Below are 251,244 nucleotides of genomic sequence, written 5' to 3'. Positions count from 1 at the left end.
CAAATCTTACAAAACTCAGGAGAGTGCAGCAGGTGTCCAGGTCATGGGCAGAGCCCCTGTAGAAGTCATTTAAATGAACACTTAGTCTACCTTCAAGCAGCTTCATAAAATGGGCGTCTGACTGGTTTGGGGTAGTAGGGCAAGAATAGAAAGGGTTAAGTCCTGTAAAATGATCTTCATGTTTCCATATAAGAAAAAACAGAATACAAACTAGGGAACACACCTCAGACATGTGGGAAACATCAAAGTTGGAAGAGATCACAGTGGAAAGAGGTAACTTGGAAAGCACAACTGCTGCTGAAGCTGCTGAAGCAGGTGTGCACTGCTGGTAAAGTAGTTTGCAGGTTGCTTTGTCTGGGGTCAGCTCCAGACACAGGGCAAGAAAGCAGTTGCCAAAGGGAGTGAACAGGCTGATGGAAGTAAGCAGGTCGGGGGTCCACTGCATAGCTTTGGAGACCAGGGCAGGTTTTGAGGCAAAGAGAGAAAACAGATGGGTAGGAGGACAGCAGCCAGCCGAGGGTAGATGGGGTGATCTTCCCAGTGTTGGCTGGTGCTGCTACCCTCCCCTCCATCCTGGTGACAGCAACTTGGATGACATCATCCAGGTGAATCAGCAACATTGGCTTTCTCAGGCTTTCTGCAGCTGCTCAAAAATGTCTTCTGTATCATAAACATCCTGGATTTGGTTGACCCAGTCTTACCCATTCAAGGGAAGCAAAACCCAATTCATCCATGTTGCTGAGGAGCCTGGAGCTGGCTACAAATAAAACTATACAAGAAAAAAAAAAAAAAATTAGGGGTTTGCCATTTTTCTGCAGGCATTGTGTCCAAAACCTCTGTAAATCATGTGATTTTGATTATTCTTGGAATATTGAAAATTTGTTGTATGGATGGCTATGTAAGCAGAGATTTGTAGTTTCTAGGAAAATGGTACAACTACACTTCTATAGCTTGCACAGATACAGCAAAGAAAACCAAGCCTTTTGTAGACAAAACCTGCTAGTTCTTTGTTTCTATTAATTTTATGTGGTAGACAGTCATCATATAAATTGTGAGGCAAGAAGAGAAAACCCTAAGGCAGATTTAACAGTCTTCATTAGAAATACTATTAGAACTACCAGCAGATCCTGACTGCTTTACAAAACATGTTTCCTATCTTCTGGTTAAATGGACTGATAGAATTCAGTTATGAACTCCCAGGGATGACACAGTCTTCTTGCCTCAGTCTTCACCAGCAAATGCTCTGACCACACCACCCAAGTCTTGGAAAGCAAATGCAGGGACTGTGAGAATGAAGACCTTAGGCCCACTGTAGGAGAGGATCAGGTTCGAGACCATCTTAAGAACCTGAACGTGCACAAGTCCATGGGACCTGATGAAATCCATCCACGGCTCCTGAAGGAGCTGGCGAATGAAGTTGCTAAACCACTGTCCATCATATTCGAAAAATCCTGGCAGTCAGGTGAAGTTCCCGATGACTGGAAGAAGGGTAATATAACCCCCATTTTCAAGAAGGGGAAGGTGGAAGACCCGGGGAACTACAGACCAGTCAGTCTCACCTCTGTGCCTGGCAAAATCTTGGAACAGTTTCTCCTGGAAAACATGCTAAGGCACATGAAAAACAATGAGGTGGTTGGTGACAGCCAACATGGCTTCACTAAGGCGAAATCCTGCCTGACCAATTTGGTGGCTTTCTATGATGGAGCCACGGAACTGATGGACAGGGGCAGAGCAGTTGACGTCATCTACCTGGACTTGTGCAAAGCTTTCGACACTGTCCCGCACGACATCCTTGTCTCTAAATTGGAGAGACATCAATTTGATAGATGGACCACTCGGTGGATAAAAAACTGGCTCGATAGCCGCACGCAAAGAGTTGTGGTAAATGGCTCGATGTCCAGTTGGAAACCTGTAATGAGTGGTGTCCCTCAGGGGTCGGTGTTGGGACCGGTCCTGTTCAACATCTTTGTCGGTGACATGGACAGTGGGATTGAGTGCGCCCTCAGCAAGTTTGCCGACGACACCAAGCTGTGTGGTTCGGTTGATACGCTGGAGGGAAGGGATGCCATCCAGAGGGACCTTGACATGCTTGTGAGGTGGGCCGATGCCAACCTTATGAAGTTTAACCATGCCAAGTGTAAGGTCCTACACCTGGGTCGGGGCAATCCCAGGCACTGCTACAGGTTGGGCGGAGAAGAGATTCAGAGCAGCCCTGCAGAAAAGGACTTGGGGGTGTTGGTTGATGAGAAGCTTAACATGAGCCGGCAGTGTGTGCTTGCAGCCCAGAAATCCAACCGCATCCTGGGCTGCATCAAAAGAAGCGTGACCAGCAGGTCAAAGGAGGTGATCCTGCCCCTCTACTCTGCTCCCGTGAGACCTCACTTGGAGTACTGCGTACAGTTCTGGTGTCCTCAACATAAAAAGGACATGGAGCTGTTGGAGCGAGTCCAGAGGAGGGCCACGAGGATGATAAGAGGGCTGGAGCACCTCCTGTATGAAGACAGGCTGAGAGAGTTGGGGCTGTTCAGCCTGGAGAAGAGAAGGCTGCGTGGAGACCTCATAGCAGCCTTCCAGTATTTGAAGGGGGTCTACAAGGATGCTGGGGAGGGACTCTTCCTTAGGGACTGTAGCGGTAGGACAAGGGGTAATGGCTTCAAACTTAAACAGGGGAAGTTTAGATTAGATATAAGGAAGAAGTTCTTTACAGTGAGGGTGGTGAGGCACTGGAATGGGTTGCCCAGGGAGGTTGTGGATGCTCCATCCCTGGCGGTGTTCAAGGCCAGGTTGGACAGAGCCTTGAACCACGTGGTTTAGGGCAAGGTGTCCCTGCCCATGGCAGGGAGGTTGGATCTAGATGATCTCAAGGTCCTTTCCAACCCTTACTATTCTATGATTCTATGATTCTATGACACAAAGTCTATTTTCTTTTACAGGTTTATATGCTGCCCATCTTTTTACTACTGTTATGACTTTGTCTGTGTCAGAATTTGAGGAAAGGACATTAAAATATAGAGCTCAAAATGACAAATTCCACACAGAAAAAATAATTCCATAGTTTCCATAGGTCTTCCAGAAGCTAGTTTTCAGTTCTGCTGTCAGCTCTTTGGGTTTTGGTGAATTTTTTTTCTAATTCTCATCATCTTTTCTGATAGAACAGACTGGTTTTACTTTCAGGTAAATAGTTAAACTTTTTATTGCAGTGGATGGAGGCAGATTAAGCTTGATTTTGTTTGAGCCAGACTTTTCTTTATTGATTTTCGTAGCTACCTGGGTTGGGGCTTATTGATTCAGGTACAGCTCTATGGTGTTTTAATTTGCTTTGGGACAGGGCTTCGTTCAGAGTCCAGATCATTAGACTGATTCTGTTTTTCATTGTTCTGACAGTTCGTGTGAGATGGTATTACTCAGAGTTTATCTGAAGTTTACCAAAAATATAGGTGAGGTTGTCTTCTCTTCTCTCATCAACCAAGACTCTCTGGGTACATGCAGAGCAAGTCCAGAGGAGGGCCACGAGGATGATAAGAGGGCTGGAGCACCTCCCATATGAAGACAGGCTGAGAGAGTTGGGGCTGTTCAGCCTGGAGAAGAGAAGGCTGCGTGGAGACCTCAGAGCAGCCTTCCAGTATCTGAAGAGGGTCTATAAGGATGCTGGAGAGGGACTCTTCATCAGGGATTGTAGTGATAGGACAAGGGGTAATGGGTTCAAACTTAAACAGGGGAAGTTCAGGTTAGATATAAGGAAGAAGTTCTTTACAGTGAGGGTGGTGAAGCACTGGAATGGGTTGCCCAGGGAGGTTGTGGATGCTCCATCCCTGGCAGTGTTTAAGGCCAGGTTGGACAGAGCCTTGGGCAACATGGTCTAGTGTGAGGTGTTCCTGCCCATGGTAGGGGGGTTGGAACTAGATGATCTCAAGGTCCTTTCCAACCCAAACCATTCTATGATTCTATGAAAGAGGGTTCTGCTGGAAGATTTTCTAATCTAATTGCCCTGCATCTCAGAAGACAAACAGAAACCAGAGAGAAGAATGATTCGTTACATACAATGAATCTTCAGAAATACCTATTTATCCTTAAAAGATGCCACTGATGGAAACCTCACCACCTTTGCAGACACTCTAGTTTAGTGCTCAGCTATCATTTACAATCAGAAAGCTGTTTGGTATGAACTTAAATTTCTAGTGCAGCAATTTAAGTATGTTCCTTTCTGAACTATGGATATGGAAAACTGTTTGTTCTCTTTCCTTTTGCAGACACATTTTAATATTTGAACTCACAGCCCTTGCTGGAGGTAGTTCAGATTCACAATGTCCACTTGGTGGAGGAACTCGAGGGAAAAAGGTTGATTCAGAATACAAAGATTGCCTATGCTTGTCCTCTTGGAAGGAAAACAGCAATGCACCTTGACATACAATGATCATTTTTAGTGAATCCAAAGGATTACGCAAGCTGTCCTAAAGAAGCACTGAAAGTAGATGCAATGGTGGAGTATGCACAGTTTGTCTTTAGGTGTCCCACTCTAACTTTTAGTCCTGTGTACAGCCTGGTCCTGTGTGTCACCAGCCCTATCATGGAGCAAGAGAAGCTGTGACCTCTTCCAGTCATCAAAACCCTTCATGGTATTATTTTTGAGGTGTTTCACTCCTAAACAGATGCATACAAAGTATATATGTAGCTGCTTTTATGAGAACATGCTGATGGTCATTAAACTGTTTCAGTCATAAAAGGATGATTTTATTCATGAAATATGCTCTTTTGCTAGTCTTACACTAAATAGCATGTACCAGTCAAGACCACTATCTATCAGTTGTGTCTATCAATTGATTTCTGGAGATAGAATTAACTCTTCTGATTTTCTTAATGTAGAAAAAAACCCCAAACCAATAGATAAAACATATTTCTTTGGCAGAGTACCCAGAGTAGTGTTGTTTAAATCTTCAGTGAAGCTTATCCAAATTGATATTAATGAAACTAAAATACTTCAGGGATTTGTTTTTATGCGATTACTGCATTTTTCGTATTATTTTGTACTGTGATATTCTCTAAGAGCAAGATGTTTGCAGTTATACAAGTTCTTTGCAGCACTGTATGTAGAAAAATATATGGCTCAAAGAGAAGCATGGTATTACACAATAATGATAGAAGAGAATGGGTTTGTACTTCTACTGTCTTAGGATAAATTTGCACTAGGCTCTTATAATATTCATTTCCTTGTAAAAATTCTGAGGGAAAATTTTAATGCTTGAATTTTTTGCTATGTTAAATTATTGAAAACAAATCAGCAAATTCTCATTTCTCAGCTACTTAACAACCGCTAATCAAATTGAAAAACTGTGCACAACCTAATATAGACTGACTCGAATCAATCAATATGAAACTAACTCATGGCTGCTTACATTGACTTCTGTGAGTCATATAAATAGTTTATTTTTTAATTTATTAGTCATCTCTAAACCAGAAATAGAATCATAGAATCATAGAATAGTAAGGGTTGGAAAGGACCTTAAGATCATCTAGTTCCAACCCCCCTGCCATGGGCAGGGACACCTCGCTCTAAACCATGTGGTCCAAGGCTCTGTCCAACCTGGCCTTGAACACTGCCAGGGATGGAGCATTCACAACCTCCCTGGGCAACCCCTTTCCAGTGCCTCACCACCCTCACTGTAAAGAACTTCTTCCTTATATCTAACCTGAACTTCCCTGTTTAAGTTTGAACCCATTACCCCTTGTCCTACCACTACAGTCCCTAAGGAAGAGTCCCTCCCCAGCATCCTTATAGACCCCCTTCAGATACTGGAAGGCTGCTCTGAGGTCTCCACGCAGCCTTCTCTTCTCCAGGCTATATTTAATGTCAAAATTTGTGTAATACATTACCTATTTTCTGCAACAGTTTGGGTATATGTGTGGAAAGTAGAGAACAAGGTACTATTGGTACTGACTAAAAATGAAGCAGAAATTCTCTGAGAGCATTGTATATAGACATAAGGTCAGTGAAATTACATTCGTAAGTCTCTTTCAGTAAAGCGGTTTTGTGCCCATACACACAACCTTGACTATCATAAACGTCAGAAAGGGGGACTGTTCATCAGCAAATTGTATACCTCCACAGTGATGCATCACCAGCAGCGATGTATTGAACTGTGCATAGGTGTTCCACAGGTTTATTCTAACAAAATCAGAATTTACCAGAGACCATTGTTTTTGTTCTGGATACTTCAGAGATCAGGTAGCTTCTTAGTATTGAACGCAAACTGCTGTGAAATGTGTGAGGGTGGCTTAACAAGAATGTGAATACTTTAAGAGCTCACTCGAGTAACAGACTATGGACAACTTTGAACATTTTAATATCTACATTTTTTAATCTCCTGTCACTAGCAGCCACTCTTCAAGACCAATTATAGCCTCAAGAATGCATTTCCAAAAATTGCATCCATGTTTCAATCTAGAACATGTCATGTTCTTGGCATTTGATCAACTCATGTTGGCATGTTGGCATTTCCTACAAATGAGCAGTCGTCAGCACGTACTCTGCTTCCCAGCCTTTTCATATAGCAGCTGCCATGAAGCAGTATATATATCTGCATGTGTAAATGAATCTATTTACCTATTTTTTCTATTTATCTATCTCTCCGTCCATCCATCCATCCATCCATCCATCCATTTATGCATATATATAATTTAATAAAATATTTTAGTTATGCAGCCAGGCACATGGTTATTAGATTCTGGAGGAGTTCTTTTTCCTAGAATAAGAGCTGAAAAAAGAGTATTTTAGGAATATTGATTGATAAAATCATTAACGTTAAATAAGAAGTCTTGAAAGAAAGAAGAGTTGCGGAGCAGATAGATAGAAGAAAATAGTTTGGAATATTTTCCTGTGCACTAATTGTGCTCAAATCCAGTAAGAGTTAAAGTTTTTTACTTTTTCACATTCCTGGCTAAGACGTAAGTATTTCCCCATATACAGTATAAGAAGTGTGAACACAAGAACAAAACGTTTTTTACATTATTACATTCATAATGTGTTTATCACTTAGAATTATTATAAAGAAATACATATTTATTGACCAATTTCTGTACTTATCTGTTCTCGGATATGAAATACAGGTATTTTAACCATAAGAAGCTCTGAAGAGGCAAGAAGTGTCAGAAGCTTGACCTCAGTAAGAAATTATTTAGTCTTACTCTGTTCATCTGCAAATGTGATGCAGGTAAAATAGACTTTATTAATATTGATTATTAATACTGATACTCTAATTTAAAAATAGATAGCTTCTTTTTCTTGTGCCTTTTGAGATGACTTGTCATGATTTTCAATATCCCTGCAATCAGGAGGAAATCTGCATCCACCCCTGAGATAGGAGAAGAGACATCAGCTGAGAGAAACACATCCAGAGTATCAGAGAATTTTGAGTAAAGAGAGATGTTAAAAGTCACTTAGCTGAAATAATGGATTTAGATGTTCTAATTGGATCATTGACACGGATATTATGGGATATTAACCTACTGGTTAATTGTATCATCTATTTCCCACTTTCCAAACCCCCCAAATCTTGAGGGGAAAAAAAAACTCCTAATGGATTTTTCAAATATTTTTAGCTTAGAAGACATATTAAGGTCTAGATTACACAACATTAGGCTACACAAAGCCTTATACTTTAATAAATTTATAGTTTCTTAATTATTATTAAAGCAGGAAATGCAAATGAAATCAGCTTTTAATTTGAGGGTTTGTACATGGCCTGAAGCGAAGCAATGTTTTTGTTAGGTTACCACCAGAGGGAGTCGGGTGAGTCTGCAGAGAGAGTGATGGCAGAAAGTGACAAAGCAAAAACAGTGTTTAAAAAATAAAAAAATAAAAAAGGAAAGCTAATCTTGCCGGTTTGTCCCTGTGTAAGACGCTGTTACACAAAGTGTTGTTTCCATTGATTTCAGTAATGAAATCTGTATGGCTGAACAGTTTCCTGACTGTAATTCCGCAAGAGGGTAATGAAGATTAAATGATGCATTCTTATTTCTTTAAATCACATCAATTGATTTATTTTCTTTTTTAATTAAATAGTTAGTGGTGCTTTATTATACAGTAGCTAAAGTGATTCCTTTTAAAAATTTATAGATTTCTCTGACTTCTCAGAAGGGCTGTCTTTAATTCAACATATACAACAAAGTAAAGGCATTTGATTTGAAAACTCAAAAACGTGTTTTCTCCATTTGGTACTAGTAATACTGTTTTGATATCACAATGGTAACTGGAGAAACTAAGGTAGCATAGCTGTAGAAATGAAATTACTACATACATAGGTGAAAACATGTCTCTGAATATAGTTTTCCAGTTTAACAATAGTCCAATGTCAAAACTGACTAATGTATCAAATGCAGTAACCAAAAAAAGTTTTAGGTCAGCCATGTCCTTTTCAGTAATTTCACCATTTATCTGGATTGGAGAATAAAGCCTACACTCAGTGAATTTGCAGACACCGCTATTGTCAACACATTCAAGAGCAGGCTTAGAAATCAAAAGAGTCTGAGAAAAACTGAGCACTGATGCCACTTAGGTGGCAGGATAGCATCTATACACACCCAAGTGAGGAACAGCAGGTGAGGCAGTGATGCTCTAAAAAGAGACCTCAGGATCATAGTGGATTTTAAGCTGGACCATGACTAAACTACATGATGCTATTAGGAAAAAGGCAAATTCATGCTGGATTATATAAATAAAACTGTCTCCTAAAATTCTTGGCTAAACCAAAACAAAATGTTATTTGATTTTACAATGTGAGCATCTATATTTTAAAAACAGTTATGATCTGCATGTGTAGAATAGGAATTACATTTCTAAATGTAAATGGAAGTGATCCACCATAATTTTGTTAGCCTTTTTCTCGTATAATAGATTAAATATGGGATTATAATTGGAATGAAAATTCCTTTTAAGAGATGATTGTTTAAGATGATGGTCTGAAGAATTCAGTAATGTCACTGGCAGTGCATCCAGAGTCTCCTGTGTAAGGATATGGGTTCACTTTTCAGCAAGTTGAGTTTTAACACTTTCTCATAAAATTAATGCCACCCTTTTCTGTATTTTTGTACAGTATAAAGTGAATCAAGGTTTTCTACTTCATCCACTTCAAATACTTTTAAGGAAAATAAGAATTCTTTAACTTCCTTACTTTATTATCATTAATTGTAGAAGGTATAAAAAATATGTTTATTTTTCTTGTTTCAATCACTTAGGATTGCAGCTTGGATGTGGTATTGAATAATCTTTTAATCGCATGCTAACTCATACAATAAAATTGGTATTTGAGATAATTGCTTCAAGAATTTGAATATAATCCAATTTAACATCAGGTCAAGTACTATTTTAATTATAGTTGTAGCTAATCCAGTGAAAATATCCCATAAGAGCATTCAGTGATTTATGAGTGGATGTGCTTGCATTTTGACTTCTACTCAATAGCTGAACTCCATAAAACTCACAGTGATTACATGATATGGGAAATGTGACTGCAATTTATCAGCAGAATCGCACTTGTTTCAGAGGTAACTTTTTATGTGATACCATATCCTCATTTCCCAACATCTGATTGAATGTTTATACCTTCTCCTCTGAAAAGTACAGCAGAGGTACAATAGACAGCGTTACCTGCGTGATAGTGTCTCTTCAGCAATTCTCTGAGGGACAGTAGGTACTGAATAAAGAGTAATATGCTGAAACAAGCCTTGAAAATTGCAGGAAAGAAATAGAGCTTCTGTTTGCTAAACCTCCTGCTCTCTGTGTTATGGCACAGCCTCTCTGATTCACCAGTTGTTTCACGATGTGACAAGATCCAGCCCTGGAGAATGGCAGAATGGCACGGGAGCACAACTGAGTGAGTGTTTCTCTGTGGCTGGAGTTTCTACACTTTTGGTAAAAAACAGGAATGAATGGTAGGAATTCCTTTTGTTTGCAGTCTCTGTTCGTGACTGGACTTTCAAACTGGAGGACAGAAGGGAAAAAGCCAGCCTATTTCGCATATTAAAACTATCTCCTGCAAGATTCTGTATCGTATATTGTATTGTCTTTCTAAACTGGGCAAGTTGGACTGATTCTTCAGCTTTGATTAGGTGTATTTCTAAGTCAGAAAAAGAAATCAGCTACACCAGAAACCAGCTGAGAAAAGGCTTACAGCTATAAGACTATGTCTGAGAGATGTTGACTCAGTTTTTAATGCTATACTGAGGAAATAACCAGAATTCCTCCCCCTCTCCCTTGCCATTACTAAACTCCCAGGGAGCTTTTCAGTTGCGCAGATACATTGCTGGCCAGAGACATATGAATACCTAATGCAGAAAACAGCCACAATTTAGTTTTCCTTTCTGGACCTGATGATGGCAACAGGTGAAGTGAGCTTTGTATCAGTTCCCTGCTCATATTTGTGGGTTATCATTTCTCGATAAACAAGCGCGCACAAATAATTATCTTCCCACAAAGTGAAAGTGAGTCAGTTAGCAAGAATAGAAAACCTGAGCTCTAACTCAGACATGCAGCTATTTGATCTTCCTAAACAATTGCCTTTTATCAGCAGTTCTAAAAACTCTCATGGGTTTTATTTGTCCTAAACCGGCAAAAATCCTTCAAGGTTAAATTACTGCTAATATTCCTAACATTTTGACATGTGTCCATGATGAAACAATATATAATTACTTCATATGTTTAAAGGAAATGCAAATACTCAGTTGATACTCAGATAGTCATGTGGAAAATACTTGTACATGTAGCTAGCTATATAGCTCCTACAGATACGAATATCATAGGATATCTTACTGATTTCTGTAGAACTAGCAGAACAGATAATCATATGCTTTAGTGGTAGTACCACCAAAGCCTTAGAAGACATTTTATGAAAGCATTCCCAGGTCTAAAGCTAAATAACCAGGTCTTAACATCAAAAGGTTTTAATTCTCTTTTTCCTTTCCTTCTGGATAATTTGCTATAAATAGCATGCTATTGCTACCAAAAAATATAAAAGTTTCCTTTCAATCAGTACACTTTTATCACTAATGACATTTTTAAACCACTGGAAGTAGATTTCTTGCTTGCTTGGGAGAATTTATAAAAGAGCACTTGTTGCCTTTCATGATTGGAAGAGCAAGAGCATTATGGCCCACTTCACAGCAAAGATTGGAGTGAGGTCAGTTCTTACAGCAGTGAACATTGGTTGTCTGCACTGCATATGACATTATGACCTGCCAGAGAGATAAAAAAAGAGAAAAAAGAGAAAAAAGCGGAGCATAGAAATGTAACTGGAAGCAGGAGAGACCTTGGAACAGCTCACTGATGATGGCTATGCACCCATTGTCAGAAAATCTTTCAATACAGGGAAACTTTAGGGTTGATTTACAAATTCAGTCCAATGCAAACCCCTTTAATGAGGCAGTCTTGTGACATTTCTTTAAGATCTTCTAACACAAACATGAAATGGCAAAATTTAACTTCAGTTAAATTTTAACTTAAGTACCATACAAACAATAGAAAATACACATGTAAGGGAAGAAATAGCACCCCACAAGTAATTTTCAGGGAAAATGGTCAAAACTTTATTTAATGGGATGATCTCCAGTTGATCAGTTATGCTGAACCTTTTTTGTAAGCTCTACACAAGAGGTACTGCCAGTATAAATAAGCCATTGGCACTGCAAAAAAGAAAAGTGATTTAATTCTGCAATATTGAAGTCAAAGGGAAAATTTTCTATCAAGTTGCTTAAAAGAATCAAATGCAAAACTTGGTTTATCATGGTTTCCACATTTTCTGTAAATAAGCCTAAATAATACTAGAAAAGGATGATGTTTTGTAGGACTGGTAAAGATCTGTAACAACAGCAGATGAAATCAGGCTGTGAGTTGTAATGCTAGAGGCATGAGAACATGAGCTAAAAGGCCTAACAGCAGTCACAGTGACATCCACACTTTGGATTCTTTACCCTTCTTCAAACCATCAAGGTCAAGATCAAATCCACGTGCTTTCAGAATAAGATCCTTTCCATTTGAACAACCCACCTGCTTTTACATGAGTAATTGGCTGAGATATAATAGTGGTTCATAAAGATCTAAACTGTGCTTTGCCTGTGGGCTACATATGTAGAAGTTCACACTAAGGAGTCAGGACTAGCCCTGGTCCACAGGTTAGTTTGTTAGACTGCTATTGTTTCAAAAGTAGCATCCATATGCCTACATTCCACCTTAACATTGTGTATCTTGTCAAGGCTATACACAAAATACACAGAAATACAAGGTATCATGGAAATTACCATAATAGTGTAGTTAATGCAAAACTTGACAGCACCTCAACTAGTTTTAGGTAATGAGTCAAATAATACTTCCAGAGCAATGCAAATCTACTGAAATAAATGCCAAACTGGGCACTAGAATTTGTGTTAGAAACATTCATTCTCATCACAAACTATGCAAAAAAGCAAACCAAAACAGTTTCAAAACCTTTTTTAATCAAAGTTGATTAGAATTAACACTAATAGTCTAAAAAATGCCCCACAATTAATGTCTCTTACTTTGGCCATCTCTTGATTCTATGCATTTCCGTCAAAGAACATGAGTGACTTTTGGATAAAGCAAAGCTAAACGATACTGAACTCTGTCAGGTTGAGGCCAGTACAAAAATGACATGGCTCGATTAATAATCATTAATCAACATGGGGGAAGGTCTGTTATTTTTCACCATAAATGCAAAGGCAGACAATCACTGAATGATTTCTCATACTTTTAAATGTATTTTTTAAGCACTAAAAATTGCTTTCTTTCCATGATGGCCATACTATAGAATAATATTTTGCACTGAGATGTCTGGATTCAAATTTGCTCAGTTAAATTTCTCTCACAAACACACACCAAGAAAGAATTAGTTTCAAGTCCACCAGGCCTTAAAGTCATTAACTTGAGCAGAATTAACAGTACTGGTCCATACAGAATTGTTAAAAACCCTGCACAACTGTTTGTCTTTTGTATTTATTTTAAGAGGCTAATACTCCCTTGAATGACAATGAGGAGCTACTGTGTTAGAAGGCAAACCAGTGAGTTTAAATGAGATAAGAAACTGGATAAAGAATTATGTGCAAAGAAAAATCCCTGTAGTAGAATGTAATGTATCCAAATAGCTTTGGATAAAATTATTTGCCCTAAAGTTATGGGCACAGTTCAGCCACAGATTTAAGCCTGCAAAAATTAGGCTCTGGAGATTTACTCCCAATAATTTCTGCCTAAATTCTTATTAAGGACAGCAGTGAAGGATGTAGAAAATGCACAAAGTAAGGATAAATGCAAGGAAACCCAGAGGTTGACTTACGCTATATTAGCATATTAATTTTGATCAAGAGTGTGTTTATGAGGCAAATCCCCAGTTAACCCTTGTTCCTGTACTTCAGTTCTCCCCACTCAGGGTGAGCCCAAGGGCTGCCTTCCAGCTGAAGCTGAGCTGGGGCCATGATACACCCTGAAGTACATACCATGTCCTGCAGCGGCTGATGGATATTCAGTGCTTCAATCAGCCTGAAGTGGGGTTAGGGTAAAACCACTGGAAATGTGTGTATTGTAGAGTTTGAGACTGCAGTTTAACTGGAGTATGGTTTGACTGACCAGCTCCCTTTGTGTTGTGCTACTTGGTTCCATAACACAGCCAAAATGCAACTACTGCCTGAAGGCAGGATGAAAATAATTTTGGTTTAGAGCAGTAATTAGTCTGAATCACAGGTTAAATAATTTGTTGGATTTAGGCCAAAGTTAGGTCCCTTAGGATAAGCGCACATTTTATACTAAGAATAACTGCAACGTTTTGTTGCTGTGCTTGTTGTGAACAAGTATGAAGTCAGTCCCTTAAGCAGCAGTTGTTTACAGCTGACATTTCATTAGCCTGAGTATCCCTCCTGAATGGGTTTGCTTGGGGTAATGAGCATTACACTTGGCAGTGAATCTGCCCTGGTATCTCCTTTACTGAGAGTAATGAGAAATAGTGAAATGAAATTTGAAAAATAAAGAAGCATTTGCACAAATAATTTGTAACTTGCATCTTTATTCAGATGATGAGACTATTGACATGTCAAAAATAATAATCAGTCATCTTAGCCTATTCTAGTCTTTCACAACAAAAACAGTTTCATCACAGTAATCTTAGAGATTTAAGTGGTATTTAGAAGGGAATTCATAAGAAAAATAGATTTGAGTAGTGCTTGCCTGAGTCCCCCTATTAATCATTCCTGAAATTTGCTTAAGGGTCTGTGCTAAAGAAATACATCTCAGTGGGAAATAATGATGTTTAGCTTCTTGCATTGCTAGACTCACTTACTGAGTTATTAAAAGTCAGGGCCTTTCATATAGAATTTTATTAATTACATCAAGTATAGATACAGCAATAAACCCAGATACTATTTACTTCGAACTCATAATGGCTTGCAATAAGCTTACTTTTTCTCTGAAAATTAATAATCAGCTGCAGCTGTGGTCTGTTTTTTTTAAAAAATGAAGAATATTTTCCCTCTTTCCTTCACATGCATCGTACAAATGCTGTAAAGATGCTTAGAAATAGTGAACAGAATTGAAAATTATTCAAATTAATTTCTTTGTCAGCCATATAAAGAAATTCAGGTCTAGAAAAGACCTTTTAGGTCAGTGTATTGCAGGCAATCGCTGTGAAAAGATAAGGTACAGTCTTCTCAGTGTCATGGAGTGGCAGGAATTTCTTTATTAATATTGAAGTACTACTTCTTTGAAAACACCCAGTTTTATTTGCCTTTTGCTTAGTTCATGTTTCTCAGAGAATGTTGATTTGAAAAAAACACCTTTTATCTTAGAGAACACTTAAAGAATCTAAATATGATGTGTCAAATCAGTTCTGTGATTCTCTGCCTAAACTTTGAAACTTCTGGTTTCATCAATTTATTTTCCTCACTAGCGTTTTGAGGATGGAGAGCTGTTTCTGTACGTTTATGTGTGTGTGTGCATGTGTGCACCCATGTGCCCTTATTTTTCAGCCTAGGAAATGGAACTGCTTCAGATCACATTAAGCAGAATAATAGAAAAATGTTAATAAGATGCTAGACAGCACAAAATCAAATTCATGTATAAAAAACTTTTAAAAATAAATCTGAGTAACCAAAAACCACAGAGGTCTGGCTGCTTTGCCAAGACTCCTACCCAGAACTCAATCACCAAGTGAAAATTTCACTGAGTACCTTACTTGGCAGCTACTCACCAAGTTAAACATCACCTATGTAATATTCCTATTAATTAATAAAGCAATTCTGTATTTTTATTACTTTAGTTTTAAAAATTCAAAACTTGAATTCTCTTTCACATGATTCTTCCAAATTTTTCCATCATGTTGACTTTCCTTTTCAAGGAATTTAAATTCTGACCCATGATAGCCATCCTTTGGATCCGAACAAAGGGCAAAATCAGTAGCAAAGGATACCATTCTTTATACATCACCTCATTACTCATGTGAGTCTGACTAACAGGTAAAATGGACTAGAAAAGCAAACATTTTTGAGACACATATATAAAAGAGCTTCCCAGTAATTTATATGAATGGTGGTATTCTGATAAAGTACCTTCACATATACAAGGCTATGTTCTGTCACTCATTCTATTTGTTTTATATGAATCAGTCATTAAAAATATTGCTACCAGGTAAAGCTGCTTAAAAGCTCTTGCTGACACTTTGACAGAAAAGGTTAAAAGCAAATTCTGACCAAGATCTGCACTTACTTATGAGATCAATATATACTATTGAAATTGTAATGTTGCAGCGTTTTTTTAATGCTGGGAAATTACCTAATTTATGTGCCTTTACTAGGGAATCTAAGCTCCATAAGTAAACAACAGACAAAGATGAATTTGAGTATTCTAAAATGGCCTCTAGAGGTCAACTCTCTCTGCTGACTACCAAAGAAAACTAGACTACTCACCCATGTTAGAGCTCTACAGCAAATGACGATATGCACCATACTGAGAAGTAAAAACATAAACAGAAAAGATATTCTCGAGTTCCCATAGGTTAAAAAAACCCAATTGCTCTCACATATGTCAAAAGTCAGTGACAGTTTCTTGTAAACACACAGTCTATTGGAAAGATGACACACAAGTTATAATTAGAGTGTATTACATGGATAGATTCCAGGCTGCTTCCCTGCTCTGTGTGCTTGCCTCCTGTAATGTGATGTCTGCAAATTAACAGAGCTATCTTTGAGATTAGTCTTTTTGCTTGATTTACCAGCAAACCTTATTTCTGGAGGGTAACTATAAAATACCAAAACCAAATAATAACTGATTTTTATAATTGTGAGAACTCAGTTATGTGCTGTCAGTGTATATATGAAAAGAATTGTCTTTTCAGTTTTTCAGTCAATCTTATCAGAGCTATACCAAGATATGTGGAAGATATTTCACAAAACTTCCAGTAAAGCACTAAAAAAATGGCTAAGACTTCCTCCAAGAAAGATACTGTTTAGCTCTTCTCTACTTTTTTTTTTTAATACACATTTGTTTCTAAGCTATCCCATGTAACTTGATATTTTTGCTGACAAACAACTTCTGTTTTATAAACAACATTTTCATTCTTACACTGTCCAAAAAATAGTGTTCATGTAATTGTATGCTTCCTAATAGATATCAGGTTAAATTGATGTTTCCCGTGTTTCAAATACATATACTTCTGCTCTCTTTATGCAGTTTGACTACATTGGCCCATAACCCACAAAAGAGCAATGAGTGACCTGTGCATCTCCTTGCAAAGACAGCCGAGGAACGAGTAAGGGGAAGCTCACCCTGGAGAATGCAGATTATGTGTTCTCTTGGGAATCTTTCTGGAAGGAAGAGGAAGCCCTGTGTTCAACCCCATCACAATTCAGTTAATGCTGAATTATGCTGATAAACGTTTGATCAACAAAATGTTTCCATACAAACTGGGTGACCTTTGCCAAAAAGGTTTTAAACTATTTCTTAAACAGCTATAAGCTACTGACTCCACTACTTTGGCTACAAAGTACTTTATCAACTTCCAGGCTATGTGTCATCAGTTGAGCAGGCTTGTGCTGCATTTAGGGAGATGATCTAGTGGTGGACTTGGCAGTGTTAGGTTAACGGCTGGGCTTGAAGATCTTGAAGGTCTCTTCCAACCTAAAAGATTCTATGATTTTGTACTTGTTCAATTCTTTGAGAGAAGAGGAAAGAGCCCACTGAAGAGTCAACACTTCATTGCTTAAAGCCAAGGAATTAGGATTTAATCAAATCCATGTGAAAATCAGCAAAAGCCTAATTTTACTTTTTGCTTCTGTGATACCTTTTGTTCCAAAATGTATTTAAAGAATTGGCAGTCTATTACTTTTGGTTTAAACAGACAAAACAAGCTTCTTGAATTCCACATTGACTGATTTTTTGAATAGATGTCAACATGGTAGCAATGGTCTTCATAAATACTTAGTAAAGGCACTGCATTATATGGCAGAGCTGAAATGGTAAAAATGTCTCTATACTACCGTACATGTGCACAAGAAATTATCTTTATTCCTAGCACTGAAAAACTGCTGGAGCCTTCTGTGCTTGCAGCTGGATTCTCATGAAAAATAAGCAAATGAAATCATCTGTTTCTGAAAAATGTTCTGGGAGAAAGTTCTTCAAATTAAAGAGGTGGATGTGACAAGGGGGATCCAAGGGAGACTGAATTGCCAGTAATTCTCTGACTACCCACAAAACTGACAGTGAATCTTGTTCCAAAGTTTTGAAAATGTTGTATTTGAGACATATTGAAAATTTGAGATCAGACTTTATATTCTCAATTTTGTTTTTAACTCTGAGCTGTTCTAATAAATCTGGTAAATATATTTCCTTGGAAACATGAAGATCACTACTCAAAAGACATCAGCACATGAACCTCTTTTCTTGGCTAATAGAATCACTTGTCTGTGCTAAACCTCTTGACTGCCTGTGTACTTTATCCAATTTTATGAGGTATTTTGCAAAATTTTTTTAATATATATATAATCTATATATGTTCATACATAAATATATGGAGAGAGAGACCTATACTTCTTTATGTCAATGGTCTTCACTGTTTGCTTTTTTTAACTTCAGATATGCATCTAACTGTGCAGGCCAACCACCCAAAGCCAATTAGAATTGTATTGAAATTTACAGTAGGATCCTCTATTTCCAAATTCTCCTTTTTTTTTTTTTTTCCCCTCTTCCCTCATCAGGACTAGTTGAAAAATAAGAGAGAAAAAGAGAGCTCTGTGGAGTTCCTGAAGGTTTCTTGGAACTTTCTTGAATATAAAAAAATAATCTGAGAATTTTGTAATCCTGCTGCCTTAAACAGTGAGAGATGTGTTTGAAAAATTATATATATATTTATATAGTTATATAAATACACATGTATATTTAAGTATATATTTATATTATATATAATATATATATTTCATCAGTTATATCCATTAGATCTGTAATAGCATAAAGATATGGCAAGAGAAATCAAAGTCAATGTAACTCGGTGACATTTCCTTGTTAAGAGAAACTATGGATAGTCTTCAGTTCATTGTCAAAAGTACAAACTTCCATTTGTAATGCAAGCATAACTTCATAATTTCAAGTGCTATTTTTAACCTAGCTTTTTTTGCATAGCTAGGCAATGTGTCTCTCTTGCATATAATGCATTCTCATATTTTTTAGGTAAAAACAATGTTGAAGAAAGAAAAAAAAAATAATGAAAAAACTCCCAACAAAACTGGAAGGCAAGACTTATTGTTAGTCATGCTTTAAAGAAGAGAAGTTGTGAGATTTCCTCAAGCAGGAAGTATAACTGGAAGACAGCTTCAATTTATCCCAGCCTTCACTTTGCAGAGAGTACAAAGCTGTTGGAAAGTGTTTACATCTCCCTCGTGCCTTGTTTTACAACTGTTGGCAGTAATATGAAAATGATTCATCAAGTATTATTCTGCGTTTTCTATTTTATTCAAGCAAAACATTTGTGTGTGTGCACACATCGCTACCTGCATGTCTAATACTGGTGTTTGCTACAGTAACAATTCACTAACTGAAACCCTGTGGGCAGATGTGTAATTTACTAGTCAAAAATTCAGAGGTTTCAATAGCAATTTGCAGAAATCACTGCCCTTATTTCTTCTTCTTAATGCCACTGCCTTCTGGCACCACCAGTCGAGTTGTCTTTCACCTACCCAGCTGAGAGCAAAATTGGACTGAAGATGATATTTTGATGACGTTCTTTATCACCACGTCATCCTCTCATGTTGTAAAGAGTTAAGATTTTTAGGACTCATACCTAAACTGCCTCTGCAGTTTCCAGTTTAAAGAATTTTCCATGAACATGAATTATATCATCAGCAGTTGTGGCTGCAAAATATCAATGTCAGCTTGTTCTCCTCTCGGTAATCATTTTGCTCACTCCGTACTGTTTGTTGGATTTTAATAATTGCATTATTAACATGCTTATCTGATACCTTATGTTCCTTAGCGGGCTGCCTTCTCTCCTCAGACAGGATTTATCTTAAAATCAGTATATTCCCCTCAGACTGAAAAAGAGGAATTTCTTATTTGAAATTCAAATCCAAAGTTCATGCTAACACACCTGGTGTTTTAGGTTCATGACGGAAAACTGAGGTACCAGGGGTTTAATTCCTCAGAGGAGCTGCAAAAGCACGTTATCAGCCTTCTCCTAAAATAGCACATGCACAAGGTCACTTACGTGTTCTTCTTGAAGTTTTGTCTTAATTTTTTAAACTTAAAAATAACTGAGATGAAGGTTTTTGTTGATTTTTTTATTTATTTATTTTTTGAGCAAGTGTGCTCCTGGGATTTGAATGCACAGGTTGCTCAGCACAAAAAATCCCAGCAGTCCAGCATAGGATTTTAGGTTCTGGGAACTAAACCTAACAATTCCTGTTTATTCCAATAGCAAACAAAGGAGTTGAAAACACAACAAGATTTTGCCTGAGATTTTATTAATCTGTTGAATCTGAAATGCTTGTGGCTGCCTTCCTGCTATCCCTGGTCTGTGTGATAGCTCCTGGTACACTTGTGTGGTAGTGAGTGATTCAAGCACCAGGCAATTGGAAAGGATTTGACTTTCTTTTATAATCTTTGAAGTGGACGCTTAAGAAAAATACATAACCATTGAGAAAACAGTTACACTTATTAATGCCTATGTTCTTTAGAATCTTGGTTCCATTTAAATTCTGCTGAACTCGAAGTTCAGCACTGAGTATTGTGGGGGCTTGGGTGAGAGTTATCTAAGTAAGCATCCTCCCCTCCCATCTTGCTGTCATACTGCGGAGATCAGCGGACCTGCTCCCAGATTGCTGCTCACACAGAGCCACATATTTTATCAAGCAGGGAGCTATTGGCAATACATTCCAACTAGGACTACTGACAGGAGTAAACTGTCAGCATCAAATAACCCGAACATGAAATTTGTTTTGATATGATTTCTCAAGTTTCATAAAGCAAATAGACTTTCATTCAGTGAAGCACCATTTGTAATTTTCTTGGGTTTTGTGGGAAATTTTGCTGAAATTGGTGTCACTTTTTGCAGAAAAAGGCTTAACTGAAATGGCAAGTTCAGTCAAAATCTGCTTGGAGAAGCTTTGCTGACCAGCTCGATTGCTGTGCATGATTGACAACAGTGCACTGTTTGATGCTTTCCCCTCAGCTATCAGGGTAAGCACATGGTGCAGCACAGCAGACATTGAGTGTGGCACGGCCCTGCAAGTCTGCTGAAGGCAAGGCTGTTACCCCTCTTATTTGACAAGTGCACAGTGTTATGATTTATAATGCCAAACTATTTATTTTACTCTTCTTATGCATCTTTTGCTATACAGTATTGAGGAGAGACGACAATGGACCCTACACGATTCAATGTGAATCGAGCAGAAGCCACTTTATTGTTCCCATGATCCCTTTATATACAGAGTTTTCTATCTCTACATGCGGTTACGCACCTTTTGATTGGTAAAAGCCCTCTTGCACGAGGCAATCATGCGGCTCGGTAAGTGTCCTTATTGGATCACCTAATTCCTAGTGTTCTTCCCATGTATCCGACTGCAGATGTTTTCTTCCTCTTATCTTCTTCTTGGTATGTGGCTATGTGTTTAGAAGCTCTCTGATGGCTGGTTCACATCCTCTTATCTTCTTCGTGGTATGCAGCTGCATGCTTAGAAGAGGCCCTCATATGGCTGGCTCATCACATGTCCACTGTCCTCCAAATACAACCCCACACAGTATTTCTATTTGTTTAGCATGTTGGCACCATGCTGAAAGGCTGAGCTAAGGTTGCTGTTGCTATTGCAATTTAGCCCATTTCCAAAAAAAGACGCCAAGCTTTTTCCACATACTGAGCTTTGTTTGAGAGAAATCAAGTGAATTCACACATTCTCTAAGCACAAAGGCTAATATCCATTTTCAGAGTATATCATCACAGAAAAGAACAAGATGTTCTCTGTTTAATGTGACTCTACTGCTTGTACTAAAGCATAAACCCCTGAGTATTTCTTTGGAGGGGAAGCTCTATTAAAAGTACCATGAAGACAGCCTACATAATTTTGTTTGAGTTATCAAGTATTTGGTGCCTTACAAAAATCATTTAAGCTATGACGCAGATTAATTTTACATTGTTTAAAATAACCTGTACCAATTGCAAGTGAGGTTTGTGAGGCTTTTACCTAGCTCCATCGATGTCACAGGAGGTGGATCAAGCCCCAGGTCTGCATCACATGAGATTGGAAATATCAGACAGGAGGAGGAAACAGTCAGCATGTGACATGACACATGCATGCAGGTTTATTCTGCAGAAGTCACGTGCATGTACCAGACATAAAGACAAACAGTGATGATTAATTTCCCTTCAAATAAATAATAATTTTGCAGTGATTTTCCTAGAATGTTTGCAACACAGTTTATTAGTATTTGCTTTGTATATCTGTTTTACTCCCAGGAAAGACAGAGTGTTATTTAATGAAAGCAAATCTCCCCTGGTTACATTGAAGGCTCGTGCACTGAATGTTCCTGGGTACCCTGCAGCCATAGCTAACAACTCCGATATAGCCCACATAGTAGAACAGTCTTTTCTTAAGCAGAACTCTTTTATCTGAGAACTTTTAGCCTGTTCCTAATGAAAGGGCAAATTCTTCCTGCCAGCTGCAGGTGATATACCTCATTCAGAAGGTGATATAAACAGAGTGTCTCTTACTATGTCTCCTTCAGTAATGGATAATAAAAGAATTGGTACAATATGAACTTCCCATTATTGCTCCTACTGCTGCCACAGTCCTTGAACTGCTTCTCTAATAAATCCCATGTGCACTACAACTGCACTATTTCTTCTGCCTGAGAAATCTAATAGCTCAGGAATATGGGAAGGATGGTATTAGTATCTGGCAGTAGAAAAGTTTCTGATACTCTAGTGCTTTCTAACCTGCAAAAGTCCCCAGTTCCTTTATTATTTAAAGAGGACATAGGAGAGTTATAGAGTCAAGAAGAACACACCAACAACAACACTACCAACATGTAGTTTCCATATATATATATATATATTTTACCACTGCTTAAATGCATCATAGAGCTTTCATGCACTTGTCCACCTGCACAGTATTCCTCAGTAGGGAATTTTTTGGCTGTCCTCAAGCTTTCAAAGATAAGCATGTGGCAATTCAACCTTAGTGCAAACAGGGGCACGTAGCAGAAAATTACAAGGTCTTTTTCAAGGTAATGTCTATTTTTTCTGTTTTCCAAAGTGTAACATCTAAGTCATCTTGTATTCTTAGTATTATTATGTTACTATTAGGAATAACATGCACTGCTCTTCTTTTGTGCTATGCTGCTCACTGAAATATCAATTATTTTACACATGCACGGATTTGCACTTGTGCACAAATCTACTGTCAAGTTTTCTGCTGAGACCTTCACCAGTCAAAACATGTTAGAGTTGCCACTGATGATGCTCTAACTAGCCTCTAGTGAAATATCATTCTTTTCTTCTGTTAGAGTGGTTGACAGGAATACTTCGTCGTAGCCTCACTGAAAAACTGTTTTAATTTTCTGTGTATACCAGTTATACCTAAGAGGGTAAGAAATCAAGAGAGCTAAGTTAGGGGCTGGTGCCTACATCCAGTTCCCTCTTGTAGTGTGCTTAGTAAGTGCACACATCCTTCCATCCTCATAATTCACAGTACATCAGTGCAAGAGTAGGAAGCATACTGTTGTCAATGATATAATGAAGAAACCAAACCAAATATCAGCACAATGGTCCAGTTTCAACACCACAATGGTGCAGATCAGCCAATGCACCTACTATGCAGCTACAAGGAACAACGAGAACGACAGAAACTCTGAGGAAACATGCTTCAGGCCCATGATGGGGACTGCCTCCTCCCTCAGGGTTCCATGCTGGCACAGCTGGATTGGGCCTGAGGTAGGAAACACCCCATGGCTATGGAGGTGCAGGCGTGTGCCCTGGGCTGCCCATAGGGGCTGAGGGCCAGCCCTGAGGTGATCCTGAGGCTAGGGTGGGCAACGCTTGGGTGGAAGCACCAAGATGCCACTGAAGGGGCAGCAATGCTGAGGTAGAGCAGGTGTATCAGCAAGCTGGTGGCAAGAACTGTGATGTGATTTGGATGGGAAACATGGTGGCCCCTCAGGACGACACACCAAGGTGCCTCAGCAGGGACAGTCAGCCCCTCATTTCCTCTCCTACCTTGTGTATATGGTGACTGTCGTTCTCGTCCTACTATCCAGGTCTCTTCCTTTATGCTTCTTAATACAGCTCTTCAAAATTGGGAATCTTGTAAGTAGAGATGCTCAGATTCATGGTTGTTTATTTTTCACTCTCACCAGTTTTTCGTTAGTATAAGTGTCACCGCTGTCCCAGTCAATGTTCAGTCTCATCCCTTCTTTCCCGGGCTCACATCTGGTGGAGCTTTGCAACCAGGACTCGATTTTCCTTCTCCTGTTGTAAAAAATATAAGATTTTTGTCATGAAAGAAAAGTAGGGACTGATGAGTATAAAATTCCCCTAGTGGTGTCCTTGGCAAGATGTTAGTTTTCACCCTGCTTCTACATATCAGGTAATTTGTTTACATTCTCATTTTAGTGTACAATAGTTGGAAGACAACAATTCTAGCTTTCCCCATCACAAAGTATTTGCTATACAGTTATGTTATCAGGAATAGAGCACTGATTACCCAGTAAAACACCACATCAATCTGCAGGAGGGTATGCACTTGAAAACTTTGATACCCAACTCTGCTTTAAAACACACCAATAAAATTGCACCATGCATTCATGTTAGCTTTGCACCAACCATTGGAGTGTTTTAGCTGTTGTGAACCTAGCATGGTTATGTTTCCCTATAGGGTTTATTGGCCTCTTAGGGAAAATGTGGAAGTTTTCATGCAGGAATTTGTTGCTTTGGAGCATTGTTGTAGGAGGAGTGATTTATTTTGTGATGGTTGGTCTTTGAGGTGCAGTATGGCAGGAAAGAAGGACGCTAGTTCAGCAACAAGTGGATGTTTTTGTAAGGGATGATTCAGGGCCACATAAGGGAAAAGTTGAGGATGCCTGAGCAGTACAATGGTAAGATAATATGCTATTTCCAAATTTTTGAAGCTGAACAGTATTCCAGGCTTATCTGGAGTTGGAATGCCAATTTGAAGTGGCATAGTAGTATAAATACTAAAAGAGATTAGAGAGGTATTTGGGGCATAAGAAAATCGACAATACCACAGTCTGTTGCAAGGAATTGGTGGTTTGTGTAAGGAAGAAGATAATACTCTGCCTAGAACATGCAGCATATTGCTATGCTGTTGAAGGTGATGCATGTTATAAGACATTGTAAGCAATTTCTCGTCAGTTTAAAAGGACAGATACTTTGGTACCCAAAGTGAGAAATACTGAACCAGGTCTGAGTGTCAGCATAGACCTACTAACACTAGTTTGCTTCTTTCCCTGCTTGGTGAAAGCATCTCTGCCGCCCTTGAAATACCTGTCTGCACCTTCTTTGTTTATGATCTCTCCACTTTGTTCAACAAGAGTTTCTAAGTACTATCAAAAGTTATCTTGAAGCGAAATATTTTCTCTTGGAGCTAGAGAAAGTTTCTCTCTCTGAGAAGGGAAATGACTACAGCTGTATAGTCACAGTACAGATGTCTTGAATCCCACAGCTCTCCCAGTAAAGATAAAAGTCCAACCTGTAATAATCTATAAAAAAACATTAAAACTTTCCTTGATTTCTGTGGAATTAGGGGACCGGTTTTGGCAGGATCAGCAGTATCATAAACAGGCAGATTGTTCAATGAGTAGCAGAAAGGGAGCATTGCTGGCCATGTTCCTTTCCTAATTTTATACAAAAAGGGGTTTTTTTGGTCTGTGCTTGTACATGGATCAGCCTGTGTTCCCTGAGTTGAAAGAAATCTGCCTCTTGGTTTACATTTCTACTATGTACAATTATTTTGTGCTGTTGCTCTGTAAAGCTTAGCATCCCTCCTCTTAAACTGAGCCAGGAATGTGATGTTAATATGAGATCCCTCTTGCCCACAAAAAGAAAACCATAGAGCACCTCTTTGCTAGCATTGTCCTTCACAAAGTACAAACAAATACAAAGGGTTTAAAAATCATTCAGCTAATGCAGAGCAGTAGGAAAATTAAAACAGTTTGAAAGGTCTCATGCCTAATTATTTGGAACTTTATCCTGTTCATAGACTGATCCTGGAGGAAGTTAAACAACGTATTTTGGCAGTCTGCTCAGTTTAATTCTCTTGCTACATCCTGCTAAGTCAGAGTATCCGGACAGTAATAATTAAAAAGGTTTGGAAAATTCTGTCCTGGTGAGTGGCTGTACATCATGAGCAATTGCTCTTACACCCTTGCTGCACATATTATTTCCTGAGTTACCCGGCCAGATTTTGCTGTTAGAGATGCAAGTGGACACCTGCCCGCATTTGTAAGGTTGGGAAATAAATAGAAGGAACTTTCTTTTTCTTGATTCAATTACTTAGCAAAAACCACAGTAGTATTGTTACCTAACTCACCTCAGCCTCTTAAACTGAGGAGGAAGAGGTTCTTGCAATGACAGAATACCCACCAGGAGCTGGCCCTGCTCCTTGGGCGAAGTTCTGTGGTCCCAGGTAGAGTAATGGTACAGAAATACTGGCTTAACAAGTCAGGGGAGAGGAGGGAGTGTTCTCAGGGAAAATGGAGAGATTACAGTTTGTACATTATACATATACAGTTCTTGGATCAGATAGCGTGTTTGGTAAAAAGAAGTATGACTACTGTAAATCCAAAGGATGATCTTTTAGAAATCTGAAATCTGTCTTTTGGGTACCCCTGAAAGCCTGATGCTAGTGTCCTGAATCAGAAGCTCACAGTAGCCTCAGCAAGCAAGCAAGCTTACATATGTGTGTGTGTATATATATATTTTTCTCTAATGCTTAAATATGTCGTAGTTCTCAAGAATTTGAGCACCTGCATAGTAGCCTTCACTGGGGATTTTGCTGACTATTCCCAAGCTTGCAGAAGGCAGGCATGTGGCAATTAAGTTTGATGAGGAAAAGGGACATGGGAGAAAGTCACAAAATAGTCTTTTACAAGGAAACAACCTCTTTTATTTTCCTATGTTCTAAAGCATGACAACTAAGTATTTTAATCTGTTTATTATTATGTTGGTAATAAGTGATCCATACTGCTCTCATATTCTATAATGTTCTCTTCATCCTCTAACAAACACTTGTACATGTATGCATGAGCCTACTGCAAAATTCTGTAAGACCAGGTGCTGGTCTTACTGGCACTGCTACCAAAGATGAAATCTAGGTTGGCAAGAGGTTCAAATTTAAACTTTTATTTAGCAAGTAGAGGTACTGATTAGTCTCACATTCATACCTGGAACTTAATTATTATACTGCATGCCTTTTTAAGTGGTATACTGTAGAGGGAGGATAAGCATATCTTGGGGCCTGTTGTATAGGTTTTTTTAAAAAAGTAAATGTTACACAGCATGGTCTCTGGATCTGCGTCTCATCACCAGAACTGTCTGCAGATCTTCAGTTCCCTCTAATGTTATTACTTTTCTGATAGCTATAAACTGATGCCTCAAAATGTAACATTTACTATGGGCAAAAAGGTTTCTTCTCACCAAACAGAACTCCTCTGCTGAAGAAATAGCCCAGTGACAACAGTAGCAGTTAGCTAGGATTTCTGGTGTTGTGCTGAAGAGGGAATAGAAGTCATTCCCAATTCTTCTTAAAGTTTCAGTCTTAATCCTCTCCTGTGACCCCTCAGATACCAGTGGGACTTTTTCCTTAACTCATCAGCTGTTCCTGTCACTTGACTGCAACCTCTGCAGAGTTGTTGTTTCCTCTGCAGCTGACTCAAAAGCCAGAGGGCAGTGAAAACGTATCCACGCTTCCACTGTTTTATCAATTTTTAAATCAGTTTCATGGCTTTAGGTGTTGCACTGGCAAGATTTTTTTCTAAGAACATTTGGGCTTGCAGTGTTTTAATGATTAGAAAGCAGATGCAGATGCAGTGGGGTAGCCTGCTAGCCTTTTATCGGTATAGGCTTGTATTTTCACACATGGTTTGCAATGGCCGCCAAGGACTTCAGCTAGTTGCAAGAACTGGTAATTCTAGGCTGAGTGAGAACAACTTGGGTAAGTACTACCCACTGGTGAGATAAAGTTTGCATAGATATTCACAACAGATAAGTTAAAGTTCTCATCCTTTCAATTATGTAGTGCTATCTAACATGATTTGTGTTACGTTTGTGTTTTCTGACAGTCTCTCTTTCTTGCTACTTTAATCAGAAGTGACATGTAATTTCAGGCATGATGCAGTGAGATGAACAGTTCCTGCCTATTGCGTCAATTGGCAAACAGTAAGATCGAAGGAGGTTGCACTGCTTCACAGTTAGTCCAAACTTTCAAAGGTTCCTATCTAGTCACAGAACAAGAAGCTTTAAAGCATTACATGCCATGCACAAGACTGCTGAATCACCAGGCTGTTTCAGCCTGGTGAAACTATTCACATCAGGTTTGTGATACAGGTGAAAGAATGACAGAAGTTTGTGCATGGGTCTACTACTTTCCAGAATATGTTAATTCACCAATTTTAAATAAAAGGTGTTATGTGTAGAAAAACAAATCTTCGTCTTTTGCCAACATCTCCAGTTACTATTTCAATCTTACAGTGCTAGTTGAGGGTCCCATCTCTCAATACACAGGCATCATCTTCTTAGGGCAGCAGAAGCATATGAAGCCCAATCAGTCAGTGTTCTAACTTAGCTTCAGGAATGTTCACATGGCTGGAGCTCAGCAGCGTGGCGCCAGCTGGGTCTTGTCTTTGTCCTTACCTTCACCCTTTCTCCTTGAACCAAATCACTCTGTGGCTTCTAACCAATAAGACAAAATAGTAAAACTGACTTTTCTTTGATGTACCTTACATGACAGTTATTTTGGAAACATAAAAGATTGTGGATTTGTTGTCACAGGTTTATTTCTAATACTATTGTGGGTTGGAAAATACCCACATTAGCACTGTCAGAAAGATTATTTGACAAAGCCATAAAAAAATGTGTGGCTACCAGGCAATGAAGGTATCAGGAAAACCTGTAGAAAAGGAAAATCTCTGCAATTCAGACTGAGCAGACTGAGTGGTCTAAAAACGTACCTCAACTACCCAATCTGAAGTTGTCCAAAAACTCAAACAGTGAAGAAAAACATGAAGACTTAGGACCATTCGATTCAATAATGGCTGTTGTGTGACTTTTTGCAACTTGCATCACTTTCAGGAATTTAAATTAGAATAGATTTTATTTTCATCTTAATTCAGTTGGATTAATGATTATAATATTTGTTAATTAAAGGCTGATTTTAACTGAAACTAAGAAGAAACTTTGTCATTATATTAAATCTTTATCCTTTGAAGTCAAGCTTCTAGGATCATGTATAGAGGGGTTTTAACTGTTTTTAAGTGGTGGAACTAATGTTTCGGGCTGAATATTATGCCGGAAATAAAATCAGATTATTCTAATAGTCCTTTTCAGTCTTAGTCTTGAAAATTTGCCTTTCAGTCAATGCACAGTGAGACAGATGTACAGTTATATGTGAAACTCTGTGAAGGCAAGGCAAGAAATTAATTGGACTGGAATTTGAAAAATTCATTAACAAACCTTTAAAAATAATGCAGGTTGAACACATTCAGCAGATTAAAGGAAAACTGAAGTAGGATAAAACTGCTGAGTAAAGCTGCATACTAAAAAGTGTTTTTTCAATAAGTAGTTCAAGTTTCCTGTATGCAGTAGTATAAAGAAATGCACTTTCTGATACTTTCAGAGCCTCTAAAAGGGTTATGAGTAAATTCTCTAAACATTCCTTTATTAGCAAAATGGATGCTGATCAGGCTGCTGATTAGCATAGTTCCAGGGAAAGGAGCATCTTCCTCAGCTAAAAGCAAAAAGAATTTCAGAGGTTTGTGTATTAAATTTTAGAGGTGAAAGAACTCTTTCTACATTCAATGAGAAGATGAGTAATAAATATGGGAAGCCAAACTATTTTCTTCATTCTTTGATTAGTTTTTTTAAACCTATTTATCAGTGAGAATATGCTTTTCTAATCAGATTTAATGGCTAAAACTTGAAAACATGAAAAGTAGATGCAATACACCAGTGAAGAATTCTAAACATGCTTCAGTTCTGATGATTAAATGACGTTTATCTTCTATGCTGGTATCAAAAGAAGATTGGTGGAAGGAAATGTTGGTTTATTTGAGATGCAATTATAAAATATACCAGACCTGGATGTTTGATTAGATTCAATTTACAAATCCTATTCTGTATATTCACACCCATAATTCAAGTGTAGACAGGCCTTCTAAATTCAGAGGCTGCCAGATACAGATAATAAACATGAAATAGTACAATACTTACAAAATGTGAATGTACTGCTTTGAGGTAACATCCTTTGACCTACATTTTTTAGATAGCTGTTTTCTGACTCTTGGCAAAAGTAAAACTTCATCCTGTGAATAAAAAGGCCTCTGCTACTTCACTTGACTGATCAAGTGAATTGTATTTGTCCGGCTTTGTACTGTGCTATACTTAAGATCCCAAAATTTTGCAAATCTTGTGCCATAGACCGATTTAATCATTAATATAATTCAAACTGTAAGTGTCATAAAGCCAATTTGTGACTGCTATCCTTTATATGCGTGACTGCTATCCTTTATGTGCGTGACTGCAGTTATAGCAATCTTGTCACCTATTTGAGCAGTATGAACAGTCTCTTGGAATAAGGAGAGCTTTTTTCATAACCAAACATTAAGGTGAACTGCACTTCAGATTTAGAAAATCTGAGAGCCTATCATCATACAAGCTATGTACTTAGAGTGGGAGCTACAATTTTATACTGCCTTGAGGTTAAAAATTTTAATCTAAATTTAACACACATTACAGGGTAAGAGGTACTGAAGTTCTTGTAACATGGTAAAAACTGAAGAGTTTTTACTCAGCAGTCATAAAATAATAACTTCTTTCACATCACCTAATAAGGGTCCCACAAGAAGATGTAAAAGGTAGAGGAAGGTTCATAAATCTTACAGGAAAGTTTAACAACTTTGCAGTATTTTATAATTTTTCCACTTTTTTTTCTCTTTTCCTTCTTCCTGCTAACATTTCTTCAAACTTGGTCTTTTCTGCTTCTCCATCCTGGGCTGTCACCTGCATTTCAGCACAGTTCCTGCTGAGAATATGGACAAGAACAACTATTTCTAATTATTTTTTATATTTTTATATGATAATAAAAATATAATGAACCTACAGTAAGTTATTTGCAAATCAGATCTCTGATTTTCACTATATAAAATATACTCAAATGCCAAAATTTCACAAATAAGATCAAAAAGAAAATAATGAAAATACAAAAAACTGTAAAAAAATTATACTGTACTAACATTTAGAGGGATGCTTTTCATTCTTAACTTGCCCTTTTTTTTTTTTTTCAAATTCTATACTAAGACACTGCATTAATTCTATTAATTCATGGCCAGTTAATTGCATATCTGAGATAAAATGAAAGAAACTGTAAATCAAATGCAGTATGAATTGCTAAGTTAGTAACAGAGATGTAAAAATGTATATAAAATAAACTGATATCTGTAATAATGAGATCATGATTTTTTTCTGTTCAAATTCAGAAATGACTGTGAGTATTGCTCTCAGGATTTAATTGTTAGCTGAATTCCAAAACAAATCTATGTAAAGCAGTTTTGTAAAATTGCTCAGATCCTAAAACATCACTAATGTCTCCGTTATTAATTCTGGGGTTTAAGCCATTTCCTACTGTGAATTTTAACACTATACTTTACCATTCAGTTGTGACAGCAATAACCATTGTAAGCTTTGCATACATCAAAACTAAAAGCACTGCCAACATGACAACATCATGAACACTTGTCATCAGTTTGTAGGCAAAGTTCCTCTTATTTCTATGTTGTCATATTTGCTATAAATTAAGTAGACTCCTGCAATGCAAAGACAAAGGAAAAAGGTGTAGAGTTCCATAAATATTCAATTACTTGAAATTGTTAAAAACTAATAAACAATTACCTAGCTTTGGAAAAATTTATGCCATATCTGCTGAAGATCATCATCTAACATGTAATTAAACTGTCCTATAAGTCTAATGTATTAGCAATGCAAAGTAGGTGTCCATGGTTTACGCAGCTTGCTTTTATGTTTGAATCCATGCCATCTGCATGACACTGACGAATTGCCACAGCAATCTCAGTTTTCCTACCCCTGCAATGGCATGCCAAGGATAGTGCATGAGCATCAGTGCAAGATGGAATATTTAGGAGGAAGAGAGTTTAACAATACCTGTATCGGCTGCTAGTTTTCTTTCTTTTACTCAAGAAGGACAGCACCACCATCAGTGTTAAGTTCAGGTCCACCTTTCAGGATAGTATGTGCGTAATAGCATTTTAATGTTTTGCGGAACTAATGCTTTGTTTGTCTTCATATGCCACCAAATATCATAGAATAGATTAAACCTTTGGAGAAAGGGTTCAGTGGGTGTTGGATGGAAAACCACATCCAGGAAAGGCATACTGGTACTAGATGGCACAGAGATGGTTATTTAGGGCAGCACAGAGAGTGGTAGGAGAATTCAGAGACCTAGTATGACAGCAGTACTTAATAGCATTATAAACTAATCCTTTTATGTCATTTGCCATTGCAGCCATTTAAAATTACAGTACTGATGTAGCAGAAGAATATTGCCCATCACTTTTAATCATGAAACAGAGGATTCATGAAACAAATTTACTTGCTTGACAGACCACAGGGACTTGTGCAGTTTCCACTTGTGTTCTCTTCCTTTATGGGCTTTCTCAGCCGTTCATAGGAATTACCTGAACCCTTTGGAGTTACATCTGCTAATGGAACACAGATGCCTAAGAGAAAACCTACAGTTTCCCTAAGGTGTAACTGATGCAAAACAACTGCTAGAGATTATTGTAGCAAAATTGTATTGTCTATACAATTCATGCCTAAGTCAGCTGTTGCAGGAAAGACCAACATGTCTCTGGGCCCTTCCATCCAGGGGGTCCTCTTTTTTGCTATGGTTCTTTTAGTTTCCTGCTCTGGGAAAATGACTGACACTAAGGATAATGAATGTACTGACTCTCACTTCTGTTAACAATTAAGTCATATTAAAGATTCTCCCCCCATGTGGGCAGAGGAAGCTGGGCCTCATTAAGGGTTCAGAAGGAAAGATCAATGTGCTATTTAATGTACTACAAAATGACAGCCAAGATCTCTGGTCTGATTTCAAGCTGTGTTCTAGCTGCAATGTCTCATATGGCAGTTCTTCTAGATTAAGTCATAATTGTTCCATTAGAAGACTGTTCATACTCACAAATTTGCATAGGATTTTCCATTGTTAAGTATCAACATTAATTGCTTATATTTCTCCTAAGAAAAACAACTTGCGTCTGTTCATCGCTGTGTACCGTTGTCATGGCTCTAGTTACCTCAGTGCAAAATTAAAGGTGAGACACAGACAGAATTATTCCCCCTATTCATGTAGCAGTGTAGCCAGAATACTGAAAAATGGAAGCATTCAATTTATAATGACTGTCTTTGTTCAGGAAAGGCTCATTATCATCTTTTGTGGCACTCTAAATCTTGGTAAGTAAATAGGTAATTTTGTGACTCTTGGCTCTGTAGCTGAACAAAAGCCAAGGAGTTTTTTATTACTGATTTTCAAAACCTTAAAATCTTATATGCACAAAGATGCTATTTTTTGAACAGTGAAACTTCCTTAAAGATGTATATATTGAAGATTGGGATTGGATTTTGAATTCAGAAATGGAATGTTTACACAGGCAGCAAGAACACAAAAAGTTATGTGGCTGTTAAAAACTACTATGTTTAGAGCCTGGTGCACCTAAAGTACTATGTCAGGTAATTATCAGTGTTGCAACAAGACCTTCATTATGATGGGCTATCCCATATGCTTGTAAAGATTTGCATTGTGTTTTAAAAATGTTTGCATCTTCCACTGAAATATTTGGAGGTGGGTAACAGAAAATACAGTAAAATAAAGGTGATAGCGGCTGATCCAGCATATTCCTAAGTGATAAATTTATTTTCTGGCATTTATTGTACATTCTGCAATTTTTTTTGGGGGGGGGTGGTGGTGTCAGATTACAGCTGCCAACTAAAGGAAAAAGGGTATTAGAAGCTAGCTAGAGACTTTGCTGTATTCAGCCATTCTTTCACTCAGCTTATGCTGACCGCCACCGACTTTGCTCCTTTGCCCAAGCTATTTCTGTTTCCATTGTTGTTAAATACTATTTTAATGCACAGAGTTTAACTTTTCAGCTGGATAATGAATGACTGGAGTCCAAAAGATATGGTAAATACAGTTGCTTTTCACTTGTTTTTGTTTGCTTGCTTGTATCATCCATTTCTTGCCTTTCTATTACCTATTTAAAGTTCTTCCAGACAAAGGCGTTATATTTTTCCATCCATTCATTTTCTCTAGGTCCACTTTAAATGTGTTGTAATTGGTAATCCCAAGACAAGAATCTTTATCAGTTTGACCTGTAGTTTTAACTTGTTTGTAAAATACTTAGTTTAACATTTTTCAAGACTTCTTCCCCACACTTTTTTTTTCACCTTAGAGAGTAACTGCTCAAACTGCTGCTTAGGCTTTGAAACCACTGACAGTCTGTTACCCTTTATCAGATGTTTCTAAAATTTAATCTCATATTTGATGATTCTCATTAGAAAATAAATCATTTCTTAGATCCATTAATTTAAATGTACTTTGGCGAGACTGCTTATGACACAGTTATTAATATTTCCTTCTCATATTGCTCATCTCTGAGTGACTGTGACTACCAGCAAGTATTTGGAGACATATATAATTAATGAGAATCAGGAGTATGCTTGGTTAATGAAAAAAACATAAGAGGAAGAATGAAATGTCCTCTGCTGAGTAATACTCTTTTATCCAAGGACAGGACAGCTGATCGGCCTGGATGGTGTTCAACTTAACATCATTTAATTTCTTTCATTTGGAAGGGATTTTGCTCTTCTTTTTTGAGGCAGGAGAGGCAGAACTTTTTGTGCTGTGGTATATCATTCGGGGTCCTTTCTTTACCTGCTATCCATTACAGTTGTTGTTTTCTCTCCAGCCTTCCCCTTCAATGTTTCACAGTATCGCAAGCAAGCAAAGATTTCAGATGGAGAGAACTGAGTTTCATACTATCTCATTTTCTGTGTCTATGTTGGACCAAGAGACTCAGAAAATACATACCCATCCCTCTGTTCAGCAAGAGCAGTCTGAGTTCTCATGCTATTTTTCCAGGGCCAGACAGCGACAGCCAGGCTGGCGGTGCCTCATGGCATTGGTACAAGACATTGCTGTTAAAAACAAATGTATTGTTTCAGCTTCTTCCCCACCAAGAAGAAAACACTATGGGTGTAAACAAGACCAAGAAAGTATTTGCACTGCGTCAGATTTTCAACTGCAGATAACCCCGTTGAAGAGATGGAAACACACTGCCAAGTAACAATTGCAGAGCATTGACAAAAAGGTGGGACCTGTGCCAGGATAATATTATGTCTTTTAATATTGCAGAAGAACCTGGTTTTAGAAGAACTCTGTACTGGAGTGAAAGAGGTATGTTAAATCAAGGGTTGGTTTCCAGAGGAAGAAGAGATTTGGCTAGTATGTGACATTTCTGTTGGCACAGGTAGTCTTCTTTAAGGTTGTCCATGCTTGCTTGTGCACCAGTTGTACTGTGTTACAGGTAACAGCACAGAAGTGTAAGTAACTGAGACAAGGTAGGCATTCTTCGGCTCTGCCTATCTGTGCTCCATTATATCTCATATTGATTTTAGTTTGATTAATGAGGTGACTTTTTAGATGTCCAGTATTTCACTGTTAGCTAGTCTCCAGCGAGTGGTGAAGGCTGAACTTTTTATCACACATCTAAGAGGAATTCTTAAGTTACCAGGGCAGATTGTGACTCTCAGCGTGGTCATCACATGCTTCAAAACAAAATATTGGAAAATCTTCTTAAAGTGTCAGAGTGAAAATTTGTTCACAGATCTTGTCCAGAAGACAAGATCTTGGCCACAACTTTGGTAACTTGCCACAGTTGGATGCCACTGAATGCAGTAATAGTAGTATGTTGCCTATAGAAAGAAAAAACAAAATTGAAAATCATGCATATTCACCTGACAGGATTTTTTTCCCTGTTGATCTGCTTTGAAGACTAAAACCAGATGTTGTGTGCCAGACACTAGAGAGCATACAATTTGTGTGGGGTAAACTTATTTTAAAAAAACCAAAACCTGCAATGGATCTTATCTATCGTTTACTCCTTTACAATTCCCCCCCCTCTTCTAACAGTAGGATTTTAATTTTAAGAAAGCAATTCCATCCCATTTCTCAATAACCGCTCTCCACTAGCAGGCTAGTAAACATGCAAGTATTCAGTATATTGTATTTTCCAGTTCATAAGGTGTAAAGAATGGAGCGAGCTATTCTATTATTGATGGAAGCTCCGTGCCTTTTATTCCTCCATCTTCATAGATGTGCAAGTCACATACTAAGAAAGATGCTAGGTTTTGACCACTTCTTGGTGCGATACATCTTTGCTCTATTGCTATTTCCTAGCACTTAATTTTAAGTGAAGAAACAATTTTTTGATAATTTCTTTGATTTCATTATTTGCTTTGTTCGTACAAAGTACCCGCCGTATGCACTGTATGCTAAATACTGTGTAGGGATTTCTGCCTCAGAACTGGGTGTTTCAGATGATGTAGCTTCACATAATATATGGGAAATCTAGCAATTGTCTTGATTAATTTTTCTATATTTATGAAGAGTGACCCATGTTCCCTACCCACACAGATTCACTCAGGTTTCTTGTTACCTTTCAGCCAGAGTGTGCCAAGTGCTTTCCTCCTGATTTGGGGCATCACTTGGGGATTATGTAATCCATGATGCTTTCCCTTCATCAGTGACTATGTCCCCCAGGGACAATCTGCTTATAGCAAGTCATCTGTTTCACAGATGATTCTGTCTGTAAGATCATTCTTGTACAGAATATTGCAGTTTTTCAAGATCTGGGGACAGATATCACTAGGCTGAAGGGAACTAGTGAAGAATGGAGAAGCAGTTTAATATAACAAGTAAGACTGATAAACATGGGTTTTTCATGGTTTTAATTTTTCCTCTGACAGCTTCTGTGCAGGACTTTGATTTGTGATCATTAACTGTGGATATCAGATGTGTGACCAAACTTTTTCCAAGCTTGTTAGACTGCTAGATCTGACAGTTTTGTTTCAATAAGATCCAGGTTTTCTGCAGCCACTGCCACAGATATTGTGGATTTATGCAAGCAATTTCATCTGTCTTTGCATCCATTTGTCTCTTCATTTGTCTTGTCCACCTAGGCGAGTTTTTCTTCAGCAGAATGACTCTTAACTGTGGTTTTTGACTTTGCTGTTGTGACAGACAAATATAACCTTGGCGGTGTCTTGCAAGCAATGTTGTAATACCAATAATTAAAATTACAATAACCAATACATAGCTGGAGACAACAAATAAACTTAAGCAGTGATTAATTTGTTTTTATAAATGATTGCAGAACATGTTACGCAGAAGTGTTATAGAAAAACTCTTTTATTTTTGTTTCTGTGCATGTAAGACCTATACTAAAGCCTATGCTTTCAGAGAGAAACTGAGGTGAAGGCAGAGTAAGAAGATGGAAGAGCAATTCCAGATTAGGGACTCCCATAATACAGATAAATATGAGACCTAAATGTCAGCTAAATACAGTGATTTTCACATTTTGGTTTTGAATGAAAAGTTTTCTCCCTTTACAAAATCTCCTGCCTTTGGAATTCATATCATTCCACTGTTCAAAGAATAGAAAACTCCTGGGAGAAGCAAGAGCAGTGCATCGTAAAGGTTTTGGGAAGAGCCTGCTGCATTGGAAGAAGATATTGTAGGTTTACCAGTTGATGAAATGTTTGTGCCTTATCTCCTATATAATTTTCACTCCAAAGTTACTGAGCAGCTTGTGTAGCATGTGGCTTTGTTCTATTTTATTAAAAGATTCTTTCAGCCTTTAATGCAGTGGAAACCATTAATGATACTGACATTTTCCCTGAAAGCCTCACATTTAACCATGACTCTTTCCAGATGTCTGTGTTGTGAACCCTCCATCTGACTAGTGTGACTGAAACACAGCCTGTTCTGTTCCCCTCTGAGTATAGGAGTATGTACTAAGAAGGCAGAGTTTTACTGAGATAACCCAGTATTAGGTTTGTTTAAGGTGAGCAACGCCATGCTCTTCCAGTTACATTAAATGCCACTCATGCTCAGGTATAGTAGAATGCAAATCCAAACATTTATTCACAATATCCCAAGCACACAGTTTGGGATATTGTTACAGATCATTACAAAAAAACCCCAGATATATATGCAAAAGAGAAGGAAAACCTTGCCTCGTACTTCAGGCAGGGTTGTGTAAGAAAAGTCTTTCTCCCTTATTTATGTAATACTATGTTTTGAGAAGCTATCATTTAGGGCTTGGGTCTTCCCTTCCTGTCTCAGATAGCCTCTGCTCAGCAGCCTCCACCTCAAATCTTGCTCATTACCACTTATTTGACTTCCAACAATGAAACACCTTCAAAGTACATCTCCAGGTAATCTTACATCCTGCTTTGTATTTCAGAGGAGGAAATGTCAGGTTTTCTCTGAAGTGGTACTGGTATTATTGGAAAAAAAGCTTAAGATAGAAAAATGGTGTTTGTGAAACAAAGCTGGAAAAATAACTTACACCAGATGTGATGATCAGAAAGTGAGGTTAAGCTTGTCAAGTAGTTTCCATGCTTTTTTCAGTATTTTTTTAAATTTACTAAGCAAATCTGTCATGATTGCAAAGGGATTCTACTACCTAGTCAGTAGCATCTCAAAACCCAAGCTTTTTCATGAGCTAGGAGAACTAGTCACTGTGTGATCACTAACTGAGTGTATATGTTTATTGACCTTGATTCTTCAAAAGACTATTGATATCAAGCTCAGAATATGTGACTGAATCCCAGTGGAATTGCTGTAAGCATGTGTTTAAATGTCTTTTGTGCGTAAAGATGGATAGAAATCTTGTAGATCTGTCTTTCAGATCTTGCACCTTCTTTCCATCCTCCAGAAGTTAAAATCCCTATGGCTGTTTCAGCCCTGAAAGGGTTAAGGAGCTCCAGAAGATGCTGTCTTCGGGCAGTCTTTGATTTTTTGGGAACTGAAGTCCTCCACCTGAAGCATAACTCCTGGAAGAATTAAGCTCCTGACAGCATGAGTGGCTGAATGCAAATTTTATTTTTCTCCTGTCACTGTTGGGCAATCCACTGTATATGCATGAGCCTTCTCAGTAATGAAGAAAGAGGTTTGATCAATGGCTTGGTTTGTTACCTGCCTCTGTGCCAGGGCTTGGACAAAGCTTAAAGAGCCCTCTTCACTAATTCACTATCCTGAAAGGTCTCTCAGGTAACATATATGCTGCCTCAAAAGTGAGTAACTGTACGAATTACTTGCACTTCGGCCTTCTTGACTCTTTGAGATACTTGTCCCAAACACTTACGACAGGAAGCCTTGACCAATAACCTTGACCAATAACGTCTTTCTCTTCATGGGAACTCAGTATAAACACAGAGAGAAATATGGAAAAATTCATGTGTTGGGGTTTAACTTGATTGAATGCACTCAGAAAACACTGGCAATATTTACACCATTCTACTGCTATCTTTTAATCTTATTTTGTACAGAGATCAAATTTAGTAATTTCCTGGATCTGGAAGAGAAAAAACAATTTCATAATACAGAAAATTGATTTTCTGCACCAATATAGCTAATGGACATGTCAGGTGCTAATGGTTATGCATGAACTTTGTGTGAAGCATCATGATTATCACACTATCCTTTCCCAAATCATCTGCATTTATTTCCCAATGACAGCCTTTTTCTCTCAATCTAATGGTAGGAAAAAAGGAAGTAAAATATCTGGAGTTTTTCCTCAATGAGACTAATTTTTCAAGAGCAAAAGGAAAATAACAAGTTTTCTCAAATTAAAAAAAAAAAAAAAATCCAGAACATATGAAATGAAAATACAATCATCTATCTCTCATCCCAGAAAAATGTAACATTTGCTATTGTTACCTCTTTTTGGAGTAGTTCAATCTGCAGCCTGTTATGACAACTGAAAAGTTAATTAACAGACTCAGAAGAACCTAGAGACTGAATTGGGCCATACAAGCTGAAGACCTAACTCACATATAGCCTAGAAATTAAATGACTGTGAGAGTTCCTGTGGAAAAAGGCAGGTGGCAGTGCATCTATATTAGATACTTTTCCAATCATGGAGACAGACAATGTCAGTTTTATAGACGCATTAGTGCAGCACCTCTCTCGAGCAGCATATCCATGTATGAAAAGCCCTTGACAAAACAGATCATTGTGCAAAAGGCAAATTCACCTATCCTGACACCTGATATAGCAAATAACCTTGCAACTAATGTCGTTGGTTTTTAATAGGAGTGCTTGTAAATAAGAAAAAAGTACTCCACACTACATTAAGAAGTTTCAAGATCTAATCCTAAAGTCGGATTTTTTCCCAAGTACAGGCATGTAGTAATGATGCACTGTGTCACTAATTCTCAGTATTACTGGATAAAGCAGAGTTATTTATTTACTTTTTGATCTAATATTCAAGATATGAATACAAAGAAAGAGAAATTGACAAGAATAATTTTCTTCCAAATTTAGTACTTTGCATGGGAAATAATGGAGGATGTGAAATTGGTAAGTATTATTTTATTATTGAAGAAACAGAAAACTTCATTAATAGAGAGTGCTGAGAGATATGTAAAGTATATATAAATACTAGTTGATGCTTGATGTGTTTTATTTTAACTTAATATTTTGCTTTCAACAGGGGCCTTATGACAGAAGTTATCATTAAAACATTTTTTCTACTTAATAAAATGGTTTCGATATTTTTTTGTAACTGTTATCATCCTGAATTAAATCTCTGACAGCAGGCTGGATGCCACACACCACAGAAAACTCAATTCCTCTCCCTGAAGAGTTTACAGTCTGATTAAGCTAACATTAAAATCGCCGTAGATCTGCTCATTAACTTAAGGGAAAGTGACTGACTGCATTGGCCCAGATTTAAGAGTTAAGGATCACAGTTGCATACTGCTTTGAATAGGCAGCTTCAGTGAATCTAAGTGCAAGATGACATTCGGCAAGCTGTTCTTTGCAAATGGAACACCCATCAAAAGCACTTCCTCCCCCCCCCCCCCCCCCCGATGTTTTCTGGTGGAAAAGTGGGATGCTGTTCAGTGCCACTCCCAGCACTCAGCACAGAGCCAAACACAAGCTTTCCAGTGAGGCTGGACAGATTTTGCCTGGCTTGTTCAGCCTTCAGGATCAGCAAGAGAGGCCTAATCCTAAAAGAGATCCTTTAATTTTTGCAGTTTAGTTTCAATAAAGAAAGTGTTGAAACTCATTCTAGAAATATATTACTTCTTACATTTATTGGCAATACGTTATTACATTTTAAAGACATGCATAAGATTTGCAAATGGTAATTTAAGTAATTTCTATCCCGTTTGATGGGAAAACCAAGAGCTAATAGCCATGAACTAAATGTTTGCTTATCGTTAAAACAGGCACTTTTTTTCTCATGTAGCTGCAAATAAGATTGCATTGGATCCCTTAGTTTATGCCAAACCAACAGGAGGTAGGCATTTTCATTAAAAATGTAGGTAGTACAGAATTCTTCACAGATCTTCATGAAGTACAATCCCACAGCACGAGAAACTGATGTAGTCAAAAGCAAAAAAACCCCAAACCAATCAGGCTGTAATCTATAATAAAAGTGTACTGGCTGTAAAAAAGTTTATTAATGTCTGGTGTACCCAAGGCCTTTTTGTGCTAAATGCTTTTTCCAACATGAAAGTAAAAGATGGTCACTATTACAAAGACTTTAAATCATAGACAAGACAGCAGATGGACACAGGCAGATGGGAAGGAGTATAAAGCGGCAAATACTATCGGTCAGCTTGCCTGGCAGTTGTTTCAGTACAGCAAGAGCTTAACCACAGTCATGCTGTGGGTGGGTGTTTTTATTTGTGGAGGGGGTGGGTGGTTTTTACATTTTTATTTATTTTATTTTTTTTTTTTAGCATATGCATTATTGCAATTGAAGGTATTAAAGCAACCGGAAGGAGGATAAAGAGAGAGCTCTGCAGATGTTTACAGGGAGAATTGAAGGTGCAGGTAATCTCACAATGTCATCTCTACCTTCCCCTCTAAGGATTTGTGTCAGTTTTAGTGGGTTATATACTCAATAAGAAAATAACTGGCTTCAGAGCTTTCCACTTCATACTATATGCCTACCTTCATTTTGATGAGGTTCAGCTCTCAAAGAATGTTAACTGCATGAGATTCTGCTAATGGGGGTGAAATGTATGTTGCCTGCAAAATTAAATGCTGTAAAGTGAAGAGTTGTTCAGTCTTAGGTCTTGTAGTATTAAATACGTTCCTGATTTAACTTGGATTGATGGGTCATTGTCATCAAAATCACATTCTCCCTTAATAGTCTTTCTACAGTAGAACACTTTAATATTCTTTACTCTGTAATATGTCCTTTCTGAATACATCATTTTCTCATGCTGTGGGATGCTGACACTTGATGTAAAAATTATGCACCAGCTATATTACTAATAAAAAAATGCAACTATCTTCTGCTATTCTGGTCAGGCTGGTGGCTCCAGTACATGCTAATTTACAGTAGTACTTTCACAAAACTTCTCATTGAACAAAGTTCAAAATAGAACAGTAAATCATGTTGATTTCCAAGTGTAGTGAATAAAATTTTTTTTTGCCTATCATATTTAAATGGCTATTTAAAAATTATTTTAGCACTTTCTTATTGAATATTTTTTAAGTATATTTAGAAAAATTCTTTTTATTTTGTTAACCTCTAAAGACTTGTTGATTTCTTCCAGGTTTTCAAGGAGCTTAATGGAAAATTGTGGAAGAGAAGCCTAGTCATGGCCTTCAATCGCTCTTGTACCAAACCCAAAATTTGATGAAAGATATGACATGTGAAGGAAACATTACACAAGGTAATCTGAAGATAATATATGTAGTATTAACATAATAAGGATCACTGCAACTGAGCTATTTTCTGACAAAGACTTCCTTGGGCTAAGGCTGAACCATAGATAAGCCTGGCCTACCCTCACATTTTTACTGGGATAGTTTCAGCTACTGGCAGCTATTCAGCTCTGATTAATGTTTCCAATAATTTACATCCATCACTACATAATTACAACCTAGAAATGTTGACCTTCACAGGTTTATCAATTTATAAAGACTCTTCTGAACATGTACACTGAACTGAATGCTCTGGGCTGAAACTTTATATACTACAATTTACGAATATACTCAATTCTAAGCTCACTGACTCACTGAATTTGGCTGTTCCCCACTGGGGGTGCTGATAGTTTAAAAAGATTCACAAAACCATCTTGATCCGTTTGGTTTCCATTTGCTTTGTTTATTCTCGGAAATTTAGTTTTGTGCAGACAAGTAACTAGCTTTTTTTTTTTCTGTTTTCCATTTTAAGTACCTTTTCCTTGTGAAATGTCAAGTTTTCAGTTTACATTATCTCTCTTGATAATGCATCAGATTTCAGTCTTTCCACAGCTGTGTAAGCCGTACAACAATGGCGTATACTTAGCATTTTCTTAATTTTAGAAAGAGGACATTCTTCTAAAACACTGAACAGTGGATATTTCATACCACTAACCGAAGATAGTACATAGTCACTTATGCAATATTTAAGTAGATAGTTTTGCCTCTTCAATGTTGCTGTCACCCCTCTGCTTCGTGGCAGTCATTTACATACACAAACATTCTTGTTATAGCTACAAGCAGTACTGAGACATAGATAACATGACTATGTACAACATTTTTCTTCCAATAATTAGCCTTCATCTCATTTTAATTACCAGTTTTAAGGAAAAAAAATCTTCAAAAATCAGTTCTACAGAAGAAAAAATGGCAGAACGAATTTACTCGGTCTGACAAATAGCTCTTTCAGCTAGCATTGCTAAACCCTTACCCTAGACTTGCATAAGAAATTTAAGAAAAAGGATTCTTCCCAATATTTGGTATTATGAAAAACTCTGTCAGCTATTTGGGCCACTTGATGTTGCCTCCATAAAATTGCTGCACCTGTAAATAACACCAGTTGTGGTCTGGCATTGTGGTTGAATTCCTTAACTCAGTGAGCACCATCGTGCCTTTTGATTAGCCCTCATTAGGATATTTTGGGCTACTAAAAAGACGACATGTTTGTGACTTTTATGGAATGTATGCCATCACCAGAGCAGATGCCAAAATTTGAGAACCACGGTGGCATCAAGAAGCAACCCCAAGAGAAATCCCTGATTGTACCTCCATGCTGCTGCAGACAGAACATGCCCAAGGCCATAGGAGCACATTCTGGTAGTTCACCCTGTGCTTTTAGTTAGCGTTCCTCATCTCTAAACTCCTTTGCTACAAATGAAACTACCTTCTTTCTGCCCTTATTTTTCTGCTTATAACAATTGTTTATACACTGGAAGATTTATAGATTCACCCCCCAAGCTTGTATAATGAAGTTAATGGTACACTTGTAAACCCCAGTCATTTCCTACAGTACTGCTGCCTATTCCCCATTTGCATTAATACCTTTCCTAAAGGCATTACCCAGGGAAGGTTTACAATTTAATTTCTCCAAGATGTAAATTTTCATCTTTTCATCAATTACTGATATCCTTTTTCAATTAGCATCTTCAGCTCATTTTATGGGCATCCTTTTTATCTAGCTCATATTAAATAAGAAGGAATCCAAACAGACAACTGTGGGGTGTGTCCCTGTTGCAATGCATCTGAGTCCCAAATCTTCCTTTAGTCTCTAAACATTCAATAACCCCCAGCGATATCACGCTGGCTGTTGCTGAAGTACACTGCTACTGCAAATCATCTATTTATTTATTCAGGTGTTTTAATATGGACTAAAGAGCTCATTTTAGAGTCCTACTCTCAAAAATCCTTACTTATATAGTTGTGCCAATGACCATTACATGGAGCAGTGGACATGTATGAATGGTAGTAGCTTGTATGTAGAAGAAAACATCTCATATAACTGGATGATTAAAAAAAGTGAACCTTCACAAGCATAGCTCTTCCTCTTACTCAGATTGCAGTATAGAAAACTTTAGGGTTTCTTCCTTGAAACAAACTTGTGCCAACAAATACAGTCACTCTTTTCTTGACCAAGTCATAACTGTTCATTAATCTCATAATACTAAAGTATTCTTATATAAACTGTAAAGCTAGCTAGTCATAAGTGTATTTTTAAATTAGTTTAATTGTCAACAGTAGCTAAAAATCAGATACAACTCATCTGACAGACAAATCCAATTAATCACTAGCAATTAATTATTTCTCCCACAGAATCAGTGAAGTCTGAGCTACAATTTTCATTGGAAATTGAGCTTAAGCATATTTTCATTGCATGGAATCGATATTAGGTCCTTTATATTCTGTTACCTACTCAAGCCTGAGTTCTCTCTGAATAATGTTTTGTTGGGGGTTTTTTTTGGTGGGTTGGTTTTGTTGGGGTGTTGGGGTTTTTTTTCCTCTCAAGAAAAGGTCATGTTTTCCTTCTTTTTTTTTTTTTGGTGTGTGTGTGATGTACCTTCTCTTTTTTAAGTGTCCCTCAGTTTATTAATTTTTTTCAGTGTAAATCTGTTAACAAGAAATGAAGTTTCATGCTAGTAACTACAGCTTATCTTGACTGGAAAAACTTAGCAGGAATGTGGCATGCTACCACATAACTTGCCAGGAATGTGGAATGTGGTATCTCCGAGCTGCCTATTCTTTTTCCTTCAAGAGGCGGTTTTAATATTTAAAACAAATAAACACAAGCTGTATGGTTCACATTATGACAGAGATCAGAGAATCTCTCAAAATCAATACATTAGTATATTTTGAGAAATGGATATATTTACTTCTGTTTCAAGACGGCATATAATTTTTTACAAGACATTTTTATCAGATACATTGTGAAATACCTAATAACTAGCAACAGAAAAGATCATAGATATACCTGGAAGTATTGCTAGGTGATCAACACCACCCATTGGAAGACTCAGCTGTGGCCACTTATAGTTTTGCCAAATTTCGGTTATTTGGGAGAACAATGTATGTGGATTATGCTCTTCCCTACCACCTCCAAAACATTGTTTGAACTATTTCTTATACTATGATTGTACAGAAAGTTGCTTTCTCCATGTAAAAACAAACAGGCAAACTTAGGTTTTGCAGTGTATGTCTAAAAATCCACATGGGTTGTTAGTAGTTAGAATTTAGATCTACCAGGTTAATATGAATATCCAGTAGCATTGTCCTATCATACCCTGCATTTGTTCTGGCCAAAAAACAGAAAGCTTAGCATAGTCAACTCCAGAGTTGATGTGAGGTGAAGTTTTCAGTATTGGCTGTGGAACAAGATAGCAATTAACCTGCTCAAGGCCCTCTAAAACTTCCAGGATAGTCCCGTATCATCTGAACTTTGGAGGCTGTGGCTTTTCAAAGTTGAGTCTTGATGCATTGTGACTGTAAAGAAGGTTTCCTGAGGATTAGTGTGTGGAAAAACATCACAGAAATAATAACAAGGGAATTGAAGACAATGCTATTCAATCTATCATTGTTCATGAAGACAATATCAGAACTGTATTTACAGTGATTACTATTGTATCTGTTTTAATAGATTTATACTTCATTATTTTTGTTTTCACAGCCTTTTTTCATAGTCACCCAAATATCAGTCTTCTTTCATGCTTAAATTTGTTAGGTGTATAAACCTGAAGCACTAGCTTGACTTACCCTGATTGAGGTTTGACTTACCCTCCTATCCACCACCTCTGAATTTGGGGTAAACTCTAGTAGTAGGCAATGCAGTACAGCACATGCTGTAATGAATTAACTGCTACTGAGAGCCTCTCTCTTTCTACTTGACTATTTGCTTAGTCCATAGCATAAGTCAACACATACCTGTTAGTCAGATGTAATCACCAAGAATAGACATTCTCTGGCACAAACTGAGATCCTGTCATGCTCATCTTTAAAAATGCTACTGATATCTGAGCTTTCTGGGCCTGTTACATTACAGTGATGCAATACCCTGCAAGGGCACTGTAGCCTCCTTTCTAAAACCAAACTTTACAGGTGCAGACAATTACCTTTTGTTGTTCACCTTCAATTTGTTAACTTAATCTCTTTGCAAATGTAGAACTTGGGGGAGGGAATGTTACACATTGATGGTTCTAGCTAAAGTCATAACAAAGTTATGTGCATTTTATTAACAAGCATTGTAAGCATAGTTGATGGAATTCCTTCTTATTTACATTGCAACAGCTATTTAATCTGCTCAGACTGAAAGAAAAGATAAGAGACTGGTTAGCACACTGCCATGTATGAAAGAGAAAAGTATTTCCCAGTGGGGAAAAAGAGAAGTCAGAGCAAGCAAGTACATGCCCTATATTCGTGCACTTTGCATATACAGAAAACTGCTTGTTGTTTTCAAATCTCTCTAGACTATGCAATAGCAAAACAGAAAAATGGCATGATTTCCTATCCTACGAAGCTGAAACCCAGCTGCAAAATGTAATTGTTTGTGTAATAGGAAAGGAAACAGTGAGAAGGGGAAGACCCCAGTTCAGTTATTAGAAATGTTTTCTGGTTTTCGATGCTGATATTGTCACAGCTGTATTCAGGCATTCTGGAGTATGTTTTATGTGGGAGACTGGTTGACTTCCTCTCATTGGAAACACGTTGAATAGCAATAAAGCAGAGCTTTGTAGATGTCTGCCCACACAGTGACTATAGCTTCTTCTCTCTTTAGCAACAGGGGAAAACATAATGATGGCTATCATGTTTCAGATTTAAAGAATATGCTTTACTAAGCATAAAACTGATCTGAGCACACATTAGTTTCTCCTGTAAAGACATACCGTATTTGATCTGCATTCTGTGATTTAGTTTCAAACGAATTCAAGAGCTAGGTGATCACAAATTGCATGTAATACAAATCTTCGCCTTTGCAGATTTTCATCTCAAGAATTACAGTGTAACAAACAAAATTCTATCGCCATTATTTTATATCACATATTTAAATGAATCTTTTATTTCCCTTATAAACTGAATTTGTAAGTTCAAATGTCAGCATCTTATGATTATGTAAAGAATAATAAATGAATTATTTCATTGTGGGTGCCAGGCAATCATTCTCTTTGGTAAGTACACTAATTCAATTTTTATGTTCTAAATCTGTTTTTTTCCAGTTACCCTTTTTAGACACTTTCACTTGGGGACTTGTAAATTTTCTTTTTTTTTTAACTGAGTAAAAGCATTCTTTTTCCTTTTTTTATGAGGAAAAGTAAAAGGACTTACAACTGGACAGCTCCACATATAACATTTGTTTCCAAGTTCAGTCTGATAGGCAGTTCGAGCTGTTGCATCTCTGGAATAAAGATGATTTCTCCAAATAGCTCCCATAAACTGGCATTAGGAATAAACCAGCACTTCCATGCACTGCAGGTGCTGGATTGAGAAAATGGATATTGTGAATGGAGACACAGAGAGGCACAACTTCCTCCGACACTGAGCTGAGCAAGGACAGCTATTTTAAAAACATTTATACTGAAATAGAGGAAGTGCTGTCAGTCACCCTAAAGAGAAGTCCCAGTTCTAAATAACACACAATGTAAGAGCCAAGCTGTAGTAAGTGGAAAGGTGAAAACAAGTAGAACAGATGTTCAAAGCAGATAGCACTGGATTATCCCTTTCTGTCCCTCTTCAAGTTAGTTTCCCATCTGCCCACAGATGCTTTTACCACACTCTTAGAATGGCCTAAGAAACAAGGGATATATATGTATCATATGTATGTATATGTGTGTGTTCATGCATGTGTAAGTAATTAGTAAGAATACAGGCATTTTGATTTGTATAAGTGAAGAGGTATTTACATACACGCTTGTTTTCCATTCATTCACTTAAAAATTAACCACACACATCAGCCACCTTTCTCTATGGATTAAGTGCTAGTGAAAACCAGAAACATGGTAATGTGCTTAATAGCATCTAAACACATCAAATATTTTTTACTAACTTTTCCATTAGCTGGAATGCTCACATTAGAAGAAACACAAGAGTAAAAACTACTTTTATTATAGGGCTTTTTCAACCAAAATTGCAGCAGTACATGAGATCAGTTTGAAATATCCTGTGAGATGATCAGTTTTACAGAAAACAGCATTGTCAGAGGCAATGATTAGACAGAGACAAAAAACTACAAAATGGAGAAAACAAGTTTGGAATTCTGGTATGTTCATCTTCGCAGTCCTGTGCTAGTATAACCACTTTTTGATCTTTTTTGGCAAACAGGATATTGGTGGTGTCATAAAAATCATAGAATCATAGAATGGTTTGGGTTGGAAGGGACCTTAAAGATCATCTAGCTCCAACCCCCCTGCCACGGACAGGGACACCTCACACTAGACCAAGTTGCTTGAAGCCCCGTCCAACCTGGCCTTGAACACTGCAAGTGATGGGGCAGCCACAGCTTCTCTGGGTAACCTGTGCCAGCACCTCACCACCCTCACAGTGAAGAATATAAATAATTAATATTAATTATTTGTTTATAATAATAAAATAGTATCTTCAAAATAGTGTTAATTTCTTGAAAAATCCTTTAGAATCTGAAGATAAAATATTTAGGGAAACAATTCAGAACAAAAATTCCTGTTTGATCATTGTTAGGTTTTTTCTACTCTAAAAAGTAGTATCACTCAAATCTTTAAATGGCAGTATTTCTGCAAATGGCTACTTTTCTTTCTCATTCAGGCAAGGATATAACAAGGGCTGTCAATATCTATTACATCGTCATTCACCCACTGCTGTCTTCATCCAGTAGGGAATACTCATTGACCAGGAGAAAGATTTTCTTCACAATGCATATTTACAGTGAGGTCATCTGCCGTAATACCCAATGGCTAGTAAGAAACTATGAGTTCTGGCAAGATTTCTGAAGAGGGTCTGTTCCCTTTTGGCTGCAGAACACCTCCTCGATTCTCAAGGTTCATTTAGAAAACAAAAATGCAATTTTTTGAAGACTCAAAGCCTTCAGAAACAGTGGCTTTTTCATTGCCCCTTTCAGGGGTATTTGCTGATGAAGGACATATTTTGAACCATTTTTCTAAATATTTGGCAGAGATCTTCTAAAATTTAGCCACCATGACCATATAGAAAATTCTCAGCAACCAACTCTAACTTTGGGGTTAATCAGTTACTAATACATAGCTCTCAGTTTGTTTCTAGATCTCAGCATCTGCCAATAATGGTGTTCTGTTTGCATGCATACACAGTCTGAGATTACTCAAACAAGCATGTGCTGAGATGATGCTCTTGTATCAGAGTCTTCTCAGGAAAAAAAAAAAGGTATTCTGCTTACAAAAGTACAGTTAGCATTGTCTTGTTATTTCAAATGCCCATATATGTTCAAAGGGTTTATGAAATACATATCATAAAAGGTTTTATGAAATACAGCAACCTCATAAGCCTTTATAATTAAGATTTGATTCTAAGATTTTAAAAGTGTTATCATCTGGAGTTCACTGAAGGTCCATTCATGAAAAAAATCAAGTGAGTTCATAATTGGGTCTAGACTGCTTCCTCTGCATGCAGGGCTTGGTATCATTAATTTTGCATCAGCAATCACCACCGTCTCAATGATGGTTCCTTAATACAGCATTTTGCCATTTACCACTTTCAGTTCTTGAAAGTGACGAGCTGTTCCTTCCTCCTAATTCAATAGCATCCTGTGAATTTTAATTAAATTCTTCTTTGAGTTTATATGACATTGGTCTGGTTATCCATTATGCAGCTTTCATACCCAAACTATAGTTTCCCTAATAAATCTAAGCTATTGGCCAACCAGGTCAATTGTTTCTCATTAGGAATAATAAATGGCCAATTCTAGTACAAAAGTACATATGAAATAGTATGCAAATTCTGTTTTCTGTTATCCTTTCTCTGATTTGTGCTTAAACAATTTTTTGCCGGACAATGAATTGTAAAAAAATACCAAGACTAATTTCCCTGTGTTACTTGTTTTCATAGTGTTCATTTATTCAGGTAGAGCTCTTTACAGTGGCCCAAAGAGCAGGGGTCAAATCGTGTGTGTGGAGTATTTTAAAAAGATTACATTTTTCTCTTCTCCATGCAACAGGAAGCAAGCAGAAGAAGAAATGATACTGGCTTGCTAGATGTGGACACATTGCTGCTGAACATACACACTTGCTTTTTTTGTGCAGGGTTTCCAGGAGCTCACATTCACTAGTAGCAGAATTATAAGGGACTAATCAGAATGTCAACGTTTCTAGCTACCAGTGCTGTTCAGTGATTCCAGCATTTTTACAGAAGTTTAATTTTTATGAGTATATGTAAACAAGCATACTGATATCTGCCTACATACAAAAATCCTGGAACAATAAGGGAAGCTACAAACTGATGCACCTATGCCAGATAACACCTATACACCTATACAGATAACTGCTATACAAATGCAGTATTTTTCCAAATCTTTTTTCCACATTGTGTATGACAATCCATATTCTGCAGCTGTGACTTTTCCTCATACTTTCATACACCTTTAGGCCTCAACAGAGTAACGGTGCCTAATTGCATGCAGACACAAATACACACAGGTATTTATGTGTACATATATTAAAATGCATAATTTCTGTATGCACATCTGTGTGCAAAGGTGTGTTCACATGTGTAAACACAGGACCAATGCGTGCAGGATTATTTTTCTAGCTCAAAGCTACATGTAGTATGAAAGTATGCAAGATTGGGGTTCTAGTCTCCACCGTGATTTATGCATCTGCCTTCTGAGACTGCAGTCAGACGAGAGATTTTGGATCAAATTTTCCCTGAGATTTTATGTAAAAAAGGCAGAGATGACCACCTGCAGACTGAAACTGAGTGTTCTCTTTTAAAGTTGACAAACATTGGCTTCTTTTTGTTATGCCTTTTAACAAAGTTACCATTTAAAAGTAAAGATATGCATAAAGGTTAACTATCACACTCATTTAAAGTGCTCCTCAAATTTCCAAGAGGAGAAAGCGGTATCTTTTTGCCAGTGAAGGAGAGTGACGAAAGAGAGTGATTCAAAGCAGTATTATCTGTATTCTTAATATAAAATTCCTAGACTTTGGATTGTGTATAATGGTATTTCATCTATTCTTTTCTTCTGGAACCCTTCCTTCCTTCTGTGACCTTTTGTAACTCACACTCCAGTGGTTTATCTGCAGGTTTTAGCATGTTGTATGGTAGTCTTCATACTTGTAATAGAGATCAACATTGCAAACTTCTCACTTCGCACTCTAAGGAACTACTGGAAGGACGTTCCTTTCATACGATGGAAATATTTATCTAATTAACTGTTTATCTATAAGAACCCACAGTTTATAATCTGGCCCAAAATATTTTTCTAAAACCTCCTCCATCTTCAAAGATGCACAGCAACCCAAAAAAGATTTACGTATTGAGGAATTAGTGGGTAGCTGACTTAATAACTCTCCATCTGTTGAGTTTTAAACATGATGCACTTGACAAGGTGCAACAGATAAATACAGTAACTGCCAATGAACCTCCCAAATAAAGTGACTTCTTAAAAAAAAAGCAACTGTCTATAAATTCACTTCCTATTTTTTTTGTTTTCACACAGGGTGAAAACAAATATTATTTGCCCAAAGCATTCATAAAAGTGAACTGCTCGCCAAATGAGGGAGGCTATGAGACACTGGCACAGGTTGCCCAGAGAAGTTGTGGATACCCCATCCCTGGAAGTGTTCAAGGCCAGGTTGGATAGGACTTTGAGCAACCTGGTCTAGTGGAAGGTGTCCCTGCCCATGGCAGGCGGTTGGAACCTGATGAATTTTAGGGTCCCTTCCAACCCTAACCCTTCCAGGATTCTATGGAAAGTCCGATGGAATTCAAAAGGCGTTTTCCCTTCCCTCTGAATCCCAAACAGACCACCCTCACGGTTCATGCTGTGAAGCTTCATCCCACGGAGGTGGCCAAGGTTTGCCTGCCCCTGGCGCTCCCGCCGCACCGAGTCACGGGGCTGCAGGGAGCCCCGTCTAATGAGGCGCCGTTCTCGTTGAACTGACGCGTCGTGCCCGGTGACTCGGACCGGGCAGAGCACATAGTTCCCCACTCTCTGTTGCGGGCGCATGACTTCGAGTCTAAACTTGCAGATAGCTTTGGGTGCTCCCCCGTGCCCCAGGAGTCAGGTTCATTAAAACCCCACTAAGCCGAACGATGGGTACAAGTTGCCGGCCCGCGGCGGGCAGGCCCGGGAAGGCAACGAGCAGGTCGACGGGCAAGGCAGGCACGCTGCCACCGCTCGCCTCGCTGTAGCGAACCCAGCTCCTAGCGGGGCAAACTTCGCCCTCGGCCTCCTCACCGAGCGGGACAGCGCTGCCCACCCCGCGCACGGTGAAGGGCTCCCGTTCCACCCTCGCCCCGGAGGGTCCCGTCCTGCCCGCCCCGTTGGCGGGGGCCCCCGCCCGCCGCTTCTTCCTGGTTGCGGGCGGGCGGGCGGTGCCGGAGCCGCCGGGACGCACCTCCCGCGCAGGTACCGGGGCCAGCGCCGCGGCGGTAGCAGCCGTACTTTGAAGGGGAGGGTCGGGGGCAGGCAGAAGCAAGGGAGCAAACCGCAGAGCGCCGGCACCGAGCGGGGGAAGCGCCTCACTCGCCGGCGGGCGGAGGAAACGCGGTTGTGCAGCTCCTGAGCGCGGTGTGGAGGTTTCTCCCGCCCTCCCGTCTCCATCCCTGCCCCTCCCGGTGGGTGGCCGGGACGGGGGGGTGCTGTCCTTCCGCACCTTGGCTGTCCTCGTTGCATGCACGCCGGAGCGCCGCAGCCCAGGAGGACACGACGGGTGCGTTGTGATTTACTCCTTTATTTATTATTTTCTTTACATGCGGTTTCGCCGCGGGGAGCGGAGAAGGGCCGGCCGCGGGTCTGGCGGGGTCCCCCCACCGCCTCCGGGGACGTTCCCGCTCCGCACGCTGGACTCCGCCGCGTTTGTTGTTGTGCTCCGGGGAAGGAGGCGGTAGAGCGAGCGGTTCACCCGGGGCGGGGGGGGGGGGAGAGCGCTTCGAGTTGTCTGCTTCCTCTTCGTCGTGGGTGCCCCGCGACCTCCCTCCTTGGCGGGGCAGCCGCGGGGGCCTCGGCGGAGGGCGGGCGGCGCTGCGGGACACCTGGAGCAGGTGGCACAGGCGGGAGGTGGCCGCTGGGCTCCCGCCTCCCCGCGATTCCGCCTGCGGGACAGGTACCCGCGGGCAGGCCATCGGCGGGGAGCGGAGGAGAGGGCAGGGACGTGTCTCCTCGCCGCCGCCGCGGGGGGCTGAGGGGCGCCGGTGCCGGTCGTTACATAACCGGGCGGGCGGGGGGGTGCGTGTGGCACAGCCCGCCGCGCCCCGGCCGGCAGCGAGAGGCCCGAAGTCGGTACCGTGGGCTTCCGGTTTCACATGGTGGCCGTGCCCGGAGCTTCAAACAGAAACGGCCGACTTCTCTTTTTATATTGTTTTCTTCTTCCTTTTTAACCTTACGGCGCTGGCGGGCAGCTGGGGAGCGGGACAGGTGCTGCCCCGGCCGCCATCCCACCGGCTGCCCGCCCTGCCCTGCCTGGGCGCTCGCTGGCTCTTACCAGGGATTTTCCTTGAAGCTCCTGTGAGGGAAGTGTGAGGTGCGCCCGGCGGCGGGAGCCGGCCGAGAGTCCCCCGGCTCCTGTCAGCAGCCCCAGGTCCCCGCTGGCACCACCACTTTCTTCTCTGTCACCGGCTTGGCTTGGTTTGAAGCTGCCGTACCTTTGGTGCTTGTCGCCCACCGGCTGTGCGGTTTCCGTGGAGGGTTTGGCAGTGTTTAAAATAACTCGGTGTGCGGTGGGCTGCAGCGATGGGGAAGGCTGCAGGTCCAGTTTCTTCTTGTGCTCCTGGGGACTTTATGAAAATCGCCACATAATTTGTCTCGGGAAGGAAGTAAACACGTATTTTTGTAATTTTAAGTAGGTCAGTCACGGTAGTGTTTCCTGTGGGCATCATGTTTGTCCTTCAGTATATCAGATGCTACATTTGGACTGATGTTGATTTAAAATAAATATGAAGAAACTGAAAATAAAGGCTTTCTTGTGGAGAAACGGAAGTTTTCCCCCTTTTCAGAGGGACCAGAATCGAGTCTCAGGTGATCAGGAGTGACAGCTGTATATTGTACTGTTTTATTTCTGTAATATCTACTGATTAGCATGCTGAGATAAATAATAAACATAATTTTGTGTTTATGGAGTACTGCTAGTTCACAGATCCAAACAAGTTAACGTGTAGATTGTGGGGCGATTGCCTGTAAGGGCTTGAAATAGTTCCAGCTTGTCCTGGCTGGAAGGATGATGAAGTGCTCCCTGTCAATCAAGGTAAATAATAACAGAGTAAAAGAACAGTTTTGTTTTATGGTAATGATTTGGTTACTGTTGGTGGTGGAGTAGGAAACAGTTCTCTAAGGTCTTTAAATGGTCTTAGAGCAGTTAGTGGTAACTGATATGACTCTGTCAAAGTGCTCAAGCATTATGGATTAGATACGTTCGTTTTTTGCTCAAGCATTACGGATTATATACGTTCATTTTTTACATCAGCTCTGCTTGTATGCTTTCTGAATTACTGTAAAGAGCGCTTATAAGAACATTAAAAATGCTGTACTGGGATACACCAAAACTTCTACTGGCAGCAGCCAAGAGGAGGTGAATGGAGAGGACCATGACAGGGAGAGCTTGCAGTGATGCTTCTCCAGAACACACTCTCCAGGAAGGTGGGGCTCAAGGATTCCCTTGGGTAGAAATGTTGCCTTTGTGCTTGACAGACACCAAGTTTGGGTTTGGGTTTTTTTTCATTTGCTTAATCCTATACAGTGGTTTTTTGAAGCCATGTAGACTTTTAGTAAGATAACAGAAAGGCATTTGAGGAAACAGGTAACCAGGTGGAGCATTTTACAGACATTATTGATCACTAATAAGATGGTTTAAGGACAATTTCTAACTTTGCAAAGGCCTGTGCATAGAAGTTACATTAATGGATATTCATGTTGCAAGCCATGTTCATGCATTAGGCTCTGAGATAATCCATCTAAAATAAAGGTAATAAGATAGTGACTTAGTCATTATTGCAGTGATGAATTTTGGCCCACCACAGGCCCTTTATTCTATGATAGAAATTGCAGCACATTACTCTAAAAATAGTTTCATATTTTCAGTTGCTTAATTTTGTGTGTTCATGAAAATTTTAATGACAAAATCGTTCTTGTTTTGGGCTTTATTCCTCATAGTCATATCCCATATGATACTAGTCAGCTAAGGCCTTAAATCCTTTTTAAAGACAAGCTTGTCAGAATTCTAAAAATCATGGGCTCAAAAGATCCTGCACATGCAGAGAAGGATTATATCAAGGCACGGCAACAGCCAAGACTTGACATTGGTCACCCTATGAAGCCATAGCATAACTGGGACATGCTTTCAGTTCTTTGCAGTTCTGAGAGTTGGAGAAGATGAGTGTGATGGATTACAAATGAAGGTACGTAGAATGGTAATGGCAGGATCAGGGAAGAGAGCAACCCGTCCTATGTGAGTGCCAGTGTTCTTTTGGTGTTGCCTGAAGAAACACAGAATTTGGAAAATTGATGCTTAAGTCTTAGGACTGCTGCATATGCACAAACTTCCTGTTTATTCTTTTTGTGATGTTTTTACTCAGTACTTGATGTAAATTACCCATATGGTTTAAATAGCCACTTCAGCTATTTATTCTATCAAATAGAACACATCATTATAGTTTAGGCTCTAATTACTCTGCTACAGGATTGTTATGACTAAAGAAACACTTTCATTATAAACTGTTGGAGAAGGCAGATTAGACTGAAATCTACATTTTATCTCTTACTTGCAGCGTAAGTAGCAGAAGTTGTTAAGTGTTCAAAATGATACCTACTAACTGTTCTATATTAACCTTTTACCTGCCAAAAGGAAGTGGTGTGGAAATAGGTAAATGCTCATAATTAGAACCTGGGCAATTTGGTTCAGTTTTTTACTTACCAGAGCTATATTGATTTAATTTACATGAGAACATAACAATTTTTGACAGTCCACACACTATATGGGCTAATGTGGATAAAATTTAGCATTCTTTGGCTAACATACTGAAAGCATAACCAGTGTTTAATGAGGGAGAAGGCTGGAAAGTTTGCAGTCTAAGGCTCTGATCTGGCATACAGGTTTAAAGTGTAAGCTCTGTCATGGATTAAAGGATAGCAGTCTTCTGGATCATTGGTGAAATGCCCAGTCCTGTAGTGTTTAATTACCTGAATAATTTTTCTCTCAGGCAAGATGTCACGTTGAAGCTGTGGGCCGTGTTTTCTGTGGTGAGGCTCTTATTTAAATAAAGAATACCAGTGATAAACAACAGTAGGTCAGGAACTTTTAGCTGCAGTTTCGAATACAGCTGGCTCATAGTCTTTTATGAACAGGTCTTCTCTGTTTTTTTTTAAATGCTGTGTCAAAGATAGAAAGGAAGAAAGCCATTACAGTTGTCCGGAATTGTTAGGTGCTTCCAAGAAAAAATCGGCAGGTCACTGTCATTTCTGAAGAAGCCTGAATTTATATGTATATTAATAAATAAATTAGCAAGCAGTGGAAGAAGAATCAGAAAAAGGATACATGCTTTAGAGCTTGGATGCTCAAATAACTTGTACAACTGGAGTTTCAGACAGGTAAGACTAGGCTCCAGTACTTTATTTGCATATTACTTATATTAATACCCGTTTTCTGGGGCACCCAGAAATTAAGCACAAACTGCTTAATTTGGATTTAATTAGATAATCAATATAAAATAAACAAGTTGGTCTCCGAGAGACTGATCCAGTTGCCAAAGGCAGTGGCTGACTTCCGTGGAGATTAGAACTATATTACTGTAGCCTTCAGTCATAGTTCTGAGTCTTGTCATGCTAATCATTCTGCAGGCAGATTGTTCTCACCCTGATGAGACAATGTGAGAGTGCTGCGTTTGAGCTGAAGGAGTATGGTATGGTGATGCCTAGTAGGTTATTAATTAAAATGTCACAGTTGAAATCTAGTTCTCTAGGGGTTTCATAAATGTTCGTAGTTATGTAAAGCACCATAGAATTAGCTGTGGTTGGAAAGGGTTGCGTGAAAGTTCATTGGTGGCTCTCCCCTAGCAAGACAATGATAGTGTCTAATCTTACATATTCAGTGATGTTAAATAAAGCCTATGCCACACTCTGGTTTAGATTTTCTTTACTTAATCATCTTGTTCAAATCACTGTGGATTTTCTGTATTTGTTTCTCTGGTTATTTTCATGTATTAGTAGCACATGAAGAAATTTCTCTCTCTTACCATCTAAACACCATAAGGTATCAAAGGTAATCCTGGTTTAATCGTTTTGTCACATGAACTTTTAGGTATAGCAGTAATAATTTTGATGTTAACTCATAGAGATGATTAATGATTTCATTAATTTTTTGAAGTACGAATTGTACTCATGTTTTTGCCAGCTGTTTTCAGAGTTTGGCTTTTGGTTGTTTTTTGTTGTGTGTTTTTTCTTTGGGGGAGGAGGGATTGCCTTTTTTTAAAAGAAATTTTCTTGATATCCAGGAGGTATCACTCACTGTCATCTCAATTTTCTACACCTCTTCTTCTCAGTTGAGAGGTTTGCATAGACTGACCTTTCTGTAAAAGCTTGATCGTCCCAGGTTAACTTTTCTGGAGAGCTTGTCATACAACTTCCTGATATTTCCTTTAAAGGATTCAGAAACAATTACAAATAATTTCTTGTGGCTAAAGAATTTCTAAGTGGTAGATACTTAAACAGTTCCTGACAACATTGTTTGGATTTTAACGTTCTGGGTTTCTCATTTTTGGAAAAAAAAGCTTTATGTGTCTTAAAACGCTCAGTTAAAAATAATTGGTTAATATAAAGTGAGATAATTCCTACGAGGCTTCTTGCATCAGTTGCAGTAACTGTGAAATCCCAGCTCTGTTGCTTGGAATAGCTGTAAATCTTGGACATGTCCCAGCAAAGCCCACACAAAGGGCACGTGAGAGAAAAACAAGAAATAACATGGAAATTTCCAGCCATTTTTTATTCTTCTGTCCTGAAGTGATTTTGAAATAACTTGGTAGGGAAGTTAGTTTTCTAAATCTTTACTTCACTATTGGATTTTTTTTTCTCCTCAAGCTTTTGTAAGGCCTTTTTTTTCCCTAACATTTGCAAAATTTCTTGGTGTATAATTGCAATTCTTAATACTTAGTTTCTTAAGCTTTTGGGAAAGCTTGAACATTTGGGAATGTTTAAATTCAATCCTTTCCAGATTGGTGAAGTTAAGAACTGAGAATCTAGCATCTATGGTTTGGAAGTGAGAGGGAAAGGAAAATCAAAGCAAATACATACCAACATATATTCCTGAAATTAATTCAGGCATGTAATGTTTTTGTATGTGTTTACCTGGTGCGTTATCTTTGGCTTCTGCTAGAGTTGAAATCTTTGGATCACAAGTGGAAATATGCTGGTTCTTAGCCTACTTCTTACTTAGAAGTCACAAAATTCAGATAAAACAATGCAGTTGGACAGGTTACAGCTATCTTTGAAATTCAGACACTTGAAAAATGAAGCTTAGCAGTGTGTACTGCTAGACACAAATAAAGCTGTTCTGGAGAAGATTTATGCATCTTTTACAACCTTTGTACCTGGTCTTAATGTTTGCTTTTAATCCTTGACTTTCTGAAAGAGATTTTTCAAGAATACAGTAGAGGGAATGTTGTTATTAAAGATACTGATATGTTCATCACACCTGGCTGCATTTTTGAGTGTGTTTTCTTGATTGTGGTCTTGCGAATACATTGCAAGTGCATGAAAAGTAATGGCTATGTGCAATGGATTAGGTTTAATCGAGGACTTGTGTAGTGCAACATCACCCTATCATCTCAAGGGGAATGTATTTGTTCTCCAGAGATTCAAAAAGCCCTGAAACATGGCTGTTCTGTAGCTGTCAGTGCCCTGCCAATTTTTGGTTTGGTTTTTTTTGGTTATAAATTAGGCCATGGTATTTTCCAGGTTAGAAGGCAACTGCATATTCTGGGTATCCAAAGGTGTTTCAGATAATAGTGTATAAGTAGCATATTTATATGTATCTGTAGCGTAGAAGCTGTTTCTTCTGTTGTGTCCAGGGATCTACTGACAGCCCTTTCTGGTCATAGTATTACCAAAGTGTGGTATGGTGGTAAGAAGCCAACCGTGAGGTACATTCATCTTTGGACATAAGGTGTTTCACTGGTAAAACTGTCACAGTAAGATTGGAGTTTCCATGTATTCACATTCCTAGTTTTCCTTGATAGATTTCAGACAAACTGAAGTAAGGTAGAGTGGCTTCAGGTTGGTGATACTGGTTGGGTGCATTAAGTGGTAGAGATGGTCTTTGCTGCCTCCTCAAATCTTTCTCACCAACCTAACAGTTAACATTTTCACCTTGTCCACTATAACTGACCACATCTTGCTCATTTCTCAGGCTTTGTATAGGCTGGGTTAGTGTCTTGGTGAAGATACAGCCAAGACTTTTGTTTTGGGTTTTTTTTTCACTGCAGCAATTTGGCAGATCCCAGTGACAGCTGCTGTTGTTCTCTCACCTTCAAATCTGTGTGTGAACCTGAGTGTTAGCTCACTGCTATTTTCTTCTGACTAATATATTTAATAATAGATATATTTAGAACTTTTATGGGCTTTCCATAGTACCCACTCCCAGGAAGTGTTCCTGGATTTCATGACAAATTCCTTGAGTAACCTAGACTCTCAGTTCGTCTCGGAAGAGATTCGTCAGCTTCTGGGATCTCAGTTAAATCCACAACATCTCATGGTTAATAGCAAAACATTGCTTTATGATGTTGTGTAATGTGTTTTAATGCTTTTCACTTACCTTTCTCCATCATTGTTATTTCCCAGATGTCAGCATCCCTCTTCTGATTCTAAACCAAAATCAGTCCTTCAGTTAAACTCTTTTGTTAAATCTTGTTAATTATCTGGATGAAAAGTAGTATGGAATATAATCTGAAAAGCTAACATAGGCAGAGCTTGCAGTGATTGCAATAAAATCATACACTTGTTCCTTTGAGCGTTAAAAAGGTGCAGTAGGAATTACGATGGATTTGTGTGTTGGCTGGTTTTTTTGTGTGAAGGACAGCTGTACAACTTCGTGTCCAGAAACAACCTATTACGGTGAAAACGATGGCAGCAAAGGCTGAAGCCAAACCAAGGGAAATAACTGACAGATGTTTTCAGTAGATACATCATATGTAATAAAATACTGATAAAGCAAAGCAGTAGCTATGCAGATTGACATGTCTCTCTGAGCTTTATCCATAAAGAATCATTATAACAGGAAGCTTTCTGACCCTTGTTGTGTTGCATTTGTAGTGTTTTGACAGCTCACACTATAGGAGAAAAACCCATAATCCCCTAAAGTACTAAAACTCACTGTCAGGTTGCGCAGTGATCCCATCTTAGTTTGGCTCTTTAGTGAAATGGTCACTGAAAAATAGTCAGCAGTTTGATTCCAGACATTTTCATCTCTACATTGCTTAGTTCAAAGGAAGAAAAAATGCCTGAAAAGTTAACCAAAAGACAGTGGTGAACTCTTTGGAAATGGTTGGCTGATGTGCTTCGTATAGTAGCAAAATTGGTGGTAGCAAAGATAAGCAGAATCTTTTCACATTTCTTAAGTCAGCCTTAGTGTTACCTCTCCTCTTAATTTTGTGAAAGTGGAAAGAAAACAAAACAGTGATGTTTTATTCACAGTTGTTTTTTAACTTAATATATGTGCTTAAATAATTGGGACTGACTTGAAAATAATTGCAGCTATTTTTTACTTTGGCTCTCGTAGGGCCTGTTACTCTTAAACTCTTTCTGCAAATGGTGGAATTACTGTATTGAGGGACTTTTTACTAAAAAAAGTGTGTGGCTTCTACAAATAGAAACTCCCTGGCTTGTTTTTTCGTAATCTTTTATCTGTACTATTACTTTGCCCTGACTTGTTCATGGAAAAGAGATAAGTATAAGCTTCTGCACAGCTTTCATCAGCATAGGCTGACTCAGCACTGTTCACCTGGAGGGTAGGCAGTAATTTGGCTTTTTTGTTGTTGTTTTTCAGAAAGATACGCTTGTCAAGTGGGAAAGAACCCATAATAGGCTCACAGGGAAAAAGTGTTGTTTTAATGGGAATTTTAGTAGCTGCTCTTCAACTGAATGCAGGACTGTTGGCATTGAAAAGTTCATCTTAAATTTTGGCTGACTTGTAGAGTTGTGAAATATTCTATTCTTCTCCTCCTCCTGTGGTAACAAGGTTTGTATGTAGTGTGGTTATTTGGCCTGGTTTTTTGTTGGGTTTTTTTTTTTCACCCTTAATTCTAACTCCTGAATGCTACAACCTTCTTTATTAATGAAAGCCCTGTAGGAAGAAATTTGGTTCCGACTAAAGACTGGAATTGTAGCCACAAGTAATAATTCTTTGTGCCCCTGGAAAGCAGGAGAAAGAAGTAATGAAAACTATTTTGCAACCTAATGGTCCTTTTATTGTAAACGGTTTGCACGTTTCATTTCTGAGTAATATTTTGTCCGACTGTTAGGCCTTAGTGAAGCCACAAAGAGCATATAGCAACAACAGAAGTATGCTCCTTGACTTAATGGAGTTATCTGGTACACCATCGTATTCAAAATTCTTAACTGCATTAGGGACTGCTGTATTAGCCATGAAGTGTATGATGTACCTGTAGTCTCTTCTTAATTATGATTAGCTTTTGGTTTTGGTGGCTTCCACCCTCACAGCTGCAGTGCTAAGACGTGAGTTAGGATTAATTGCGGTTAAGGTTGTTCAATTTTCCTGGCTCAGTGAGTCGAGTAGCTTTATAGAGGCTTTTGAAGGACATGTTCTGTTGGGCCCTTCTCAGTTGCATGACTAAATAAATACATACATATGCAGTTCTTTTGATTTGCATAAGTGCATATAATTCAGAGAAGGCATTCAGTTAACTGCACGTACGTAGATAATTTTTACAGGATGTTTTGAGTATGCCTGAAGTTTCTCTTGTCTTCCTGGACACATTGGGCCTAAATGTGCATGCTCTGTATAACATACGTATGCAATTTGAATGTGTATTTGTAGACTCATTAAGGTTAGAAGAGACTTTGAGGTCTCCAGTCCATCCTTCCGCCTGAAGCGGTGTCATGACTCATAAGATCAGACCAAGAAGCATGTGGCTTTGTTTAGTTGTGTCTTCAAAAGCTCCAAGGACAGAGATTCCACTATGTTCCAGGGCACTTGTTCCAATGCTTGACTACCCTCATAATGTATTTTATTCCCCATATCTAATAAAAATTTGTAGCTTCCCTCATTTCTGTTGACTTGTTCTGCCCCCATGCACCTTGGTAAAAAGCCTGGCTGCACTTTTTTAGTAACTTACTGGAAATTTGCTATTGGGTGCTTCAAAGCTTCCTCCATGCTGAACAATCCCAGTGTCTTCAGCCTCTCCTCACAGGGCATGTGCTCCAGCCGTCAGATGTCTTTGTGGCCTTTCACTGAACTTGTTCCAGTTGGCTGGTGCTTCATAGTGGGGATCCAAAAGTAGACCCAGTAGTCCAGGTACCAGGCCAATGGATCTTACATGAAGTAGAACAGTTGCTTCCCTCAGTCCAGTGGCTGTTGCCCAGTTGCCCAGTTCACATCTGTTGCCCAGGATGCTGCTAGCTCTCACTGCTGCTGGGTGCATTGCTGCTGGGTGGGCTGCTGATTCATGTCTCGCCTACCATCCTTCAGGGCTCCCAGGTTGTATTCAGCAGAGCTGCTTACCAGTCAGTCTTCATCAGGCTGTGCTCTCATGATGTTTCTGTCAGCCGTATTTAAGTCATTCTGAATGGCAACCCTACCCTCCAGTCTCTCAGCTGCACCCCTAAGCCTGGTGGTGTTTGCAGGTTTACTGAATGTACTGTACGCTCTGCCAGGGCGCTGTTAGATGTTAAACAGGATAGGGCCCCTAACCTATCCACTTGTAACCAGATTATAGGCAGATTGTGAACCATTAACAGCTACTGTTCGAGCCTAATGATAGAGACAGGGTTTTCATCATCTAAATTGTAACTTAGATTAGGTGCAAAGATCTATGGGAGACATTGTTGAGTCTTGCTACAATTCACGTAGGTGATACCACTGATCTCCTTTCATCAACAAATCCCATCATTTTATGATAGAGAACAATCATATTGGTCATGCGTGATTTGACCTTGATAAATCCATGCTGGGGATTCCAAATCACCAGCTTCTCTTTCATGTGCCCAGAAGTAACATCCAGGTGGGCATATGTCTGTACATACTGTGGGAGTAGATAGACTCACAACCAGTGAAAGTAGGGAAGACTGTGAGGCTTTCTTTCTCAGTGATCCCTCAGATGTGGCAACCTGTGCATAATCCCTTTCCTGCTCTTCTCTAGATGACCAGTTGTAGGTGATTAAGTACATGCTGGTCACAGGATGGAGCACCTGCATCTTGGGAATGTGGTCATGAATGAGTTGGGACTTCAGGTGACCTGGGGGAACAGGCTTGTTAGGAACATGATGCTGCTAGAGTGATTCTGGCTCCTTGAGGAATTTGCAAGAAATGAAGGTAGCAGCAAAAGTAAGAGTATGTTTAATAATTGTATTGGTTTGATAATTGTGTTGGTGATCTGCTTGTAGCCATGGGGCTTTGTTTCTCTTTTGTATTAATTTAGGTCCATTAGCTTGATAATAACAAGAAACGTATATGCAGGTGCCAATGAGAGGACATATAAAAAATCTTTATTTGTATCTTTATGTGAATTTAAAGCTTCTTTTTTTTGGTGGTGGTTTGTGGTGTGGGTAGGGTTTTTTGTGTATTTGGGGGGGAGAGGGGTTTGTTGTTGTTGTTGTTAAAACTTTTCCAGTCATGCGGTGGCTTTTTTTCTTCTAATCACCACTGATATTCCCTTATTGCTTATAATTTTTAGTTTGGTTTTTGGAAGACATCAGCAGCCCTCAAATGCAGTAAGACCCACAGTAAAACTGAGACTTGCTTGATTTGCACGTGGTAAAAAGCAAATTTAACCTGACGAACAATGATTACTCTGTGTAGTCGATCATGTATCCAGATAATTTTGTCATGTGATGATAGTTGTCCTCAGTTTCCTGTCCATGCTGTACAGAACTATACATTACATTTTAGGTATTCATTTTTATTCATTGCATTATTTAGGATTTGAAAAAACCTCTTGGGAGTAAGGTTGTAAGTAAGTTTAACGAAACATTTATCCAGCATCAGTAGCAGAACTAATTGTAAGAGTTATAGTTTCCAGTTTAGAAATGTTCTAGTAACAATCCTCTCTGTGGTGAATTAATCAGAAATACAGCTTTCATAATGTTTTGAATGGCATGTGTAATTAACTCATGATTTTAATGCTTCCAATAGCGTTTAATTGCAATAAGACTTTAATACAATAGATTGCAAATCATTCTCAGTATTTTAACTCAATTTTACATGTACTCCAGAATCATATTGATGATTTTTTTTTAAACTGAGACTGAAAAATGTATGCAGGGAAAAAGATGCTAAAAGGAAATAATAAATAGTACCTCCATAGTAAGTTTTAGATATGTAAGTTCTTACTTTCATATCTAATGTCAATGTCTTATATTTTGGGAATCTGTTTTTATGCTTTAATTATTTGTGAAATGTAAAATCACATTTTCCTTCTGTCCAGTTCAGTAAATTGATGCCTGCAAATAAAAGATTAACATGCAAAACATAACGTTGGTAAAATATTACATTTGAAGATGGCCAAATGATTAAAGGTATTTCACAATCAGCCAGCTCTGTACTTTAACCTGGGAGAAAAATTCAGGGCTTTGGAAAGAGAGCAGTTGAGTAATTTCATGATCAGTCTTGCATTACAGCAATGATACTGGCACATGCAAGCATGGAAGTTGGTTTTGCAGTGTCTTCCTGATGCAAAACAATGTGATTGTCTTCAGTGGGCTTGATTGTATAAGAAAAGAACACCCAAGTAAGTAAGATCCAATGAATGCAAGATGATTTTAAGACTTTAGTGTTTGTTGTCACACTGATTTTACATAGATAATAAATAGATAAAATGGTTATTCTGCATATGTCTTTTGATGGGATTGAATCATTGTGTGAAGATTTTTTTTGAAGGAGGCATTGACTTAGTTGATTCGATTCCAGCTTGTAATTACATTCTGTTTGTATAAAAATTTCTCATGTAGTGTCAGTTGAATAAGTTGTCTGTCATTTACTGTTTTAAGCATTTTAAGTATTCTCTATTTAAAGGTTGCTGCAATTCAGAAATGTTTGAAATGATTCTTACTTGTATTTGGTTGAGAACCCTGTACCTTGAAATTACTGAACAGATTTTCATCTTTGCTGTAACTAAAAATTGCCACTCTTAAGAAACCATATTTTCATAATGGTTTTTGATTTAATGGTCCAACTTTACATAGAATACCAATTTTTGAGGTCTGGTATCACTAAAGTTTCTGAAAATTAAGCTATTATTAGATGAAACTCAAAGATACACTTAAATTATTTCACTTCAACCTCTGTCATAAAGAACAAGACCAGCTCCTCATCAAAGAGATTCTCGTGATTGCTGTCCTAACAGAAATTCATAACAAAGAACCTGAAATAGGCAAGTGAGAAAAGTGGTACCAGTTCACGTGAAACAGAAAATAAAAATGTTCAGGGGACACAGAGGCACGAAATTAGAGTTCAGACTGAATAACATGCTGAACAGCATTGCTATGGGACATCCATAGCATGTTTCTGGTGATGAGAGATTTCCTTCTGCTTGCAATACCTTCTGCAAGGTATGAAAAAAGTATCTCCTTTGTGAAAAATTATGTATTCTGGATTGTGTTTGGGTAAGGGCAGGCTGCAGTGTGCAAGGGGTAAACAAATGATGAGAAAGAAACTGATACTTGCAGGAGTGTTATGATGTGAAATGAGAAAAATAGTAATTGGTGCCAAAATTATTAGGCACCCTTGTTTCTCCTTTGTTGTGATACCATTCTTTTACCAACCTGTGCATCACTTTGCATCTGATTCTGCTATTATCTGCTTATACCTTTTCCACATGTGGCCTTTGAATGAGCATTTGTGGTATCACTTGCAAATCTCCATTCTAGCAGACAATTCATGTATAGCATAATTTTAAGTGCTTCAGGACTGGCTATTCATATGATACAGCTGGCAAGGTAAGGGAAATTTATGTGCATTCAAATTGAATTTAAGAGTGAATATAAGTCAACTGTGACTTATCCAAACTGATGAAATGATTACATGCAGCTTTGTTAAAAAAAAAAAATGAAAACACAAACAAGAAAAAGAAAAAACAGTTATGGTGGTGATTGCTTTTCACTTAACATACAAAGTCTGCAGTGCTGTTAGCTTATGTTTTTAAACATCCTTGCCAGATACTATGAAGCCTGTGGTTTGGGGGTGGGGCTGTGTTTTTGATCAGTTTGAGGGTTTTTTTTCCTCAGTGAATATTGTGTGCTTCTAGATAATAAATGGAGAAAACATTTTCTTTTTTTTTTTTTTTCCTTTTTTTTTTTCTCCCTACACTGATTTGTTTTTGTTTTGGACATTCACTTTAATTTTGGCAGATGCTCAAATACCAAACTGGGATTGGATTTACTAATTAGATTAGGGACCACATCTTGGCAAGTGTTGGCATAAAGGTCTGGCACTTGAAATGGGTCATCATCAGTTTATTTGGGAGTGAAAGGCTCCAGTTGCAATATCTCAAACTAATCAAAACCACTAACTTAGAAGAGCTGGATTTCCACTAAAAAAAACCCAAAGGAGTTACAGAACAGTTAAAAGCTCTCAGTATAACTTAATTGCTTGCAAACTGATTGATCCCTTATAATCGCAATAAAAGCCGGTTTAAGCAAGATGCTACATTAAATGAAAGACCCATTGTTTTCACTTGTAGATAACTCATGTAAGTGTTAAATGACAGGTTTTTATTCAGTTATGGTGTAATTTGTACTTAATAAAGTAACATGTATTAATGATGGCACTTTTATTGCTGTGAGCTGTTGTTGCTGGAGAATGCTACAGGTTAATTAAGAGTTGATAGTGAACAGGTTGGGTAGAGGTATTGTTTGAGGTGGGAAAGTAAGGAATTCAGCCATACCAGCAACTCGGTATCTATTTTCTGAAAGGTTTAAACTCTCTTAAGGAGTGGGATGGGAGGCACCTTGAACGATTGAATCAATGATATGATGCACACCGAGAATTGAAATGTCTGTTGCTGAGAATTTGTTATATATATGTGATACAAAGTTTAAGTCATTGAACAAATAGTATTTGTTACTGATTTCCCATGGTGGAGTGTTTACTACAGAGTGCTTGAGGAAGGGATTTTAGGGGCTATTTTCAAATATAATCTTGGAGGAGTGTTATGAAAAGATTAGTCAGTTTGTAAATGATTTGGGAAATAGGGGTTAAAGGGATTTGAAGAGCCTTGTATAAAGCACCTAGTCTATCTCGTGCTGAGAATTAGATGTCTCAGATTATTATCCAACATAGCCAACAAGCCTAGCAGAAAGCTCCTTAAAATCAGAATCTGTCCAAACAAAGCATGTTACACAGCTGATCCAGTTCCCAGAGCTGTGAGCAGCAGGGATGAGCATTTTATGTATGTTTCAACCTTTTCCTGAGGGGAGGTACTCACAGGCTTGCTGAAGAGCTGGTTAGCCAAGGCCCTACTGTGTTGTGTTTGGGGTGGAGATGAGCTCTGTCTCTTCCCCAAGGGGTTCAGACCTGCACTTCCCACTTCAAGGAGCAGGCTGCAAAGGTAGAGTAGAGGCTGTTGGGCAGGAGTGATGGTCCCTTTCTTCAGTGGCTGTGTATCTTTGTGCAGAGAGAGTTACAGTTTTCCTGTACTTTGTACTGATTACTTACAGGATAAAATGGATGAGCAGGAATTCATCAATGAACTCAGAGTGGGGAATAAATGAACTCAGAGTGTCCAGTATCCTACACCCCAGTGAAACCCAGCTGGCTAAAAGCTAGCACTTTTCGTTTTTGCTCTCCCTTTTCAGGGTATTGCTGGCTTTGTGATTTTTATTTTGTCTGGAGTTTTGGTTATTTTACGTTTTTTAAAAGCCAGTTGTCAGTATATGAACCGGTTCAGCACACGGTAGTCTCTCTCTGCTCCCCCTTCTATCCTGCAGTGCCCCAGGTACACTGTCTAGAACTGTGGACTGGAATATCCTCAGGCAAAAGGAGTCACCTGCGTCATTTCAGGCTGTTCTGCTATGGTGAGAACCACTCCATTCACACTGTCTCTGAAATACAGTGGTCAGACTCTTGCTTTCTGTCTTGAACATAGCTAGGTTTTCCACTCTCTGCTGATTCTTCCAGAGCCCTGCTCTTCTGATACTTAGAAACATCCTGACTTTCACCTTAGATTTATATGTGGGCAGCATATATTTTGTCCTCTTCTAACACTCATTTAGCTTTGCTTTACTTAGGCTTGACATGTCATAGGCTTTTAGTCTTTTCCCTGTGTAATAGGCTCTGACTGCTCTCATAGTCTTTGCATCTGTTCTAGTAAAAAATTTATGTTGTTAAATATGGCTAACCAGAATTGTACCTTGTATTCAGATGAGGTTATGCTAGTGGCTTGTACGATGACATTAACTCTTCCCTATTTTGACTGGAAATACCCCTTCATGATACAAGGTAGATCTGTCTGTCTGTCTGGTTTTTTTGAATTTTCCCCTGCCAGATCACATTGGTGATTCAGTTATCCTGTGATCAAGTCAGACTGATCTTTCCCCTCAGTATCTTCTAAAATGATCACTGGTTTCCCACATCCTGTGTGAGTATGCTAATCACAAGCTTATTATCTAATGGTGTGGGTGACCTCCTGCTATAGCTGTTGAAAAAAAAAAAAAAAAAAAAAAAGGAAAGGCAGGGAGGGGGTATTACAGTGGTTTCCACTCTGTCTTGTGATAAGCATGAGCCTTATAGTTAGCATTTTCAGGGTCTGAGACAAAGGCTGCTGAATTAAGAACTAGGATGGCAGAGAAATAACCTCATTGTACATTGATGGGGTTCTGGTGTAAAATCATGTGAAGCTGCTTGTCCGTGTCATCGTGGCTGGAGTGTTGGTTTTTTATGACTGATTGCAGAACTTGAAGTCTGTGAAGCACTTGTAAAATAAGAAAGGACGTGTCTATTGTGATTATAACCCCCAGTATTATGTAGTAGCTGAGAATGAGGTTTTGGAATTACAGATCTGGATTTAAGTTTCTAATGTCTGCCTGTGCTGCTCAAGTGGGTCGTAAGTAATTTTTCATGTAATGCCCTTAACTTATCTCTGCCTTTGTTCTATATCTCTAATATGGGAGAAAGGTTTACCTCCTACTCATGTGTTTTGTATACTTATGTTGCAAGACCTTTAGGGAAGTAACTTCCTTGTTGTCTTTGCATACTGTCTGGAATCAGACACACACACCCCCTCTTGCTTCTCTTGCTTGAAGACTGTAGACCCTGTCAAGATTTAACAGTGGTATTTGAAACATTTTCTTCTTTTAAAAACATTCGGTTAACAAAGTAGAATAGTATACAAGTGCAACTTGTTCAAGAACAAGACATTCTTGTGATGGGTGCTGTGAATATTATATATAAGCTGCTTAACTTTGAATCATATAGTGGATTTAAGGCATATTCTTGTAACCATCTTTGAAAATGAATACACTGCTAGTTTACTTACTGAAACACATGTTTTCTTACTTTGTTGTTTTGATGTGTTGCCAGATTTTGTTTTTTGGTGCACTGAATTTGATGTAAATAGTGAGCTGTATTGGAAAACTATGCTGAAGAAACTAGTGTGTGGCCTGTCATGGTCTTTTGTCTTCCTTTTAACATGAAATAAGCAGTCTGATTTATTTTTAATGAAAGAAGGGGGAATAATTGTGTACATTTCATAGTTCTCATGTTCAAATAGAAATTTTTGCCCTGCGTCTGTCATTCTTCTCTTCAATAGTAATTTAGTAGTGACTATTTCTATACTGTCTTTGTATGTAGCCTGGGTAAAGGGTGGGAAAGCAACATCAGTACATGAAATTTAAGATTTAGATAAAATAAGGCAATGCTAAGTATGAGGCATGAGTACTTGAAAGCACATTTGAAGAAGCACAGAAGTGCAATAATTATATCGGGATGATGTAAAGACTTAAGTGGTTTCTCATGCAGATTTCAGTGCCAGAGTTGCTGCTGTTACTCATTAGCTATTTAAAATTCCAAGTGCAGCAACTCACAGCTTAGTGACTGTAATGTGCTGAGCCTGTGACATAAACAACTAAAGCCCAAAATACCTGGACTAAAATTCAATTTGAAAAGGAGGTAGATTTATTTATTTATTTCTCATGCATACAGTTATCCTTAGCAAAAAGTAATTTTGCATTCTCTGTTCAGAAGGGAAAGCAAACCATTGTATCATTTCCAGAGAAAATCCCAAGCAGATGTGATAATATCTGTGTTTCCAGGTAGGCATTCACAAGCACAGAAAAAATACTTCTCTACAGCTTTGTAGGTCACTTTGGTCTTAAATTTATTTATTGATTTAGGAGCAGAGGAATTTACAAATCCTTACTGAAATTTGATGAGCTATCACTTGCAACTTGCATAGAAAACCATTTCAAGGCAGAGAACTGTCTTGTCTGTGCTTGTCCTAGTGGGCTACAGATAATAAGTACCTGTTGGGAAGCTGTCACATGAACCTTGAACCTTGTTCCATGTCTTAAGCAGACTCACAAATGAAAGTACCAAGGACTAAGTCTCCATCAAATTACTTTAAAAATCATTTAAAGAACATAGTCTCATGCATGAACCCTCAGGAAATCAAAGTAGTAACAGAGAAGGAAGAAAGAAGTGAGAAACATAGTGCACAAAAAGTGAGAAATATAGGTATGTAGTTAAACGTACATTTTTTTTCATGTCAGAAAAGGACGATTGGGGTTTGTGTCTCCTTGGCAGTGTGTTTGTGGGAAGGGACATGACTTCACAGCAGTAGATTGAGCCAAGAGGGGGTCAACTTGGAGTACAGTGGAAGTTGGATCTTTTTTGTAATATCGGTATTTATACCAATGTAACAGAGGAGCATGTACAGGAAATCCATCTCTTGGTTGATACATTTACAGTATAGATAGATTATATATGAAGTCAGAACAGAGAGGGGGAAAGGGCAGAGAGGCTTTTTCCTTTTCTATTTATTTATTTACTTTTAAATTTTAATTGAGTTATTTAATTGAGAAGGATTTAATGGTTCAGTGTTTTCTCACAGTGAAGTTAACGGTGTCTGGAGAGAGTGAATCATCTTCTTATCCCATCTGTCAGTCTGTTGAATATGAGAAGATAAGAGCCAGCATACAGTGCCTTTGATTCATATGCTTTTAGAACTGCAGGTGTGCATTTTGTCATCAGTCTCTACAGTGTGTTAATGAGACGGTGATCATCAAAGTGGCTCTGTTCGCTGAGAAGCTTAGGTGGCCTACCTCACTTTAAAAGGGAGAACATACTGTTCACCATTTGGAGGGAACTTGTTTTTCTAAGCAGAGAACAGGAAAAAACGTGAGTCTTTAAATATATGTTGTTTTTATTCTCATGGTATGTTTTTATTTTTATGGGAAAACAGGAGTTAGGTCTTGTCTGATTTCAGAGTACTTTAATCTCAAAAGCTGACCATCTCCAAGTAACAAATAATGATACTTGTCTGTACAATGTCTTGATTGCTCTGTGCTTTTTCCTTGCTGGTACTGGTAAGATTATTACTTTGGCCTGAAATTGTGTGTAATTTGAATTTGTTCTTTTTTATTTTTTTTAATTGGTTAATACTGCACTTGTATATTCTTGTATGCTGGTTTATCTTTTTAACAAATATTTTAGCATTCAGGACAAGTGTATACCTTTTAGTTGTTGACTCATTGAGGCCAAGAGGTGAAGTCCACAGCTGCAGAGGTGTACTCCTAAAGGAAATACGGTACTTTAGAAGCAACGATAGTGGAAAGTGATGGTCATAAGAATCTACTGCATATCTTTACAATATATAGAATGAGGTTATGTTGTGTCTCTGTTCTTAGCCATTCTCTCTATAGTTTTCTCTTTTTTCCTTTTTTTTTTTTTTCCCTTAGAGAGTTTATGCAGTGTCAATGTCAAATTATTTTGTCTCTGGAGCACACAGGTGCTGGAAAAAAATCACCCATGATTATATGTCTGATCCTTTTTAGAAGGTTGAGAAAAATTGGTCCTTGGTCTTAGGTTTTGTATGCCATGCAGACCTAAGCAGTCCTCCAATGTGCGTGTGTGTGGGTGGGTGGAGAAGAAATCAGCCTGTTTTGTTGTGGTGATGTATATAAAAGACATTATGTAGCAAACTAAATGAACCCATTGATATTAATGACTAAGATAAAAATAGCCAATTTAATCTTAATTTCATCAGAGGGTAACATTTTCTTTTTGGTATAGGTTGAAGAGATGTGTGTGTTAGGCATGTATGTGGTCCTCTGTTCCCTAGACTAGGAATAGCTGTGAGGCATATATATCTTGGCACAGGCATGGATGACAATGAGGAGGTCTGTGTTTTGTCAAGCCCCTGAAGTGCAGGTGCTGCGGTAAAGCTGTAGCAGCACTGGAATGATGTGGATGTGCTGGGACCACCTGTACCTTGCCCCAGGTCTTTGGGCTGGTACCTACCTCCCCCATCAGATGCACTGTCCTCTCTTTTAAGGTGGAGGTGATTAAGGGAATTTCCTTATGACCCGGCAGATGGATTGACATAGAGTTCCCAGGGCTCCACTAACAGTGTTTTGAAGACAAATAGTAAACATATGGCTAATCCCGTTTGTTTATAATCACTGACAAAGTATAGATATCAGTGTGCTAAGTGATGTTATGTGAGCATTTTTCCCTTCATGAAGGGAAGTTGAAAAGCCCTGTTGAGACATTTGTTTTAAAATTGTATCTTAATGGATGGATGAGGTTGATGGTGTTACAGCAAGGAGAGTGGAGTGAGTTGAAGGGAGAAAAGCAAGAGAAACCTAACCTACAGAAAATAACACGTGGTTTAGCAATTTCAAAATTTTTTTTTTTAATTGATCTGTAATCAAGTTTGAAATATCCTTAGCTATACTGAGGTGAGATTCCTGAAAATCATGTGCCTTTCAAAAAAATAATATGCAATATCCTTCTTTTTGGCAGTCAGTAGAGGAAAATTGTGATGAAAGCAGTCAGAAAAGATATTAAACCTTGGGTCCTGACTGCTATGCTTACCTTATGGCAATTTTAGGAAATAGCTTGCCTTGCAAAGCGTTCTTTCGCAGAATATATTTTATCTCAGTGGTATAGCCCTTCTCCTGTGTTGTACTGTTTGCAGAAAATTGGAGTGAAAAATAAACAATTTTGGTGTCCTTTACAATAATATATGAGGAGCATGTCAGTTATTGGGCAGCTGTGCTTAATGCACTAGGGAGTACGTTCTCAGATAAACACTGTTCCAGAGCTTGGCTCATCACTGCGAGGGGTGTGCTAAGGCACGTACAGTTGTCTGTAAACATGGAAATTGATGTAATATCTAAATAGGCCAGGAAGAGTAGGACTCTCATATGCAAGGCACTGTACAAGCATGATTAAATACACCTGTTGGTACTAAACTCCTGGTGACTTCTCTCATTTAAATATTATGGTCAGCACTGAAATACTGGTTTTGATAATTCATTACAAAAATGTGTCTGGAATAATGTGTTTTCCTTTCAGGAAGAGTTACTCAGAGAAATATCGTTGTGGAAGTCAACAGTGAAATAAGGTTTGATCTAGCAGGGATTGCACACTTTCACAGATAATGAAAAACTAAATCTGCATTAAATAACAATGAAACTTGTGAGGGATATAAAGAACTATATTTTATGAAATAATTTAACACTTGAATTAAGAGGGTAGGATTCCTAGGAAGAAGTCCGCCTGTGGAGCAGGTTACTTCTATTATTTAGTTGCTCACATCTGACTCTGAAGCAGCTGACTCTGGCTGCTGATGGAATTAGCTGCAGGTTACATTCACCTGTGCCTGCTGGAGGTTTTCTTTCTTGGTGCACTGGAGTACTAGGTTACCATAATGAGGGAATTCCAAAGGAACAGATGAGGCATACTGAGTGTTTTGAAAGAGGGATGAAGTGAAGGGCTGCCTTCCAAAGATGTATATCACACTGAGCGCCTAAAAATCCCCACTCAAAAGTTTTCCATCTAGCTGGCAGCCAGTGCTGGGAATGTGTTGGTTGCTTCCCAGGAAGCTACGTAACCTGGACCTGGCACTAGAAGAAAAAATGTTTTGCATGTAGTTTTGCTGGGTAAGTTTGTAATTAAGAATGTACATTAGAGAGCTACCAAAATTGGAGAGAACTTGTACATTTCCTAAAAGTAATTACACTTTTTAATTTTGTCTAATAAGATCTGGATATAGTAGTAAAGTGTAATATTTACTTAGATAAGAATAGTCACTTGTTTAGCAGGAATTTTTAAGTAAATGCTTCAGATATTTTTTATATTCTATGGTTACCCTTCCCGTGTGTGAGTAAGGCAAGGAGCACTTGCTAAACGTATCTAGAGTTGTAGCTCTGCGCTATTATCTAACAACATCACTCTGTGGTGAATACGTATTCCTAGACAAGGTAATAATTATGTTCTGATACTTGTAAATATGTAAGTACTTGCATACCTTTATTATTATGTGTAGTTCTGTTGAGTCATAGTTAAGTGTGTGAGAAGAGGTAAGATTGAACCTTTATTTTATGTAACTAAATTACTCTTCAAAGATCATATTTAACAGTCCATTTGCAGCATCTTGTGATTTACATTTAGTAGTTTATGTAGTTTAATATGAAGTAACCATTAATGTTCAATAAATGTTCAGATGCATTGGCTTATAGCCTCTTGTAACTCCTGAATTACAGTTGGTGAGCTGTCACTGTAAACCAGCTGCTGAGCTGAAGTTTATAATTTGTATTTAGTATATACAAAAATTACAATGTTCTGTGAGATATTACAGGGGAAGAACACTCTAAAGAGAGCCTGATGATCCTAAGGGGTGAACTTTTCTCAGGCTCCCATGAGTAAGAAAATGCTATTTTGCATTTTAAACATCATAGCCTGCAGAAAGTAATACCATTGCATTTCTTGGTATATTCAGAAAGTTTGGAGAAGCATTTTTCTGCCTTTCAGTGAAAATTCTAATTTAAATTTCTTTATAGGACAGTGTATGTGTAAGGGAGGATCACTAGAACCTCTTTTTAATTACAGATACCCATTTAATTTTAACAGGCAGACTAGAATTGGCTAAAAAAAGTGGTATGATGATACATGATACATAAACACCTATTTTTAATCAACTGTTCAGATGAAGAGAAATAAGTTACGTGATTGCAACATACATGTATTTTTATAGGTATGTGACATACAGGATTAATACATGAGTTTTCCTATCATTTTTTGTATTTGTTTCATTTTTCTTTTTATTTTGTATTTGGCAGAGAGGGAGGAGAAGTTTCTCTCCATGGGTAAGGCAGTGGCATTTCTGTAGTTGATGCTAGCTGGAATGTGGCTTCCTATAATGAAGAAAGCAGGAAAGCAGCTTGGTGTAGGCTTCCGTCAGGTACCTGTTATACTGACTCCGTAAGAAGATAAATTGACGGGAGGAGACACTATTTTATTACCCCAGGCAAAATCCCAGGGCTGGTTTTGGAATTACTGGAAGCAGGCTGGATAGCTGGAGTTATTTTTATATCAGTCATAGATGGGGAAGTTCCCGGGTCTTGGCAGCAGAGCTGATTCAGCTCAGTATGTGGTTGTGGCATAGTGCTGAGGTGGCTGGGTGACTGCTGGCAGTGTCTGCAGCGGCAGTTCACGGCTTCCTGCCATAATCTACTCACTGTACCCAAAAGAGTTGTTAGGTAGCTGAAATGTTTTCAACTTTTAGTCCTATTAAATCAGTTTGCTCACATGGCCTGTTTTTTCCTGAGCTTCTCAAAGAGTTTTAATGTGCTGAAACACACAGGCTTGATGGGGAGTTTTATAGGGGAGCTGGTGATGTACTCTGGTCGCTGCAGACCTGCACAGTGTCCCATCTCATTGTGTGACTCAAGCTCATGCACAAAATCATCTGTCTCATAGGAATTACGAAACTTGCAGGGTTTCACCAGGGAGGTTTCAAGCAAATACTGTTGCAGTCATAAACTGAGTCTCGTGCTCAGGCCTATTTTGGCAGCTTGTTAGATGTGATTCATGGTGGATTCAAAGAAGGTTACTGCATTTCTACAGGACTTCTGGTTTTGCATTGTTTTGGAGCTTCATGGCTGTCCTGTAGCTGTTTATCAGTGCTAAAGCATGTACAGATTCCTCTGCAAACAAGAATGTTGATCAGTTGACTGACATTTGTTAGTAAGTGCAGGAAGCTGCTTCTTTCCTTTCTACAGAGCTGCTTAGTCTGGCAACCTGTGTGTTATGAAGGTGACTAAAAAGAAAACACAAATCTTGGTCCAGCTCTGATTTTTTGAATAGTTGGCTGCAAGTTCCTACAAAGATCGTAGAATGAGTAATCCCATTGAAATCAGTGACTCAACTCATTGCATAAAGATGGCACAGGTAGAAACTGTGCAGTGTGGTCTCCTCCCGACAGTAAGAACCAAAATCAGTGTTTAAGTCTTAACACTTCAGGGTGTACTTGTATCCTGAAGTGAAAATTACTGATGTGCTCAGTTTTCAATCAAGTAAAGCAGACTTGTGCTTGAGGCTAAAGTGAAAAATTAGGTCTTTTTGTTGCTGGAAATTATTTTAATGTTTACAAGGCTAATGTGTATGTATGGTTTTGCTTCCTAATCAGATATCTACAGAACAGTTGGCACTATATATTTCCTTTCCTAATTCATGTCAGATTTTTTGGAAGCCTTTATTTCCCAAAGGATTACTTAAGAGTTTTCTCCATTTAGTAGGTAGCATGAAGAATTCTGTAACTTTTAGGATGCTCTTGCTGCCCATCTGGTTGCTGTAGCCTTTTCTCTACATTATAGCAATACCTATAGCTAACTTATCTTGAGTTTAAACATCTGCATTCATTTATGCATGAAAAGAATGAAGTAAAATCTAATTGTATTAGTGTTAGTTTCTGGATATTGGGTGAGAGTAAGAAGGGGTCCATCATGTGAATTTAGACCACACCTGTCCCTCTGACACATTCAAAACAATAAACAAAGCAGAAGTGCAAGTTTACAAGCTTAACTAATGCCATTAGGTTTCAGATTTTAAGTCTGTTCTGTAGAGAAACGTAACACTTGGCCCAGATGTAGGTGCACTCTCAAAACACATTCCTAAACTTTTAATTGCATTACGCATTTTCATTTCTCCAAGCCTTTTTTTCCTCTTTCATTCCCTTCCATGTGTAATTTTTAGCGTCTTGCTGAAGGAATTACGCACATGGGGATCAGGGAGTGCATTGATCAGCCATTTCCTACACTTTTCCATTTGCTTGGCTTTTGTTCTGTTTGTTTGCTTTGTGCAGACACTTGAGCAGAAAACTGACCTTATAATTTTTAGGTATCTATGGTGTGGCAGCATGGAAGTTTTATTGCTTTTCTTTTCACTGGCCAACAAATAATTTTTAAATATTTATCTGGCTTAGTTGCACTGTACAGCTCGTCTGCATCTGGCATCTTTTTCTAACTTGGCATTGCAGGGCTAGGACCCTGCAGTGCTCAGTGGTTCATGGGACAGGGTGGTCATTCCTGGAGCATTACTCCACAGACACCAGGGAGACTAAGGGGAGGCAGGAGGATGCTGATCAGAGTTCTGGTTTGCAAGTGTTATGCTGCCTCCATAATCTGTTTACTTAAACATGCATGTGTTACAGATCAAGTTTGGTTAATCTTTTGATAAAGGACTGGAAGATTAACACTTGAACATTATGCCTTTATATTCTGCTGCAGACATTTCTTATAGTTTTGTGTTCCACTATATTTTCCTTATGATGTGAAGTGATTAGAGTGCGCTGCTGCTCTTAACTTGTAGAGAAAAGGCCGGTTTGAGATAGTTCAGCTCTGAAACCCAGTGTATATGAATTTTTGTGTTATTCCGTGAAAATTTTCATAATTTCACAAAAATGTGGATTGGTTCTGCTGATTTCACAATTTGAAGGGATAGGGCTTTTTATTTTAATGTTTTATGGAATACATAGTGCTGTTTAAAACTAAAAATCTGTTTCCAATTTGCAAATAAACTCTACCTTGACTGCATTTATGGAGTTTGGATGTTCTATAATTTTTCCTTTGTGAGACCCTCGAAGTGGGTATTTGCGAGGAATTATTTACTCAGATATAGCGATATGTGGCATTTTGATTTTAGAGCAAATGGAATTCAGTTAATAAATAAGCACTGCAGAACCTAACTAATTTGAAAATTCATCATCACGGGGGGGGGGGGAATAAATATATCTGTCTCTCCAAAAGTGGCAGTAGGATACAGGACAAGATTGCTATTGATAAAGTACATGCTCTGTGATTAGAAAGTTGGAAGTAATCAAAGTTTCTCTTTTTAGAGTGCTCTGGTACACAAATCAGTGTTTGTAGCTGGGGTTATAACAGTACTTGCGTGTTCTACAGAGTGTAACTGGTTAAGAGCCTATTGTTTTACTTCACGCGTTTTCTATCATAGCAAAGGTCTGGTTGTCCTTTCCTCTCAACCCTTTTCATAAGATTACGCTTGAAATAACAGCATTCTGATAACGAGAGCGTTGTGCCAGGATTTCTGATGATAGGGTTTTATGGTGTATAGCTCTGTTCATTGCAGAATAATGAAGTGTTACTGTCAGCAGAAGAAACTGAACTTTATTATTGAAAGTTCAGTTCAGAATTCTGAAGTCCACTTGAAACTTCTTTTGAATGTATTTTTAAGTTTCAGGACTTTAAATGCTACCTTGCACTGCGTTCAGATCGGCTGGAGGCAGCAGCTGCGCATGAGATCCTCCACAAACACATGCTTCTATGAGAAGAAATATGTAGAGGAACCACACGTGTATTCTAAAAAGCTGAAATTCAAGTGTTGTGGTTTAACCTACATAAGTTCTGTTAAGGCTGAGCTACAACAGGATGAGCCAGAAAATACAAAGAAAGAGTTGGCATTCCTTTCTTACTTGCTTGTCATGAAAAGTGTGGGCTGTAAGGAACATATCCATTCTCACCTCCACAGCAAATTGTTAGCAGTTTAGTGTGGTGCTTTCTTTCAGTAATTGCTGTTTGTATGATGGCAAATGTGAAAGAATTCGATCTTTTGTGGGAATTTGTAGTTACAGATCATTTGATACGTGTTACACTGTTTTGTTATTACAAATGTAATATCAAAAGACATGGCCTCTACCTAATGTCTAATCTGGTCTTGGTTTATGTGCAGATTTCACCATAAACACTTTAATTTTCCTCCTTTGGATATGTGGGGGTTTTTTGTTTTGTTTTGTTTTTTAAGAAAGAAAGCTTTCTGGTATTGTTTAGATTTGCAAAATAGACCAGATAAGCACTTTTTTTTTTTTCCTTAGGATCTTTCACAGCTCTTACCTTGGACTATAAACATGCCTATTGTATGAGAACGATCTCTTTGTTCTGTGTCAGATGAAAAATTAATTTGTATTTCAGTACAAATGTGTTGGTTTCAAAAACGCTGTATTGGTTTTATCTTTTCAGAATTTGAAGTTCTGGTGATCCATCATGGGGAACCATGTAGGAAAACGAGAACATAGCACTGACAAGTCAACCAAGGTAAGTGGAGAAAACTGAAGAGGCAAAGTCGGTTCAGAAACATGTGTGTTATGAAATACATATTTTTTTAGTACAGCAGTGTCTTTGCCAGATTACTTTCACCATTACTATTTTGTAGTTATCACTATAAAATGACTACCTTTTTTCAAAAAAAGGGTCCTGTGAGATGTGGCCAGACCAGGATTTTTCTGTGCTAGATTAATGAGGGATGTGGTGTTTTCCTGCATCAGAAGGAATGTTTCTCAGTTATGGTAGAAATGAATGAAATGAGCCTTAGAAGCATGATACTGTAGAAATTTTTTAAAGAGCCAGTGAGCTTAATTATGTTCTGCGTGTTGACAGCTTTCCATTTGGGTAGTCATTGGCTTTATCCATAGGAAAGAAACTATATAGAAACACATAAAATGAGAGAAGCACGTAAGAGAATTCTAAAGGGAAAGATTCTCAGTCTGTGGAGATACAGCTTGAAAAATTTCCTCCCCAGAAAAAAAAAAAAAAGGATGAAATGTTAAAATGTTAATTAAAAGTTAGTACTTGTTTTGTAAGCCTCTGCTGACACTGTTGTGTATTTTGCACATAGTGTGATACTCTGTTTGCCTTGTGATAATATCTTGTTTATTTGTTTTTCTACATCGTACCGGAAGAGAATTCACACATATCTTAAAAAAAGACATCTTTGTGTGTGTATATATACGTGTATAAAAAAAGATGCTGCTTGTTGCTAGCTATTGCTAACTTCCCTCCACCCATCCCCGCCCAAAAATAATAGTTTACAGTCTGAGCCCACACTGTACAAAGCTGTTGCCTTCTGCATTAGACAGATGTTGTAAACAGGTAGTTCTGTGCTTTGTCTGGAGGAATGTGGGTAGTTTGCATTGCTGTGGCAGATAAGCAGTTATCCCCAAAAGGCATACAAACTGGAATTCATACAGTTATTAGTACTTTGCCATCTCCTTCAGGAAGATTCATAAGCATGCTGGAAGGAATAGGGCAAAACCAGCAGGAAGTGAGGACAACTGGCTACATATGTTTTTGCTTTGTGTCTGTGCAGTATTTTGCAAAATAGTTTTGTGGCCCAAAGTTTCAGTTTCAGTACAAACAAAAGTGTAAGTCCCAAGCTGTGGTCTTGTAGTGACCGGTCTCATAGACTTCCCTTCTAGATAACTCTGTTGTGCAGATCCGGCAAAGTCAAATGCATTAAACAGATGTATTTAGCCAAATATTTTGATCCTTTCTGACCAAGGGTGTGAGATCCTGCAGGTATATAGAGCTCGATGGGCTGTTTTGTGCTGTATATCCCCTTCTTTGGTTTTTGAGGACATTTGGCTAGAAAAACACATCATAACTTCTCTCCTGCTCTGAGATCACCTGTGTCTGATGCATCTGGCTGGCAGGTGAGTGAGTTGTGGGGCACATGGGGCCTCAAAAAGGAAAAGATTCTTCCAACTGTACCAGCCTATACCATAAGTGCAAGTTCTGCAGTTGTGAGCAAGAGTCAGGTGGCTGTGAGTGTTGCACTTAGTGTGTGAGACAGGTCTACAAGGAAATGGATTGCTGCAATTTTTTTCAATTCCTTCTTTTCCTAATTAGTTCATGGTGAATACTTGATTCTCCAATCAAAATAAAGTTCATTTACCTGAAATATTTTTGAAGGGGGAACTTATTTCTGTAGTGATATCATCTGTCCCTCGCTCATTCTTCTAGAGTAACAAAACCCTAAACCACCAAACCCCTAAACTTTAAAATAGGCAATGTTTGATCAAAATCTCCCTTTATGCACGTTAGACAGTAATCACGTCACAAGAAATAAGGCCACAGATTTAAAATCAGGAAATACATGGTTAAGGTGCTACTATGTGTTCCACATAACTTGTCAATCTTGATTTAGTTCTTACAGGCAGCATTGAAGTTCTTAACGGCAGTGGTAACCATGTCATACTTTTTCTTTTTTTTTTCCCTCCCCCCCCCCCCCCTTTTCTGGTTAAAATAGCTTCTTTGTTTTCTTGTTGCCGTTCAATATAGCTCTAAATTAGAACTGTTTTCCCACCAGGCTTCTAGTGTGGTATGGGAAACAATTGCTGAAGGCTTGCAGAGACTACAGTGTAAATGCTGAACTGCCTCTCCTTGCTTTTAGCAATAGAACTGCAATGAAAGAGGCTAACATCTCATTATGGGTCTTTCTGAAATTCATTACTTTTAACTTCAGGCTCTTAACTCTATTTCCTTTCCCAAAAATATAATACCAAAGAACAACATTGTTTTAGGCTGCTTCTTTGAACCGGTGATGTCAAATTTGTGTCACAAACACTGTACTGGCTCCTGAGCTGATAGACAGGTTCTCCAGGCAGCTGTTTCATGTATAGTGACATTAGAGAGACTGCTGCCAAACTGTAGCAATCGTAATTCTTGGTTGTCCAATAAGTGTCCTGTGGCACAGCAATTACTATGGGTTGGTTTTGGGTTTTTTTTATTTTTAGTTGGCATCTAGCTTTGCTTTACTTTGAGTAAATTTGGGTATTTGAATTATAAAATTAGAAATAATGATCGGGAAAGTAATTATTTCATCAAATGTCTAACATGACACCAAGATGCTTTCAAATTGGGAAATTTACAGAAGACCAAAAAATGGTTTCCCATGCTGTGATACTTCTTTCAAAATATTGTCCTTTTCTTGATTTGTAAGCGTGCCAAGCTACAGTGATTATTTAATAAATAATGAGATACTGTGAAACTAATTGAATGCTCTGAAAAAGTTGGTCTATTTGACCTAAGTAATGTAAAACTGTTTACAAAACTCTCATGTTTTATGCAGAATGATAGCATACTAAATCTCATTTCAGTCAGATTTTTCTCTTGTATTTAATGGATCTGCATTTTTTAAATAGTTTTAAAGTTTTGTAAGATACATAAAAGCTATTCAATGAACCCAGCAATTTATCTTCTTTCTTTTTACTTTGGATTATAATAGACTTTGCAGTCTAAATGTGCAAGTATTTATTTTGTTTAACTTTGTGTTAATACTTGGGTTTAAATTTAAAGAAATGTATCTAAGAACAACAATAATGAAAAGAATAGGTTCTCCTTTGTGCCCTGTGTTTCTTTAAGTTCTCAGCTAAATGTAGAGGAGTAGACAGAGTAGACAACTGAAGTTTTATTGGTCTTTTTTTTGGAGTTGTAATTGTTCTGTGTTAATTTGGCATAACTAAGCTGCAAGGTGCCACGTGCTCTGTGACTATGTAATGACTAAAGCTGATTGTAAGTATCACAACAGCACAGTTCTTTGCTAGTCTCCATTTTGATTGTCTCAGAGAATTGCCATCCTAAAATCTTTGATCCTTCTTGGTACCTGTCAAAATTGGCCTTTAACTTCATTGATTGGGAAGATGGGATTGGAAGGAAGGTTTCTGGCATTGTCCCATCTATTCCACACCAACTACCAAATGCACCAAGTCCTTGGAGCCCGTTTTCCATGTGTCTCGGGTCAGATAGTACTGTGGGGAGCTGGAACCCAAGCTTGTGACCTCTAATAAAAGACCAAAACCTACTGCCCTGCCATGCCAAGGGATTGCTCAAGAAACTTATACAGGTCCTGAACATGTTAGATTATTGGAAATACTGGATCAACTACTTATTTCATGATTTTGATATATTTGGGGTGTGCTGTAAATAAGCACCAAGGAACCAAAACCAACTGTTACCTCTGATACCTAATTGAAAAACTTTGGGAAATGTAATCGCCCAGTATATTGCTTTCTCACAGGCCAAAACTGAAAACAGATGTAGTGATTATAAGGCACTCAGTCTACAATTTAATGTTTTGTTTGAACTAAAAGCTATCTGTTAACAGTGACCAAGTCTTGCTATGTAGTAAACTTGCCATTAATTGCCCATTTTATAATGTGTTTTGCAGTTGTCGATCTGATAATTTTAATCAGCTGTTCTAAGGAGAACTCAGCATAATTAGTTCAAGCTAAATTGCTAGAGTGAGCACTTACCAATAAATCAGATCATTTCTGTGCTACTTCTGAGGGGATGCTGTTTTCTCTCCTCTTTTTTCCCCAGTCATTTTGCTAATATTTAGGAATTTGCACCCTGTGGAGTCTTACTCCTGGTAACATTGGCAAAAAGTTTTCTGGCTCTCCCTGATGAGAGAGAGTTGAAATTCTGAAGATGGCTGGCACAGTAGTTATATTGTTCACTTCATAGATGCTCAATGATCTGCAAGCAAAGAGTTTTCACACTAATCTCATCTGGTGCCCTGCCTCTCATGGTTGAGGTTGCTTACAGACCAGAGCCGTATGTGTGGTTTTTACCAGGTGCTTCCTTTTGTTATTTGTCATAAAGTATCAAGAAAGGAAAAAACCAACAGATTAAGTAATTTTATTTGCTGTATTAATTGCTCTGAAGTGTTATTTTTGTAACACAAGTTTATTTTTTAATACTTACAGGTTGAAAGATACATAACATACAGATTATGTGGATTTTGAAGTCTGGGATATGCTTTTCTGTAAAAAATAAACCCAAATGTGGCATTTGAATTTTTTATTATGTTTAAATAAATAGTCTTACTACCATACATAAGTTAATCAGAGTGCAGCCTTTTCACTTTTTCTCCCTAGCAAAGTTGCGTAACACAGTTTTTATTTTCTAGTACAATTGTGTTTTCTCAGAGTTGCTGTAAAGCAATGAAGAGCATAGGGGCTATGGTGGCGTATTCTTTGTGATTTGATATATTGATTATAACACTCCCTCTCAAGCCAATACCTTTTTGAAGGCAAAGGAAAAAGAGAGGAATACTTTAAAATGTTGAGACTGCCAATGTTTTCTGTGAGATTTGTAAAACCAGTCAGTTTTACAGGTTGCACACTGTAGAAATTCTCGTGACCAGCCAGTGCCTGGTTAACCCAGTGTCTGGTACGAGGAAGTACTGCTTTTGGAAGAGGCAAATCTTCTTCCAGGGTGTGAAGTGAAGTTCTGGGCAGTCAGGTTAAGCAAGACTAGTTCAATTTGACAGATGTTTCTTTTCTTAAATTCTACCATCAACCGAGAGTTGGCCTTGAGCATATCCTTTTGCGCTCGCTCTGTCCTCCTGTTTAATTTCTTAACCTTCGTACTGTCTAACTGGTTTGTTTGTTGAGACAGATGCAGTATCATTCTATATTAGTACTAGTGCTTGGAGACTTCAAGTGGAGCCTTCTGGCACTAATGTGCTTCAGGTAGAGAGATGATACCATAGTGAAACAGAAATGACTGTTCTGTTGAAACCTCTGAGAATGCAAAGTATGCAGTAGTTCCGACATCTGTCCTCAAAAATTAACCTGAAGACCGTCATTCAGTATGGTATTGCAAGTCTAAGTTTAAGTAGGCAAGCAGCTCTACTGTAAAGTTAAAGGGAACAGTTTATGTGTCTAAATAGAAGTCGTGTTTGAATACTTGACTGTTCATTAAATTCTTCAGGCACTGAATTTAATAGGGTCAATTCCAGTTATATTTAACGTTTCTGATGTCTAAAATTTGGCTACCTCATCGTACGTCTGTGTGGAAGAGTAACTGTGGTTCAGAGCTGATACTTGTACACTTACATGTTTCCGTTTGCTGTGCGTATGTGAAGGCCACTGATGGTGCAGTGCTCTGCTGTGCAGAGCAGTTGGTGGAAGAGCTAAAGGTTGGACGCAAGGCACATGCAGGTGAGGAGCAAGTTCTAGTCACTGCCACAGTGCCTGCTGATAGCGTTTAAAGAGTTGCCTAAATTGTATAGTCTTGGCAGTATGTCACTAGATCTGTGTTTCAGTGAAAATGTGAATAAATATTTCACATAACCATTACCTTCATAAGTTAAGAGCGTGTTTTTCTGTTGTGCACACAAGTAACTGTTTCTTGATTTAGGTCTCAAGCTGGTTGAGTTTGCATGAGTGCAAAAGGAAGAGGCGCAGTCACTGTGGTTTTGGCTGGGGAGGAGGTAGGGTCTTAGGCTTTGTTCTCCCACCCTCAGCCTGCAGAACTGACTAGAAGAAGAGGGAAGTACACTCTGTACTTTTTAAGGTCTTGTGCTTCAGATGCCATGCTATTGTGGTATAGTTTCCTATAGTTCCTTTCTTGTTAGCTTTGATATAGAACTAGATAAATGTACTGTGAAATGAGTTGAATGACAGTACCACTTAAATTAGATAGGAGTTGGAAGAAAAGGGGTGTCATACACTGCCTATTGTTCGTGAACTCTCTGTGAACTGTTACAGTTGCTGAGATGACTTTAATAAGTCAGACCATACTTCAACCTGAGAACATGTTGGTCAGTGCTTTAGCATCTTCATACCAGAAAAATGAAGTTGTTTATATTTTTAATCTTGAGGAGGCAGTAAGTGATGTGGAGAGCCTGAAGGGGAGCAGTATCTTCCTTTGTCACATAACCTTTTTGTACCTCTACTGTTGTGGTGGTCATAGATCAGCATGTGATGATATTTTATCACCTGCTCTGAAATTGGGTGAGATAGGTCAAAGTGACAAACTAGAATTTCTGTTATGTTTGAGAAGAGCCTAAAAAAACTTCTGCAGTCATGTATTATCTTAGAATGCAGGTATAGCTGTAAAACAGATTGCGGTGAAGTGCATTCTCCTCATTAGAGAGATTGCCAAGCTTTACCTATGGGTACCCAGGGCTAAACTGCAGCAGAATCTCCAGTATCTAAGACGGTGAGTGGTAAACCTGTCCTCTAGCACTTAAAGTATTAAATCTCATTAAAAGTGCATTTTGAAGTTTGTCCCCATCTTTTTCCCATAATGCTTGTTCTGTTGTCTTTGATGCTCTTGGGAAGCAGCTGGGAAGAGTAGTACTGGAGCAATGTTTTATTTTTCTTCTGTTTCACACATTTACATTTCTGGTAGTGTAACTGACTGTGCAGCTAGGTGAGTGTTACTAGTTGTAAGACGTGGTTTTACACTTGGCATTGGTACAAAACCAATACCCTAGCTCTGCTCAGACTCGATGCGAAATGTTCTGCCATGAGGAAGGAGCTCCATATCACTAAGGTGAGTTGAATTTTGTTCTCATTTCTGAATTTAGCAACTGTGAAATGGACATCTGAAGGAAAAAGGTAGAGGGCTTCTCCAGACCAAGTATCACTTTAACAGTGGCTTCCTTTTGCACTTCAGAAGCCGAAGACGAATTTCTTACTTAATTGTCATTATTTAAACACTGAGTAAGCTTAATTCATCTGTGGCTACAGCTCGTAAACTGGTTTTTCCACTTTGAACTAAAATGTCACGGAATGTTTTTCCTTTTTACTTAACTTTCTCATGCCCTCTACTTTAAGTTGATGGAAATACTTAGGTAGCATTTACTGGAGAGAAAAAAAAAAAAAAGGTGTTTTGCAAAAGGAAATTGAAAAACTTTTAAGCAGAGAAATATGACTTTATTTTTGGTTGCTGAGATAAGGTTCACTCTTAAAAACAATCTGATCTTTCAGTGCAGCATCCCGTAGACGTGGCCATGAAAATATCAAGATTTGCCTAGAGCTGGAGGCCACAAGATACGTGCCGTTTACCCAGGGTAATTAGGGGGACTTCTGAGCATCAGTTATAATCAAGAAGAGGCAATAATGGAAATCTTGTGGTTTTGTCACAGTGGCACAGAGTGACATTCCTGTTGGTGTAGCTGGACTTAGCTGGAACTGAAAGATGAACTTAGGGGAGGCATAAGGGCTCTAGGCTTGGTCATGAACTCTATGCAGCTCAAAAGCTGCAGAAAAGGCCTAATTTTGGAGTCCTTGGTTATTCCCGTTCTGTGTAAGAGCTTCAGATGCACTGTCTGGTAGTGCTGAGGTTTTCAGATGAGTTATGGAAATCCCAATATACTAGAGTATAGAAGCAATATAGAAGCATCTGGGTTACAAGGCACTATCCGAGACTGTTCTGTTGAGATATGAGTGATTTTTGTTTTGTTTTGTGGTCATAACTGACTTGCACGTCTAGCTCCTTCTTTTGTCCTCTTCCTGCTGCTTCTTACACCCAGTTTCTTTCTGCATGCTACTTTCTGCCAGCATTTCCATCTCTGATGCAGTCTAAATTCAGTGCCATGTTTTGATTTTTCTGAGGCATTGGAAATAATACTTAACAGCTGACAGTTCAGTTACATGCTCAGAAGCAGTGAAGAGATAGCCGGCTAACAGGCAGTCTGATCGGGAAGATGGGAACACTGTAGAAGAAAAGAGAAAGTTTGCGCTTTTTTGACAGCTTGAAAAATTTTCTCCACAGCCAGCTTGCTCTCTCTCCGTTTTGACACAGGACTTTCAGCAGCTATCCCAGCCTACGACACTACATTGCTTTACAAAGTAATCCAGTACTGCCAGTGCAAATACTTGAAAGCTGAAAATCAAAACTGTCTCCTGTTACTTTTATGACCAACTATCATAAACATTTATATACTGTTTTGTCATAAAGTGTTGCTTTCTTGCATTTCTACCTTGTACCCAAAGATTTATTTTATGCAGAAAACAAGAATTGCTGTTGAGTTCTTTTGGGGAAACGGCTGAAATTTTTTGGTGTGAAGTGAAATTGTGGGCAAAAACTCTAAATCCCACTTCAGTTCCTTGTGTGCATGTGTATATTTGTATGCATGTGTCCATATATAAAAAATTACACATGTATATTTAAAAGTATATATAAATGCAAGTGTATCTTCAAGTGTAGATACTCTGTTTATATCCCCATATGGCTGTAAATGTGCTCACTATATGAGTTTCAAAAGGCAAGACCAGTAGCCTTCCACCCTGGGGAGTCTGGCTATCTTCCCTGTGAGCTACAGGCTAAATGTTTTCTTAATGTTGAGGCAGAGCTTTCTACTGCAGATGAAACTGGCCTTATGGTGCACAGTGATAAAGCCCAAATAATCACTGTCTTTCTCTTATATTTGTTTTTTTAAACCCAGTGTCTGAAATTCCAGACAATCATGGTTTTTTGAGACTTGGCAGATGAAAGGTTGGTGAATGTGAGACACTGAGAATCTTAAGTCAGTGCTGTTAACAGTTGAGGAATGTTTATATCTCATAAAATATATTAAAGATAGTTCAATACTTATACTATATGTTGATTAAAAAAGCTAAATATCTTTAATATATTTAACAAATATAAATACTAATATAGATAAATATATCATAATGTTCTAGGAAAGGCTTCAGAGCTCACAGTAGGTAAAACGCACTGCATGAAGTAACAACTGTGTTGTCTTTGGTACACTGCTACACAGAAAACCCAGTATGTTTGGGATGATTGATGTTCCTTCTGGAGCTTGGTCACATGAGATTTGAGATCACAAGCTGTACATAAGGAAGAATAAAACTTAGTTTTTTCTGCTGAAAGAAGTAACTTGCCTTATGCTGGAGGATACTTGCTGATGGAAAGAGGTTCTTTCCTATGGTGTAGTGCTAATCCTCACTTTCTTTCTGAATCCAGTCTGTGTTTGGAGATTCAGATTGGCTTAAATGATGAAGCATGTTTATTTGTAGGTGCTGACAATGTGGACCTGGACATTTAGCTTTAGGACTCTTGCAGGTTCATTTACTTGACAAATTATTTTTTTCCTACAACTTAGTATTTTTTAAAAATATAATTCTTAATAAAAAATTTTTCTTTAAATTTCCTTCAGCTAATTTCTTGCCTTATAAGTAAAGGTATTGGTAAGTAGAAAAAATAGGTGAAATACCTATTTAAATTCTCTTCCTCTTGTTTTGACCTCAGTGCTTGTGTTTTACTTTCCTTCAATCCCTTCAGGAGGAGAGAGAACGTAACTCCATTCTGGAATTTCTTCAATGTACCTCTTCTGCCTGTTGCACCCTTTTCCTTTCCTCTGGCACCTTGTCTGTTGTTTATTATTTTATTATTATTCTGTTATGCTATCCTATATAGGCCCTATAAAGGATTGATAAAACCATCTAAAAATAGAAAAATTTATGGAGATTTGGGGAAAGGAGGCCAAAAATTCCCTGTCAGTGGATGCCTTCAGGTGGGATGGGGAGCCCTGTATTCTAATACCAGATTGTCTCAGTGTTCTGGCCAGTGACCTTTAGCTCCACGTACACGAACAACCAGGGGAATGAGTGCTATGTCTGCCTTTGAAAAGGAATGCTGGGATCTTTAAGGCATCAGATGCTTCTCTGGGATTTTGCAGAAAGAGTTTATAATGCAGTTAATGCTGTAATAACACCGTATTGCAGCTGTTGCGTTACCTGATTATGGGAGAATAAAAGGTTTGTGGCATTTTGGAAGCTTATGGGGCTTGACACACAGACTTTGCATCAACTAAATTACTTATCATTGATCAGTTCCAATTCAGCCTCCTGCTGCTTGTGTGTAAGTGACAGGAGTCTCTCTGAATGTGTTTAGATGTAGCCCACCAGGGAGATGGCTCCACCAGAAGCAGGGGGCCTTGGCTTTGATCCCAGCTTCCAAGCGCTGGTCTCAGCAGTTGACAAGTCATTCTGGTTTTTGCCCTGATCGGCTTGCTTTAACCAATTAGGCTAGGAAGTGTGGGCTGGTGGAGCAGGTGCAGAGCTGCTTTCTTCGTGCAGAGAGCCAGATGGCCAGTTAATTGCCCCAATCACTGAGTTAGACTTGGCCAGGTCTCTTGCTCAGTTCTCCATTCTGCTGCCGTGCTGCCAAGTTGGGTCTTGTGGCTTTAAGAAAATTAGGGCTTCAGGACGTCTCTGAGCATCTGGACTTCTCTTAGTCACAATACATGGTGTGGTTAGTTTCAAACCTTTAAATGGTTCCTAGCTGGTTTTTGTTTTCTGAAAAGAAAAAGTTGCCTGATGCTTAACAGGAGTAAAGACTTCTTGGTCTGAGTTAGGACATCTTGCTTGTTACAATATCGTTAGTATTGAGGTATGGTTGTGATGGAGAAAAAACTTAAAGTAGGAACCCATAGTTTGAAGGATCGATTCTTTGGGATTTTGCAAGGAGAACTTCTGTACCTGTTGAGTTACACATTACAGGACAAGACCTGTGAGTGAGGAATTTTGAGGGGAAGAGTAATTTGGTTTGCTAGAGTCTCTGGAATCCTTTCTTAGGATAATTACTTTTCATTGTTAGGAGGAAATGGGAAATTATTATTTGAATGCTAGACTGTAAGGGGTTGTAAACTTGCTAACAGAATTGCAGATGAAGTGTGTTTGCTTATATACATGTTCATACTTAGTCACTCGGTGTAATAACTGCAGCTGTAGTTTATGTGTAACCACTTCATATGAATGTATTTGTTCATGAAATGCAATATATGTAACTCAGTTGCTTTTGTGTCAAGACAGTCCACTTCTGTTACCATAAATCATTTTAGGAGTTAAAAGTCTGGGATGCTAGAGACAAAGGGTGGTATGAAGCAGAGTAATGATAATATTTCCTTTGCAGTGGTAGGGAATTGAATTAAAAAGATGTCTAGGTATTTCCAGCAGGCCACCTATTTTGTTCAATCCTAAAAAGGCAGTCTCTTGGTCTAAAGTGATTCTGAAGTTCCATGTTGATAGTTATTCAAGTGGCTTGCGTAGGCTGTCAGTTAATTCAAGTAGCCTGTATATGGGAAGCATCAAATAAACGAATTAATATAAAACAGCTATTTTAAGTTTTTGTATTTAGAGTTGATGAATTTCATTTATTTATTATTGTTGTTGTTGTTATTATTTTGCATCCGTCATGTTCCATCTGTTTTCTTCAGCCAGCCCTGGATCTGTTTTGCATGGCTTTTTTAAGTAATGTTTTGACAGTGCCTTTGGCAGTGCCAATTCTACCTAGAAGTTACATAGCTAGTAGATTGCACTACCTCTAGAGGAGAAGGTGAAGAGCTTTGCAGAGTCTGTTGTGCTTATGTCTGAAGTCTCCACAGTATATGGATAATACCAGAAAGTCTGTCTGAGACATACTTCTTTGTAGTTGTATGGGCTCCTTTTTTGTGATGAAATACTAGCAAGAGAATAGTAGAGGAAATGCCTGCTTGTTCATGCACAGGTTTTCTCTCTCCAGTTAAATTCTCTGCCTAGAGAAGCAGCTGAACATAGCTGGTGCAAGTATGAGTTTCCTGCTTGACTACTTTAATTCCTGCTTACCTACAGAATTGAGGCATGGATTTTAGCCTTCACAACACATATGCAGTAATGTAAAATTCTATTTATGTGCAGCGGGTTACTAAGTAACAGTTGCTGGGGGAAATGCAGCCTTTAACTGCATGATGTCTGTGCACTTAACATTGCCAGCCATGTAGTGCATTAACATAGATTTTGCACATTAATGTAATGGGATTTGCTGTGGGCTCTATCTGAGCAAAACCTTGGGAAAAATACCAGGAGTGTAGTTTGAAGAGCTGGAATCTCTCTGCAGCCTGGTCTTGTGGATGGGAAATGAAACCAAGTTTTCCCCTTCTACCTCATCCTCTCCATACCACACCATAATTATGGACCCTGATGTATTTGTGTGTGTATTAGTATTTGTATCTAACAATAGATGAAAAGGTGTGTATCTTCCTTCTGGGGGAGGAAGGTTGAATGACAAACAAAAAGACTTGTGACACAGGGATAGATTTGGGTGTTGATAATACAAGAAGTTTGCCTTGAGCTATGTCTCCTCTAGTAACTGTGCTTACTTCTAATTTTGCACAGAGGTTATCAAAGGATTTATTTATTTATTTTTTTCCCTAAAGATTCCTTTTCAAGGAATGTTACTTTGGAAAGGTCATGTGTCTAGCCTTGAGATGGGGTTCCCTTTGAATTACACCTAGTATAACATACGTGAGGGCTTTGAGCTGGAGACTTTTATATGTGATGAAAATGAGCTGTCACGAGTTGTGCAGCTTTTAACTCATTTCTCTGTTACAAAGCTACTTTTTGTCTGTAAATACTTGGAAGATGTGTGTATATGAATAATTATTGCAGCAGAAAGTAACATGAGCTTATTAGGCTGTATGATTTGCTTATCATGGACTATGTAGACCTTAATCTCAGTGAAGTTCTTTTTATTAATTATGTCAGTATACATAAAAGATGTGCAAAATAAATTTTGATAAGTAACCACTACCACAGTCCTTTTATAAAAGTGGCATAAATATCTATCAGGCATAGTTATTGTTAGTTTCTTGGATTTTTATAACATTGTTTTAGCTGAATCCAAGAATGTTATTTCCTAATCACTGACAAATGCTTTATAGGTGGGAGTTGATCTCATGTTATCTACCTGTGCTCTTCAGTAGCCAACATTGCCACTGTCATGTGATCATAACTTGTCAACTTTGCAAAATTCACTTCATCTATTCACTCATGGCAATTGATTTTTAATTTTTTTTTTTCTCTTGCTATGGATGGTTTACAAAAAAAAAACCCAAACCAAAGCCAAACCTGGAAAAGCTGTGTATGCTGATTTTTTTGTTCCTGGCATTGTGAAGTCTCTTGGCATTTTTGATGGGGTATAAATCTGAAGTACTGTCTGACTGCATTTTTGTCTCTGTTTGAGACAGCATAGTATCTGAGGTTTTTTTATAGTCTCTCATACAGTCCACCCATTTTGGGTTTTGAAAACAGAAACTTTTCCCTCTGGGGAGGAACTGGTCCCAAGTTCTTCATTGCTCAGTCAGGCTCCTGTTTTTCTGTAACTCACTGTGACCAGCTGTGACTTTTCAAGTGGTTTTAAACTGGTGTATTAGCCACAGCTTTCCCTCGGGAAGCTGTCATCTCTGGTGACAGTCCTGACTCTGAGCAAAGTATCTTTGTCTGTAGAAGAAGCAAAGCAGAACATGGACAGAAAAATTGTCAGCACTAAAAATAAGTACATATCTGTTCTTCCAAGCCCTTTTCTTGTTGCTCTATAGGGACTTGTGTGTCTTTTTTCTCTCAAATCTCCAAGTTCAGGAGAAATGGGGTTAAGCTTTTTGCTAATAGTGCCTGCCTTTGCCGTATACATCGGGAGCTACTTATCAGTTTTGAACACCTGTAAACAATCATTTATAGTAACTTAACTAAGATGGATGCAGAAAAGAAACAAACCCTTTTCGCAAAGCCACTTTCTGGCCAGTTGGTTCCCAGCTGATCCTAGTGGATGGGGTTATCCATTCACTAAGCCACCGTTCCAGATGTGTGGCTTTCCCTTTATTGAACTTCATGAGATTCTTGGTTTATTTCTGTAGCCTGTCAAGGTCACTCTGAATAGCAGCTCTGCTTTTCAGTGCACTGACCCGTCCCCTAGTCTGTTATTACCTGGGTCTTTATTAAGGACATGAAATGATATTTGCCTTCGTGTTGATCCCTGAGGGATACAGCTGCTGCCTGACTGCCAGATGGACTTTGTGCCGTTGATCACAATCCTCTGAGCCAGGTGGTCCAAGCAGTCATCCACCCCCTTGTATTCCTCTTACCCAAACCTTCTCAGTTTGACTGCAAGGGTAGAGTGGCAGACTGAGGGAGGCTGTGTCACAGACCATGCTAAAGACGGGATTTGATGTTCTTCTTTTCGCCTCCTCCACAGAACAAGTCATTTCATCGCAGGAGACTATCAGGGTGGTCAGATACAATTTGCACTTTCTCTTCATGGAGAGCAACTTCTGTTAAACTGTAAGGTCATCTGCCTTTAATAAAAAGATAAAAACAGGTAAACATTTGAAATGCTGTATATGAAGTATGGCTGTCACTTTGCCAATGGATTATCACTCCTACACTGTAGACACAGAGGTTTCTGTTGAGCACAGAATGTACCCTACCTTCGACAGTCTTTTATACTTCAATAAAGTATTGCACTCTGGGATAACTGACTGGAAATGAGGTCCTTTTCTTTCAAGATAAAAATAAAAGAGGGAAGAGCATGAAGTGCACTTTCTAGTTGGATAATGATCCTCGCTTGCTTGAAATCTTGCTAGGAAGATGTCCACTGGTCACAGATTTGCAAAGACCTGACAAATTGCTACCAGTCTGTATATGGTAACTCACAACAATACAGAGATAGTGTTGAGTTGTCACAGAAAAAAGGCAATGCTGGCTGGCTATGCTAAGGTGGTTGGTTGGGTTTTTTTGGGGGGGGGTGTTTTGGTTTGTTTTTAAATAAAAAGATGAAAGCTCTGAAAATTAGGCACTGAAGGAAAATGTGGACGTTGAAGAAGAGAAGAACATTTTTTCCTGCCTGGAGTTTGAGACAGACACAGACAATGAATAGAAATGCTTGTTGGTAGTGCTCCATTCTTCCACACAGAGCTTGGGACTTGCACAGATGATGACTAAATGGTGGAAGAGTAGCGCTTATTTAAATCACTTAATTTTTTTAAAACCTACAGCTCTCAAATTTCAACATGATACAGATATGTCTTTGTCCTTGCCTCCTCGCGCCATGATACATTTCTTTTCCTGAAGGTGTGCAGGGCTTTTACTAGAACCACAGTAATGAATCAAACTCAGGTAAACTGAATCATCTTTTTAAATATTAGTTTCTATTTGCTTTTGGCTCACTGAGTGATAAGGTGGCTGCTCACAGTTTGCATTTCTGGTATTACCATTTGTCCCGTCTGTACATGAGTCTTTCACTGTCATCTCTTCTGATACTTCTTTATGTTGGTAGTGGAGAAGATGGATGCTTACTTTTACAGTCAGTTGGAAGATTCTATAGCTCGGTCTTTCTCAGGTTTGGTTTGTTTGTTTGACTTTATATATTTGGAAAATGGTAGCTGCAGTTGTTTAAAACAATAGTCTCCCTCTGAACTGTTCTATTTTAAATACAACAACAAAACAAAAAGTGCGCCTGGAGAACAGGATTGTGTATGGTGCAGATGACATCAGTGATTAGATTATCTGTTCATGCTTTTCAAAAGGTATGAGAACAGCCATGAAACATTTGTATTATGGAACAGGTATCTTATCATATTGGATATGTGAAGACACTTTTGCTAAATGCTTTGTGATCACTATCTTTTTTTTTTTTTTTTTTTTTTACCATGGTGTACGTAAATGGAAGGAATTAATTCTACAGAAAAACCTCTCCTATTTCGAGGTGAATAATAGCGTTTGCATTTGCTGATGAATTAGATGTCACCTGGGACTGAGGAAGCACTAAGTGTGAGATCCAAGTGAGTCATTTCCTCATGCTTTCAAGGTTTGTCTTACCACTGGCTCATTGTGGTAAAGAACAATAGTTAACTCGAGGTGACTACTCCTGAAAGTTAGGAATGTGTTGCATTCTTGATATATAGGAAAAAAATGCAGCATTTTACCTATACTTGTTGCCTGTGACATCACCAAGACATGTTAGAAACTAGCCACATCACTTTACCAACGTTTGGATAAACATGAATCAGATTGCATATGTAAGTATCCATATCTGCATATTACAGTCTGGGCTGCATTACGGAGTGTAAGTGTGCTTCCAGAGGAGGGCACCAAAATCCCAAGGTGGCAATGGAACTGGTATAACAAACCACTACATGGCCTGGTTTGTAGCCAGAACTTGCAGAGGTCAGACTCTGAGTGATGGCCCTTACAAGGATTGGAAGCCCCAGGGAGATCAGGTGCTCTCACTGGGTTTAAAATATGTGCTTATTATAGTGCATTTATCTCCCAATTGCATAAACATTCTGATATTATTGCTGCTGAATGTAACAATGCATCCTCTGTTTTCTTGTAGCTTCCTTCTTGCTTTAGAGGACATTCATATACCGGTTATAGGGCAACTAATGAAATGGGCCTCTGCCATTCATTCATAACAGTAGCTCTTCAGGGTTTGGGGTTTTTCTATTGATATTGTTGTTTTCCCCTTCACAGCAGTCGGTACAATTTGAATGCCAGTTTTAAACACAAACTGAACAGTTGCCTGACAATAAACAATTAAAATGTCATCTCTCTGGGTATGTTTGGGTAAACAATTGGTTTTGTATAATGTATTCCAAAATGTTTTGCCTCTGAGACTTTGTTATTCCCTTCTGAGATGGCAAAGTTCAGCCACTGAACATGCAGGTTAGTATTTCAGCTTGCTAGCTTTATGCGTGTGTTACAATGGTCCATTTTTCTTCTGATCATATTGGTGCAATTGTAACTCTGTGCAGCAGGTTTTGTGAGAGCGCCTCTGTTGGCTTAAAGCACGGAGGAAAGCATTGTTCTGTTGTTTTGCCTTTAGAAAACAAAATAATAGAATAAGGAGCAAAATAATGGGAAGAAGCATTTGTTTTCACACAAATCATCAACATAATGCCTGTTACACAGAGGTAGCTGACAAATTTTGCTTTGAAGACATTCACCTTTGTGAAAAACCAAGCAGGCTTTAATGGTGAGTAATGGTGAGAGCCTCTCACTTGGAGTCTCTGAAATTGCAATTCTCACTCTTAGCAGTGCCACAAAATTGTTCCTGAAGAAGCCATCAAAGAAGAAAATACCAATTTTTATGTAATGTCAGATTTCCTGTCTCCTTAGTATTCTTGCACAGTGAGTGATCTGTGTGGGTACTGAATGGGTACTTAGTGAAGACTGGAGAGAGTGTATATGATGTCTGAAGAAGAATTGGCTTCCTAATGATTTTTAAATTGCCTTCTCTCTGAAAATACTAATAAAGAACCATGATCTTGTTTAGTGCATATGACCATTATGAAAGGGAAATGATCATCTCAGTAAGGGTCTGCTCCTCCGTTCTTGATAATAGATGCAGAAGACATAGCAAGCGGTGAATGGGAGCAGCTTCTATTTGTGTTACAGACACTGCTGTGGAATTTTTTCCTTATTTGAGTGCATTATTTTTGGTTAGCTATTTTGAGATTCTCCTGAATTGTGTTGTATTGCTTTAGTGTTAATTCAGTGTATTGGTTTGTGTTATTTATTGTATATTTTATAACAGTCTTTATGGTTCAGTTTAGACAGTCTCTTGAAGAATGACTGGCAGCTAGAGTATTGCAGAAATCTAAAGAAACCTTCTCTTTAGATTTTGGATTTTGTGTTTGGTAAGGTAACTACGGCAAGAAAAAGATCGGTGTTGTGCTTGTCTTCAAATGCCTTGGGCAAAATCATAAGTTGCTTATAAGAAGTGTTCTGAAATTGCTTGCTTAAAAAAAAGTTTAGGATGACCTTTTTTTCTAAGCATGAATACATTTCTGTATGTTTGAGGTATTTATGCTCTAGTAAGTAATTTTATTTATGTATCATTGACAACTGTCTACTATTAGCATTTGGATTATACTTGAGAGACTTACAATGGCTTGCTGAAAGGAAAGTCAGCGAGATTTGAGCCCACAGTTGGATATGAGGTGAACAAATCCCTGGGATGGTACTGTGGCTTTCTGAAAAGGTGTTGTTCCTTCCATGATTTTCATGTTAAAATTTAGCATTGAGCTTTCTGTTGCTTCCTTCTAAGGTTTAAAGTTGCTGAGAGTAAATGGGCAAAGTCATAATAAAATGATGTATTTTAACATGTGCTTTAGTGGTAGTTCCAGAGAAATATGGTTGAGTCTGTATTTACTGAATTTCTTTGAAGGAGGGAGAAATCTTTTATGCTACAAAAGTATGAAAATGTTTTGCAGGAGCCGTTATTGATAAAACACTTCATTTTACTGAGTTGCAGCTTTCTGATTTACTGGGGCAGGGAAAGATGGTGCTTTAGGTAATGGCTTTCCTTTATAATTTTTTGCAGTGCTATATTCATGTAACTACTACTGTAAGTCTCTGACATTGCTTCTTTGTCAAAGAAAACCACAATGAAGATATCTATTTGCTAACATAATTGTTTTAAAAATATGTTTATGCCAGCTGTTATTTTGGAGTACGATCTCCCCGCATATCTCCTTTTAAGAAATGATTAATAATGAATGGGTTTAAATCCAAGTTCTTAAAACCCACCATAATTTGTTGTTATAAAAGTGGGAAAGCTTGATAGTTTATTTTGGGTGTTTTGGTTTTTTTTTAATCTGTTTTTTTTCAAGATTTGCAAAGGTGACTAACACTTTTAAGAGCCTTCTTTTAATGTCTTTGGTGGGATATGGGACAGGGAGGGAGCTTCTGGGTTTTTTAAGCATGTAAAGGTATTTTAATATGGTTCTAAAAACTAACATAACATGCCAATCAAGGATGATTATATGGCTCGGGGACTGAGGAACAAGGGCATAGAGGCCAAGGGTTTTCTACTTGATCCTCCCGGGGGGGGTGTAAGGCTTGAGAAATAGATGGATCATGGAGGTCAACAACTGGTTGCGCAACTGGTGTTGACAACAGGCATTTGGTTTTTACAATTGTGGGGATCCTCTTTGGGGATCAAGAACTACTCAGAAGAGACTGAATCTACCTGACCAAGTCGATTTAATATTGGTTTATTTAAATCAAACACAGATGTGGAAAAGCTCTTGTCATTCAGTTACAAAGACTGTAATTTTCTGTCTTGGGTGGATAGATGGAAATATTTGTATGAAGGCCTCATACTCTATGACCAGTGATGAGTTTGTGGCAGCTTCCCCTTTAAGCAAACGTTACCTTGTTTCTCCCATTAAAACTGGGGAGGGAACTGTATGGTGGATTGGATTGGAGAGCTGGTCTGGTTCAGTTCTCTCCCTCTCTCTTCCCTCACGTTGTTAAGAAGGATTATTTTTAGCCCCTCTCCCACCCATCGTCCAGTTCCTTGAGAGCCCAACAAGTGTTGGGAGCAGCCCAGCTTGAGGGGATGGTGAAGAGCCAGGATAGAGGCTTAGGGTATGGGGCAAGGCTGGGGCCGTGGGGGAGTGCATGTTAATGAGGAGCTGAAAAGTCTGGGTTAAAATACCTTGCTGCTTTTCAAAGTCTTTTTCTGAACAACCCACACCCCCCCAAAAAAAAACCCAAGCTCATTTTGCACAATATTTTGATAATTTGATAATTTTCTCTTATCATGGTGCAGAAACAAATGAATTAGTCAGTACTGTGGTCAAAATGTCCTTTGAACCTACAGGTCTTGCAGGTAAATATAATATGTTTTAATATCGGCCAACTTTTGTGTGTAGAATTTTTCTTAGCTTTGGCCTGGAAATATGCTTCACAAGGCTAGAGACTGCCAAGTGACTTAAAGCAGTGAAAATGGTCTTCCTTCTGAATCAGTGTATTGGAAAAATTCCCTTCTAAAATTAACTGCTCTGCATTAAATTTAATCTTTTAATTCTTGGCAAGTAAGTGCAAATTTTGCTTTTTAAGTGCTTTAAGTGTTTTGGTAGATTTTAGGGACTTGCAGGGATGTAATTTTGGAAATAAAGTGCTTTTACATAGCAGCTTGTGAGCTTTCTTTCCTCGTGAGCAAAAAGCTTGGAAGTGAAAATTAAATGCAGGAAGTTGGAAGTCCATTCTTGGTGTGCAGTGGCAATCTGTTCAGGGTGTGTTTCCTACTCATTAACCTCAAAGGGGATTTGGATTAGCCTAATGTGTGACTGGGAGTAGAATGGTGAGAAAGTCCTTTAAAGTTGTCTACCCTTTTTAGCCTTTTTTTGTGGTATTCTTTTAACATAGAGCAAGCACTAAAAAGATACTTGTTATTAAGAAAAGCCAGTCTTCAACCACATATAGAAACAACCCAGACGTATATGCTGGTGTATTTATTTTGCATGCTGAAGGACTAATTTTTGCATGTGATGGAATTAAGAATAAAATACCGGAAGTGAAATTCTGCCCTCCCTGCAGTCTGGTTTGCTGCAGGGGAACTGGGCAGAGCTGTCATGTCAGGTCCTGAGTTCCTTCTCTCTGTGTTTCGTCGTCCCCCATGTGTTTCAGCTTTTTGTAGCCCACACAGTCATGTGAGTTCCACATTGCTTCTGCAGACCTGTGGGGTCAACAATTTATATTGAAAAGGGAAACCTTATCTGGTTTCTCTTAACAAAGGTAATGCTGGCTGCAAAGGCAGGATGTCAACTGTGTTGGGTTTTTGTCAAAAATACTTGTCCACTGTCACTTGGATTACTGCAAAAGCCAAAAGGTTTTCACAGCAGAGGGCCCAGAAAAGATGTCTTGTTGCTGATAAGGTGGCAGACTGGTTTATTTCTAATGGTTGTGTATCATTCTTAGGCATGATGCTTTTACAGTGAATATTTCTGAGAAGCTCTGTAATAAGTTTCATTTTATAACATATTTCACTCATTACCTTCTAGGTAATTGAATAAAGAAAATAATATGTAACTGAATATTTCGGTTTTTTACTCATTTAAGACACTGAGTATTTTTTTGTTCCTGGGCCACTGCAGGCATCCTTTGATATGATGAACAGATTTGGACATTGCTTTGTTGGTATTTTTTTGTTTGGTTGGGGTTTCTTTGTTTGGTTTTTGTGTTTTGGTTTTGTGGGTTGGTTGGTTGGGGTTTTTTTTGTTTTGGGGGGGCAGGGGTATGTGTGATTTTGTTTGTTTTTAAACCTCCATAAGCAGCAGACAAATGCAGCATCATACAGCCAGTGGCTGGTGGGAGTCAGGGAAAGGGCTGTAGTCTCTCCTCTGAATATCATGACATCAAGTAACTTCTGCACTGAGTCATGGTTTGGCATGGTGAAGTCTCCCAAACATGCTCCTTTGTGGCCAGCCATTTCTAGATTGTCCAGAGGGGAGTGTTTGAAGAGCTCTCTCAGTGCCTTTGCTTCCTTCGCTGTTCAGTGCTGCTTTGTAGAAGTGCACAGATGGGGCTGTGCACCCTGCAGAAACCCTCATGGTGTTGCTTTGAAGCAAGTTTGTAGTGCCGCTGAGTGCCATGCTGTACCATTGCACTGTACTCGCCATAGAGAGCTGCCGTCTCTTCTACCTCTTTTCGCTCTTCCTATGGTTAAAAAGGGCAAATCAACAGGTTTACTGCTACATACAGTCCTGTATAAGCCCCTCAGGAGGCTTCAAGGCTGAGGATCTCTAATAATTTGGGCTGTGGCAAGCGGCAAGTGTTGCTTTTTACTCATTTAAATGAACTCAAACTCAAACCTGCGATACGAGAAGTTTACTGTACAAGGTTGAAAAGGAATTTTTGCCTAAAAGAAGCCCAAAATAATTGCAATCCTCTCTCCCTGATTAGTGGATTGTTATTTTTCACTTTTTTTAATGGTCACAGTTTTGGTTTTTTCCCTCTTAACTATTGTGTGTTATTCTGTAACTAGTTGCTAGTTTTTGCATCTTGGTTGTGCTTTAGCATAGATGAAGTACTCAGATGTTTACGTGACCTTTTTTATCTTTTTCTGGTGTATGAGATACCTATATGAATCCTTCTCAGATTTGATCAATATGCATGAATATAGAATGGTTTCATTAGCAGAAGGAAGCAGGATTGCTTTTATACACTTTTCTATTATTACCCTTCAGAAAGACCTCAGGTGGTGGCATGTGAAAATTGCTGGTCTGCTGGGGTTAGATACTGTCATTGTTCAATGTATTTATGAAGCCTTTAAGGAAATGCACTGAAAGTTAAGGCTGCAGCATCAATGTTGTGTTTATGACTTAAACCACATCCTTTTCTTGAAAAAAAGAGTGAAATGTCTGTACTTGTTCAGCATGTGGCTAAATGAGTACTCAAAGGAAAGTGAATTAGCAAACAGTCTAGATAGGATAAAGGTGATGGGTAGACTGTGAAAACATCACTATTGATAGCCGTCACTCTTGAGGCTATTCTGAAAATCTGTTTCCACACCTTTTGTAAAAGAGATTTGCTGTTGTGCTTGATGTCCAAAGTGCCTATATTTGGTTTTCCTGATCAGGTGTTGTTACAGTTCCTCTTTGATTCATGAGGTCAAGAGATGCATCTATCAATGTGCCTGCTAGATGCCGTTTGCAGTGGCACTATAGAAAAACCGTCAGGGTTCAAAGGAGGGAGCACATGTGCTTTAATAACATTAATTTCAGGTCAAGTGTTCTGGAGGCAAAACTCACTGTTCCCAAGTGCAATTTTAGATCATTACATGGATCTTCACAGTTTTGTATTGTGTGTGCCACTGCACTGCTTGTGGTGGTTGCTGTGCTCTGTAGGGTGGGATTGGTAGAGGAAATAGCAAGTCATAGCTCTGTCCATACTTGTCTGAATTTTATGTGATTCACATTCAGGTTTCCTGTGTACAGTTTCAGAATTAATGTGAACAGAGTGAATGGCACATGACCGAATTCTTGCTTCAAGTTGAAAGCATTGACCCGCAGCGTATTTTTGTGTCTTGTCTTGTTTTGCAAATTTCTTGCTGTTTTATGAGAATTCAAGATTCTGGCAGTGTCCTAAGAGTACCTACAGAGTAACTGCTCACTTACGTGGCTCTTCCTCTCCCTCTGCCCCTATGTGTAGGGTACACAAGTTTGGGGTTGTTGGTTTTTTTGTTCTTCAGTTCATGGGGAAACCTTGATTCTTGCACAGGATTGTCTGTCCTGCAAATGAACTCTTGTCATTTTAACACCTTGCTCCCAAATGCGATTAACCTCTGCCAGTGATATGGACACAGTAATGTAATCACTTGTTTCCTCCCTGTTGTATGCTTGAACCTCCCTTCTCAGCACTGGGGGAGTACCTTATGGACTAGTAAAAGCTGATTAGTGGCATACGGTGGATCCATTGCTTGTCTTTATGTGTTACGTTCTGAGCTGAAGAGATTTTAGTTCAGTTATAAAATATGTGAACCCCACTGTGGTCAGAATTCTTTTCTCAAAATGAAACAGAGTTGCTATAAAGGCAAGATGTCCTGTGTATTAACCCAGTATGTAAGAACTTCTCCACAGACAAAAGTAGTTTTAAAATGCCTTTCATAAATGGAGGGAAGCATATAGCAAAATAGTGTGGAACTGATAATGGGAAATGTAGAAAATTTTTGCGTTGGAATTCAGTGGGTTTTTTTAATGCAACCCCTCAGTATCTTAAGGTTTTAAGACAGACTGAATGCATTTCTTCAAAGACCTGGATATTATGTTTGAGGCATCTGAACCATTTTTCAAAGGGCCTTTGTCTGCCTTGGGGGTTAGTGATGAGATCCTTTTGTTTGAAACTTCTTTTGAAATTCTCTGTTGGTGACATTAGCAGCAACTCTACCATTGAAGCTGAGAGGAGCAGAAAACTGTCCTTGGAAAACTCCAGCCCTCTTTCCATCTTTCTGTCTGTCATTCTTTTGCCTTAAATAAGATTTTGACACATGCATGGGAACATAAGAAAAATTATATAGAAGTTGTATTTTATAGAGGATATTGAGTGTTGCCATTTTAGACGCTGAATGTAAAGAATCTGTATAAGTGAAAACTAAACTGAGAATGTGAGGTATACCAGAAAACTGGAGATAACGACTGTGAGTAGGTTGCTATTTAGAAGAGTTACTTTATTTGTCTGAAAATTAATGGGAAAATTTGAATCCTTTTCATAAGTGGTGGGGACTGAAGAATTAACTAACACAGGAGCTCCTGGAGCATTTTCAAGAGTGTGATGCTGTAGAGAAAACATGAGCCCAGCTTCAGTCTGGCATAACCTTATTCGGAATGATGGCAATAGTCTTGCTCAGGAGTACGAATTAGCTGGTATGACATTGTTAAAATTCACCATTCGCATTCTGTCCAAGAAGCCTGGTGCTCACTAGTATGTGTATGGGTTTCTCTATTAATAGGGTTGGAAAATCTCCAGTTAAGAAGAATTAATGGGTGCGTTCAGAAAGATGTTCGAACAGTAATGCAGGCCCAAGAGATCTCTGCCCACCTGAAGAGGGCCAACTGCCATTCCGTAAATTCTTGCTGTTAATAAGGGTTGTTCACAGCATCTCGTCTGTTTGATTGAGTTGTGTGTGTAAAATTCCTCACAGTGAACAGGAGCTAAAAACTTTGAAATTGATGGAGGTCTCTGAGAAGAAAATAGCAAGGAACATCTCCAGCTTTCGTGAAAACAACATTGTAGGTACTTAATCTTGGGATGCAGAATACAAAAGTGACAAAAAAAATGGCCATTGTTAAGAATGACTTACAACCTGTCCTGCCAATTGCAGCAGTATTTGGTATTTAGAGAAATGTTTGTGCATTTGACAGACTTACTGATACATGGCTCTCAATCATGTTACTGTCACATTTTTGAAGGAGCACATATCCATGATTTGAAGATTTTTCTTATTTTTTTTTCCCTGGAACCTTGTGGAAGATCAGTTAGATCTGAGAAGACATAACATATATAATGTCCTGAAGGTATACTGTAACTTAAACATCATATACATGGGGTTTTTTGTGACTATTAGATGAAAGGTAGCCTTACGTGATAGAATTTAAGTGACTATCAGTGTAGAAGTGGAAGATGAGGAATGTTTTGCAGAGTTCTTCAGCCAGGTCTGGTGTTGCATGGTCTGCTGCTGTGGATACAGTTTAGATTATGAAGATTGTTACTGCCTGCAACGATTTACCCTTTTCCTGTTTTTCCAAAATGGACATTTATTGCCAGTGAAATCTGATTTTATCCAGTAGAAACTCTTGTCTGTCTTTTGAGGTAGTGTCTGGTTTTTTATCTTAATTTCCTAAATGTAGCATAGAGGAAAAATCAAGTATTTTACCATGCCGCTGCCCCTTCCCTCCTCCTCCCCTCCCCCCACTAGTTGTCGAAGACTTAAGGGCAGGGAAGGTAATGTGCAATGGACAGGAGTGAATGAAAACAAACAAACAAACAAAAAACAGAAATTGCAATCTGTTTTCATTTGTGCCATTGGGACGGAGCTAAACATATTAGCTATGTAATAAGTACATAATAAGAAAACAGGGTAGATTGTAAGAGGCAAGAATGAATGAGAGCATAGACAATACAAATCTCTGCTTCACATTGGATTTCTTGAATTCTCTTTTAGATATGACACTTCTGAATAACTGTTTTCTGAAGAGCAGTTTTAACTTTTCTGAAGTCATTGAGTAAAAGCTTTATGGTTAAAGGAAAAGAAACAAGCTCTTCCTAACTAGTATGCAAAAATGGCAAGACAGTTAAAAAGCTGTCTTGGATACTGCAGAGTACAATTTACCATTTCCAAGTCCTGTGTTTTCTTGGTGACATAGCTGCTTGAGTTCCAGTTTAATGCTTATTTTTGTGATGGTTGAGGAGATGCTTTCTGGGGAGAGATTGAGAGTGAGGTTTTGTGAATTTAGGCCTAAGTAATATTTATTTCCTGCTAAAATCAGATGTAATTTGTAGTTCTGGGGAACCGATACTATAAAATAAACCTATTTTGCCCATCACTTCCAAAATTGCATTGAGTGGTCAGCCTGAAAGTAAGAGCTAGATAGAATTACATTTACGATGTTGTGTACAAGCCACTTTTATTTTATAACCAACCATAAGCACTTTATAACTGTAGGTGAAGAATCCCTCCTGGCACAGCTCAGGCAGCGAAAGGGTAATGTGGACATTTTCTGTTCATTTATTGAAAGGATAGAGACACTTAAGAATTTTTAGGGCACTGGAAAAAAGAATTAAGCAACAGACTAAATCTTGTCTTTTAAAATGCTGGTTTATATCGTAACTTGTTTTAGAACATCTGGATCATCGATTGTTCTTTTTTTCTTGTATTGGTTTTGGTAATATGAATATTAGGTATGCCAGTTATAAGGTGTCGTGTAAATTTTTTAGTGCAAATAATAAAAGAAATCTTTTTAAAGTTTATAATTTGTGTAAGAAGCCATGCCAAACGGATTTACATCCAACTGTGCACTGTCTTGTTTTAGGCTGATACATCACAGAACTTTCCTGTCAATGTCTTGGAGCTGATACCTGTCAACACCAACATTGTGTCTTACCTGGGGAGCAGACAGCACAGCTGCTGTGTAGTTCTTCCCAGTGATTTAACTCAAACCGAAATATCTCATGGCTCAGTCTTTCTAATTTCCTTGACACTGCCAAAACTATATTTTTAAAGTAAGAGATGCAGACATCTCTCCAGCAAGAACTTGGAGTGTTTCACAGACGCTGCTGAGTATCTGTTGGGTAGTGTTTTGTTGCTACTGCTCTTGATGCCTTGCAGCAGTTTACAGATTTTCAGCCGTTTCCCCAGAGCATGAGGAACAGCAGAATCCTTTCTCTTATGCAAGTGTTTCTTCCTCTGAAGCACAGTTTCTCCTTTCTTTCCTGTTCTCTTTGCTTTCTCTAATTCTTGTTTGCTGCTGTGTAACACCAGTAGTAGGCTTCCTAGGTTTTTTTTCCTTTTTTTTCCCTGACAAAGCTTGCTGTCTTGCTTAAAAGTCTCGAGTTTACATGCTCTAAGTTTGTACTCCTGTGTTCTGTAGGGAGGTTGACAGACTTAATCTACCTGTCTTCTTATATCTTCTGTATGGTTATTAGTAAGGGGATATAAGACACTGCTTATGGTTTGGAAGTATGCTGCTATGTTTCTGATGGCAGAACTGGTAGTTTTCATAGAGAGATTGTATAGCAGCATTTTTAAAATATAAGTCAAAATTTTTAGATTGTACAGAAGTGATTTCTCCAAAATACCACACACAGTCTTCTGAATGAGCATGTACTTGAACAGAGCAATATCTGTTGTTTAAAAAACATAGGCATACTACATTTCTTTTTTTCCTTTCTCAACTTCTAGTCGATTCTTTCCAGTAATATTTAATGCATCAGCCACTTTATATCCATTGCTGAGTAGTTGACTGCATATGCAGTTTACTATCTGCAGTACTGCAAGCTTGCATATACATTTCTCTTGAGTACTGAAGTAAAACATGAGTTATCTTTTCTGTATTAGCAATATAAATATTGAAAACTCAGTGTTTCACAGGTTATATTTCCTTCAGTCTTTTCTGGCTAGAGAAGGAAACGCTTTGACTTTTGTCAATTTAAGTGCTGAAACCGTTGCCTTATCTTTGGGCCCAGTCTAACACTAGGTAGCTGGCAGATTTGTTTCAAAAAATAGATAAGTAATTGTGCTTTAAACAGTTAAGTACATGAGTTGGTTAAAGACTTGAGGATGGCTGCTCCTAAGCTCTCTCTAGCTCACTTACCTTTGCTCTGCAAGGAGAAATATTTGTGCACTATCTCCGGATCTCTTGGTTCACTAAGTCAACAGTGGAAGATGTCAATAGAAAGAAAATGAAATATGAGGAGGAAAGGTGGAAACTTATAAGTCTGTCATGGTTTTTAAGATCTCTCTCTTACTTAGATATCTTCTGTAACCCTCCATCTTATAGCCTCTAGTCAGATTAAGACAGACTCAAAAAAACAAAGCCAAAAACTCAACACCACGCCCCCCCCCCCAAAAAAGCCCACCCAAACCCCCACAACTGTGTTCTCTGAAAGTATTTTCCCTCAGTATTTTGCAAAACTACATATACATAGTAAAGATACCAAAACCCTCTGTGTTAATGATTCTGTATTCATGAAGAATGTAATGTGTGCATAATTAAGAAGTTTGAAGAATATTTCTGGTTGATAACTGTAAATGACCTAATCTGAAGAAATGTTTGTTTTACAGAATGCTGAAACCAAGGTGGAGGAAGCAGCTAAAGAGAGTCCAAAAGCAGCCAGACTAACCCAGCAGTCTTCAGAGGATAATGAAGTATTTGGTGAGTTAACTCAGACAGCTGGAAAATGTTACCTGATCTGTAAGTTGAGAAAAGAGAATTTCCACAAAATCCTTGTGATCTACTTAATGTTTGTATATAGCATTTGAGTGTGGGCTGTACAGTTCCACAGAGACCTGAAAAGGTGAGGGAAAGGACCAAGGAGAAAATAAAGAGGGATCAAACGTCTAAAATTAATCATCTCTGAAGAAAGATTTGCAGTTCGTTACCGCAGAGAAGAGAGATTGAATCCAAGTGTTCAACAAAATTAAAGATGTATGAAGTAAGAGGGAAAATAAACTTTTCTCTGTCCATGAGGGATAGGACAAGCAATGAGTTCTTTAAATTCACTTGCAGAAAGAAAGATTTAAATAAATGCTGGGAAGGGGAATCCTAAAAGAAATACTAAAACAATGGGATCACCAGGAAAGTGTAGAGATTTATCATTGTAGACCTTTAAAAACATGTTAGACAAGTAACTGGCTAAGCTGATGTAATGTCATCCATCTTGTGGCAGAAGGATAGACTAGATGACCTTTGATTACGCCCAGATTTTTAGATGAGTTCGTCTTGGTAGTTTTCTGTGAATCCCTCCCTGCTCCCCCTATAGGTTTTGCTGGTAGTTTTATTATTTGATCTTAAAACCGGTTTTGCCTTTTCTTCTGCATTAAGGTTTGGAAAAGAGCCAGGGAAACCTTATTATTCCAACTTTATGTTGATTTTATGCTAATAGAACTCCAATAAAAAAGCAGTAGTCTAGCATTAATGCAGGAGAGGTGAAAGAAAGGCTGAAAGATTATCAGTGGGTGTAGTATTTAGCTCTTTTGTGTTCTGGTGTGGAAACTCAAGATCTGCAGAAGTCATGTGGATTTTATTAAGTCTGACTAGCTTGAAAACTTTTGGATGTGTCAGTTATTTTTTAATATAGTAAGGAATTTTTTTCTTTTGAGGTACAAAAAGAATGGAGCATGAATAATTAAGTCTTTCTTACTCTACATGGAAACAATGCTGTGACCGTTTAAAATCAGCTTTCCTCAATGAGATAATGTAGTGTGATTGGCACATGAGCCTGAATTCCTGGTACGAATGCTTCCAACACTGATCATAGAATGCCAGTGTCTGAAGAATCCACAAGTGTACTTAAGAACTCAGTTTCAACTTTATTAATTCAGTGGTAAGGCTATTACCTCATTTCCTCTACATCTGCTCCACCAGTTACTTGAAGTAGCTCCAGTGTTACTGGTTATAGAGCCCTGCGGCACTGTGTAATGTGCATCTCAGACTGTCCTTTCTCAAATCTCCGGTTTTCCTTCTGTGGGAAGGATGGAGACAGCAAAGCAAGGAGACCTTCATCTGCTTTTCTCCCAGCAAAACGTTAGGCTTTTAAACCTTCTGTTTAGTCTGATCACTAGCCCCATGTAGCAGTGAGCTAAACTGGTAGTTAGCCAAGCCTGTGGACCATATAGGAACTGTGAACTTAACAATGGAAATGATAAAACCATGAAGTTAACTGTTGGTAGGCTTAAGCTCACCATCCAGTGATCCATACCCTCACTACAGATTCTTTTACTAATTTAAGAAGGTCAACATGCAGCGTCCTGTGTGTTCTTTAAAGCTAATGATTTACTAACAAATTGTTAAATATTTCCGTGTTCCAAATCTGTGAACTGTACTGCTTATCCGAGATAAGCCAATGATCAACATTTGATAACTTGGCACCAAAAGAAGGAAAATGTCTTTCCAACTCCAAAACCAGTCTTATATCAACCCTTTTACCACGTTACAAATGAAAGTTTGTTTTTAAGATTATATCGAAATCTGAGGGGGGAAGAAAAAAGAAGGAAGTACAGTTCAGATGGAGTCTCTAATCTTCCTTTTCACCCTGCTCAACTGAGGAAATCAAAGTGGATTGAAAGTACAAATGAAACTACTTCAGCGTGAGACTCCCTGAGAGTCAGGGAGAAAATTTTGGCAGATACAAGTTTTATATGTCTGAGAATTACACTGTTGGATATACCTGCCTTTCACTGCAGTTCTGGGCAATTTCTTAAGATGTTTAAATCCATCTCACAGGGGAGAAATTATAAGCTTGAAGCAGTTTTCCGTAGGCAAGTTATTTGTTCTCCTGTGACTTAAATGATTAGGTTGCAGACCCTGCTCAGTTATTCTCCCTCTGGCTTGATCTATGTCAAGCTATCCCTCATTTTTTTTCTTCTTTCTTTTCCACAGTGATGCTAATTATAATGAGCATCAAGAATGCACCAGTACTTGGTTAATTTGTAGCTTCAGCTTCCGCTTGAATCCCTCTTCTGAATAATTTTAAATAGCCTTCAGTCTCTGAGCGGGTGCAGCGCAGCCTTCCCTGTTCACGCAGACCTCCCTCTTCTGTGCCTTTTTTGTTTATTTTTCACAGAGATCACTCTTCCCAGCTTTCTCTGGGCAATGCCACTCCCTACAGAAAGGCTAGCACAGCCAGCAGAGAGGCCAACTCCTCCCTGACGCAGCCACTGAGCCTCTTTCAGAACAGGCGGCAGCACCCCTTGGCTGCTGCCTGCCCTTTCTGTCCTGGTGCATGGGTGTGCAGTGGGTGCTTGGTGAGGTCTGGTCCCCCCCTGAAGCCTTGTCTGTCCCTCTTCCCTGAGCCACCCGGTGGCAGCAACTGCCAGTCCCTGCAGCCGCCAGGCTGCCTGGACTGCCAGGGCAAGGGCTTTTCAGCAGAGACAGAAATCTCTTGTTTTGCTCTAGTCTCCCCCCTCTCCAAGGTTAGTGTATGGTCTTGGACCAGGTGACAGTATGATTTTTCAGGAAAAGGAAACTTCCTGTACTGTGGACAGCATAGAATAGACGCAATTGTTAGAGAGTGGTATACAGAAGAGATCTGAGGGAGCCGTGCTGTTTGAATACAGCGTATTTTTTTTCTTTTAGAAATATTTGCTTCCACAGTAAGTGTGGTGTCTGCACACTACCCTGTCAGTTGGGTACAGTTTTGGAGGTGTCGTGGTTTAAGCATGTTCTTGTTGATAGAAAATGTTATGGTGCTAGAGGAGCCAAGTGTGGATATCTCTTTCAAGTCTGCTAGACCCAACAACATTCTTTGTAGATAGAAGCAAGGATTGATCCACTGCTGTGGAGGGTCACTTGTGAGTGGCCATGAATGTCTTAGTTTTTTTCTTCATATGATTTGGATTTGGGAATTACCATTCTGGAGGGTCTTTTTGCATATCTCTTCAGTATTTATTGTCACACTGAATAGTAAAAGCAGTATAGCTGAAATGTCCTTAGCAACAATGAAGCCAAGTTGTACCAGCTGTTTTATGAAACAAACAAATCAGGTACGCCTTGTGTTTCAGAGAGCTAATTTTCAAAGGTCATGAACTTTTTATACAAGAGGATAGAGTGGATAAATGGAGCAGAAGGGTAACAATATGAGAGAGAAATTTAGTCTGCACAGTAATGGTATTTGTAACTATGAATTTCTGAATTAACAAGAGTTAGTTTTGTTTGTCTTTTGAAAGGATTTTCTTGTGACACCCAACAGAGTTCTGTTGTCTGATATATACTGAATATGCATCTGTGGTGTGGAACTAGAATGTCTTGCTTGCTACAAACTTCTGTTGGACTTGCACGTAGTCAACATGGTCTCTGTTGCAACCAGTATGCAGTTAGGAAAGGATGGTGAATGACATCTCAGTCCAAGTGAGAGAAAACAATTGCTGGGTAAAGTGCTATATGTTTAAAGAAATGGATCAGGAGGTGACTGCTGGCCTTACTTCCAGAGATTATTTCTAGAAGTTTATTAGATCCATTGCTGCTCTACATGTGTGAGGCAAAAGCAGGGCAACAAACTGCCTGTCATTCTGACTACTAGGAGGATTGTATCTTTGGTGCAATCCCATATTGCATTAACTTGGAAAAAGGACAAATGCAGACTTTTATTGATACTTCCCCCCCCCCCCCCCATAGGGTTGAACAAACATAAAATTACAGTAAAGAAAAATTATCCATGGGGGAACTGTAATATGCTGACAGCATATTCCCCTTTCTGATAGCAATGAAAAATGGAGGTGTACAAACTTTTCAGGATACAGTAAGTCTTGATCTTCTCAAGCAGGAAAGTTTAATTTCTATATAGTAGATCAAGTCCGAATTGTACCTGTGGATGTGGCTGTGGTTCTTCATGGTTTAGTGCTTTCCAGTGATCTGTGTTATGTGGCTGCAGCTGTACTGTAGGGTGTTGGGTTTTGTTGTTGTTGTTTGGGTTTGATGTTTTTTGTGTGCGTTTTGTTTTTGTACAGAAGGCAAAGTGAATCTTTCTTTTAGAGGAAAGTAAAAAAAAAAAAATCAGAATTGTAGAGGTTTTTCTTTTCTTTCACTTTGGCAACGGGTAAACTACGTCTGAGTTTGGCAAAGTGACACAATGCAGCACCATTCGTCATTCTGCCGTTTATAATTGCAGCACTGGGTACATCCCGAGGTATCTTTTTGTGTGCAGAGCTCAGATATAGCTAGAAACTGTATATTCAGCACAATTTGACAGCAACCCTGCCTCACCCTGATTCACTGCTTATGCTGACGCCTGCTGCTCTGTCCTACGCAGAATGTCCTGTGGATAGTTGTATAACCCCACGCAGGTTGAAGAACTTCTGTCTCCATGAGATTTCCATCTGTAACGCTTTGACAAATGTAGTCATGCTCGCTGTTGGCCTCCCTTAACATGGTAGGGCAAGGGCAGCTGCAGTGGCTGCAGTCCTACTGTCCACACACCTAGGAATTTTTGGATGCAGTGTATTGGATACCAGTTCTTGGGGGTTTTATTGTTCAGTTGAGGGTGTAATGATGGTATATAAACCCATTCTCCCGAAATAATAGGCAGTGTTGATCTCTTCAAATTAACAAGTGGTTGTACAAAATATACTTACAAGGTGGGAATATATATCACTGTGTGTTACATCTGTATGGATTTCACTCTTCACCAATTTTTTCTTTTTGATTCGTGTTTCAAAAAGGGTGGAGGCAGAATGCAAAAGGAGCTGGAAGGCATTTAGCAGCTTTTGGCTCACAATGCCTTTATCAGGAGGTGATGGGGTCCAGTCAGGATCTTGCTAAAAGCTGAGGGTTACTGCAGTTCAGTGACCTTACTGGGAAGATTCTCTCCTTGTAAACACGATCAATTGTGGAACACAAGCTATGACTTTAATGTAAAATAATGGCAAGTTTACACAAAATAATGAATCGGGTGAGACAGCAAATTGTCCTAAAATGAATGGTATTACCACAGTGCAGTTATTCCCTCTCGCATTAGAGGTAAATGGGGGAACTTAGCCTCCTGTAATTTTTCATGATAAGCTAAGTAATGATTCTGTTTTTCCAACTGTTAACATATTTCCACTTCCCTTCACCATCTCCTCCTTTTCCCAGTTTCCTGCAAGACTTGGCCTGTCTGCTTCCATCCAGAGACCACTGGTTTATCAGAATTACAACAGTAAGACTGGATTAGCTTTCTGAAATGGAAAGAATAGATTTACATTTTAATAAAAAAATGCTTGGCGTTTTTTGTGCAGTTGTTGTATCTCACATGTAGTGCTCACAGCTTTTGCTTTTTCATGTGTTTTATCATAAAACGCTTTTTCCAAACAATATGTAGTTTACATAGGGACAAGATAAGCTGAAGACTGGAAAACTGAGACCCACAGGATTTCAGAGGCAGCAGTTGGCCAACTGGTGCGATTTTTTTGTTATTTTAAGGTTTGAAGCTTTTTCTGAAGTATAGATATTAGCTTTTTTTTTTTTTTTTAATGTTAATTCTGTGGTTTGCTTATGGCTCATTTTTATGGGTTTTCTTTAACAGTAGCAATCAATTTTATTTTATTTTATTTTTCTGGCAGCTATTTGATGCTTTAAACAGTAACAATAGCTCTTGGACATCTACTTAGTTGTTACAGAATCATAGAATAGTTAGGGTTGGAAAGGACCTTAAGATCATCTAGTTCCAACCCCCCTGCCATGGGCAGGGACACCTCACTCTAAACCATGTCACACAAGGCTCTGTCCAGCCTGGCCTTGAAGACTGCCAAGGATGGAGCATTTACCAGTTCTCTGGGCAACCTGTTCCAGTGCCTCGCCACCCTCACAGCAAAGAATTTCTGCCTTATATATTCCTCATATGCCATTATAATTAGTGTACTGCTTTACCGTAGCATCTCAACTTTTAAGATTACTTTTAGCATGGCACTAATATTTGCCACAAAATTAGTGCACAAGCACTTCAGAGCATTTTAGCAAGTCTGATGTGGTATAATTTTTCTTTTTTTCTCTTGTCTATACCACACGAAGCTACATACGTAACAGAGGTTTGGGTCTTCCTTCTTCCATAGGGAGTGGAGTTACTCGGTCTGTTAGCATAGACATGGACCTGATCCAGTGCTGCCTGCTGCATTTTTAGCAGGGCAGGGCTGGGGGCCTGTGCTTGCTGTAATTAATCATCACAGTAACAGTATAATAAATGACTTATTCATTATTTTAATGCTTGCTATACAGTGTACAGGATCTGCTGATTTTTTCCCCTTGTTTGTTCAGTAAGAGTCAGTCTGTGTGGGAGATGGGGGGAAACACAATAGGCATTTACCATCCTATTGTTATCCAGAGCATACATTGTAGCTGATTGAAAAAGTGAGGATGGCTAAGGGTGGTCTAATGTCACATGCTGCTCGGTGATGATATTAGCCTTTGGCTAATTAGCTAGCCATGAAAACAAATTACTCCTTTCCCAGTTTATTTTGTCATCTTTGTCCTGTTAGCAGGCTGCAGCCCAAGGGAGTGTTCTGTTTGCACAGAAGAAACAGAGTCCTTACTGTTGTCCATCACTGATTCTTATGTACCAATCAGTTTGGTTAAGGCAGGATTTTATCTGTAAATTAATTAGAAGTGATTCTGAAAGTTCTTTCTTTTGGGGAAAGTAGCTGTTGTCCTATTTCCAGTTTTGCCAAGACTGAATAAATGCTCAACTCTGGTTTGAGTGAAGTAAGAAGCAGAATAGTCCTCCATGGGCCAACAGCTCTTCTGTTGTGTTCACTGAAACAGATGTTGTCATTAAAGTTTTATTACAGTGTGACTCACTTGTTAATGCATTGGCTAGAAAAGAACCAGAATGAGGTTTTGTGCAAGCTATTAGGAGAATACAGAAACACCAGCTGAGATTGATAAGCCTTTTGTGGCTTAAAAAAAAAAAAAAAAAAAAAGGCAAAAGTCACCTACTTTGGCTTTCTGCATAATAAGAATTATGGAATTTAATTGGGTAATTCCTGGACCAAATCCAGGATTTGATAATAATAATATAATTATATATTATAATTATATATAATAATATTTGATAATAATAATAATATGTGATTTGAGCCAGAATAATGTCCTATTGAAAGAATTGTGTAAAACCAATGGATTCTCCTCAGTGGTCAATTATCCTGGTTAAAAAGAGACCCTTTGCTGATGGTGTAGCCCGCATAATTACCTCTGTGTGACCTGTCTCCATTAGGCTGCTTATAGCACACGTCATGAGAGAGAAATTCTAACCCAGATTTTTACTTACCTGAATGCAGAAGACAAAAACCAGGAGGAAAAGGGGATACAGAGGTAAAAGCCTTGCCCTCATAAACACAGTGAGTCAGTATTAAGTTGATGCTTCCCATCCAATGTGTTACCAATCAGGTGAAATTTTAATTCCTTATCAGAATCATATGGGCCTAAGAAATTCTGGCTTGGATTTCTTAGTTGTATTTCCCACTTATGCCCCCATTTTAGCCTCATTCATTGGCAGTATTCTAATTAGTTCTGTTTACTTTTGCAAAACTATGAAGATAGTGAGTTGAGCTTAAAAATCAAAAATCCATCAGCCTGTCTTTCAGCATTAAATGGCTGGGCTGGAGCATGAAAAGAGCTGTGGATTTTCGTATGTTCCAGTTGTTGTTTGAAGAGTGTGGAAGGGTGGTGAGAAAGGCATTGTGGTTGCATCCTCTCATGCAGCAGCAGTTCTGCAAAAATATCGGACTTGGTATGTGATGGGTGTAGCTCTGGAAGAAGAGAGCCAAGCACTAAGTGCACCGTGAAAGCATTATGAAGGTGGAGAACGTCAGCATGTTAAACACCCCCCACACACTGTTTTGGTGGTGACCCTGACAAAATATTTTTATTTCTATGCTGAGTTAATCTAAATTGTGCTTCAGCACAAATGACATTTGCAACTGTGTCCTCAAGACTGAAAATGAATCTAATGGTGGTGCAAGAAGGAATCCAGAGCTTTTGAATGAGTGAATGAAAAATCACAGGACTTGGCATCTGTCAGCTTCTCCTTGACACTCCCATTTCCGCACCCTGGAGCTCTGTGGAACTCCAGGGCTCCAGTACCATGTCATGCAGCAAATCCAAGCCACACTTGAAGCTATGGCTTTCTGTTACGTGTTTGTTCAAGAAGGCTGACAGTGGTTTGGCTTAACTCGTTCAAATACATAGCTGGGCAGCCCTTGTGCAATAGTTCAGGTTTATGGGTGTGACAGTGTCTCTTTAAGTGCTAACAAGGAGGCACAGAGCAGAAATTCACATCTGAGGTATCTATTTTTGATGAGGAAAATAGAAGTGAAAAGGACTAGTATTTACTGGTGCGCACACACTGGTACTTGTACAGAAACATCCTGGTGGTGACAAGACTGCAGTCGCTTACAAGCCTTGCGAGGAGCAGAGAACAGCCATGATAATGCTGCTCTTTATTTTCAGTGCTGTTCAGAGCAGGCTCCCTCTTTAGAGCCTTCCCTATGGTTCCCTTCCCTGTTACCAATGAAAAGCTTGGCTTTGTCTAGGCCTTTTAATATTCCCACTTAATTAGAAGAAACCATTTTTCACCTGGATGCAAAATATCTCTATCAAAACAGGAATTTTAAATTAGTGTGAGTGATTTCTATTAGCTGTCATCCACTGTGATTTTTTTTTTTTTTTTTTTTTTCCTTTTGATCCTTGTTGTAGCAACTTAAAATTTCTGCTGTACATAATATTAACCATGGAAAACTATCAGTGTCCCTGGTAGTGCTGACAAGGAGGATTGCAGCAGAAATCATCATTTTAAAGGCTTAATTCAGTTGTTTAAACAAACACATGTATGGATGCTGTTACAAAAATATTTCAAAATCTCTGTTTATCTCAAGTGATTTCAATAGAAACTGGCTACAGATAAAAGAAATTCACAAAAGTTCTCATTTCTTTTCTGAAAGATCTGTAATAGGTTTTTCTTTTTAACCTTTTCTTGTGGAAAAGTGATTGAATACACTCTTGAAACAAAAGTGATGGGTTTTAGACACCTAACTAAGCCGCCACTCAACATTACCATCACTAAACTCAGTGGAGACAAGATTAAAATATTGATGCCTCTAAAATAGATACATAACACTTAACAAACTGTTCCTTCCTTGAAATAAGTGGCCTTCCCTGAATGTTTATCAGGATGTGGCGACTCTAGTTGCCTTGATTTGTCTATGCGGGCCTCCTACTTTCTCAGCTCTACTGATTTCAACAGAGCTATGCGATACCTGAGTTCCTACCAAGGAAGATGCTGATCTTAGGTCTGTGGTAGAGGAAGCCCTTGGCTCGGCTCGCAGGCTTGAGGAAGCTATCTTTTGCATCAGCTGTCTCACATGCCACTGAGGCATCTTCAGGCAGAAAGACATTTCTATTTTCTTGTCTGCAGATGTCTTGCAACCCAGACTCAAATGGGAGAAGTAGAGACTTTTATTCTTGAACTGAAGGGCTAAGTTTTAAATGCAAAATGCAGTTCTGATATTCATTGTCATGAGCAGAGTGAATTATTTGCAAAGTCTTTTCAGGCAGGATCAGTTCTAGGCGTATGTTTTTGCCTCCTTCTGCTTCACCTATTTATCACATCTGAAATGCTGCAGTATTTCATTTTTGTAAGTTTATGGCATGAGCAGGACTTTGCCAGATCAGTAATGTTATTCTCTGAACTTTTTACTTTCTTTCTTTTGCCTTGTTTTGTGTGTCATGTTCAGTCTTGTATATAAACTGGCCATCCTTTAAAATGACCACAAGAACCTCTTGTTTGGTCTTCAGATTTTATAGCTGTAGTATCCCATTCCCTCTGTGTTTGTCAACACAGGAAATCTTTTACAAAATAGGATGAAATGGAAAACTGAAGATGTGTGGATGCCTATTATACAACAAGCCTAATTTCAGTCTGAATCCCCTACTCAGCATTAAATATAAATTCTGAAAGTTTACATATTTCAGTTTATTTGCCAGAATTTCTTGAAATAATTTTACTGTTCTGTTTCAAAATACATAATTCTGTTACAAAGACCTGAAAGCAAATTTTTTTCAAGATCCATGCTGAAAGAAAACCCTCAACCAAAAAATATCAAGACCCCTGAAAAATTAAAGCTTTCTTCTTCTTTGTCCACCAAATTACTCAGCCCTTGCTGTGAGGGACCAGTGGCTGGCCAACATCATCGTGAACTGAACAGCCTACAAAGGGAGAACGATAATTGAAACTAAACAGAGGTTTAGGTTTCAGCAGAATTAGGTTTCAGCAGAATTAGTAATGTGCTTTTACACTTTGAAACACTGTCCAGATTTTTGCATAAATATTTTGATGGATCTGGGTTTAAGGTGAGAATTAGAAGACTGGGCGCAATAACTGTGTTCCCCTTTTTCCTTTGTGGCAAATTCCCCCCTGGGCTCCAGCAGAGAGCTGTTAACCTCCGCTTCAATATGTCAGCAACAATAAATATGGCTTCTGTTTCAGTATCAGTGCTCACCTGATTGTAGTAACTTGTATTAAGTGGTCTAATTTCAGGATGTGAGTTGAAGTGATAAGTGGGAGTGAATCCAATTAACAGGATTTTCTGGAATTGAGAAGTCCAGGAGGTGAGACTTCTAAATGCATGTATGCTTGGGATTTTATTTTTCCTTTTTAACTGTTCTAATTATTTTCATGGTGCACCTGAATTTTTTCCTCTATTACTGAGGTATCATAATCCAAATGCAGACTCATTTCTAGCATTATTTCAGTTACTATTCATCCTGCAAAAGCACCTGATCGAGGACTATTGATCTATAAACATAATGGGAAGACCGTAACAAAGTTGCTCTGCACCCCTTACAGCCCATTCCTGTTTCTCCAAGTACTTCCTCTTCCAGTCAAACTACTTTTGCACCAAGCAGTTTGTTGCTCTCTAACAAGAATCAAATTGCTCCAGTTTTTGCAGGTGAACTGCAGTTTTATGTTAAAGCCTGTTCTGCTTGGGAAAACTCAGAGTCACAACAGCACAATTATTTTATGTAGATGTGTGCTTCATTAGCACTCTCTCTGCATACCATTTCTGTTCTGGACAGAGAGCTGAAATGTCATACCTGTACCAATATAGCTCTGCCAGGGGCTGCTCCCTGAAGGGAAGCATTTAAATTGTTTCTCTTTCTAGCCCTTCTCATTAACAATCATTGTATATTAACTTGTAAATTTTCTTTCACCTCTAAATGATTGTAAGGGGTGACAAATGTCATCCTAATTTCTGAGTTACACTCTTCCCACCCATGTTTGGGGTTTTTTTGTTTAGCATGTGTGCTAGTTACAAATGTCTCCTGCAGTGAAAATATTAGGCCTTTTCTAGTGCATTTTTCGTAGTTGTCATGTAAAAAAAGGACCCTTTTTAGCTCTACCTAAAGTTAAGGTAACTGTTATGGGATTTCTGAGTCTTAATGTTCTTGCCGGTTATTTTCAAGATTCCAATAAAAAGAAAATAAGAAAAATTGCTGCCCTCTCAAGAAGACAGAATCTAATGTCTTGAAATCAGCATGTTACTCAAAATCGCACAGTGCTTTGGTTAGTCATCGTGACTCCCGACCTCTTTGTAATAAAGCTGACATTCACAAATACCTGACTTTTCTAGTCAACTCATTGCATTTTTGGAGTATAATAATCACATTCTTTATCAGGAATGAAATGTGGGGAAAGGCTAAATATAAGCTAGTTGGAAATAGCTCCCTATTTAAAAATTAGAGCATTTTCTCCACTGCCTATATTGGTCTGCTTATGTTGACATCGTTGTGATGCAGCACTGCAGCATAATGACTTGTATTTTAAGGGCCAGATTCATAACTCAAATAGTCTGATTTAAATAAAAATATAACCCCTTTAATGTAACAGATTTCGCTGAGGAAGTATAGAAATATTTGATCCCTTATGATGGTTTCATTTAGGTGGTTTTTCTTTTTTAATTAGAGACTAAAAAGGGGGTTGATTCGGAGGTTCTCAGTCAGAATGTTTGAAGGTGTAATTTTTTTTTTTTTGGACTTACAATGTTAGAATTAAAAATATCTGGGCAAAATAATGACATTTTCAGCTGAGTGAAATATCCTAACGTTTCTTGGTGGTAAAACTTTTAATGAGGTCACATCTTTCTGAAAATTGCAGTTTATTTGCATGAAGTGTAAGGTTTTAGAATCCTTCAGGCCTCCTTAAAATGTCACAGTTACAGTTGTGCATTTATTTTAAGGATATTATTTACACACAGAAATAAGGAGTCATGCTAATAAGCCATCTTTTCCGCAGAAGGGAAGAAAAAAAGCAGAACTCAGATTAGAGGGAGGAATTTGATAAGGCATATTTATGTCCTTTTGTGTGCTGTACATGCATCTGTTTAATTCCTAGTGGGGTCGGTGTGGTTACTGTGCTAATTCAGAGAATAGTAATGTGCACGCAGTGGAGATGCATAGGCAATTTCCTTGTCTCTCTGAAGCGTAAGTTGGAAAACTGCATTAGTTTTCTGTAGATTTTAGGATGTAGTACTGATTTGAGTTCTTGCCTATATGTTACTTGTGCTAAAGTGGCATGAATTAGAGGTGATTTTTTTTTTTTTTTTATTTTTAATTAATATATGTGTGGGTAAGAGGCTGGTTGTTTCATTTTTGAGATTACTGGTAGACAAATTAATGTTTTCAACAAGACAGTTTAAGAATCATTAAAGTGCATCACAAGAATATCTGAGTGGCTTGAATATTGTAAAACAAGTAAGAGGTCAGAAATAAAAAAACTCATACATACTCTTAGGAGATGGTAGGAAAGGTCAGCATGGAGTAACCTTGTTCTTTGCTAATTACATTGTCTTTGGTGAGGGGGTGAGTGTAGGGGTTTTCCTTGTGTTTTGGAGTGGGTTTGTTTTGGTGGATTTGTGGGTTTTTTGTTTGGTTGGTCGGTTTGGGGTTTTTTTCCTATTTTGTGTGAATATTCGCTTGTGCTAAGAGCCTTGGATCAAATTCAGATTCACTTTCAGCTTTGGGGAAGCTTTGGGGAAGAGACATATGGATCTGGGATTAGAAACATATTTGTATCTTTTACCATTATTAAAACTTCTTCGCCATTCAGTACACAAGTTGTCAAGCTTGTAAATGTTTGCTTTTATATTTGCACGTTCTAAATTAGCCCAGTGGTCAGCAAATTCAACTGTCGTCCAAAAATGCGGAAGAGAAATTCCACGTCTGTGAAAATCCTTCCCTTAAAATGTCCTGCCAGCAGTTCTACCTCAGCCTTTATATGTGATAGCCAACATATCTCAGATGATCTCAACTCTCAGGGGAACATAAGAATAGAGGCATTCTCTGCATGCATGAGTGGTTAGAATAATACTGTGCTTAGTGATCAAATGAACAATCCCTTTGAGCTTTCGAGATAGTACCCCCTCTCACAGGGCATCGGAAAGCATTTCTTTAACAATTATGCAGCAACAAAGCACAATAGGATCTCTGGTTGCCATGCTTGCTTTCTGAGGAGCAAAGTCAGAGTTTGTATGTTACCTTGTTGTTACAATCTCAAATTAAAACTCTTCAGCAGTCAAGGAATGCAATGTGATCTGTTGCCAGATCTCTGGTATTAGTGGAATACCTGCTGCATAAATACAAGTGTTCAAGATTTTTTGTGTATTCACACATAGATTTTTGCAAATAAGGTTGCCTGCCTGATGCTTGAGTTTTCTTCAATCCCTGTTCTGGCCTGCCTGCTTTGCATTAATCAGTTTTAAAATCCTCCCGGTTTAAAAAGAACCTGTACCACCACTGACTGCACTTTTCGTATGCTCTGGGTCATTTCTCCAGCCTAGTGTTCTTCCTGTTTACTGTGACTTCTTCCCAGTGTGTGACTATGCTATTTTACTGCTATTGTCCACTTTTGGCTTACCACCAGACTTTTCCCTGTGTTTTTCCTCCCCTTCTTTAGTTGCATTTACATCTGTCCATCTGGCTGGTTCCTTCCTTTTCTTCATTACTCTCTTCTCCTTTTCATGATCTTCCTTTACTGTCTGCCAGGGGTCAAATCCACCTCAGCTGCTTTTCAGCAGCTACTCTGCCCACAAACACCCCAAGTTCTCCTTCTGACAAGCTTCTTGATTGTTAATCTGGTTGTTACTGCAGCCATACTACAGAGTATTAGTTAGTCCATCTCTCTTCTTGTATCTCTAACATCAGAAAAAAGAAAAAAAAAAAAAAGGTCCATGTTAAAGGTCAAATTAAAAGTTATTTAGATTTTTCCTTTTTGATTTTTAAAAAGACAAATGTCCTTCCTTTTTTCTAATAAGCTGACTATGTAAGGAGGTGTGCAGTGTGTGAGACACTGCAAACCATGTGCCAGCGAATATTCCAGCCTTGCACAGGTAAAATACTGGTGAGATGATGTGAGTTAATAGCACTGCTCGAGGCTGTTGTGGCCCTTCTGCTGTAATAACAAATTTTAGTCAAGATTTGAGACATTTTATGCAACAGGATATCCTTGAAAATAGAAAGTTTCTCTGAGAAGTTTCTTCTAGCAGATTATACTTTTCTTCTGATAAAAGTCGTTGTAGTCAGTGGGTCTTTAACCAGATTTGGGGGCCTAAGATACACTGAGTCAGAATCAAAAGAAGTGTACTATCTTTCCAAAGAGCAAAATAAACGATAAGTACGACTTCAGATAAATACTATTACAACTTGGTCACACTTTCCAGAACTTAAAATACTGTCATCACTGAATGGTTCATTTGTTTTACAAATATTAGAGAACTAAATCTCTAATCTGCTTACTAGACAGATGGGCTTTATTTGTAGTTGCTTAGATAGCAGCAATTTTTAAGTAAAATTATCCAGTGGGAAAAAAGATACTTCTATAAAAATGCCACTGAAGAGTTTGCATCCTGAAGTAGATTTCATAAATGAAAAATCCCTGGTACATTGCAGTGCACAGATCTTAACTTACAATGATTGAGCCACTGCAGTCACTGCTAATAAAATGAAAGTTATTTTGGTTTTGTGGTTATTAACAGAATTTTTATTAAATGGTGTTAGCAAACATGTGGCATCCCTGAAAAGCTGAAAGTTTAAGAAAGTTGCACTGGCTTGCGATCAGTCTCCTAAACGTGCAATAAACCTTTTGGTGAATGTACAGTGGTTGAATGAATGAATTTGAAAGGCAAAGGAATTGGCTAACCTAAGAATTTCAGAAAATATTAAGTAAATCAGTTCACTCTGGTTTTGAAATTCCTTTTTTTTTTTTTTTTTTGAATCTGAAAACTAAGAAAAATGCCAAGATTTTCTGATGTTGTGCATGTGTGTGTACAAACATTTATATCTACGACACACAAATGTTGCATAGTTAGACAGTAGTAGAATATTCTACTACTATTCTGTAGTAGAATAAATAAACATAAATATATTCTGTGTTCTTTTAGACGTTCATGTTGCCTAATCTTTTCATTCTAGATAATTAATGAAAGTACAAGATGGTAAATTACATTCATTTAAAACTAAGATCGAGTGCTTACGTTTTTTTTCTGGTCCGTTGTCCACATCCTATTAAAATCTTTTTTAAAAAAGGGTTTAACAAAATTGTTAATTCTTAGCCACTGAAATGGGCCTCAACTTCATACTGATACTCCTTTTGTTAAGAGTTTTACTGCCTCCCCCCTTTCTCCCTGCTAATTAGATTGATGCTGCCAGCTTACCATCTTCAGACCAAGAAACATGTTTTTACTTTTGTATTTATACTGTTTATCTATACTTCAGATTTGTCTGAACTTTTTAGGAAAGGGAATAAATTTCAGTCTTAGTGCTAGATTTCAAATATGACCTGTTATAGTGTCTGGAATCTGTCTTCACTAGCTCTTTCTACTGATGCTGCTACTTTGAGAGACTTTTTTTGCTCTGATAGTAGTTGTAAAGCATCTTGTTTGTCACCTATCCTTTTGCTCTTACTAGGTCAGAAAAATCCAATACCACCTGTTAATCCGCATGTATGCTGTATCATGTCCTGCTGTGCTTCAGAGTCCCTCAGTTCTGTTAAATCCAGCCAAATCGGGATGACAGGTGCTTCCATTTTCATTTGTCTGAAATAGAGCTCTGTGTAGATTGAGACATTTGTAGCCTGCACTCTAACAAGCCACTTGATTTAACCAGACCTTTGTTCAACTGCATGAAGATTAAGCATTTCTTCATAGAAAAGTAATTGCTGTGAATTTCCTGTGTTACTTTGCTTAAAATGAAAATTGAAGTCTAGGTTTTATTAAAGCAGAGTCTCTTGCAGTGGAAGTTTAGTAGATTTTTATGGGTTAAGATGAAGGCTAAACCAATTTTTATATTGGAAGCACATGATTTCAAGTAGGTAGAAGTGGCTTTGAGCTTAAGATATTTTTACACTTGTTTTTTTTTCCTTGCAAATAATTATCTGTGCTCTCTGCATTCCCAGTTGAGGCACCATCTTGCAGAATTCAAGATTTTACTATGCTCTCTTTGGTATGAATTACTCTGTCCAACTTTAAAGTTTTGAACTAAAACTCTGCTTTACTTTAAAGCAGATCACTAACAAAGGTATCTTTAACAGACGATCTTTAACCACTCACACAGACGGTACCATTGATGCTGTAGGACAGCCTGAAGGACATTCCCTTTCTTCAAGCTCATCCCAGTAGAATAGACCATGATCACTGGCTTCAAGCTTTGGGAAACACACAATTTGTTAGAGTTTGCATTGTTGGAGTGCCAGAGGCTGGAAATGGGAGTGTATAAATTTGATACTGGATTTTATATTCTTTATACATTGTCATATGTTCTTTTCTTTCCATCAATGTTATATTTATTCAGCTTACAGGCCTACATGTAGCTGCTTTGGACACTGAATTTTCAGGTTTTGACTCAGAGAAATTTTATAGACCATAAAGTAAGTTCTGCACTACTGTTACTGGGTTTACTAATCACATTCTGAAGAGCCTATCGCAAGCTGTGCTTTATGATCACTGCTGAGTAAAAGCCACACACACTTCTCCCTTCTCAATCTTATTTTCTTCTAATGGAGTAAACACGTCTGATAGTAAGTCCAAAAGCAAGTGGTTATTTAAGTAGCAACAAAATGCTGTGTAACTGTGGTCCCAAGGAAGAGATGGGAGAGTTGTTCTGATCTTGTTTTACCTTGCACAGCCAGTTTTCTTAGTGTTCTGCTGTGAGAATTTTTTAGCACATAGACAAGTAGTTTTATTGTCTGAATCTACCTTTTTTTCCTTAATCATTTTGAGGCGTGTGGGTTAGTATCTTGCTTTAGATTTAAAATGTAAAAAAACCCCAAAGCCATATGCAAATGTGTGATAAATTGACAGCATGTTACTCTATCTGCTAGAGAATGAAACTTGGACAAAATAGAAGCAGATGTAAAATTGTTAGGCAGGCATTTTCAATGTTGTGGATGGATTTTCTGAAATACCCAAAGGGGATTTTTAAATACTCTGGAAGAAATATCAGAAAGATCATAACCCATGGGTGTTGTAAATAACAAAGACGACTAAGAACAGATGTAAGCTCAGAAGTATATCCTAAAGCATTTTCACGTTCACAGCTTGGTTTCAAAGAAGGAAATTGTAAATGGAAGGGAGGGACTAGAAAAATCTGGACCGTGCAAGCATAAGTAATGAACACTATGTCAATACCATGTTCTGGAAACTTGGCGATGTGAAATAACTGTTGACATTTGGGAGTTTGTACAGGGTTTTCTTTGGAAAACTTGAAGGTCAAAATAACTGGTGCCAGACTGCATATGAGCTCTAATCTGACAGGTGAAATATTGACACCACAACACGTTTCCAGTTTTGCTGGTAGTAGTGCCCCTAGCTCTGTGCGTCTTAAGAAGGACACTGGGGACAGCCAAGTGAGATGGTTAAATGGACACTTACCCTTAAACAGCAGCTGTCTGTAACATCCAGTTTCACTTGGCTAAGGGCTAATTTGATCTTTTGCCACTACTGTTTTTTTTCTTATTTTTTTCTCGAGTGCATTCTAATCTGTTTGGAATGGTTGGTTAAATTAGCAATAATAGTCCAAAAGCAGAACTTGACAGCTGCTGCTTTATTGCCAGCTCCTCCATACACAACCCGTCTCAAACAAAGCCTATTTCCAGGGTAGAGTGGTTATACGTTTGGCTTGTTTGCTTTTGATCTCCATTAGACTTCACTGCCAAAACAACCTGGCCATATCAGTTACAAGGCTGAAAGTTGGCTTGCTAACAAGTATCAACGTTTGCCTTAAAAAGCAATTTGATGAGAGACATGCAAAAGCCCCCTCCAAAGAGGGAGCTGTTTTAAGGCAGTAACTACCCAATATAAATACTTAATTCCACTTTTGGAGACCACTCATTTTTAAATTGCTCTAGGTGAACATATCCCATTGTATGCTGAAAGAAGAGACATAGCAGTTGATTTATTATGCCTGCATGGGGCAGGAAGAGAAGGGAAGCAAAGGAATTGTTACAGGTATGAAGAGTACCTTTCAGCTGATAGGAGAATGGGATCTTTCCTTCTTCTCCAGCTGGGTTTTGGTCTGAAATTCATGGCATGTGTCTCATACTGGCCACAATCATGGGTGGAAAGCTTTGAGTACTTGGCTCGTTGCTGCTTTGGACAGATACAATACCAGAGTGTTCACATCCTAAGTGGGATAGAAAAGTTGGCTGATCAAGCACATAACTGATCCTGGAATCTAAAGATTTATTTCTGTACTTTGAAATTCTTTCTCAGTGAATGATTTATTTTACATGTGCACCATTAAAACAAAGAAGTGTTTCTCCCTTCTTTTAAAGTTGAGGAATAATTAGATACAAAAGGATCCCTCTAAATTGCAGGATGGACCCCAGGAGAATTTTCCAGTTCTCTCCTGGGGCTGGGTCCTGCTTCTCTCTGTGTGCATGTGCACGCAGTCCCTTCATTTCCCTGTTTCACACCTCTGTGTCCACATTCCCACGTCAAAGAAACCTTAATGTGCAGGCTGGGTGACATAGGACATCAGAGTTCACTCCCTGCCAAGTAGCACAGGCACAGCTATATAACATGAATACAGACAGTGTGAATAAACAGAAACGACAGACTGTTCTTTGACAGCCAGGCCATTGCCCTCCTAATTCTTCAGAGATTTGCAGTGATTACTAGCCTTGATTAGTTTTCAATTTGTATAAAATAGATGCAGGAAAGACCTTGGACAACAACATGGATGTTTCCCAAGCACGGATCAGCTTAGTTCTGAACCATGATACTGTGTAATTACTGTAAGAGAGATGAAGCACATAGTCCCTTATATGTATGCTGGGGTCAGAGGTAAAAAAGTTTCACTCAGTTATTTTTTAAGACTTTTTACAGATCGCGTAGGGCAAACAGTCTTTCTGTAGAGGAGGAAAAGATGTTACTGTAGCTGCTTCTGTGGTATCGTTAGCATCACTGGCATCTCTCCAGTCAGCATTCAAGTACAGTCGTATTCATTGAGTGTTAATGGTTTTCAGAAGCAGAGCCTCTTGCTCTATTTCAGTTGGTGTTGCAAACCATGAAAAGACAGTCTCTTTGAATAAATTTTCTTCTTTTAATTGCTGACCCTTTAAAATGCATTTTCTCTTTTTCTCTTCATTTGAGGTATATTTGAACTAAGTTAGCTAACCCTTCTGGAGGCTTAATGCTGCTGGTACTCCTCAGTTATTAACACTTATGTTTGTGTAGATGCTGCTGTATATGCCCACCGTGAGAAGCTTCACTGGCAGAGGGTAACCTGGTGCATTCCTCAGGGATGTGGTATCTCTGCGTTGGATTACATCCATCCTTGCCTTTTGCTGACATTTATCTGTTTCATTGGGGTTTATGTTTATAAAGGGAATTGCTTTTATTCAGGCAGCAGGTAGGCTGGCATTTGCTAATTGCATCAGATTTATGTATGTGTATATGCAGGATAGTGGTGGCAAAAGGCTTCTGCTTACAGAACTTAGTACTTTTGTAACATAAAATAGGTCTCAGCTCTATGCTGACTTACAGCTGTACAGGTGCAAATGTGTTTTTCACAGCATGGCTCGAGAGTTGAGATTCATGGTTGTATCCATGATACATCTTGGATGTACAAGGTTGTACATCTACCCAATTCTGTTAAAGTGCCTGTGAACCGGGCTGGATGTTGTAGATCTGCCACTTGCATGAGCACAAGTGATTCTTGATGACTTAAATACCGGACAAAGCAAACTTAAAGAAAATTAGCAGATCTTTACTGCAGTGCAAGCAAGCGAGTGGCTGAAGATTATGCAATTTTTCTGCTGGTTAGCGGTGGTGGTGATGGTAGATGACCCTTAGCTAACCCCATAAAACTTACAAGGATTGCACAAAGTGTGCACTAGGTAAACATGAACTACCCTTTCAGTTCACTTTTACTGTATTCAGGAAGCTAGAAGCCTTTTGTTACATGTGGCAGACCTGGCAATGAAAAAAAGATGTAACCAGCATGACTCCAACTTGCAATCATCTAGTCAAAATGCAGCACATCATAAATTAGATTTATATGAAACAGAATAAATGCCCAGATAATGGCATGGTACAGCTCCAAATCAAGTTATCCTGTTCTTTCTCATTTTCTATATGGATTGCAACACACTTCTTGTACCATCAGTAGAAGTGCAGGATAATTTGACAACTGCTGATTTCAACCAAATTGTATCAACCAACTGCAAAGAATAAGGGCCTTAATTTTATTGCTGTCAGATATAAGAAAAATATTTTCCTTTTTAGAATAGAAAATTGGGAATTCAGAAATGGGGTGGATGTTCTTCTATTCCAAATATTAGGTCTCTCCTGGTTTCTTTCTTGCTTGATAGACCTGTCTTATTGAACATCATAGAACTGTCAGGAGAAGATGTGGGTAGGGAGGAGGGGATTTGTTTTTTTCAGTAAATGCCTCTTGATGACACTTTCTGAAAGGCAAGCAGGCAGAGCCGGAGGCTTTTACAAGTGCAAGGTTTTGTCCTAATTATGAGTTACTTACTTTTTTTTTTTTTTTTTTTAAGATGTGTTTTGGGTTGTTGCTTTTGTTTCTCAGACAATACTTATCCTCAGTGGGCTTCTTTGCTGCTGAAGGGGATATCCTTGAGTTTTAACCCCTCCTCTCAGTGTCTCCTTTAACTGAGGTAGTTAGGATAATTCAGAGTATACTGGAGGCAACTCTGTAAATTGGCATTGTGGATGTAAATAAGGTGGAACCTTCTGTTTTCCTTACACTCATCAGATTGAGCGTGGATTAATTTTCTTTCAGGTGTTTTTTGAAGGCCAGAGAGAATAAATGAGGACTCAAATGCATTTGCTTTTTGCATTTTGATGCTTTTAGGCTGTCAGGGAGCAGCAGGAACGGTCTGCCCAGTGCAGGGGTGAGCTGGGACCCAGGGTGACAGCAAAGCAGGCACGGCAGGCACCTCAGGTACCCAGACAAGGGGAGCAGAGCAGGACCAGCGGCAGCTATTATTTTAATTTTTTTAAATTATTTTTTTAATTGCCTCTTATTATACCGTTCTCTCTTGATTCCAGTAGTTCAGGCTTTCAGTGGGGGGAAAAAAAGAAGAGACCTTCAGTAAGCCATGAACAAATCTAGAGATACATGGGCAATTTTCCTGCTACCTCCTTCTGCACATTGGGGACTGTGGCACCCCCTTGGCGGGCTGCACTGGTCATCCTGGTTTTTCAGGATAACCAGAATCCATGATTCCCTATGATGGACTTCATCCTAAATTGAGAACTGAACCGAATTGCAAGGGTTATAAATAGGTTGCAAGTTATAAATAGATTGCATAACTTATGTATTTCAGAAGGATGCTAAATAACTTTCTGGGATAGCGCAGACTGTGAGTAGGAAAGACTTCATATTTTGCCAAACAGTCATCATTTGTGGCTACAGAAATGTTGTTAAAGCATTTACCTGGGAAATAAATGACCTTTTATTTTCAAAGATAAGATTAACACAGATATTCTCTGTCTAGGGAGCATTGTTTACCTTTCGTGAGTTGTCTACACAGCTTCCTAGGAGGTAGAAAAACAAAACTTCCTGCTGAGAAAATCAAGGCAGAGTTGTTGTCTGTGTTTATTTCATCAAGGCACATGGTTTTCTTATAGTGCTCCTGCACACGCAATCATGAACTCAAGTACCTGTCTTGTTGTGGGAGTTCAAACGGAGCATCGTTTAGAACTACTGGTTGTTCAGCTCGTTGCAGGTGGGCACAGGTCTGCTGCACCTGGGGAACATCCTGCTGGAGTTTTCAAATCCCAAGTTAGTGCAGCACCAAGCCCACTCCAGGCATCATCCAGGTTTGTTAGCTGGGATGAGCATGGTGCTGAGGGCTGCGACATGGCTTCTGCTGGCCTGGGGTGCGAGTGGAGCAATCTCTGCCTGCAAAAGGCAGGCACGGTATCGCCTGGCTTCCTGGGGTTGTGTTTTCAGTTAGGGTAACCAGGAATGCCTTTTGTATACAAGTCCTGCCCTGTGATATTCCTTCTGGTGCAACCTATTGAATTGCTCTCAGGCTCTTCGTAAATTATTCTAGAAGTGGTGGGTTTACTCATTCTCCTACTTGCTGGGTGGATTGAAACATACCCAAATTACACTTGGAAAATTGTGCTTATAGCATTTCTCGCCTGTTAAAATATTTGAGGTCACGTGTAGCTCAATCGTACTATCATTTTAGTCTTCAGAACTAATAGTTCTTTTTGCTGAGTGTTTTTTCTTCATTGCATAAAAAGTGACTTTATACATACTCAAACAGCAAAATAAAGTTTGTGAATTCTTTTTTCTTTCTTCTCTTTTTAATAGCAGTAACTCCCACAAACTGGTACAAGGCTTGGTACTGTGCAAGCAGTTTTTCACTCTTAGAATGCTGCTACTGAAAAGCAGATATTGTGTAAAGTACCATCGATCACTGCCGCGGTTTTATACAGTTTGTCACCATTGTTCTTCGTATAGCATTGAGTCACATTTAGTACTATGGTACAGCTCACAAGTGTCTTATTATTTATAATCTAATCTCAATGATTTGTTGGTGCATAGAAAATATGTCTGATGTGGCCTAGTCTAGATGAGAGCAGGTTCATTATGTATTTAGAACTATATAACGTGGTTTGTCATGATGGAGAGTGGGATGGAGTTTCTCAAGACCTAGAATAGCTGAGGTTAGGTACTAAAAGCAGGAATCTGAAAGGCTGTTCTCACAGATGGTTAGCTCAGAGGCAGAAATAGACCTTTGTTGTATGTTTAGTTTTAGTTTAACAGCTTTGAGATTTCCTAATTATTTCCTGGATTTTTTTTCTGACTAAGAGCATACTGTATCTCAGGTAAAATCCAATGGAACTACTAGATATATATGTCTTTAATTAAGGAGATTAATTGCGTAATTTTTCTTAGCTCTTCATAGAGACTGGCATTCCTGCAGTGCCACACGGTTTGTTGTGCTCCCTGGATGTGTTGCTAAGACCCATTACCTTGTGCTTTTGCCGACCAAAAATCCTAAATCTACTACAGGATTCAGATTTTTTTTCTTGGGATTTGATTTATTTCTTCTAATATTGCATTGATTTAAACAAACAGTTTAATTATTAATATGCTTTAATAATTCCATCAGGAATTTTGTTTTCATTTGGCAGATTTTTCTGGCTGCGTTGGTGGGAATGCTAATTAACACTACCATCACTGCCACTTACCACAGTAAACATGGTGGTAAGCACAATAAATGCTTTTCTCGATGCTAAGCTTGCCTCAATCTGTTGTACTGTGTATATATAAACTTGTCTCTATACATTCATTGCTATAACGTGCATTGTGGGGTGGGGAAATACAGGACTAAGATTCTAACAATTGAAACCTTTAGCACTTGTTGCAGGTTGAAAAGGTTTAATTTGTTAAAGGAAATTTTCCTCATGTGTGTGTTTATATGTGGGAATTCGGCAATGGGAAAACTGGTTTTGAAGATTGTATTTCACAAGTTTTAGGCAAAACAATAAGATAAGGCAAAAGAAGTGAGATAAATTAAATCAACTGCTATACTGAAGACCATTGTATGCTTAGTAGAAAGACTGGTCTCTGATAGCCTGTGACTTTTATGTTCAGCCATGTTGGTCTGGAGTATATTGGCATGAAGGAGAAGAGATTGAAACTTGTCTCTCTATGTATGGAAGGAAGTTTGATATCAGGATAAGGTACTATGGTAAGATGAAAAGTGGGTACCATTTCTGCAAGCAGAGTTGAGAACTGAAGACTTAGTTAAAAAGTATCTACTATCCAGACCTTGAAATAAGCAGAAATGAACATGGGAAGGCGAGAGGGGTAAGAAATTATAATTTTTCTGCTTTCAGTTAGTATGCAAAAAATACATAAAATTTGCATATAAATAGAATCATAGAATCACAGAATAGTTAGGGTTGGAAAGGACCTTAAGATCATCTAGTTCCAACCCCCCTGCCATGAGCAGGGACACGTTACATTAAACCATGTCAGCCAAGGCTCTGTCCAGCCTGGCCTTGAACACTGCCAGGGATGGAGCATTCACAACTTCCTTGGGCAACCCATTCCAGTGCCTCACCACCCTCACTGTAAAGAACTTCTTCCTTACATCTAATCTAAACTTCCCCTGTTTAAGTTTGAACCCGTTACCCCTTGTCCTACCACTACAGTCCCTAATGAAGAGTCCCTCCCCAGCATCCTTATAGGCCCCCTTCAGACACTGGAAGGCTGCTCTGAGGTCTCCACGCAGCCTTCTCCAGGCTGAACAGCCCCAACTTCCTCAGCCTGTCTTCATACAGGACGTGCTCCAGCCCCTGATCATCCTCATGGCCCTCCTCTGTGTGTTATAAAAGTATGCTGTCTTTACTGATAGAATGTACAGTGTAAAATTCAGTCATGCACTAGATTTACAAATAATTCTAGCAAAGAACAGTAGCTGAGCTGCACTTAAAGGTGTAAAAGTAGTGAAAGATGACCATCTCTGTGCTATGCTCATCTTTTAATCTTCTAGCAGAAGAATACTGAGGAGTTAGTGATTGCCCGTGCTGTGTGCTGGAAATTAATCCATGAAAAGAACCTGCCATAAGTCTATGCACCACACTTCTGCCCAGTTTAGGCATGCTGTGGGACTTGGAGCTTGACTGCCTTGTATTTTGCTGTCAAAGGGAAGCTGCGTTAGCACTGTGCTAAGGTTGAGCTAGTTGTCAGGTTCCCATCTGATTGAACTGGTTATTCCTTGTGCCTTACAGAAGCTGCACAACTTTCAGGTGGGCTCAGGTGCATGGCAAACAAGATGGCTTTGAATTTATGTACAGGCAGAACACATTTGCTCTCAGTCTAGCAAACACCATGTAAATAAGTCTTCCAAAAATGTGAGATTTCATGCTGTGCGGATGGTACCAATGGCCCAGGCTACTTTGGAATTCTTGCAATTTTGCCCCCTCCTTCAGCTAATGTAGAAGAAATGTTTTGGTTTTCTGTCATGTACTACCTGTATAGATGAGCTTGTAAAATGAAATGGGGAGAAACCTATTTGTAATTGGGACATGGAGGAGATAGCAGCGTATGATCTTTGTGATAGCACAGCCATCTAAATTCCTGTGGGAAGGATGAGAAATGAAGAGCTACTTTCCATGCAGAAAGGACAAACTTCCAAAACTGGATCAACCTGTGGCGATACGTAAGGCTGGATAAGAGGGTAAGAGAACTGTTGGCAGACACTGATCAAGCAACTCGGCTCCTCTGACCTTTCACTACAGATGTAAGGTGAAAATTAATTCCAAAGTGAAGACAATGTTGGACATATACAGTGTCTGACGGCTGTTGACTTGGTCTGACTTTAGAGATCTGTGGTTTAGGCAGCCTTGAATATCCCTATAGCCCCTTTTTAGCTTTTTTTGAGTATTTTTTGTCAACTTCTGTAGAGCCAGATCTTCAGCTTTGTAAAACATGTAGAAGAGTGCAACACAATGGGAAGTGGTCTACAAATGGTTTATTTGTGCCCAGGTATTTCAGGTCTTTTTAGAAATGTCAGCAAATATGTATTTTGTACTCCGAATGTGTCGTTTCTAGGACTGTAGTAGATCTTGAAATTTTCTGGAAAAAAAAGTTCTGCTGAAAAACTACCAAACTAACTCCACTCACTGCAAATTCTATAATGACAGTGACTCCCTGAGATCATATGGGCTGTTAAAACTTAAGTTCAGGACACATCAACAGGGAAAGCCAGAGAAAGCCAGAGATACAGCAATGTACACCTGAAGGATGCATGGAAATTTCAAGTGTATTGATTACAGCATCCTCAGGTAATTAACAGCTACCAAATACCTAGCTTGCACTGTGTGCTGTTCTTTCCAGGACTGCTATATTCTTGTAATTTACTTTTTCCCTGTGCCTGATCTATCACAGCTATCTTGGAAATCAAACTTTGATGTCCCCAAAGCAGCAAATCAGTGCATTATTTTGAGAGGAGTTACAGGCATTCATAGTCTCTCTTTTTTTAACATATGAAGTCCTATACAGTACTTCAGGCTATATTCACTACTGTGAAGTGTTTTGTTGGAGTTAGGCGTAGGTGGTTGTCTTGGGTAAAAGTTAACACGCATGAACAGTATTCTGTAGGACTAAAATGCAGTTCAGATAAATGGGGGTTTGCTGTTATGTAGCTTCCCTGTGGTCACAACGTATGTTTCTTAAGGTTAGTGTATTCTCAAGTGTATTTGGTTAACTGTATTTTATTCTGCAGTTTATACTTTGTAAATAATAATCTACCATCAGACACTTAAACCCTGATGAAGAAAAAACATCAGTGTTCTCAAGAACCCTTTTGGAGAGGTTAAGTGATGGGTTTTAACAGAAAATATTCTGCAGCTGTTTTTTTGTGCTGCTTATCATGCTCTGAGCAACTGCCTTTGAACCAGCTGGTTCATTCACTGTCCTCAGCTCATTCACTTCATCATTTCTTTTTCTGCTGATGTTAAGCCCTGTTTCTCCATGGTGTTATGAAAGAAATCTTAACTGTAATATTGCATATTCAATTGCACTGACAGGAATAGATTATTTTTTAAAAAAACCTAACTGATGTGGAAAATACAAGATGGTGGAAGTTGTGAAATCTACTGTAAGCACTAGTCATTTTGTTGTGCAGTTAGTTTGGGAGGGGGCAGGATATGTACAGGTTTGGCAACCTGATAATTATTCAGGCTTAACGTGACTGTAGGAGAAAAGATGAATAATCAAGCAATCTTTGTTTAATACTAGGCAGTGGCACAGTTTTTAAAGACAAACGCTGATGGATCAGCCCGGTGATGTAAATTTTCCTCTTTAAGTACATGAAATTGTTCGTTAAAAACGATGCCCCAGCTCACTTTGCTGTGGGTGGATCCCTCGTGAGATACTCCAGATTAAAACAAACCTGTATGTTCTAGTAACACAAAGGAACGTTTTTCTTTGTAACTGGTGGGTGGATAAAATTCTTTGGTTGAGTTATTAAAAAACTCTCTGCGGGCTGTATGGAGAGTTGCCACATGCTTCTCATAGATTCTAAATTTCTGCCATAGCAAGTCCCACTGGTTTTAACCACAGGCTTTTTTGTTTTCTGTACTCTCCTTTGTAACCCTCAGCAAATGGAGGCAATGCCAGAAGTTCTGGAAAACAAGAGAGAGAGGCTGTGAGCCAGGCCTACACTGCTGCATTCCTCTGCAATGGTAGGCCACGGTGTGGGCTTCGTTTCAGCCCTTCATTGTAAACCAGTGGCATGATAATCAAGTGACCAGCTCTATAAAACCATGCAGAATGCAATGCAGTTCGTGCAATCAGGTGGATTGGTTTCAGTTACAATCTTGAGAGTGAAAATTGTTTTCCAACAGGGGATATTTTTAACTTTTTTTGCATGCCTCTTTTTACTTGTGTATTTCTTCAGTTAAATATGGTCACAAGCATACAGCACCTTCACACACACCGATGGAGCACATAACAAAGACCAGAGCTGTCTTCTTTTTGTTATGGTTTGGGCCATGTATTCCCAAATAAGTGGCTTTCTTTACATGTAGTTGGTCAATGCAAAGGCAGCAGATGGCTCAGTAGAAAACTTTTCTGCAAGACCTCAAAAGTTGCGAGTAACTGTTAATTTCTTATAAAGATGCATCACTGAATTGCAGAAATACATATACAGTCTGTACTATAAAACCCCATTACAACAGAGGAAAAGGAGGAAATCTAAACTTGGTGCAGTGATAGACAATGTGTTACTTGGGCCCCCTGGTGAATTTCTTGCATGTTGAATCTGGTGTGACTTTCAGAGTAGGTTTAAGAAAAAAAAGTCTGTTGTAACTCTGGTTTTAAGCTTCAGCATCAAGTCTGGTATGCTGGGGAAACCGAGAAGAAACTGTTAAGTTGGCTTGGAAAGTTTATTTATCCCAGTGTCAAAAAAACAGCACTAGTGTTATAGACACCTTTGGCAGCCAGCAAGTTTTACATTGACTGGTCCCTTGGAAAGTAGGGTGCTAATCATTTTGAGAGATTCTACTGGTTCTCTTACCTAGTAAAACAGCTACTTGTAAATTGATGCCAATGTGAAATACTTGAGGGGTTTTTTTTTCCAGCAGATCTGGAATACATTTTAGCTTAGTATCGGAAATTGACAGGAATTGCCCTTATTTTTTTTGCACTGTAGTAATTAGTATCTGAAGGAATTATCATTCTCCTATGCAATTTTCATTTTTTCCTACAGCATAGTTGTATGCTAAAAAGTACATATTCCTATTCTACCTGAGTAAATGCAGTATTTATTTCCTTCAAAATATGAGCATAAATAATGCAGACTTAGTGTCACTCCTCCTGCTAAACCTGCCAAGACAGGTATTTCTGTAATAGGATGCAAACTGGCACTTCCCTTCTCTCCATCAAAACCTTCTTGTGTTTTCATGACAGCTCTGCTGCAAGGCCAGGCTCTGCTTCCACAGCAGGAGAGGGCCAGGGAGGGCTTGGAGGGATGACATCTTTCATGAGTCTGAATGGAACTGTGCCAAGACTTAGGCATTAGCGAAGGTCTAGCCATTAATAGATACTATTTGACCTATTGGTTTTCAGTCCAGCAATAGCTCTCAGGGGGATAATGCTGCCTGCATCTAAGAACTGGTATTCCACAAGGCATCAGGGATCAAGGGAAAGCAGCATTTGTCAGGCTCTTTTTGTCAGATTTGAAGTGGAACTTTAATTTACCTGGCCGCAGTAATGCAAGTCTAAATGTCAGATCTAAAAACCTGTTGTGCCACTACCAACAGTCCTTTTCAGCAGGCTTAGCCAGTGATCACTATTGACCCAAGATGTGGTACAGAACTAAACCTGGTCTTTTATTCAACTTAGTTCAATAGCAGTAAATACAACTCTGTAGTAAAAGGTATTTATGAGACTATACTGGGCCAGGTGGGGTTTTCCAACAGTTAGTATTAAGGTTTATTGTAAAGAAAATCATACTCTTACTGCTTCAGCTCAGAGTAGAAGTGCAGTGAACTCATCAATGGAATAGAAGCACCCTTACAACCTTTCATTCTTGTCTGGTAAGAGCCTTATATGCTCCATAATGCTGAATGTATGCAGCGAGGGAGGAAAGTCAAACGAGTGCATGCATGTTATGCTTAGCAGATGGCTTCTCATTTTTGTGCAGGTTTGGTCTACAGCTTGATTAACCCATAGGAAAAAATGAATTTCTTGTGCAGAAAAATATTTTTCCTTCAGTTACTCTGAAGGCATACAAAAGATCTATGTTTAGGTGGACTTTTTTCCCTGAAAGTGATGAGCTTTGGTAAGGAGGGAGAGAGGCGAGTGAGCTGTAATGGAAGTGATCTCTGCTAACAGCAGTAGGAATGTTAAAAACACATGTGAATCTGTGTTATGAGACACAGTGGCCTTTCTGCATTCATTCTGCTAGCAAATGGGAAAAATGTTTGGGTAAAGGCTAAATGTACCAGCAAATAGTTCTAGTTGTGTTCAGAGCTAGGACCAACTGTTTGTTTCACAATTACACTGCATGCTATCCATTCCAAACAAAAATATTTGTTCAAAATTGATTTCCAACAGTTTGACAAGCATCAGACAAACCCAGTAATTAGATTTGTGAAGTGAAACGTCTGATGGCATAATGCCTTCTAACCAGATTAGTGAAGTTAGGCTGAGAGCCATTTTTTGTCTGCAGCATCTTAGCATAACGAGGTAATAAAATCAAGCTTTGCAGGTCGGGTTTAACAATGCAGACACAGTTCTTTCCTTCCTCTCCCCAAATACTTCTGTAGCGAAGCCTAATGGCTGTAGACACTCCTTTCTACTGCAAGCTGTGCTGCAGTAAAAGTACAGACTAGGAGCTGGATCATACTTCTCACTGGTGTCCGAGGGAGAGAGTGGAACCACCTCAAGCATTTTGGTTGGTAACCCCTGTACTTTTTAAAGCCACTCAGCAAATGACTAGAGGAACTATAACCTTGTTTGCTGAACCTTTCTGTGTGCCGGTTTACTGGTCTGCACCCATTCTCATCCCCTCTTCTCCTTTCAGTCTGATCAATGGGTGCTCCTGCTGCATGTTGAGCCATGTAGCGGCAGTGCTCTGGCTGGCAGCCTGGACTGGTGGTGCTGCTTCTGACAGATGACCTGCACTGGTCTGCCAGATGAACAGGTTTTGCTACACTCTCCTTTGATACTCAATACAGTTGAGCACCAAACAGTGGGATCCTTTTTCCAAGGAAATAAAGTGTAAAATTGGCCTGATTTTTATTTGATCCTGGTTTCTTTAATAGGTCACAGTGTGTATGTACTGCTGCATGTTCAGACGACTCCTCTGTATGCACATCCAAAGCTCCATTGTCCCCATCTACTCAAGAACGTTCGTTTGAAGCGAGGTGTGATAGTGCAGGAAAAATTACAAGTGTGACTTCATGACAGCATCCAAAGACAGTTGAATTAGGGCTCCCAGCAGTGCCTTATGGTATACTTCATAGACTTACAGAATCAGCTTGGTTGGAAAAGGCCTATAAGATCATCAGGTCCAACTATTATCCCAGAACTGCCAAGTCCACCACTACGCCATGTCACTAAGGGCCTCATCTACATGGTTTTTTAACACTTTGGTTTTTGAATACTTCCTACAAAACAATTCCTTAAAGTCCTTTTTCTAGAGAACTTAACTGCATAAAAAAGGAAGACAAAATGTTGGGAAGCAGTCATCACAGAGTTGGAACTCAGACATCCTCAGCTGCAGCTCATATGTGATGATGGACGTGCTTTTTCTGTCCTTTTCATTCTTTCAAATGTCCTGATATTACCAGAAATGTTACTGAAAGCCACGTGTTCCAGAACAGTGGTTTTCAGCCTCTTAAATAATGCAAGGCAAACTATTACTAATACATTACACATCTGCCTTTCTGCTATGGCTTACTGAAGATCTTGAAATCTTAGGTGTTGCAAAGCTGAGAAATTTTTAGGAGTAACCTTTTGTTGTTCGAGTGACTAAAACCAGGTTAGTTCGTACAAAATTCCAGATGTTTTACTTCATATTTTATTATCAGTATTTCAGTAAATACATTGAAATATAGTTGACTCAGAATTGAGAACTGTACTGCATTATATTTAACTATCCAGTTGTTGTCTTACAGAAGAGGTAGGACAAAAAAAGTAGAAAAGGACAAATACATATTTTATTTCATATACTGTAGAGCCCTGCTTTATAAATATACATGACTTAGCTTTAGGGACCTTTGAATCACCTTTTCATTTTAGCTTAAGTGAGATAATTTTCATCTTCATACCCTGAGAAAAGGCAGCCAAGAAAAAGGAAGTTAGTAATCAGTCACAGAAATCTGTAGTTACGATAAAATAGATTAAATATTTGGTGTTATAAATTTGATTAACGTACTTTCTGGTGTTTGTAATGAGTAAATAATACTTAATCCTTAAGATTTCTTCCTTAAGCTGCTGTCATGTATTATTGCAATCAATATTTTCAGTATGCTGTGGCTGTTGAACTAAGCCTCCCTTGGGAAGCCAAAGTAGGGGAATATGGTTCAGCTTTTATCAGCTTCACTTTACTCATTTATTTTACAGCATTTGCAGAGGGAGCAGCAGTAAGAATGTGAGAGGAATTACAAGTATTTGCAAGAAATCATGACTGGAAAGGAGTGGGAGGAGATGAAAAACTTATAATCCTTTTTTTAAAGTTAACACATTAAAACTTCGCGTAACGACCTCTTTCCAGGTTGTTCTCTGTATGGAATAAGGCTACAGACTTCTCTATGTACCCAAGAAGGGACTGTCATAGAGCAGCTCTGCCAAGTGACCCTTGAGAAGGGTATTTGTATCCAATACATCAGAGATCGTTCTTTGTATAAAACAGGTTTCCATGCTCTTGACAGTAGCTTTTTTTTGAACCAAAGGGCTGAGAGGTCCCAGCTGATTAGAGGCTTACGCGAAAGTGTTACTTCGATTCTCAAGAAATGGGCTAAACTATTAATGTCAAATGAAGCATTATGGCATAGTGGGTTTGAAAATACTTGTATGTGGCCTAACTCATATTAGGAGGCAATGGGGGGCTGAATGTAAAATTGTTTCATTGAAAGCACCTTTGGAATTTCAGTTTTGTTCCATTAACAGATTGTTCAGAATTTTTGATCCATCTGCATTTGTTCATTTTGGGAGTCACTGCTTGTACAGGGAACAAATGGCTTTGGTCACTCTGACCAACATGTAACAGGGAAAATCATGCCAGCAGCAAGCTCCAGAGCTGCATAGAGCAAGGGGAGGTGGAAAGGTGGCAATGCTTTCCAGAGCTCTCATTGGCTGCTCCTGGAGTGTCAAATTCCTGCCTGGCATCTGGCTCCCTCCTGCTGCTTTTGGGCTAATGTGAGGATGTGCTTTTCTCATGCTCTCACTTGCAGAGCTCTCAATGACTTTATTCAATGAAATATAAATAGTCGACACTTTAATAGCCTTCTGGTGATGCCTGTGGCAATGCATTCTGCTGTACTTGGTCTTTAACCCATCTCACAAGGATTTATATCCTGAAGACCTACCTCTTCCTCCCTGGGCAGCTTTCTCTTGTACAAGTGATATGGCACAGGAAGGGCACTCTATTTTAAAGAGAGCTTCATCTCGCAGGGAGGAAAAAAAAAAAAAGAGTAGCAGTATCATATGCACAGCATTTATAATGGGTTTTAGTAGAAGAATCATAGAATCACAGAATGGTTTGGTTTGGAAGGGACCTTAAGATCATCTAGTTCCAACCCCCTGCCATGGGCAGGCTCAAAGCTGCGTTCGACCTGGCCTTGAACACTGCCAGGGATGGAGCAGCCACAGCTTCTCTGGGCAACCTGTAAAATACTTGGTTTTTAAATGAAGAAATAAGCATATGTTTACATGCCCCATGAATTCTGGATATCCTTAAGACATTGTTAAAGTGATCTGTCTCTCCAAATGCACTTGAAGACTTTCATTAGTTAGCTCAAACATTAACAATACTTCTCTGTTACACATTTTTAAATATTAGAGAAGAATTAGGCATAAAGTCTAAAGGAAAACTTAAATGTGTGCTTTCACTACTGAAATGAAGGATACAGAAAGATTTATACTTTATAGCTCACTGCGTTATGCATTGGGAGAAGCTACTTTCGTGGCACAAATACCCTTCTTTGTTGCTTACCAATACCCGTATTCAGTTACACAAAGAACAACTGTTGTAAAAAATATTAGTATGCAGATGCTCTGGTGTTTTGTTAATGCATTTAATTAAACACAATAGCTCTTTTGTTTGCTTTTCTTTTTCTGTCCTTGAATGGATTGGTATTATGGTATAGGATCTAGGCTTAGAGTTGCTATTTATAATGTTTTGCAGTTTTAGGATGTGTCGTATATCTATCCATGTTAGTTGCTTTCTCTTTCATTCAGTTAAAAAAATCATTTGGGGACTTTTAGTAGTTTCTAATAAGTTTGAAAGTATCTTCTCAGGAAAACCCAAATCCCAAAGTTGCCAGCAAATATCTTCCTTCTCCCCACTCATGAGGTCTTCAGTGATAATTAGCATTGCTTAAAAAATTGTATTCCTGATAAATACTTTAAGATGTTTTAACCAAAGAAAATTTTCTTGAAGTTCCCCAACGTTTTCTAGGTAATTTTCACAGAAGACACAAAAAGTTACACGGTAAAAATGCACGTTACATTTGTATATGAAAAACTGTAGCAGAGTGATCACAGCTAATTGTAACCTAAGTACCGTTATGTATGTGCAGAATTCAGCATTACCGTCTTGTGTTGTTATCCATAAAATTATTTCAGAATTATTCTCAGCCTGTGAAAAGGTTTCTTCAGTGCCCTGTGGGTGGGTGAAATCCGATGAAATGACTGTGTCAAGTCTAAAATTGCTCTGGTGAATCAGCAAAGTACTTGAGCCCAGAGGACTTTGAAAACCTAACAGTATCTGCCAGGTCCTGACCATCCTGTGGCAACAAGGACCAAGTCAAATGGGGATGGACAGAGGTAATTAGGAGACCCTAAAGGTAACATATGAACATCTGACTAACTATAACTTCTTTATGAAATGTTGAGCCCCGTTAACTCTAAAACCCTTTTTGACACAGAGTGAGCATGTGGGAAGTGTCTGTTCTGAAGGTTGCTTCTCAAGCAATGACCTACTGATTTTTCTGTTTGTGTTCCTTGGAGATCAGATATACTCCTCAGTGGGTGTAGGTCCCTGTAGGAATAATGGCATAGGCTATAAAAACCTCCATCAATCTTTCTGTCACTGATAGAAGCAGCTACTACAGGTTAAGGGTTAAGTGTGCTGCAGCTGATTCTTTTTAGGTATTTTACTGCATGCATCAGAACACGGCTGTGGAGAAGGCAGCAGGCTTTTCACTTACACCACAGGGGTCTGTCCTGGCGCTTTCTTGGCTAAAAGCTCATCAGTTTCTGCTAATTGTTTCTGTCACTTCTCACAAGCACGGAATGCAAATTGAACAGTTTTGCTCTAGGCCTTCAGCATCAGCATGAGGACATCGTGTGCTGAGTGCTAGGGTCATACATGGAGAAAACCTGTCATGAGAGGCCAAGCAGAAATTGCCGTTTCATGTTCTCTGCCTTTCTGAAGTGAGGACAATTTAAACAGGAGAAAAAACCTCCCCTCATTACGCTTGTGTGATCAGTATTGAAGTTACAGGGAGGGATTCTAAATGGGGGAAAAAACCTTCAGGTACAAAAGCTCTGACATCATGGAGAGGGAATGTGCACTTGAGAAGGCACAGGCCATCAGTGTCACTTGAAATTTTATTGTTTCCTGTTTTGGAGAAAACCGGCACCTTTTAGAGTTGCAGTCTTCAAGGGAAAGTACGGGAATTCTTACTGTTCACTGAAAGCCTCCTCCTGGGTAAGCTTTCCACATAAATAAAGTCAGCTTCAGTTGTGCTTTGAACAACCTATTGATCTATTCAACAGATGCATTTCATTATAAAAAAAAACCACCTAGAAGTACTGCAAATTTTGTGTGAGAACATCATCCCGGTTTCAGTTCCAAGATAGCTTAATGTTCTAAAAGGCTGGTAGAGAACATAGTTTCATTACAACCGCACATATTACGGGTTTTGTATGAAATGAGCATCTCAAGGCAAGGCAAAGAAAGCAGCATTGTTCCAGGGCTGTTTTTCACAGGCCTGTATTCATATCTCATCCTTGTTGTTTGCAGGAGAGGCAGATGTGAACCAGAACAATGGGACCTCCACGAAGAGCCCAGCGGTGACAGACTCCAAAGGCACAGCAGACCCGAAGAATGCCTGGCCTGAGGCCAACCCAGCTGACACGACTGGTCGCCCCCACTTGATCCGCCTCTTTTCCCGAGATGCCCCAGGAAGAGAAGACAACACCTTCAAAGATCGGCCCTCGGAGTCAGACGAGCTACAGACCATCCAAGAGGACAGTGCAGCAGCTTCAGAGAATTCGGATTTGATGGCTTCACAAAAACGCTCCTCTTTCCGGCACGGATCAAAAATGGCATCTGCAAGCTTTACAGACCATGCTAGACATGGATCTCCAAGGCACAGAGACTCGGGTCTACTTGACTCGCTGGGCAGATTCTTTGGAGGTGAAAGACACGTTCCCCGGCGAGGCTCGGGCAAGGTGAGCTCTGAGGAATAGAGAACTGCACAGCTACAGCAAAATAAAGTACAGTTAAACAGGAAGGGTGGGACTAAAGGAAGGTGTAACTCATATAATGCAAGAGTTGATTTAGCCAGCAGGATGGTACTTGCAGATGTGTAATGTAATGCTTGGCTTTAAACTGAAAACAACAAAAAAGCATAGATCTGGGAAACAAGAGGAGCTATTTGGGGTAGAACAAGGAGTATTAGAAATCCAGGTGGCTCTAGAAACATTACTGAGGGGCATTTTAATGAACACTTAATGTGGTGCATTGTATGCATTTTTATGCTGTGCCATTTAGAGAAACTTCAGTCTGCTTTTGTGTGTTGTTCTTATATATTTGTGGGGTGAGAGCACTAAATGCAACTAGACAATCTCTGGATAGCTTGGCACTAACTGAGGGACAGACTTGGAAATAGAAAACCAACAAGAACTGTGGCCAGATTCTCAGCCTGCTTGCTCAAGATCATGTTTTAAGGTCAGATGATAGCCTTGCTGAGGAGGTGTCTCAGCAGATAACTATTCTGAATCCCAGGTGTACAAAATAGTCCAGCTGCTCTGCTGGACTATTGAGCAGCTATTCAACTCTATTCTGGTGAGAAGGGAAGATTTATATTCCAAGCATTTCAGATTAGAAATTGTGCATCAAGCCATTTCTTCATTAGGAATTGATGAAAGGCTAATTCCTGAATTCTTCCCATTTCCAGGATTAACCTGCCTCCTCTGATCAGTTATGCAGATGCTGTGCTAGTTCACTGTTATTTGAGTGGCAAAGTTTTAAGATATTTTCACTGCACCCTTTACCATGTAAATGATAAGTAAGCGGTAAGTCTTGTGTTTGTGTGCTCATACACTACATAAGCATTTGAATGGAGCTACTGTAGGGCTGTAAAACTTTTATTTTAGGTGAATATATTGTTTGATACAGTTGCTCAAGTTGCAAAAAGCAATGCTCATAGGTGGTGGCTGGGCCCAAGTTTTCCAGTCACCTTTGGCAACCTTTGGTGTCTGCTCAATAGTCATAACCTGTGATACTTGCTGGGATGGGCAAGCACATGCAGCTTTCCCACACTGGCTGTCTCAGAGTATTGCACGGGGACACGGTACATACTACCCCATGGTTTAAAACTGACTTGTGATCATACAACAGCTGCAGGCTTGTCAGTGTTACTTCACAGTTCCGTACTTGGAAGCACTGTGTATAATAGCCCTTCTCCAAACAGTTGTTGTAATGTATAGACCACTGGATGAAAAATACTCTAGAAACTTAAAACCAGAAGCTTCTCGCACGTGGTGGCCAGCACTAAAGCAAACTCTGTGTTTTGGTCTTTTTGTCTCCTCACATTTACAAACTCATGACAAAGATTTAGCAGTTGGGCAGTTGTTTGTGTAGGTATGTAATGTTCATACGTGCAGCAAGCAGTTGCTGTGAGAACGAAGAAAACCACTTTTCTTACTATTACTACAAATACCAGAGACTGTTCCCAACCCTTCTTTTTTCTGAAACCTGGTTGGCTAGCTCAACTCTTGCTGTTTTATTCATGTATTGTGTTACTCAGTGAAAAATAGTATGTGAAATGTTCTTTATACACCAAGGAAACAATGCCAAAAACTTAGATTCTGCATACAGACTATACAGAGGTATGTACGCTCTTGCTTAGCAATAAAACAAACCAACCAACTCACTTCTTAGTAGTGAGGACTAAGAAATGGCTGCAAGTTGTACAGATTCTGTATTTTATCCTTTGGCGTGAACACGATTGCTGTGATTCTCTACAGATCTTTATGTACTTATGGATGAGAGGACAAAATATCATGTCGCTTATCTCTGTTGCTCTTCAGTAAACTGCTGTTTTGAAGCAGTCAAACGCCTGCAAAACAGTACAGAATTATGGACAATTCCAACATTTTGTGCCTAGCAGAAGTATTTATAATGTTGGGGGCTTTTTTTAAGAACAGCTGCATGCGGTGTTAGGGTCCTGACTTGCAGATCTCAGCTGGAAGCACAGAGAAGTTTTATTATCTCGGCAAAAGTCAGTCCCATTCGGACTTCCAGTGCCAAAGCATCTCTGGCACTATTCACACAATGATAATTTTGATGAAACCATGTCCAGGAAAGTTCAGTTGTAGGAGGTTTCATTGCAGAAAATATTGAGCAAGTGGCATGGACAGTTGTTTTGACGATTATTTATTCAGCCTTTGAATCAATGCCTTTTGGTTTCTTGTATCAAGGAAGGCTTGTGGTGTCATTTATTTATGCATTTGTGTACACAAGAGGAAGTCTAGATGGCTAGTAGTCTTATTTGTGCTTAAAGCTTAAGTAGTTGCCACTTGCTGAATTTTGTAGAGTGTCACAGCACTGACAAATGATGAAGGTGTTCATGGATGAGCTGAAATAGAATCAAGTCCCTCGGCAGCTTTCCAGACTCCACTAGGTAAACATGTCTTTGGTAAATAAGATACCATGAAAAGCACCTTAAAAGATGAATTTCAAAGGCTTGAAATTGAAAAGTTGATAGAGCTGCGCTGTTTATTTGCTTGCACTTGTTTCTGATTAATTTTTGAAGCTTTTCAAAGCAATTCTGCAGCTGCCTTTCATGCAATCTCCCTTTTCCAGCCAGCCCATGCCCCAGTGGGAGCGTGTAGCTCAACTACCCACACCAGCAAGCACTGGAATGCAAAGACAACACTTGCTCTTTGTACAGATTTAGGGCTGACATTCAAGCAAAACACATTATAAATTCTTTGTGGAGGCATTTTCATCTTGCATCCATAGCTGAAAAGCACATTAATGAATAATACTCACTGTTGTGTACAGAAAGGTGGGGTAGGAACAAAGCGGGGACTGTTTCATGGCCTCCTTTTCTGCCATGGAGCAGGTTCTCCCTTACCCTGGAATTCTGAAGTTGAGTGCATGGGAGTAAATAAAAATAGAAAAACTGGAATGTACAAAAATACCCCTTCTCCTTCAAGGGGCAGCAAATGCATTCACCATTGTTCCCCTGACCCCACCAAGATTTTAGATAGCAAACTCAATCAAAACCAGCTTTAATTTTGTACTTGTAAGAAAGTTTTTTAAGGTATTATATTCCAAACAAAACTTCTGTTGTGCACAGCCTAAATTTATTTGTATTAAAGAAGAATTTAAAAGGGCGACAGAAAGAAACCGTGGTGCACACATCTCAGACAGCATGTGGGGCAGTCATGTAACTATAAATTATTTCCTTTCTAATCTTTACAGAGTATTTATCTAAATGTTTGTAAAGCGTATAAGCAAGTTTGTTAAAATGATTGAATCTTTCTTGTGCCTCTTCAGTATCAGCCTGTATTCAACTTGAGTAGGTACAGAGCACTGGTTTGGTTCTTTGACACAGTTGGTTATGCTTTTGGAATTTTGTGACACACCCCCCTCCCCCAAAGTTTGGATTGTGAAATAAGAACATTTCTGTCCTGGTTTAACATTATGCATTAACATACTAAACTTTAAACTCCATTTGTGTCCCCCTTGCAACAAACCTAAATATTGTGTCAGTAAAACAGAGGCTGAGACCAGACTTCACTTAGCTGAAAGATTAAGTATTTTTTTCTTTTACATTTTGTTTTGGTTTTGTTTGCAATCTTGTAATGTTCTCCTGTTGCCTGTATGAAGCCCTGCTCCTGTATTTCTTTCCTGATACATACATCTTCATCAGGGACTGTAGTGATAGGATAAGGGGTAATGGGTTCAAACTTAAACAGGGGAGATTAGGTTAGATATAAGGAAGTTCTTTACAGTGAGGGTGGTGAGGCACTGGAATGGGTTGCCCAAAGAAGTGGTAAATGCTCCATCCCTGGCAGTGTTCAAGGCCAGGTTGGCAGGGACTTTGAGTGACCTGGTCTAGTGGAAGGTGTCCCTGCCCATGGCAGGGGGGTTTGAACTAGATGATCGTAAGGTCGTTTCCAGCCCTAACCCTATATGTGTGTGGGGCAAGGAATACAGAAGGCAGACATGGGGCTTCCCCTCTGCACAGACAGATAGGAGGTACAAGGGGTACTGGGCTGATGTGCTCAAGTTGAGCAGAACCAAGGTTTAGGATCAGCATTTGGGAAACAGCAATTCCAAACCTGCCCCAGAGTTAAGCAGTTGTTGTAACGGGGATCCACAGAAAGGACTGCGATAAACATGCACAGGCAAAATGTTTAGGAACCATGGTTTTAAATAATGATGTGGACAGACACATTCATCAGAATATCCAGACATCTTTTGTCTTTTTGCAGTTGGACTCTATTAACATTTCTTGTGGAGCTCTCATGTCTACTACAGCACCATGGAGACCGCAACGTAGTTAAATCAGTGCTAGTCTGACTAGTGTATGATGCGATTTAAGTGTGATAAATACTGTGATTTTTATTTCCAAGTCTTAGTTTCAGGGAGTGGCACTGCTCAAGATCTACTGTTCTGTAAAACCTGCTGTGCAAGCAAATGCTTGTAAAAAATTTTTTTATATAGTTTATGGTGGTTGTAACAATAATTTTGTTTTAATCTTTTGCTTTATATGTGCTTCATGTATTCATTAAACTGTTTACATCACGAAACTGGTGTACTAATGATTTAATTTGTTTTAAGTTTTTTTTTAATCCATTAACAGAAGCAGAAACAAACTTTTCAGATGACTAAAAGGGGCTGTATGTCCTACAAAAATTCAGTTAAAATAGTGTATTGGGCAGAAGTGAGTAAAGGTAAAGCTTGCCTTCCGTAAGGAAAGGACTAGGTTCTAAATAACTGAAGCTGCTCAATCCAGTGTTCTTGCTTTATGATAATGGGAACTGAATCTGGCCTCTCTCTTTTGCAGCAGATAGTAATGAATGATGAATGACCTAGAAATGAATTCGTGTATCTGAACTGCCCGTGTTCAGGCTAAAATAATCAACTAACTAATCAATGGAAGTAATTCAAAGATCACTTTTTCTAACCAGTCTAAGCAAAGTATTTCCCCTTTTCATTAAACTTTTAACAGTAGCTTCCAGTTCAGTCTTTGCTGGACTATTTCTAGATTCTTCTATCTACCAGTATGATATAACAGTAACAGTAATACTCTGCTTAAGAGGGAGCTAATTGTGTGCTTCTCTGAAGAAGAGCTCCAAGGATTCTTCCAAGTGCTTGGGGAGGGTCCAGGCCTGCTGCTACGCTTTGCCTGGGCCACAGCAGGACAGAGCAGGGGCGAGTTTTGGCTGTGGAAGAAGTAGTGGTGGCAGCTTTGGGTCTTCTGGTGGGAATGGGCCTTGGCTGTTCTGCAGTGATTCCTGTTTTTTTCAAGTGCACAGCACCACAGCCTGGTTGAGAATAGGGTCTGGTTTTAATTTTACTGTGATATACCCAGGGGTGTTTGTTTAAACAAGTGGGAGAGGCAGGCAGGAAACCAGAACTCACATACATCAAATGGATGTATTCAACATGGAGCACGGGAGGGTTTCCTACCTAACATTAAATTTTTCTCATCATGTTTACTTCTCTGCAGATGAACCAAGTTTGTAAATCGGAAATTGCTTTATATTAAAATCTGTTATAATGGGAATGATAATTAAGAACTGCATTATCCTTAGCACTTTCCATCCTATAATGCCAAAATTAATGAGTTTGTGCAATCTCAAAACAGCTGAAGAACAATGGCAAACACTGCCCAAGAGAAAATTGAGGCAACTGTGAATAGTTCTCTCTCCCTCTTGCTTTGTACCCCCATCATCACATTCCGTAGCAACAGTTGCTGGCTTTCATTCTGTGTACTGGTGCAAAAGCTCTCACCTTGTTCACAGAATGGTCTCCACTTGTACAGACATGCTCAGTTACTCAGTTCATTCTAAAATCACTTGGTTTCATTTCCGAGCTGCACCAAAAAATCCTCTGCTGCCATTTTCAGGTGCTTTTACTGAATTTCTTACAAAGCAATTTAAAAGTGTTGGTAAAACATACTGAATTACTGCTGCAGACCCAAGATGAGCCTTAGCTCTGTTTCACCTTTTGCCATCACCTTGGTTCATCTCCCACACACACATACACACTTTTACACTGACTACATTATTAGAAATAAATAATAATTTTACCTCTGAGTATTTGTTTCAAAGAAATATGCTATTAAACCATGCCATGTCTGTTTCATAATAGTAAACTCTCATTACTATTACCCTCTCCACTTATGTAAGTTAAGCTGATGTAGGCAACAGTACTTTTAACATCCTGTACAGATTTTATCTTGTCATTTTTTAACCTATTAAAGGCAGAAAAGAAACAAAATCAGGCCGGTCCCTTCAAAGATGAAAACTCATGAAAGAGTTTGTGTAGCCAGAGAGAAGAAATGTGTTTTTCAGGAAATTAAGGATGTAGTAACATTCTTCTCCTCTTTATTTCTGGTCAGCAGCTGTAAAGCCATAGTTTACCTCTGGTATTTATAGTTTTGTTCTCCAAATAATGATCTTTCTTGCTTATTGTATGAGCTGCTTCACTATACAAAAATATTTACAAGATTCTGCTTTCTTACCAATAGCCATACCCACAATGTTATGTTCTTTTGCTGTAGCAGCATCTCCACCAAATCCATAGTCTTATCAGTAGAAATTTATCATTGTGAATACTGATCTATGATGCCTTCCCTATCTTGGCCATGTAAAGTCCTTAAAGGAAGTTTGTTGGTAACAGAAGCGACCCTGGAAACTGCTCTGAAATACTTGCTAGCCAAAATCTTCTTTTTGCTGGAGTGATCATTGGCAAAACAAATTAAAAAGCAACCCCAAAAAAACCAAAGCCTTGCACTGGGTTTCTATGGTAGATCATGTCAACAAGGTTTAATCTATGTCATTGATATCAACTCGACAAACCAGCACAGAGAACAATACTGAATACACACCAAAGACTGTGTCCAAGAAGATAAAGAACCTCTTACCATGAAGAATATTTGAATAAAATGACTAGTGATAGGCCAAAAAATGCTTCAGAAAAACAAAGGTAAATGAAAGCATCAGGTTTTGTTTCTGAAACCATTTATCAAGTGTCACGACAATGGAATAGATTGGACATGGAGAAAAACACTAAGATGGTATGATGGCACCGGTCTCTCACTCAGGACTCATCATAAAACAGAACTATTATCCTGAACCATGGTCCTGATTCTTCTTTTTTCCCCCTGTAATTCTTTCCTCCCACCTTGGAATTTGAGAACCGTAATCATTGAGGCATTAAAGAGTAAGAAAGAGGGTTATGGGGAAATGTGGTTCTGGATATCAGTTAGCACTTACCTCTCTTAATGGCCAGTGTTCTCCATTGTTTGCCTCATCACGCCGTTTGCTCATCTTTCCTGATTTTCTCACTTTTCAGTCATCTCTAGTCTTTTCCCCCGTGCTTTTTATTCCCATCTTTCTGCTAAGATTTCTTCCTCTTTTTGTTCATCCCTATTTCTAGACAAAGATTATATTAACGATCTCAGCACAACACCGAAAGGCAGAATCTCCTGGACTCTACACCTCCCTACCAATTCTCCTCTGTAACTGTGAGCAAGTAATTTAATTTCTGTCTTAATTTCCACATTAGTAAAAATTAATGATGCCATTACAAGGATGCGTGGTTCATCCTTTCTAAAGTGATTAGAAAAGCCTGCTGAATTAGCTAATTAATTACAATGTCACCATCAGACTGGCATGTGGGCACGATATCAGCATTCCCACCGCTTTGTAACAGATCAGGAAGTTGCGAACAGCCTGGAACAAACACCACCGCTGAGACCAAATTGGTATTTGGGTTGTACGTGAATGAGAATGACATGAGAACGACACCAGGATAATGCAGCTCTGGTTTAGCAGTGCATGTTCACAGTGGGTATTTACTACTAGAATAAGCATGGAAAAGTACATCCTCACATTACATGTGTGCTCTGTATCCTATCGCCTCCTGATGAGATGTTGGGTAATGCCACTGGAAGGCTCTAACACAGCATCAGCTATGCCCAGGGAGACAAAGCCTTGTGTACAAAGCACTTCTGAAACCCAGGAGGAAGCAATTTCCATATACAAGCACCTGGCAGATTTCCTGCAAGTGCTCTAGTCAAACTGTATGTAGTAAATTTCCTCTTGTTTAAAAAAATAAGCTTTTATATTCACTGAAAGGATAATTCTCCATTCCTGCTTGGAATACTGCTTTGAAATGGTGCTAACAACAGAAATTCAAACCCAAGCAGGAATTTCCTTATATGTAAGAGTTTGGATTCAGAGCCCATTTCAAGGACTAACACAAAATTACCTAAGTGGCTTAGAATTGCCTGGTGCTCTTTCATCTCCCTCTTCCTACAAACCGGCATGAACAGCATTCATCACTTATTATACTTAATTAGCATAAAGGCTAATTTTAGTCTACCAGTATGGTTGCAAATCTTTTAGTGGGGGTTAAGCTTTACATCCTGTAGGTTGGGGAACAGTTGGGTTTTCTAAGGCAATATCTAGATACAGATACTTTTCATATCTATATGAATCCGAAATTTTTAGCTTTTACAGGTTTTCTTTTAAATTCACGCATAGCACCTCATTAGGTATCCTGTGACAACAACCCACTGGAAGCCACGAAACTCACTGAACTCAGGAAAACATCAATGTTTTTTGTTCTTACAAATACCAAAAGCCTTACTTGGTTTCATTGCATTTTAAATCAGCTATTTCCAGATTTCATATGTATTCGGGTTTTGCCATTACAGAAACGACATGTGATGGTCTTTAAATTTTCATTTTGCATCCTAAAGTAGGCAACAAAACCACATAATAATGATACTGAAAGAAATTGGAAAAAGCTATAAATTCAGTACTCAGAAAATATATCAATACCATTATTGTCACTAATGTATATCACACAGTGATCGGGAATTAGAGTTTTAAGTTCATATTTATGTATATATGTGATCTTCAGTTATAAGCAATCCTCTTGTGGCAGATGAGAGCTCCCAATGAGAGCTTACAATATGGATTTAAAAGGCCCCCTTAATGAGAATATGAGTTGCAAGACCTCACATAGCATGTTTGTACCAAGCAAAGTCAGGTATGTATTTCATGGGATCTCATAAGATCACTAAAAAACATCTGTTACTGCTTCACCACATTTTTTATATCGGAAAACAAAGTCAAATGGAACATGAAGAATACATAACTGCAATTGTGTTTATATGAATATGAATTTAACCCCTCAAATCTTACCACATCTCAAGTCACATACATGGATGATCACAAACCTGGATTACCAAACCTGGTATCCAAATGCACAACCCAGATGTGCCTGCTCCACTTACCAAAGCCCACACGATCCTCTTCTTTAGCCTCCTGGGGGTCGCACTGCGGACAAGTAATGCCCCTTCATTGTGGTTCAGGGCCACAGAACCAACCAGGAGACATGGACAGGCCTGCTGTGGTGGGAACACTGGAGAACACACATTCAGGTATCTTCACCTCGACTGGAAATGTAATAATCATCTTGCACAAAACCTAAAATGGAGCACATACCAAGACATGTGTGGATTCTTGCTATTGTGTTAGAGAAGCAGCATCTTATTTTTCTGAACAGTTCTTTCAAGATATTAATACAGGTTGTGCCGGTAAATTGAATTAGTTTGATGTGAGAGCACATGGCTAACCCAGGGAATGCAATGTCAATGTATAGCTACATTAAAATACCTGTGTTTTGTACTACATTGACAGCTACTCTTTTTTTTTGTTGTTGTCTTAATGGCCAACGTCAATAAGGTAGGTGGCACAGTAAATAATGCAACTTCCCTCTGCATGACCAGAAAGAGCTGCAAAGCATTCCACTATTGAATCATTCCTCATTACATGATAACTTTGGGTGTTTTACGTACATTTTTAAGAGTGTTCTTATTTCCATTATTAATCCTTAAAACTGTAAGCTTCACGGTGAAGTTGAAAACTGCACCTGTGTCATCAAATTGCTTAAATTTAACAAACATTTTCTAATAACGATGAATATTCAGCTTGAGGGATCTTTCCTTTTTGGCTTTTTTGAATGTACAGTACAGCTGACTTAGTAGGGAACCTTTATTAACGTCAGACAAAGTTAACTGGGTACAGAAAGTGCTCTCTCTGGTTTTTATTCAGTTACTCTAGAATTATTTTGTTAAGGGCAGAAGCAGAGGCACCACTGCTTTAAACTTCACAATCAGTACCCAACGGCTCTAAATTCAGAATTCTGCTTCGTATGTACGTTTCATAATATACAGATGTGAAGCCAAGGTAGCTTTTTATTGGCAATGCTCTTACGACTGAAATTCATGACAGGGTTGCAAGAGATTGCTGGGCAACAGGGACCAGGAACCCAAAGAAGCAAGAAGTAAATCTCCCCCTTCCTAAAACATGGTTGCTCTGCTGTATTTCTATTAGGTTTTAATAAGATTACTATTTAAGGCCAAGCATTTAAAGCGTGTTTAAAGGTGAGTGGTGATCTTCTCACTGTATCAGTGAAGCACACAATGAGTACTAGATGAGCTCATTCAAAAAAGTTCCATTGCAAAACACCACTCCAGTAGCCCATCCCAGCAGGATAAATGAGATTTGTTTTCTCTTTCATTCAGCAAAGAATTGCCTGACTCCATTCAGATTCAACTTTTAACACTATAGATATCAGTTATTACTCCTCTGAGGGAAGTCATTCTCAGAAATCATGCATATGAGCAATCTCAGAAAAATCCCAGGGGATTTTGTTCCCTGCCCCTAGAAATAAAAAAATTCAAAGAACAAACTACAGGTGAGAATGATTCCAACAATAAATTGAAGGGAAGCATGTAATTACCTGCCACAAATTGAGAATAATACTGAAGATTCTGACCATGGATAAAATTTGCTGATGATAATATGAAAGGAAAATGCTTTGTTTTGTAACACCAGGAAACGCACAATATTGAAATCACACAGCACCATCATTAAAAATGGCTTCAGACTTGATGCTGCCTCAAATGCTTCAAATGGGGACCCACTAAGAGACTACACTGACATGTGGCACCAGAGACAGAAGAAACTTTGTCTTCACTGCATGATAGCCTTTTTGATAAGCAAAATCATTAGCACTATTAATTGACCAGAATGCTCAATTCAGGAAACTCAAACTCACCTACATGGCAAAAAACTTTCCACAGCTTTTCTCTGTGCCTGCTGGCAATCCACAGCCCACCGTGCAGTTGCAGCCTACCTGCAGTCAAATCTGATTGTGTACAGCTTCACACACTGTAACAGTTTCACAGTTAATGGTGACCCATCTGCTGCTAATGAGGGACATTCAGATCTGCAACACCACGGTATTTATCATGTTATTTATGCTAAATAAAGACAAGGCAGTCCACTGGTTTCGGAGGCAAAGCAATGCTTCATTTGAAGATTAAGAAGACAAAGGCATGGTTGAAGTAACTTGTTCTGAACATGTACTGATACCTTACTGGCTCCTCCTTCCTAATCACAGCAGCAGAAGAGATTTTTGTCAACACTGGAACTAGTGACAAAGCAGAAACTGCTGCAGAGGTACAAGCAGAACTGGCTGCCTGACAGTATGGAAATTTCACAGACCCAATAAAATACATAAATTCCTGCTTTTTAAGTGGTAAATCTTTATGTATCAGCAGAATGCAAAAAAATTATGCTGAGCTTATATGCATTGGTTCATTATTTTTTTCCTAAGGAAACTGATCTTATAAACAATATATCTGAATTTCATTTCTCCCCAGAATCATGTAACTTAAAAAGGCCACTCATGAAGATGGATACTTCTCTCATTTTGGATTCAATATAATATAAATTTATTTAATTCATAGAAAATCACAAGACCTCGCTCCGCTCACTTGAAAATGAAACTTCTATGAAGCAGCTTTGAGCAGGTAACACTAGATTGTTTCACAGGAGCTTTCATTCAAGAGACTTAGAACATATAGATCTCTGTACAGCCATTTTCAGTAGTAATAGCTTGAAGCAGTCGGCATCATTCTGAAAGCTATTGATGTCACAAGACTTGAGTGCACAAAGACTCTTCAAACCTTTGAAGCCTGTGCTATAGATATTAACTTGTCAAAAATCACCAAACCACTCATGAATCAGGAGCCCAACAGTAAGACCAAACTTTTTCCCTGGCGAGTTGATCAATATTTTTCTGTACATGACGAAAGCTAAGTATATTTTAGATAACTATTCATCCTGTTCTACAGTCAAATGTTCATACAGTTTGTACTACTAGGAAAGTGCTTATGTGAGCTCCTGTCTCACTATGGATTTCCATTTCATCATTAGAGGCCAATTAAAAATTTAGTGTCTATATGATGCTGATAACATCATTGTACTCTCAGGGAGTTCATTACACTAGGAGAACCACTGTAGCACTTGTTACTGCCATTCCCTTTTACCTTCTCTCTTCTGCACGGAATACTTCGGATCCGTGACAGTGAACATGAAGCCCCTGTGCCTCTACATTTGCAATGATGGGCAGATGTCTGTAACTGGGTCAGTCACACCTAACAGTTTTAAAAAGAACACTGTCCTTCAGCATCCAGGGAGCAGTAACTACACCAAATTTTTGACACTTGTTTTCAGTGCAACAGATGCATCATGCTCTAATTACCAGTCAAAGTATTTGCTCTTTATAATGTGTTACTTTTATTTATCTTACCTGCACTTACTGGACTTCTTTCTGCAGTACTCAGGAAGCCCTACTGAAAATCGTCAGTCCCATTTGATTCCCTTATTCTAAAAATAACATTGGTCTTGCAGTTCATCAGTGTTCTGTAGTCTTTGGGAATAGAGAAATGATACATGACCCATTCCTGGTCTTACATGGAGAATGACCCAATGTCATTTTAAGTTCTTCTCCATTTCAGGTTTCGTTTCTAAAATTACATCCTAAGATCCTACTTACGAAAGGAGGAAAATGACAAGGTTTCTGTTAGCAGAACTTTCCAACAACAGGTTTCATTCCACACTGGGCTGTAACGTGAAGAACATATACACACGCTCATACATATATATGCACAACATATGTCCATATACGTATTCTGTATTTACCACTGCATAAAATACTGCTCCTTCTGAGCACTGACAACTTTGAGTTGCAATCTCTGTAGCTTTCCAAGGCATTTTTCTCTTCATTCCTGGTGAAAATGGCTCTTTTATACCGTCACTGATTACCCCTCCTTCCTAGCTGACCTGGCAATATGCCTATTCTGCTTTTCAGGATATACATGCAGCCAGGGTCAGCCACCACGTAGGGTCCATCCCTCAGAGATCTCAGCATGGCCGGCCTGGTGATGACAACCCTGTAGTCCACTTCTTCAAGAACATTGTAAGTCTCCTCTCTTCTTGTTATGCACTAAAATGAACCATGTTCTTTAGGACCCACCACTAACCAAATACTCCCCAGTCATTAACCATTATTCTTAGCCTTGCGAATTGTGCCTTTAAGCTCATCAGGCCATTCAAATACAAAAATAATTTTTACCTGGAAACACAAACAATACTGAAAAGCTACAAACTCTCCCCAGCATACTCAAATTTCAACCACCATTACCATTATAACAGCTTCTCTATCTATCCTTGTGTCTTCAGCACTGGCTGTATTAAAGTGCCTTCTGTTTAAAAATAGGCAAAAATCCAGTGTTCTAGGCAAAGCCTAAGACAGCAGAGGAGCTTCTCAGTGCAATTACTTAGATAGCACTTAATCCTACTAACTCATAGATAATAATGCAAAAGGCTCGATGACTCCCGATTTATTTTTCCTGGGTTTTACAACTTTTTTGTGTTGGATTTTAGGTGTCACCACGTACGCCTCCCCCAATGCAAGCAAAGGTAAGCATTTTAAGGGGCTCATGCAATGTCCAAGGTCTTTTGTGGACTAATGTATACCAGTTTAGCTGCTAGCCTGATCAGTTTTCTTTCACGGTACTAAGTAAAAATCTGGAATTATTATTGGGAATATTTAAAGCAAGGGACTAGGACAGAAAAGCCGTGGTTCTCTTCCTCGTGCACTTCCGGACTTGTTACAAGACTAAAGTCATTCACAGGGATTTTATATTGTTTATACTGTGATTGCTTTGTGTAATAAATTAATAATAGGTAATGCTTTCAAACAAGCGTCACCCACCAGGAACTGTCCTTCTATTTACTAAGCTCAGCTGGGTTCTAAAGTACATAACACTGACAAACCATGGCTAGTGAAGTCAGTTCTTGTAATGATAATAAAGTTACCTTTTGTGTTTCATGGAATGACTGTACAGATTGCTGTTTTCACCTCTTGCCTCTTCATATGGCCAGTACTTCATTATTTTTACTGCATTTTCATCATCTTCTGTGTGTGGCACACCCAGATGGTATGTTCCATAGTGATCATCATGTCATTGTTTCTATTTCTTGCATGTGCAGGGAAGAGGATTATCCCTCACCAGATTTAGCTGGGTAGGTGACAAACATGCTTTCAATAACAGCCATTTTATTTACCAGGCCAAAGCATATCTTGCTACATTGCCTCAAGCTGCTGCAGCAACGTGATAATTTTGTTTTGTCTCAGTTTTGCTATTTTGCTTTTTCCTGTTCCACTTTCCTTCCTCCTCCCACAGCACTTTTAAGATGGTAGTTTTGTTGCTTGCTCTCACCCAGCAACTTGGCAGCCTTGCAGCGGTAATTTCTTTTGCTTTAGCACAAACGGAGCAAAATCCACTGCATGGCAAAGCTCTCCTCCCTTAAAGACTCCTGGAAGACTTATCTATCTGCTGCATTTTAATTTTCCTGGGAAGGACAAAAATGGGAGGGGAGGCTGGGATGAGATGGGCACTTATGCCACAGATGGAATTGCTTTTATACAGTAAAGTCTGCAAAACTAACACTGTCACTAATTCAAGTATTTTGTTCCACCTTTCCTTGCAACCCCTTTCAGTAAGAAGGGATCTGCCTGAACAGTTATTAGACAAGTTCTTCCCACAGTTATCTCACAACTAATTACATTCTACTTCTCTACCACAGGTTTGATTTTATATGGGACGGCCATGGAAAGTACCTGCATTTTAAGACAAAATATTAAAGCCTTCAAGCATTCCTTTCACTATCAGAAGAACACAAATTAGTTGAAGTGTCTGATACCTTAGAACTCATGAAATTGAAACATTTTAAGTTTTGTCATGCAGGTTAACCTTCTTTTTTGATTATTGTCTTTTACAGATCGGTGCTTCCCTCAGACTTGAGTATATTCAGATCATTTCCTAACAATTTCCTTCATCCTTGCTCATTACATTGAAGATTATTTTGTTCCAACACCTCTAGATTTATTTAATTATTACATTTCAGTGATCACAAAGAAAGATTACAATGTGCACAGGATAACTGGAATGCAATAATCTGCAATATATATGAAAATCTTTCTTTGCAGGGTGGTGAAGGACACAAGCCAGGATATGGAGGAAGCGGAAAATTCTATGAGCATAAGTCTGCTCACAAGGGACATAAGGGATCCTATCATGAGGGCCAGGGCACTCTTTCCAGAATCTTTAAACTGGTAAAGTACAATTGAACTTACTCTAAAGTACAAAAAATTGAGTCCAGGCCAAACCTCTCCAGAACCTGCCATGTTTGAAACCACCACATTTCCTTAAAGCTTCTGAAGGAACTAGATTTTCATGGATAAACCAGAAGGTTATTTCATGGCCTAGTAACTACTTACATGATAGGAAACAAAGGTAAAAGTACACAGTCAGTTACCATCAGGAAAGAAGGTAAGTCCACAAAGACCTGGGCCAGGATCTGCGTTGTTATTCAACTCACAAATAACCTGGAACACAGGTGAATGAGGTGACACAGCTTGCTGCTGCTGCTGCATTATTTAGAATAGTGAAAATGAAAGCAAACTGATAAGCTGCAGAACGGTAGTACAGGGCAGTGTTGGACACGTATTTGGTTGAGATGCAGTTTCAACTTGAACAATCCCTGGCTGTTCCCACCCCAGGTGGGAGAACTCCTGTAATATGTCATTACAGCGAGTTTCGGCACTGCATAGGCAAGTTAGAAAACTGTCATGCAAAAAATAAACATTTGGTCAGATTATCTTTAATCTGGTTCAGTTCACCGTTTTGAGTCATGGCACAGCACCACCAGCACAGCTAATATATCAAAACAGACCAGGGAATTCAGTCATTTCAGCCTGGATCATCTTTGCTATAAAACTGCTCTAGGGCTTTTCTCAGTTGCAGATACATGAATTAGCACAAGTTTGAGGGTTTTTTTAGTTTGATGTTTTCTTATTACTTGCAAAAATAGCCAGGTTTCAGCTCTTTCTCTTTTCTACAGTTTTTTCCTGTATTTGCATCCAAGCTTTCCATACAACACTCATGCTGATATAATCACATTAACAATTTAGCCTAACAAATATTACAGAATAGAATTATTACATTTCAATTCTCTCAGATGTGAGACTCTCACAACTCGTACTAAAGGTCTGGAGGTTTTGGTTTTGGTGTTTGGTTTTTTTTTTTATCAATCAAGTATACACACAGTTCATGGGTACCCTTAAAAAAAATGAAAACTTCCAAGATGTCCAATCAAGTAAGTTGCCTTCATCAGGAAGGCCTGAATAAGAACATGCACCTGCAAATAATTCATGAGAGGCTGCCCAGCCCCGTATGAGAGATTTAGTAAAAGTAAATTAATCCTAAGTGAAAAGATGCAAAACCCAATCATCTCTTTGAAGTGAAAATCCCAGCAATATTTAGCAATATACCAGAGGCCACTGCAAGCCATTTTCATTAAATAATATTCAAAATTTTGTCCTACTGCAGATTCATGGGTTTTTTTAATTTATAGCTCCAAATATACAGTAGCTTGCAATTAACTTAACTCTGTTATTCCCTCCACAGGGAGGCTCTGGGTCCCGACCTGGATCCCGGTCTGGTTCACCAGTTGCTAGGCGCTGAAGCTCTAAGATGCCATCCAAGGATCATGTACTCTGCTTCATAATGTAACTGCCTTAAAATTAATAACAACTGCAACAATTACCTAGATAGATGCAATCCATTACTTAATGCCAATTAGGTTCTGCATGCAGTAGATGATACAAACTTCTATTGGCAATCCCTGACCAACAGTTGAATGAAAGGAACACAAAGAGTAGCTTTACTAGATGTTTTCCTTATTTTATGTGAAGTAACAAGATCTCTGACTTTACTCATTCTTCTTCAGGATGCCCTAACTGTATGCTGGACTTCATTATTTCTTCCAAGCACCTAATTTGAGCTCAAATCTTCTGGTTTTGTTTTAGTGAACATCAGAATTACAAATAAAGAGTTAATGTCTTGAATACTGAGCACTGCTGTTAATGAATTTCTGAGACACTGCTGTTAAAAACAAAAATCCACCATGTGCAGAAGTTGTAAGGACTGTTTATCCAAATACTTTTTTTTGATTTGGTTTTTTTTTGTTTTAATCTTCCTTCTCTCACTCACAGAATAATCTATTTTCATAACAGGAATAGGCAGTCATGGAAAGGTTTACCAAACATTGGGAGTTCAAGGTATGTGAAGTGTGGGAGGGGGCAGATGTTGCAGAATCAATATGATGCGGAGCAATAGTAATAAAGAAATTCTTTCCATACCATGAATTGCTCATCGCATCCAAACCATTAGAATTAAGAGCAGATGAGGGAGAGAAAGAGGATTTAAAATTTGAGTTAGACTAATGTTAAGAAACAAGGGATATTCCCAGAGAAGAAACATCTAAGATCGCACAAGTGACCACTGGACGTTGCTGGTGCTTCAGACAAACTCTGCTGTAACAGCATAAACTTTGCAGCACAATAAATAAATAAATATATAAACAAGTAAGTCTAATTTCTGAAAGAGAGCCCTTCAGTACTGGTATCTCAGATAGTCCTGCACATCTCACGTTAGAATTTCATATCTTTCTCAGCAGTGTCATGTTTGATCGGCTCATCTTTTGCCTGTGAACATCTGTATGCCTGTTAAGGGCAGTGCACCAAAGCAAACTGATAGTAAACTACTGTGAACATTTAACTGTTGTACTGTAGTTGCCTTATAGAAATAAATTATAGCGGAGTTAGATTTAGATATTACTTGTTCACAAGTTACTAAAATGAATGTGTGGCAATGGTATTTCCAACCACACTTAGGGAAATAAAAGGCTCTTCTGAATTGCACTGTTTTATTACTTAAATTTAACCATTTCTTCAAGCTGTCATCTAAGTGTCTGATTAATTATTTTATTTTTTTAGTTTTAGCCTATGCATTGTAGACTACAGTTAATGCTTCCCAGGTTGAAACTGCATTCCTAATAAGTGCCCAATAAAAGTTACCTATGAATATGTACGTTAATTACATTTCACATCTAAATCTATTGTAGGTTTAAATCAGTGTCCATTAATATGAAGCAATGGAAGACAAGAGTATAGAAAATACATAGAGACTAAAGAAAACAAAGCCACCAAAATTATTAAGCATACACAGACTTATTACATCTTCTATTACATACATTGGTTGCTATGTGTATTTTTCTATTGTAGCTTCATCCAGATGTATACTCTACAACGTAATAGTTGATTTAATTTGAATACGTATTGTTCTTATAGGAACACAGCTTTTAAAAATATTCATTATTGAAATAAAGTAATCAACTTGAAATGAAACTTGGACCAGTTTTGTCTTTTATAACAGAGAAGATGATATATATACATGAAGTTCTGTGGTGTTTGGGGTTTTTCCCCTCAATTTATGAAGTTCTGTGTTTAAGGGTTTTTTTCTTCTCAATTTATGAATGATTTTCAGATACTAGAAAATAACACTTTGGGACCCACGACCCAGTTGCCTGCACACAGGCTTCTAGTGACATTACTGGTGACTTAGCATGGCCCACAAGACTGACAACTGACACAGGATTTATGGGAGGCCAGTGTCTGTGGAGTGGCTGCTAAACACCAAGCAAGGCATAAAATGCCTATGTATAGGCAATGAAATCGCAATCCCACCCTTCATAAACAAGTATAGCATGAAGTATCTTATTCATGTAGGGTATGTAAAAATCAAGTTGTTTTTTAAAGCAGCCATCAAAATTAGGAAAGAATATTTATGATTAAAAAATTGAGAAATATCTCTTTCTAAATACTGCACTGTAGAAGTACAAAACTTATCCAAAGCTTTTCCTTTTCATCATTCTGCTTTCCCTCAGTCATGTTTTTCCAGAGGCTGGAATTGTCTTTTTAGGATTTACTTCCTACAGAAGAAAAGGTATGATACTTTAAAGCATGATTTTACCAACGCAAGTGTCTTGAAAGAGATGAAAACTTAGACTGAAATTTATTCTTATAATTACTCACCAGTAGTTTCACTGAAAAGCTGCTGAAAAGCAGCAGTTGAAATGACTACTGGATTTATAAGCAAAGAATCTTTCCTGAATATACACCCATTACTGGAAGTATGTCATTTGTTGTACTGAAGGAATGGACATAAACCAAAAGAAATGCTTGAGCAGACACAAGCTAAAAAGCCTGAGGCTAGAGTAAGCCTACTACTGCATCAAACCAGAAAGAACAGAGGCATTCCTAAGCACTATTCACTTACCCACTATACAACATGACTCTTCAAACACACCTTAGAACAAGAGGTCTTTCTGCTTCCTAACGAAGTGCATCTACTTCAACACTGCTTTTGAAAACATCAACATATTGGTTACAGTGTGTGTATTTGTACTGAGCCACCAACAGATTAACACTGCTTTGAAAAACTCCGACTCAATCTTACCAAGTTTGAAATCTCTACGTCAGGACACTTAAGAGTGAATTACTGATGTTCATGGGGTACAAGGATGCAGGGAAGCAAATCAAACACCGTGTTACAAAAAAGTTTTTAAAAGGTCTCTTTACTGTAACTGATAGGATGCCCAAGTGCTGGAGGAGTATCAAACTGAACACAAGAAACATGTCAGCTGACTCCAAAACTCATGCTGCTTATTTAATACTTCCAAGATCTAAACCACACACTTGTTGCCTCCAATCAAGACATAACACTTCAAGAAATGACCATTTGAAAACAGCATCTTTTTACTCATGAGATCTGCTTTTAGCACATAGTCAGCCACTACCAGTTTTTACTTGCTGGCAGAACAATTGCAGCTAGAGCAGACTGAATGCTTTCAAGCATTCAGGAATCCCATTCCCATTATGAAGGATAGATTTGAATCTGGATGTGACCAGCTGGAAATCATCTTTTGTCAACCTCTTGAAAGTGTCATCTCCTATGCAGCAAATCAACTCCAACAAACTTTGCTGCGCATTTATACAGTATTTTCTAAAAGAACAGGGAAAAGCTTTTATACATGGTCCATACACCACAACACATTTACTGTATTATTACAGATAAACAGGACGCTATGCCATGGGGCCAGTATGCCTTCAGACAACTGTAAAATATTGCAAAATTTAAAACATTCAATTCTTAAACAGCTAAAACACTAATAGGCTGTCTGGAACGAAAGGCACTGCTGGAAGAATTTCACATACATTTTTTACATATAATGTTGAGACACACACTCCTGGTAAACGGAGTTTTTAGAATTTTGCAGAATCCAGAATCAAATGCTAAAAAAAAAAACACGAAACAGAATTTGGAAAAATGTAATATTATTTATCATGGTTTTGAATTAAATATTCCACATAACAAAAGTGTTATTTTCATGTCACCAACTATATTACTTATATACATATGCCAAAAAGTTAACAAAAGAATTAAGAGATGCCCTATCAAAACCAACAGTGATTTCTTGCTTCAGCAATCTGAAATAACTGGTTTGTATCATAGACAAAGTATAGACAATATTTACAGGAAAGGGCTTTTTGGATCTGAGAGCAATTATCTTTCCAAAGGTAAATTAAAATCCAGCTCTGCATTATAGTACAACAAATCCACCACTGATCTAGAAGTACTTGCGGCAAACTGAAAACATGAACTTCCTGCAACTGGGATTAGTATTTACAAAATATACTGATCAGCCACACAGAGGCTCATATAACTTTAAATATATATATACATATACAAGCACACATATATATATCTATATATATGTAACATATAAATAAAATTCAAAAGAACAAGGTAAAAATAAGAAAAGAGCTTCTGTCTTTGGAATGTCTAAAAGATGACTATGTTTTTACTCCAGTGTTTCTTCGTTATGAATATACTTAACAAGTGGCACCTTTCAAAGCATGACTTAAGTCAACTAGGTAGGTTTGCTGAAACAATGACTTCAATGACAACAAACAAAAGTAAGATATTTCTAAATTTCACAAAGAAAATAATGAGGAATTTACAGATTTGAAATGATAACTGTTTACGGCACCAGGGAATATTGTACAACATAGGTGACCTAGTGTGCATCTAACTTTCTCACTGCTAACACAAAATCGTATGTTTACTTCTCAGACTTAGTATATGGCTGTGTTTCCCACAGATTCTGAGATATGTACCTGCTGATCCATTACAGCAAACATAAAAGAAGAGGCTTTCATTGGAACCTCTTCTTGTTTGGATTCTCTTTAAATAAGTATTGCTGAGTTTAAAACCTCAGACTTTTAACGTAAATACTAACAACTAACTGCCTCTGTGGTTGGAATGGAAATGAACATGCTCCCTTCTCAAGAGTTTAACTCAAGAAAAGCCATAAAGTTCATGGCATTTTATTTTCTTCAACAAATTCTCAAAATGTACTAAAAAAAAAAAAAAAAGCTTAAACCAGAAGTACAGCGTTTTCCTGTGCCTTGTAAAAAAACCAAACCACAAACCGCCCTATTTTATACTGCATGCATTTACTCTGTAACACTTTGTCTCAACCTCATTTCTTCAAGCACATTAAAAAAGAAAGCTGACCAACAGTTTCATGGTTTTCCCATAAAGTTGTTCTTCACCTCCTTTGAAAAAGGGAATAATTCTATTCTGATATAAAGTTCCAGTTTATTTTTCAAATAGATATACTGGCTGTGAATTAGAAGATGAAACTGTATACAGTATTACCTGAGTTCATTGATTCACAGACAACTTAGCACAGATTAAATGTTTTCCCAACATTCATCTACAAGCTTAAAAAAAGAATGATTCTTTTAGGTATTTCTTGTAAATAATAAAAAAAACCCCTAATATATTATTCTATTGTTAACATTTTCAATGTTTGAAGCTTTAACTGTAAAATCCACCTTTTACTTTTCTGAAAACTTGTTCCAAGAAATTCGAATCCCAGAAATGTTTTTAGCTTTCAAATTTTAAGGTGTCATCGAAAAACATTGCCTATACTCTGCCATTCATTTGAAGATTCTGGTACCACTTCTTCTAAATTCAGAGCACGACTAATATCTTCTCCTTCTTGTTCTTGATGACTAGCAGGCTCTTGTACAGGACCTACCAAAATACAAGATGAAAAGACAAGTCAGTTTGATTCGGTGTATAGTATGAGAAAAATACAAATACAGCACTTGGGAATAAAGGAATCATGCTGGGAAAGGTGTTACACAACTACTTCCAATTCTGTAAATTCATTAGATGCTCTCTGAAAAACAATTTTAAAAAGGCTACTATAATTGATTGTTTTCCCTGTAATAGCATCTGAACTTTGTATTTCTGTACTACAGAGCTCCACATATAAAACAACGGACCATAAGCAGTAACCAATCTCTGTTTCAACCTGCTTTTTGGGTTGCATGTGCCACTACTAGCTCATCAACTCTGGTCTTTGGCTATTAATGCCCAATTCCTCAGTAACTTACGGGAAGTGTTTTGTGCTTTCCTAGGCAAGCACATGGCTTTCTGAACTCACCATTACTATCATTATGCTACATACCAGTGTAACCATGAGCCCGTTTCATATGTAGTTTCATATTGCTTTTCTGTGTAAATCCCATTGCACAGTAATCACATTTATAAGGCCTCTCTCCTGTGTGCTTTTTCATGTGGACTTGAAGAGCACTCTTCTGGTTAAAAGCCTTTTCACATAGTGTACACTGAAACGGCCGTTCCCCTGATAAAAAAGAAAAACTTCTTTAATAATTTCTTATTTCAACATACAGTTCAGAATTCAGTAAAAATCATTAAGACGACCTAGAAGTTAAGCAGACATGATCTTTTTCCTCGATACTTTTTCAAAGTACTATGGCTCCATATCGTCAGCAAGACAATCCAAATTAAGTGTCAGAATATTTACGTAAGTCCTAAACCACTGATATTGTTATCTTTCCTATCCAATTTATTATCCAAGTCAATTATTTAATAGAGGTGCAAAAAAATCCGTTTATCACTTTGACTTTCCTTTACTCAATGGAACCATCACCTTTTTACATCGTTTAGAATAATGTAAATAAAGCCATATTCTAGAATCAACAAAGTTGATGCCTGTAAGAAACTAGAAAGTCAAATGTGTTAAAAAAAGTTCTGCTAATTCTACATGGGACCTCCTATGCCAATAGCTACTAGTGACCAAAGCAGGCACATTGTTCCAAGCCTGCCACCATACTATTTTTAAATATAAACTCAAGAACATACTCATTATAAAAATATTTAAAAGACCTACTTTGCAAAACCAGACCTTTCCTTCAACACACACCACCACAACCTCTGACACCAACACAAGATACATTGCTGTATGTCATTAAGGACTTCTAAAAGCACTTTCTGAACTTACAAATACACTGTAGCTTCCTTGCTAAATCCAGCTTCTCACACTATCAATAGAAGGTTCTTGGAAGAACAGAAGCGTTCTTTCTATTTTTTTTAACAAGTCTGAAGTGAAATCCAAGTTTCCTCAGATACTTCTGACTCCACGTTTTCCATTCTGTTAAGATGAACAGCCTTTCTGGTGTTAATAGATTACCATGTGGCTTTTCGGTAGAACTGGAAGCACCTACTTCCATCTAATTATGGCAGTATTTCTCCAAACTCCTCTTCATTGATCAATCTGAATGTACAAGATATTTAGAGCTATTCAGAGAAACAATGTGTTTTCCTTCTGGCCACTGATTCAGTAGGTACTGCCTGTTAGAAATCGCTCAAAATGTTTAATCAAGATAGAAATCACAAACACTTTCTCGCAGACAAGGATCATACCTTTAGGAAAGCACCTCAGTTTAGGTTTACATTAGCCTTTCCAATCATAATTTATGTAAGAGCACCCTTCTAAAAACATCTGTGCAGCACATTTTCATTCTTTTGGTCTTAAGGGATTTTTAGAAGAACATTCTCTTCTGAAATAATAACTATCCTGTGGACTGGCTTGCTGTTTCAACAACATCAGACAACATTAATATAAAAATGAATTTAGCAAGGACTGTAATAGTTTGTGGGCGTCTGTTCTTAAGATACAGAAGGTGAAGGCAGTTGGGCTATCCTATGTACAGCTTTCAACTTATAGCAGGACAGAAGCTGCAACCTGAAATGCACTTCTATCAGAGAAAATGTGTGCTCCCTAGGAGTCTTTTTACAGAGTAACAGTTGAAGAAAATAATTAAGCAGAAAAGAACACAACAAATTAAAAGCACTGCCATTAGAAACAGATGAACTAAGTAGTACAATGACAATGAAGCACTGCATACAGCAGTCAGCATTGGTAGTCAAGACTGTCACTTATTTAACATCACTGAGCACACCCACTCATTTGCACATTTTCCTATGCTTGAAGAGGATCATATCCAAAGTCTTTACACCACTTTAAATAATACATTAAAATATGCTTTTATTAATCTGTTTCAAAGATTGACAAACTTTTAGATACAAGCTTATGCATTCCCATCACCATTGCAGTACTGCTATTCCCAGAGTATGGAGAAGCTTAGTGAAGCATAAAGTTCTGGCTCTAAACAAAACATCAGGTTCTGAGATTTCAAGTCTGCTGTTCCTTATTTTAATTTCTAAACTCTTTGGGTTAGAAATTCACTTTTTTTTTTTTTTAAGCTTAATCTAAATATTGGTATCTGAATGCAGTTACTTGAAAGCATGAGCAAGGACTCCAAATATAACACCCATATGTTCATGAGAAAATCTTGTGAGATAAAAATAATTTTTGGTGTTACCTGTGTGAATGCGACTATGTCTCTCCAGCTGACTTGGCTTAGCGAAAGCTTTTTCACAAGTATCACACTTAAACACTCTAGGCTTCTGGGAACTCAGTGAAGGTCCAGCCTGATGGGTTTGCATGTGTTCCTAAGCCAGTATAGGAAAAAATACATTTCAGACCATTTTAAAAAGCTGGAAGAAGATGGAACCCTGCCTTTTTTTTTTTTCTTTTTTCTTTTAAGAGATTTGGTTTTGTATATCAACTCTTTGTAATGCTGATGTAACAATACCTTTTCATTTCTGAAAACGTCTGTCAATAACTGTATGCATTGCTTGTTTTGCATACATTAGTCCCTTCACTAGTTATCTAAAGCAAAAAAACGCCAAACCAACCAACCCAGAGCTCTTGAAATACTTTGTTCACAACCTTTTCCATGAAGAATTTTTCCTAATATCCAATCTAAACCTCCTCTGGTGCTACTTGAGGCCATTTCCTCTTGTCCTATTGCTTGTTATCTGGGGGAAGAGACCAACACCCACCTCACCACAATGTCTTTTCACGTAGCTCTAGAGAGCTGTAATGTTTTCCCTTAGCCTCCTTCTCTCCAGGATAAACACTCCCAGTTCCCTCAGCTGGTCCTCATCAGACTTGTGCTCCAGACCCTTCACCAGCTTTGTTGCCCTTCTTTGGACCTGCTCCAGCACCTCAATGTCCTTCTTGTAGCAAGGGGTCCAGAACTGAACACAGTATTTGAGATGTGGCCTCACCACTGCTGAGTACAGTGGGGTGATCACTGCCCTGGCCCTGCTGACCACATTATTGCTGATACAGGCCAGGATGCTGTTGGCCTTCTTGAACACCTGGGCACACTGCTGCTCATGTTCAGCTGCTGTCGACCAACAGGTCCTTTTCTGTAGGCAGCTTTCCAGCCACTCTTCCCCAAGCCTGTAGTGTTCCATGGGGTTGTTGTGGCTCAAGGGCAGGACCCAACACTGAGCCTTGTTGAACCTCATACAATTGGCATCAGCACATGGATCCAGCCTGTCCAGATCCCTCTTAGAGTCTTCCTATAAGCAAGCAGATCAACACTCCCACCCAACTTGGTGTCATCTGCAAACTTGCTGAGGGTGCACTCAATCCCCACACCCAGATTGTTGATAAAAGATATTAAATAGAACTGGCCCCAATACTGAGCCCTGGGGAACACCACTTGTGACTGGCCACCAATCGGATTTAACTCCATTCACCACCGCTCTTTGGACCCAACCATCCCGCCAGTTTTTTACCCAGTGAACAGTACCCCCGTCCAAGCCATGAGCAGCCAGTTTCACCAGGGGAATGCTATGGGGAACCGTGTCAAAGGCATCATTTTGTTTCCCAAGCCTGTCTTCACAACAGCCTTGTAGTCCTCCTGAGTTGCCTGCCACTTCTTCCAAAGGTCATATGCTCTTTTTTCCTGAGCTCCAGCCAAAGCTCTCTCTTCCCAAGAATCAAAACCTCTATCATTTCATGCTCACTATGCCCAAGAGAGACTCAAACAATCTCATCACCCACAAGTCCTTCTCTGGTTGCAAAGAACAGGTCCAATGGGCACCTTCGCTAGCTGGCTCACTCACCAGCCATGTCAGGAAGTTATCTTCCACCCACTCCAGGAACCTCCTTAGACTGTTTCCTCTCTGCTGTATTGTATTCCAGCAGACATCTGGTAGGTTGAAGTCCCCCATGAGAACAAGGGCTAGCGACTGTAAGACTCCTCTCAGCCTCTTACAGCGTACTTTGTCTGCCTCTTCATCCTGGTTGGGTGGTCTATAACAGAGTCTGCATTGTTGGCCTTACCCCTGATTCTTACCAATAAACACTCAACACTTTCATTACCACCATCAAGCTCTGGAGAGTCAAAACTCTCCCTATTAACCCTTGACCGGTCGTCCCAAGGTCTCTTTTGATTGCCCATGGACTTCTTATTGCAACTTCATCACTGCCTACATGAGAAAGCAATAATGAATAATACTCCAAGGGGAATACCAGAGTATGAATTTACCTTGTCCTATCTTTAATCTAGGATTAGTATGTCATAGAAGTCGAGGTTTAATTATGAAAAAAATGTAACACCAGTCAGTTCTAAGAAAACAAATTGAAGAGAGACTGATATTTTGGTTTTGTTTTCATTACTTACGGAAAACAAGTATCAATACCGAATACTGTGATTTATTTTTTTTTCCTGGAAAATGTCTCCTAAACCAGAGGTTAAGTTTCACAGCACCACATTTTATGAGTTTCCCCAAGGACTAACAGTCTGGTTGACACACATGATCACTCCAAGGGGGTGAACCTCACAGAGTATGTTTCCTTAAAATACGGTACTAAAGTGAAAGGATATCTATTGAAAATCTCTCCTAAGAGCTACTTAATACTAAGACATTACCTCTGTCTCCAGAAATTTCCTGCTATAAATTCTGGGAAGCTGGCAAAATTTTTGGGAAGTTATATGTTTCCTCTTTTCGTAAAGCACTTCTTCAAATCACTGCCTTTTAGAATCTCCCAGAGATAGGACACTGGCCTGGACATAGCACTTGTCTAGTAGAGCTGAATATTCCTAACAGGAGCATTCCATAACCTAATTAAAAATTTAAAGACACCACTAATTTTTTTTTAAAGACTTGGAAGTATCAGGTTCTTCATAATCTAAAGAAAACTAAATATAAAATATCAGTAAAAACCAGCAATAATATAAGGATATTTTAAAACAAATGCTCCCTCTGCAGACATCCGAGAGAGCATCTAAAAATGAAACAATAAAGTGCAAAGCATATAGCTTCCTATGATTCCAAAAGCTTATCTGGAAATCAGGATTAGCAGTGATGAGATACATAAGCAAACAAAGTAAGTGGAAATTTTTCTGGCACTATTACTTCCACAACAGGCATTGACATTTTTCATTCTGTAATCAATATACGCATTCAAACCCTCTCCACACTCCAAGAGAAAGTTCTCTATCTGTGTATACATCATTACTTAGACACCCTCTCTCAGATGCACACCTCTCACACTGTAAAAGGAAAGGTAAAGGGATAATAGGTACCTTTCATTCACACCGCAAAAGTCCAAAATAAAGGAGTTAACAGAACAATTAACTGTTATCACCAAATACCTTGAGATGTGTTGCCCGCTTAAAGGCTTTATTGCAGACATGGCAAACATGTATCCTTTCCTTGCCGTGAACCTCTTTGCTATGCTGCATCAACATGGTGGCTGAAGAAAAGGTTTGACTACACTCAAAACACTGGTGCACACGACCTTCTTTTTCTGCTTGACTGCTTTTAGTCACATTAGGAGAAACCTCTGCCACCTATAACAATTTACAAACATACTATCAAATAATTTCATAGGCACATCCACAACAGTGGTTTATTTTTCAAAATCTACCTCAATGTGACCTGTTTTTGGAAAGTACTTTCAGCAACTTATCAACACAAATGAAACAAACTGTATGTAAATATGGACTTGTATTTCACTGCTCTTAAGAATGACACACATCTATTTTAAGAAAACAAACATTATAACAACTATGGTCAAGCTAATTTATGCATTATAAATAGAATGTGTTTATATCAATATTTTCCTATATTCTGTTTCATATGCTGGAACATCTCAGATAACTCTCACATATCTCACCAAATAAAAGTCTAAGATAAAAACATTTCAGGCAAAAAAAAAGAAAGTATCTCTGATTTTACAGAGAAGAATATTTTCTATTAATTAATTTCTTCTTTGGGGACTTTATTTTCATAAGGAAGTAAAGCTCTGAACTACCAACCCAAAGCTCCAGAAGTATCAAAACACAACAAAAAGTTGATATAATTTGGATGGGGTTGCACTGTATTTTTGTTTTAATCAATAAGGAGCGTTTGGAAAAATGTTGCTTCTTTCAAATAAAATAGCACAAAATTCCTTTAATTTTATAGATACTAAAGAATCCCAGCTTGCCTACAAGGACGTTATGGGAAACAACATCAAAAGCCTTACTAAAGTCAAGACAAACCACATCAACTGCTCTCCTCCTCCACCAAGCCAGCCATTTCATCATGGAAGGCTCTCAGGTCAGTCAAACACAATTTCCCCTCCAGAAATCTCTGCTGACTACTCCTTATCACCTTCTAGTCCCTCATGCTTGGAAACGCTTTCCAGAATTATTTGCTCTATTGCCTTCCCATGGCCTGGGGTGAGGGTGACAGACCTGTACTTCCCAACATTCTCTACTCCGCCCTTCTTGAAGGCAGGAGTAACTTTTGCTTTCACCCAGTCCTCAGGAACCTCTCTTGGTCACTGTGACTTTTCAAAGGTAACAGACAGTAATCTCATGACAACATCAGCCAGCTCCCTTAGCACTCATGAGTGTATCTCATCACCAATGATCCTGCAGCCCATGGTGAGGCAGGCTGTCTCGCTGCAGCGCATGGAGGTCCATGGGAGAGCAGACATCCACCTGCAGCCTATGGAGGAACCCCATGTTGGAACAGGGAGATGCCCGAAGGAGGCTGCAACCCCTTGGGAAGCCTGCACAGGCTGGAGCAGGCTCCTGGTAGGACCTGTGGACGGGACCCACACTGGAGCAGTTCATGAAGGATTGTAGCCTGTGAGAAAACCTCATGTTGGACAAGTTTCTGGAGGATTGTCTTCCATGGAGGGACCCCATGCTGGAGCAGGGGAAGAGTCTGAAGAGTCCTCCCCTTGAGGAGGAAGGAGCAGCAGAGACAACATGTGATGAACTGCCCACAACCACCATTTCCCATCCCCCTGTGCCACGGGGTGCAGAGTAAGTAGAGAGTAGAGTTAAGCCTGGGAAGAAGAGAGGGGTAGGGGAAAGGTGTTTTAAGATTTATTTTTGATTTCTCATCCTATTCTGATGTGATTGGTAATAAATTTCCCCAAGTCGAATCTGTTTTGCCTGAGATGCTAACTCATGAATGATCTCTCCCCTGCCCTTACCTCAACCCAGAAACAATTTGTTATACTTTCTTTCCCCAGGCCAGCTGAGGAGGGGAGTGACAGAGCAGCTTGGGTGACCACCTGGTGTCCAGCCAGCATCAACCCACACCAGCAGATCCCTCAACCCTGAAGTCTGGTCTCCTGATGCCCAGGGCTGTCATCCTGCTATTTGCCTTATTTCCCTCAGGATCCTGAACTCCAGAGTCAAATGACATTCCTGACATTCACACTTCCAGTAAGTTCTTCCTTGTTTGCAATTATCAGGTCCAGAAGAGTACTTCCACTTCTTGGCTTCTCAGTCATCTGTATCAGGAAGTTATCATCCATACAGTCCAGAAATCTAGATTCCTTGTGCCTTGCTTGTTGTCCTTCCAGCAGATCTTTGGCAGGTTGGAGTAACCCATGAAGACCAGAGACTGCAAATCACAGATCTGTTTAGGTTGGAAGGACCTCCTGAGATCATCTAGTTCCACTTCTCTAATCAAAAAGGGACAGCTATGGCAGGCTGCCCAAAACCAAGATGAAAGCCTCATCTTTTACTTCCTCCTGATCACGCAAAAAGGGCCAGCTACAGCAGGTTGCCCAAAACCAAGATGAAAGCCTCACCTTTTACTTCCTCCTGATCACGCAATCTGTAGCACGCAGTTAGTGTTCAAGACAGTATCAACACATTGGTCTGCTTGCCAACCCTTACCCATAAGGTCTCAGTTGTTCACCATCCAGGCAGAACTCCAAGCATTCCCACTGCCGTGCTGCCACTCTGTCTCATCCTGAATCTAGCCATGGCAGCACTTCAGTTGTATGAGCTATAGCACCTTTTCTCTCTGATTCCAATGATATCGCAGCCCTGCAGCTACACGCAGACATCTAATTCCTCCAGTTTGTTCCCCATGCTGCATGTAACAGCATACAAGCACTTCAGAAACACACAGCTGTAACAATTTTTCCAAGAGTGTTTCCTCTATTATGTTCTTGTCTCAGCAGCTTTATACACATACACTTGAAGCAGGCTGCCTTCCTTCAGTCCTTATTATTTCTGAGGTTTCTAGTGCCCATATCAGCCACAACTTGCCCACATTTTTCTCTTTGCTTGCCAGCCCAGTCCACCACTTCTTCACTTGATTGTGGTTCACCATGTGCCTCTCCCATTTTTCCAATTTTAGAGCTTGCATTACCAGGTTGGTTGAAAACATTCATTTTTGCCTTCAAGAAGAGAAGTCTGACCTACTTTTTCTAATATTAATACTATATTACATATGTAAAAATTTCTATTGAAATTCAAATACATAAGAAGTTGAAAAGACTTTATGCTGCACCACTATTAAAACAAATTGGTTACAAAAAAAGAACGGAAAAGGTGTAGGAATAGGAGCTATTTTTCCCACAGCTCTCAACTTTGTCAATTTTTTGTTATCTAGTTACAAACTTACTTGGAAATTTTTGGAGCAGTCTGTGTTGAGAGCATGGTTATGTAATTTGTAAGAAGAAATATTATTTATTGCATTTCATTTTGGTATGTGGAAACGTGTTTTTAGCTCAAAACTTAGAAGCTGGGTGACTGAGAAGTCACAATGAACCTCTTCCTAATACTCCTTCTGGGGAATGACATCAACCTTCCTGCTTCAGAATATAGAGGAATCATTCCAGTATTTTGATTAAATAATGACCTTTACCCACAAAATGTACAGAAATACATTTTATCTACCTGATAGGTTATTTCATCAGAGTTTGCAGATGCTGAATGGGATGTATGGCTCACCAGTATGACTTGCTGTGAGCCTGACCCACTTTGGCTAGCGAGACTGGAATCTGTGAGTATAGCAGGAAACTGCTGACCCTGTCAAAGAGGGCAGAAAAAAAAAGCAAGTAGAATAACTATGTTTAAACAGCTAGCTGTAGTCATGTAAATTATTTTTATATCTCAAAAGTACTTTATTTTTTTGAACAAGACCATTCCAGAACCCTATCTGAATAAATGCTAGTTTTCTCTCATTTTCTCCTTTCATTTTAAGTCAAACAACGTAAGGGCAACTGCTGCAAGTCTGTCAGAGCAGAGATTCAGCCTTGCATAAACTTGCATAAATGTTTCAGCATTCCCTTGTCCTTGTCTCTCCAGCTGACACCCTCTTATATTCTGCTTTCCTGAGTGGTCTTCCCACAATATTCTCCTGTTTAAAAATCTCTTCATTATACCTACTTCCAAACCACATGAAAGTAAGATACAAAATTACTACTTTAGATATACTAATACCATACTACTACTTCTATTTCTACATTACTGTTGAAGACTCTTCAATTTCCCTAAGAAATACAGTACCTTTATGTACCACCTGTCTGTTCATCACAATTCCTGCAATGTAGACTGTGTTTGCATAGTGCCCAAAGCAAGGTTTCATTTTTATTTATGCCTGCCTTAACATTAGGCATAGCGTCTTATTAATAAACATCAACACTGCTAAATATAATTGCTTAAATTATTACAAAGTCCGAAATGAAATCACATGTTGCTTTGTTACTCTATGATGCCAGAAATCACAAATGTGTCATAAGACTATTTAAGAAGTCTTTTCTTCCCTTCCCCACAGCAAAACTGCAGAAGGAAGCATATAACCATCCTCACAGACTCTGTTTCTCGAGGTTTAATCAGACCATATGCCTGACAAATAGTCTTTCATTTACATACATTTACACATTTTAATTCAAGTCAAAAAGTAAGTAAAAATCAATCTAAACCTAGTTAAGCCAAGAAGAAGAAGAAACAGCCCAAGTTTTCAGATGCAAAATCTACACCGAAATGCCAACCGCACAATGACCCTAAATTTTCACTTTCTAGTCTTTTAATATTATTTATTGTTTGGATCTGTTTGGGTTTTTTCCTCCCCATTCTACACATCCTACTTACCAACATGTCTCTGGCTCTTGATGACACCAAAAAAAATCTTAAATCATGATAAAAATAAAACTAATGCTAAAGCTACTGGGCAGATGATAGTCCATACTACACTGTTCTTATAAAATTTCTTATAACACTACCTGTTTTTAAAGAGAGTCAACTTAATTTAGATTCTGTCCTGTTATTTGTTGTGAAAGGAACTGTTGCATCTGCTCTTCAACTATCATGTTCACAAGAAGGAAAATTTACCACATTAAGCAACAAAAAGATTAGGAGTATTTCGCTGTATTCCTGAATAGTGATGATGAAGTACAATGCAGTTTAGTTTATCACTAAAACTGATCTCAAACAACATTTGAAAAAGTAGAACCTATCTGTTTATTGCTAAAAAAGAAACCTGCTAAATTTACCTTTATTTCTGTTTAAATAGTTTATGCTTCTACATGCCAGTGTGCACACACTGTTGGCAGAAAGAAGGAAAGTTAACTGAATTTTCAAACACTATGTATTTACAGGACAAAATTATTTTCTAAGCAAGATCTCTGATTCCTGTGCTGTAAGTCAGTGACATTAGTTTATCTGTCAGTTCAGAAAAGCTTTTCTTACCTGTGAAGTGATATTAAGTGTAACTGCATCAAGACCACCTGACAACATTCCCTGAGTGTCAGCAAGAGTCAAGGTGACACTACCATCTCCTCCAACTCCTGATGAAGACATTACCAAATTCTGAGCAGAAACTGTAGACTGAGATATGGGTGTTGTTGAAGGAAGGTTTGTTCCACCTGTTGTATTAAGCTCTGGAATACATGCAAAGTAGTAAAATAAGAAAAAAATAAATCCATTACATACCTAAAGTCAGCTGAAAACTTACTTTAATTGAACTTAATTTCTATTTCTCATTTGCTAGGCCTTTCTCTTTTAGAAGGAAATAAATCAGTTAAAAATCATGTGTCAAAAATTGTCATAGTCAGATGATAAAATCAGAAAAATTACATCTAAATGGAGCTTGATGGACATCATACTGCAAAGCAATAACTTTGTAACATGACACATGGGAGATGACTCATTGCTGAAAAGACACCTGAAGAAGTTTGAGGTTACACATTTCTGTGGTCTGGCCACTTACAGAATTCTCAATGAAACACACTTTTGACTCATGGCAGTAAACCCAAAATTCAGTAACTCCGTAACTCAACAGTCACACCCTACATCCTTGCAACATGGTTGGTAACCCATAAGAGCAAAAAAGGACAGTTTATTATCAACAGGTATTTCATAACAGTTTGATTATAACAACTGTATAATAGTTTATTATAGATTCTCCAACACATGACTAGAGGCCTTGTGGCTCTCAAGTTTATGATTCACCTGATAAGAAAATAATACAGAGGCACAATAGCACTGTCTGGTTTTATGAATTTATTACACAAGAGCATGCCTTAACCTTCAAATCTTAAAGGATACTCTGGGGTAGGCTTCCTCTAGTATGACATTAAAGCAGATTTGCTTTATAGATGTATATGAGTGCTAAAGAAAGCCATGAAAGGAGGCAGACTAAGGAAAAGGAAGATAGGGAAAATTCATTTCCATATCAGTAATAAGTTTGTATTAGTGCAACCTGCTGCAACCAATCGGTGCAACCAATGCAACCTGCTGCACTGGGTGAAAGTATGAACAACTATATACGTACACATGTGTTTGTGTGTATATTAAGCAGATATCGGTAGAAATTCATATACATATTCAAAATCTTAAAATTTGATTACCAGAGGAAATTTGATATAAAGGATATTTTATACATTTGCAGCAAATGTGTGATTTCTTCATCCTCCGATTTATAGAAATAGTCCTTCAATATTTCTGTAACTGCCTCAAAGTACTGATTTTTAGATAGGCCTTCCTATTTCCATTGTCTTCTTATGTGAAGGAAAGTTCATTTAAATTGGCATAACAATTTAAAGCTAGCGAGAAAACACATAAAGCCATGCAGTTCCTGAATTGTAATATGCAAGATTATACCATTTCATAGTTACCTGGTCTAGCATTTCTTTTAAAAAAAATTATTATTATTTTTAATTAGAAAATCACTGTATGCATACCTGGAGTATTTAGTGAAGTGCCCTGAGAAAGAAGCTGGTCGTTGCTTATAGTTAATGTAGCACCTGTTGTCTGGCTGTTGATGGTTGGCGCTGTCAGCCTTAAGCCACTATTCAGATCACTGCTTCCAGAATTATGCTGAATAAGATCTTGGCCTGAATACAAATTAGTCCTATTATAACTGGAAATGTCTCAATGTTATTCTGCTACTATACTCAGAACTATAAAACAAGGATGATAAAATAATACAAGTAGAAAACACATGCAGATTTTTATGCAGAGGTTCAAATTTTTAATACAGATGTGATTATACGTATCTAGATACTAACAAGTAGAGAAATACCTGAAATTATTAATATTTAGACAAATACTGATCTTACTTATCTAGATTCAAGGCACCAACTCCATGAAATTATAAAGCTCTAGCAAACTAAAAGCTAATGGTTAAAATATGGGAGGGTTTTTTTGATCTAATATATGGAGAATGATTGCATTGACATGTCCTCTTTTGTAAAAACATCACTTCACATGGTGCTAATTTTGTGGGACAGTCAACAAGCATATAACATACAGAAACTGAAACCTATACTCCACTTTTCTTAGAATAGTGAACATCTATTAGCAAGCAGAAAAACATAAGTGGGAGACCCTGACACCTTAACACTGACATTACTATCATGACACTTAAAAACACTAAAATGCATTACAGAAAACAGAAAAAGAGAAGAAGAAAAAAAGGAAAAGAAATTTAAAAAAATAAAACAAAGATAAAATCACTAAATATTATACTGGATCTATTAAAGAAGTGTTATGATACAAAATACAAACTGTCTTTGGGAGAAATAGGTATTTATAGTATATAGAGGATCAGTCTCTTGGAGGCAGTAAGAAAGTCAGTCAAAACTTATTCAGAGACACCTGGAGTATTAACTACATATTATAAAGTTTGAATTACACTTCAAAGAAAGATCAGAACATCTGTTAGAACATGATTCCACAGGTATTTAAAGAAAACTGATTAAACCCATCCCCAGTGCTCGCTCTGCTTGTTCATCTCCTAGGACTACCCAGGAGTTGCACTACCCCAGATGAACACAGCAAGGAGGCAAGAACTAGTTATATGGGCTTTGCCATTAAGATAACTATCTGTTGGCTCAAGACCATGAATAAATAGGAAACCAATCTAACGTATCCTCAAAGCAAATGTATTTGGTTTTCAAAAGCAAATTTAAGGAGTACCTTTTAAAGCTGATGAATACTTAAAGAAAAAAAAAACAAAACCCAAAAAAAAAACCCCACCATAGGAAAGCTGTGGACTGCGAAAATACCCTCAAATGCTACTGTACAGTTACCTTATAAAATGCAGATCTGGTACCATTAAAGATCATTAAAAATACCAACCTGATATTGTAAGAGTGATTTCTTGAGGACTTCCTGATGAGCTTGTAGTAGTAGAACCTGAAGCATGAGCTAGAACTTGACTCAAACTGGAATTATTTATGGTCAACATGATCTCATGTTGTCCATTTGAAGATGATACCATACCCTGTGAAGTCATGACTTGAGAGATGTCCTGTGCACCTATATGTAAGTGGGTAGAACCAAAAAAAAACAAACCATAAAGATCCTTTCATTATAGTAAACACAACCTTTTAAAGCAAGTCATACGTCATTTTCTAATCTACAATAAAACACAAAAGAAGCCAACGAAAGATGCTAGAACTTGTACTCTAAAGAATAACCTGTAAAAGAATAAATTGGATATGCAAACAATTTAAGATCTTCAGAAAAAAAGATTCTGTATTGATTTTCTCACTGTGGGTAATACCGTAGGTAAAACTAAGAAATTCAAAGCCCGACAGAATTAGTGACACTGCTTACCACTAGCACTGGTTGTCAGCACAGACTCTTGCTCAGATAGGGATCCTATTGTCATGTTAGCAGATGATGTTACTGTGGGCTGCAAAGACAGGCCTGATAAAGGCTGAATAACCACATTAGCCGGCACTGCATTCTCTGTTGCCTGGAGGGAGGAGTTCTGTGGAGCCATATTGGGATCTCCAGTCAGCTGCTGAGCAAGTAAATTACTCTGCTGTAACGTCTGCTGTAGAATACTTGGATCGATCTGGAAAGCAAGTTTTCAGTCTGATCAATCTGAAGTTAAGAGATACAGGTTAAGTGAATATCCTTAACATAAATTCAGAACTCATATTTACTGCATGTAGAGTATGTATAATATTTAGACTTTTTAAATAACTATTTTAAACTTAAATTATTTTTCAAGAGTCTGTATATAGCCACTCTTCAAAGTCACTATGTAAGCAGCCTAGTCAGTTTCCTCCAGATTCTTCCTTCCCTTCCCTCAGCAAAATGTTAGGAAAATCATAATCCCAGTTACATGTGAGCATGCTTGGCACCAGGTACCCACACTGCTGGCATTCTGTACTGTCTTATTTCTGCACGTAATGCTTATCACTGTCTTCGGGTCTTTGAAAGTGAAAATGCATGGAGCACAACCAAGTTCATGAAAATCATTCTTTCATATCATTTCAAATACAAGATTTTAGGTGTAATTATCTCACCTTTTTCTGTCATTCACTTTACAAGCTCAATAGGAATTTCAATTGTAAATCCAAATATTAAGAGCTTATAAAAGCTTGCCAAATAAAGCAGGTGTCTGATTATAAGGAAAAGAACATTCTGTGCAATAATTTGGGTTTGATTGTTTCCACGGGAGGTTTCTTTTGGGGGCTTGGTGGGGAGCCTAAACTGCTTTTGAAGTGAAAAGACAAAATGCAATTAAAAGAAAAAAAAATAGAGATTTTAAAAGCAATCTGCCAAAAAAACCCCAAAACCAACCAAACCTGAAAAAATGAAAAAGAAAGAAACCAATCAGAAAAAAAAACCCACTGTGCAGCTATTCTTTAGGTCTTCTAACATGGTACAACTGATAGAGCATGGTATTGCTGCATGCCTCACTGAAAGGGAATCTTCCAGAATTATGCATGCTCCTTAAAACTTCCTTCAACTCTCAAAGTGATTCTATAAAATTAAAAGCAAGAAACTGTGAACAACCTACCTGTAATGTTATGTTGTTAATACTGGTGGCATCTATTCCAGAAATTTGAACATTTTGTCCAACCAGATTAGCAGCAAGTTGTAACTGTATTCCTTCAAGAGTGGCCAAGCTACCATCTGTCAAGGACACAGTTAAGTCACCTCCAGCTACCAAAGAAAACAGTTATATTATAATGTTTTTCTATATTGTTACTGACTGCCTCTTTTAGCTTGTTTATAAGTTAAATCAATATAAAAGCTATACACACACATATTTATTTATGCCAAGAAAAATAATCTGAAGTAGATGATTGCCTATTTTAAAGCTTCATAAATTTTAAGTAATTTAAGAATTGTTATTATTTAAGCACTTAAAAAACAAGAACCACTCCAGAGTAGCTGAATTCCAGAGTAGTGGATTATCAGTACTCCAGCTACTTGTTGTCTGTATTTTCTTCCTTTCTGCAGTGTAACACCGCTGCAGAACTGAAGAGATCTTTTCAGGTGAACTGCACACATTTTTCCTTCATTCTTAAATGAAAACATTTCTGTGTATTTCTGTGTCACCACCATGCATCAAATCACGAATTCAGTACAAATCTTACCTGTTTGGCAAGTAGCGTTTGGCATAATTTTCTGAACTGTAATTAAAAGCAATGTTCAATACTTGATCTCAACACCACCAACAAAAAGTCATCCATTTTTACCTGACACTGAAGCAGGCAGGATAGCCTGGCCCACAAGTCCTTGCTGAAGTAAATTTTGATCAAACTGATTCGTCAAAACAGAGTTATTCATGATGAAAACATTAGGGTCTGTTGAGGATGAATTAAGAAGATTGACTGGTTGTAGTCCCTCAGCTGAAGTACGTGCAACAGGCTTCCTAACTTTTTTTGCCTCTGGTTTATAATGACACTGTATGTGGGTTTTTCTGCGCCCTGAAGTACGAAACCGTAAATCACAGTGTGGACATTTAAAGGGCTTTGCTCCTGTATGCAGACGCATGTGTACTTTTAGACTCCCTTTTGTAGAAAAAGAATTACTGCATACATGACAACTGAAGAGCTTCTGGCCTGGAAAAGTTTCAAAAACAGAAAGGTAAGTGATAAAATCTCTAAAAATCAATAGCACTGTACTGACAGTTTACAAAAATCCAGATTCTAAACTAATTTGAACAGAATAGATTTGAAGTAACTAGCCTTTTCCTTTATAATTTTGACTGCTTTTCAAATTAATTAAGGATCTCAATTAATGGTATCTTAATTTTTTCCTATTTCTAAAAATCAATTATGTTGTTAAAACTTTTCTGCAGAATCTTATTTGGTCACCTGCCTTCCTCATCACCTCACCTTCCTGACTAATCAAGTTATTCCAACTACACAGCTCATAAAACTGGAATCAAAAGTTTTATCCTGACCTCTTCAGCATTTGGATTTTCCTTACTTAGCCACTCGTTTCCTTTTTAATTCCAGCAGCTTATTCTTCTGTTTCAGCCTTTATCTCGATACTGACTAGTATTAATGGATTACAAGTAGAAAATGAATAAAATTTATAAGTGAGATAATATTCTAAACCAAAATACCAATCACCCTGAAGTAATCTAAAAGTTCTGAATTCTGGTCTATACACATACGGTCCTTCCTCTGCTCTCTTTCAGATTGCATAACATTTGGAAAAAAACCCCCTTGGTCTCAGATGGAATTTCTAATGTACTAGAAATAAAAACAGTTAACTATAGAGTTTGTTTCATTAACCATATGTGCAGTTGTACAATTCACATGAAGCATAATGTAAATATCTGGCAGAAAACATGCCACTGCAGCAGAAACTCCATGGTAATTCCTGAAATTCCCTGGCCTTCCAGCACAATATTACTTCTGGATAAACAAGGGAAAGAAATCAATGTATTTTGTATAGCTGCCTTACCAAAGAATAAAATCAAAACTTCTCTATAGCTGTGATGGAAAAATACATTAAAAAAACCCAAAACAACAAAAACCCAAAAACCTAGTCCTAACTGTGACTAAGTTATCCTTTTTACGTGGCAAATCATTAGATCAACCCTGAAACAAAGTTGACTCAACTTCTAGATCAGAATGCACCACTGTATTCTGGTGATGTCAGTCACAGTTGGTAAAGAAGTCACAAAACCAATGTGCACTTACGATTCCTGCTATTCAGTTTTAGTTTCCATTTATAATGAAGAATATCTCATCAAATTCCTGACTTACAATTCAGCCTGCTTCAGATTACAGATTTGGCTTACAAAACCCTAACACTGTTGTCACTTTTTGTTTAACAAAACCAAGGAAACCTCTGACAAATAATGGAGAAGAGAGAGCCCAAGAATAACAGGAATCAGTAAAACAATTGGGATCTGGCCTGCAGCACAGCTGTCTATCACAGATTACCACAAAGAAAACCATGTAGCAGTGCTTCCCATTAAACCAAAAAGATATGCACTGGGAGGAAGGAGGGGAGGGATGGATGGATGACACAGGACATACAGAGAGAGAAAGAAAAGTTCACAAAAAAAAAAAAAACAAAAAACAAACAAAAACAAAAAAACAAAAACAAAAAACAAAACAACCAAAACCAAAAAAAAACAAAAAAAAAAAACAAAAAACCAAAAAAAAAAAAAAACAGTGAGGAACAAAATGAACATCTGAAGTCCTGTTTAAACAGAGCATTAAAATATTCAATCAATCAGATTAGATTATGACCTGACTCTTGGGCTTTCTGTATAAACACTAGGAATCTGGAAAGAAAAAAAAAAAAAAAAAAAAAAAGAAAGATGGATGAAATGGAATGTAAGACTATCTATGGACAGGGAGTTAGTGGCCACAAGGGAAACTTGGAGAGAAGATGATCACAAATTGGGGTGAGAAGTCAAACACGATTGGCAAATGCCAAGTCGGCACTGCTTCCAAATATAGTAAAATCAAGTGTGTTTTATTGCATCTACAATTATGCCATATTACTGACTTCCCAAGAAAAACATTAACAAGAGCTGTTACATACAAGGGAAATTAAAGTAATGAAAGCAGAAATACAATACTGTGTGACTTCAGTTACCCTGCTATATGCTACATCAGGATACACAAGCTAAATATTCAGCCAAAGAACCAGAGAATCATAGAATGGTTTGGGTTGGCAGGGGCCTTAAAGATCGTATCTCATTTATGATCTCTCATACATATCATATAACCATATATCTCACAAAAAATCTTCCAGCCAGCCTGCTCATTTGAAAGGTGGAGATATAATAGAAGCTATATTAGAATCTCAAACTAATTCTTTGCATCAGTGTTTATTACAGATGAAGGCAGGTAGTTCCTATCCAGGCAACAGAAGCAGAGTAGCTTTTCAAACAGAACTGTTGTTAGGAGACAGACAATCACAGACAATCACACTGTTTTTGTTTTTTTTTTTTTTTTTAATTGCTCATTTAAATAAAGTAAGTATGGCTCAGCATAAAACCAATGAACTATGAGCTGTAGGTCTTTGCCCACAGATTAAAATGGCCTTCTGGAAAGCAATCTGGGCTCAACTGGAGAAACTGCACACCAGTTAAACTTCATGTTAATCCAACAAAAGCTAGCCCAATTATGAAAGAAAATGGAAAAAAACCCCCAAAACCCCACATGATCAAATGTAGCTTTGTAGTGAAAATTACACTTCACAAATGCATGACAGCTCTTTGAAGGACACTAGATTTTCACCGACAAGACTGTATCTGGATTTTTGGAGTTTTATACCGGTTTTATATGAAAGGACCATAAAACAACTGTTGTCACAGGATGAAACGGAAGAGTCCTTTCATGAATTAAAGAAAATAGTTACAAGACTGAAAACAAAAGGTAGGATTACATGGAAAAATTTCACAAGGCTGGAAGTCAGCAAGGGAGTTCTATTAAGCATGTGAGTGAAGACCCAAGGTAGTCAAAATTCTATATAATGTGGAAAAGAGGCTGAACAACAGGTTGGAAAAATCTGTTAAAGATATTGAAATAATAATTTACAAAGCGCTGTTTTATATTATTAAAAAGTGTGCAAAATCAATAAAAATAAAATCAATAAAAAGCTTGAAAAACTAGGAACAATTTCCCATTACTTCTCAAACAAAAGAACTCAGGAACAAACTCAAATGGCACCCTGAAAAACAAATTTGAACCAAGGAATTATTACTGCTTGATCTACTGGAAGCCACTCAGTTTCACTTAGTTCTTCTAGGTTCAGAAAACGACTAGGTAAAAGTAATATAAAATATTCCATTAAAGGTAGTGACCAAAAATGTACAATTTCTAGTTGAGAGTCCCACAACTTGCAAACTGCTTGAACCTGGAGGAGCATGATCAAATCCCTGCTTTGTTCTTTTCATTATCCTTAGCATCTACTACTGTCTAAGACAAGATACTAAATTACACAGAGAAGTGGTATAACACACAAGAGTAGCATTTCTTACTAAACAACAGTAGAAAGTACAAATACGCTGGAATTGGAGAGGGAGCTTCCATGTGCAAAATAATTATATATTACAGCATTAAAAGCTTTCTATCTTTTTTTGCATTTTTTAAAAAAGCTTATAATGCACCACAGCAAAACTGTAGGCTGTTTTAGAAACTAATTAGTTCAGGATTGGTTTATTGAACTTTATTACAGAAGTTCAATGGTAAGAAGAAAACAAATATTAAAGAGTTTGTTTTACTCACTTGGAGTATTTTGAGACCTCACTTGAAGTACTGCGTACAGTTCTGGTGTCCTCAACATAAAAAGGACATGGAGCTGTTGGAGCGAGTCCAGAGGAGGGCCACGAGGATGACAGGAGGGCTGGAGCACCTCCCGTATGAAGACAGGCTGAGAGAGTTGGGGCTGTTCAGCCTGGAGAAGAGAAGGCTGCGTGGAGACCTCAGAGCAGCCTTCCAGTATCTGAAGGGGGCCTATAAGGATGCTGGGGAGGGACTCTTCATCAGGGACTGTAGTGGTAGGACAAGGGGTAATAGGTTCAAACTTAAACATGGGAAGTTTAGATTAGATATAAGGAAGAAGTTCTTTACTGTGAGGGTGGTGAGGCACTGGAATGGGTTGCCCAAGGAAGTTGTGAATGCTCCATCCCTGGCAGTGTTCAAGGCCAGGTTGGACGGAGCCTTGGGCAACATGGTCTAGTGCAAGGTGTCCTTACCCATGGCAGGGGGGTTGGAACTAGATGATGTTAAGGTCCTTTTCAACTCTAACTATTCTATGATTCTATGATTCAAATTTACAGAAAATTGGGCTTGAAAAATACTAATAATAAAAATTGGACCTCTCAGGAATACAAAGAAACTACTATAAAAACTTAAATATTGCAGAAGTTTGGTTTTTATATTCAACATGCACGATTCAAACAGCCAGATGTAAGCCAGCTTACATTTTTTGTACTCTCATTTTTCAATTTACTTAGCAGCACAAACAGTAACATTTAAAATTTTTTAAATTCCTTCAACTTCACGCTCTTGTTCAGGAAAATCATTGCAATGCTACAGCAGATCTGAAATTAAAATATTATACAGATGCACACATAGTTTTTCCATGAGCTAAGACTATGGCTGCTTTGTAATGCTACCAATGCAGAAGGCTGTAACAATATGGTTTATTCAGTATCATAATATGACTCCTTTGATGATGACAGAAGTACCAAATTTCATCTAACACTGCCACTCATAGTGCCATTTCCCAGATCACAGTGAAACATAGCATTCCTTGCAAAAACTTTAGTTAAAACAGCTGGTCGAGAAAGTAACCAGTTCCTAAACAAAGACATTCAAAATCTTACTGACCTGTGTGTGTCTTAACATGACAATCCAGAGTGGATTTTACAGTGAAACTCTTCCCACATTCTTCACACTTATACGGCTTCTCTCCAGTATGGATACGAACATGCCTAGTAATTCCAGAATACATGTATATGTGAATTTCTACTTTTATGTCAGTTTGTAGATTTATTTTGTACCTTACTAATTTTAGAATTGAATACTTATATTAACATTACATTAAGCAGAACTAATAAAGACGATGACTTAAGCATTTGCCTTTTTTCAAACTGATTTTTACATGTTTTTACATGCAAGTCCTATAGCAAGAAAAAGTAACTGAGTCTAAAACTTCATAATAATCATTTTAATACTGCAGGAAAAGAAACATGAAAAGACTGGTTTAGTCATAGTCAGAATATGTAATATTGTGAAACATACCTTTAGACCATTCTGAAAAAACATATATAGGTAAAAGTCAAACTTTAGCTTAGGCATAAAATGTTACATGAAACTGTTACTGCTAAGTTACTGGAGAACAATTTAGAAAATTGAAAATACACAAAACATTTCCATTCCTTACCTGACTAAATCACTGGGTTTTTTAAAGCTCTTGGGGCAATAACTACAACAGTTGGCATATTTGGGCTCGGCTTCCAGCTCTGCTTGCTTATCTTTGATCTCACTGATTCTGTCTTTCTCTGCAGCAGACTGGACAAGAACTTTTTCTGAGACAGTGGCAGTTTCTCGAGGCCTAATCTTCGCCAGTTCTGCTGTTTCTTCTTCTGTAAAAGTTATGACACCAGGACGAGATTTTCTGGATGTTCTTTCAGAGTTTTCATCATCATCTTCACATGGAACTGTTAAAAAAAAAAAAAAAAAGGAAATCAACCCCAAAACAAAATAGCACATGTCTGTTTAGTTTAATCTGTCAGCTGAAATGACAAAAATAGTAGGGTTTAATAACAAACACGTGGCCACTACATTACGTGCTTGGACCCAAATCTCTTTCAGAGGTCTAACTCCTCATGTCTGTACTTCTTTTAAATAAAGCTGGATTTATAACTCTGATTTTTACAGTAATTATATACAGGTATAAGTAATTCAGCACAAAAAAAAAAAAGTTCTGCTTTCATGACACCCTAAAATAACAATTTAATGTACAATACCTTGAATACACTGGACAGACTCCTGGAAAACTTACTTCTTTAAACAATTTAGATAACAGAGCAATTTCAGTGGCTCTGGATATTAGACATTATCCATGCTGGAAGGCTAATTTTTAACACTACTGTTACAGAATTCACGTAATCCACTGAAACATCTGTACTTGTTATGTAGTAAGGACTGTAAGAGTAAAAATGAAATAATTTACCTCCCCCTCCTGTTTCTGTAGCTGCTGCTACAGCTGAGGAGACTGCCTGATGTTTTTTCATATGTTTTTTGCAGTGAACAGTTGTTCGAAAGCTTTCATCACAGAATGGGCACTTGTAAGGCTTCATGCTCATGTGAGTTGCCATGTGCCTGGTAAGGCTGCCATTAGTTGTGAAGGAGGTATTGCAAATGCTACAGCTGAATGCTTTAACTCCTTAAAGTAACAGAAACAAATAAGTAGCATGCCATTTAAGTTTACTTATACAGGACATATACAAAACCCAGATGTGCCTTAGGCTAATATGGAGCTGGTATACTCTGTTACCTGTATGGGTCTTCTCATGTGACTTAAGAACTCCTGAGGAAACAAAGCCACGGCCACAGAGCTGGCATTTATAAGGTTTCTCACCAGTATGTGACCGTACATGTTGTTTCAAATGGCTGGATTTCTTAAAACCCTTGTTGCAATATTCACACCTATTAGAAGAAAATTGTTTTCATTAATTGCATATAATTACTACCCATAAAATATTCAAGAAGTTCTGTAACAGAACCTAAAGTATAACAAACCTATATGAACGCTTGCTTTGATCTTCATTATCCTCAAGAAAATGGGGCCGTTGGGTGTGCAATTCAAGTTCTTCTTGTGATGACTGATCTTGTATCAAGCGGGTAGTCTAGAATTCAAAGCCTCATGTAAATTGCAGTAACACAATGCTAAAAGTCACACAAACAGGCAAATAAAGATTACAGCACTTACAGTCAACACAAGTAATCAAATTTATGCTTTCATACATTTCTGTAAAACAAAAAAATTAACAGTGCGATATGGTATCTCACTCCTTCATAGTGAGACGGAAAGCAGCAAAATGTGCATCTGCCGAATTGGAAGAAACAGACAAAATGCTGCACTTACACCTTCCTGTGAATCTAGACAAAGTCATGTCTCAAGTCTTCCAGATTTTCTAGTGTTTGAGGGGTTAAATTTAACACCAAAGCAGCCATTTTAAACAGTACAGAGCCACACACTACATATAAAAATGCAGTGTTGCTGACAGACTTGACTGTATTTTTAACAGATTCTTCTTTTAAGCAAAAACCATGACAGAATAATCCTCAAGAATGACAGCATGTTTTAAGATCTGAAGAAAACCCCAAAGCCTGCAGGCTCTTCCAGATCCTAAAATCCACCTCAGTTCTCTGACTGTCATCTACCCTTTACAAACAAGCATGAAAAGACAATAATTCATTCAGGTCATCATGGTAAACACATTACTACAGATGTTCACCATGCTAGGTACTGCTATCATCATAAAAAGTTGTATTTAAGCTGTATTTTTAGCAATTAAGCTCTTCTATAAATCTAACCAAATGAGAATGACAACAGAATACCATGAACTGCAATATGCAAGCTCCATGATTAATCACTACACATTTTGATGTTATTTTTATTGCTTGATCGTATCTGTATCCATAGGAACTCAATAACTAGGACAGAATATAGTGCAATAATGTAAAATTCTTTTATAACATTAGGTCCTTTCCTTAGTTTTAGACTTGCAATCCAACTTTATAGCATTATATCCTTTTTTAAGGCTAGAGCATCTAAACGTACAGCTCATTTTTCAGAAACATGTAACAAGGTCACTTATCCTCCACCCACTCTTTGATTTTCCAGCTGTTAAACACAAGCAATCTAGAAAAGATACCATAAAACTTTTCTGACTTTTAAGTTTGCCTAATTACTAATTAAATAGCTCAAAGAAACTCATCATTGAACACAGAATTCTGCCTTCTAGCAGTACTTACTACATTAATAGTGTCTGTATTTGGAACCTGAAGAAGGGCTGGTGGATGATAACTCGTTGAAAGAGCCTGAGATTCAAGTGTGCTTGAATCCTGCAGCTGCTGTACAGCTGGAAATTGAGTCTGTTGATTGTAGCTATCATTCACTGTAAAACCTGCCAGAAATCAAACAGTCATAAACCTGGAAAACACACTGAATTGGACTTTGAATAACACCACATATTTCTGAAGACTACCTTCAAAATAGATTGAGTAGTATTACCATACAGTAATACTTATTTTATACTCTTCACTGTTGAGTGTCAAAATACACAAATGTTTCTGGCATCTACGTAATATGCATAATAGGGCTACTTACCATTAGCTGGAATTCTATTGGAAAATCTCCTCCACAGAAAAACACTGTTTGAAGTTTCTTCGGGGTGCCACAATTACCTTAGAGCCATTGAAATTTTGAATTTCTTGTATGTAAGCATGCATGTGTCAAACAGGTTGACCCATCTCCCTTTATCCACGTTGGTACCACGCTCCCTTAACTACACTGAAAGCCGATCACAAGGATGCAAAGCTCAGTGGGGAGGATGGCGGGTGAGTGGAGGAGATGACCCAATAGGAGAACTCCAGTTTCTGATAAAGTAACCCCATTTTCTCCTACTTTGGATCTCCTCCACATATTCCCACTCTTTAGATAATAGTAAAGTAGAGCCTCTCAAAGGCAAACTGCAAAGTAAAAAATAATCATATATTTTTATTCACATTTCCAGTATATAGACCTGAAATGTTATTTGGGTTTGTTCTTCTGAAATACCAGATCTTAATCACCTCCTTTTCTAAACAAATGAATGAATGAAATGATAGTGTCAACGATTCAGAGCCAGGAAAGTATAGCTCAAATTGCAGGGGTTTTTAATGATATCAGAGGTGCTCTTTTATCAACCCCTCTAAGCTCTAATACTTCTATTTAAAAAAAAATAAAAAAATTAACCAATGTTATGTGGGAAAAAAAATGAAGCCATAAGTATGAGTAATTAAAATAAGGGCAGCAATTTTACTACTTCTGTGCAGTTTGCCTTTAGTGGACAAAAAGGGTGAAGATTATGAAAACAGGGTAGAAACAAACCCACATCAGATGATCACAGCATCAAAGGCCAAAAACCAATGCTTAAAGAATATTCTGAATTACAGTATATAAAAACCTGGGATGTGTTAAGTTTAAGCACAAATTTTCCCAAAAAACACTTTCCACAGCAGACGAATACTGTTACTGATATAGGAAAAAACCTACTTGTAAGCTCTTGCTTACACCACAGAATGAAAACCAACAAACGTAAACAAATTTTGAAAGCACTATTAGTCAGGCTGTCATTTATCCTAATGCTGCAACTTGTGTATTATTTTGTCTCCTAGAACTACCAAGATTACAAGAAGTAAAGATTCAACAAGTTGAACCTTGCACCTCAATTACTCTTAGTGAAATGACAAAATCAAAAAAGTAGCCTGAAGAATAGTGATGTAAAGCTTTACTGTGACAAGAGGGCTGCTAATTTCTGTTTTCAAATGCATTTTAGAAGCACCTTTATGGAAGAATGGTATTCACACTACACTTGATGAGAACACAGAAAACCAAGCCTCAAGAAACTAAAGCAGGAAATGATATTACTTCCATCCCCTATGTAAAAAAATGGACGTAACCATTAAACGTACAAAGAAACAGCTATCTAAAAAATGGCAATTTTCCAACTCTTAAGTAATTTTTACTAGCTAAGGAGGAAAAAAGAAGTTACTGTACCATGACCTGTTTACTTCACTGTGTTTCAATAAAAGCAATTATTGACATCCTGAAAAATTTCCCAGGCTCATGCAACAAAATGCTCCGAAGAAAAAAATCTGAATTTAGAGGTATTTGGGGCAAACTGAAGAAAGAAATACTACTTCTAAAAGTAGTTCTGGAATAAATATAAACCAATGCCGTAACAAGCATGTACATGGTGCTTCCCCATTTTGCTCAATACCTAGTATGAAGGTCAATTTCCATTCAAATTTTAAAATGATCTGACAATTTTGAGCATGCTAAAAGAATTTGGTACCAGCATACTATTTCTACAGTACAGCATTAAAAAAACCTAAACCAAACACAAAAAATCGGACATTTAGTCTGAGAGAGATAAAAATACATTTCAGTAACTTCATTTTCTGCTCTTGTTTTCATCATTATATATTGTTTCTCAGAAGCTTTTGGTTAACTTTCAAAGAACAGAGAGCATCTTAAGCTCTGTATAATAAGGTGAGTCTTTTACTACAAAGTCCCGTAAACTTGCAATTGGATTTTGTGTTATTTCAGTACAATCATTTGCATTGCTTGTTTTTCCTGGCCTTTAGGACACCACCCAACCTATTCTTTTCTACATTAACAAAGCATACTAAAAATATAGATTACTCTGCAAATCAGTTTACTAGTGGAAAGGTATGTCTTGGAACATGAGAATGAGAAAACAGTATGGTAGCTGACAGACAAACTTGGAAGTCTTCACTGACAGATCATTTGACTTCTAACATTAGAAACATATCTATATGTATCCCAGTGAAGGTCAGTCACTAGCAATTCAATGTTCTGCAGCTTTGCCTCCTAGGCAACTTTTAGACCCAGCTGAATCAATGTGTAAGCAGTGACTGAAAGAACTGGAATTCCGAGTCCTGAGATTGCAGATCAACTTCTTAGGAAAAAAACCCCAAACAACCCAGCAGTCTGATGGCAAGGGTATATTTGTATGGGCTAAAGAGTAACAGTATTTGGATTTCTTATAGTTTTTCAAGATCATTTTCCCTATCACCACTAACTAATTATTAACATTCAACCATGCTTACAGGGAGACTTTAAAAGGAAGACAATCTATATGAAAACATATCTGTTGACAGATGGTAATTCAATAACTCAAAGACATTTTCTGATAAAAGGTCCATTTGGTCGTTCTGACTTCACTAAAAGGTCTTCAAATGAAGATACCTGAATATGTAAACTACAAAGAACACAAGCCCTTCTTCCCAGTTTTCAAATCTAGCTCAAATGAATAATAGATTATGATACAGCAGCACCTTCACGAGATCTGCCCTTCTTTACAAGTCTGAACATATCAAAATCTATCTGAACAAACCAGAAATTCTGTAGAAGTATTACAAACAAACCTGAAAGAATAAACAAAATTCTGACAGGTCTGTGCAGATCTAGAGATCAGCCTCATCTGTCTGGAATGAAAAGATTTTCTTTTTTTTTTTTTTCCTTAAAAACAGAAGAAAGAAAAATAAACCTATTGAAGATTTTTTAAAACTCCTACATTGTTTTATTAATAAACACTGAGTCAAAATATTTTAACAAGAATACAGCCTAAAAATATTAAGGATAAAAAAGATACAGTGTTTTAAGCTTGAATGTTCTACCTAGCTGATAGGAAAAAGAAATTAGGAGCATGAAGCACAGATGCAGACATAGGGAGAGGGTCGACCAATTTAACGCATGCATCCGCGCAAATGCTTACCTACCTGAAATTCAAAAATTTTGAAGGGCTCCAGGATCTTCAAGGAAACTTCAAAGAGTTGGGAATCTGTGGATGAGATTCCAAGTAGAATAGGAGACATCTTATACAAATGAGACTTTAAAAAACAAAACCACACACCACAAATGTTCTGATTCTTTGTACCAATTTTAGAATGTATCGATGATCAGCCTAGATTTCTGATGATGAAAGAATTGTTTTGTGAGATCTAGAACAGTCTCCTCCCTTCCCAAGAAATCACCCAGTATTCAACAGTTATTTAATGGAGAAGATACACATACATAGAAACTGAAGTCTAAATAAGATAACAAAACAAGGTTTATATATTGGATTTTCGAATTCGAAGGAGCCATAAAAATCCAACAAAACCCACAACCCACTCTTGAGAGAAACAGAGTGAAAAACTGCACTTTTTTTTCTTGTAGTCTCTTCTGATTCGTTTGGAAAACTGTAAAAGCTAACCAATGAAAGCAATCCATGGGGTTTTAACACGACCAGGTTCAGTCTTGTTTAATGAAGGCAGAGAGTTTTATGTTTTTTACCTCAGTTACATACAAAGCAGCACAACCTAGAGAATTAGAATCAGCAGCAAATTATACTGTTCATTCACAGCGTCTTGCAACTTATGACAGTCAATTACGTTTTTACAAAAGACCCTACCCAATCAAACAGGGAATGAAATCAAGAACAGAGAAGTTTAAGTAGACAGAATACCAGTTACTGGTTCATCAGTTACATAAGCATGCACCTATTTGCTAGAGTCAGAAACACGGAGAAAGAGATCAACTGGTCAGACAGTGAGAAATGCCCTTGAACAAAGCCCCCTTCCTTGCCCTGTCCCCCCCCCAAAATAAACAAACAAACAAAAAAAACCCCAACAAACCACACACAAAAAACTAGCAGCTTCATATCAAACAACTTAAGAAATCCATCTGTGAAAAGCAAAAGGAACAGTCATCTCTTCATTCTCTGCAAGCTACATAAGCCTTACACATTTTTCAGTATTTTGTAGGGAGAAAAGTTTCCAAATGTTTACAATATCTTAATTCATTACTTATGTAGCATTATAAAATACAAAAGGATGTATACTTAGGGGGAAAGTTGTGTAAACTGCCTACTGCCACAGCAATTTCAAACACAGTTAAGGAAAGAATATGAAATGCCGATATGAAATAACTATAAACCTTGTTCTGTAATGACTAAACATCATCTCATAAGAGCAAAATCTATTTATGTTTAAGTATTCAACATATTCTACAAAATACAGTTTCAAAACTAATTTAAAAAACAGTTTTTGCAAGTTCTCTGCATTGCAGTTAGTCTGACTGTGGATGCTTGCTTTTGAAACGTTTTGATAACTATGCTGTAAAGCCAGATTTATAAAAATCTCTTTAGAAACCTTTATTTATTACTAACCTTGTGATAAGCCCTGTTGATCAAATGGCTGCTGAGTTATAGCTTGCTGTTCAAACTGAGTGATGTTTTCCTGTAAAGCATGCTGGGATGTCACAAATCTATCTGAAATGGGGAAGGGGGGGGGCAGAAAAGAAAAGAAGGAAAAAATATCAAGAAAAAATTATGTCATTAACTGTATTATCTGCACAATTCAGTTGTTCTCAAAAACCTGCATTTTAGAGTCATTTGAATTTTTACTGCATTAAAATTAATTTTAAAAAGTTAGCTGAGTAGTTATTTAAATCTTTGCTCATTATAGTCTTTATTTATATTCCTCTGTAGTACTTATTAACTTGTTACACACTAAATGGTGCAAACCTTCAATAGTCTTTATATTTTTAACAGCAAACTTAAACACCAATAAAAGAAAGAAATTGTACAATATACTTTAAGTAGGTAGTTTTTACTCTATTTTCCTAATTGTTCTCTTGCATTGTATTGCAATTTATGAAACTAGGCTAATTTGAGAACTTGTTATTTGAGAACTTGTAAACCACCTCATTATAAACCTATCGTATTTTAAATACTCACCCTCATCTTGTTCTAAAGGCTGATCAGCCAATTGTTGTTCTAGTGCTGTTTCTTCAGTGCCTACTACTGGCTGTTGGTCTAACTCTAAAATAGCCTGCTGATCTGTTGCGACAGCTTCTGACTGCTGTAGCTCATCACTTTCAATCTCCACTTGCATCTGTGTAGAAACATGAATGCTCTGCTGATCTACTGTAGAATCATCTATTGAGGCAGACTGTTCATGCTGCTGAAGTTGCTGTGCAAGTTCATATCTGCAAAAAAAGATAAGGCCTTTTTATGGCTTCAGTTAAGACAGTTATCCTAACTATTTACATGAATAAATTTCTATTTTACACCATAATTTATTCTACCTTTGGAGCTACCTAAGTGTTTGGTACCTATAAACATCCTTATTCAACTATCAGCATTTGCTACAGAGCAATTCCAAGTTTTTAAGGAAGGAGTACTGAAATACACTGTAAACATACCTATGAGTCTTCATGTGTTTTTTACAGTTTAGTGATGTTTTGAATGTTTTTTGACAATACGGACACATATATGGTCGAAGGTCATTATGGATCCCCATATGTCGCCTGAGGCTACCACCAGTAGTGAAGGCCCCGTTGCATATAAGACACTTAAAAGCTTTCAATCCAGTGTGTGTTCTAATATGTGCTTTCAGAACTCCAGCTGACACAAAACCTCTTCCACACTGAGAGCACTTAAATGGCTTTTCACCAGTATGTGACCTTTTTAAGAGAAAGCAGAAGTTAAAGTAGATTTAAAATTTTGATTTATGAAGTTATTAAAAGACTAATTTTAAAATTAGCAAAATAAACCAAATAAAGACTGCTGTATGGATGGAAAAAAACTCAGTTAAGAAAATCCAGAAATTAAAGCTTTAATAAATTATAAACAACCTGCATATCATCACTAGCAGGACTGTGATGCTAGTCAGAAGCATGTCCAAGGCAATACTGTCTGACAGTTTTAATTATGTTCTACAGTCCAGTCTCCTTCTCTGATCATACTTTGCCCTAATTAAAACATTTGGGATGATTTTTTCCATGCCAGATAATATACTAGGTCTTCAGACTAGTATATTATCATTCACATGTATTTTCTTCAGTTCGACTAAAACAATGTCCACAAAAGTTTTGCAGAAAAAAAGCCCAAGACAGTCCTCCTCATATTATATACTACTACTACCACCTTTAATAACAAAGCTTTTGGGAAAAGAACTGTGCCCATCCTGAATACCCCCTGAACGAGGCACAGTACAACTGGTCTTTCTGACTGTGAAAGCAATATTCAAGTGGGTAAACTCTTTATCAACATATCCCACTCACTATATCCTTCCTTCCAGAGGTGCTAGAGTAATTTCCCATTCAGACTATATTGAGATATAAAACAGACTCATGGACAGGTTAGAAAACTGTGGAGCGTGCGATGAGAATTTTAAGGGTTATGACTGTAGCATCCCAGAAGTGAGAGCTCAGAGGAAGGCAATGTGAATGCTAGGAAACGAAAGATAAATGAAGCAAGTTTCAAGAAAATTGGGAAAAATTAGGGATGGCTTACGATTACAGTAGCCTTAGAAGGCTATGACCACCACATCAAATGCCATAATAAAGAAGTATGACAGATATCTGTTTTGCTACCAATATACATCTATAGAAGTAAGCACTTGTACTGCTAGGACTACACATAAGTATGAATTAGCCCAAAGCCTCCTCCAGCTTCACCAGAAAAATCAATTATCACTGGTTTACTACTTAAGTGATGGTAAAAAAGAGAAGTCTTTTCAGTGGAAACTATATAAATTTCATACATTTCCATAAATGTATTACATATATTTCCTTTCTTCTTTGTATTTATTTTACCTGATGTGTTGTTTAAGATGGCAAGATTTTTTATAGGCTCGTTGGCAATAAAAACATTTGTATGGTCTGTCTCCATCATTCACAAAATTATTGTTAAAATAATTTTGGAAGAACTGGCTATTCCTTGGGATTGGCTGGATAAGACCTGCACACATAAACACATACAAAAAGGAAAAACTGGTAAAGTTATTCCAAAGTTTCAGGAGTCTGAAGAGCTAAATTTGAAAAAAGTAACTTAACTTTTAGTATGCAAGAATATAAAGAAAATGAGCATGTTTTCAGCACTTAAAATTATGCATGCATCTATTTAGCATTATATATATTGTATTGTACATGGTATCTACTTTAGTGATAGCTTTTATCCATAGGTCCACCTCATTACATTAAGCCTCATGTATGTCCAAAACAGGCATTAACTTTTTTTCAAGTTGACAGTTACAAATTTATTGCTAACCAAATACTATTTCACTCTACCAACTTCCACCTTAACCCAATGACATTTGGTCAATGTACCCCAGATACACATTATAATTTGACAAATATTTAATATGCGTTTTGTGAAAAGTACAAAGTACCAGGATATATATATGTGCCTTTACTTAAAGGCTAAAAAAAAAAATATCCATGAAAATTTATTGTATTTGTACATAATCAACTTGGCTAATCAGTCAGTCTTGCTAATTCTCTGCGTACTTCCAAAAACTTACTATTATGAAATATTCTTTATACATTGGTTCCTGAAGTCATTCAAGTGTAGTTGTGGAAAATCAGTTATAAGTTTCTGCTACTAAACATTCAACTAAACATACTAAAACATACTAAACATTCAACTACTAATGCATGAGTATGCTGTCTCAGAAGGCAGCGAGCAGAAGGGCATCATCCCAAGCACCATGACAGAATGGGAACAGCAGCAGATTTCTCAGGTAAATAAACTCATCATTCATACATCTGTGAACTGAAAAGTACTCATCTCAATATTAATACACAAGGCTAAAGGAGTGATGCAAAATCTCAACAAATATGCAAAAGATCCCTTATGGTCCTAAGTTTTTCCTTTTATGCTCTCTCTTCCTTTTTCAGGCTACTTCATCTAGCATGTTATGTTTCATATTCAAAAAGGAATGCTCAAAGGGTTTCTGCTGACTTTGAAGTGCAGCTGAAAAGAGCAGAAGAGAAGGAAATTCTCTCAATTTTGAGAAGAGATGGCAACAATGAAAAAAGAACAAGTTTACATGTCTCAGACTTTAAAAAGTTTATGTGTATATATAATACTTTTTACATACATATAAAAATACATATATGCCAAAACTTCCTTCATCTTCCCCAACTTCTGTTGGTCTAGTAAAAATATTTGCTCTTAAAACAAACAAAAAAACCCCCACAAAAAAACCCCAACAAAACAAAACCCCCCACCAAACCCACAACCCTACTTTCTGAATTCCTTTTGGCATTCTTCTGTGATGGTAATTAGTAGAGGCATACAGGAGATGACACAAATCCTCCAAACCAGAAGAGAAGAAACTCTGTATGACAAATATTTGCTCTCAAGTTATTTATGATCATATAAAAGCAGAGTAATTCAGTTAACTCTTCGAATAAATGACAGCTAACTTGTGAGCATATCCCAGGTTACAGTGGTTCTGGCCTGCAGAAGCACTGCAGAAATCCCTAACAACATACATAACAGAACAGAAATAACAGAAATTCCTAATAAAATTTCCAATCTATTTACTCAACCTGCTCAACTCAGATAAATGAAACATTTCTCCAAACTGTTAGAATAGTTAAAGGTGGCTCTACACTCGATATGGCAAAGCAGTAAAATAGATCCAAGTGGAACATTCAATAAAAAGGTATTCTTTCTCCTATCAGATCCATCTTTGGAACCACAGGACATGCTAGGAAAATGACAATAAATTTTTGCATTTTCTAGTCAATGAATACCATCAACTAATGCAATAAATTGAAACGAACATTGTAACATTTTGCAGACTTTTTAATAGACTTTTAGAATAATTTCAACTTTTTAAAAAAGCCACATATTTATCAACTTTTTTTCCTCAAAGCTGTCACTCAAAAATTAACACTATTACAGAGCAACAATGCTAGTTTCTAGCACTAGCCTAAAATAAGTAAGATTTTTTCCTGGGAATCATGGAAATATTGTCAGTGGGTTGGAAAAACATGACACCTTCTAGACAACTGGTGGAACTTCTTATTTTCACATTGAACATTCCAGTATCAGCAGAGTTCATGTGCTATCAGTACCTGTAGGAAACAACTTTTATAGTATTTAAATTGTGGGGTTTTTTTCCAAAATCCAGAAATTCACTGCACAGATTTCAATTGTATCAGAATGCTTTTTCTTTAAAATCAAGAAACAGGACTGTACCTGTTTCCAGGGTTTACTCAAGAAAGAAACATTGTGTGATCCAAATATCTGAAGCTTTTGGCTAAGTTTTGTTGCTACTCTGAAAATCTAAGTTTCATATACCTGATACCAAAATGACCACTTCTCTTGCATACAGTAATTCTTGGAAGCAGTGAAAGCAGAAGGATCTTTAAAGAGTGAGAGTTAAAGATTTCATCAATATAGGATAAAAATATTACCAATATAATATTCTACTACACTAAGATGACTACACAACGGAGAAGGCAGGAGTCAAACCAATACGAAGAGTAAATGCCTTGCCCACTACACTGACCTCTACTGGACAACAAGACATTGTCTTGATTGGGCTGTACAATTTACCGTCTTCCAAAACGTGATTTTATGTAATGTTGTAACAATTACTCTATAACAGAATTAAAATAACTGTATGACTTCTCTATAGCACATGCCAGAATTATTCTGCCCTTTTTTGAAATATTACCACTAATAATTACCACTAATTCAGTTGAAGTCAATTACAACAAATACACTAAAATCATACAACGTGCCGACTCATTAATATATGTAATCTGAATAAACATGATAAGAAGAATCTAGGTCATGAACCATCACCTTTTCTGTAAAAACAGTCTAATTCGACTCTTCTTCTAATGTAAAAATGCACATACTTTTATTCTGGTAAGGATTATACAATTTCTCTGTAAATAAAAAAGACTCTTCTCAATAATTCTAGTGCAAGCAAATGATAAAAAAAAGGCACTTTTCTGAAGCCTGATTTTTTCCAATGACTTATTTCAAAGTGCATCTTTCTGAGTAAGCTCTGATTAAACTGTATCCTCTATTTTCCAGTAAAATCCGAATTTCAAGAGAGCATGGATTTACTTGCTCTTTACCTAAATCAGTTATGAGTATGGGCTCTTGTAAAGGTATGTCTGGTACTGGAGCATTCGTCTTTCCTACTCGAACTTTTGCTGGTTTACGTTGATGTCGCAGCTTTCTTAGTTCAGTATGTTTAAAATGTGAAGCAATGTGAGTTTTCCGGTGGCCCGATGTTCTAAACTTTTTGTCACAGTGAGGACAAGCAAAAGGCCTAACACCTGCAAAAGATTAAAAACCAAATTAGTTTGTGACTTTATTTCCTCTGTCCTAGAAATGTCATCTTGGAATACATATTATCTTTCCTGTGTTTTCTTCTTTGTTTTCTGTCAGGGTGTTTATTGTTAAATAGGTTTTCAAAGCAGATCTATAAAATCCAATCAAAAGTAAGTATGGAATTGCTGAACTACTAACTGGTTGTAACATATCACTTTAAGCAAGCCTGTTATCAGGAAACTGGATGATGCAAAAGTGACAGCAATTTTCAAAGGGTTCCAGAAGCTATCCTAAGAATTGCAGATAGCAGGGCAAATGTCCTTCCAAAAGAGACCGTTAAAAACACCGTGAGAAAAAAGAATCAAACACATAGACAAATGATATATAATAAAAAGCATGTCAACAGGAATTATTTATGAAATACTTTTGCAATGCAAAATCCAGTAGAAATTTCTCCTTGGCAAGGATACTGGAGAACTTGTTACAGAGACAGACAAAGCTGACAAACTTTCAGCTTCTGTTGAAGGGGAAATCTTGGACTTAGAAGGCTAGGAAACATGACTGACTTATGAAGAAAGCTCTATAAAATCACAGATGGAAAAAATGCACAAGAAAAAAAGATGAACCGTTCTTCATAGTATAATAACTAAATCATCATATGATACTTTACTCAACATGTAGCTCAACATTTCAATTCATTATGTCAGGTTGCTCTAGTAATATGTTCACTTGGGTTCAAATCCAATTAGCCATGTTCTTTGGAACAAAAATCTACAACGTGCTGCTTGGTGCAGAGATACTACCTGCTTCACAAAGCCCTCAACCCAAAGATTAGTGTACACTGCTAAGAAGCATTAACGTAGGCTTCACATGCTGCCATTAGGGACAGCATAGGGGGCTACATGAATTTCTAATCTGAACCAGTAAGCCTAATCTGCTAGAGAGAGGAAGAAGCAAACACCTCTGACAAAAAAAACGATTGTGCTGAACAATGCCTAACTACATCCTAGAGTTCCATGAACACTGGACTACGCGTTTTTCAAGCCACCTAGCGCTTTTGCCACTTTGTATGAGTCTGACTTCTTAAATAGAGTAAGGATGACTTTAAAGTAACTGAAAAAAATACTGGTTTACAAAAAATAAAGTGAAAAACTTTCTGCAGATGAATCCAACATTGTTATTTCATGGATTAAAGCCTCTGACTATAAAATGTAAAGGCACACAGCCAACTAATGACACTTTTGCAGAACGCATAAATACATAAACAGGAATGAAAGGAAAGAGAAGCATGTTTACAAGCTTATCTTGCTGAAAGCTTATTGACCTGCAAGAACAAAGAAAAGCAGAAAACAACCAGGTAGTCCACTAAGAGTGGAAAATTCATTTTTCTCTATGTAGAGGACAGAAGAGCAGCCACAGAAACACAGGTATTGAAGATATCATATATGATGCAATCAAAGACAAAATGAATGGAGGAGTTTTACAATATGCAGTATAAGATACTGAAAACAGGTAAATTGGCAAAAACATGAAGCAACAGCTTATTGTTGAAGACAAAATGGGAAGTAAAGAAATAGTCCTGAGTGCTACAGTGAAATTATCAAAAAGTGTGGGAGAGGGGCGGGAAGAAATGATGCAGAGTAAATATGAAAGAGGAGTGGGGGTCGGTAAAATCAGAATCCAAATTCTAAGAGTATGACTCTTTAGAAAGCACAATTAAATACACTCACAATAGTGATATTCAAAAGGAGCAACAGCTGACTCATCATCAGAAAACTAAATGTCCATGGCTTTTTTAAGAGCCCAAAGTTCCAAAGCCATGAAAAACTAGAAAGATATGAAAAAAATTAAGTTCATTATGTAAGACACTAAAACTGGTTAATTGTCCAATAGATGTCAATGACAGGGTAGACATCTCTACAATTTAAGCACTTCAATTATCTTTTTCCATTCAAGGATTCACCCACATTATAGAAAATACAAATGCAATTTTGAGGCCTTACCTGTATGTAGACGAATGTGAACTTTTAAACTCCCTGAGGTGGAAAAGCATTTCATACAAAATTGGCACTTGAAAGCTTTAATGCCAGTATGTGTTTTTATATGTGCTGTGAGAGTACTCTTAACGGCAAAGGCGCGGAAACACTGGGGACACTTGAAAGGCTTCTCATGGGTATGAATGCGAATGTGGCGCACTAGATCGCTTGGTTTTTTAAATTCTTTAGAGCAATATGGACAAACATGCCACCTTATTCCATTTTCTTCACGTATAGAACCTAAAATAAGGAACATCAAAACGAATGTGTTTTAAACATTTTGACAGTTCTTCAGAAATTCTGCTACACCGATATTATACAAACCAATCAAAACACAAAAACATTTTGTGAAATAGATGCCACTACAACACACTTTGTAGAAAATTAACTTCTCTATCAGATACTTCACAAAAATAGTGATGGACTGGAATGACAACAACAAAACCCAAGAGAATCCTGCTGAAATTCGAACATTTTTCTACTACTGAAAAGGAAGAAGAAAAAAAAAAGGAAGGGAAAAAAAGCTAAGAAATGTCTGACTTCACAGAATAGAATTTTTATGCCACTTAGAAATACAGAATGTAGTTGTAATGCAACATACCAGTTAACTTATAAATACAGTATTAATACAAAATTATGCAACAATGAATCTAACTCCCCAAGCATAACACCACTATATTACTTTAAGTACTAAACACTTATCTAACTTGGGCAGATACTTTATATGGGCCTCTCTTCTCCAAATTCAGACTTAAATTACATTTTATAATTTTTTATAGGAATAAAAAGTCCTTCTGAAAGATTTACAATTTAAGGCTACCTTTTCACAGAAGTTGTTTTATGATCCAAAGGTTTTATGATACCTTATTCTAGACAAAAATGTCAAAAGAATCTTCTAAATCCTACCACTTTTCTTATTCATATATGTTGTTCAGTATCATATATTCATTCATTTAAATCTGTTCACATAGTGGCTTTTTTCTGTAAACTGTATCAATATGCTGAGGTTATTTTATCAAAAAATAAAGGTGGTTGTGTTTGACTGTACAGTAGAGACCTTTCATTTTAATTTGCAGTCAGAGTTAGAGAGTTGTTACTGTTACACACAAGGAACAAAGCAGTTACTATTACCAGAGGAAAAAGTTAATGTTGGTTTTTAGCAGTTATGGTGGACAAGATGAGTTTTCAACTTTGGATCAATTTCTGCCTCTTTTGTACAGAAAAAAAGTAACATTAGTGTATCTATGAAGATATTACAGATAGAGCTCAATGACTGCTTATTTTAGCACTGTCTCCACCAGGCCAGCCATTGAAGTATGATGCCTATGCTTGGAACAAACCACTTCTAGCAACCTCAATGCTACCTAAAGTTGCATTTAAGTACATGGAGACAAAATCCAGGCTTGCATAACCACAGTAAAGTACGGAGGTGCAATATTAACATGTAATTAATATCACATCAGTACTGCGATTCCCAGCATAGGTGACATGAAGTATCATCCACAGTGCCAGCCTTCATCCTTCCCTACATGGCCTAGTTCAGTGAAGATCTGCATGATGCAGCAGTACTGCACTTCTGCCCCTGTGCAGCCTCACTTCCAAAGAGGAAGAGTAGTGCTTCCAAGAACTCTGATCTGGGATGCACCATAAAAACCCAGTCCCTTCTCAGAGAAGGATGATGTGAAAAAAAGGCAAAAAGATTTGTATTCTTTCTTTTTTGTCCTTTTCCATAAATTCCACTGGTTTAAATCTAGAAGATTTGACAGCATAACTTCACTTAATGACATTCTGACATGGTTTTGCATCAGTATAATGAAAGTTGTAAATACTATTGATCACAACTTCTACACATACTGTGGTTTAGACAAGAGTAAATGAAGTTCGTAACTGATCCACAATATGTTTTGGGAAATTCCTTTATAAAGCCATCGACACACCCACACATACTATAAACCTTACAGCACAAAAAGCAGCAAGCAGTGGCAACATTACCAGGTAAAAATGATGACTTCTTCTTAATGAACTTTTTCTCTTTTTTATCCAATTTATCTGTACTCTCTTGCTCCTTATCTTGTTCTGCATTACTGGAGTCAGCCTGATGATTTGAAAGAGTCTGGACATCCGGGTTCTGATCCTGGGTCCCAGGAGTCTTAGCCTGGCTGCAGTCAGTAGAATGTGCAGAGACGGGAATTGAAGACAACCCACTGTTCTCTAAAGCTTGCTAAAAGAGAAAAAAATACTTCCAGATTAAAAAAGAAACATTTCACTACTGTCACAACTTTTCTCAAGCAAATACTTACAAGATATATCGCAAATATAAATGAAGAATTAGATGTCTTGACCTCCCAAAATTGCAGCTGGATTTCAAAATCGCAAAAACATTCTTACACAACACCGACTTCTGTGAGATTTTAAGTTGGGTTTCCTGCACTAGTACATGCTCCAACAGCTGCCTTTCAGAAAAATGCCAATTATTTCTACATAATCAAGCATTTTCCAGGAATATATAGCTATCTCTTACACCTACTACATGACAGAACAGTTCCCCATAAACGGTCAAATTTGAAGCCCATCAGCTTAAGGAGAAGCCATAGATGGTATAAAGAAAAATGAAGAATGCTAAACCAAAGAAAGGCTTCACAAAGCTCACAAGCCTCTGTTAACAAACCAGCAATAACCACCTGACTGAGGCAAGAGCTATGCACCCATTTTCACGTACACCTGGAAGGGACTGGAGTGTAGGCACCTTTATGAACGCTATTGTGTCTGAAACGGTTCTGGATCAAAGACCTCAAACAGACTTCTCAGTAAGAGTGTGCAGATATTTGATTACTTGGAAGAAAACTACATTTTGTTTATTTTGTACAACACCACGATCAGTGATTAAATGCTTATACAAAAACTTCAAGAACCAATCTCAAAGACCAATTTAAAAAAAACCAAAAAAACTATCAAGATAATAGTTACATTTCATGTTGTAACTTGCTGCAACCACACATCACTTTCCATACATTAGAGAACTCATACACATAGTTACATGTAACATTCACATCTTCCAAAAAGAAATTTAAATGGCACTTAAACGACTAGAGATGAAAAAAGAGCTTAAAGGTTAGCAGGCTACCACCAATACTAAAGAAGTTTTCATTCTATTTTGTGTCTCTATGGAGGCTGCAGAACAAGCACAGGCAGTTGAATTACTGCCCTGCACCTCTTCTGTTACACAGCATCTCCTACTACCAGTATCTAGGACAGAATAATGGGTTACAAGAAACATTGGTCGACCCAGGAAGGAATTTTCTTGCACAACAGGAAATATTCAAATAGCCCTTATTAATTAGAACAGGATAAAGGTCCCATATACATTCTAATTTTTTAACCAGATAAAAATGTTTATTTTTCCCCTCTTAAACGTCATCATGTTTTAAGCACGGCCTAATTTAAGGACAAGCGAGAAGATGCTTCTAGGCAACAGAAAAAAAAAAGCCAAACGAATCAATGAAATGTCCATGTATGGGTGTGTACACTTAAAGCTTTCTTCTAGGCCATATAATCACTATTTATAACCTTGCTTCTGTAATACTGTACAAAGATATCTTGTAAGCTACCCTTTCAGTAGATCTTTACAAGTCTGTCTTGACTGATAAACCATTTAGAAATGCAGAAGAAATGCTATAATTGAAAATACGGACAACAAATTTCACTAAAATAAAAACAAGAAGGAAACCACTGAAATGTTAAGCTGTTCTCACACAGAGCTCTTACCTGCAAAATATCTCTATTGATTCCCACTGCAATGTTGATTTGCTGACCAGGTTGTTGAGGTTGGTTATTTTCTACAGGACCTGGTTCTGATAACTCAAGGAGCTGCTGGATGACATCAGTTACAGCCTGCTGACCCTGATGAGCAGCAGCTGAAGAAACCTGGTTTTCTGGCTGTTGAAGAAGTGGAGACCGAAAATGTGTGGCCTGAAATATACAGTAAGTGGTACATTTGTAAAGGAAGATGAAAAGTATGTAAGAACTCACCTGTTCAGCTTCCTTATCTAAAACGTCTACTACAAGGATGTCCACTTGACTAAAACATAAGAATTACACAGAGCTGTCTACTCACTCCACTAAAGAAATGTTTCTGTATATCCCTTTTGTGGAGTTCTTCCCAAGCTGCAAAACTGTAAACTTACAGCTTGAATTACATTTATCGTAACTACTGAACCTTCAACCACTTTACAATATAGAGGGATCAAAGACTGAATTCCACATGTAGAGGTCACATGAAAAGTAATTCCAAATCAAATAAATGGCACTGACACGGTTGTCTTTTTAAAGTTTGCATTTAACTAAAGCAAATAATTTAGGAAAATAACCTTCTATTAGTTGAGATTTTTTTGTATGAAATTATTTGTGTTGTTGCATCAAAAATTTTCAGAACAAACTATTAACTTTTTCCCTTCAACTTTCAATCCTCTAAATCTCTTAGCTTTGGAAGGATCTCTTTATACTCTAAAAATTTAAATACACATGGAGCTGTGTCAAAATACTAAAAACACCTTAAAGTCTGACAATCAAATTTCTTAATCTTTGATTTGATAATTTTATCTGAGGCTACCTCAGTAACAAATATGAAGGAAAAAAAGAAGTGACAACAAACCTTGGTACTTCTTTCTAAACGCAAACATACAGACTCTTTCTGTTCTTCTTCATTCGTAAATTTCTTTTAACAAACAGACTACATAAGTATACCGTTACTGAAACAACTGCTTTCAATCATTTACTGCAGAAAACAGAAATACGTAATTGCTGGCCCCATAATTCTGTTCCTTAGAGCACACTGGATATTTGCTTCTAATATTCGCTTCTCTTTTCTAAAAATAATTACTTCCAGGCACGCACACATATATAGAAAACACTATCTTCTTTCAGATAATTTTTAACAAAGAATAATCTTAGGCTTTCATGTACATAATATTTCTTCCAATCTGAAAACTCCCCTGAGATTTTCCTATACTGACAAGTTATACTGGACAGCTAAAATGACACTGTCACCGTATTCAAAAGATGGTTAAGAAAAATTAGCTTGACTTAGCTACATCCTGCAAATTTGATGAAGTATTGTTAATGCCTTCTCATGAGATGATATAAAACAAACCCTTATCTCATTTCTCTCGCATGCATGTGAGAAAAGCATTTGCTATTTTGCCAATTTAACCATTGCTTTGTCTTTTTTCACCTCACCAGCAGGACAGATGGAAAGACTCCGCTTCTTCAGATTCCAATTTTGCAAAAGTGCTATAAACATTTCAATATGTATTTTACAAAACAAAACATGCTATATGCCATTTTCATTGCAGTAAACAGGAAATGAAGCAAAGCGTTTTGCTAAAGAGTGTAACAGCTCTTGATAGAGATCATTCATTTTCTTGAAACAGAATGCAGGGAAGCTCTTTAGTAGAGTGAGAAGCCTACACCAGAAGCCTGCAAGATTCTCCCAGCATTTAGCAGAAGGAAAAAAACTGTTAATGAAGGAATTGCTCAACATCATCTTTGACATGAAAATTACAGTATTACATGTATTTAGCCAGTGTGTTCAAATATTACACAGCAGTTTATATACAGTCTCATATAGGTCATCTTTCTTGAAAAATAATATACACATACGCTTGCATATGAAGTTTGTTACCATTACTCTTAGGATACTCTGTTCATTGTGAGATGTTTCAGAGGTCTCTTTGTAGAACGCACTTCAATATCTGATTTTTAAAACAGCATAGAGAAGTGTTTTATTACTACTTCGTAATTCCACATTTGTTCAAGTAGAATAGTGGACCTTGTGACCACCCTTAGTCCGTCTGATCTGCTGTGCAACACAGGCCGCGTGACTGCTCTGAGTGAATCACTCCTTCAAGTAAAGTAACCATACAGAAATTAGAGCAGTTCTTTAAATCAAGTGATTTACTGTAGCATATCTTTCTGTTGCCATCCAACTTCAATGAGTTGCTCCAACAGTAAATTATCCACACAAAAATTCCATACTTTAAGTGTGACTTTGTCTAGCTCCAACCCTCAAAACTTCTTTTCTCTATTAAAAAGATTTTTCCCTTTTCTTCAAAACAGCAGATCGAGTCATCCTTAAATATTTTATCTGATGGGCAAACTAATGCACCTTGAATCTCTTAAATAATAAAAACCATCATATCATACTTTGAAGAATTTTGATGGCTCTGATTCCTCCTGTATCATGAATAGTTCGTGAATAGTGAACACTATAAAGCTGGCAACCAACAAAAGCAAAAATTGCCAGAATGAAATACAAAAGACATACTACTTTTTCATTTCTATGCAAAGTTTCTTCTTTAAATTGAAAGACCAAAATTAATCTTGCCAGGCAAGGAAAACTTAGCTTTTAGCTGATAAATCAACCTCTTCCCTCCCTATTTATAAGGGGAATTTAAAATCCTCAAAAGCTCCTATCCTGTGAATATGGCCCACTTTTCCTGTTCTTCTATATGTGATTTTATTCTTGTCTATATCAGAACAGATATTGCCTGTGGCACCCAGCTCACCAAGAAATCCAGATCACTCTGTTTCAGTGATTCATTCTCTTCATAAATTACCTCAACCTTTGTACCACCTCAATCAGTCATTATTTTGTATTTTCTTCCAGATGACTGATAAAATATTAAATAGTATAACTTAAGACTTAATAGTATGACTCTACAGTAAAGACTTAATTTCCAAGGGACCCCATCCAAAACACAGTAACAACAGCAATTTCCTTCACACCTCTTCTACAAGTTCTCTCAGAAAGTTTTAAAAACCACTCATGGTGCCTCACATTAATCTTTGTACATCATTCTATTTGAAAATACAAAACATATCCTTGCTTTTTATCACTTTCTTTACAAGAAGGAAAATGAAGAATAATTAAGGATACAACTAACTAATTACCAAAAAGCAATCATTTATTAAATAAAAGTACCTATACACTTTCTTTAAGCCACGTGTAATAAATGGTGCAGTCCCATGGAGGAATCTGAGCATATATACCAGGTTCAACAAATGAACAGCAACTGCACATCAACAAGCAGGCTGTGCATCTGAAGGCATAGAAACAAGCAGATAGTACATCAAAGGAGGAATATCTGAAAACATGTAACAAAATTGCTGCTGATTCACCTTTCCATGGAGGTCTGTCTGCATTAGTTTTGATGTGATGCCACACTTTCCTTTTCCACTAGATTCCCATACATGTTACAGTATATAGTTACTACTGTAAAAATAGAAGATACCCAGCAAGTGGAAAGAGAGTTCAGGTTTCTGCTCTAACTGCTAGACTAGAAAACCATGCTTGGCTTCCTAGATCCACCACACCTAAGCTGACATTGACTCCATAAAGAGTCAGACACAAACTGCTTGGTGGCTTAGCAGTTACTAAGTCATGCGCTGGGGAAGAAACACATTTGAAGACACTAAGGACGGAACTAGACCAGTTCTCTCACTTGGTGAGCAAGAGTCTGGGAGGAGAGGGCAATGGGATCTGTTGCTCCAAACTGGAACCACACAATACGACACACTGACACAGGAGACTCATTTCAATATTCAGATTCAATGAAAAAAAAAAAAAAAACCAAACCAAACCCAAAAACCAGACAACAACAAAAACCAACCAAACAAAAAACCCCAAACAAACAAAAAAACCCATCCTCCTGACTCTTGAGAAACAAGTAGGTCATCAGTTCCTCTGTGGAATTTGATTTACTGGACAGCTTTTGAATCCAAACTACTACACACAAAACAAAGTCAAATGAGAAATGCAAAAATTGAATTTAAATAATATTCAATACACTTAAGTATTAAATCATACTTTTTTTTAAAAGAGTGATTTCTAAGAGATCAATATGAATTGACAGACTGCATTCTAGGCAAGCTCCTCCCTTTCTAGAACATGAACCTGCCACAATTATATGAAGATTCATTATTTAGGAATATAATCCAGTATATTTTCAATAAAGTGTATCCTAAATTAATCATTAACTTCTTTTCAGACCTGTGCTTTCACAGACACACACACAGCCCCCCACTAAAAACCAGGCATCACTTCTGATACCACTCTTTAGCAAGGAAAATTATTTCAATTTGTTAAAAAAAAATGAAAATTTGCTTAAAGTAAACTGCTTCTGAAGAACAGATGTTTTTAATACTTTTAAAAATCTAATAAGAAACGTAGTATAACTATTTATTTATACAATACAGCAAATATTAGCAATTAAGTAGTTCATATCAGTTCTGTCTATCTCTAAGTTAACTGGTCCTTGAACAATGAATTCAGAGTCAAGAAATAAAGAAAGTGGATAGACTGGTTATGGTGACATTAGAGCAACACTGCCAGATTTCTGAGTCCTTGGTTTTGTGGATTCTAGTACCTGAGAAGAATATCAGTGGCTGATGTTGGGAAGGGTGGAATGCAAGTGAAGTTAGTCTGTCACTATACCATGCTCCAACCTGTAGTTTACAAGCAACATGCTACATAGCTGCAAAAACACATGCTACTGCTCTCACTGTGGCTGGCACATAAAGACCTGCCTGTACATCAAGACTGCTCGCTATGGGGTTCCAGAAAGTGAGCTCTGCATCATACATCCCTGGCTCCAGGGGCTCCTCCTGAGCCCCACGATTCCAGTGCTGCCTCAATTCCAACCAACTCAAGCAGTATGAACACAGCTCTTTCCCTCTCTGCCCAAACCATGGTATGTATCCCTGTGAACTGAAGTCGGAGTGGAAAAATCCAGTATTTTTACGAGTCCTTACTCTCCTGTGGTCTATTTATACAGGAGAGCATTTGACTCCACTTTCAAGAGCTAATGAACAGAATTATATGCAAAAGCATGAGCGTATAACAAATGAGGGAATACAATCCATTCAAGACCTGTTCCATTGCTAGATAACCAGCTGCATTCACCAAGAAGCTTGCCTTCCACGTTATCAGCTGATCAACTTACCACAGAGGACTGTTGCATATACTTTTTTACCAGTTACATCAAAGTTTACAAAATTCTGTAAAGTTTCTCCCACTTTTAGGCTTGACAAAATATGACAAAAACTCTACACTTACATTCTTCCATTTGTTATCAACAGGTTGCAAAAGATTAGCAGGGGATGTTGCTAAAGGCTGGGTGACAGAGTCCTACAAAGAAATGAGAAGAAAGTTATTTTAAGCCTTTGCACAGAAAAAAAAAAAATAAAATATTTAAACCATGGCTAATATCACACAGAAAAGTAGCGCAGTTCATTTTCCCACAGTATGGAGACTAGGAAGAGAAAGATATATTCATGTATAACAAAAGAATACACTCTTCGGTAGTACAGCACTTCAGGAGACTTCAGCTTTTGGAATGTGTATCTATTAAGGACATACTCATTGTTTTTCCCCAGGTCCATAACAAGGGACAGCAGAGTCTGACCGTAAACTTCAGAACAGAATTATTATGCTGAGATGTGTTGTTAGAGCAGCTCTGCAAGTTTTGAGCAGAATGAAGAAGTCAGTTCTCATCTAAGAAGAGCTAATCAAAGAATGAACCACCTTTCTATTGCAATAAAAAAAAAAAATCTATCATTAAGTACCTGCAGTTTCAGATATAAAATTAAAAATAAAAAGCATAATACTCTTAATAGGCAATTGGCATGCCAGTTATTATCTTTGTTCTTCCTTGTTAAACTTCTTAACATATGTTTTTAGAAAGATTCTTTTTTCTTTCCATTTTGCTTATACTAGTATAGAGAGGTATTCTTTACTTTCCCCTCTGATGCAAGCAAAAAAGTATGCATGCAGCAAAGATAATAACAAGTCACTACTGTAATGCCAATAAACAATGCAAATGCCAAATATTTAAACAAAACAATCCAAGAAAAACAGAGCTGGCCAGGGTAAGCAAACATGAGGTAGTATGAAGGAATTCTTTTCCATCCTGTTTTTAAGATTCAGCTTGTGAATGTAGAAATGTACAAAAAGATGTAGACATTGTATGTACTTGCAAGCATATAGGAGAGATTAGTGGGGTTTTTTTATTAACTAACCTGAAGAAACAAATAGCATCTGCCGTATAAAAATAGACACTTGTTTTTAACACCATACAGCTGAAAAATGAAGTTGAAACTTTAAATTTTAACACTCCTCTCCAAAGTCTGATATTACTTCTAATCCACTGAACACTGTTAAAGTACAGAAATTGGAAATTGTGCAAATTAGAGTGGAATAAAGATAGAAAAGGTAGTTCTATTCAAAGAAAGAAAAAGTAGTATGATACACTAATTATGCACTGGCTCAAAAAATAAATCAGTCTTATGAAACCAGAAGTGTTTTCTGAATCTTAGCTCCTTCTGTTATCTTGGTAAAGAAAGAAAAACATTCAGTGCTTCCAAGAAAGCTAAGATTTTTCCTTTATGATCTGTCAAATAAGAAGCTAACATTTAAAACAAGTATCAGAAATACTCAGAAGAGGAACCCGTTATGTGTTTCCATTGACTAGAATTGTATAAAAAACTAATTTCTGAAAATGAATTCAAACTAATATATGATTTGAATAGTTCTAAATTTAATTGTTCCAGTAAAACTTCCCAATTATTTTTGTATGTGAGGAAGAAACCTTTCCTCCCCACACAGTCTGTAAGCACCAGAATTATATTTTACTTAGTTGTAGAATTTTTATATTTTTTTTTAACCAAACCCTCAAATTGCAAATCCTTTTTGCATATGCTTGGGCAATTTATATTCTGCCAATATTTAATCATACACATCAACTCTAGAAATAAGACAAAACTTCAAAAAGACGAAAGACAGCGACAGGTCTTTCAGTTCTAACCTATCAGAAGAATTACTGGAATTGAGATATAAACCTAGTTAAACTCCTAAAGGCATTTTCACACTATAGCAAGCAATGCTTACCGCTGTAACATGAGCTACATCTGTTGAAGCACTCGTAGAATTCTGTGGACCACCCATGTGCATCTTGCTGATATGTGTATTTAAACTACCCAAGCTTTTGAAGACACAGCTGCATTCTGTACAGTTGTATGTAGGCCCGTTCTTCACCTTCAATAAAACAAACAAAAAAAAAATCAAGTAAATTTTCCCTACATCTACCAAATATTATGGTTTTCGTTATTTATCCACCTAACAAATATACTATGGGATTATAAGAGCTAAAATGGTTTCTGATATCCAGTTACGGAATCAGTTTGGTATCTCTCATTTATCAAATCAACAGTAACCTACGTGCATGACTGCCATTTTCTATTATCACTTCTCAACATTAGGAAGGAACAGAGAGCAAAACAAGTCATCTAGCAAATGAGGCCTCAGACTTTTTCCTCCTTAAAATTTCCTACAACTGTTACACACTTAGAAATAAAACTGAAATGCAACTTTATCAATTAAGATGTGCCTGAAAGCAAAACATCATACATAATACAAATGGAAGTCTGGAAATAGTTAGATGAAAAGTGCAGAGAGTTGATCTTCAAAGTTTGGCTTTCTCTTGTTTGCTTTTGCAAAAGTATTTTTTACAAATTTCCAATTAAAAAAAAAAAAAAAAAATCCATTTTTTGGGTCAAAAACCCATCACAATGAACTGAGTTTGAACGCATAGCAATCAGCAGCAACCTGTTTTGGACTTTTAAGCCAAGCTGTTGAGATAGCTAAAGCAGCTAAATTTGCAGATTCCAACCATCCTCACTTCCCTCTCCATCCTCAATCTACCACATAGCAGTAAGATCCATCGCAGTACTTTCAATATGCAGGGAACAAAAAGCAAAGTCTTCAAAGGAAAACATGCTGCATTGCTTGCAATATAGTACGGAATTTTGTGTTTTCTGACAGTAGCTTAAACTGGTAACAAGACTTTCAGAAAAAGGTATCAACTAATAAAAAACTGGTACAACTAAACAGTGATACATGAAGTGAGAATCAACCTGTTTCATCATCACCTGTACTGTTATTTTGTGACTGCCTCAGGAAAAAATGAAGAATTAAAGAGCTGTGCATGCAGTATTGAAGGAAACACAGTGACACAGCAAGAAAGAAGTAAGAAAAAAATAAAAATCAACAAATGATCCAAAGCAATAACTAAAATACAGGCTTATGATCATGAAACACAGCATAGGATGTGATCAAAAAGTAGCATTTATTTAAAGTCCCTTATCCCACAGCTTCTTTTTTTTTTTTTATATATATAAAAAAAACAGTAACAGAGGAAAAAGTGAAAATATTTTTTGCTTGATCCCCAACAATCTTGTAATACTGAAAAAAATAAATGCAAATTATTAAGTTAATGTTGGTGAATTTATGTAGCAAAAGCTATCACACATTGTGGTAGAAGACTAGTCACACAAAGCTATATGAAATGTAAACATACCATTTAATATAATTGTGTATAATACAAACCACTGAGACATCCTAATAACACATCCTAAAATTAAGGAACTAATACACTAAAAGGATCCTTAATAAAAAAATCCAGTAAATAAGATTTATCATCATAACACAAAAATGGAAAACAAGAAAGCAAATCTCACACTTATGGGAAAAAGTGAGGGCAGAGATGATATTCTGCATGCAGGTTAAAGAAAAAAAAAAGAAAGGAAAAAAAAAATGCTGCCTCTATCACTTCAAACCTTCCAAATCAAAACTAGCTCTCTTTGTATGGGTATTTCCAAGCACAGATCGCTAAAGTCACCAAGGAAATCACTAAACAAAGTTGCATAGCCAATGCTGCTCAGAAGATTATATTATATTATCACAGCAGCTCCTTTTGAATCTTAAAAATTGTCTGTCACGAAGAAGAAAAATCAGCATAAAGAGGTCTGAGACAACAATGTTTTTTATCTTATTTTGTAATTTTCTTCTTCCTGGAACTGAAAAACCTCTGAGAAAGGATGTAAGATATGTACTTCAAAGACAAATTGCAAGGATGCTCTATGATGGAGTTAGTGGTTTGCTGTTTGGCCTTGAAATTTTTCACCATTTTCTGCTTTGCTGCTTTTGCCTTACTTTCATCTGATTCTAGCCCTCGTTCTCCCAAGACTGACATAGCTACGTTTTTATACACCTACACCCACTAATCATTTGTTAATCTATCAACATACTGAAAAGACAATGGTAAATGAAGGTTTTGCTAGTTATCCTAAATATACATTTATGCAGACTGAGCTATTTTAGCAAAGCTTGCAGGTAAAACCAACAAACTAGAATCTACACTATAGCTGTAAATCCATATTGGCTACAGAAAGCACCAGAGAGCAATAGGAATAGCAAACAGGACAATTTAAATAGTGAAAATGAAATAAGAAGTATATTAGCACCAACCACTTTATGAATAATTGTATTTACCTCTGAATGAACTCTCTGTATGTGTGACTGAAGATTGCCTTTCTGAGAAAAGGCTGCAGGACAAAAGGCACAAGCATGGGGTTTTTCGCCAGTGTGCTTGATCATATGGGTCTGCAATGCCCCCTTCTGGTTAAAGGCTTTTCCACATTCACTGCATTTGAAAGGTCTTTCACCTGGGAGGAAAAAGGACGAGGATGTGCAGTAACATGCTTTAAATAAACGTTAACAGTCTCCCGTATCTAAATGAAAAATTATATCAGCTAAAATATTTCATATAGATACCTGTACGTACATGCACACAAACACAAAACCATACATTATTGTCTGTTTTTACAATGAATTCTTTTACCTTGACCACCAATCTCAGTATCTACTCTGATGAAGCTTTGTGAAAAAGTTTTTATGACTTAGCTCATGATTATCAGTTAAAATGGGTGAAACAAATTAAAACTGTACGAAACAATTATTTAGAACTGCTTCCCTCAACCTGTGGTTTGGAAGATCTCAGAAGTTGCTATGCAAAACCACTGGAGGAAAAGGGAAAAAGAAGAAAAACCAAACCCACACAGGCCATTCTTTTACACCAAATCTTATAAAATTGCACGGAAACAAACGGAGGACCAGAGGGTGGAATGGACAGTACTAAATAACCAACAGTCAAAAATTTAACCTTTTATTTAGTCTAAAATAAAAAAGTCTTATAGCAACACTGCAAAAGATGGCCTATGGTTCCCACTCCCCAATAAATAAGTATCAATAGCCATTCATTCTTTACAACCACCTATTGAAAACACGTAATAATGTTTTTCTTATGTAAAATACTGTACAGCCTTACTCAGAAAATAATTTTTAAACTTTGAATGTCCGCATTGCTACTAAACATTAAAGAAAAACTAGGCAATACTATTACAAGAATGCTGTCACTATTTCCTGATTTGGTGTTCCCAGTGTTGAACACCAGCTCAGTGCTCCTAAGCACACTTAGGAGTATCTGTACATTAACAGATTGAGTATGAAAAACTCTGCAGAAATTCTAAGTGACAAAACATAATAGAACTGCATAAACATATTACAAAGCTACATATTTTAAACACACAGATACTAAGAATAAAGTTCAGTTTCTTACAACCATGTCTTAATTTACTACTGTAAATCTCCACTGTGAACTCAGTATTACTCTTTTTTCCTTAGTGAAATAGTTTAGGTGTGGTTAATGCCAGGACCATAAAAATATTTAACACTTTGCCTTTGCACATTTCTGTAGCAAAACCACTATCAGCATGCTGTACATTATGCCTGCTACACCAGTAAGTACTAGCATGTGCTAAATACTATGCACACTAAAGCAGTTCTAATGAATATTTTTATATTACTTCTAATTACATAGCTGTAATTACATCTAGTATAAGATTATTAATTCTTAACTAAATTCACATTGTTTTAAATAAAAGCAGCTGTTTTCTGAAATAGATAACAAGCATATAAACCACACAGTGTCAACTCTGAAGGAACGTGTATTTTTTGTTCTGCTGCTTACGGCTTTTGAAGATGCTTTAAGGTCTGCAGGTATGAACAGTATGTTTTTAATTATAGATTTAAATACAAAACACTGATTCAAATCTTCTTGAAATAAGGTGTCAAAATCTCTATTGCGTTTTCACAGGTAAAAAGCTTAGCTTCCACTAATAGTTGCTGGTGGACACATAGAAGAATTGCTTCAGGTTAAGTTTGCCTAAGTAAATGTCATTATAAAATTATAAAACTATAATTCTAGTGTGGAAATGTGGAATTTCTTTATTTCTCGAGTATAACTTAATAACATACAGATTTGGGAGGGGAATGGGGAGTTCATTACTTAGTTATTAATATGGGAATTGCAATCCCTGAGACTTAATTTTTCCCCGAAGGGTGTAAGCGCTTGGAATTAATAGCTATGTACAAAAAGTATGGCAATTAAGACACTAATGTAATATAATGCACGTGTAGCACTGACATGCTCTTTTAACAATTAAAGACTTAAGTATTCTAAATTCTTTAAAGCACGGTACTTCATTCCTACATATTTTACAGTACCTCAAGCAATTAGATGCCAGACATATTGTCTGCAGAGGTAGAGTAATAACATACTTCACAAATTAAATGAGTATTCACTAGCTACTTGGAATTTAAAATGACCTACTATCACGTGCAGATAGAGACTACATTTTCTGTCTCTGGTTTCCCAATAGACAAATGCCTTTTTATTCTTCAAAATAATTATAAATGCCCTTGAACTTTTTGAAGCTTTAGAAAAGTGTCCTCAAGCAACTATGATCTTGTTTCTTTAATTCTGACTAGAACAAGCTAAAATAATGTATCAAATAGAGACAATACTCTAAAATAAGAAAGTTAATTTTCAATTACTTTTTTGAGATATTACTTTGAGGCAATTTTTAAAGCAGGTACGATGGTGACCTCTTGTGTTACTGTTCTATAACTGGATCTATAAGACTTAAAGAAGATTCTTAAGAAACAGTCTCACAATGGAATTTTTGTTTTCTCCCTTGGTAAACAAAGTCATTCTTTGCAATTCATCACATCACTGAACAGACTGCTAACATAAACATCGCACACTTACAGAATAGATTACTTGAATTAGCTAAAAACTACACAAACAATTTATTCATGAGATGGAAAACACATACATATTGCACATCACTGGAGCACCTCCAAGGAAGGTTTTGTTTTGTTTAAAGCCAAACTCCTGCTATACTATGTATAGCTGGTTGAAATGTGAGAACTATTCTCACAGTCCTCTGTACACTTCAAAGACTTTTATATTATTTTATGGTTGGCATTTTTCAGTTATTTCAATTGCTTTAGGGTTAAACATGCACATTTTTATTACAATAATTTAGCAAAATCCATTTGCTATTCATTCTACAAATTTGAACAGTCACTCGCACTTCAAGTACCAATATTACAATCTAGGCTTACCACCTCCCAAGTTCTCCCTGGACATCCTGAAAATGGCAGTGTAAGTACATAATATATATGTACTAACTTTAAATAAATCAATTAAGAAACAAAACCAAGGCTACTACGTTAGTAGTATTGTTCGTTCTCATGCACTTCTACTCTTTCGTGAACTGAACATTTTAGAACCTGTTCTCTAGAGTATGTAAGACCTTATTTAGAGTAGCTTATCTAGAGATTCTAATTTTAGAGCCCATTGAAACTTTGCAAGTAGCAAAACTGGTATTCTGTAAAACATGAAACCTATAAAGTACTTAATTTTTTTTTTTTAACTGCTTCTAATGATATCCATTTGGAAATTTTAAAAGCGTATATATTTCCTAAGCAAAGGAATTACATAAAAGTTGTTTTAAACTAACAGGTAACAGCATCTAATGAGCCAAACGTATTAATACTATTTCAAGTCCAGACGGGGAGAAAAACACTTAGCATTTCACAGGTTAACTGAATTTGGTAAAACAAATGCAAACTAAAATAACTAATTCCACAGTCTTACCTGTGTGTATCCTAACATGTCGCGTTAACTGACTCGGTTTCTGGAACGTCTTTCCACAGTGAGGACAGGAATAGGTAAACCCACTTCTGTCAATGTTTCTGTTGTAAGATCTGGTATTTGATACCCTGTCATTTTAAAGCAGTAACAAAAAAGGAATTTACATAAAATAATATTAAACACTTTTGAAAAGATTATTTTACCCCATCATTTTTTAACGTAGTGTAAATTTGATGACAATATACAGTATTAGCTGCAACAGTTAAAAACCAAGCCATTTAATTATACAAAAAGAACAATAGAAACAGCACTTTTCTAAGTAACTCTAAGCACTAAGAATTTTAGTTATTTCTGTAATAAAATCGGTACCTTTTAGAGACTCACTAGAGACATTTTCACTGTGAATTCTGCTAAAGTATACAGTGACTTTACAACTACTATTTTAGTGAGAACTCAACTCTGTGCAATTCCATTTCTTTTACCCGAACATAGCACGACTTTCATAGAATCATAGAATGGTTTGGGTTGGAAGGGACCTTAAAGATCATCTTGTTCCAACCCCCTGCCATAGGCAGGGAAACCTCCCACTAGACCAGGTTGCTCAAAGCCTCATCCAACCTGGCCTTAAAACATGAAGATGTCATGAACTAACAAGAACAGGTTAAGAATTTAACAACCCAAATACAAGAGGTAATGGCCTCAAGCTAGGGGATGCTTAGACTGGATATTAGGAAAAATATCTTTGCTGAAAGGTGATCAGGTATTGGATTAAGCTTCCCAGGGAAGTGGTGGAATCACTGTCCCTTAAGTGTTCAAACACCATGAAGATGAGGACCTTTGTGACATGGTTTAGAGGTGGACTTGGCAGTCCTGGGGTAATGGCTGGACTTGATGATTTTAAAAGGTCTTTTCCAACCTAATTGATTCTGTGATTCTATGATTCACCACTGCCCCTCAAATACAAATGAATCTCCCTATAGAAACAGATTATACACATTCCAAAAATTCATTTCTCTACAAATCAAACTGATTAGTTTAAATGTCTGCTGAAAAACATCAACAGCTATGGGGAAAAACAACAACTGATTTGATGCTGGAAAAAAGGAAAAAACAAAAAGCTACAGATCATCACAACTCAGCTAAACAAGCAGAAACCAGGAGGCAGTCGGCAAGCCAGTATGGTATCTAGAGCACTCCACATTTTCCACAGTGCGTGAGTATCTACACCTATAGAGTAATCCAGCTTGTCAGTACTGCTTAAAGCTAACTGAAATTACACTAATTTAATACTTAGCGTTTTTCTGAACAACTGAAAGAATTAGGTAATGTTGAGCAGATGTGCAAAACACATCACCACCTTGAAACACAAGTTGGTGTAACAGCATAAAAAATAGCAGGGAAGTACCAGTCTGCACATAACAGGAAATCATTAAACTTCTGCTCAAGTGCAGCATATTTCTGCACTAAGAGAACATAGATATTCACTATATGTTTAAAGGAAAGCACATTTCCCCTTCCAATTACTTCAAACAAATATTACATGAATTTTTAAACTTCTTTATACTCTTGCAGAGTGAGCACAGAGTGCGAGTAATATATTTTACCTTTACATATTAATTGTAACTACTAAAATTTACTGAAGTATCCAGAGCAGTCGACTGAAGATTGAAGAAAAGAAGAGAGAACAGCACAGACGTTACAACCTATTCTTGCCATCTCAGGACAGATCTAGATCAGCCCGATTGTCAGAACGCATTCTTTCATGAGCAACAACATATGTTTCAACTATAGCTGAGGCACTTCATTAAAGGAAGTAATATCCAGTTTAGGCCATTGTAGGGACAGCCCTTGAAGATCAGATCACCTTCTCAAGTATTTCATCATTTAGAGTTATAATGACCATTTTCTTTTTAGCAAAAGGTAGATACTAAATTTAAATTATAACTTCATAATGGTTTTCCATTCAAATGATTCAGAGACAGAAAAAATACCTTTTTAGGAAGGGAAAGTGCAACCACCCTGTGAAAACCATTTTAAGGGAACGACACTCTTCATAAATTTAAATCCTAAAAATTTTCTGAAGCTTATTGTACACTGAAAAGCAGGAATCAAAATTGATGTATGTCTTTGAACTTTAAATATACTATATACAGTCAAACAAGTTAGAGCAAATGTTAATTTTTCATAATTCATTAATTCATCTTTTTACATGCAGCAATAAGAGAAGATTGTGTCAAATTAAAAAAAAAAAAATCCGAATTTCCATATTTTTTCTTTCGAAATAATTTCTGCTGAAACACAGAAGGTCTGAGCTACACTGGCTTTGTGATGAGGTGGAGCAGGAACACTTGTACAATTCATTAACCTGGGTCACATACATGGGTTGTACTGGTACTGCTGGTGAATGGACAGCAAAGCACCGTTATGGACAGTAGTTTATTGTATACAAATGCAACATGTTTCTGCATCTGAACTGATGAATAAGATGAATCTCATATAAGGAAGCTCCAAATCCAGAAATAATCCGTGTTTAGAAAAATAAACAAATGATCACTGAGCACTTAGATCACATTTATGTCAGAATGTGGCATGCATGCAAGGCCAGGTTGGATGGGGCTTTGAGCAAGCTGGTATAGTGGAAGTCCCCATGGCAGGAGAGTTGGAACTAGATGAGCTTTAAGGTCCCTTCCAAACCAAACCATTCTATGATTCTATGATAATGCTCTCTCAAAATCACAGCCATCGTATCACATTATAGTCATTCCTCCATTCTTTATTTATTCATTCTAACTTACACAGATGTCCACAACATGAATGTTTTTGGTGTTGTAATATTATACATTTATATAACTCAATACAAACATAACTTTGCACTTCAAACCCTCAATTTTTGGTTTGTAAATGGAAATCTACACCAATACATTTTTAAACCTTCTGGAACACAACTATTAAGATCTTATAACCTGTGTCATCTGCTAACAAAAAGAACTGGGAACAGCCAGTATTTTTCATTTTTTAAATGCATATTTTTCACATCTGTTTTTACAGAAACAGACTGAAGATTAAAAGAGAGATCACCTGTCAAAACTTTAGCCTTTCTTAATGTATAAACTCAACCAACAGAAGTTTTTCTTTCTTCTAACTTAAAGTAAATTTCACCTTCCTAAAAGTAAACTAGAGAGCTGAAAGAAAGGACAGAACAAATATTCACCAAAAATAAGAACAGTATTTATTAGGCCTCTTTTTTTCCCTCCATTTTGTGCCTTTTCAGGTTTACAAGAAACTCACAGCAGGTTGTGATGAGTAGCACTTGCAAAAGATGATTAAACCGCACGGAATGACTTATTTTTCTGCAGAAGGTAAGCATTAGGACTTCTGCAATTACAATAAGTGCTATGTAAAATTAATGTACATTTGCTTCAATGTACTGCCATGAGCCTTTAAAATCGCAAACAAACACACTTAAAAATCACTTTGGATCAGAAAAACTTAACCTGTGTTTACAGACATCTAGCAGATGCAACTATGCTTAGTATGGGTGCCTAAATATGAAGATAGAAGGGAAGAAAAAGAAAAAAAGGCCTCCAAAAATAGCCACCTACTTTTGGAAAGGTTTTGAAAAACAAACGCCATTTCATAACAGCATACCAAAGAAAAGAAGAGATCTGCATAGATCATGGCACTTTGCTGACTGGAAATGCTACTCCGGCTTTCCCCAGCTATCATCATAAAAAAAACCCAACACCTGCTCATTTTATTACAATCCCATGATTGTCACCTGATTTTATAGTGAGTTTTCATATGCTCCTTTAGCTGTGAGGAGGTTTCAAATTCCTTTTTACAAGACTTGCAGCTGTGGATCCTACTGCCTGCCAATTCCTGACGATGTTCTTCCATGTGTATGGAAAGCTGACTCTGTAAAGTAAATTCATCTCCACACTCTGAACAGATAAGGTTCTGAAAGAGATAAGAGAGACAGATTTTTCAAAAGATTCTCAAATAGCAGTATGCATGCACAAGCTTTGCTCAAGTAGATGAATGTATCCTTCTACGGGCACTGGCAGCTGGAAGCAAGCAGCAATAGCAGTATACAAAAAAAACCTTTTGAGCCCCATAACATAAATCATGAACAATAATCACTACAAGCTTATGGCAATATTTTATATTTTAAGCAACTCCACTAAAACCGAATTCTGAAAACGTTCAGAAACAAGTAGTTCACTACCATAATCACTACTCCCTCTTTCCTTGGAAGGCTAGTTCAAGATACGCACAGCAAATTATCTCAATGCCATTACACTATGGCCTACATAAACATTTGTAACAAATTCTACTTTCTAACCAAAACCAGCTTAACTGTAGATGCAGGCATTTTACACTTTGCTGGTTAAACTATACAGATTGTCACTTTTTAACAGTAATCCCACCACAGTTACTGCTGAGTTTTCTTGAACTATCTTCACAGAAAAGATGACAGAAATAAATAGGGACACATAATGTTTTTGACAGATATCTCTTCAACCCATTAATTTTACATCAGTGTTAAATGTATCACTTTCCAGTTATATTAGTATTCCATGTCATCTAGAATTGAAGCTATACTTACAATGTCTGATGCAAAAGCATTCCCATTCCTCTGAAATTCAGAGGAAGAATCAAAGTCAAATATTGTTTCAATGAAAACAAAGCTCTGCAATTTATTTTATTTCACTTTGCTTTTCAAAACTGTTAGTTTTATTTCTAAGTGTATCTTTTATTTTACAAAATCTAAACAGAGAGTTAAGATTAAATGTCTAAAAATATTCACCAGCTCTTTGGCAGTGCATTTGTTACATGTTCCTTACTGGTGTGTGTAAGTTACTTCAGGCACTTTTCGTGTCTGTTCATTTTTCAGTAATTGTGATTATCACTGCAAACTTTTTATCCTCCCCCTGTTTTTTTACTCCTTGACGAGAGAAAAAAACCCTAAAGTGTTCATTTAAATAAAAATATTGACAATGTTTTAATCAAGAGGAACAAAGATATGCAATACTATTGTTAAAATGCTTTGACAATGAATTTGTTCCGTAAGTCTGAAAGAAACAAAAATTCTGCAATATCGCCAAACAAAACATCTGAGGTTCTCCAATGAAATGAAACACTACCCCAAAAATTACTTGCTTAATCTAACCTCGGGATCATTATTACTGGACTCGTTACAGTGTGGGACTATAAATAAATATTACTTTCTTTTCAGGGATCTACATTTAAATCTGAGTAAGAATACTTCTCATTGAAAAATACTGTTCTTATACAACAAATTTGGTTTATGACAATCCTTTCGTGCAAGTGAGGAAAAAGTATCAATGCATACTATATCAAGCTCATGGACAACAAAATTGAGAGTTTGTCAATCGCTTCTCAGCATTTTTCAGACACACATATCTATGACATTAAGCTGCTATTACATTCTATTAAGCAACTTCCACAAAGAAAGAATAGCCCAAGAATTATTTCAGACAACGGAAGTCTATGTATTTTCATTTGTTACTGTGGAATTTGCTGTAGGAAAGCAGGGTCATAGTAAAACAGAAAAAGTGTACCAAAACACAGCAATATATCAAGCACAATAGCTGCTCTCTGGAATAGGCAGTACCAGATTTACTTTTTGGCCCTCAAGCAAGCAAACAAAATATCCACCGCCACACGCAGAAGAAGTAACTGCACACTGTTAACATCGCTATAGTTAAACCCACATTCCAACATTAAACAAAACGAGCTAATATTTTGTTGTATAATAATTAAAATTCCCAAACTCAGAAATAATTTTATAAAGCTTTACTCAACTAATTCTGCCTGTATTAACTATTTTTATCTTACTAAATGCAGTATCTAAAAGAACACTTTGCAACTCACTATCTTCACCTGTTTAGTATCAATGACTCCTACCATCTGTAAAAGGACATTTTAATTTGCACTTTAAGACCATTGCTCCTGAATTATAAGACAGGACAAATCAAGTACGCTGAACATTCCTAAAAAAGCAAACAACAGCAAAACAAAATAAAGCCCCCCACAACAGGATCTTATAGTAATGGAATTTTCACTTCATATCAACCAAATACCACTTTTAACTTTTTCAACATGTCAAGGTTTTCCTAAAGCCCAAGAAAACCTCATGCTCATGGAGAAAGAAGACGTATTAGCAGTTTTAATGCAATCAATTAAATTTTTTCAATTTTATTTAGCATTCCTGTCTCACTAGGCCAAAAAGCAGCAGTGGATACCACTGTCTGCTTCCACTGAGGAAATGGGCAAAACCAAGAATCATCTACAAAGTTGGGCGTATTTAAACAAGGTATGGTTTTCGTGACTTCTTAAAGTGAGGAATTTCAAATGTGGTATTTTTCTGTTACAGCAGTTTATCACAAATTACCAAAGAACATGAGAGGAAAATTTAAGTCTCTTGCAAGCTTTATTTCAATACCCAGAAAATTCCTTCTAGAGCCTCTCACAGGAGCAACCAATCATGAAAATCTGCATTTCAACAGACAGGCACACTTTTCCAAATCTAATTGGAGAGCTTTAAGCAGCTAATCCCCCTAGTTTCTCGTTACTGCCCTTCTGCAATCTGTACATAAAGCTGGCTAATGCAGCAGCACAAAGCAAGTTACCTAAACATCAGCTTTGTGCAGCAGTCTCCTCAACTGCTACGTATGTTCCCCAAGTGAGTATGTATCTTTACTCTATTTTCAGATTTTTAATTCTTCTAACAGCAAAAGTAAGAATACTGAACAGGAGGGAGAATGTACTCCACTGATAACTAACTACTTATCCTGCACATTATAAAAAAATTCCTGTATGACAGCAACTGCTGTCATCAAGACGCTCTCCTTGAAGTTCCAATTCCAGTTCTCCCTGTGCCTATGTATGGGGAAAGTCATCCCTGCAATTCAGTGAATTGTTACATTCATCTCTGTTTTATCACAGAATTACAGGGCATTATATGAACAGATTCATTAGCAGTTGAAAGTGTTCACATTTTTATAAATTTCACTTTAAAGCTGCAGACTGAATTTTAAACTGGAATGCATCATACAACCTATCCTTGACATCCGCACTGAGTATCAAAATCAGAGCTGCGCTGAAGTGGATGAAAAAAATCCCTTGATCATAAAAATGTATACTACAAATCACTCTTAGGCATCCTTCTTGATGCTCAGTTTCCTTATTATCATGTTTTTAGTAACTCATAAATCAAGTTTCCTCAATAAATACCCATTGAGCTATGTATCATTATAAATACATAAACATGCAACAAAACTATGCAAGTCCTCCTCTCATCTTATCTCAGCTGTATATGTGATAGAAGGTAAACTGATAACAAGGTTAAAGAAAGAATATATTCTCTACGGATGGCATTCCCTGCCTAGTTCAGGGAAAAATGCAAGAAGGCATATCATCCCAAACCTACTGGTCAAAACTGCTCCAAGCTGTACGCAGTTGGTATAGAAACATAAAATTGTTATGATCAGAAGTCTGGCAATGAAAGCGCATACTTGACTCGGCTCCAGTTCTCCAACATAAAGTGCAATTTTAAGAAAGCTTTCACAGGAGGAAGAGGTAATTACCTGATTGAAAACTTGGTATTTTTGGTGGTACAATCAACTCTGCAACTGCAGTAATGCAGTAATGGCTATAGAGTGCACAAAATACTACTATGCATTAACAGCTAAGAATTTAACCAATGCCTTGTAAAAACGGAAAATGAATCATGAGAGGGAAAGGAACAAGAAGTCCTCTCAAGCAAAACAACACTCAAAAAAAGGGGTGGGAGTTCTAGAGAAGGGAACCAGCTTCATGATGCAAGAAACAGACAGTGAGAGTACCTCACCATGAAATCTGCCATTAAAAATAATCACCCAGACTATTACACGCAGTACATCTTGCCAAAGAAATTGCTTTAAAAGTATTTGTAATTAATTAGTTAACGTACATATATACATCTATGACACATGCACAGATTCTCTTTCTTAGTAAAAACAGGATGGTAAGGGATAAAGTACAACCATTATGACATGTCTTTTCAAAATTTAAGTTATGAGGTTTAACGAATTACCTCTTCTTTCTCATGTAGCATTATATGAGCTTTCAGACTGGCTACTCTGGAGAATTTCTTGTTGCATACAGGACACGTAGGATCTTCACCATTGTGAGTACATTTATGAAGCGTCAAGTTGAATTCAACATTAAATGACATTGGACATTGGTCACACCGGTGAGGCTGTTAAAACCACAAAAATAAAGACAAAATTTAATAGTCGCATAAGTTACATATACCCTAGGTGACACATAAAACCATATAAATCACAATGTTTAAAAGGAGAGCAAAATCAAGTGTCTACATATGATCATGATCCTTAATAATACCAGAACTAGTTTATTTTCTTTGCATCTCTACTGGAAATGCAAACACAGCATTTCAAGAGCATATGGGGAAAGAAGGCAGGGGTATTAAAGAAAGCGCAGACTCTAAACGGAGACTTTCTGAGGAGACTGCAGTTAGCAGGAGAGAAGAATGAGCAAGAGACAGAAATAAATTTTCCTATTTTAACTGAGATCATGAACTCTTCTTAAGCAAAATTAATAATCAAACTACCAAAGAGAATAGCTTATGCTACGATCGACTGATCTTCAATTGCTATCTGCACAATCAGTTTTCATTCTTTAAGAGCACCTTCACTTTTAAATATGAAGGCTTAGACAAGTGTGCAATAGCATGGTTTTAACAATATCAACTTCCATTGTGCATGTACGAACTTTACAACACTGAAACTTGGGTAACTAGTTCTTTGTATACATAAATTATCATCTCAAAGTCCTACATCTTGGAAAAATTAATCTGTATCTACAGCTACCTCAAACAGCAATAAAATCGTTTTTCCTTCACATGTAAAGTAGTTTTAGCCTTCAGAAATAGAAAGCAAACAACAGAAATGAAATGCTTGCGATTACAGATGAAACCTGTGGCAAAAAGCTTCATTTATAAAGTCAGTCTAGTCTTTCCCAAATTGATTTTTAAGCAACTAAAGTGATGACATTAATCTACTAATTCACACACACTAGATTAGGTTGCTGGACATTATTGAAAACATCTGTAAGAGACTAGCAGGGTTCAGCTAACCCATATAAGCATTATTTTCTTTTTATTGCTAATGTGTAGAATCAGTTTGCAAATTCAATAAAAGAAACTCATACATTTTCCCATCTACCTGAATATTTTATCAATCAAAGAAAACGGCTATGATTAAAAATTACTGAACTGGAAAAAACAGTATTAACTAAATGGTATCACAGTAAGGTCCTGTCTCAAAGGAAACATGAGGAAACATGAAAAAGCAACTTCATAAAATGTAAAACTCTGAGGTCCCCAAGTAGTAATTATTAGTGATTGTGATTAAAAACAACTGAAAATGATGTCTTGTGTTAGCTTTACTTGTCAGTATATGAGAATACCAATATACACTGCTATTTTCTAAGTTAGTATCTAAAATTCATACCTTGTCATTTTGCTCATGATCCCTCATATGGCGCTGGAACTGGGTCTCTTTTGGAAAAGACAACAAACAAATCTCACACTTATGGAAGTTAGGTACTTGGTAGGAAAAATTACTGTTCTCTGTATTCGGTGTCAGAACATCATCTACAAAATAAGTATCAGAGCATTTGGATGACGTCACATTTCATTTACTTATAATTTATTACAAAAAATGGAATTCTTTGAAGCAGAAACTATTCAGACTTGTGTAAGATTCTGACTTATACAAGATTCTAACTTCACGGGATCCTGAAAATCTCAGACATAAGCATTACTGCTTTCACTGACACAGAATCAACAGAATACATCCATCCCTCTAACTGCCAGTCACTAAGAAGATAAATAATCACCTTTTCCTAGTAATTTGAAAGTAATTCTTCTTGTGCTTCATAAACACCCATCAAGTGTTCATGCAACAAAATAAAATATTGCCAAATATACTAGGTACAAGTAAGATACTGCCAGGGGTTTTCTGCCCTCTCCTGCTCCTTTCTCTCTTTTCCTTCTTCAGGAAAAATACTGGCAATTTTCTTTTTTCTACTCCTGGCAATGTAAAAATTTATAAGTTACCTTTACAGTTGTAAAACCAACACCAATGTTTCAAATAACTGAGATGCAATAAACTGCAAGTCAAAACTCTGTAAACACAAATTCAGTGGAGAAAAAGATATTTTTTTTAATAGACCCAGTCTAAGCCCATACAGTTTTCTCGCTTTGAACTCCTACAGTATCACACAACTTCTGATATACAAGTTGCAAGCTTCTATATCCTCTTGCTCAAATGGCTGAAATCAGTCCTATAAATATTTAGGATATAAGGAAAATATTAATCCCAATAAGTTAAACACATTTTACACTCGGAGAAGATACTGTATTACTAAGGAATTAATGTTCATTTAAAAAAAACTTTAAGAAAAGCAGTTGGCAGGAGGGGTTAAAATAGGTAAGATCATTCAAAGCAGTATTAATAGAATAAAACTAAAAAATTATTGACTTGTGCTGCAGATTAAGGACACTAAAGAGAAAAAACGCACAGCATTCAAATACTGCCGTAACTCAAAAAGTGCATCAACAGAATGTAACAGGATTCAAAAAAAGGGAATGCTGACTTTATTATCTAGAAAACGAGAGCCTGATGTTTCCCTTTAAGAAAGTCAGTACTTCTCAGCATGTATGTAAGAATTAGGCATAGGAAGTAACAACACAACTAGAAGTTCACAGCATCCTGTTTACGTTTCCTCAAGGGAAACCAAAGATTATGATTCATATAGTACTTCTGTTCAGTACCGCACCTACCTCAAAGTCCTGTCTCATTCAACACACCATTTGCGGAGGGGGGGGGGGGAATAATTAAAAAGTCAGTATGTTGTGTCCTGACCACTCAACTTCTGCTTTGCAAGCGTAGTTATACATCTTTCTGTTTGATCGAAATACTTTGCATAAATATCACAAATCTTTAACGTGTATAAACTGAACCTACTCTATCCTTTAGGATGCATTAAAGGACTCTCAGCTGTAAATTGACAGTATATGCAGACACTACCAATCACATCCCTGAAGTGGTCACATTTCTTCAAAAGCTGAAAAGCACAGCTTTAATTACAAGACACTGTCCTTTAAGCATCTTTATGATAAATATACCCAAATAAAGGGTACAAAATCAGTTTCTGTAAATATTGGCATGACAAGAAAAAGAGAAGCAAAAGAAAAATCTACCCCAATACTTAGGCTACATGAAAATGTACCGCAAGCAGCTTTCCTCTCTCCTACTAAAAGGAGTAATTGTTCAACCCCATGAAGGCCTGACCTCTCACTTCAAACTGACAACTGAAAAATGATCCAATCCATTACTTCAGAATGGCCTTTAAGCCTTCCCCATGCACCAAAGAGATTATTATCTTTAAATATTCACTCTTGAGATCAAAGACACCAGACAATATACAAAAACAATAACTAAGCAACTGAAGTAGCAGAAGAATAACTTTGAAATAATCAAAGTTGCTAACTTTTCTACAAATGGAAACAGAAAAAGCCACATGCTCACTAGCGTCTGAATAATATTACCAAATTATTTACTTTTTAGGTCAATAATATTTCTATACATATCATTTTTATTGAAATGTGTATCATATCTGCATCAACTGCAATATTAATTAATCTACAGGCTATGATTTTTCTTCTACAATTCAAAAAGGAGTTTAAATTAGCAATATGTTAATGAAAAAACAAACGTCCTTGTGACATTTCACCAGAATTTGTTGACTTCAAGTGTATGAAATCATACCACCTGATACAGAGCTATGCAGCAAGAAGGTATTTCAGTTTTTTCTTTCACTAGAAGGAAATGATCACCATTAAAATAAACAGAAAGCGGTAACAAAAGTATAATCTTAAAATATCTCATAGGAAAGAACAGAAAAATCAGCCTAAACTTTGAGCAATGAGGAGTTGAGCACATCACAGCCCATACTGAAGTGTCAGTAGTTTCTCAAGACTACTTCAGAGGTGATCATAATCACTGAGCTGCCTGCAAGGCTTTCCGCCTCCCTGAAGGCCTCTGAAGGCGGCACACGCTCAGAAAATTCATTGCTTACATCTGGGACATCTTAAGCATTACTCTTTCAAAGAAAAGTCTTTGTAACTCTTTCCAAAGCCAAATCCTACACTTTTTTGGTCCTATCTTTCGTATTGCTAAAGAGTGAAAGACAGACGTGTGGGAATCAGGACTGGACCCTAGAATCAGCAACTGGACTCTAAGATCCAGCTTGACTTGGCAGAGGACTTCTACTATAGAAATCCTTAAAGATAAGGCACAGCACATCAATTTAGGTTAGATGAAGACATGTTCAAAGGCTCAAGTATTTAAAGATCAAGCTGAAGACTGCTCTAAGTAGTTACAGCCAGCATGAATAGAAAACAACGTCCAGTTTGGATTTAAAATAGTTCTGAAAGTTCAATTGTTTCGCTTTCACTCCGCAGGATTGAGATCCAATGCAGATTAAAATAAAACACAAATTAATTTACTCATTAACACTATGTCTGAAATAGTTTAAGTGAAAGATGAGACTATAATAATCTTTTTTCATTTGTATTCTCACTAAAATACTCTGGTCCTCTATTACCAGCGAAATACTGGGTATTTCTGTGATTTGCACAGCTCCCTTTTATTAGAAAGACACAGGAAGTGACTTATTATTTTATTCTTCCAGTAACAAGGAGAGTATTCAGAGTAATATCCCTACTGAAATCAAGAAATTGGATAATAGCAAGGACTAAACCGTTATGTTCTGTTTGGAATTGGGAGGACAGAAAAACAGGAAAGATATTGTAAATTTAAAAAGTAGCAAGTGAGCTGTATTTTGACTTCAAGCAGATGTCACAAACTCACAAAGTTTGCCCTGGATCTATCTTCATTTTAATGTAAAAATGAAATATCAGTTTGACAAAGTTTTTTGTTAGAAGAATTAATAACCAGATAAAGATACTATTTACACTGATATGTCTATATCATAGCAAGTCAAGGTAATAACGTGAATTACCGTATTTCAGGGAAATCAGCAATAAAACGCAGTTGTACGATCATCTTTTAGCACAGAAAAAACGCTTTTAGATGCATCAGCTTGGATCATGAAACAAGCCAAACACTGCAAAATGCTGAACCTATCTTAAAGGCCAGTATTTTTAAATCCCCAAAAGCACAAAGACGGTGCCAGTTCAAGAAGTTGGCAGTGGGTTATGGATCGTGCACTTTTAAATGTACTGAAAAATTTGTTAATTAAAAAATAAACTCTCAACGTTCCCTGTGTATCTAAGTGAAACAAAACAAAAATACTGACATATGTGACATAGCTTTTGCTGGTCACAACTCATCATTTATCAGATTAGCAACCCTACCATAAATAGCTAGTACGGTGCCTATACTCTCACGAAAATAGAAATGTTAGGTACACAGACTAAGCAATCTATCGTCAGATATACGCTGGCCAGATGAAAACAAGTTTACTGTCATTTACTGTTAATGAACTAACAGAATGCCATTCAAGTCAACAACAGAGAACTAAAAGTTTAAGTTTTTAGTTAGAGAAGACATTAACTGATTGACAGAATGTCAACAAAACCACTTGAAAAACTGGCATGCTCTTAGTAGAGAAAAGCTACTTACTGACATCCATAAACAAACATACACACAGAAACCACAAAATGAATATTAGAGTAACTGATACAAATCCCCTGAAATGTAAGTGATTCTTTCAGGTCTGCACATTAAAACAAATGATAAACCTCACTGAACAGCTGCAAAGTTTAAAACACTGGCAATTATTAATACTAACTCCATGGAAACAATGCAAAAGCTACCATCTCCTTTTTTTTAATGTTATTTTTATTTATGTTGCAACCAGCCATATGTGGCTGGTTGCAACATAAATCAACCCTATTCTATCACAGCTTGAGAGAGATGGTCCAGTATCAATACAATCAAACTAAACAGGGAGCACTTAGCTCATTACGCACCAAATATAAATTTGTCTGTATTCTTACAGTTTGCCCAAAGTGCCTAAAAATACCAGAATCAGATTTGCAAAGTACCTATCAATGATAATAAACTTTCAGTTTAAAGGTGGACTTATTTAAATACTCTTAATATTACAACCTTTAATTTCTTTTCAAACTAATTGTCCTTCACAGAGCAGCAGCGATCGAGCTTCAGGCCAACTCAGCTACAGATTTCTGTGATACGACCTTCATGAAAACTAGACCTCGGGACTTGAGTCAGCAAGCAGGTGCTCTCTGCTATAAGCCACTGATGACAACTCAATGTGGAAGGAGGAAGACAGAATCAGAGCACTCCCAAACCATTCCTTCCTTATGCAAGCAGCACTATGCCTCGCAGCAGCTTGCAGTCCTCTCTGCAAGGCGCAGATGGACTCATCCAGCTGTAAATGCAGGACAGCCTTATTAGCTCTCTAATAGCCTACTCGCATCCAACTGAGAGGACACTGCAAGTACAACAGTCAAGCTTGCGGAATTCACAGATGAAAACTTGTCACTGAAGTTAAATGGCAGCTGGCAAGTCTAGAGATGAAAGGGTCTGACCCTATCGAAACCTATTTTCTAATGTATGAGCGGAACGAAAGTGGTAGGACAAGAGAACAAAACAGGGATAGCAATATTGATGTTTCCTCATACTACACTTGAAATCATAGAACATAAATGATAACAAATCATTAAAACATTTTGCTTAGCTCTGCAATCATAAAAGCATCAGATTACTTTAAATCTAGCTCAGTACACTTAAAACCAGCTAACAGTCATTCCTTATGACTTCTAATGGGAGGGGCAGGGGGCTCAATTCTCAGCCCACATATCGGACAAAAAAACCCCAGAAAACAATCAAGATTTGATCATGTAACACAAGGTAGTTTTATTACATTTTGGTCAATACTCAATCTGGAATTTAAACCAGTACCAGTCCAGACATTTAGCTTCAAGGAGCATGCTGCTGAGATGGATGTCCAGGTGCCAACTGCTCGGCATTTGCCAACACAAAGCAGCTGCACTCTTTTCAGGACCACAGAACACTCCAGAAGCTGCACAGCCACCCTGATGCACTGCAGGCAGCAGAGAAACTCGACAGGACACAGAACTAATGGCTGGTTAGATGCTAAATAGATGTACTGGGTCTGGCTGGGATGAAGTTGCTTCATAGCAGCCCGTATGGTGCTGCGTTAAGCTTGAGACTAAAACAATGCTGATGATACGTCAGTGTTTTAGCTACTGCTGAACAGTGCTTGTACAGTGTGAAGGCCACCTGTTTCTCACTCTGCCCCCACGATGAGTTGGCTGAGCGTGGGAGAGAGGTTGCAGGGGACAGCTGACAAGTTAACCACACGGATAATCCATGCCATGCAACATCATGCTGAGCAATACAAACTTGGGGGTTAGTCTCTGCCCAGAGACTGACTGAGCATCATTCTGCTTGTAAGAGGTGATGCCTTTGCACCACTTGGTTGGGGCTTTTTGCTGGTTGTTTTTTGTTTGGTTGGGGTTTTTTCCAACTCTCCCACCCTACTGCATGAGGAAGTGAACAAGTGGCTGGAGAGTGCTTAATTCTGGCCAGGGTCAACCTACCACATAGATACACCATCCACATCATCCTGAACTATTACAGATAACTGGTAATTGGCATTTCCTTAACCAACTCTGATACAGCTTCATCTGACATTCAGGTAAGTATGTCTATATTTATTAGTAAATATTCCAAAAGGAGTTACACTTTTTTGACAGCTACATATGAATACACCAAGCTAGCATTTTCCAGCTGTTTCTATATGATTTGAATGTCTCATACTTGAGACCCTAACCCTTACCCGCACTCAGCCACTACACTGGTAACAGAAACTTCAGAATTACGTAATTGAACTGCTAGATGATCATAGAATGGTTTGGGTTAGAAAGGACCTTAAAGGTCATAAAGTTCCAACCCCCCTGCCATGGCTCCAGGGAAACCTTATAGCAGCCTTCCAATACCTACAGAGGGCCTACCAGAAAGCTGGAGAAGGACTTTTTTGCACTTTTTACAAGTGATATGACAAGGGGGAATGGCTTTAAACTGATAGAGGGTAGATTTAGATTAGATATTAGGAAAAAATTAGGAAAAATTATGAGGGTGGTGAGACACTGGCACAGGTTGCCCAGAGAACTTGTGGCTGCCCCATCCCTGGAAGTGTTCAAGGCCAGGCTGGATGGGGCTCTGAGCAACCTGGTCTAGTGGAAGGTGTTGCTGCCTCTCCTCGAGAGTGAACACAATCCAACTACAGCAGAAAAACTCAAAAGACACAAGAGGCCTCAAATAGAAATTTAGTTATATTTAGAAAAAATGCATACAAATTAATAAGGTATGAAGTTAGGAGCACAACTGCAATAGGGAATAAAATAATGAGGACCTGCAATTGGCAGAAAACGATGGAGAAGGTACAGAACAAGGGCTTAAGTTATAACACTTAAAACCAAGTTACTTAACTGCTGAGATTACTGGGGAAAAGGCGTAGACATATTTCAAGTATAGTAAGGAAATAATGTGGCATTAAAATACACCAGTGTAATCTAAATCTATCTTCTCACTAAGACCCACCATACCCCTCATATATGAACTTTGATTTTGTTACTACAGAACAGTGAGATGACCAAACAAAAGTATCACTGTTAAAGCCTGAATATTATCTTTTCTAAGGCAAAACTTTAAGTAGTTATTCCTCCTGTGTGTTTTAAAAAGGAATTACCCAAACCTGTCGCATTTAAAAGTTTTAGCCTACATCACAGAAGCAGTACCACCACCTCTTCATTCTTGTCTGTACAACATCACTCACCTATTCTGATCAGTCAGAGGTCACCACCTAAAATCCTAGTGCAGAACTACTAGAATAGTCTACATAATATAAACTCAAGGAAGATTTATCCAGGGAATTCAAATTGCATTTTTCTTCAATAACACAAAATTGCAATGTAAAGCCTCTGAACTGACTTCCCCTAATTCAATATGCTCACACCCAAAGTGATGCTAGAGGGCTGTCAGCACACAAAATACAGTCAGCTCTGCAGAGGCAGACTTAAAGCTACATTGCCTTCTCTGTGTTTCTTATCTTTGTGTATTTAATATTTACCACTCTTCATAAGTAAACTCTGTTAAAATTCACACCCTCTGAAGGCAGAAAACACTCAGTTTAATCTCCCCTCATATTTCACTTTGCTGTTCAAAGAATTCCTCTTCTGCTCTTTGAAAGCGATCAGACAGTTGTGAAAGTCAAAACTGCTTATTTCATGTTGCTGTCATTCAGTGACATGCAGCACTGGCACAAATAGAAAGGACATTCACTATGGGGAAGAAAAGACAACCAAGGGTCCACGAAAAGTCCTTCTTACACATCTGAAACAACAACAGCAATAGAGCAGGAGTGCCTACCAACTCATGGTAACGCATTTACTGGGACAAAATTAGCAGAAAGAACCAGCAACAGAGTCTCAAGTTTTTACCTAAGCTTTCACAGGACCTACAGAAAACCCTTGTACAGTAGCTAAAAACCATAAGCATTCAAAATATTACTCTGGATCTACAAGAAGTATGTGTTCAAACACTAATTTCATTACCTATCTAACCAAACAGTAAAAGCCTGGTATTTATTTCAATTCCAGCTTAATAGCACCTCTTAATTGCTAAATTCTAATTAAAGCAAAGCATTGAGCAAGATTTTTCAAAATAACATCCTTACAATATGAGGCCTACGATATTCCTAAAAACTTATGTCAAAGCAGAATTATATTGCACCTTCCAAAACGCTTGTGTGTTTCAAGGCTTTTTCTTTTCAATTTTCAGGCACTTCTCCCAAGCTCCAAAAACAATTAAAATTAACATCTTCCACTATGCTATTATCTTAAAAAAGGGATACAAGGTATATTTTATGCAAAGTCAGTTAGTAAAACTAAAAGCAAAGGTAACATTTTGAGGGATTATTACAAAGAAAGTATTGCTAAGATATCCAAGCTTAAATCAGAGAAATAAATCTATTTTGAAAGAGGCATAAGAAAGCTTGTACCAATAAGAATAAAACACATTAAATCTTTCATGTTTTCTTTGTGCTGAGCTGCACAACAGCAGTGGAAATCACTTTCTAGTGTCTTACAGAGACTCCTAAGGGAACAGAGTACACAGAATTGCCCCTCAGCCAGTGGTTCTCAAATGAATGTTGGCAAATGCACAACAGACCACAGAAAATTCACAGGGCCTAAAACTCTGACAGTTCAAATGCTGTAATGTGGGTTACTTAGAATCACAGCAGCCACACTGGAAACTGGAGGCCACACACATGAATAATTCTTTTTTAACTTCCTTCTCAGGTTAGAGGCTATGTCACCAGAACCTGTGTAAATGCTATTAGTGTGTTGACACCCATTAAATGTTAAAAGCTGCCTGCCCCTTTCCTTCTTCGAAAACATCTGCATAGAGTAGCAGTTTTTCTAATGCGTTCTTGCTTCATATATACTCAAGGTCTCATCCTGAAATTTTCAGAAAGGCAAGAGCCAAGGACTCACCACATCTCTGTAAAAGGATTTGTTATACAATCACTGCTAAGCAGCCAGAGCAAGAATCAAGGAGCAGCAAAACCCCAAATAACAGACCATTAGCTCTTTCAAGCTTCTTGAGAACCGTGCCCTATACTTCATCCACTTCAAAGAGAATCACAGAATGGTTAAGGTTGGAAAGGACCTCTAGAAGCCATCTTGTCCAAGCCCTGTGCTCAAGGATGGCCACCTACAGCCAGTTTCCTAGGGCTGCACATAGATAGTTTTTGAATATCTCTGTGGAAGGAGACGCCACGCCTTGTGTAACCAACACCAGCGCTCAGTCACCCCCATAGTAATAAAGTGCTTCCTCATGCTCAGCCATAACCTCCTGTGCTTCAGTTTGTGCCTAACAGAGAGGTCAACAGTTCAATTAAGCTAAAAAAGAGGTAATTGCAAGATGGTTTTGGGGAAACACTCCAATGCAATAAAAATTCTCTTTGAATAGCAGCCACTGAGGCCAAGATATTGTTTTAACTATTGCTGCCTACAGTTTTTTTTATCTAACATAGTTAATTTTCTTAGAACAAAGAACATGCTCTAGTATTTGAGACGTAGGGTGGTTAAAACAGTCTGAGGGGGCTGCACAGCACATTACTGATGCACCTTTTCTTCCAAAGCTGTATTATCATAAATATACAGACTGTACAACTACAGAGAGCAACACTTCTCTTCCATTAGTGTACCAGGGTTGCAGGAATTCTGAGCACCACACTAAAAATGAACAAAACCTAAAAATGTGCAATTTCCTAAGCAAGAGATATGAAATCTATTTTTGTAAACAGCAATTTTCTAAATAAAATCCCTCCTGCTTAAAAGTGAAACCTATGTAATTCACAATCAGTTTTCAAAGTCTGTCAGCCTGCATGTGAATGGGATGAACAGCCAAATATCCTGAGAAGACAAATCTCCCAGATTCGAGCTGTCCTGCTCAGCCAGAGCTTCTTCATTCAGGACCTTCTTTTAGCCACATGTGAGCATGGAAAAAACCAAGATGCTTGCCAACACTGACCTGTCTGTTTTCCCAAACTGCTGAAATCTCACCAACCATAAGACTCCAGAACCCACAATATTCGCCTACACAGGGCAGAGTCCTTGCAGTTGCAGACTGCTGTAGTCTCTTAATACCTGTGGTCGCCCCAGACCCTGTAATTCTAAACTGTTGTCTGCAGTCAAAATACCTCTATGAAACAATATAGTTAATCACCAATTTCTTTTAAAATAAATCAATATATGAAAAATACAATCTATGATCAAACTCACAGCAAGTCCTGTCAGCCAAACCTCTTACCATAGGAAGAATCTCAGACCAAGGTCCAGCTACAAGCAAAAGGGACACAGCCACTAGGCAGTTTTTCTGGACAGCTTGTCTCAGTTTTCATCTTTTTCTCAATCACACAACATGCCTTTATTGCAGCAGCTTACATGCGTATGATACACGTATACCCTTGCAAACGCTACTAGAGAATTCAGCAGACATTTTAGTTAAAATAAACTTAAAAACCCACTCGGCTTCTGAAACTGGTGACAGTGAAAGCTCTTTGGGTCCTTCTTTATATACTTACTATTTAGTGTTCAAAAGCTGAGATCAATGGCTTCAACAAAAAAATGAAATATAACAAAAATCTGTGGTAGAAACGTGCGGCCCATCTGGCTTTCCATATCGGAGAAAATATTTTACCCAACTTCCCAATACTCATGTAACAATATAGCACCTTTTCCTCTTTTTGCCTGCCAGCACATCTCAAGTCTACAAAAAGTATTCCACAGAAGGCTCACCTACACATTCCTCTTGAAGAGCCAGAGCTCATCTGCAAGCATTCAGAAAACCAGACATTCTAAATGTGTACTAAAAATATTCATTAGTTGACTTTTCGTGACTGAAATAACCGTGGCATCTGAATGGTTTATGAAATCTCTCCCCATTCGATGTGGTAGGAAAAAAATAATTAAAAAAGATCTATTGCTATGTGCTTCCACTTAAAGAGAAGTCACTGATGAGCATTCCATCTACCTGAAACACAGCATTTTTGCCATTTGTGGCCTTTACTCAGATACTACTCACAGATCTCTGCTAACATCAGCAGGAATGAACTACACAAAAGAGCCACGAAGATACAAACTGCTGTCAAAAAAAGAAAAAAAAAAAAAAGCCTCAAAACAATCCCATCAAACAATTCGTTCCCTGAGTATTCTTTAGTCATCGACACTGAAATGCAGGCAGAAATTCTGAAACTGGAGTGTGATACAGACTTACACGTTTGGGAAAGAAAACCAGTTCTTTTTTACACATACAAAGAAAACGACTACAAAGAGGAGTTTTAAAGCCTAAAAAAAAAATAAAACCGCCCTTCTTCTTGAAATCAAGGGAGATGTTCAATTTTATTTTCACTGGTTTATCACCCTTTATTCGAAGCTCTCATTGATCTGGCCCGGGGGGGAGGGGAAGCAGTGCGAAGGGAAGGAGAAGAGCAGCGGAAGGACTCGGAGCCTTCCTGTTCTGTTCTGTCCTGTCCACCGCTGGCCCGCCCAGGCTCTTCCTCCAGCCCTCCCCAGCTCCAGCCAGCCCAGCACCAGGACCCGCTCCTGCAGCCATGAGGAAGAAGGCGGCAAGGCCGCTGGCCTAGGCCGAGCAACCCTCCAGCGGCGGCGCCACGGCGGGGCAGACAGCAAAGGCAGCGCGGCCGCGCCGCCACCAGCTCCCCCCGCGCCCTCTGCGGGCGAGGGGCCATTACAGCCGCCGCCGCTGCCCGAGGAGGCTGCGGGCCGGCCGCGGGGCTTGGCGGGCCGAGCGGCCCCGGCGCGGCCGCGCCGTGTGGGGCTGCAGGCGCTGCCCGCTCGGTATCATTCCGCAGGGCCGGGCCGGGCCGGGCCGCTTCCCCTTCCCTCCGCCCTCTCGCCTATACCCTCACACAATAGACCCGGCCTTCTTCCCCCATATCCGGGGACTATATGCGGAGCCCGCGGAGGCTTCTCGCCTTCTCGCAGCACCCGGGATTCCACCACCGCCACCCCCCGCCCCGGGCGCGTGTCGCGCTGGCCCGGCCGCGCTGTTTTACCTGACTCGCTGCCGGCCTTGCTAGTCTCCCTGCTGGGTTTGGGAGGCCGCCCCCTCGGCATGGCTGCCCCCTCCCTCCTTCCCCCTACCCCCCCCGGCCCTCCCCCCCCTTTTTCAGCACACACACACTTGGCAACGGCGGAGGAAGCGGCGGTTGGTGAAGGGAGACGAAGGGGGCGGGGACGACAGCGCGAACCCGGCCCCATACACGGGCCGCCGGGGGCCCGGCGCTGTGGGAGCGCGCCCGGCGGGGGGCTGGCGCAGGCGCACACGGCCCCACCGTGGCGGCAGGGGAGTGGGGGGGGAGAAGGGCGAGCGGGAAGAGGCGAACTCACGGGCAGGCAAGGAGGGCGGGCGGCGCAGGCGCACTGAGCGCGTCGCCGCACCGCGGAGCGGGGGGGGGGCGCGGCGGCGCCACAGAGGTCGCGGAGGGGCGGCGGTGGGGAGGGTGGTGCGCATGCGCCGGGAGCGGGGCTTCGGGTGGCTGAGGTCGGCGATGGGTACATCCGGGTGTGATGGCGCATGCGCGGAGCGGGGGCAGTGGGTGGGTGCTGGGCTCCGCCAGGAGCGCGGCGGTGCGGGGCTTGGTTGGTGCGTGTCGGTTCGGCGGCAGCGATGAGCATTCCCTTCCCGGGCACAGCAGCAGGCGGGGTGGCCCCCGACCGGAGCTGCGGCGGCTTCCGTGTGGGCGGTGGTTCGCTGCGCGCTCCTCTGCACCCTCGCGTCTGGTGCTGGAGATGTTTTTATCCGTTGCTTTTTCCAGCTGTTCGTGGCTTTTGTTGCCTCCAAGGATACTGCTGCGTGTCACTTCTAAATTCATACGGCCTCAGCTTCTAAAGGAGATTTTTGTTACACCTTTTTCTTGCTAAATAAAACTTTCAATATGAAGTACTAGTGTTCGATGGGTGATTTTTTTCATTATCTCAATCGTTTGACCTAGTTAAGATTCTAAAGCTTTCTCTGAGTTACATTTTCTTTCTGTACCGTTTAATTTTTAAATACCCTTTTTAAAAGGCTGTATTTCTGCACAAAGGGAACTGTTATGAGAATACTGCCTACAGGGATAAGTCTAGTTTTTCATTTTTTGGCTGCTCAGGTTTTCACCAGAGATTGTTCCCGCTGAACCAGATTGTTGCTGCTCAAGTTCTCACAGCTTTCCAAGATACCCTTTTTACCTTTTTTTCCTCCCCCCATCCCATATGGCCAGCACCTGCACAGTTTCTTTATTTCAAACTATAGTGCTTCAGTAGCCTGTATTAAAACACATTTAATGTGGTGTGGGGGTGGTTAAGCCAGCTGCATGACCCCGTCCTCATTTATTACTTTTATTACTTTAATGTCCCTTCTGTAATCTCTGCGAATAGTATTAATCAGGTGCTTCTGATCAGTGATTGAAAAATAGGGCAGGCTGGGCACTGATACCTGTAAACTGTGGTAGCAAAGCATTATTTAATAGTTTTCTCATCATTGAATGTTCATTATCACTTTGTTAATTCATTTATCCTGTTGCAAATATGTGGAGCTATTTTTTTTCTCAGTTGTAAGTTAAATGCCTTTCAGATACTTAATTAAATTACATCTAAAAACTTGCCTTTAGCTACCAAATTTAATCATATCAAAGAACGAAATCAGGGTTTTGCAAGGTTTCATTTCTTCCTGAAGGCTAAGGTTGGGTAAGCAATATTTAGATAATTTCTTGGTCTATCTGCTAGTAGAGAGTAATTTTCTCCGCCGAAGTGCAGCACTGGAGCATAAATACGGAAAGGAGAACCGAAGCTGCTGTGACCTTTGCCTGGGGCTCCTGTGGGCTGACTACTCGCTCCAGCCCAGCTACAGGCAGGGAAAAGGCAAAGAACAGCAGTGGCCTCTGGTGGTTATACGCTAGTTCTGTGCTGAAAATTAACTTTCAGCAGTGAACTACAACCAAGTACATGAGAGAGGATGACAGCTGTTCATGCGATTTCAGTTAGACCCTAGGGACAGGACTCGAAAACAAAGAACCCCAACCGAATCGGTGTCTAGAACAACTTTGCACAAGCTCATTATTTCAACTACTTGTCCTGATTTTGTTCTCACTTTGTTATCAGGGTTGTCTGTATTTTTTGTTGAGGAGTTTTTTCTGGTTTAGGATTAAGAACCTTGAATCTTGAGGTTTGTTCAGTTTTAAAAAGAACTGATGTAGACTTTATAGCAGTGTAAGTAGGATTGTATGTGCAGGCAACTTCTGTCTACCGATTGAAATTGTGCCTCTTTTTTCAAGCCTAATGCAAAAGCCAACTTTAATTTCTATTTTAGCTTTTCAAGGTGGTTGTTTCCTGCATGTCTTCCAGTGTTTAGCAGCAGTACACACAATCATGGTTAATTTTATGCTGCAAAAGTCTGTGCATCATCTCTTCCAAATTTAGCTTGTTGTTGCCTATTAGAGTTCAAATGCTTCTGCATCACTCTCATTCTGTACAACACTAGCTCTGCATATAAGTAGAAAAGACATCAGGTTTTACTTCAGATCCTCAAGGAGCCTGTAGTTCTGGGAGACAAATACCAGTTTATGAAGATTATAGGGAATAGGTTTTGAAGAGCATATGAAAGTAACTTTTTATTAATAAGGAAATCCAGTGGTAAATCGTCTGCTTAGAATATTGGCATTAACTTTGCAGCCATTTTCAATCTGTTGAAGCTGTTTAATCTCTGTATATTTTTCCTTGTCTATGTGATTGACTTAATATTTTCCACCTGCATTTTGCAACTCCTGGAAGAAAGGCAGCACACACATAGCTAAAACTGTTGCTCTACTTGTTTGTGAATTTATTGTATACATTTGCAGAGATGCCAATACTTCAAAATATTTAAAATATGTTGTGTTTTGTACATAATAAAATAACCTTTTCCAGTCTTTCTCTAAAGACTCTGGCAGTGCTACACAGGAAAATTCTCAGTTTTGGGGTGTGAACTAGCATTTTAACCCAGTGCCTTCTCAGGTGAGAGCCTAGCAGGCCATTACTTATGCTCTGCTGCCCATGCAAAGTAAACATGGGTCTGTTCCCCAGATGGAATCTGTAAGGTAATACAGAGAGTGCTAGATGGTTGGACTTTATCATTAATTTTATCTGGTATTAGTAATTTCTAGGAAGAAAAGCAGCTATGGTGTCAGCCCATAAAATACGCAACATTAAAAGTTATGCTTGGGTTTTATCTACAGAAGAATAATATAGCATCAGAGAGAGTAAGGTTAACACAAGGCCCCAGAACAAATTGAATTCTAGGTTTTACTACCAACTAGTAGTACTAGATCTGCTCCTAAATTTTAAGGCAAACTAATGAAATCCAATGAGCCATTTCAGAAGAGCTGCTTACTAAGTAGGGTACTATTTACTGTTAGAGTCGTCAGACCCTTACTGTTGTAAGATACTATTTTCGGTTGCTTGTGGCTTTGCCACACTTGAACTGTTTGGACTAAAATTCCCATGCCAGCTGTCTAACTTCAGTTTGAGTTTGCTTAATTTGAACAGACTGCTTCTGTTTCAAACCTTTTTTTTTTTTTTTTCTTTTAAGGGGGCACATAAAATTGTTTGCTGCACTCACCAGTGAGACTAGTGATTGAAAATTTTGATACTAGCAGGAAATTTGAGTCAGTATGAGTCCTTACTCTCTCTCCAATAATGGTTCAAATTTATCCTTTTTATATATGTTTTAAATTTTTCATTTTGAGGAACTGGGTCATATAACAGCTCTCTGTCCATATTTCCCAAGATGGGGCAGGATAGTGCTTTCCCTGAGTTAAAGCTGTAGGTGTGTAGTACTTCAGGTTGGCAAATCACTCCACAATTTGCTTAAAATTATGACATTTAAGTATAACACCTTTTGAATTCTCATGTTTTAGCTTTTGCATGTCTGAGTGCTTGTGAACTAGAAACAAACGTATTTCTAATGAATGTAATTTTGTGTCTTGGTTTGACTTTAGGCAACGACATTTAAAAAAAAAAAAAAATCACAATTTTCCCAGCATGATGGAAATACTGATACAGCAAAGTGGTTCTGTGTTCAGCCAGAGGTGAGAGAAATAAAGGCAATATCACAATAGCATGAGTACGCAGTAGAGCCAGGCCTCTGTAGAAGGGTGTTTCAATAGCTATACCAGCACATTTGCCTACTGTAGGCACAAAGCAGTAAATACACTTAGGGCTGATTTACATCTGTTGCCAAACAGAAATAAGCTTTACTAGGAAAAGCAACTTCATGCTCATAACCTGAACTAGAACCTGCAGTAATGTGGAAATGTCAATAAATGCAGCAGTCGTGTCTCATATTACTGTAATAGCAAAAGCTAGACTTGACCTGGTGTATATTTAGCATGTAGGTAATTGTTAAAATTACACGCTGGGAGAACTGCAGTATACATTTTGCATGAAGGATTTCACTAAAGAAGTAGACTTCCAATGTTAACATATTAATTTCCAAGGAAATAGAAATATTTTCTGGTTTGCTGTGTTGGTTTGTTCATTTATTAAAGAAAGGGTGCCTTCTACTTTTTCTTGATTTGCTTTTGTGTGGCTAAAGGACTTGCTTCTTAGCTTGCTTCTTAAAGTGCTCTTCCAGTGGAAAATAGTATTTTGATGAAAAACTAATGCTTTGTAAAAATCTAGTATCTAGACTCATTACAAAAAAACAGTTAATGAAGATCAAAAAGGTAAATGTTAGCCACTTGAATAATATCCATAAAATTCTCATTGGCAGCCATAAGGCTGCATGTACAGTTCAGTATTTTAAGAGATTTGGCATAGTGAGTTAGTATACTGTGATACTATAGTATATTGAGATAATACAGCTGTGTTAAAGGTGAAATCTTAGTATATCTTGAGACCAGGACCACTAATCCAATAAGAACAACACTGAGTCTTAACAGCTTCTTTTAATACATGCTACTAAATTTAGATATCTCACATCTGTGTGACTTTCACCTACTGCCACCTCGGCACTAGCTCAGACTGATCATCTGAAGGATAGAAATTGCATTTGTTATCGGTGTTGGAGTTCTAATTGAATTGCTATGGTTTCCTACAAAACTGTGTTATCTAGATTGGCTCTTAAAACTGGGATTTAAAGGCTCATTCCACGTTTAAAACTGACCACAGACATCACAATTTTCTAGTGCAGCTTTCCTAAATGTGCAGTTATTACTATCACATTGATCAGTTTGAGGCTCTGTGACTAGAGCTGTGTCTTTTCTATTGCATTTCATTCTCCCGTTTTCTTCTATTTATGTAATGTATACCCTGTGGTGCAGGTGCTCCACCAGCTGAACTTCATGTGTTGTCTGTACTATCATCTGAAATTGCAGCCTCTAAGCTTTCTCTGTATGTTTTCTTTGTGTGTCTCTTCTTTGAGGTAATTACATGATCCTTGTGGGTTTACGATCATGCATTATATAATTTTAATCTGTCTATTTGTGGTTTAACTTTTGCTCTTTAGTCTCAAGTAATAATATCGGAGTCTTCATAATCTACTATTTTCACTGATGCCTTACCGTGTACTTGGCATTTAATTTCCTGTTTGTATGCTGCCTCGTCTTGATATCTTATGATAGACTGAGGTTTATGTTTTCTGTTTTATGTTGCCTTTTTATTCCCTTCTTCTTCTCCTCTTCTCTCTCCTTTTTCCTTTTCCCTTGTCTACAAGTTTTGTCATGATAATTTCTTCTGCTACAAGTGTATGACCCCAAACAGAAGGTCTGTCCATCATCCTATTTTTCTTCATAGTACACCATAAGCAATCTTATGTGATCGTGTAATTTGCTTGTCTGCTCTGCTCTGTATTGCTTTTTGATGTTTTTTAATGTTGGGTGGGTTCTTGGGCAGGCTTTTTGCTGTGTTTCAGTTCTTTTCGTATGTTAGATGCAAAATTATATCTGAGACCACTCTGTTGGAGAGTTGCTGTCCATATTGCACTTTTCTGTATCTCTTCATAATGTTAACATGGAGCTTTTGCATTTTTTCGTATAATCTTCTGAAGCTTCATTCCTATTTTTAATTTAGGAAGATTTTTATCTGACATTTGGAGAATTCAGCTATCTTATATATAATTCAGAAATGTACTGGTCTGTTGCTTCCCCACATTCTTGACCACAGTTGTTGCTTTTTTTAAATAAAACCCTTTCATTAATTCTTGGGAAAATGTAAAATCCTTGAAGCATGAACTTCTCTGGTCTTCTCTTGATGTATTCAGATGATGTTGGAATATGTAGTAGTCTTTACAAGAAATGATCAAGATAGATAGGCCTTTTCAAATGCATTCCTACATCCATTTTGTTGTAAAGAATGCCCAGTTAGTAAACATATCCTCTTAGTGTAAAGAATACCCACTTAGTAAACATATCCTTGTCATGCCTACAGTGAGTTCATGATTTCACGTATATGCAAGAGGAGACTTGTTTCTGACACATGAATGTTTCAAATGTTGAAAGAAAGAGTACAGGCTCAGGAGTTCGTTCTGCCCTCTGCATGTAAAGATCTTTCCTGCAAAGTAGTTTCTGAAATTAGGTTTTCTGTTCATAGAAATTCTACTTTACTTACCCCCCCACCCCCCCCACCCCCCCACTATGAAGACTATGGAAAATCAGTCTTTTCATATGAGGGGTTTTTTTAATAGCAAAAAAATCCTTGTACTTGGGACACTACTTGTATTTATTGTATTTGAATATATTGTATTTGCTTGTATTTGGGCACATTACTGAGGCTTGGTATCTGGATGCTGCATAGACCATAGAAGCTTGACAGTTGAATTGCACAGGAGTTCTTTTTCCCAAAATATGTTCAATGGAAACAAACTTACAGAATTTAAAGCTAGTCTATGCATAGGAGTTACCATATAATAAAAGTTTACGCTAAATA

The 251,244-nt window shown here is 38.0% G+C and overlaps 2 protein-coding genes and 1 long non-coding RNA gene across 19 annotated transcripts; 1 reads left to right on the top strand and 2 right to left on the bottom strand.

The window, feature by feature from the left end:
- The first annotated feature begins 53,313 nt into the window (after positions 1 to 53,313).
- Positions 53,314 to 164,382, top strand: MBP (myelin basic protein). 3 transcript variants are annotated; one of them, XM_030485914.1, is made up of 9 exons: positions 53,314 to 53,693; positions 80,672 to 80,746; positions 109,112 to 109,202; positions 145,258 to 145,688; positions 158,938 to 159,045; positions 159,513 to 159,548; positions 160,122 to 160,154; positions 161,122 to 161,247; positions 162,602 to 164,382. In XM_030485914.1, exons 2-9 carry the CDS (start codon positions 80,696 to 80,698, stop codon positions 162,656 to 162,658), a joined length of 933 nt encoding a protein of 310 aa, XP_030341774.1. In that variant the 5' UTR covers positions 53,314 to 53,693; positions 80,672 to 80,695; the 3' UTR covers positions 162,659 to 164,382. The 3 variants fall into 3 exon arrangements, with proteins under 3 accessions (XP_030341774.1, XP_030341756.1, XP_030341764.1); XM_030485896.1 differs by lacking the exon at positions 160,122 to 160,154; XM_030485904.1 differs by lacking the exons at positions 53,314 to 53,693; positions 160,122 to 160,154 and adding an exon at positions 72,407 to 72,530.
- Positions 164,383 to 166,354: 1,972 nt separating this feature from the next.
- On the bottom strand, positions 166,355 to 244,774 carry ZNF236 (zinc finger protein 236). 15 transcript variants are annotated; one of them, XM_030482229.1, is made up of 33 exons: positions 244,693 to 244,774; positions 232,145 to 232,287; positions 230,704 to 230,868; positions 226,384 to 226,562; positions 222,609 to 222,733; positions 219,098 to 219,270; positions 216,656 to 216,802; positions 214,826 to 214,897; positions 209,479 to 209,682; positions 207,706 to 207,934; positions 205,681 to 205,953; positions 203,479 to 203,682; positions 200,191 to 200,335; positions 198,796 to 199,056; positions 198,329 to 198,579; positions 197,759 to 197,860; positions 192,795 to 192,946; positions 191,556 to 191,662; positions 191,311 to 191,462; positions 190,987 to 191,199; positions 190,195 to 190,474; positions 189,639 to 189,742; positions 184,527 to 184,892; positions 183,842 to 183,987; positions 182,644 to 182,887; positions 182,164 to 182,343; positions 180,765 to 180,917; positions 179,272 to 179,462; positions 177,478 to 177,609; positions 173,935 to 174,132; positions 170,800 to 170,929; positions 168,579 to 168,755; positions 166,355 to 168,139 (listed from the first exon to the last, which is right to left on the bottom strand). In XM_030482229.1, the coding sequence occupies exons 2-33, from the start codon at positions 232,169 to 232,171 to the stop codon at positions 168,012 to 168,014; spliced, it is 5,610 nt and encodes a 1,869-aa protein (XP_030338089.1). In that variant the 5' UTR covers positions 232,172 to 232,287; positions 244,693 to 244,774; the 3' UTR covers positions 166,355 to 168,011. The 15 variants fall into 15 exon arrangements, 14 of the variants coding, with proteins under 14 accessions (XP_030338089.1, XP_030338020.1, XP_030338049.1 ...); XM_030482160.1 differs by lacking the exon at positions 244,693 to 244,774 and adding an exon at positions 244,485 to 244,649; XM_030482189.1 differs by lacking the exon at positions 244,693 to 244,774 and adding an exon at positions 244,485 to 244,649 and having other exon boundaries at positions 183,842 to 183,957.
- Positions 175,805 to 176,438, bottom strand: LOC115606424. The gene is made up of 2 exons (XR_003990890.1): positions 176,379 to 176,438; positions 175,805 to 176,305 (listed from the first exon to the last, which is right to left on the bottom strand). It is a non-coding gene; the product is annotated as an uncharacterized LOC115606424 (long non-coding RNA).
- Positions 244,775 to 251,244: the final 6,470 nt, after the last annotated feature.

This window comes from Strigops habroptila, chromosome 1, assembly GCF_004027225.2.
Source record: "Strigops habroptila isolate Jane chromosome 1, bStrHab1.2.pri, whole genome shotgun sequence".
Taxonomy (NCBI): Eukaryota; Metazoa; Chordata; class Aves; order Psittaciformes; family Psittacidae; genus Strigops; species Strigops habroptila.
The sequence above is the reverse complement of the archived record's forward strand: the minus strand, read 5'-3'. Positions and strand labels throughout refer to the sequence as shown.

Bases quoted from the DNA above. Each gene is read 5' to 3' on its own strand.
- MBP (XM_030485914.1), top strand. From the start codon at position 80,696: ATGGGGAACCATGTAGGAAAACGAGAACATAGCACTGACAAGTCAACC. The intron at 145,689-158,937 runs GTGAGCTCTGAG...TCTGCTTTTCAG, and splicing joins CCCGGCGAGGCTCGGGCAAG to GATATACATGCAGCCAGGGT. The intron at 159,046-159,512 runs GTAAGTCTCCTC...GTTGGATTTTAG, and splicing joins TCCACTTCTTCAAGAACATT to GTGTCACCACGTACGCCTCC.
- ZNF236 (XM_030482160.1), bottom strand. From the start codon at position 244,563: ATGGGGCCGGGTTCGCGCTGTCGTCCCCGCCCCCTTCGTCTCCCTTCA. The intron at 207,935-209,478 runs GTAAGAGCTCTG...TTTCTCTTTTAG, and splicing joins TCAATAGAGATATTTTGCAG to CAAGCTTTAGAGAACAGTGG. The intron at 199,057-200,190 runs GTAAAATAAATA...TCTCTTAAAAAG, and splicing joins CATCTTAAACAACACATCAG to GTCACATACTGGTGAAAAGC.